At 37.5% G+C, this 222,573-nt stretch overlaps 7 protein-coding genes across 16 annotated transcripts; 6 read left to right on the forward strand and 1 right to left on the reverse strand.

The window, feature by feature from the left end:
- The first annotated feature begins 11,434 nt into the window (after positions 1 to 11,434).
- On the forward strand, positions 11,435 to 161,958 carry unc5db (unc-5 netrin receptor Db). Of its 6 annotated transcripts, none has more exons than XM_056746555.1 (17): positions 11,435 to 11,548; positions 101,681 to 101,893; positions 118,705 to 118,848; positions 120,811 to 120,914; positions 129,874 to 130,054; positions 131,120 to 131,287; positions 135,119 to 135,283; positions 137,114 to 137,146; positions 140,417 to 140,602; positions 144,770 to 145,096; positions 145,855 to 145,939; positions 150,581 to 150,752; positions 153,758 to 153,985; positions 154,529 to 154,678; positions 155,965 to 156,129; positions 157,257 to 157,435; positions 159,349 to 161,958. In XM_056746555.1, the coding sequence occupies exons 2-17, from the start codon at positions 101,878 to 101,880 to the stop codon at positions 159,530 to 159,532; spliced, it is 2,487 nt and encodes an 828-aa protein (XP_056602533.1). In that variant the 5' UTR covers positions 11,435 to 11,548; positions 101,681 to 101,877; the 3' UTR covers positions 159,533 to 161,958. The 6 variants fall into 6 exon arrangements, with proteins under 6 accessions (XP_056602533.1, XP_056602528.1, XP_056602530.1 ...); XM_056746550.1 differs by lacking the exon at positions 11,435 to 11,548 and adding an exon at positions 45,664 to 45,908; XM_056746552.1 differs by lacking the exon at positions 11,435 to 11,548 and adding an exon at positions 45,664 to 45,908 and having other exon boundaries at positions 144,926 to 145,096.
- A 2,286-nt stretch (positions 161,959 to 164,244) lies between these two features.
- Positions 164,245 to 168,267, forward strand: hdr (hematopoietic death receptor). Of its 3 annotated transcripts, none has more exons than XM_056746145.1 (10): positions 164,245 to 164,385; positions 164,847 to 165,003; positions 165,129 to 165,257; positions 165,344 to 165,455; positions 165,579 to 165,670; positions 165,803 to 165,898; positions 165,987 to 166,027; positions 166,508 to 166,789; positions 167,506 to 167,542; positions 167,654 to 168,267. In XM_056746145.1, exons 1-10 carry the CDS (start codon positions 164,365 to 164,367, stop codon positions 167,944 to 167,946), a joined length of 1,260 nt encoding a protein of 419 aa, XP_056602123.1. In that variant the 5' UTR covers positions 164,245 to 164,364; the 3' UTR covers positions 167,947 to 168,267. The 3 variants fall into 3 exon arrangements, with proteins under 3 accessions (XP_056602123.1, XP_056602124.1, XP_056602125.1); XM_056746146.1 differs by having other exon boundaries at positions 166,508 to 166,606; XM_056746147.1 differs by having other exon boundaries at positions 164,251 to 164,385; positions 164,924 to 165,003.
- Positions 168,268 to 168,660: 393 nt separating this feature from the next.
- Positions 168,661 to 171,910, forward strand: LOC130419583 (lysosomal membrane ascorbate-dependent ferrireductase CYB561A3). 3 transcript variants are annotated; one of them, XM_056746423.1, is made up of 7 exons: positions 168,661 to 168,679; positions 169,478 to 169,598; positions 169,875 to 170,071; positions 170,211 to 170,419; positions 170,934 to 171,088; positions 171,347 to 171,515; positions 171,657 to 171,910. In XM_056746423.1, exons 3-7 carry the CDS (start codon positions 169,885 to 169,887, stop codon positions 171,678 to 171,680), a joined length of 744 nt encoding a protein of 247 aa, XP_056602401.1. In that variant the 5' UTR covers positions 168,661 to 168,679; positions 169,478 to 169,598; positions 169,875 to 169,884; the 3' UTR covers positions 171,681 to 171,910. The 3 variants fall into 3 exon arrangements, with proteins under 3 accessions (XP_056602401.1, XP_056602400.1, XP_056602402.1); XM_056746422.1 differs by lacking the exon at positions 168,661 to 168,679 and adding an exon at positions 168,707 to 169,083; XM_056746424.1 differs by lacking the exons at positions 168,661 to 168,679; positions 169,478 to 169,598 and adding an exon at positions 169,605 to 169,762.
- Positions 171,911 to 172,053: 143 nt separating this feature from the next.
- zgc:153409 (uncharacterized protein LOC767650 homolog) lies at positions 172,054 to 174,366 on the forward strand. Its single transcript, XM_056746427.1, has one exon. It carries the CDS (start codon positions 172,616 to 172,618, stop codon positions 172,925 to 172,927), a length of 312 nt encoding a protein of 103 aa, XP_056602405.1. The 5' UTR covers positions 172,054 to 172,615; the 3' UTR covers positions 172,928 to 174,366.
- Positions 174,367 to 175,342: 976 nt separating this feature from the next.
- Positions 175,343 to 176,745, forward strand: LOC130419584 (histone H1). Its single transcript, XM_056746425.1, has one exon. The coding sequence runs from the start codon at positions 175,407 to 175,409 to the stop codon at positions 176,022 to 176,024; it is 618 nt and encodes a 205-aa protein (XP_056602403.1). The 5' UTR covers positions 175,343 to 175,406; the 3' UTR covers positions 176,025 to 176,745.
- Positions 176,746 to 177,591: 846 nt separating this feature from the next.
- drd7 (dopamine receptor D7) lies at positions 177,592 to 179,038 on the reverse strand. Its single transcript, XM_056746814.1, has one exon. It carries the CDS (start codon positions 179,036 to 179,038, stop codon positions 177,701 to 177,703), a length of 1,338 nt encoding a protein of 445 aa, XP_056602792.1. The 3' UTR covers positions 177,592 to 177,700.
- A 1,341-nt stretch (positions 179,039 to 180,379) lies between these two features.
- On the forward strand, positions 180,380 to 202,612 carry loxl2b (lysyl oxidase-like 2b). Its single transcript, XM_056746813.1, has 14 exons — positions 180,380 to 180,510; positions 183,227 to 183,595; positions 183,813 to 183,988; positions 189,815 to 190,026; positions 191,987 to 192,203; positions 196,628 to 196,811; positions 196,970 to 197,127; positions 197,223 to 197,390; positions 199,509 to 199,674; positions 200,007 to 200,247; positions 200,847 to 200,962; positions 201,115 to 201,251; positions 201,601 to 201,712; positions 202,087 to 202,612. Exons 2-14 carry the CDS (start codon positions 183,256 to 183,258, stop codon positions 202,155 to 202,157), a joined length of 2,298 nt encoding a protein of 765 aa, XP_056602791.1. The 5' UTR covers positions 180,380 to 180,510; positions 183,227 to 183,255; the 3' UTR covers positions 202,158 to 202,612.
- The last annotated feature ends 19,961 nt before the right edge of the window (positions 202,613 to 222,573 follow it).

Here is a 222,573-nt window from a genome sequence, read left to right on the forward strand (position 1 = left end):
GAACAGGCAATTTGGTTAAATCATTTGTAAATATAATCACATATATGAAATTAAATCCATATTTATATTTATTTTTTGTTTAATATTAAACTGTACCTGTCAAAATAATTTGCAGCACATTCTAGCCCTTTTTGTTTCCTCTGCAGTGCCAGCATCATTATAATTTATTAAGATTATCTTGAAAGAGACTCCCATTTCTTGATTCTTGAAGGAATCATTGAACTGTTTCTGTGCTGACATTCATAATCATTAAATGAAAGTTGAATATGGATTGAAAGCCTCTGATCCTGCTATGGTACACAAGATAAATGAGGAGAGAAAAATGTTTCAGCATATAATAAAAAAATAGTTTGCATCCTTTAATTGAAAAATTAGCTGTCTTTATAGTATCAAATTTGTTGTAATGTGATGTACACATTAAGATAAATTTAAAGGACCTTTTCTTTAAAACATGACACATAATGGTTTTAAGGATATTAATATATGGAGAATACATACATTTACCTTTCATCTTTTTCATCTAACAATTTTTAACTTTCTTCTGTAGTCCATATAGATCACAAATATTTCCATTCTCAATTCTAGCTTTATATCTTTGCTCTGTGCAGTTTATGGTGTCATTTTATTCAAGGGTCAAAAATTTTGGAAATGACCTGATAAACATTACAGACTCTGTTGTTTAAATATCAGGATGGCGAGGTTAATACGGGGTTCAGCCGAATGCCTGGATTGCTAAATACATGGATGAAATTTTTGTCAATTTAGTTGCTCAATATGGAGGGACTTGTGGGGAATGAATCTTGTGGTAGGACTCTATGTACAAAGATGCACCAGAGATGTGTAGCCAGTGTTGTTTGCAATAAAGGGTGAACTAGATAGTGCAGAGTTTGGGGAATAGTGGCTTGCTCTTATGTGATTTTTGTGCTTGGAGATGAAGCTGGGAGGCTTGTGGTGACATGCTTGGCATGAAGGTAGGCTATAGGACAGGGAGATTGATCAACTAAGCGTAGATTAAATTCAAAGGTCCTAAGGCCTTCTGACCGCAACTTATTGTTAGATATTAGCTGCAGGCTGTGGGTGTTTTTCAAAACAGGCTACGACATATTAAAGGATAGTTCAGTCCAAAGGCGTAGCCAGAATTTTATCTTTGAGGGGGCCGGTCTGTAAATGAGGGATCCATTATGTATATATATATGTATATATATATATATAGCCAGCCCATTTCATTAGGTTTCTATCTACTAAAATGAAACACCTGTATTGTATACATAACATTTCACCGTTTCAGCAAAATAGCCTAGCGGTTCTTAATCCTGGTCCTCGTGACCCCCCTCTCTGCATATTTTGCGTCTCTCTCGTTTAACACACCTAATTAAAATCATCAGTTAGAAGAGCGCTCCATGAAACTGTGTTCGATTGACATGGTCCCACTTCCCACACAAGCTGTGTCTGAATTTTGCACACTTGTTCACTATTCATTATATAGCGATTAGCGAATGCTAAATAGTCAACTGTATGGGGAAGAAGTGAATGAAAATGAGTGAACAATTTCAGAAACTGACGTAATGCATCCAGCGTCCGAAAAATACTCTCGCAGAAATTCATCACAACGCTTATATTACACCTGTGTGGCTTTATGGATTGTTTTGTTAAATGGTAAAGTTCATTTTTACATCATTTATCACGTTTATTGTATTTAGTTTTTAATAAAGAGAACAAAATAAATGTTTGTCACCCATTTTTAAGATCTTTGGATCTTATATAATCTATGTTGGTAATTTGTTCCGGTACAGCTGCTTTGATACAATACAAATAAAGCAATATAAAAATTCACCTGATTTGACAATATAATTAGATATTACATATAATTTTCTAATTAAATGTAGTGTTACATATTTTATTGGTGAAAACACCTGAGTTGTATATTTAGTAAAACAGATTTTTATCTCATAATTAGAAACACCACATTAATTAACGTTACATGTTTGCACCTACTAAGTGGGTCCCATGGGGTTAGAAATACTACATGCTCACTTAGGATCTTCACTTCCACTAGAACACTAGTGCCATAAACAGGAAATATATCATGAATGTAGTCAAATGGTCAAGTGCAAAGACCGCAAGTGGGGGTATTTGGACGCAGCCTCAGAATTCAGACAGCACTACAACATGGTGGACACCCAATATAGTGCACTATGTTAGGAGATAGGGGGCGAATTCAGAAACATCTACAGTGTTCATTGCTCTCTACTCCCTGGCTGCACAGTGCACACATGAAATCGGCTGAAGTTTGCTTCAGAACATGAATTTGCGCTACACGACTGCCTGCTGCGTCTTCACACACGGACAAAACTTACTACTGAAGTTTGAAGGGTTATTTAACCGCAATCATGAGAATTGTGTAGGAGTCACACTTCGTGCACTTCAATGCCCTTTATGTCCACTTTATGGGCTTTTATAGACGATTTGAACAAAAGTTGTAAACTTTGAAAACAGCGGGGTGCACTGATTGGTTTAAGCAATCAAAAATCTAAGGGGGCCTTACATGTAAACCTAGGTCCCCTCATGGCTACGCTACTGGTTTAGCCAAAAATAAAAATTCTGTCATCATTTACTCACCTTCAAGTTGTTACAAATCTGTATACATTTCTTTGTTCTGATGAACACTGACAAAGATATTTGGAAGTATTCTTAGAACTGAACAGTTCTTCCACCCCATTGACTACCATAGTAGGAAAAATTACTGTGGACCAAGAACTGTTTTGGCTTTCAGCCAAAGATACAAATTGGGTTTCATTTATTCATAATTTAGTCATGGTCATGTCATTCTGAACATGTATATTATACTATATTATGTGGAATACCAACGAAGATTGTTTGAGAAATGTTTCAGTGGCTTTGCGATTAGCCCAGAGACATTCGTACATGTGTCAATATATACACATACTTGTCGAACCTGTGTGAAAAACCCAAGCCATGCCACGCTTTCCAATGACCATCAACTCCTAAATGACACATGAACCTTTTTTGGCCCATGTTTTAAGATTGAACATGTCTCTGTTCTCCATTCAGTTTGTGAATCATGCTCTCTCCTGCATTCCGTCTTCCTCACTGTTAGTAGCAGGCAGTTCTTATCTACAACATTCTTCCCTCACATCCCCAAATCAGACCCCAGTGATTAAATGTTTGATGCCTATCTGTGTAGTGTGCAGCCTGGAGATGGAAGCAGGCTTCTCCGGCGCTCTCCTGCATCCACAATGAAAAGATACAGAGAAGATGAAGCTGTGCTTTCAAGGCAACTCTTGGCTTTAGGGAACCGAAATTACTCTGACATTAACGCGGCACAATGCACTTCAAACGGAATTCCAAGATTGAACTGCCAGTTAAGATAAGATGGTGAGAAGATCAAACCCGAGTGATTTGCTATATCTGTGTCACCGCCTAATTATTTATGTGTTTCAGGCCTGGTGACTGTGATTGCCATGATTGCGACGCCGTTTTGATCGAAGTGATGTGGTTATTTTGAAGTCCCAGTAAAATAAAAAATGACAATGCCTATTTTTCATGAAATATTACAGCGTTTATTGTAAATAGTTTATCAACGAGGGTCATTGTTTTTTAAAATTTGTATGCCCTCATAATCTTAAATTAAAATCTGAAAATGGATTTCCGTCCTATAATGACTAAACGGGCCCTATCGTACACCCACATCGCAAGTGTTTTTGCTAGTTTCAACCCGACACACTTCTCATTTTCCCGTCCTGCATTGCGTTTTTTAAAAAGCAAATGAATTTATGCTCATTTGTGCGTCCATGGTCGTGTTGGTCTAAAAAAGAGGTGTTTTCAGGCGCATTGTTGGCGTGTTGCTAATTTGAGGAACTGAAACTAGAATGCGCCATAGACCAACTCAAACCTGGTCTAATGTCAACATAGCAATATTTGTTTTGCAATTTAAAGAGCGCTTTAGTAGAAAATGCACCTCTGAGCGGGTCCACAATGCGCTTTTACTTTACTAATTAGACAGAGGGATATGCAGCAGCACACAAACATGCCAAATATAAAAAAAATGGATTACAATGTAAAAGATTACTATTTTGTACATTAAGGTAAAATCCGGCGTGTTCTGTAGATGGTCTCCTCGTGCGCGAGGGTAGAGCGTTTTTCTCTCTGGAGAAGCGTCCAGTCTGTGCTCTAGTAAATAGCGAATTTCTCCGTGTCGTGAGCAAACCGGCTCTTAAAGGAATGAGAGGTGAGACTCCGATTTTTCTACTGCACGTTGCGGCCAAAAAATGTCTCGGGTTACGTCTGTAACCCTTGTTCCCTGAGAAGGGAATGAGACACTGCGTCGCCATGGCAAAGCTTTGGGGAACGCCTCAGCGTGACCAGCTCTGAGCACGTGTGTCAACATCGTCCAATAGTGAAACGATACATCATGGATGACGTATGGACCAGGAGGTATAAAACGACATCCGAAACAGTCAACTTCAGCTCAAAAACTTTGAAGCAAGAGGCTTACAGGGACCTAGGGAGTATGGCAAGGTGACGCAGTGTCTCGTTCCCTTCCACAGATGTAACCCTTGTCATTCCCTTTCGAGGCCATGGCAACGCTTTGGGGAACGAAATACCCAAACCGCCATACGCCCAAATGCCTGTCTGTGTGTACAAAATGTCACGTAGAAGACACAAGCACCTGGGCTCCCGGGGTGAGGTTTATGTGAAAGCTATAGAATCTCACGAATGTGAGCGGAGAGGACCAGCCTGCCGCATCACACACGTCCCGCATAGACGCCCCCGACCTTAAGGCTACGGAGGCCGCCATACCCCTAGTAGAATGGGCTCTGACATCCAAGGGCGATGGTCTGCCAGAGGCCTCATAGGCCAGAGAGATAGTCTCAACTATCCATCTGTTTATGGAGTGCTTGGTTGTCGAAAGACCTTTCTTCTGTGAACCAAAACATGCGAAGAGCTGCTGCGCTTTCCTCCAAGCCGCAGTTCTGTGTACATACGAGTACACATGCTCACAAATTTAACCTTTCCTGGCCCTGGCCCTGGCTCGTGGAAGGTGGAGGACAGAATAGCCATCAGGAAGACTGTCTTAAGAGTGAGAAACTTAAGAGGGACTGAATCAATCGGTTCAAAGGGAGGAGACAACAGCCCCTCAAGAACTGTAGCCAAATCCCAGGTCGGTACCCTAGTTTGGCTCACAGGCCTCAATCTGTGAGTACCACGAAGAAACTGTAGGACTAAGGGGTCTCTACCTACAGGTATGCCCCCTAGCAGAATGTGAAAGGCAGAAATGGCTGCAATATACACCTTTAAAGTGGATGGGGATAAGTCCGCAGCAAAGCGATCTTGTAGGAACTCGAGCACTGTTGAAACTGGGCAGTTGACAGGGTCCCTGCGGTGCGCTGAACACCAAGTAGTGAAGACTCCCCACTTCAAGGCATAAAGCTTCATGGTAGAAGGAGCTCTGGAATTAATTATGGTCTCCACAGCCTCAGCTGAGAGACCAGTGTTTAAAACGCTAGCCCTCTCAGAGGCCAAACCCATAGTTTCCATAACTCCGGGGGTGGGTGATGTATCTGACCTTCCGCTTGAGAAAGAGGTCCCTTCTCAAAGGAATCTCCCATGGAGGGTTCTCCAACAGGTCTAGGATGTCCGAGAACCACACTCGGGCCGGCCAGAATGGGGCTACCAACAGTAGGCGAACTCCATCCTTGAGCACCCTTTCCAGAACTCCTGGGAGTAGAGCGATCACAGGAAAAACGTACAGGTGAAGCCTTGGCCACTCCTGTGCCATGGCTTCCAACCCTAGAGGTGCTGGATGTGTCAGGGAAAACCAGAGCCAACAGTTTTCCTGAGTTGCAAAGAGGTGTAACTCTGCCTGGCCGAACCTCATCCAGATCTGCTCCACCTCCTCTGGGTGGAGTCTCCATTCCCCCGACCTCATATGCCCTCAAGGAGAGCAGCTCCCCCTGAGACCACAGGAGGATCTGACGTGCCAACTTGTATTGTTGTCGTGACCGTAGACCCCCTGGCGATTTACATATGAGACCACAGCTGTGTTGTCTGCCCTGACAAGCACATGCTGGCCTTTGAGCTGTGGGAGAAAGTGTTCCAACGCCTGGAACACTGCCATCATCTCTAGGCATTTTATGTGCCAAGATCGAAAGTGGCTCCCCCATCGGATGCGAGCCGCGCCTGCATCGTGATGGAATCCCATATTATTCCTAAAAAAGCGGTTCTCTGTACTGGAGAAAGCACACTTTTCCTGGTATTCAGCCTCAGCCCTAGCTCCTCCATATGTGCGAGTACAACATCTCGATGTTGAACTGACATATGTTCCGATTTTGCTGGAACTTCTTGTTCCATCACCAGAGTCTGCTCGGGGCACACCTCGGTGTACAAAATCTGGTTACCCCGCTCTACAGTGCGCAGCACCCATTGTGACACCTTTGGTAGACTTTTCCAGGCTGCTAAATGGTCTACTAAGGGGACTAGCCTCTCGGGACCAGCCTCTGGTGACATCATGCCGGGAACCGCTACGGCTCGGCAAACCTCGATTGGCAGAGCCGGCTGAACCCTTCTGGGATAATGGGGCGTCCAGAAGAAATGACTTGTCAGATGGTTTCATGTCTGACAGGTTCAACCATAAATGCCTCTCAGTGGCTACCATAGCGCCCATTGAGCAGCCTCAAAGAATGGGCCACCTCACGAGTAGCACGAAGAGAAACATCTATAGCATGACGGACGGGTTGTAAAACATCCACTGCCACCAGCCCCGTGTCGACCAATTCACGAAGCGCATCAGCCTGATACGCCTGAAGTAGTGACACAGAGTGTAAACATGCCCCGGGCTGCCCCGCTGCCGCATATGCCTTGCCCTTCTATGTAACCCAGCATGGCTTTGATGGCAAGGTAGGGGCTTTTAGGGACGAAGCCGCGGATGGAGACAGATAGATCGCAAGCATCTGTTCTATTCTCGGCATCGCCCGGTAACCTTGTTCTTTATAGCCCTGAAATTTAGAGTAAATGCAGGTCTGTGGCGTGAAAGCTCGCGCTGTTTAAGGACGCTACCACGACCTACACACCTCTTGACGTAGGTCAGTAAAGAAGGGGAGCTTGCATTGTGAGGGCTGTGTGCTATGCTTAAGACATCGCTTGTCCATCTTACTCTCAGGACGAGCATTTGGTTTATCTTGCGGCCAGTCTATTGTCAGTTGGGCTGCCGCCGCTGACATGACTTCCACCAGATCGGCGTGTACCGAAGCAGCAAGAGGGGGGACATAATCTAACTCTCCTGCTTCGATACTAGTTATATATACAGCCTCAGATGCAGAACATTGCGGAACATTGCCGAGATGCAGAACATTGCTCAGAGCTGGTCACGCTGAGGTGTTCCCCAAAGCGTTGCCATGGCGACGCAGTGCGAGTCCCCTCGAAAGGGAACACACAATACTCATTAAGAGAATCAGGACAACCTGTTTAGACCATGCGCCCGGGCGTGCAGACCGTTTTCCTGTCGTTAAACTAGAAAAGTGGATTCAGACACAACAGAGTGCACCTGCGCCGTGCGGATTACAGAATTTAGCAACTTGCGGTTCACGTGGACTTTAAGAAAACCGTTTTTAGTTTTGTATGATTCTGATTTAAGTGACAGCAAAACAAAACTAAGATTTTAACACCATTCTACGTCTAACTGCATCAGTAACTTCGAATTTGTTTAAAATATTCATGTCTTGTGTCGGCTTTTTGTTAACGTGGCATAAATTTATGTCAGGGAAAATTCATCACTCTCACCATCCAAACAAATCCAATTATTATGTTTTCAAAAAGCATTTGGCAGTTGAACACGATTAAAGACAGCCATTGTGACGGAGTCGATTCTCATTTTGCCTGTGACAGTAGAAGGTGATAGTTCTATCGTTGTTTTGTTTCTCAGAGAGACAAGGCCTCTGCCCCTGCTGCGTCCTCCGCCGCTGTAATTATTTAGCTGCTTGAATGAAACGCTGCTTGACATTTTGTATTCCCTTCGCAGGCTGAGGAAATTGGAACAAAACCATGCATTCATTGCTCACTCCTCTGTGAGCTTATGGCCCTGAATAGACGTTCTCAAAGCACTTTGCGGCACCAAGAACGGCGCTTATCTGACCATTATTTTACTGTGTAAAGGTTTAATATGACACATGCAGTTGCGAGTTGAGTTGAACTCCTGTATGTGGTTTGTTTTGAAGGTTTGAACGGCAGTTCTTTACTGAGTCTTCATATCCTTTCTTTTCACAGGGCTTAGGATATTTTATTGGTTGTAAAGCCTCTGTTGAAGAATTTTTTGGAACACTTTCTGTGAACGTTTTTCATTGCCTTGCATCACTGTCCCATTTCATTCTAATTCATGAACAGAAAATATTCTGTATTATATTATATTTTTATATTACATATATTTATATAAATGAAGAGTTTTTTTTTCTAAAATAAGATAACAAAATTTAACAAAAGTTGTGTATTGGAATTTTTATGTTGTTCTATTTTTCTTTCATAAATGTTTAATATTAAACTATGTTAATACAATTGTTACACTCAGGTCCATTTGGACAAACATGTCCTCATTGAAACCTATTAAAACTACACATTTTTTTCTGTTTGCCATGCAAGTACAAATCAAACATTCCACATAAAATCCTTTGATTATGTTGGCAAAGGGCTCAAAATTATGAAAAATTAATACATCTCCAGAAATTCATTCCAGAAAATTCATCCAGAAACACCTTTTAAATGTGTGCTACTTTTTGCTGATGCTTTCTTCTCCATTTCAGTCTATGGAGCATTTCAGTTTTCCTGTTTCTGCTCTATAATACAACAAGGTGGGCAAACCGAACATGTGTTAGTATAGATGTCGAAGTGTGGTTTGTAGGTGTGTACTGAACAGTTTTTGTGTGTGTATACTGTTTTGAAAGAAAGACCTCATATTTTACTGCAAATCACTAATCTAACTCTTTATATTCAAATCACTCTAGCTTACTGAGATTAGAAAATATTTTTCAATCAAACATGTTTTTTTATCCCTTTTTTAACTGAAATAAAAAATTAGCTTGATTTTTATGTAGAAATTCAGAAGCCCCTTAGTACAGTTTTCACCACAAAGGCATAATGGATTTGGCATTATGTACACAAACACGGTTAAAAAAAAAATATTTTTTTGTAGATAAACAAGATAAGATCTGGTAAAGTAGTAAAAGTGGAATAAATTGAATTTATAATAATTTTATGAGGGTTTTAGCACATTTTAATCCATTTTGAACCTAAGTGTGATTTTTTTAGAATTTTTTTTGTTAATTATTAACAAATCCAAGACCGTAATAGAAAAATCTGATTTACATTTAGTATATGGAAAATGTTTAGAATTATTCCTTATTCTTTACGAAAAACAACAGGGTCACCTTAAAAATATCTATGTATAATATTTTTAAGACCGTGTTTTGAGTCTTAAAAGTCTGTTTTTTTTTTAAATGATGCACAAGGGTTCAATCATAACAATCAAACTGCAGTTTGGTTTTCATAATAATTGGAATGCACAATAAACAAAATGTTTTAGAACAATTTTAAAGATGGAGTTATCTCTTTTTGGAGATTATCTCTTGAAATGATCTTATCTGTTTTACGAGGGTATGAACAATCTTAGCCTATTCCTCAGCAGCATTTGTCTGGTTTGTCTAAATCTCTTGGTGCTTCAAATTGTATGATAGTTTTATCACAACCAGACACAGACAAATCCTAAATGTGTTTATTGTGTCTTTGGGGGCGTCGACTGTTGCTCTTTTCGCAGGATAGCGGGTCAGATCGTGTGCAGTGAATCATGAATTTTTCCCGAGGTACAGCACAGCCACCGTCACTGTTTGCCTTGCAAAATTTTGTGTAGGCCTATAACAAAAACAATGTGACAGTAAGGTTAATCATGGTGCTGGAAGACGGTAAATAAAAACGAAAAAGAACCTGAGAGCTGTGAGCTGAAAGAAAATAGATAACAAATAACAAAAAATAATGCACATTTTATTTCAAGATGTACTATAGATGTTGTGGACAGTTTATGCTTTATAAAGCTTTAGATTGAGATTTGACATTGGGCAGTATAGAATATGGAAGTGACATCAGAGTTGTTATCTAACATGAACATATGCTTCAATGTCACCTCTGGTTTGACAAAATGACACTCACTCTCTCCTTGACACAAAAGTAGTATGAGGGCTTCAGACAGAAACAACGTGTTAACCGCTGTCCAGTTTTGTAGTTATTCATATTTTAGCTTTTCATAGTGTTTTTCTTTTCTTTTCTTTCTCTAAATTTATTGACTTAAAACAAAGGTCAAATATTGCATAAACCCATCTCAAATTATACTGCTATACTTAATCTAATATATTAGGGCTGTAGGAGATTCATAAAACATTTCAAGCCGCAATTATTGTTGTCGTAACATTTTATGAGGGTCAGGACAGAAAATTAAATTAAAAGTTATTAAAAAAACAAGTTATAAAAAACAAAATATTTAAAATCTGATTATTGTATTAGGCAATACTTGTTCTTCTTTCAGAGTTAAGCTATTAAATAGAATTGAATCTTAACTTGGTTGACCAGGGGAAGTTCCAGGTATGTCTGCAGTTATGTTACAAAGTCACTTCCCCGGATTTTTATTCTAAAACGTATAATTCTTGACATAATCTAGGGCAACACCACACTTAACATTTTATGCAACAGATGTTACTGCGTATCTCTTCTGAGTGTCTCATCATTTGTCATCGGTTCTCAGGTCTTCCACAGGATACAGCACCTGTTTCCCCAAGACAACAATTCTCTAAATTGGATGGGGTATTTTTTGCACATCCCTCGAGATATTACCCGCTTTCTCATATTATTGTTTTAAGCCGTAGCAGTCGTATATTGCTGTGAAATGTACAGAGCTTAGAGAGGACTTATTGCAAGAAGATACAATATCTGGTGTCTAGACCTTTGGTATTTGAAGTGACAACATTCGGGCCAAGAAGGGACTACTCATCTGTGACAGGTACACCCATGATACTCCACAGTGGGTGGTAATGCACTGAATGAGGAACGTATTTGATCATTTTCAGAGATTTTAGTAGAACAGCAGTAGAGAGATGAGAATGTCGAAACAAACAGGAAAGCTTTTGCTAATAGGATACATCTGGGAAATGTTCAGTATAAAAACTCAATCGTTTCATCTCCACATCAGTACGAGCACGTCTCTGTTAAATAAAACTGAAAATCCTCATGTGTATCTCTATTTTCTCTTTTTATAAATAGATCTTTGGCTCTGACAAACAGGCATATGGTGCCATGTGGTGTTTACGAACAAGCGGCCGCCTAGTGCGGTGCGTTCGCATCATATTTTTCCCAATAAAGTCATAGGCATCCATTTGGATTTGCAGGATGTGTCACACGGGCCGCATGGGCTTGTAATTCAGGAGTCTGTTCTCGTTCTTCATCTCCTCTGAAGACTTCTGGAGCAGATGTTCTTCTCCATGTCAGTTGGAAGGTAATGCGCCCTTAAACTTTATTGGGAGTGAAACAGCTTGCTCCATTCCTCTCTCTGTTTGTTGTGTAGGTGATGTGGTGAAGCTACGAGCTTCGAAAGGGAGATGCTGTAGGTATTAAAAAGAAAAGAATGGCTGTATAAGGCCTGGCGTGTTACTTCTATCTTTGATTACGATCAACAAAAGTACTAAAAGTAGAATGAAGCGGTAATGGAAAGCGTTGCCTCTTGTGAGTTGAGCATCTGTGGAACAGCAATGGTGGATGTTTACAGATTTCTTTTTATCAAATTGTAAAACTGTTGCCCTGCATTCGGCACCAAATGTTTCATTGATGAAGAACCTGTATACTCGGTATAATAATGTATTTTGCTTTTGTTTTGTTTTATTATTGATTTTATCATAGGTTGTTAAGGGAAGCTAATTTCACTCGTGGAGCAAACTGCCATAATTCGCCAGATGTCCTGCTATTAAAAGCAGGATGAAGAACTATAGCTGTTTGCGAAATGGAGGGAGAACATAAGTGTTCGTCTCTTAAGGAAGTGAAAACTCATCAGTGTCTTGAGGCACGTCTATGCGTGTTAACCATATGAGAGATCCTTTTCGGCTGTGATGCTAAAAATGCAACTGAAGTGGATCCAAGACATAATTTACTGTTAGAAGAAAAAGAAACTTGATGTGAGCAGACTTCCAGAACGCAATATTTCTGGACTTTGAGTTCTTTCCGAGTTAATTGCATGTGACTTTCTCCCTTAAAGGTCCAATGTGTCATTTTTGAAAGATCTATTCACATAAATGCAATATAATATACAAAACTATGTGTTCAGACTTATATTAAGACCTTAAGTCATGAAGTGTTCTGTTTTTATTACCTCAGAATGAGCTATTTCTATCTACATACACCGCAGGTCCCCCTGGATGGAATTCACCATGTAGTTTCTACAGTAGCCCTAAACGGACAAGCTGCTCTACAGTGAGTTTCGTAAAATCATGATCTCATTTGGCAAAGAAGCAGAAACGTGATGCCATCTTTGTCCTGAGTCAGCAACTGTAGTGCTTCGACAGGGAGGGGTGGAGTGAGTCGTTCTTTGCGATTCGCCACCTCACTTGTAGATGCCATTCAATTTCATACACCGGACCTTTAAAGGGATACTGTAGGTCATTCAAAAATAGAAATTATTTCACCATGTCCTAACCATCATGTCGTTCCAAACATGTATGTCTTTCTTTTTTTGTGAAATAAAAACATAACACAAACGAACCAAACAACATTGTCCCAATTGACTACAATTGTATGAACACAAAACCACAGATAGATTGGGGATTTTTTTTTTTTTTTAAATAACAGGATTCCAAGTCCGCGTGGACTAAGTGATTAAGTGAGTCCGCGTGGACTAAGTGAGCCATTGATTCTTGTCACACACAAACAAGCACAATCACGACAAACAGCAGCTCTGTCTAATGCACATATTTCATTATTCTACATATATGTTGCACTATTATCTTTTCAAGTTACTTGTCCGGTCTGGCAAGTAAAATTCTCTCTGACTTGCCCATACAAAACCTGTAATGTTAATTCAGCAGCATAATACACAGATACACTAAACATCTGTTGCAAACTTGAAGTTTAGTTTGTCTTTAATCTGTTTCTCTGTGTGTTCTCTCTTTTACTTCAAACGGTCCAATCTCTGGTGCTGCATTGCACCCAGTGTGGACCCTCCATGCTCATTCTTTCTTTGACACAATGCTTCTGATTAAAGGGCAGAAGTGATGGTCACTACCCTTGCTCTCATTCTCTGCCCTCCATCCCATCACAGAAACTCTTTGCTCTTCCATTTCTCTCTGGCCTGTTTGTACCAATTCACACTCTTGTTCCTGCCTTTGCTGAATTACACGTTATCACTCACAAACAAGTGTAGGGGGTTCAATGAGGACAGTATTATTTAGACACTATTCTTCACCCAATTTGTCAAAATTATCATGAGCTTTGATCACAATTATAAGTTATAAAATTTAAAATATTTCCCACCACCCTTTGTTAGGGAAACAAATTTAAATCCTAATTGGGATTCATTAAATTGATTATTATCAATCATATTATCTGGATCAAATTCATGATTTGGGGGAAATCTCTTAGCATTACGAGCAGGTAGAAAGAATCTGCATGTTTAGGGACTCTGGATTATAAACAACGTCAACTACAAACAACGTCACATGTGACATAAAACGAGACTTTATTTAGACTAGACTCATACTTATCTAACATACACACATACAGTTGGTGACAGAAGGTTGGAGTTGAAGCAGAGAGAAGAATAGAGCATGGATTTTTAGCAGTATTTGATATTCAGAAGATCAATAGCCTGAACGAAACATCAGTTTCTTACTTGTAAAGCACCTTTGTTTAAAGGATTTATGATCCTCTATGCATTAATTCATAAGACTAAGTATGATACTTGCGTGTCTTGCCCATCAAAAGTCTAAAGTGTCCTGATTCAGTTTGTTGAGGCTCTAGTTGATCTTGGCTGGATATGATCCGAGAGAACCACTTTGATGCAGAGGATCGGTATATGGAAAGACAAGGCCGCAGCCTGGCACAAACTTAAGGGTCCAGTTGAAGAGAAAAGAGAGAAAAACACAGCACAAAGAGATGGTGGTCTCTTTTAAGCTATAAGGATGTCACATCCAACAGGTGCCATCAGGAGATGGCACCTTTCGAGGAAAGTTTATTGTCTTTGTCTTCCAAAATGGAAATATCTAAGGGTTTAATAAAAACTAATACGAAAAGAGTTACCTAAACACAACAAACATTAACATTAAGGAATCACAAATCCGGCTCATAGACACCAAACATGATCTACAGATCTTCTGGTTAAAAGAGTTACTACAAATAAAATTTCTAGTAGTTATACACACATTCATTACAACTACTTTGGATTAATGCTTAAAGGTACATTTTGTAACAATTTTGCAGTAAAATATTCAAAAACTTCTAGGCTAGTGCTATATATTTTGTTCACCTGAGTACTACAATATCTCAGATGTTTCCACCTACTGTAAATTGTGAGAAAATCTGCATTCTAAACAGTTACACGAGGCTGTGCAGTCACCTGTCAATGGCATCCCATCCGCGTTACCCTCTGTTAACACCTTTCATGACATAGAAACCGCATGACAACAGTGTCGTGGACAAATGTGGAAGTAGTGTCTAGCGTCAAGTAAGCCACTAGCTTTTTTCGAGCTTTACAAAACTTTACCTCATCCGCTAACATGATTTCTCATTCCCGTACGATTGATGGCCATCAGCGGTGGAGTTGAAGACAACAGATCCCATCATTCCGCGCTCCTTCACAGCGTCATCAAGCTACAGCATTGTTGTTGTTTTGGACTGACCGTTTTTACACACTGCACCTTTAAGACAGAGATAACAATAGGAACATCAATACATGGAAAGGTTATAAATTAATATATGTACATTTCTATATAGATGTATTTAGGATTGTATGTCATTGAGTAAAGAGAGTTCATCTCCAGTCGGTCATAAAATACTCTCTTGATGGTTTGGTGTGGGTTGCTATGGCCCCCCCTTAGATCTGGTCCTGTGCCTCGGTGTTAGTTGCAGATTGGGGGTAGACCCCCTGGCGACTAGCTTGCTGGTTGGGTGAGGGTTGTTGTTTATTTATTTAAGACATATAACTAGTTATTGCCTGTCTGATCGGTCTCAGGCACTACACAACTTTCTAGACCAACTTGAATGGGAAAGAATCCATGACAGCAATTCAAAGTACATAATCCACATCTTTTAACATTCGTCTATTACTTAAAATCTATTTTAATTTGTCTGCAGATTGGTTGAATCAGGAGAAATCGATTGTGGCTGCTCTTTCCATGGTGGAAATGTTATTTTCATTGCTTGTCTGTTAAAGACAGAAACTCCACAAAGGTGCGCCTACTTTATCTGTATTAAGGACAAATCCCCAACAGAGCGTAGGACGTTTCATCTGACTTCGAGTCTTGAATCTATAATGTGCATGTCAAGTGAATGCAAAATGAGAATGCACAGACACTTCAGGCAAGAAAAATGGCAGTCACATTCACGAGTTCCATGGGTGTTAGTTCAGAGATAAACTATTTCACTTTATGTAGCATCTATACCATAAATCTAAGGGGACTTTACATGCACAGTGCTTGACATTGACATTTTTGTGGGTTATTTTTTTGCCTTTATTTTGTTGAATATATAGTGGTGCGTTTATGTTGAAAATACTAACAAGCTGAAATGCAACATTTGTTTGTGAGAATTTGCAGTGAAACTCCACCTTCACAGCACTGGATACTAAGCATGTCTCAACCAAGTTCACCCAAAATTTTTAATTCTGTTATCATTTACTCACCGTCGTGTAATTTCATACCTACACAATCATTTTAATAAAAACAACCTGCAGAACACATAGGGGCAGTGAGTCTGTTCATGTAAACAGGCTTAAAATGAGCTTCACCTGTCAGATGACAGTCCATGTGAGTTCATCAGTTACTGACAGATCGTTCCGCTGATCATTCACATGAAGAGTTTGTAGCGTTTAAAGTTCAGTTTAAAACACACATGAGTCATTGCACGTGATCGGCGACAATAAAGAAAAATAAAGGCGTTCATTTTCTGTCCGCTTTTTTTGAGCTGTTTTTGTATATATATATATATATATATTTTAGCCTTTGTTATGGCGCGCTTACATGATCGTGCTTTGATAACATCTAGAGTGAGCCCTAAAGGGAGAGACACAGGAGCCGGATTTTTTGGCTTTAATTTCTGCCTATTTTTTATTTCTTCCGAAAGTAAAGTTCTTGCATTGCTCCCCACCTCGAGTTCTGAGTTACTCGCAAAGTGAAAGGGCCCTTTCGAGGTCACACGGCGAATAAGCAATCTCAATTATGAGGTAGTGCGATCAGATAGGAGCGGAGCACATCAAGTGTATCAACTCGATCTCCTAAAAAAATGGATTGAGGTGAATTCGGTGATGCTGGCGACGGTGTTGAGTAGAGAGGAGGATTTTGGGCCGGAAGCGAGCAACCCAGTCCAATCTCTCGCTCTGACCCCGGGGGATCACCTCTCACCCTCCCCGCTATCCGATGTGGCCATGTTGCAAGCGGCTTTTGTGGATGTGTTCTCGCCCCTACCGGGTCGCACTAACCTCATCGAGCACCATTTTGAGACCAAGCCGGACGTGGTAGTTCGCAGTCGGCCCTATAGGTTACCTGAGCACAAGAAAAAGGTGGTTCAGGAAGAATTAAAGGCGATGCTAGAGATGTGGGTAATAGAAGAGTCCAGTAGTGATTGGGTGAGCTCGATAGTTTTGGTTCCTTAAACCTACGGCTCGGTTCGATTATGCGTGGACTACAGAAGGGTGAATGCTGTGTTGAAGTTCGACGCATATCCGATTCCACGGATTGACGAGTTGCTGGATCGGCTTGGCGCGGCTCGTTTTTATTCGACACTGGATCTAACGAAAGGATATTGGCAGATCACGTATTCTCCCCTATCCACAGAAAAAAACACCTTCACCACGCCGTTTGGATTACACCAATTTGTGACACCTCCGTTTGGCTTATGCAGAGCTCCGGCCACCTTTCAACGGCTCATGGACTACCTGCTGCAACCGCATGCTGCGTATCCAGTGGCATACCTAGACGACATCATCATTTACAGCATTACTGGGAGCGGCATATGCACCATCTGAGGGCGGTCCTGAGTTCACTGAGAGGGGCCGGGCTGATGGCTAACCCGAAGAAATGTGCAATTGGGTGTGTGGAGGTAAGGTATCAGGGCTTCCACTTGGGTCACAGTCAGGTGCATCCCCAAATTGATAAGACGGCAGCAGTTGCGACCGCACCGAGACCCAAGACCAAAAAGGAGGTGAGGCAGTTCCTGGGGCTGGCGGGATACTACAGAAGGTTTGTACCTAATTATTCTGACCTCACCAGCCCGCTGACTGACCTCACTAGAAAGGAGGCTCCGGATACCGTCCAGTGGACGGAGCCATGCCAGCAGGCTTTTACCCAGGTGAATTTCTCTCTTCCCTTTTCGTTGCAGACGGACGCGTCGGATCGGGGCAGGGGGGTGGTTTTGTCCCAGGGGACGGAGGGAGAAGAACGGCCGGTGCTGTACCTCAGTCGGAAGCTCTCTAGGAGAGAGACTAAGTACAGCACCATTGAAAAAGAGTGCCTGGTGATCATGTGGGCCATCCTCGCCCTCCGTTATTATCTCCTGGGGCGCGAGTTCACGCTCCATTCGGATCATGGTCCCCTCCAGTGGCTCCACCGCATGAAAGATACCAACGCGCGGATCACCCGGTGGTATCTGGCGTTACAACCCTTTAAGTTTCAGGTGATCCACATACCGGAGTCTCAGATGGTCGTGGCCGACTTCCTCTCCAGGAGGAGGGGGGAGGCTGCAGGCCGGATGGGGCCTCTGCCTGAGTCGGGCGGTGGGGGTATGTGGCAAGGGGGCGTGGTTTAGTGACGTCTGCACCGGGGAGGAGAGCCACGGGAAAGACGGTGAGTAAGTAGGTCAACTGCAGATTAAGATCACCTGCGTCTCATTACAGTGATTGGTGAGGAGATGGCCAGGCCAGGAACAAAAGAGAGGCAGAGAGAGACCGACTGGGAGACTGGCAGCAGCGTTCTGAGCACGAGTGGAATCCTACAGACCGAGTTCTGGAAACGAGTGGAATCTTACAGACCGAATTCTGATCACGAGTGGAATCTTACAGACCGAATTCTGATCACCAGTGGAATCTTACAGACCGAGTTCTGGAAACGAGTGGAATCTTGCCAACGGAGATCTATAAAAGTCAAGATACATCTAAGTTGATTGCTGAAAGTTATTTAGTTCTCTGACGCAACGTCTTGTGTTAATAAATTATACTCCTGTCTCCCAGTCACACCGACCCCGCCTCCTTTCTTCCTCCCACTTACGAACATTTCTGCAGACGTATTACAGACGTTCAGACGTTTCCGAGACGTATTGCAGATGAGTAAACTATGGATTGTAGATGTCTTTCGGATGTAAATGCAGACGTCAAATAGACGTAAGCCAGATGAAGTGTGCTATCTGGGTATTGATTGTTAATGATTTGATGCCCAGCACCTCTTCCTCTCTTGATTTGGTTCCCCTTTTTATGTCCTTGTGTTTTCTGTCCTGTTCTAGTTCGTTTTGTTCGGTGTCTGTTCAAGACTGGCTGTCCTGTGCCTGCGTTTTGTCCAGCAAGGATTGTCTAGTTTAGTCAGTGTAGTTTAGTCAAGTGTTTTATTAGTTTAATTTAGTAAGTCATCGTTCCTGTTTTGTCTCTGTTAATATATTCCCTTGTTTTGTTATTTTACCCCCTTGTGGGTCTTTGTTTTTTGTTTTATTTAAATAAATCAATGTTTTCATATAAATCTGCCTTTGCTTGGGTTCTCTCCGTGTCCAATCCATTCTTTTCATTGTGCCTTGCCAAAGGTAAACACAATTTACTGTCTTTCCGTAATGTTTGAGAAATGTTTAGACCAGTGAGTAGTCGACACTCAAAGTTATTAAATGTGTTTTCTCCTTCATTTTGACGGAGTGGGCTACTGTATTCCAATATGTGCTGCCAGGCTTGTGCATACAGTATCTAAATCTAAAGTATTTAAATCATAATTTCTAATCCCTTGTGAACTTGCTCTTCTCAACAGAGTAGACTCTACAAACAAACACAAAAAATATATACTCACTGACAGACGTACTTTTTAGCCGTTTCATCAGACGCCTGGGTGTCTGACCCCCAGTTAACTTTTGGTTTGTGTTCGGCTATAGTGTCTAATGACAACTATTTATATTAAATTTATTTTATGTTAATATTAATTTGTATAATTATTGCATGTGGTACATTGACATCTAGCCATTCAGCTTGGTATCGGGGGCTAGATTCAAAATATTGGAGAGACAAATTTAGCCAAAGTAATGGTTCTTCTCGGTTTCTTTAGATCGTTATCATAAATAATCTACAGGACTCTATTGTTGGTGAATGTGTACCGGAAGTTCAGTTGGGGTCACAAAAGTGCACATGGGCAGTAATGTTTGTTTGTGTTGTTAAGATGAAACCGTCTATATACAAGTAAAACCAAATATGACACTCAAACATGTTAGCTGAGCTATAATACAAACCATCACTTGGTCTTTTTTAATTGTAGTCTTTTCTATATTTTTGTTAAGTGCCTTGTTTATATTTACTTGTGCATATTTTGACACATTGAAAAGCTGTACAGCTATTTATAATCAGAAGAAGAAGAGAGAAGCTGGAAGAATACTGTCTAATAAAGTGACGTGGTGATGGATTTGGTGTCCATGGAGACAAGCAAATGCAGATATTTGTTCAGTGAGCTGAAGTGAATGGTGAATATTATTATATGTTGAATTCTTGATTAACACTTTAAGTGAGTTCACAATGTCAGAACATAGTTTCATTATAATATTTCAGAAACATGGTGCAGTGGTAGCATAAGTGCTTTGTTTCTGGAACTTTCCGTACCCACACGGGTGATGCAACTTTCAATCAAAATGTCCTCCTGATCCCTTAACCTGTCTAATACTTTCTTGTTTCTGCGTCACTGTATCTCAATAATAAATAAAACTTTCAATTAAGATTTTGTGAAGCTTGAGAATCAGAGGGTTCACTGGAGCAAGAACTCTTTATTAAATTACAAAAGGTGAAATTTTTTATGCATCCAAACTATATTAGATTTTTTGAAAACGGATGAAGCATGCATGAACGATAAGTGAATTATGAGGACCTTTCATCTAAAGTTATGGGCAGAATTTCAAAAGTTCATCGATACTGTCCTTTAGGTTCACACTTATATCCCATCTCTCTTTCACCCTCAGGGCAGTTACTTTATGAGGTGCGTTTAGTCTAGTCTTGATCTTGACTGATATCTTCTCACCGTATAATACGAATGGAGATGGAAGGCCATTTTATGTGAATGAGAGCTTTTGAATGCTCTCTTGGCATTTCTTCAGGTTTCTCTGTCTCACCTGCTCAGCACACTCCATCCCACTAACATGTTGTCATGTGCACTTCAACAATTTTTGCATGATTGCTCTGGTAAACAGTTTCTCCGGATTGCATGGCTTGATTGATAAATGCTGTATGATAGAGGAAAGATCACAGCTGTTGATGGAAAAGAAAGTGAAATGGTGAATGATAAAAGTTTTGTTTTGTTTCAAAACTAGGACATTTCAAGGATCTATTTGAAAGTCTATACATATTTAGGTAGGATTGTTTTAACCTTGGTTAGTACACACAATAACACATTAAAGCAACTATTGGATTCAAATGTTAAGAAGAGAACCCTTTGTTTTAAATTTGATGCATTATATTTGATACTTCAAGTAAGTTTAAATATTTGAAATGGACTTTAGAATAACTGTATTTGGAATCGCCTTAAAATATATATATATATATATTTAAAAAAATACTAAAAAAGTGTTTTTAGTACAAGAGTGCTATTTGTGATAAATGCTGGATTCGTGATCATTTATTTACATTTATTAATAACCATTGTATTGTATAAGTGAGCATTGTATTTAAAAAAAAACTGTCATCATTTAAGTAGCAGCAGATGATAATTGTAATAAACATGCAGCTTGGCAATTTAACCGCACATGGTAACCTAGCAGTGACCTGACCATAAACAAAACTTTATATTATTCCATCAGTGCATCAAACACATGTCTCTTGAACATTCTTTTCTTCATGTCGATCAAGTGGAAAAAATCTCTGAATCTCTGAGCAGGTGTAGACTGGAAGAGATGAACCCCAGAGTTAAATCATATGGAGAAGGATGGGAAAAATTATTCCTTACTCCCCTAAAACAAGCAATAAATACACTTTAGGAGATGGGCGCATGTAAACATACCAATTTTATATGTAATATAGGCCATGAAATGGCTAAATATATGTTACCAGTTAATGGATATAAATGGGCCACGTACAATTCCACCTACAATTGTTCCAATTGCTTCCATTGTTTACCTCATTTGTAAATCGCTTTGAATTAAAGTGTCTGCAAAATGACTAAATGTAAATGTCACTCTCTGCAATAACTAACACATAGTCTGTTATTTTTTTTCACTATTTTAAACGATTTATTTTAGTTTTTTTCAGATTACTTGAGGAAATTAGAAGAATTGTGATAAATGATGCATGTGCTTCAAACCTGCCCCCCAAGCTTTGCTGTTGCTAATGTGTATATTTGATTAAAAGTCTGCTTTATTGTCTATATGTATGTATATATATAACTTTACAACAGGGATATGTAAAAAAAGAAAGAAGATAGATAATGGCAGAGTGGAAACCAGTGAAATATACAACAGTGCAGATGTGAGGTAGTGCACTGCAAAGAGCTTATCAGTCTGATTAAAGTGACAAAGAGAGCAGGTTTAAACACAGGCTCTGTGTTTATTAGAATAGAGAAATGTATACAGATTTGAAACAACTTGAAGGTGAGAAATATATTTTTATTAGCTCTTTTAATTTTATATTTGCTTGTTGTTCATGGAATATGTTTTTTGCCTTTGCAGTGTACATCACAGTGTACACCAGCTGCTGAAGGAACTTGTACCTGCTTGAATCCAAAATAAAAATCTATTACAAAATGTTAATCTATAATGGCGTGAAAAACCGAGAACATTTAGTAGTTTAATGCCAGGTCTATGAAGACAAACTGTTCTTTATCCAAAGTTTTATTGGAGACAATCGTGTAAAGACACCCACTAAAATCTGTTCCGATGCAACAGCATATGAGCGAAATGACCTGGAGGTTTTCTTCATGTTTAGTCCAATCGCCTCTCACCAGCTCCAAATGTTTTTATCAAGTCAGAAACACTATAATTGTATCTTTTAAAGATATGGGTCCATTTTATTTTCTCACCAGGACAATTGTAGGCTACCATAAAAGTGGAAAACCAGGGAAAACACTTCTCGTATCCATGGTGACGTTTTATTTGAACTGCAGTCACTGCTTTGATGTTTGCGTAGTTTTCAAGGCAACAATTCAGATGTAGATTACAGAATCTACAAATACATGTTCTGGGTGCTTCAATCAAATCTAATCATACTGTTTGCTTCTCTAATCTGGAGCTCTAAGAAAACATGTAGGTACAGCAGGGATGGAGGGATCTCTTGTCTGTTTAGAGTGGTCTTTTCATGGTCAGCACATGAAGAATGACATTTGAGATATTTACCTCATTTAATGGTGCATTATTATTTCTTAAGTAGAAAAATCTTTGCGTGAGAAATGTAACTGCAGGCATAGGAACTGTAATGATGGGAAAGTCATGTCAGAATTGACTTGTCTCCTATGGGGAAATTTCAGAGCGATCAGTGAGTGACTGAATACAAATGTGGATACGAAGATGAGGTGATACTGCTTTCACAGTGTTTAGAAAAGCTTATAATGACTTATATACAGAAAGCACATATGGTTATCTATGAAGTAATCTAATGTGTGTAATGCAGAACTAGAGGGCTGCTAAATGCAAAACAATACATTAGAGAAAAGTGATTTGAAACTCCATATTGTTCCCACCTGTGTACATTTCTTTGTTTTGTTGAACATAAAGATATTAACTGAGATTTCTGGGGAACCATTGACCAAAATGGTAGTCAAAAGTGCCCCAGAACTGTTTGTTTTCCGAAATTCTTCAAAATATTTTATTTTGTGTTCAACTCAACAAAATGATGTATAGTTCTTTTTTGCAGTTAATAGTGCCCCGGAAACCTAATTTGCTAACATTTCTCCAAGTATCTTTCTTTGTGTTCAACCAAACAAAGAACAGATACAGGTTTGGAACAACCTGAGGTTGAGTTTTAAACTCTGGTCTCTATAATACTTTTTTTCTGATTAGTAAGTAACAGTAGTTGGCGATCTGAATAAAAAGTGTTGTCTGTGGTTGTCTTTCTGAACAATAACTGCTCTTATTCTTTTCACTCTGGGGCCTTTACAAACAAGCAAATAAAATCATTTCAACTCTGTATTTTGTGGATTTGGTAGTTGTAGTAAAGCAGGATTTTCACAAAAACATACTGTTGGGGTCTGTTTTGTGATAATGCCTGGTTCTGTGTACATTATTCCAGAAAATACACTATCAAAAAGGATCTTTTATTAATAAGACGACACACTATGTTTTTTTAAAATACATGATGAGTCATTTTGTGTAGATTTTATGTTAAATAAATAAAAGGAACAACTCAATATTGTGTTTCTTTTGGCACATCTGTTTCTGCAGTATACTATGCTGGTTTCAACTGCGGCAGCTTATAGTGCAGCAGCTAAAAAGAAAAAACCCCTCATAAAACATTTGTTCATTTTGATTTGAATAGAAACAGAACCGTCATACATTGTGTAACTGGCTCAGCTGGGAAGATCTTTTATTTTCTTGGCTTATTTCATTTCTGCAAAGCAGTGGCAGTGTTCGAAATGTATTCACAGTCTTCCATTAATCATCAGCAGGAATAACCTGCAAATCATAATGAATAGACAGAAATTTTATTAACAGACTCCCAACTGCTACATTCACTTGATTTGATTGTTTTAAAAGAGTAAAATATGTAAATTGGCCATTTCATATACCCAAAGCATTCCAGTATAATGCACACTTTTTCTCCTTAGCTGGCTGTGTCTGGCTGCATTAAAAGTTAATGTGATTTGTTTAAAAGAATTACACTTACATAATTGTGAATCAATAGAAGGTCCATAAAACAGAGCAAGCAGAGCTAATGGCACCTTTTCTTTATCTTCACAGGGAACACAATCTTAGACTTAATTAAAACAAGCTTGATTTACCACCTTTATCTTTTGTAATCATGTTAAGCAATTGGTGTCTAAAAGCTCATTAAGAGTATGGATTTTAATTAGCAGCTTTCTATATGCTCTATATATCACTGACTCCTCATCTGAGCACAGGGTGAGATTCGTTCTTATCACACAGCTTGACTTTTGAGTGCAGTTCATTTTTTTCTCTTTATATATTAATGAAGTATTTTTGTCACTGTTCAATTAAGAACATAATCATAGTGATATGTTTAATTTGCTTGAAATCTGGCTGTATTAATGATGTATTTGTCAGAACGAAGGATTAGTGTTCTTTGTGTTGTAGTTTAACAAGAAAGGTCATTCAATTTTAAAACAGTTTTTTTCTTGTAAGTATACAGCTACATTATACATTAATGTCAGACTAACTTTTACATTATTTTTTTATTTGTTATTTTCATCTCATGCTTCATGTCATCAATACAAAATGATCCAGTGTGTTGTTTTGATTATGAACGTCCTCTTAACACAATGTTAAACAGAAGCATTTACTTACTCACTGTATGGCTGCAATAAAAACATTGGTAACTCGTAAATAGCTTGATCGTTGTTCAAGCAGATGTGTGATATATATTATATATATTGATTCATTAAGGCAAGTCATTTGTTACATTGAGTTTTAATAAGCAAACACCTGTTTCCTGTTTGATTTTATTCCAAAAAAATAAATTTCCTTCGTAATGTGAATCATTAATTAGTGATGACAGCTACTTTTGATTTCAAGAGAAATGTCATTTTGCCTGACATTAAAGTTGTGAAGATGAAATATTGCATTAATGTAAGAAAGGTTACAGGTGTCATGAGTACAAAGCCTGCCAACAGAGATGTTTTTGAATAATAGTTTTTATAGATGCTTCAGAGAATGATCGGTAATTGAGCCTTGCGTGAAGTTAAGCTTGATACTTTTCAAGTCGGTTGAATCTAAGACCAGCACCACAGATTTTAAGACATGAATCAAACCAACTCCTGTCTTGGATTCGTAAAGGCTTGTCCACACCGGGACGATAAAATTTCGGGCGATTATTATCGACGTTTAACGCCTCGTGACTACACAATCGGCACCGATGTGAGTGTGCACACCTACGTGCAAAGCGGCAGGCGTAAAAGCGTTAAACCAATGAGATTGGCGCTTTTTTTCACGTGCCTGGAGCTGCTGAAGTTACTGTAAAACATGACTTTGTGGCACCCAAGCACTAAACGGACGAGGCACACATTGAAAAAGAGGAAGCAAGATGAACTCTTCTTCTGTGTGGCAAGCGAGTGTCAGAAGCATAAATGTGTCGCAGCGCCACCTTGTGTACCAGGGTAAATCTGTTTTTCATTAAGCGCCATCTAGGTCAGGTTCACTTATCACCAATGAAAATTGCTTGGGTATGAACGTTGAAAAACGTCTTAAAAAACGCTGGCGAAAAGTGTGTGCACTTATCGGTCCGGTGTGTATAAGTCTTTAGGCTATATGTTCACATTAATTCAGATGAATTTCGAACATAAAGTGCTGGTGCTTTTAAACGTTTTCTAAAAGTTACTCATACAAACCCAAACATCGCAAAGTGTTATTCACATGAGAGAGATTTAGATAAAATCCGTTTTTATTAGTGCAAGGCAGAAATGAAGTAAAAATTTGCATTTTCAATGTTTTTTTCAGATTAAGATAGTTTATTTAGACTGTATTCATATCTGGTTTGTGTGTGTTCACATTATCCAAATCCTCAATGAAAATGGATGGAGTCCTTTTACGAACATGCCCTTGCACTTGACTCTATGCATGAACATATGACTGACCGTGGCATTTTATTGATATTACTGTGCCATGGACCTTGGAGTGCACAATTTAATATATATTTAACGTCTCTGCTTTGATTTACTGTGCTAGCCTCCCCCCGTTTATGAGCCCTAGCAGGCAGCCGCTCAACTTTATGAGGAGCTGAAAATTAAAACATAATGACTTCATCCATTGTAAAGGTTCAACCAACCTGGTACAGGGACCGAATTCAACTCCAGAATAGAAAATGACAAGAAACACTTTTGTTTCTGCACATTTTACAGTAGTGTAAACCACATTTTTTAAATCCCAAGCTTGCTTTAAAAAAAATGCTTAAAGTGAGTATGACACTGAAGTTGCCATGTTTTTTTTTCTTGTGTGTGACGTATCTGAGTGAAGGGCTTCCGTAATGTAAAAACAATAAAGCGGGATTTGGTTTCATTCCTGGGGGAATGGATTGGATGGAAATTTAAAGACTGGATTATGAGTCTTTAATAAAAGATTATGATGGAGCATACATTTAAAAAAAGTTCTCATGATGACTTTAAAGCCCTTTCTTCATTTTCACTTTTATGAGAAAAATGATGATGAATGAGTTTCACAGTGCGTTTTGTTTATGCTGGTATAGGACATCTGTCACAAGCTAGTAGTGTGTGACCTACCAACCTGATCTCATGGGGAAAATAATTGCAATTTTATATGAATTTATATGATATGAATTATACCCATATGTGACGGGTGAAGCAACGACACGTAGCCTACTCGTGGAGAGGTTATAACTCCCCGAAGGGATTTCTTTAATTCAACAAATGACAAAAGTATTCAGTCCACAGACGTGGGGGAGAAGAACGTCCTTCCTGTCTTCCTCTCACAGGGTGGATAGCCGTCTTGCTACACACTGTTGCTTCCCTTACTTCCGGGTTATGGGTGCGCGGTCCTGCCGGTCGTTACTCGTCCGAGCCTGAGGAGAGGTAAGAGAACGGCCTTTAAGATAAGCATGTCCGAAGGAGATCTTGCTCACCTTGCGATCTGAGGCAGACTCTCTTATAGCCGCCGTGCTGGTCTTGATTCTTAACGACCGGTGTTGTGCCGAAAAATGCACCCCTGCCAGATTAAGCACCCCCTTCAAACACACGCTGTCTGATTGGCTAATTCTAACCACTCCCCTCCCCACACCTCATCCTAACCCCTCCCCTAACACCTAATCCTCACCCTAACCATTGTGGGGATGAGGGGGTGCATAATCTGGCAGGGGTGCATTTTTCAGCATAACACCGGCAGGTGTGCCTCGCTGATCCGCTTAGTCTCCATGGCGACACTGATTGCGCCAGGGGTGACTCGTCACACCATAACATAAGAAAATGTTGTGCTAAAACGCTTTTGAATTGATAAAAATAACCTAATATTTACAATTTAGTTTGTTTAGGGGTTACTATAAATCCATAACATCACACAAGTCGGCCACTTGGAAATAAGGTATTGCATTCTGAGCAGTTTTGAGTTATTTAGCTTCAATGTTTTTGCTTGACTTTGTCTCGTCTGAATCTTTTTGTTTTCTTAAAAGAGTCCCAAAATAACGCAGCGGAAAGAGAGAACATCACATAGCATAAATAAATTCTCTCAGAATAAGAATATCAGTATAACTCAATTATGACAAACATTTCAGCCAAAACCTCATAATGCGAAGGCAACCAGATATGTTACTGAGACATAACAGTAGCATCTCATGAAACAGAAGGAATGTGAGTGTACCGAAGCGGCACTTCTGTTTCCCCGCATGTTCAGAGTCGCAGTTACTGTTTTTGTGAAAACATGTCAAACTTAATATTTAATGAAGTTGTTAACACTTTGGACTGAATTAAATGCAGAGTCTTGATGCTGTTGACCAGCATTTCATTCATTGTTTTTTCATTTTTCAGCTGTTGAAATGTGATGACGTCGTTCCGTTTTTTTTAGATCATTAGGTACCTGAAACTGACATTTTTCCCACTTAATGGTGTTATTTGTCAAGTAATTGTCAAAGTAAATGTGCGATTGCCACTTACTGCAAATATACAAATACATGTAACAGCAATTAGGTCACACAAATGTCCATCAGTATTGCGTCTATTCGCAACGCAGCAACAATGAAAACTAATTAGTTTCTCATGTTTCAAACACTTCAGGTACAGCACTTCATGTCTGTTGATGGAACTGTTATAAATCTGCTGTGAAAACTGTCAACTGTAAATGTCCAGGTTTGCATAAATAAATGAATAACAGAAAATGGTCAAACCAGAATATCGACATAATGACCCGATGCTAGTCTATCGATAAGAACCCACATCCTAATTTGCTGATCATTGACAATGCAGGACATGTGTCAAAAATCATAGAGATAAATAAATACATTTCTTAATTTAATGTCATTGACATAATGTTAAATGCTCTGTCATTTTTAAGTCGCTTTGGATGAAAGCATCTTCTTAATGAAAAAAAATGTAAATAATTGAAGTTCATTACAAAGTGTGAAAAAAGTGTTAGGATGATATTTATAAGCAGTATTTACATTGTCTTTGCAAAATGACAGTATGAAGGCTCAACCAAAGACATTTTTAATTACAGTATATCATCTCACTTGAATGCTGAAAGCTGTCATTTGTATGCATAATGACCTGATTTATTCAACAAAACACTGTATAATTAGCTGTGGGATATTTTTCAGTTATATAACTATACTGCTCTCTTTATGCAATTAATGGTATGCTTTACATAAACAGCTTGTTTTATAGGAGGTGTGATGCTCGAGTCAACTTAGAGAAATCTAAAAACAGCCATAAACCTTTTTCTTTATCTTTTTGTCCAGAATAATGTCTCTCTCTTCCCAAAGCAACTAACACTGTAATATCATTAATGGTCTATGGTCTGTTCTGATGTTCTTGGGAACAGAGGGGAAGATCTGTGTTTGGTGACCGAGACTATATGTTGGACAAATCTGGAGATAATTCGTTTTGGAAGCATGCAAGCATGCGATCACACCAGAAAATACATTATGAGTTATTTAACAAAAGGGTAATGAAACTGCACATTTGTTACATATTCACATAAAGATATATCAGATGCAAATTTAAGTGGCAGATTAAAGGGACAGTTTATTTTATTCAGCTTTATGTTCTTGAAAACCTGTATATGACAAAAGATGTTTTGAGAAGTAGTTGTTATGTGTTCATACAATGGAAGTCAATAGGGTCCAATGTTGTTTGGTTCCCAACGTTTTTCAAAATATCTTATTTTGTGTTCAATGAATTACTGTTCAATAATTGACATGTATATGCTGTTCAGGTGAGAAGTGTAAAACCCCAATAATGATATGCAACAAAAATACAGCTTCATTTCATGCCATGAGGAGGATCAGATTTTTCTATATGTGCAGGAGGCTATAAACACACTTGAAAAACACAACTTCTGTTACTGTCAGATACTGGATGCCATACTATGTTTTAATCCGAGGCAGTTTATTCTTTTGTTCAAAGAACAGTCAGTTAAAGACATCATTTATGAACAGCAACATTTCAAATTATGTTTGGTCCTATTCTTTGGCCGCATTTAATGCTATACGCCTATACTGAAAATGAATTGTGTAAATGTCATTGTTCTATACTAAAATTAACCACAGCATTCATTTATCAAACTCAAACGGCTGTTCAAACTGTATGGTCTTTGTTTTCACAGGACTGCTTGAAAGTCCTCTGTTTCATCACTACAGCTACTGTTTGTTTGGCACATTATGTTAGTGTTGAATCTCTGTCAGGGTCTGTCAGATCATATCCTCATCTTGTTGTTTTACTACTTTGTGTAAGACAGACTGAACATTGTCCCAGAGGAGCTGTTTGGTGCTCCTTTAGTCAGCAGACGTGCCACCAATGATACAAACTAATCCTCATTATCAGAGCCTTTTTCTCCATACCACGCTGGGAAGGAAGACACTTCTGTTCTAATAACGTATGACACACATGAAACACAAACAAAACAAATAAAAACAAAAACAATAAAACCTTTTACCTAAACATGGTTTCATTTTAAATACGTTGCACATACTGTAGGCTACATGTGTGTGTGTTATATGATTGCTGTGGAGGTGTAGTCTGTGGAAATAGGGCTGATCTTGTGCAACCGTATCAAATCTGTTTTTGGGTTACCCTCCAAAAAACCCTGGTGCTATGACTTATAGGCAAAGCCAGGTTTATTGAAGATTTGCATTTAACACAGTGACAGGTGATAAATAATGCACACACAGGGAAAATATCAGGGCTCCAGACTCACTTCAAAGCCTTATTTTATTAATACTCTCCCCACCGAAACGGTAGTTGATAATGGAAGCTCATTTAATCCTGAAGAAATAGCGGGACAAAGTCGAAACATAAATATGTAAATAATAGCCCTGTGTAGATTAGTCCTATTAGTCAACGTCAGGGCGACTGTCGCGTGCATCTCCTTGCAAATACACGTTTGTATCCCTCCGTAAACATTCTAAAGCTGTCGCATCACCTCCAATTAGCATCATTTGTCAGTGAAAATGCACCTTTGGCTGACACTTGTCATGTTAAAGGATTATCAGATAGTTGTGGGTTGTGTTCGGGGAACACACATGCTGAAAAAATCAAATCCCCTGGAAATCACTTTGGATTTAAATATAAATATAATCTGATTATGACACTATACACGAAAAGCACATTAAGCGGGTTGTTGCAGTTCAGAGGATTTCAATATTGTTTGATAGGATGAAAATATAAATGCTAAGCACAACGGACAATAATAAAGCCCTGCAGTACCTTTGGTATCGAAATCCCTGTGCCATGATATGACTCTTGAAGAAGTTGATGAGAATCTTTGATTCTTTGCCGGTTTTGTTTGCTGAGGTTGCCTCGGTAATGATCCTACAGTTCATAAATTCAAGACCTTGGGTGGGTGTCTTATTGTTTTATGATGCTCCATTCTTGGAGCTGTAGGCTATCCCATGACAGTGCTAAAACTGGGAATGAGATGATCAAAAAACATCTTTTACAGCTGTCTGAATGTAAAACACAGAAGATCAATTTCAGCTTGATTTTATGTGTACAAATAATGGGATCCTTTCTTTAAGATTCAATATTAATATGACGTTTTTTTATTGTAAATGATTAAATATACACTAAAAGTGAAACTACAATGGTTCACAAAGTCTGACACCTAAAGTCAAACTTAAAAATGGTTGAATGTCTTTGTATTAGATAATAAAATACAACTCTATTGGTTGCTCTAAAAGAGCACCCAGTCAAAATTTGTGTCAAACTTTAGTAAACTAACATATTTGTGTTTTATTGAAGTGTATTAGTAAAGATGTCTTAAAAACTTGTATTTATGTTGCATATTTGTATTTGGAGTGTAAACTGAAGCTCAGCTGTGGGTAGAATTTAAAGCTCCAGTATATGAAATTTAACGGCATCTAGCGGTGAGGTTGTGAATTGCTCTATCCGTCACTTTCGAAAAGCTGCTGTGGCTGACACGTCATCACGTTTTCGCTTCTTTATCAATGGAGATATTGTATTTACGAAACACACTCTGTTGAGCAGTTTGTCCGTTTAGGGCTACTGTAGAAACAACATGGCGAATTTCATGCAAGAGGACCCACTGTGTTGAGGACAGAAATAGCTCATTCTAAGGTAATAAAAAACATAACGCTTCATTATGTATGCTCTTTATACACCCCTGAAAACATAGTTATGTATATTATATTGCATTTCTGTCAATAGATCATCCAAAATATAGCACATTGGACTTTTACAATCCATTAGTAAAGCTTACAGTCCCAAAACATTAAACATTCACAAAACATTACTACACAAGAGGATCAACAAATATTAGTAATAGATAAAATTGCAGTAACTATATTTACAGGCTTCCTGTTTGCATTTTTTGTATATTTGAATAAAACCCTTAGTTCCCAGATATTCTGTAGTTTGCCTCTTTGACAAATAATTTGTGCAATAAATACCTTCAAAGTTTAGTGTCTTCTCCATTTTGTGGCAAATATTTTGATGGTTTAATTTCTCCTAGAAATTCAAACTTTTGCTAACTTAACATAACAAATAACTGACTTGATACATTAATAGGTTAAATATAGTTGCAGAAATGGCTAAGACAAGATCTTGCAGATGCCGCTTAATATTTTTTTTTTTAATGCAGTGACATTTTCAAATATGTCGAAATACGTCCTGGTAGGATTCACTTTGTGGGAATAAATTGTCCTCTTGAGTCATACTGTAAGAGCCTCCCGCCTCCCCTGATGTTATTTGCAAACAGCAGTATTGAGAGATTTGATGGATGTGGGTGTCCTGCTCTTGTTCACGACAGCACAGTGAATGAGATACAGTGGGTCTGGCTTCTCTCTGCTTTCTGTCATCACTGCCAAAATACTTTACATGATTGACTACGCTTGCAGGGCCCCACCTATAAAACTTTGCTTACATCTTATGGCTCTGTTGTTTTCACTAGAACAAACATGAAAAATTATTCACTTTATTTCATTCCGCGGTGAATTTATCACAAAAAAATTGGAACTGACGTCTCCCATGAAATATTTTTTAACACAAGTCAGGGGTTACTGTCAGTGCTCCTGCACGGAATATGAAAGGAATGGAAATGTAGCTGCTCTATTGACTTGACTGCGTAAACAAGATAGACAATAAATAAACATGTATTCGCTGTGTACACTAGTATAACAAATATAAAAGTGCACACTACTGTGTAAAGATCTGTGGATTTCACTACAAGTTATTGCAAGCCAATTGATAAAAACGTTATTGATTTAGTGTATATGTTAAATTTACATTCCCATTCATGCATTTGGCAGATAATTCTATCCAAAGCAACTTTAACCTATACGTTTTATCAGTATCTGTTTTTGTAAAATGAGTTATTAACTATCATAATAAATTGTGTAAAGTTCAAAGCATCTATTTAGTAGATGCCTGTGTGCAATGGGGTGTCATAGTTCACTAGATTTCACTTGACTTGTTATTTATTTCTGTTTGGTGTGCATGCAAGAAATGGGAAATGTGAGCATGAGTGAAGACGATTCGATCTCAGTGTGATTATAACTTAAATCTTCAGCCTTAGCACCTGGCAGACATCGCATGTTGGAAAGAGACTATCTGGTATCTGGTGGGTTATCCAAATTTTCATCCTGTTTCAGTAAACATTCTCTTTGCATTCACATATACATTTTTTTTATTTATATTATAAAATCTAAATGAGATACAAAGTATGACACTAAGTTAACATAGTCCTGCAAATAAACAAACACAGGCTATGCGGATGCTTTATTGAATGCTAAGAGAGAATGGCCTTGAGTATTTGCTTGTGTAAGTGCGTCACAACCACTCATTCAGTAATCTCACCTGCCAAATATGCATTGTTTCCATTTGTAGGTCAGAACATTAGGGAGTAAAACACTATTCTATCGTCTCAAGATAAAGTTGTGGCATCTGATAAAGCGAGATGAGTCCCTCTCATTCTTCCTTTGGGCTGATGAGTAACAGATGTGTTGTTTCCGTTTGACATTGACAAGCTCTTCCATTTACGTTGCGTTGTGATTGGCAATCTGTCATCTGAATCTGTCATCTGTTTACAGAGTACCGAGGAGAAAAGAGTACAATGACTTCTGCTACCAGGGTATCACATTATAAAAGATAGTAGAAGAGAGACACATCTGTTCTAATGAGCAAGTACCAGAGATGAAGCCAGAAACCTCATCATTGGATGGAATAACAATTTGTCATGATAAAGGTGATGTCTCTCATTTTTTCATGTCAGAATATACTTTCTGATTAATCTGTTGTGGCAACAAGTAAGGAGTTAGTAGTTTGACTTCCTGAAAATTGTAAACACTGACCTGTATGTTTGAGGGAGAGATCTGGCACATCAACTTCTTTCGTCATTATATTTCTATTGCTGATATGTCAAGTTATATTGTAGCTAAGCCAATACCATAGGTTTGAGTAAGGACTTCCTGTTTGCCCAAACTATGTCAAAAGAGGGCGGGGCAAAATTCCACAGAAGACTCTATTGACTTCCTTTCCTATGCAAGCAATTGCAGCAGATCGTGAGCACAAGCTCATAAGAAAAAATGCATTTCGCTCTGTTCCAAGGGTGAATTCATATCATGTGATCAATAGATGATCAATAAATCACAGTATGACCCTTTCAGGTAAAGGAAATGTTAGGACAATCCCATTGTACAGTACAGCAATAAAAACAACAACAATCGTGCAAATTTGATGGAATCTAAGATGTGTAAATAAAACCCTTTTAAGAACCTTTTTTAAGTTTCTGATTTGAATATGACTATCAGTCACTGTGGGTTTAGTTTGTTGTCTGGCATAAACCTTCCATACTGTGTAATATTATCCATGGGTAAAAATACAAAAAAGTACACCAAGATTAGTATTCTACACCACCATTTGATACACCATTCTCATGTGCTCCCAAAAAGGAGTAAACCTTAGCATGAACATTCCTTTTTCCCCATCCAGGTCAACAAAATGAGCAAAGATGCTGTAAAGTCCTGACCCAGCACCACCGGGCTGCAGCCCAGCTGAGATTACCTGCATGAGACAGTGACCTCGGGCCAAACCTGCCTGATGAATTCTCTTATGAAAGAGAAAAAAAGGGAAATAAAAAAAGGGAGGGAAAAAGGATAGTGATGGATGGCCAGGTCCCAAAGCCATTGCTCACGTGCCTCTCCGGCAGCTGTGCTACCAGTTGTAATGGCCTCCGTAGGACGGGGCGGTGATGCTATTTTTCTTTTTAAGTACACAAAAAGTTGTGGTCTTGTTGCCAAAGTCAAGATTCAAACCCTCCCTTGAGCTTGCGGTAATAATTTTTTTATCATAATTGCCAATCAAAGTGCTGTGAGGGGGTGACTCCTTCTAGTAAGACACTATTGGCTGTAACACTTATTGTGCCTTATTTAGAAATTAATTTTCACAAATACATGGCGTGTGAGAGAGAGAGAGAGAGAGAGAGAGAGAGAGAGAGAAAAATAATTAAGTGAAGGTGTGTTGCAAAATCACGGTGAACTATCCTCAGAATGTCAGGCTCGTTGTTCTTGATAAGAATACTGTACAGAGGAGGCAGCGAATGTCCTTCAAGGGCTTGACGTCGTTCCTTTAACCTTGAGGTAAAGTCACATCACTGCTCTTGCATCTTCATCTATACAACACACTGCCATCATTTATTCACTCTCATGTCATTTGAAATCTGCATATGACTCTTTCTTCTGTGGAACTCTAAAGGAGATATTTTGAGAAATGTCTCGGCGGTTAAGTGTCTGTAAAGCCGAAGTCAATGGGGCCCCAAAGTTGTTTGGTTTTCAAAATATCTTCTTTTGTGTTCTGCAGAAGAAAGCCATAGAGGTTTGGAATGACATGAGGGCGAATGGGTGAAACATCCCTTTAGTATTTCAGTCTCATATTTTGCTTCGGTCATTTCGGTTTCAGTCCAGTTGAACGCATCATAAACCCCACAATCCACAATCTAAAATGAATATAATTTTTTTTTTTTGAAAATTTCCACTGATAACATTATTTTTTTTCACACCACAAAATTCAAGTTATAGTTTGTTTCCACCCTCCCGCTCGAATTAATATTTTAGGCTACCGTACCTTTAAGAGGTAAAAGACACTGAATAGATGTTCAGTTATAAATGTGATACGTAAATACATCCATACTAATACATCACAAAGCACAGAGGACTTTTTGAGTATGTTGACTTACATCAAACCATAGATATTAGTTTTATTCATTTTTCAAATTAACTTTTATTTTTAGATTGCTAATTTTACTGTTAGTTTTAGTTGAAGTTTTAGCAATTTTGGTGTACGATTTTGTCATTTTAGAATGTATTTGTTTATTTTTAATGTTGCTTTATAAGATTAATCCATTTTCATTTTGTTCTATTTTTTGTTCATTATTTTAGTTCCTTCAACTTGTTTCAGTTAATTTTGAGGCAACATTAAAAATGTTCCTTTGCTAGTTTTTCCCAATAATTTTTATGTCAATATTTGATTTGATTTCAATGAACAGAAATGTTTTCAAATAACCTTGCATCAAACTGTTTAAATTAAGAAGATCTAGAGCAATCCAATATTTAATGACATTTTCCCTTTAAGAAAAGCTGACCTTTACGCCATTCAGTGCTTTACTAGCCCAAAAAAGCTATTCTATTCTTTGATCATTTACTTTCTACAGCATTCAAGGGAGGAAAACCTGTGAAGGCCACAGAAGGGTTTCATATTTTAATTGCTTCTTCCAGGAATGAATGAACTTCGTAGTTAGGAGGAAATAAAAGGTAACAGCCGTATAGGGTTTGGAAGCAGCGGTGCCGCCTTCACATGCTCATCAGGAGATGCTTAATGCATGAACTGCTGTTCGACAACACTGCAGGATTCCAGCTCACTCGCATGCTCATCAAAGACAGCCTGAGGGTAGCGAACACCCCTGTGAGCTTTATGACACACCTAAAAAACACACTTAATTTGTAGAACTGTTCCATCCATTCATACCACATTCCTTTTTTGTCCTCTGAAGGTTTCAGTGAGGGTAAACGTATAGGCTGTGTCTAATTCAGATCGCCTTGCATCTGTGCTACTATGCCATTGGTGAGTGAGAAAGATTGAGGAGCTATGTATTATGGAACGGTGGAATAGAATGAATGTGAAAACTATGAAACGGTTTAAACATGCATTTAAAAATGTACCCCTCATATCATTCCAAACCTGTATGACTAGCTTTCTCTTGCAGAACACAAAATATATTTTGAAGAACGTTTGAAACAGAACAACACTGGCCCCCATTGAATTCCACTGTATGGGCACATTTAACAAATTAATACATAAATACTAATGACTAATTTTGAAACTAAATATTAAATAATTCAGTCCATCCAGAAAAAGAGGAAAAAAGGCTCCTAGACAAGTTGTTTGTATTGATTACATTCTTCTTATTAGAATCTACAGAATTAACTTTACTGATCGCAAAGTCGGGGGGCACGGTGGCTTAGTGGTTAGCACGTTCGCCTCACACCTCCAGGGTTGGGGGTTCGGTCCCGCTTCCGACTTGTGTGTGTGGAGTTTGCATGTTCTCCCGGTGCCTCGGGGGTTTCCTCCGGGTACTACGGTTTCCTCCCCTGGTCCAAAGACATGCATGGTAGGTTGATTGGCATCTCTGGAAAAAATTGTCCGTAGGGTGTGAGTGTGTGAGTGAATGAGTGAATGAGTGAGTGTGTGTGCCCTGCGATGGGTTGGCACTCCATCCAGGGTGTATCTTGCCTTGATGCCCGATGACTCCTGAGATAGGCACAGGCTCCCGTGACCCGAGGTAGTTCGGATAAGCGGTAGAAAATGGAATGGAATGGAATGGATCGCAAAGTTTCATTTGACATTCTATCCCAGAATACTTTATACCCTATGTTCTCTCAGCTTTAACGTCCGTGCCAGGGACAAGACAGTGTGAGAAATATGGCTAAGGCCCACCTCATCCATCACAAGCAAAACCTGCCCAGTGAAATACAGGCTGAGATCCCCTAACAATGAGTCCTATCTTGTATGGTACACCCCTTGCTTGTGTATTTATCACCTAAGCAGAGGCACAATGGCTGATTCACAGAGCAGTCATGCTGATAAAACACACTGACATGATCTCCAGGCCGATTACAGAGTCTCTTCTTCTGCTCTCATGCTGTTCCTGGATGCGTTCCCTGTCTTTAATAACCTCAGCAAATATCGAGTTTGTCTTTGGGGGCTTTTTCTTTCTGTTTTCGTAGACCACCTTCAATGTGCTCGCACGTCCCCATTCATCGTGCTTAAGTACTGATCTAGCACTTTTCTTTGGGGAAAAATTTAATCTGAGACACTGTTTCGATGTTCTTAGACTTCCATATACCGTAGGTTAGGTCTTCAGCACAAGCCTTTTGTGATTTTCCAGAGAGTTTATCTCAATAAAAAGCGTTGTGATGCTTTTTGCTACAAAAGATACAGATCCATGGTAGACCACAAGGGAGTGTTCACACAGAATGTGGCTTGGCATCCAAAAACACAAGACGCTGCACTCAGGAATGGTTATTATAAAAAGTTCAGCAAAGAATGCGTTGGTCTCGAGACGCGCTTTTGATAACAAAAGGCACAGCTTGCTAGGTCTAAACTAATCTCAGATTGCTAAATCTGCATCCAAAAGTAGATATTATTGAACATTTTAATGTGGGCTCAATATCTTTTTTATTAAACAAAAAACAAAATTTTCACCAATAGCTTTGAATGTATTTGAAAAATGGTCATAGCAGTTTGTCTGTTTAGGGCTACTGTAGTAACAACATGGAGAATTGGTCTGTAGTTAGAAATGGCTCACTCTTAGGTAATAAAAACATAAAGCAATATTTTGTTAGGTCTTTATACGTCTGAAGACGTCGATATGTATATTATATTGCATTACTGTCAAATGATCCTCCAAAAAAGGACACACAGCACATTTAAATGGAAAACAATGGACAATTAAAGCAACGACATTTTCCTCTTGGAGCACAACTACTTTTTATTGCATGGCTTCGGATGACTTAAAATAAATAAATGGATGTCACGAGAGACTACTTTCATTGGCATTTTATAAGCTTGGTCAACATTTACTTTCATCGTAAAAGAGCAGTTTCAATTGAATCTTAAAAAAGCTGTAGGCACATTTTATGGATTTTTGCAATTCGTGCACTAAATTCCTTGCATATAAATGAATGCGTCCTTTTTGCCCAAATTGTTCATTTTTATCTTGTGTTAAATGCTGTGTTGGTGTGCACCCACGTGATTCATCAATATCATGTTCTAGATATAGTGCAGCATATGGTGAGCTGTCTGACTGTTGTATGGCTTTTTATTTTTTGCTGTAGTGACTTTGGCAGCCCATTGATTCATTGATTGATTTATTAGTGTGGAAAGGGAGCCAGACTGATGACGGGTATGAGTGAAGGTCTACGGCTCCTTTGGATAGCCTTGTCCTTGATTTAGACAAATTAATATCTAGCAGGCAATAACTCTCAAAGGTTCATCTGGCCCAGTGTCTCCTCCACCGGCTGAGAGGTGGAACACACAGCACAACAAAGAGCTAAGATTGTGATTGATAATTATATGCAAAGTTGAACAAGATTCCAAGTGAGGCCTCCGGCAGAATGACTAGGACCTGAGTCCATAACTTTGCTTAATTTACATACTAACAGTCTGTTTTTACAATTTTATGCAAATTTAGGTCTATATAGAGAGTTATGTACATGAGCTTTTGGTACCATAAGTAACTGTTATTCCAAACCTGTGTTATTCACCTGCAGAAAACAAAAGAAGATATTTCGAAGATGTTGGTAACCAAACAACATTAGACTCCATTGACTTAAATGATGATACTTTTTGTATCAAGTGAAATAAATACCTAGGATGAATTAAATCTTGTGTACTGTATTCTAACTTTAAAAGTTAGTTATACTATGATAAGTAAGTTATACTAAAACTGTGGATTTCAGCTATGAATGCCATTTTTGTGTGCAAAATGCACCAACCCATCAGTGGAAGGACTGTGGGTTGTTCGTGGGCGACCTGTTTGAGTCCGAGACCACACATTCTGCCTGTAAATTCTATATGTGTAATAATGAGAAGTTATGTGTGTTAAAGCCAAACAGACTTTATCACTTGGCACTGATTTCATTCATTCATCTGTTTCCTCACCCTCTGATTTTTCTGTTGGTTTTAATTTCTTAGATACACTTCACTGGCTCCCCCGCTGAGAGTCAACAGTCTCCCAGTTTATGCTAAACTCTTGGTGAACATGCTGTGTTGCTGAATAATTGACTGGAGGTCTGATCAAGTCCCAGTGGCAGCTGGTCCAACAGACGCTATGTCCCTATCACACTTCATCATTTCATTTCAAACCATTGATATATCATTCAGTGGTCATCATTTGTGACGTCCCTGTATTTTTGTAATGAAAGCTAACATTAGTCATTAGCCTGTAACAAAAAAATCATTATCGCCCACTTTCCACTGAGAAGGGAATTCATTTAACATAGCCAACAAAGCTTTGCCTGTATACTGGTCTCCCACGAAGTTCACAATTATTGGTTGGGTATTTCTTAAAAAAACATTGACCAAATATCCTGTACAGCATCTACAGAATATGTCAAGACCCAAAATGTATTATGAGTTATTATGCATGCTAATAGTTTTTGCACTTAAAAAATCTAGCATTAATCTAGTGTCTTGACCTTGAACACCATATTCCCCATACTGCAGACACATTTTACATCTTAAATGGATTATTAATATCAGCAGTATTTAACACAGAAAGAAACCGTTCCTGCATTATGTGACCTTTTCAGAATGGTGTAAAGGTGATGTATAGTATGCACAGATAAGGTGAAGAAAGATTGCAGGCCGGCACAGAAGCTAAGAGCAAAATTATACCACTATGTGAAATTGCATGCCATAGGTCATCAAAAAAAGTTTAAATCTGCAGATGAAATATGTGCAGGCTGTGATCAGATAAAAAGACCTCCAAGCACAACTCAATTTTAATCAGTCATGTCTGAACTGGATGTCAGTATATATGTGAAATCACAGTTTCAAGCGTTTCAACAATCTGTGAAATTGTTTGTGATGATACAGGGATGAGCTCTCAAAATGGAAGAGAGAAGTGCGAGAACACTCGGATTCAATTCTCGTAAAATATTTGAATGCTGAAAAGCTTAAGAATTGATTACTTTGGATCCTTTAAAGGTGTAAGGGTGTGTCATTTTCGAAGAACCTATTGACAGAAATGCAAAATAATATACTTGTCTTCAGAGGTGTCGTAAATAATGAAGTGTCATGTTTTTATCACATTAGATTGAGCTATTTCTATCTACATATACCGCTGGTCCTCTTACACTTGGAATTCGCCATGATGTTTCTAAAGTAGCCCTAAATGGACAAACACTGGACCATTAAACGGTTGTATTTTTTATCTATAACCATACTTAGATGGGTTTGTTCATTTTCATTACGTTAAAAAAAATCATGACTTTGTGTAAGTAATTGAACAGATTTTCACATCAAAATATGCTGATGAAAGTCTCTGGTCTGTGAATGACTGTGGAATTAATATGGACCTTACATGCTCTACTAAAAACTTGGACGTGGTCACTAGGACAGAAAATAGTAAAAAAATGAGATTGAAAGGGACTTTTCTGGGAAAGGATTGACTATTCTGTAATGAAATCGTCTCTTGTCTTGTGTATTTTTTTTATATGATTAGCAATTAGGTACGGTATCTTCATTATTGTATAGCTTGTGAATCTCATTTTTCTGTTGACTATATCGATTCTCCGTTTCAAACCATATGCCGCGTGTAAAACTCATTTCTTCTGTCAGTCTGCTCCAATATGTTGGACACAAAATACAGTATATATCCAGGGGCGTTTATCAGAACAAATATCCTCATAATAATAATCTCGGACATCATTTCCTGCTCTTTTGCTAGCAAACAACCAAGCAAGCCACTATAAACTATTCCATGCACATACAGGTTATCAAATGAACTGAACTTACTGAACATATCGCTTTATTATACCAATTATTTTTAAAGGGATAGTTCATCCAAAAATAGAGATTATGTCATGAGTAACTTACTCTCTAGTTGTTCTAAACCTGCTATGGTTGAGCCTAACCACAATAGGAAAAATGACAATGTTAGTCAAAATTGCCCCAGAATTGTATGCTCTCCTACATTCTTCTAAATATATTTTGTGTTCAACAGAACAAAAAATATATAAAGTTAATTTTCCTAATATTTCAGTGGGGTCCAAGAACTGTTTGGTTATAAGCATTTTTTCCAACAAAAAAAATGAATGGAGGAACTCGAAGTTTAGTAAATTATGACAGATTTTTTTGGGGGGGGTGAACTATCCCTTTAAAAAGAGAATAGAAAGAAAATCACAGGGTGGAATTCCTTGTCAACATTTATATGTAGTAAAATGTGAAATGTATGCTAAAATCTATTTCACATCATAAACAAGTCTTAAGTCGTTACAAAAACTACACAGTGAAATCAAAATGAAGGCAGATATTGATGCCTTCTTGGATTACCTCTAAGTGCTGACAATTGCTTTGCCTCCTGAGCTCAGAGCAAAGGCTCAGATGCCAGATTCTCATTCCATTGTTCTGCTCTGCCAGCTGCAAGTCGATTACTCCATTTACTTACCCTGAGGAGGTTAACCACAGAGCAAGTTCAGACCCATTTAAGAGACTCAGGCCCGATTTCACAGACACAGCTTGGCTTAAACCAGGACTATGCCCTGGTTGAATTTAGATATTTATGTTGCTTTTCTAAAAAAGCCTTAGAAGAAAATATGGTATGCATCTCGAAACAAAACAATGGCACAAATATATTTTAAGACATTTCTGGGCAAGTTATATTCAGTTAAATCAGGCCACACATTGAATTTAGTCTGGACTAGATTTAAACCTGGTCTGTGAAACCGGGCCTCAAAGACTAAACTTCTCTGATAGCAAGTGTTTACGTCTCTGTACGTCTCTAATCTCTGTGGCAAAGTCTAGACCTGTGAGATGTCTCTATTCATCGTGCAATCCTGGTGTCAGTATAACTTTATATTCAGCTTCCTAGCAGTTAACCTGATGGTGTGTTAACACATGTGTGCCTTCAGAGACATTTTCAATATCAGGTTAAGATTTTGGATGATACTGTACGAAGACATTATGACAAGCATGCAGATTAAGAATTCTTGATAACAAAGAAATATTTCCTTTGGCTGAATGGCCAGAAAGAAAAATGAGTTGCACTTTATTTTACAGTATGTGTAACTTTAGTGTACTTACAGATTACTTACCTAAGAAAGAACTGGTAGTTTGAGGTAAGTTTAGGGCCAGGCTCTGGGTTAGTACCTATTTCCCAGTTATTATATTTACTGTAATAAGTGCACCGTATGTACATGGGAAACAGGACTGTAAAATAAATTAATACTCAAAAATTTTTGTTATTGATGGTATCATTTGAAATAAAAATAAAAATAGGATTTTTTAAAGATAATTTTAAGATAAAAGTTAACATTTTTATGTACCGGTAAATATAAAAACGAGTAAGGCTTCTGTGCCTGTATTTGATGCAAGAAAAGACTCATCGCTAATAACATTTTTCGAATACATTTACCATGGCTCATTTGATTCATTAATTTACATTTAGTAATTTAGCAGACGCTTTTATCCTTACAGACCTACAGATGAGGGAAACAATGGAAGCAATTGAAACAACATAAGGACAACAAAAAACATAAGTGCAAAAAAAAAACTGGTCTCACATAGCCTACCACAGTATACAGAGCTAAGGGGGGGTTAGTAGAAAAGAGATAGAAGTTATTTTATTTTTTGAATTTCTTATTGTATTTTCAGTTAGAGCTCTTGCAAGTCGTAGCAAAGTAGACAACGTAGAACTTCTGTATAAGGAGAAAATCTATCTTTCTAAAAGTACTTAGTGATTCAATTTGCTGTTGAGAGAGCTGCTCTGAAAGCTACTTTAGGTCCCGCAGGCTGATTCGTATATTTACATCTTCAGTGGTATCAAGATAATGATGGAAAATGACCCCTGCAACCCCTCCAAGCACATATTACAGCTTAGCTTGTTATACCATAGTTCTTCAGCACAATTCTTCTCCATTACGAGTTCTTGGAAGCAATGCATTCTGGCACACAACTCATATTTTAAATTTGATACAATTGGTGAATAGAACTAAATTCATGCTGTAATTCAACCGTTTTTTCAATTACCAAAAATTTTTGTGGCAATATTTTTTTAACCCGTTTTTTGCCAAATGTAGCACAAAAAGCATATGAATCCTAGCTAGGCTATTAAAACAACTTTTGAAATCTTGACTTAGCTTGATTTTCTCATGATTTGTTCAGGGAATTGACCCGGAGCTTGCTTCTGCATCATTTACATTTAATCTGCAGATGCTTTTAATCAAAGCGTTTTGCCAAGATATTGTTCCACATCAAGCCATGATAATAACTTTTGTTTTTAATTTATTTAAAACAAGAAATGATATTAATCTGAAAAAAAAATGTGCCTGCAGTATTTTAATAGAAACGTTTCTTTTAACTCAAACCTCCTTCATCTGAAAATAAACTTATGCTGAAGCATGGCAATAAATAACCTTCCACAGATCATAAAATCATAAAATAGTTTTTTCTTCGTCAAACTTTGTAATGTTGTTTTCCTCTGGTTGAAAGCAAAGAATGTGTATTTCTTTTTTGCATAACTCAGTTTTGAGGAAAATGCTGTGTTCCTAAATGCCGCCCACTGTGAAAGGTTATTCACAATATACATTTGAATTGCTTTCTCAAATGTATTATTGTCCCCTCAGGTGCATAATTTATGTCTGCTGAATATGGAAATGATTCCTTACTGAGTGCCTCTCTCTAAACTAAAGGGAAGAATATTACCTTCTAGCTGATCTATAGCATGAATGCATGTGTACATGCTGCTCCATTATAGTGGGTATTCTACTGTAATACTTAGGTGTATCTATAATTTAATATCTACACAGGTTTAGGCAGTTTCATAAAAAACAGTTTGTATGTGTTCATAGCATGGCAAAGCTCAAAAGGAATTAGATACAGGACAGAATAAACAAACAAATTCACATTCGGACAAAATGTACAATTATTCCATTAAAGTGATAACCAAAAATGGAAATTCTGTCATAATTTATTCACCCTCATCTTATTCCAAATCTGTATAAATTTCAGAACAAAGCTATTTGGAGGAATGTCAGATACCAAATAGATCTCATCCCCCCTTTACTGCCATAGTAGGGAAAATATATTCAAAAGGAGTCAATGGGGAATCGATAAGATCTGTTTGGTTACTGAAACCCCTCTAAATATCTTTATCTGTGTTCATCAGAACAAAATAATTTATACAGGTTTGGAACAAGCTGAGGGTAAATGAAGACAGAACTTTTGGGTGAACTATACCTTTAACATGCAAAGACCTGAATTTACATTAAATGTCAATTATGACGGAGACCTGTCCAGTTGAATATGACCAGGTCCTCTTTTAAAGCACAAGAAATATTTACTGTTAAACAGGTTTGCAGTCTCAATTTGTCAGAATCAAAAAGACAACTTAATACACCCAATAAGAACTAAGTACATTTAAAACATATCTTTTTATATTTTTTATATGTTCGGTGAACTCATACTGTGCATATCGTGTCAGTGTAGCAGCTCTGACTCTCCTACACAGTTGATGTGTTGCTGAAGCTGTATGGAGAACTCGACCCCGCCCACACCGGCGCACTATTGGTTGATGCGGCTTGTAAACGTGTGGCACCTGAAAGTCTGAGTACAACGAAGTGCACAAGAACAGCGCAACTCCTCGCTCGCGCGCGGAACAGAAGTACGGCGCAACGGAATGCCAACTGCTGATCTTTCAGTATGAAGTCAGACCCCTGAAGTGTCACAGAACACAAACAACGAACCTGCCGCCACAGTCTGGAGGAATTAACCTCCCCAAAGCGCGTGAGAGAAGCAGGATGGGAAATACAGGTCGCCAGCGTTCTTTGGAGATCATCCTGGTTCTCATTCTCTGCGCAACGCAGACTGCCGGTCGAGGTAAGAAAAGCTTGGAAAATTTTTTTCAGTGAATGACATCTTCAGCGTCGTCACGGGTTCAACTTTGTATCAACAATCTAACGAGACCTGTTTGATTTCCCGCGTTGTTTACGCGAAAGTGCGTAAAGCAAGTTTAAATCACCTCAGAATGATACGCGGTATAAACGTCCATTTAAGAGACAAAGTAAATCAGTGCTCAATACAAATCCTAAGGAATCGAAACACAGTATTGTTTTTAACAGTTCATGCCGTTTTGACAGATGTTTGTAGATATGAAATCTTCTGACTAATATGGTACAGACGGGAAAGTTAATAACGTTAAATTCCTTAAGCAGTGGTTTTATTAGTAGTTTTTGGACGTACTATGCCAGGTTTCTTTTGGAAACGAAGGAGTACTGAGGAGATGGACCCGTATTCAGGAACGTTAAGTGGACAGAAAGGCTGCACTCAACAGATATTACTGATATTTCTACTGTGATTAACCTATTCGTTTACTCCCTCTTTAATGTGTAAAATGAACTCCTTTTAACTTTTAAAAATAAACTTGTATACAGCAAATTGCATTATTGTTAAAGGGATTTAAATTATCTTCGAGCAAGGTAACAGTTACAGTACATGCAGCGGCAATGACCTGTGAGGAGTATGAAGCTAAGAAAAAGTGTAATATTACAATTATTAATATTATCGTTTTATTGTTATCATCAATGTCTTGGAAACCATGGGCAGTTAGTGCGTTTATCCTGCTTTACAGTTATATGCACAAAAACATATTTGTGAAATATGGCTTATAAGACAGGAAGTTACTGGCTGTTACTGTTACTAAGCCAGCAACCTTGCTTTTCAATTTCAATTGACATTGATTGTTAATCTGTTTAAAAGGTGAGGTGTAACTTAAGTCATGGCAGACTGCTTTTTTCTGGGATATCTTTTAAGATTGTTAAAGTGTGGATCATGAGCATCTTGTCTTCACTATGAGCACAGCACACGCAAAGGGTCATGATCGAATATTTTCTCAATGCTAACAAGCAAGCCCAGTGTGTCCTATGTGAAGCTCTGAAAGGGCTGTCAATACACCCATTCAAGAATGAGTGCTCTGTGAAAACCACAAAATTTAGCCATAAGTGGAGACTTAAGGACTTTTAAAACCTGTGGCGTGTCTGTAAAATATAAAATGTAATGTAATATATAAATATGATGTCTTCTTCTCAGTGTGTTTTACAAATACTGAATTGGTTTCAGCTAGATCTTGCTCGCTGCAACACTTGACACTTTTGCTCGCTCTCTTATTACCTTTATTTTATTCATGGAATACAGTTTGTTATATGTTGCCTTTACTCAACCATCATGAACTTACTTTAGCAGAGAATTCAATCTATACAATAACCACTTACCACTAGGCACTATTTTTCAGTGTTCTCTAAGATCTTTAAGGGTCTAATGGTTCATTTTCTTTTAAGTAAATCAATTTGAAGTCAGGGGGGCACGGTGGCTTAGTGGTTAGCACGTTCGCCTCACACCTCCAGGGTTGGGGGTTCGATTCCCGCTTCCGACTTGTGTGTGTGGAGTTTGCATGTTCTCCCCGTGCCTCGGGGGTTTCCTCCGGGTACTCCGGTTTCCTCCCCTGGTCCAAAGACATGCATGGTAGGTTGATTGGCATCTCTGGAAAAAATTGTCCGTAGGGTGTGAGTGCGTGAGTGAGTGAATGAGTGAGTGTGTGTGCCCTGTGATGGGTTGGCACTCCATCCAGGGTGTATCCTGCCTTGATGCCCGATGACTCCTGAGATAGGCACAGGCTCCCCGTGACCCGAGGTAGTTCGGATAAGCGGTAGAAAATGGAATGGAATGGAATTTGAAGTCATTCCATTAAAGTATAATAGAGTTTAAGATCAATCTTTGGAGTCAGGTAAAAAGAGTAGCTAATTTTAGTTCCCAAACATTGCCGGTAGATCAGTGTGCGTGAGAACTCAGTCAGTCTGGAAGCCACAGAGGTTCTGTGTATTTTATTCACAGTTACAGAATCCATCATCGGCTCCAGACTACTAACAGTGGGCCAATGTAGTGGTGCTCACTGCTCAAATTTATATTTAAATGAAACCAATTAAATGAACACTCACAGATGAGAGTCAGTATAGAAATCACCACCTCCTTGTTTTGTGGAAGTACGTTTCTCTACCTAAAACTGTTATTCCTCCCTTTCGTAATATATCATTGTAAATATGAAAATATGATGCTTGTTTTTGTAGAAGAAAACTATTTTCGTATTTGGCTTATCAGGGCTGTACGTTAACTTTTTTTGCACATAGCACCGGTGATAGAGAGTTTTAAAGTTTTGGAGCACAGGCGCAAACAGTTGTAGCACAAGTTATCAACTTTTGAAAAAAACAAGTGCAGGTCATCACATAAATAGACAGGTAACTGAAAAAGGAAATTAACGTTATACAAATGGTTAAAATAGGGCCATATACTTTTTAATATAATATACATATATACATATTACCTTTTTTCCTTTTTAACTGTACTGAGTTTTGTATTTTCAATGCTCTACTGTAGAGTAGTAAATACATTTGTCCATAAAAATACTGTAAACTAGGGTTGGGCATCGCCGATGGCCGACAGGACGATGATGGGCTGGCATCGGGATTCCCCCTCAAATTTCGTCATCAGGAGGTTCCGTGGTCGTCCGCACATCCAGCATGACAAATGTTGACAACCGAGTCCACTGTATGACAATCTGCACATGTGTCGAGCTCGTCCATTCGAGTTTTCCTGCGGTCGAGTATGATTTGGAAGCTGCGAAATTTGTGCGTACGAGACTTGACAGTAGAAGAAAGTGAATGCAAACAGTGAATCATAGTAACGAGCTCACGCTGTGTGTGTGTTAACTTGTCAATGGTCCTGAACCAGAATGTGCTCTCTATGCACCTCTTGTCCCAAAAGAGGGTTTGTTTGTATATTATGCTCTGTATTATAGCTTGTTTGTATAAAGCATACTATCACACTTATACATTTAGAATTTTAATGTATTGTTATTGCTGTAAATATGTATCTTTAGTGAGCACTTAAAGAGTTTGTCACACATTACGCTTTGACTTTTTTTCCCTTTCATTTAGTACAGTGGTTCACTGAGACAGAAACAAACATAATCTTTAGTCATTTTGGAAAATTGAGAATTCATACATATTAAATATTTAAATTTTTTCTAGTACTGTTTGTTGGATATAATATGACTTGCAACTGTTTCACACTCAATAGCCACGTTGTTGGTCACCACAGTGAAGCTGGTTGATTGTGGAAATTTGTCTGGTCAAGGTAGTTAGAAATCAGCACACCAGCAATTCTCGTCTTTTGAACGTTAGACCAGCAAGTGTCTCTGTTCTGTATCATGATTTTTCAGGATCTTGAGCAAAAATACAATGGGATTAAACTAGTTACTATATGTGGTTCAATCATGTGCTTCTAGAATAGGAAGGTAGGTCTATTTGGGTTGTGTAGGAGTGGATAGAAAAAGATCAAAAAAGCACTTTGGGGGAAAATATAAACTTTGATCATCTGTAGTGGGATTTATTGATCACTTTTTCCTTCCTTTTGCTCTATCAACTACTGCATGATACATACACGCTTTCTCCATTTTGACTTTCTTGGAGTAAATTCATTGCCTCAAGGTGTTTTTGCTCTTTTTTGTGTTTTTTCCAAGTTTCGATCAAGAGTGGCCTTTTCCGTTGTTTAGTGTTTCTGCCACTGACCTTCAGTGGGCTCCGTTCGCCTCTCACTGACACTGTTTTCTACTCATCCATCCCAGGAGGATTCTAAACAGCATCTTTGTTGATTTAACCTGCACCTACACCATGGGTCATGTTAATTCTTGAGCTTTTGATGTTGTATTTTGGAGTCAAAGAACTAGAAGAGACAAAAGAGTTCTTGGATGTTTTAAAATTGTTTCACAATACTTTTTAAAAGGAAGAGAAATATGTGGATAGTAGGCATAAAGATCTAATGAGATGAGATCTGAAATGATCAAAAACAATATGAGAGAATAAAAGTGTGGCCCTTGAGGGAATAAAAGTGCATAATTTAAGACTACAATTTTGTTTTTGTGTAGACATATAGCTTAAATAATCTTTTAAGGTTTCATTTGATATCAGATAACATCCTTTTCTAATTTGCAACATGTCATGGATCCGCCATCTTGTTTATTCTTGGTCTTCGGGCGGAGCCATGACATAGCCTAAGGCTCTTTGTGGAGAGAGAGGTTGTGCGTTATGGATCCTATCACTCTCTCTCAGAGTCTTGTCTGTGTTTCCCGCCCTTTTTTTCTCGTTAGCTTTCCCATCAGTGTTTCACCCCTACACCTGGTCCTTGTCAATTATCCTGTGTTTGTTCCCTTTTAAATGATCCTCGTGTCGTTGTTTGTATCTTGTCCTAGTCGTGCCTTGCCTTGCCTTGCCTTGCTGTGCCTTGCCGTGCCTGTCTGTAATCTGTAGATACCCTACCTTGCCTTTTTGTGACGTTGTGTCAGTGTGTTTTAGTTTGTTTTTTTGCCCCCTCGTGGGAAGTCTTTGTTTTTATTTATATATTACGTCCTGTCTATTTTTGTTTCCCCATCATTGGCTTTTGTTTTGCCTGTTTGTAATAAAGTCTCTTTGTTAATTAACCCCTTCACCGCTGTGCCTGCCTGCAATTGGGTTCTCCCCCGGAAAACCATAACACAACATGTTTCATCCAGTGTAACTTTTACTTTCTTTTGAAAGATCTTTAAGATATTTGACAAAATTTCTACTGCAGTTACTAACATACAAGCATTGGGTTTCATTCACTACTAATTACGTTGATTTGACCTATTTATGCTCACATTTGAACTTCTCACGTTCCGCTTAATTCACAACACAGGGTTAGGCACATCAATGTCTTCTAAACCTCATCCTAATTTTAGTGAATTGGGAGTATTTCAAACGAGCGGGCGCGTGCACAAGTTTAGTCATTTGCATATAACACACTCAGTCCATCTCCAAAGGTTAGGCTTTCCGCCTAACCTTTTCTTTGCCAACTGTCGTCACTTAAAGGCAGAATAGATGATTTGGTAAGATGCTTACTTTTTTGGTTTTGTACCCATAGAAAAATAGCTTTGTTCATATTTGCTAACAATGCGATCTGCAGCCCGCTGCACAGATCAGCTGGGGACACGTGACAAAAGTGAAACATTTAATTTGAGGGAATCACGATGCCGGCTCAACATCATCGTATGATGATACCCTAATTCAGAGAAAGCTTGATACCCTTATTCAGAGAAACCTTGCAGCACGATTTATAGTCTATTGCAGCTTTTCTTACTCTTTCACTGTATTTGATAAAATAATTTTAAAATAATTTATAAATCTATGAGTAACTCTATATATTTATATATAATTAAAGTATATATATATATATATATGTAAATATTATATATACTGTATATACATAGTGTAAATAAAATTCTCACCTTGAAATGCTCTATAACACATATTTAGTCAGGGGGAGAAATAAACCTTTAAAAAAGAGCAGTATCTGTTTACTTTTTTTTCTTTTATGACGGCACAAATGTTTTCATAACAATATAAAACAGTTTGTTGTCAAACATACAGCTGCTTTGTTGCTTCATTGGCTAGTTGGATTACAGACACGCCAATTCCTCCAGCAGTTTATGAAGTATTTAAACTTATGACATAAGCTTGATCATACTAACTCATAATGCAGCGTTATTATTGGGAATTTGTTGCGTTGTTAATGAAGTTGGTTCATTGTTTCATATGGTAAAATAACATGAAACCACTTTTCTTTTTTGAACTCCTGATCTCTATTTTCCGAGCAGCTGTTTGTAGATTCTGCTTTGCACATGCAAAAGTGTGATGAAGGGCTATAAGTGCCTGCAAGAGACTAACCATATTTTATGTCGAACCTTAACCATATACTGTAGCTAGAAAGACCTAGAATAGAGCTTGAACTGAATATAACAAAACATCACGCCGCCCCCGTTAATTTCAGATGCATTATCAGCAGGGTTTTTTTGTCACATCTGCAAGTGAAGTTTCACTTGAGCAGTAAAGCTTTAATGAAATGACATTTAGGGTGTATTCACATCACCAGAAGACATTGTATCTTAGGATGCTATTAAAGTTGCTGCACATTGCGTCAGTAGCTGATAAAATAAAACTGCAACACGAAAGATCTCCATGATTAGCCTATTTTTGCACTTCCTGCTTTTCCCTGACTGACAATTTCTGTCCAATGAATGGATGACCTTAGCACACATGTGGTTTTGTTTACAATTTTGCTTCACTTGCAAAATTGGCAGTGTGAAAACTAACCACACCAAAAAAAATTAACATTGCATTTGGTCCAAACCAAGTGAACTAGCGGACTTTCCTTGTGTGAATACACCCTTATTGGTAAAAGTAATGCTTGCGTTGCAACATCCTAAGTAGTAAATCATTATGTCACTTTACCATATGTGCACCTCTGTAGGTATGTCTTTTGAGCAGCTTGCATGACTGAGGTTTATAGCATGCATGTCCTTCATTGTGTGCTTCATGAGTATAGATACAGCAGGCACGTAATAATTGAATGTCTCACATGCTAGAAGGACATACCATGAGTGGACATCTATCTGATCCGGATGATCCAAAGGGTTGGATTTTTCATACAACATTTATGCCTGTCCTTGTTGTAAATAACCTGTCTGTTATCCAGAGGGCAACTATCAAACTGGAGCATGCTATTAGGATCACACCTGAGCCGTTTGGAGGTAAAGACTGGCAGGGAGATGCAATTTTTAAACTGTTCTTCTAGAGCTTAGGACTGTTTGCATGAATGCAGAGCCAGCATAAATGACAGCACTAATGGCAGTGGCATTTTATCACGGAAACATGAACCACTACATCAACGGAATGGGCGTACTTGTCTAAGAGCGTAATTTGTTTGAGTAAATATATCAATGAGTGGGCAGGCTGATATGAATTTTGAATAAACTATAATTAATGAAAACACATTGATTGTGCATCCAGGGTTCAAATAATTGATGAGGTGCTTTGAAATACTTATGCTATCTAAATGAAGTGATTCAGTGAAAGCAGTCAGGCAAAGATGTGAACTGCAGTCCGTCTACTAAATATTAAACATAACATTAATCTGTGAGCTCACTTTGCATAAAAGAGGGAAGCGGCACAATATCAGAGCCAAAACAAAATGATTATGATCGTAGCTAGAGAGGAACAGTGCTTTATCATTAGACTCGCTATGATGTTTCATAGGTCAAAGGCTGTTGTTTTCAAAGACTAAGAATGAATATTCATGACTTATCAGTACTGACATTACTCCCTGCATGATGTTAAAATTTGAATTGTGTAAGGTTTAATGCTACTTCTGTTTTGTTTTTATTTCATTTTAATCGGCAATTGCAGGACACAGTCTGTAAAATGATCAGAAATCGTTGTAGTTGTAGTTGAACTATCAAAGTTAAATGTGAAATGTAGGATCTGTAATAGTTTGGTTAAGACTGAAAGCCTTTAATTCAGTGCAGCTGCTAAAATTACATGCTGGTAATTTAAAAGATGTCACCTTAATACTGTCAGTCATTTTGTAAGGCAAGGCACAGTGTCTGTCAACTTAGTGGAGTGATTATCATGTCAAGTTCTATTTTGAGATGAAAAGAAATTGTGTGCAGACAATTTTACCTTTTTGATAATCATCTAGACTACTTTCAAACGTTGCCCAATATGAAGAAACGACCAGCAGGCAGGGTTTTTCCTGGCTCAAAAACACCCATGTGTAGGACTAACGTACCTTTAAGTGGCTTTACATATTTAAAATGACAATTATTTAGTTATATAAAACATTATTTTTTTTCAACCAAACAGAAATGTCTTAAATCAAATAAAGCATTTATCCTTTTCAACTAACGTTTCAGCCCACAATAGCCAACCAAATTAACAAGTCTTAAAAAATGAACAAAGCTCTTTCACGTCCTGCATTCTCTTGTGGTTCACTGAGCTTTGAATGATTTACTTATCTTTTATATCTGCTTGTGATTGAAAAGTTTCAACATTTTAAACAAATTGGTTCAAAGGAGTCATTTGTTTGCGAGTCGTTCTGATCTCAATGTGCGTTTATAATGGCAAACTCGCTGTGTACTGTATAACGCTGATTCAACGAGCCATCTGCACAGCTTAAAACGTTACAATGATGTACACCTCGTTAATTTAAGAAACCTTTTAAGAAATTGAATGTATGTGTATGCAAAACAAACAATATTCACCTGAACAGCCGTGAAAAACAGCTAATACAGCTCCTATTAGGTCTTTTACTGCAACTCTGCCACCTCACTGGGCTGATAGCGAAACATTCCATTCTGTGTGGCATAATGCGCAACTGCAGTAACAAATGACAGCCTGTTGACAGAAAACACGCAGTGTTTTTTGTGAAGTTACCCGACATTATTTGGGCGAGAGTCTGAAGCGGCAGCCTCCAATTTTTCTATCCAGGAAAAACCCTGAGCAGGTTTGTGTAGTGTTCAGAAATCTTGATTTTGAAGAAAAAGTATTTTGCTATCGCAGTTTCTGAAGCTGGTTGTGCTGCATCATTTAAACACTTTGTAAAATAGCACAGCTTTAAATAGCTTAACATTGTTTGCAGTAAAGTTTCGGTAGCTATTTTTGTTGTTTTCAAAATGGATGTTTTGTGAATATTTGTACAAATAACCCTGCATTCTTTAGGCTGCTGCTTTGAAAATGGTTTGCTGGTTTCAGCTTCACATAGCATTCCATCTGAGCTGAAAGTTTTTTTCTAGGTCACAGCCGGATACCATAAGAGCACAAGTCATTTGTGGAATTTTGAGCAATCCAAATAGGTTTGAATCCCAAAAGAGTGAAGTGGTTACGGTTGTGGCTTTGATTTCATTCAGATTGATTTCGTAGTGGGAAAGATACTGAGAGCAGGGTGGGAATTAGCTTGGGTTCATTTGGTCTGTGATTAATTTCCAGCAGTAGGGTTACTGACTCTAAGACAGTAGAGTGGAGAAATTTGTAACAAATACTGCAAAACACTCTCTTGGGGGGTGTGGACTGTGTTTGAGAAAACTCATTTTCTTAACGGATATTTGTGTAGATAATCCCTTATGCTTTGTTAAACCTAATTCATGAAAATAGCTGAATTAATTAGAAAAACTTAAAGAGTAAATATGACATTCATATTCATTACATTTCATGCAGTGAGTAATGTAGCTGGGTGTGAATATAAGCATTCGGCCAAATTGTAAAGCCGAATATGAAAGAATAACAAAGTTATTGGCTTGGGAAAAAAGGATCCGACTCTGAATCACGCGAACGAGTCTTCTGTCATTCTAATTTCAGTTCCGGGTTGGATTTGCGTCACTCCGTGCGAGCCCGCCTTCGTTCCATTTGCGACTTTCAAATAATTTAACATTAGATGTTAATGTCTGCATTTATGTTTTGCCAGGGAATTCTTTCCTTTTGTTTACTTAGTGAAATGCTGATCTCAGTATAAGGTGGTATTAACATTAGCCCGTTGTAGTACTAAAACAGATTTTTTTTTAAACGAATGGCGCTTGGAGTGCTGTTTCCCCATGCCTTTAAGAAAATATCTACGTTTACACTACACTACTGAAAACGCATGCCACATGACCATTCAGAAACACTGTTAATGCGTTTTTAAATTAAATGCAGTAGTATAAACGCTGCCTTAATTGAACTTTTAGACTGCTTTGGATCGGATCGGTAGGTGTGCTCTAATACGATAGTCTAGATCTAGCAGTCGAGCTTATGTCAGTTTAAACCAAATATATATTCCTGATTTAACAAAAGTACTGCAAATTCAAGCCCGAGTAACACTGCTCATTTAGCCTCATCTCCTTAATGGTTTAACAGTGCAGTTTCACATATCAAGAAATATCTCAATTGTATCCAAACAATAATTTTGAAGAAAAATCCACAATAATGTTATGGATTGTCTGGAGCTGTGGCGTTTCTTGATAAATTACATTTTCCATTTGCATTAGCAGTCCTGGTATTAGACTTTGATAAATGTTACTTTCCTTGAGTTGTCTTCAGTCAAAGGCCTTTCTTAAAGGCCACCTTTGTCATCATCACCGCTTTCTTTTGATGAGTTGAAACTTGTCACAGTTAAAGGGATTTAAAAAAATACAGCAACATAAAAGTCAAGGTACGAGTCACATGCACCGCTGAAATTAACTTCTTACACTGATCCAGCGCCGGCTTCTCTTCAAATCCTAAACTTCTCATTATACATACATATTTTCAGATCATTTTTAAAGGACAACTTAAAAGGACAACCATTGGTGTTATTGGCACTTCTTACAGTGTCTTTGGTGCCTCGCTGTGCCTTTGGTCTAAGGGCAACAAACCAGAGGCGTAATTACCTGATGCAGACGTCGAAGCCCACAGCAAATGTAGATGCAACAAATTAAGATTCTGATCTTAACCCAAGTGGCGGATTGAGAAGCAATAAGAAGGTGTGATATCAACCTGGATAACAAAATGCTGTGATTACATTTATCTCCATTGGCCTGCTACAGGGCCATTGATGGAAAACAATCTTCTAAAGTCTTCCAATCTTCTAATATTCTCATGCAATTAATAATAGCAGTTATTTGTTTTTGGATTAATTCATATTAGTTATAAATTCATATCAGCTATAGAATTGTTTGAACATGTTTTTTCCACAAAAAAATGAATCACAGCAGTGAATAGATTAACTTTGGTGTGTTCTAACCAAGGTTGATTTAGTTTACTAAAATTGAAATAGTTGGTGACTTCTGTGAATTTGGTTCAAGGCGTAACGTTAGGTTACACATTAGCACCATTCACAGTTTTCGCAGGGCATAAGTATTATCTGAAGACCTCTTGTGATTTATATATTACATCCCCACATCAGTATTTCATGTGACGCAAATCACGGGAGGATTTTTCTCAAATTTACTGACTAACTTCCCGGATGTGATGACAAGGCTTTGCGTGTATATATATATATATGTCGCGTGAATACGATTCCCTCGTGAATGAATACGATATATCGAACAGTACAAACACAGATTGCCGTAATCACTCGTCTTTGGCGGAAAGAGTTAAAATATTAATAAAACTAAAATCAAAACTATAATAACTCTTGTTCTAACTGTAAATTAAACACTCAACCTGTTTCTCATGTGTAGCTGACAGTGCACGACTCTCTTATCCTCACTGATGTTTCAAACACAGCATGCGTCTTCACCTTTACATGCTGTTACAAGGGTAGACTAATGTCAGGGTTGCTTGAGCTTAAAAAATGTAGCTGACAGTTTGTAATGTTAAAGAATAAATTAGATTTTTTGTAAGAACATTAATATGCAAACTCAGATTTCCTAAATTTCAGTTTTTGTCAGAGCAACATTTTCTCTGCGGTGTCCTTATAAAAGTATTAAAAGTATCTTATTATCTGTATATTATTTATATATTATTTTATATGATCATTACTGCTAACAACGCAGGCTGTGCAGACACGTGTTGTCTTTATACAACAAGGGCTGCGAAGACACGCATCTTCTTTATTATTTTAGTATACTTCAATTAAAACTTTGTTTATTGAAGTCAAATAAAATATGGATCTAAAAATTATGGGAAAAATTTAACTAAGGAAAATTTAATAAATTGAAATAAGTTAAAAGCACTAAAATTGTAATAAAAAACTAAAACTAAAATAGAAATTAATTAATATTATACAGCAAGATAAAAAATTTTACAAAAAAATTATAAAAATCATATACCATATATCTCAGTGCAGCGCATTTCAGAACCCTCCTCCTTCCCCAGCTCTACCTGTATAGATCTGCTACAAGGACCACATAAGCTGTGGTTAATTCATATGTTATATGTGCAGCATTCCTTATATGCCCTATATATATATTTGGAGTAGCAAGTCTCCTTACTTTCTCTGCCGCAGCAGCACCATCAGCAGCAGTGTATCAGATCTATTCCGCCAAGACCAAATACATTATATGTCATGCACACTACCATGCTAAACACTCCGAGAGTTGTCATGAACTCAAATTAACATAAAAAAATTGTTTTAGCTTTTATATGCTTTTGAGATGCAGAAGTTACAGACTCGAGCTTTAAACATTATGAACCATACTGTGGTCTAAAGGACACAATAATCCAACCTCGGTTCTAGTTTGAACTCTCTGTTGCCTAACATGTTTGATTTTATTTTCTAATATATCTTCTCCTAGGTTTTATTGTAATGAGCTTAGGGTGGTTTTAACTTGGTTTTCACCCTGATTCTGCAACTCTTCAGCACTTTTTTATGCAAATGTGGCTCTGGGAGGGCGACATGACAGGCAAACATGATGGATACTCCTCCATTATCAGAGGCAATTTTTCTGGCAGCACCACATCCCACGGGACAGCGCCGATGTGATGTTTATTAATCGTATGTGTATAATTTCTAATAAAAGGCCTTCCGCACAATGCTAGCTTTGCGGTTTTGAACATTGTCTGGTGGTGACGAGTCACATTAGCATGCCAGTACTCTTGAGTGATGAGAGGTGTTATTAATGCACCTTTTTGGCAAAAATCCTTTTGTGATTTGCAGATCGGTTTGCATGCTTTTTACCTCATTTAGAGGGAGTTAGATGACGGATGGGATATACATTCATGAAAAAATGGGGCAGTCATTCTGTTAAGTATGACATGCGTGGTTTTGTGGCCAGCTCTGGTTTGTCACAACTTGTATACATATGGTATTAAAGATGATTATTTAGCTTCATGGACTGGCAGCTGAAATCGGAAGAAAGGTTTCCTTTGAAATGTTTTCCTGTATGCTCTGAACTGTGAAGCATTCCAAGTTCATGTTAAATACTGTATGACATGGCTTTAAGAAATTTTCTAACTCTGATTTGGCAACACCAAAAGTCTTGATGTTTATGATGTTTACCTGTTAGATACAGCAGAGGTGACTCAGGAATCTGTTTAATCCATCTTAATCCTCAATCAGCGTATTCAGAAATCGACCCATTTTACATTGTATCAGTAAATTGCATTCTTATTCTTGTGAACTGTTTGTGAGTTTTCAAAAATGTTAATTCTGAGTATGTGTATGGCAATCAATATTTGATACTTCTGTAAACTCTTAAAACACAACAGACCACTGTACTCTACCTTTGACTACCTAGACTCCATTAGTTTGAATATTGCACAGCTGTGCAGATAACGTCTCTGCTGTTTATATTACCTGCAGCCTGGAGAATTTTATAGATCACTAACAAGGAATAGATATCGGATCCTGACATAGGGACAGTGTCTGCTTATATTGTCAGTTAGTGAAGGGACATGGACATTAGGATTTCCATGCTATATTAAATAACACAGGAAAATATGTCTATGAATGGAGAACATGATAAGACCACATGCATAGCTTTATTGATTGTAGTATGAATGAAACCAAAATGATTATCAGTGATGGGACAATGGCCATAAAAACTAGCTTAAGGAGGTGAAGCTGCACTGAAACATGTCAAACTTTAATTCTGATTTATGTCGAGATATCATACTTCCTCCAATTTTCCGCAAATTAAATACAAGTCACAGTCCCAATGAATACCTTTCTTTTTGGTCTTGGTATTGATATTTTCAGCAGTTAGAAGATTATTCCAACTTTTAATTGCTTGATAGGACAAGCAATGTTTCTCAATGTTCTCAGTGTCTCACATTGGATATTACCTCAAGCTGCAGGTCTTTTGATAAATCTAACATTTAAGCACTCAGAAAGATTAAAGGATAAAAGAGAAATTAATCGTTGATACTTTCCCCTCTATCTTATAACACAACATTAACCTTTTAAATGTCACCTGTTTCTTTAGTGGAACACTTAAGTTCACTTTACAAATTCACAATTCAATTCTGATCTATTTATGACAAACTGCTGGAAAGGTCTAAGCCTCTTGAATACACATTTGACCACCAAATAAACGTATGTAGAAAAACTTAAAAAAATACTATTTAAAGGGAAACTCTGCTAAAAACTTAAATTAGAATTAGAATGTCTGTTACATTGTGTGAGTAATTTATGGCAGAATGTTAGTTTATTTATGCAGAGTTACAAAGAGTCTTCTTTCATAAGAGACCAACTTTAGGTCTGTATTTGAAAGCATTCATGAATTACAACCATTTGAATTAAATGTACTGAGAATACACATGAAAATGCACAGTGACAGTTGAAAGTTTAAGTAAGAGTTTAACTTAATTGAATTTAATTTCTTTTTTGAATTTTAATTGAATTAGACATATTTGGCAATTATGGTATCTTAGACTTTAGCAGTCTTATAGCAATGTTACTGTAAATAACAAAAAAGTAAATCTGACTTTTTTCAGTTTTAGATAATGGATGCACCATAAATATCATTGATTGTGTGAATCTTATGATGTACCTCTTGAAAGTAACATGAAAATAATGTTGTCGCCAAAGCAAGTTGTACAGTCAGCTGTGTGGTAAATGATTTTTCAAGAATTGATTCAAGAATCATCGTGCTAATCAATGGTAACATCTGTCTCACCTCCCACTGGAATCATTTTCATTGACACATCATCATCTAATCTGTTCCGACCAAACCTTTACTCTTTTTAATGTGGTCTTTGAAGCACATGCGTAACACTGCTCTAGTGTAAAACATGCCCATATCTCCACAGTCAGTTTCACTGCATTCCCCTAATCATTATAGATTTGTTTTACTGCCTCAAAAACAGATGGTGGAAACCCAAAGCCAGTGTGTGCCTGTGAGACTACAGTATTTCTGAATTTTGAATTACTTCGCCCTATTAGGGGACTGTGTTTGAAGCAATGTAAATGAGATTTCCTTTTGCCTTTTCCCTGATGCAGTTAAGCATTGCCAGCACTCCTTTTATTGAATACTAATTCCCCCCATCTTATCTGAAAAAGGGCTCAATTGTCCTAAAGGGATTTAGCGTAGTGATTTTGTAGCAACATTATATTCATTTGTTTATATTTCACGTCATTCTTAAATCGCTTACAGCCTAAGTAAGCATTTTTTCTGCTAATTGCTGCTTGCATAAGACTGCAATTCTAGCTTGATTGATTACTTTGCTGACTTCCAGTTTTCGCTTGGTTTTAAAAGCCATCTGTTCTGTCAGGCTCACCTAAAGGACATTTACATTGTGCTGCCTATTCAAACACTGTATGGAATGTTTCGATGCTAGACATTATGCCTAGCTGGCCATGTTGCAAAAAGACGTTTCATAGCTGTGAATCCAATAGGGACTGCAAGTCTTTTAACAGCAGAACCATGCAACCTCCGCTATCATTTTTAAAATGTGTTTACACGTTTATTTTGACATGCATCCGATTTGATAGAGTTTTCTTCATTTATGCTGTATACTTAATTGCTGAAATGCTTAAATGCTTAAATAGATGATGTCTGCTGCTCTAATTTTGACTATGGTTGTGATGCTGTTAAGGTCAGTAAAGTGCTTAGTTGAGTGGCTTCAAAGCAGATGACACACTATTTGTCCCAGGATAAGAGAGGACGGCTGCTGTGCCATAACACAAGGTCAGACTGTTTGTTGAGTGACTAGAGGACACACATTTGCACCAAAGGTGGCTAGGCCCAATGGATGAGGTCAGTCACTGTTTTAAACTGACCCTGCAGCTGAAAATAGCCAATGGTTTGAGTTCATGACCTTTAAACTTTTTGCACCCTTTGATTGCATTGTCATTGCCAAACCCTTGGCCAAGAACTCCAGTCTGACACTGCAACTTATTTTTCCTCCTGTGTTTTATATCCAGATAATGTTAGAATCATTGAAAGTGATTTTGAGTGGATATTTTGAATGGGGGCTGTTAGATGCTTTAAAATGAAACCGTTTTATCATCGATGCTACGTTATTTACGCCATAGTGTGAATCATCTCTCATTTATTGGAAACAACACATTTTTGTAATTGTGGTTAAGCTGGGAAAGTTCTATCTATCGTGGTCTCACAATGTAATCATATGCAAATTTAAACATTATTTACAAGGTAGTTGCGATATTATGTTTAAGGTTGCTTTACTGTACAGCAGCTCGAAAAAACAAATACAACACATTACTGATCACCCACATACCTTTTTTAGCACCTGATATTATCTCAATGTGGTAGGTGCAGATTTAGGAGCTTACAAGCCCTATGGCAATGCGTCCAATTCAAGGCTTATCACTGAACTCCATATTTCACTTTTAGTGGGGGATGGGATTTATCCCCTGACTGAGTGTCTCGTCAATTTTACTTGATGTGCCCTGAGAGGTTGAGGTTTTGAGAAGCCCCATTAACTATTGTGTGTAACTTTTCAGCGGTGGCCTGAGGTACTGTCAGTGTTCTTATCAGCCAAAGGAGAGCTGAAACCCATTACAGCCGTCAGTCAGGCAGAGGCAAAATCCATTACGTGATCGGAGAGATCAATTGCGAAATGTTACTTTTTTGATGTCTGCATTTAAAGTACCTGAGGGGTGATGGATGTATTTTCCCTCTCTGGTTTCCATAAAGCCACCTGAAATTCTCTCCCCAGTTTAACCAGCATCTATATGAACTCTGTAACTGTAATGCAACAAAAACTAGGACGCCTTTGGAGTAGGAGGACGTTCTCAGTGGGAACTAACTGAAGCAAAGAGTCAGAAAGCATTGAGGGGATTTTAATCAGCCCGCTCACCTCAACCTGTCTCTATGAAGGATTGCTTATTACGTTCTATCAGTATGGTGTTCAAACAGTGGGCTATCGTAACACCCAGAGAATGCCTTTAGTAAATAGGCTATTTTTTATTTACATAGACAAATGAGCACTGTTTGAGTTGGAGAAAGAACTGCTATAAACACACATTTCAGGGTTGTTTGCTTGGAGATCTTATTTTTTCTGAGTGACAAAGCAAGACGTGAACCAAGGCTGGCTTGGTTTGACTTAAGAAATCTAACCGAAGTGATTGACAGTTAAAACAAGTGCGTCGGTCATGAGAAAAGCGGTTCATTAATCCACGGTAAATCCCCTGCAGTTACTGAGGTGGCGATTCAATTTTCACATTTCTAATTCATTTTCCCTAAAGGATTAGAGACTAGTTCTCTCCAGTAATCTTACATAGGAAGCAGTGGACTATGTAATTGTGTAATTTAATATTACTAATTATACTTTCTTAACTTTCCCTACATTTCATACATTTTTGAAAACATACTGAATGAACGTCCTTTTAGATAAAAATAGTCTTAAAAGGCGTTATTAATCTAGTAGGCTTCATTAGCTTTTATTGAACATTTTCGGCCAGTCTTGTTTTCTAGCGATTTATTTTTCCATTCATTTTTAAAGCAAATGGAATAAATATTCCAATGAAAGAATTATACTTGGATCGTTACAGTCTATGATATGAACACGAGCAAATATCATTTTTGATTGCCCAAATATCACTAATAATGTAAAATATATGCCAAGTCTTCATTAAGTACAATAAATACAATTCACAATATCACCTAAAGGATTATTAGGAACACCCTGTTCAATTTCTCATTAATGCAATTATGGTGGTGGTGTAATGGTGTGGGGGATGTTTTCTTGGCACACTTTAGGCCCCTTATTAGTGCCAATTGGGCATTGTTTAAAATAATGCCATGGCCTACCTGAGCATTGTTTCTGACCATGTACTGTACATCCCTTTATGACCACCATGTACCCATCCTCTGATGGCTACTCCAGCAGGATAATGCACCATGTCACAAAGCTCGAATCATTTCAAATTGGTTTCTTGAACATACAATGAGTTCACTGTACTAAAATGGCCCCCACAGTCACCAGATCTCAACCCAATAGAGAATCTTTGGGATGTGGTGGAACGCGAGCTTCGGCATCCCACAAATCTCCATCAACTGCAAGATACTATCCCATCAATATGGGCCAACATTTCTTAAGAATGCTTTCAGCACCTTGTTGAATCAATGCCATGTAGAAGGCGAAAGGGGGTCAAACACAGTATTAGTATGGTGTTCCTAATAATCCTTTAGGTGAGTGTATATCAAACCATAACCAACCTCAAATAAAATGTTAAATAGCACAAGATCAGTCTCAGATGATACCACTACAGGTATTTTCTGCAGCTTTTAAGTGATAAAGTTTCAAAATTATAGAACAAGAAATGAGCATTTTTAGCATTTGAATTTTAACTGTGGCATGCCATATGATGTGCCCCGTGGTTCTCAAAACTGAAACTGTTTACCCACTACCGAAGCATTGTAGAAGCTTTCCTGCCATATGCTGTCGAATGTAAGGGCATTAGAGTTAATTGTACCACAGACTACAAAAAACTGTTCCTAATGGCCCCAAACAAATGGACCTGCTGGATGATACCTCTGTCCTACCTCTGAACTGATTACCCATAGCTAATTATCACTCATTTAATGAACGAGTAAATTAGGAGCAGAGAATGTGGACTCCCGCTTATGCTCATCCAACGCCTTTTATGAGAACAGCGCGCATCAGGCAGACAAATGGAAAAGGACAAATTGGTTGTGAACGAGAGAGAGAGAAAATGAGGAACAGAGGACAGGGAGAGATCTGTGCTCAATGGGCTGTTCTGTGGCTGTGAATTGGCCTGTGTTGTTTGGCACATTTGTCTGTAATCCACGGTACAGCTTGAATTTGAGTCTCCGCTTTAGCCCGAGACAACCTCTCAGTCACAGGAGCACTCTCATCTCTGCATATCGTATGGACCTGCCGCGGGCCTCTGGTTTCTGCTCTGCAGCATTTGATTTGTACAACAGAACGATCAGTTCCTCCTGAGAGAAACGCTACCATTTGTGCTGTGGTCCCCGTGCCGCTCCGGCTCTTTAAGGTTATTCTGGAGGTCACCAATTGTTATGCTTTAAATTATGTCCTCTCCGAGGGCTCATTTTGGAGTTGCGCAGTGCTCTCAGCTCATGATTCATGCAGCTCAGCGCTGGCTGGGTAGAGTATATGAATGAAGGGAAATAACATCTCTTGAATTATGTGTTTTAGGGATGTTGAAATAAAACAGTTTTGACAAATAGCTCAAGCTGTTTAAAGTTCCCTCTTTAACAGGCTTTTATCATTACATACAGCATAGTATAGATCTTTCTTTACCTTCTGGGTTGTTTTCATTGGCCAGGGGGAGGGAGACCGGAGCTCCTGTGCAATCGACATTGATTGTTGTTTCAAGATGTTTGTGCACGAACAATATGTTCTAGTTTCTGCTTTTTTTGCTTGGGTCAAGGGATTGGAGCTGTTACTGTTGGATAAAAAAAGTGAAAGGACTCGCTCTTCGTGAGTCAGCGGTTCTCATGATACTCTTCTGAAATGACTCCCCTTATCACACAATTCAGTATGGGACCATGGGTGGGTGTTAGACGCTCTATACGCAACTAAGATAAATTGCCTGCACCAGACACCTGAACATGATTCTTTATAATAAATCTGAACCCAGTAAATCAAAGCTTCACTCGTTTTGGCTTCGGCAGCGTATGAAGATGAATGAGGTGTGTCAAAACAGTCGCATTAAATCAGCATTAGACTGCCTGTGCCAATCAACATATGTCTTGCAGTCCTAATTACAGCCATTATTCAATCCGTAAAAAACTCACATATTCAGAGAGAGAGATGCAGATAAATATACAAACAGATTAGAGCTGAAGAGTGCTTTTGCGCTTTCATTTGTCTATCAGTGCGTTAAAATTTGCTACAGCTCGCTGAGCTATTTGATAGATTCATTAAAACAGATGAATGCTGTGGTTTTACTAACAGGCTGTAAGTTACACCGCTGTCAAAGCTGAGTGACTTTTAAGTGCTTTTGATTCTATAAGATAAGGTTCGGCAATTTGAGTTTAATAGTCAGTGCTTTATTGTTCACGCGCATCATTTGTTCGGTCATTGTTTCCACTGATCGGATCTAATCTGATTCCATAGAATTCCGTGGTCCGTGGTCTGAAAGTGATAGTTCACCCCATAATGAAAATTCTGTCATTATCTACTCACCCTTTTGTCATTTTAAATCCATATGACTTATTTTGATCAGCAGAACACAAATGAAGATATTTTGAAGAATGTTTGTAACCAAACAACAGTGACACACAACATTGTCCTTGACTGAAAGCTGGGACACATTTTGTGTTACTTTCAAAGGATAGTTCATCATTTACCCACCTTTGAGTTGTTCCAAATCTGTATACCATTGCAGGAAAATTTACTTTATAATTTTCTTGGTCTGTTGAACACAAAAGAAGATATTTTGAAGAATGTAGGACAGCAAACAGTTCTGTGGCACTTTTGACTACCATTGTCAATTTTCCTACTGCGGTAGTCAGTGGGGTCCAAGAACTGTTAGGTAACAAGCATTCATCCAAATATCTTTCTCTGTGTTCAACCAAACAAAGAAATGTATAGAGGTTTGGAACAACTGGAGAGTGAGTAATTCGTGACAATCTTCATTTTGTGGTGAACTATCCCTTTAACACAACTTGTTTTGTCCCTTTCATTTCTTTCACACAAAATCAACACAAAAAAAAACACATGTGCCCATACAGAACATTCACTTGTCCTGTAGAAGCGGGAAAGCGTTAATGTCGAGCCCTGTATTCCCAGCATGTCTTGCCCTGACTTTCTGTCTTTTAGCACCGCCTTTCTGTTTTTCTTATTTTTAGTGCCGTCTCCTCCAGATACTCCCTGACAGCTTGGGGCTGTTTGAATATTTCTCGAAATGTAGATACAAACCATGAGTATTAAAAGCACTGACCGTGTTTATGTCAAATGATAAAAAAACAGCAGCTCTGGGGTGCTGAAACAGAATCCTCCTGTCAGATTGTGTGTCTCATGAGAATATTCCCACACTTTAACTGTTTTACGGCTGCCTCATGTAGATGCATTTAAATGATCTCCCCCATAACCCACAGGAGGTGTGTGGAGAATGAAATAAAACCAACCTACAGCTTGACCAGCAAACAGGATTTTGTTTTGTAGCTGAGGAGAGAGTTAGGATGAATTATTGATGCCGGCTTTGTTGTGACATGAAAGACAAGGACGAAGTTCATTTGAACAAGTTTCTGACATCTCTTCAGTGGAGCTACAAACTTGAGTGTCTGTTCTCTTTGAGTTTGGATGTAAGTTGTGTTCGAGAGTTTTGTTTAGATTAGGGTTTTTATTGACAACCTGCTTCATGTTGCAAAGAAACTAATTACATATTTTATCTCAGTATATTATGTAAAAACTCAGTGCTATGTGTAGTTACGTTACATTTACTTTTATTCATTTGGCAGATGCTTTATCCAAGGCGACTTACAACTAGGAGAGCATATAAACATTTTGAAAACAGTTAAGAATCTTTTTTTAATTTTTTTGGGCCTGTGAAGAAAAGCATAACAACTACTTTCATACTTGGGATTAGGGATTTGAAGAAACTACTAACCATAAATGTACCTTCAATATTTTGAATGAAATTCACAACATACCTGTGCTACAGAGGATGCCTCCATGGTGCAGTATTATGGTTTAAATTATTATGGTATAAATTTTACATTTATATGATTTTATACAAGGCAATTTAAATTCCTTTTTAGGCATTAATTGTGTCTGTACCTTTTTTCTGCTAACACAATGCTCAACCAGTAAAGTAATTTCTTATCAGATGCATTTTCCAAAAGTGTACCAACAAAGTGATGGAATCCATCAAATCACTGAATGATTGATTTAAACCACAGTGATTAGTCTGTAGTATAATCTGTCTAGCTGACTATGCTTGGTTAATTTTGCCTTTACACAGATTTAATGGAGAAATCTTATTGCACCTGGTTTCCAGGCAGTAGGCTCTGACAAAAGCCAGGAGGGAGATTGCTGACAAATCTGTAATGATTTTGGCTCATTTGTGCTTATTCATTACACCCCTAAAAAGATGGCAGTCTAGAGCCCCAAAGCCAAAACATCACCTTGGAGAAAATATATGTCTTTTTGCGACATCCCTGACTCATAATCACTTTTTTCATCAGATAGAAGTCTTGACAACTACAGTTCTTAGATACACCTACATTAATGTTTTTTAATAAGGCTCACAAGCTCATCCCAAGTTTTCAGTATCTCTCTTAACTTCAAGTACTTTGTCATGGAGCGTGTCAGCCCATTCATCTGCTGTCCTCCTCGTTGTTTAGATTGATCTCTGCTATTGGAGAATCATTCCTGAGGTGGTGTTCTGCCTACCACACTCATCTTTCAGCATTTTAACATATTTTTCTCTTCATTGCATATAGAGAGAGTGAGAGTAAAAGAGAAAGGAAGAGAGAGAGATGTGGGGTCTTAAGCCTTGAGACGGAATGGAGTATAACACCATAATTAAAGTTTAATCCGTTGCGTCGTGCACACAACTTTGAGAAGGGCTGTAGGGAGAGCGTACAAGTTTGATGAATCTAATGGATTTTCTTGCTCTGGTTAAATCTTATACCTTTTGAGTTTTTCACACCTTTGTGACACTTGAGTTGCATAAAATCAGATATTCATACATCAAGGTAATATTGTCAGACTGAAGAGAAGGGTGCTTTAATGCCCTGGTGATGCTTTGATGTCCCCTTCATTTTTATAAGTGTTTATTAAGACAGACTTTTTGGCCTTTTCTGTGCTTATTGCATCAGAAGAAATACACATAATTCGGTTTGCCTATATATGTTAAATTAAGCCAAAAGTCTTATTGGTAGCTGAACGTATTATCAAATGTAATGTATTTATTATGGCTGCAGAATATTACAAAATTATTCAAATAGCGCAAATATGCAAATTGCAATGGTTTGCAATAACATTATGTAAAACATGGTTGTTCACATTCAGTTGTAATGATGTTGTCTTTTCCAAGGAATAGTATGAAATATATTTTATCATTTAAAGTGATTTTACAAACGTAAAGCATTATCATATCACATTATATATTGCATTATTGAGCAAGTTAACACATTTCACGTTTTCTTCAAAACCATCCAGTCCTTAATATTTACCATTGAACTGCTTTGATACAGTGCCTATGCAGTATTGTGAAAAGCACTATAGAGATATATTTCAATTGATTTCAATTTAATGTGTTTACTTGTTTTTCATGGTACAGTACTTATATCAAGGGCAGATTTAATATTTAAGGATGACTATATAAATTGTCTTGGATGAATCCTTAAAGTGATAGTTCACAAAAATAAAAAAAATCATCATTTACTCACCTCCGAGTTGATTCAAATCTGTATACATTTCTTTGTTCTGATAAACACAGAGAAAGATATTTGAAAGAATGTTTATAACCGAATAGTTCATGGACCCCATTGACTACCATAGGAAAAAATACTTTAGTTTTTTTTGTTCTGTTGAACACAAAAGAAGATATTTTGAAGATTGTAGGACAACAAACAGTTTCTTGGGCACTTTTGACTACCATTTGTCATTTTCATACTATGGTAGTCAATGGGGTCCAAGAACTGTTTGGTTATATAAGCATTCGTCTTAATATCTTTCTCTGTGTTTAACCAAACAGAGAAATGTATGCAGGTTTGGAACAACTAGAGAGTAAGTAATTCATAACAGAACTTTCATTTTTGGGTGAGCTATTCCTTTAAATACTTTGGCTCTTTGGTGCTATCAAGACACATCCTCCTGATGATGTGCATTTTCATGGGCGAAATGTTTATCTCAGATAATGACCTCTCAACCTTTCTTTTCCCTCGTCATCTGGCTTCTCTTTTCCTCTTCATCTGTTTTTTCCTTTTCTTCTGTCACAATATTCAAATACTATTACAATATTATTCCTCTGCTTAATGGATTTATAATCTATACCAACCAGACACTGTATTGTTTATGAGGTGTTGCTTGTAGTATAGAGTAAGATTAGATTTTCTTCAAGTCTCATTTTGGTTCTGTGCTTCTTCTAAGAGACTTTAGTGATCCGTGACATTTTCTTCATGATTGACCAGCTGCTTGGACATCAGAAGCAATGAATAGCTAATGAAGTAAGGAATCTGATCTTCCCTGCCACGGAAAAGCAAAAAATGAGTTTATGCTGGATGAAGGATAATGTTTGGGAAACTTGAATGCCAGTGCATTAGAGACTTTTTCGAATCATAGTGGACAGTAGAATGACTCCATTAGGGTCATAACAGATTTTAGATAAGGATATTTGGATTAAACATTCAAACAAGTAAGATTTATTTTTGCAGCTTTCTGGATTCCGTACACGGAAAAAGTTATAATTGACCAGACAGAGATATTGACCCACAATTTTGCAGTCTGGTTCTCAATCTCAACAATAGACATAGAAGTTTTATTTATATAGTCAGTTCCTTTTTTAAAGTGATTCACTGATTGTGGATATGAGAGAATATATACAAGTTGATTTACAGTCAATTTGGTGAAATGTGTTTCTGAGTGCCCCACTTTTTGTCAAATTATGTTTGAAACTTTATAAATGCAGTCTGCAGGCTAAACTTTGTTGCGTGTCCAGACATCAAGCCAAGTTTGCTAAACACTGGCTTTTCATGAAAGAAGCTGTTTTGTTAGCCTCTAGTCCTTAGGTTGAGAGAAAGCAGAGGAGAAATGCATTCAGTGTCTTGACTAGTTTAGCTGGATGAAGATTACAGGATCTGAGGAGGGCTAAGGGAATTGAACAGGGGAAATCGTACGAAACACGGCAAGGAATAAAACAATCAGAGCGATGTTTCAACACTCACTCCAAATAAATTGGCTTGTGTATCACAGCTGTTAAACATGGTGTGGTTTAGCATTGGAGAGTCAGGAATGACTTCTCACGTCTGTGCAACGCGCACTGTAGCTCAAACGTGAAAAATATAAATAGCAGTAATATAAATGCAAGTAGTGGTTTCTGACCCGATGCTTGGAACGATGCTTGGATCTGAATTGTTGCTAGGGCATTTTTATGCAATTGCCAAGGTGTTCTGCATAGTTTTTGCATTGCCTGCACATTGTTTTATGATCACTGTACAGTAATAGGAAAACTATATTTTCGTATAAATCAAAATTCAGTGCTTGACAGCCACTATCTGTCTTATGTGGGCTAGCAAAAGCCTTGTGTTTGGTTGCTGAGATACAAGCTTATAAATGTTGCATTAGCACATGTACATTCGCAAGTGCCTATGAAGAGTAAATCAGACGATTTCCAGCTGAGCTTTGGTTTTCCCTCTTTCTTTCTCTCTCTTTTTCTCTGATGGCTGTCCAGATGAGAAGCTTGCAGGCTCCCCAGAGATTTGGGACAGGCCAAGTTAGAGGGCCAATTAAATGGCCATGCATGGTTTCTTTTTCAGCTAAATTTATGCCATAGCTGTCTTCTAGCATTTTTTCCTGTCTCTGTATCGTTCTCATGTTTTCTCATTCTCTCCTGCTGTCTCTCTGCCTGTACGCTTGACAATGGTGTAGATCAGGGGTCTCCAACCTTGTCTAAGCTAGGGCTACCTGAAGAGATAAAATCATCTAGAGGCCTAATTGTTGATAAAATGTGATGCATTATTTATAGGTACACAGAACCAAATTGATTTTTCTTTCAGATATGTTTGTACTTGAATATATTAAAGCTTAAAACACGTGTTATTATAAAATTTTCATAATAATATCACACATTATTCAACATTATTGAGCATTATTGTAGAGCCCTGTGTAATGATGCATGCTAATATAATTAATGGAAGATTTATTTATAACCCCTGGTTTTGGTGTGAAATTAGTTATAAAAGTTATAAAAGCTCTGGTTGTGTCACAATAGCTGCAACATGTTACCTAATGAAATGTGGGTTTCATTTTAGCGCCTCATTTTCTGCCTGTTGTAATGTTATCTATGAGACATGTTGAGTATAAATTCAATGGAAAACTGCTCACATTAATGGTAAGTTCCAGATTGTGGTTATTTTATTTTCTCCCAGTGTATGGACTGAGGTGAGTTTGTAGTGGAAGCTAGTAGGCAGATCCAGAGTGCAGGAGGGGTAATTACTTCAGGCAGCAGTTTGCTAGCACTGGCTGGCCGTCAGTGATAGTTCCTGTGTAGTTGTTCAGCTTCATTACACACAACGTGCTGATGCTGCATTGCCCACATCGACACCTCCAGCAGCAAATCACAATGGAAAAGTCTCATTGAAGCACTTTCACCGAAGCTAACAGCTGATATGGAGAAGACTGAGCAAACATGTTGATGGCTGTAGAATGGGCATAGAGGGATTAGTTGGATGTCTCACAGTGCTGCTGCTATTGTTATTTCACTCTGGGGTTGTTGAGATAAAAGGAAATAACTGGGTTGCATTTTTTTTTCTTCTCAAGGACCTGCTTACTCAGACTGTCCTAGAACTGGAGTTGCATCTAAATGTTACGGTATTTTTCCCTTTTTTTGTGCAACGCAAAAGAAGTTGAGCAAATTGTGGTGGATGGTTACAGTCAAAAAGGACAAATAAGAAAAGCAGCGCACACACAACACATAAGGAATAGCTACGTTTGGGTTATAAGACAAAGACTATTTGTTATGTAAAGTGCAGACTGGGCATTCTGGTAGATGACAATTGCAATAAATTAAATGGGGTCATTTATCTCTTTAACGACTGTAAAATAGAGACCTGGGATGCCATTATTGAGCAGTTTACCTCGTGAGACTTTTAGTTTAATTAGTAATGTCAGGAACCTTGAAATGCCAGTCAAGGTCAGTTTAGAGTTCAATGGTTTTGGTCATTGGAGCCCTTGTCTCGACTGAATTGCGAGGGCTATTTTTGTATTTATACTGACAGATCAAGAGGCTCTGATCTGCACACCAGCTCCTTAAAGCAAGGAGAAAGAGGGAGTTGAATGGGTACTCATACATCATTATGTCATCAAATATGGGTTGTCCAGCCAGCCCATGGGATTGATCTCGCCTTGCCGTCATGTCCGGTGTTGTGCCAGAAATCCTTTTGGTTCCTGTTGACCCTCCGACCGACCCTCCGAGCTGTATTTTCACCAGGGGCGATTGTGGGATTTTATTCTTATGTGGGCTCAAACCCCTTAAATAGAGTTTGCAAAACCTGTGATTTCACATTTTGTTGTGTGTTCTATATAGTTACCATGCTAATTTCAGAATTTCTTTCCTACATGTTATGTGCTCTCTTTATTGAGTGTGCTTTTTACTTCTCCTTGTTCCGTCTGAATGGATACAGGTACAATTTTCTTCCTTACACCCCTGAGGGTTGATCTACTTTTTGAAGAGCTCCCCTGGGGATCTCGTGTGACTGCTTAACAGATGTTAAATACTTTAAAATATTTCTGTCATATGAGACTGTGCAAAGTGCTGTCAGTTGGAGACGGGGAGCGTTTGAAAATGGTGATGATTGTAGAGACCCACAGCTCGGTGGGGTTCACGTGGGCCTCCCACAAGTTATTTGCAGCAAGTGAGCTGACTGTAGCAGGGCAGCAGACTGACAGATGGGTCGCTAAACCTCTGGAGAGCAGGTGGGACTGTTTAATTGGGACTCTGGCTCACAGACTGCAAAAACAGCCAACTCTCAAAGACACTGACCTCATGAGATGCTTGTGAGGTCTGGTTCCAAAGCAGAGCAAAGAACTGTCATTTCGGTCCCTCGAGGCATAAGTACTGTATATAGGTGTGATTTATAAAAAGCACTCACTCCTCATTTTCCATCCTATTTTATTTTTGTTAACTGCTAGCTGTGTTTTATCTGTATATATGTTCAGTGATGTAATCGTGCAACAATACTTACCCCCAAAAAAACCTTTTGTCCTGAAATTCCTGAATTCACACCTGAACATTATGCTGCACTCCACAAAAACACAGATTTAAAGGTGCTGAATAGACACATGCAGTTTTTCTACTGGTTATTATATCTTTACTCTAGCAGGCTTTATAGTGCGTTTTACAGAATGGTCTGCGATCGCCGCATTTGTTATTTTTATATATTAACATTCTTAAAACAAGAACAATTTACTTGAACAGAACAACATAAGATATTAAGACTAGTTTCAATATTTGACAAGTTTATTTTTCATACCCCACGACAAGTTGTTTTTCTAGTTTTGTAAACCTCAATTGTGTGATTATGCTTACAGAAACAATATGATAACAGGGAACATGAAATTGAATCATCTGTTTTAATATCCTGGGCAATTTTACGTCTCAAGTAAGGTGTTTGGGTTGTTTTACTGGAATGCCAAATAAAAATATAGGGATTAGGAATAGTTTCAACATTGTTCTCTACTTCCAAAGCAGCTTCTGCAGCTCTTCTTTCTGTGTTCTTTTTACTCAATGCACTTTCACATTTTCAGGTTTAATATATCTAAAAGTGAATACAGCCTTTCTTGTACAGTAGTTAGCTGGTTTCTGTTATACAGTATATTTGTGTTTTTAATGTCATATAAGGAGTGAAGCATGGTTGAACGTTTTACATATTCTTCTGATAGCACCTTCATACCCGAGGCAGTTGTCGGCTAGAATAAATACACCTTGCAGACTGTTCACAAAAGTCTGACTTGTGACACTAATTGGCCAAATGGAAAAAGTTATTGACTGATGCAGGTCATTTAAAAATGCCAAATGTCATCAGATTTACTGACTTTGTCAATATATCGGTTGACCACTAATTAGAATGGCTGGAGTTTCTACTACGGAGGTGAATTATTAAGATGTGCTGAAGTTGAAGTATTCTTCATGGAAATGTTTAAAATAATTCGGATTTCTTCAGAATAGCTGCACTTGTTATTATTTTAGCAGAGCTGAGCCTTAAGTTTGTTAACAAATTATTTATAAGATAAAGGGCTTATTTGGAGTCTCTCTGTCCATAACCTCTATTTTGTTCTGATAGATTAATCACTTGAAGGATAAAACGAGAGCTAAATTAAACATCACACATTACAATACAGACTGTTGGAATATCAAAGCATATGAGAAGGACTAACTGAATGATGGAGTAGGTATTCCTGTCAGTTTTTGAAGATCAAATGAATGCAATATGCATAATAAAAGTCTACGATCTTACACCCAACCATATTTTGTGCAAGTCTTGAAGTTTGCTGTGTAGGTTTGCTATCCTTATTGGTATCACCCAGAAGACAGCAACATATTGATACAAAGATATTACATTCATATGTAAATAAACATGTATTTATTTATTTATGTACCCGTTATGTGCTTTAATGTGCAGTGTCATTTAAAAACATGAAAAAAATACACCAGGAACATAATCACCTCATACTAAAACTGTGCTTTCTGCTTTCCCACATTTATATTCCCCCTTTCCTCTCTCATCAATAATAGCTAAAGGCGAGAATGAAAACTCTCTTCCCGCTTCTTCCTCTGACCCAGGGATATGTCCCAGAGCAGCTGTGTTATGAGGCCTGCTCCTCGGGTTTCTCTTCAGGTTAATGGTACAGAGCTCCTGTATCTGTGTGTGTGAAAGAGAAGGAACTTGTCTTGTCAGTATAAATGGTGCCTGATGTGTCGGGTGATGGAGATGCACTGACATTCATTACACTTAATGCGCTCTCTCCCACAGCTATGGATGCTTCACTCTTACCTTAATACCTGCAGGAGAGAAGGAAGCTGTGCTGACTTCAAAGAATGACACATTACTTATTTTTCCCTGCCTTTACTCACCCCTTGTGTTCGTCAAATGCATGTTTAGAAGAACAAAAGTCTAACAGAAAATCTTTAGTACAATTTTAAGGCTACTTTTCTTGCTAACAAGGATTTCAAGCTTTCAAGCTGCAAAAAAGTACATACTTTTCCTCATTAATAATTTGGGGGATTCACAAACAAATCCACTGATAATGCCGTTTACCATGGTCGATCATGCTCTCTTTGCCTTTTTGCAGCCAATTCACCAAAGGAAATATGCAAATCAGGTAACAGCACAAACATGCCCCGAAAAATAAATGCTAAACGCGTTTTTTAGCTACCTAAGCATACAGTAAACGACAGCATTCTGATTTAAAGACAGTTTTTACTGCACATTAAATGCCTGCTTAAGCTAGATTGCAGATGGTTTGTAAATAGATAACGCAGTATTTTGTGCCAGACTTTGAACTAGTAAAAGTGTGAATTAAATTTCTCATTTTTGCTGAACTATCCTTTTAATGTGAGCATAGATATGTTTTCTGCTTTGTGTGAATCTGTAATTTGGTGAATGTTTAAAGGGATAGTACAAGAAGGGGAGGAGACCATTTTGAATTTTATTTAAATTTAATTACACTCAAACAGTCATATTATTGTCATACTGGGATGTGAAGGCTACTGTGAATGAGTTGTAAGGAATTGATGTCTGTCGACAGTGTGGCAGTGAATGTTATGTTTCTACACTTGGCAGTGTCCTCTAATCAGGTTTTTTTCAGCTACAGGGTTTTATGTGAATGTTTGTGTGAAGGAGGAATTAGAGATGAACAAATACATAGAGAGCAGTGTTGTGGTCTGTAATAATAGGTTTTGCAGATATGTTTTGCAGTTATGATGACTTGATAAGACTGCTTGATAAATAATTTATTAGAATAATTCGCTACAAATGGTCATACTTCTGTGTATTGGAGCATTGGCCCCCAAAGGCAAATTTCTTGTGTGCATGAGAACACTTGGCAATAGACGGTTTCAGTTCAACAATATAACAAATGTTAATTTGAATGCTCACTTGTAGATTATTTCTGATAACAATCAAAAGAAACTGAGAAGAACAGTTACTTGGCTTAACTTGCCTCTCCAATATTTTAAATTTAGTCTTCCATACCAAGCTCAACCGCTAGATGTCAATGTTTATATGCGACCGAACAAAAGGACCCATTTCACAAATTGTTTATTTATTAAAAAGAACATACAACAAAATTCAACATTTTTTATTTAAAACAATTATTATACAGTGAAATAAATAAGTGTAACAAAATATAAATAGTTATATTATTAGACCCTAGCCAAACACAAACCGGAAGTTAACTGGGGGTCAGGCAGGCGGGCACGTGTCCAATGAAACTTGTCAGTAAAGCTCTTTTAATTTTTGATTCTATTCATTTAAAGATAAATAGTTAATTGCATTGGCCAGTATAGTCTATTGAGCTGGCTGGATTATGTATGCAAACAGCAGTATAAATCCATTGTTGTTTAAGTTTTTAGGGCTGGACCGCATGACCAAAATGATTTATCATGGTATGAGTAAATGCTTGGACAACAGGTAATAGATCTTTCATAGCATGTTCATGCCACCATCAATGATGATGGCTATTTCTCTTTCCATAATCCTCGATTCATATTCAAGATGGCATGGGAAACCCCAAAATGTTTACTATATTTAAAATGGAGTGACCCTCGGGCAACTACTATCTGTCCCCTTTCAAACTCTCTTAAATCACATGCGCTACCCATTATTGGATGGAGCTCTGCAATAAACTGAGGCTGTGACATTTATGGCGTAAATCAGGAAAGCAGTGGGGTGGGATATAAATCCATTATGGGCCAGCTATATCTTTATCATTTTGGGGTGTAAGCATACTTTTAAGTGTCCGTGCTGAAGAGCACATCCAGAGCAGTCAACATGTTCTGTGAGTGGAACAGCTTAGACAAGAGGGAGATGAGGAGTGGTGTGTCCACAGTGTTGCCATCTCAGTTGCCACCCCAACGCTGACCATACAGTCACGACTTGGGTATTTATGTAATCCACAAACATATTGGGATTAGGTTGACAGAAAGCGTTATTTTTGCTCAAAATTGCTTATATTCTGATAGAGTTGTGTCTCTGTTGGCGTTTGAGCAGCCTGATCACAGTATCTGAACCGGACTATAATAGGGATCAATAATTAGGAATCAATAATATTCCTAATCCGGACAATGCAACTGCGAAAATGAAGATTTATATTTTTAGGTTGCCACCCCTCATTGTGTTCTTTTACCCCTCTACCAACCCATATATAAAATCCTTGACACGCCGCTGGAGATGAGAGCAGGAGATAATGGTATGTTGTTTAATTCATTTGTGTGAATGCTGACCACCATTTGTTTATTTGCTCCTGTTTACAATGATGGCTACTAACCCAAAAAGAGTTTAGGCAGTAATTAATTCCCCTGGACGGGATCTGCCGGATCCAAGGGGAGGAGAGGGAAGGAGAGGACTTTAAATGACGAAAATATTCTCGGAATATTACTAGAGATTCCATCAGGCTTCATCCTGGTTCATAAATGCTCTTCATTAACAAGGTCTTAACTCATTAAATACTTGCATTACATATCATGAGTAAAGATACATTGCGATTATAAATGTTTATTTATTTTATCAACCGTTTTAAAGCATAGACCTCCAAAAATTATGGTCGAGCTATTGGCTTCCTTCAATATCTGTTAAAGCGGAGTAGTTCCTAAATGTAGAAAACAATGTTATGCAGGAACTGCATTGTACAGCACAAAAAAGTTTTGAGACTAGTCTCGACTGCATGCGGAAAGGGATAGGTCATCATTTTACATACAGCCCTTTTTGATATGTGAACTTGTAATATCCATCTTGTTATGATGAGAAACTAGGCCGGGAAGCGGATCCATGTGCAGTATATGATTTAATTAAACATAAAACAAAATACAAAATAATAAAAGAACAAGGAACAAAAGCAATCCATGAAATACATCAAATAACAGGGGCATTGAAACAACGACTGACAAATGAAACACAAGGGTTATATAGACAGGATAACAAGCAGACAAGAAACACCTGGGGCACGTTCAAGCTCAAACCGGTCTGCTACGTTTTGAACGACACGTTTCCTGAAAACGGTGTGCAACAGGGTTTGACATACGTTTTCTCTTGTTTTGTGGGTGTGTCACGAATGTCAGCTCAATCAGAAGCAACATCTAAATAACCCATTTAAAGAGACAGCTCGCACAATGGGTCCAAGTAAAGTCGTTTACAAATGTGTCCACTGCAGCTAGGGATACGCAACAATTGAAGATACTAGAAGACATGTACTGTATTTTGCAGTATTCAACACGTATTTATATAGATTTCATCAGGCTCTGAAAATGATTAAAAAGAACACAAAGAATGGCCTTCTTAGCTGCCATAGTTCAACTCTTGCTTCATCACATGTGTAGACAATCACAAAGAACCGAATAGAAAACAGAACTACAAAGGACTACAAATATGACATGACAGGACATAACATAAAACGTCCACAATACATGGGGCAAACACAGACTGGAGCATGACACCTCTGTCCGTCTGTTTTTTTAAGGTGGGGGGTGACGGTTCTCCGAAACCCCAACCTTTGATCACGAATGCACGGAGGAACGTGATTGCAAATTGACGGAGGGCAATGTTCCGTCTGAGGCTGCTCGCATGAGCAGCCACGCAGACTCATTTTAGATCCTGCACAGTGGAATTTTAGGCTGCGCACAAAAGCTTAATATCTACGAAGTAGGCAAACGTCCACTCAGGATGCAGCAGCAATTACCTCTACATCATCTTAAGAAAAAGGTAGATCATATAAGGATGTATATTTTATATATTTAACATATTTTATACATTTTCTCATCTATCCTCAATGTACAGTATGGGGGGGTATGTGTCGCCAGTTTTATAAATGGGTTTACAGGGGGGGGGGGCGACCATGAAAAGGTCGAGAACTACTGCCAGCTTTATGACCTGCCAGCTACTGCAATTTTTTTCTCGGTTACTGTTACATTATTGCTTATCTACAATAGCATATGTAACTGAAATCTTTTCTCTTTACTGTGATTTTGCTTTCATGCCCACATATCATTAAAGTTCAAACTGTCATTTTCATGTCAAACTCACAGTCTTGTTATAAAATCCCTACTCCGAGTTAAAACATCTGGTTTTACCCTTCAAGCTGACAGCTTATACTCTGTCTTTAGTTATAATGAGAGTGTTTCAGACTGAGTCAGCAGCCGGGTGGTCAATGTTCAATCTGGCCATTGTTAAATGTCATTCATTGTGCCATAACAATGTGAGGAACTGAGACAGGTATGATATGTTGCATCTTCACCACGGCTCGTTTCCCCAACATACCGTTAGGGAAGTCCTCGTCACCTGTCATTTATTTTTGTGAAGACTGGACAGCATCGAAATGACTTTGTTGTGTTGAAGCAATGTCAGGATGCATTTTATGAAGCAGGGTGTGGTGAAGTACTTAAAATATACGACGTAGCATTTTATTTGTATCCTATTCTGTATGGAGGAATTGTCATGAAATATGTGACCCTGGATCACAAAACCATTCTTAAGTAGCATGGGAAAATTTTAGTAAAAGACAAAAATACATTTTATGGGTCAAAATTATAGATTTTTTCTTTCATGCAAAAAATAAATAGGATATTAAGTAAAGATCATGTCCCATGAAGATGTTTTGTAAATTTCCTACCTTAAATATATAAAAACTTTATTTTTGTGAGTGGATGGGCTGCCACAGTGACCCTGATTAACAACTTCACAGGCAATTTTCTCAATATTTAGATTTTTTTGCACTCTCAGATTCCTGCATTTTAAACGGTTGTATCTCAGCCAGATATTGTCCTTTTCTAAAACTCATACACCAATATAAATAGTATTTATTCACCTTTCGCATTATGTAAAAATCTAAATTTAAAAAAATTTACCCATACAGTAAGACTGGTTTTGTTGTCCCGGGTCACATGAACTCTACTGTCTAGTTGTAATAATCATTATCCATTTTTACTGATGTAAGGTGTCAGTAGCTTGCTTCATTCAACTCTTCATAGGATTAGAAGCAGGAAAAAACAGCATTGGTTATACAAATGGAATACTGTGCCTGCAGCGGAATCTTCAGGGTATAGATATGTCAATCTCTGACTCCATTTGTTCTGCTATATCACATGGCGTTGAGGTGTCATGAATCTTTAAAGAAGTCTTGCTACAGTATGTATGTACTTTGTGTTGTACAATTACCTCTGAGCTATTAAACCCCGTCCAAAATCAGCAATGCAGCTAGTAATTGATTTTCCGAATCAATAACATCTAGCCCGGCACTACAACCCTAAAAAAAATGACCCCGTTGGAGACAGAATTGATATACAATGTCTTATTTAAACTGAATGCATTAACAAGCTGATATACTATCATACTTCATTGTAAATCCTGACCAGAGATCATTACCAGACAGTGTTGCTTATTAAGCACTTGTTATTTTGAGGATTGCATTGCGAAGACATTGTTGGCATCTGAAATGGATCGTGGACCGCTCACCATCTCCTGCTTTCTCTCTCTCTCTCTCTCTCTCTCTCTCTCTCTCTCTCTCTCTCTCTCTCTCTCTATAGTTCAACTGAAACAACACATTGTTCATCCATCAGCGAGACCAGCAGCATCAGTGTGAAACTTTACAGAATCTTGTCCCATTTCTGTTTTTATCTTCACAACTGTTGTGGCCTTTTGCTTTGTATTTTATCTTTGTTTTTGGTTGAAGGTTGTATTCTAGAGACAGCTTATGTTGCTCAGAGGTTGCTCATTAATTGCTCCGACAGACAATTGAGTACTCGTCCAGGTATTAACGTTTGAAAATAGTATTCATCTAAATAAAGTAACAATTTTGATAATGGTTGGCATGCAGAATGCGGATGCATGCACCTCGCCCAAACTTAACTTCCGGTCTGTGTTTGGTTATATTTAACATAACAATAATAATAATAATATAACAATTTGTATTATATTTAATTTATACTAATTTTTTATTGTATAAAATGAATTTAAAACTACTCAACAGCTAATGATTCTTTGCGGAGGTCTACAGGAAGCTTGGGCCACATAATGTTGTTGCCGCTTAAACCGTCTATAAAATGATATTTTTCATCTAGTTTATAATGAGACTTTTAATTGTTAAAAAACGTGTAGGCGCAATATGAAGAAAAAAATTGAAACAATGGAGATCTATGAAAAAGTATTTTTGAATTTTCTTTCTTAATTAATACTTTTACGCTTACTGCAAATAAAACATATAATTAGCTGTGTGCAAGTGGTTGAGGTTGCACTGTGCATCTGTTAAGGGTTCTACAACTAACAAATGTTACATTATCTCTCTCTCTCTCTCTCTCTCTCTCTCTCTCTCTCTCTCACTCTCTCCCACCAGTCTTAATTAGCATTAATCACTTCTCTCACTTCTTGCCTTGTAAAAGCTGCCAGCTGCCAATTATCAATGATTATTCTCTTTCAGCTGGGGGAAGGGGATCTGGTGTCAAAACCTCCAGCAGATTCAGTCAAATTTTTGGTCGTAGAGATTTTTCTGGAATGCAACGCATGCTTTTTACCGTTTTGAGAAAGCACAGCCCTCATTCAGATACAATCAACAAGATAAACAGATTATGTTTAGCAATACAAAATGATCTAAGCATCTGTATTCTTGCTTTTTTTATTGTACGTTTGCATTTTCTTTCATGGTGTAACCTTATTGACAGAAAGACAATATGGAAAATTTAAGAGACTTAAACCCTAGTTTAAGTTTATAGTTTTTTTTTCTAAGTAATCCATCTAGTATGTCAGTCAATCTTCCCTTTTAGTTTTAATTAAATCCATGGCTGAGTTCCATCAAGGTATCTAATGGTAAGTCTGGATCAATAGAGAAGGACCGACGAAGATTGAGCTGGTTCGATAAATGTATAACACCGCACTATGTCCTCAGGTTTTGAATTTCACTGTATGCTCATTTTGTTTTATTATTCATTCTCTTTACTAAATGAATGTACAGTAGGTACAGTACTAGATGTTCAGTCACAATTCACAATTCTTTGTATACCAAAACGTTTTTGTTATTTTCCCCTGTGTAACGTTTGCTCATGTAAAATAATAGCTAATGCACTACCAAATTCGAATTATTATCACAAGACTATACGATGCAGTAGGCAGCAACTAAAAGCTTATGAATATACAGTGCTATGATATATTTTTTAAGTATACATAATAAATACGTTTAATTTTGTCGTTTTAAAATTCTGGCCCATTTTTATACTTTTCCTTGTGACTTTGGCTAGGCTTTATATTCTACAGGGTTAGAGAAAAATATGCTTCCGTGTTGCTGTAAAATTTGGGTTGAAAAGGCTTTTGTGGGGGGTGGTTTGGCATATAGTTGTATTTGTTTTAGGTGTCAAACATTACGATTTAGCTATTTTACCCTTTTTAAATCATTGTAAAGTAGATATGCCACTTCATATCTACTTTATGAACTAAACTGCTTTATCTCTACTTTATCTACTTTATGCTCCCACTTCAGCAACCCACATGTCTGGTAATCAGCTGGATCTTATCAACACACGCAACTGCTCCACTCATCACGCCCGGGTTACCCCGCTGCACACATCGGATCATTTCCTCATCACTTTGGATCTCGACCTAAACTCACCAGACACGACACACGCTTCCCCAATGGTCGCATTCTGACGCAACCTATGCACACATTCTCCCTCCCGCTTAACTTCAGAGGTCCTCCATGCTCCCTCTCCACTGAATATGAACAGCGCCACAGACACTCTTTGCTCCAGTCTAACACCCTGCTTGACCAGCTTATGCCCTCTTACATCTAGACCAGCCCGTGCTAGCCCATCGTCCCCCTGGTTATCCAATGTTCTCAGAAAGCATTGTGCCAAGCTCAGATCTGCTGAGAGGAAGTGGTGCAAATCAAATGAACCTGCTGACCTCTGTCTCTATTAGTCTCTCCTCTCTTCTTTCTCGCTGATGTCACTTCTGTAGGGTTGGGTATCGTTTTAATTTTAGCGATTCCGATTCTGCTTATCGAATCCGTTTCTTAACGATTCTCTGTTCCGATTCCATTATTTTTTGGGGGGAGAGAAAAAAAAGCTAATACTTAAAGAAAACAGTTTTTCACATTTAGGCTTACCAGTAGGCTGTAACTGTTAACTGTTACAATTCGTCAAATAATGAAAAAAAAAACACTTGCATTAAGGAATTACAAACCAAAATTATTTAAGTGTAACACAAAAATACAACATAACATATATAACATGCAGTTTCAGATCATCCATTATCTTAAGAACTATTTGTGAATAAAATACTGAAAAATCTTTTTTTAAAAGTGATTGAATTAATAATTCAAATTAATATAATTTAAAATAAACTAGAACATGTTGTCCTGTAGCTTCCCAGATGTATTTAATTGTGATCACTATTTAAAAAAATAAAGTAACTTCAACAAAACTTAGTGTCTTTTCATCTCTATCTGAATTTTGTACCCGAGTGTGAGACGCTACTAATAGCTGTAAATTATGTGGTGATTTGTAGCAGGAGGACTCAAGGCTGAGAGACTTCAACAAGGTCCTTCAGATTAATAACTCGTTTTATCATATAAGAGGTACTTCCTCCCTTTCACAAAATATACTTACCACACGTATTGTATGTGGCAATGCTATCATCTTTTTTCTCAAAGTTTAATCAAACTTTTGAAAGTTTGCTGCATTCATAGTGCCGATGGTAAAAAACTACGCATATGCGTAATGAGATAAGGTCCTTGTCGCAGGTACTGGCAGACAGATCTGACGTTAAAATGCTCACTGCCATCAGCGAGTGTTTGAAAAAGTAAGGAATCGATAAACAGAATCGAATTGTGCGTGTCCTATCGAATCCCCAGTTTTTTTTAATTCACGATACCCAACCCTTCACCTCTTCTAAAACTCAGCACTACCACTCAAAAACCATCAGCTCTCCCGACCCTTGTACCCTCTTTAAAACCTTCTCTACTCTTCTTTGCCTGCCTGATCCCCCTCCTTGATCGGACTTAACAGCAAATATTTTGGATCTTTCTTTGTAGAGAAAACTACAACCATCAGCAGTCAGTGCACGTCTGCCTCCTGGACATGCACAAACTCCCGAAGCCTGTTCAGTCCCATCTTTCTCTCTCCTGTCTTTCGACCCTCAAGACTATAGTGTCTCTGGAACGGTGCTACGGTGGTTCGACTCTTACCTCTCGGATCAGTCAATCAGAGTAACCTGGAGAGGTGAGGTCTCTGAGTCCCAGCATCTCAGTACAGGGGTACCCCACGGCTCAGTTCTTGGACCGCAGATCTTCTCCATACACACAACATCCCCAGGTTTTGTCATTCCGATTTATGGCTTATCCTATCACTGTAATGCGGATGACACACAGCTCCACCTGTTGTTTCAGCCTAATGATCCAACGGTTCCTTAGCGCATTTCAGTATGCCTGAAAGACATTTCATTCTAGATGAAGGACCATCACCTGCAGATAAACCATGCAAAAACTGAACTGCTCATGATCTCAGACGACCTAAAGACTCAGCACAACATTTCCATCCAACTAGGTTCATCAACCATTACTCCGTCCAGAACGGCCTGAAACCTGGGAGTGGTAATTGATGATCAGCTGAACTTCACAGATCACTTTGCTACAATATGAGGAGAATTTCACCTTCCTGTCTGAGCATGCTACTCTTGTCCTGTCCATACTGGACTATTACAATCCATTACAGGCTGGTCTTCCAGCTTGTATAAGAAGACCTCTTTAGATGATCCAGAATGCAGCGGCAAGAGTGGTCTTCAACGAACCAAAGAGAGCGCACGTCACTCCTCTCTTTGTTGGGTTGCACTTTCTCCCTATAGTCACTTGCATATAATCCAAATCTTCGCCTACTGGTTCGGCACTCCAATATCTTCACTCGCTAATACAGACTTAAGTACCCGCCTGATCCCTGCGCTTTGCAATCGAACGTCTTTCTCCGCATGTGTACCATGACTCTGGAACGATCTGCAGATTATGTAGTTGTCTTTAAGAATTGGCTAAAAGCACATCTCTTCCGTCAACATCTGACCCATATGTGCAAGTCTTTTACATCTTTTCAACTTTCCTACCCCCCAAAGAAATATGTATATATTCTTAGCTTCGTATACTGTGGTAGGCTAACTGAGACCAGTTTTACTGCACCTATGCATTGTTGTTCTTTTGTTGCACAAATTGCTTCTATTGTTTTCCCCTTCTTTGTAAGTCACTTTGGATAAAAGCTAATTGACTAAATGTAAATGCCAAAGTTTCCTTTCTCTTAAAGGCCCATTATAATACGTTGTCCGAAACAGACGTGATGTGATAAAGGTTTCTTTTCCATGTTAATCATGGCTGGGTTACCCGAAACCTTCTTAACACTACATCATTCTTAATTTATACCTAAGAGTGGAAGTAACATATTCCTAAGAACGACGTAGTGATACAAAGGTTTCGGGAAACCCAGCCCAGACCTTTTGTCGGCTCTGACGGTGATACACACAGAATGAGTGACAGTGTACTCTGTTCAAGAAAAGGGTTATACAGTTGCATTTTGGACACAATTACAATTACAAAATACCAGTAAAATGATGAAAGATAATTTATTTAAAATGAGTGGAAACATTATCATCCTCTGTGAGGTCATATTTATTTAACTAAATGGCAAGATTAAGTCGATTACCATACTAAGAGATGTGATTTCATTCATTGTTCTACTCTGTATACGCACTCACTGGTTTTGAGAGTATGATCCCTACACGTAGATGTGTTGTATTAGTAGCTTTAATAAGAACTAGGTTGGCCTGCCCTCTCTATTTTTCTGTAGTAAGTAATAAGGCTTACATTTTAAAATATAGTCACTGCTTTTTAAGGGCAGGTGAACCATGCTATGCTTCTGCATGTTTTTATAAATCATCATATTAATAAGTCACTCTTATGGATTTGAGTAAAACAATATTAATATGAGTGCATGTGTTAAAATTCATTTTTAAGGATCCGTTCATTCGACTTGACGGAAACAGCGAAATTGAAAAGTCCAAATGTCCTCCACTCTCGTGAATGCCGAGGATGTAGTTTCCAATTAAATAAAACATTGTAAGTTTAACTGAAGACATAAACAAATATTTAAGGACAGCAAGCACTTGAGCTAAATGTGTACGTAAAAATACAAGTACACATGACAAAACATATTCATTCTATTTCAGTTGAGAGTGTTGTGTGTTTTAATAATGGCAGAATAATTTCATTTTCAGTGTCGCAAATTTGACATTTGATTAAAACAGATATCAGAAATCTTAAAATAAATATCAGTCCATTTCCATCCATTTTCTACCGCTTATCCGAACTACCTCGGGTCACGGGGAGCCTGCGCCTATCTCAGGAGTCATCGGGCATCAAGGCAGGATACACCCTGGATGGAGTGCCAACCCATCGCAGGGCACACACACTCACTCATTCACTCACGCACTCACACCTTACGGACAATTTTTCCAGAGATACCAATCAACCTACCATGCATGTCTTTGGACCAGAGGAGGAAACCGGAGTACCCGGAGGAAGCCCCCGAGGCACGGGGAGAACATGCAAACTCGACACACACAAGTCGGAGGCGGGAATCGAACCCCCAACCCTGGAGGTGTGAGGCGAACGTGCTAACCACTAAGCCACCGTGCCCCCCTTAAATATCAGTCTTTCTTGTTAATTGTACATGTTTTATATAGTTTTTTAATACTTTGAAATTATTTTTGGGTTGAAATTATTTTTTGAATGGCAGATTTTTTATGTGGTCTCAAATCTTGGTCCCTGATTGTATTTTGTTCAGCCCTCTGAAGTACCTATAAAGTATTTTTTATTTCCACTGAAAAGATTTTGACTGCTTTAAACTCAGTAACATGATTTGTTTACACTTTATTTTAGAGCGGTGTAATTGGTGAAAAAGAATGAAGATGGTAATTGGCTTTATCACACTACACTAGCAGATTAATGAAGTGACATATTCCCTTTTGTCACTTAAAGATCATTGGATTATTTGTTTCAGCTGTTGCTTTAGAGCATAGCATATTACAGTGGGTTCGGTGCTTTATATGAATATTTTTTTGGATACATGATAGCTTTAATGGCAAATATGCGAAACTCAAATAGCTGCAATGGAGCAAATGGATCGGCAATTACCTTTATTTCTCATAATGTATAATATCACTTTAACTATGACTGTAACTGCCTTTTCATGGGTGGCTTTGTTATAGAACACTTTAGTTTTTTAATCATGACTTGATGTTGTTTTGTTCACAAGCGACACGAGCAGGAAAAATGGAATTAACACACAGTAACTTTACATTCCGTGGCACGAGATTTGTTCGGTTGGTTATTTGCATAACTTAAACGAGTTTGTGTGCTCCATTTTAAAGCCGAGTATTAAAGAAGATTGATAACATTGAGCCTCAGTTTGAGTTTATAGGTCATTTCCCCTGGATCATTCTCCTCTCTGCCCCGAGAGCCCTCCTTTCGTCACCTGGTAAATAAATCAGCCGGTGTGACCCAACATCCCTCTGAAGAGATTTAATTTACCTCACAACCGCTGAGCCAGAGAGGCCTTTGTTACCAGGTGATTAGGAGGAGGCTGTGGCTGAAAAAGAATGAACTGGGATAGAAAAGGGAGAGGAAAAATATACTATCTTTAGAGGCACACTAAGTAATGGATGAAATGGAAGGATTCAGGATGGAATTTAGCACAGCCCTTTAGATTTAGAAATCCAGTTTACGCTCTATGCTTTTATGTTTATCAAAATTAAAAGCTCAATAAAAAATGCCTATTTGTACTATATAAATGAAGCAGCCAGAGATGTAATTGAATTTAACATGCTGGATATCTACGATTCAATTTTGGTATAATTTTCAGGTTGCTTTAAGTATGAAATTTGAATCGAAGCATTGAATGCCTTTGAGAATGAGAAACATTAATTCAAAGATTATGCATGTTCAAGGGATAATAGCCAGTGCTGTATTTCATTTTGTTGGATTGGATCTTGTTTCATTTTACTGGATTTTATTTAATGTCTTGGGTTGTATCTTATTTATTTTAATTGTATTATCGGAACCCAACATTGCGATCATTTTCCCAGAAAAGGGCAAGAAGGGATCTTTAAAATGTTTCATCCCAAGTCAAACTGCCGTCAATTACGGTCTTGTTCTGAGATGCAGGCAGAATAAGACCGACAGTATATTTCAGCGCACACATATTATTTTCTTTTTTTAACGGCAATGGAAGTCAGTAGCTGCTTTAATAATATTTTCTCTGCTAATATGAGTCATGCTTAATGTTATGCATGAGACAGAAAATGTCTATTGATGAGTATAATTGTTCTCATAGAGATTTTCTTTCAGAACAAATTAGAGTCTTCTTCAGCACATAATAAGTTTTATAACTTTCAATTTATAATTCACTTTTTTTCAAAATGACAGCATTTTCATTTTGATGAATTTTATTATCTGATCTTATTTTTAGACTCGCTAATACAATATGTCAATGAATGTCTGTATGATGGGATTGCATTTTAATTTACACTGCTCATTGGGAAGCGTGTGTGACTTTAAAGCTTAAGTGTTCACACGCTTTTATATGTATCCACTTCTTCTGCATTATAGAGTAAAACGTTACGTATTGAGAGATTATATCTATGGAATGCACAAGCTACAACAACCAAAAATCGAAACTTATTTGACATTCATATGTCATATATAATATATGCTATCAAGAATTGTGATAAATCTTTACTGTTAGTACAGTGTTACCAGACTACGTGTGGCAAATTAAATCGTCAAACATTTCTCATTTGGAAATGTAATTAATACCACTGAGTTTTGAGAAGCAACTTCTTCCTTGCAATCACCTGTGTACTGTTGGAATGACACCAAAACGCTCTCCAGTAAATTACATCCTTGATCATTATTTGTTAGGAAAGTGGAGCCTGAAGTGCTCTTCCTTCAACAAGCTCACAAGACAGTACGTAGCTTTTAAGGATGGTTAACTGACATTTACAGAATCAGCGGTCTGATATCCACAACGGACCCCATTTATGGCCCATGGCTGACAAAATACAAAAAACGCAAGCAATAGCCAAAGTTTCTCTTTTTTGTGACCACTAAACTCCAGTTGTGATGACTGTTCATGCGGCAGTGCTTCTGTCTCTGATGTCTTCTGCCAATCCCGGTGCCCACACCGCAGATGGGCATCAGTGCAGTCTAAGGTAAATGTGAGAGGGAGTGAGGGAGCCAGCCACTGCAGACAAATCTGAGAACTTTAGTTGCTGATAAGGTAACATGACACCTGTAATGAAACGGCAAACATTGAGGAAATGTGCCGGGAATGCTGAATGTGTGGATTTGAGAGTCAGATCTGTGAAGAAAGGAGTAGAAAAACAAGTCGTAGAGTGATAGAGAAAGATGTATACTAAGCTTTTGAGTACTGACTGCTTTTTACACTTGACCTGGATGTCAGCTAGTGGCGTGACATTCATAACATGCAACATGAAACTAGATGAAGTAGAACTAAAACAAAAAAACAACTCGACAAAGGCCTTCAAGGGAAGGGAGGGGGTTAGACAATGCTGTCTGGACTTTAATGCAAAAAGGTTTTTGGACTCCCGTCAGTTCAAGGAAGTTTGTTGTATTCCTTTGTCATAAATGTTAAAGTTTATGGTTATCAAATATGAAATCAGGTCAGAGTATTGTAAGCTATACAACCACCCTTTAGAAAAATGGTTGGAAGTGTAGCATGCGTATATGCAACTGCTTCCTTTTGGCTTTTAAATCTGTATTGCAATCACATTCTATGTAACATCCTATTTGTTCCTGTTGATATAAGTAAAGCGCACAAGACTCTGGATGGTTGACCAATTGTGACACCTTGCGTGTCTTTCTAACTCGGACATGAAATGCTATTAGTAGTCAGAGTGACAGACTGTTCCTTTCGTACAGGCGTGGCCAAAAGTATTGGCAGTGACATAAATGTTGTGTTTTGCAAAGTTTGCTGCGTCAGTATTTGCTACATGTTTCTATGCTATACTGGATTTCTTAAGTTAGCATATCTTTCGCATAGCAAGTTTTAAAGGCGTTTATTGGCAAAAACTTAATATATGCAGAGTCAATATTTACAGAGTTGGGCCTTGTTTTTGAAAACCTCTGTAATTCGCTCTGGCATGCTGAATATTAGCTTCTGGGCTAAATCCGGACTGATGGCGAACGTTTCTTGCCTAGTTAGTATAAAACTTTACGGGATCCTGGTTGTCCAGTAACTTTTTGAGGACTGACCACAGGTTCTTTATATGTGATTGACATATGGGGAGTTTGCAATTATTTGAAATGCATCGAATCACTCATAATAACCTTTAAATAATGTGAATGAACACCACAACAGCTTGAGTTGGTACTATGCAAAACATTATTTAGGTCACTGCCAATACTTTTGGCCACGACTGTAGTCCCTCTTACTGTTAGGCTCTAGTGACCACAGCAATAAAGATCCTTTTGGTTCTTTTTTCAAAGAAGCAATAATTGCACGTTGTCAGTCCAGAATCTAGCAAAACACGGTACTTATCAAAATGGAAATGGAGTGTCTTTCATTAATAGGAGGCAGTCTCAACATGAGCATGATTGCCACGAAAACATACTTCTTCAATCGTAATAGGCCAGAAAGTTTGTCTTGTCTTGAGTGGCATACAGGCACTCGAAAGATTTTCATCAAATAACCACATTAAAGAGTCCACCAGGACCCGCAATTTATTAGTGTCAACAGAATCTGTAAATTCAAAGGCAGAAGAGTATTGGTGACTGGATCTTAAGTACATAATGGTTTGCTCCCATAAATTCTCACTGCTTTGATCTTCATCACTAGTATGGCCACTAATGATCTTTGCTTTTTGACATGTAATTAGGAGCCAAGCACCACAGTTGAGTAGGTGTATCTTTCTTGAATTTTCCTTTGGATTAGAATATATGTCAATCATGTTAAAATGTGATATTTGGCACACATAGTACAGTCTTAACATCTGTGTTTTAGCATCTATAAATTTCTCTTGTCAAAATTCAACCTTTGGGTTGTTTGTAATGCAACTAGTGTTGCAGTTTGAAGTTTCTGGTATTTCACTGGATGTGAAAATGTGTTGTATTATTTATTGTGAGTTTTAAAACTTTCATAATGATCAAGATCATAATAAGTCAATTTTCATAATTTGTGTGATTTAATTATTTTTGTTTGTTATGAATTGAAATATTTTTCAGAGCAATTCATTCAAAAGTCAACTAAATTAAATCAACAAAAAACAAGTTCACGTTTTCATCCTTAAAAAAGAAAGCAGGACAGAACAGATGTAGCCTATTCACATTTACATTAATGAATTTGGCAGACGCTTTTATCCAAAGGAACTTACATTGCATTATGCTATACATTTGTTTTTGAGTATGTGCAATCCCTGGGATCGATATAGCGCCCAACTCTAACCACTGAGCTACAGGAAAGATATTTAAGACATCAGTTATTGCTAAAAGTCTCTATGGATCTCACTCTCCCCCATCTCACTTTTTTCACTCACACTCATCCTTTCACCTTAGCTGGGATTGTCTTGACACTTTCTGACACTTTTGCGTTAAAATTCTTAGTTTTCTGAGTGCTCAGCATGAGCTGTATCCCCACATGATCGCCTTCACACACACTTTCCCCTCTTTCCTGAAACCCTCTTCAGATCCATGAGAGGCATGGCTGTGAGATACAACGCATGGTTTTAATTGTCTAGGGTGTTCGGTGCAGGTGTTGGAACAGTGATGTCCAACTACATGAAGTGGATCTCTGGTGATGAACGCTCATGTGTCAAATGGATTTGTGTGTAACACACTCCCAGGAAAGTTACTTCTCCACGCCTGTTGATATCTGCCGAAGAGGCCCCGAACTGACTTGGGGAGTTGATGTTAGTGTTTTTAGAAATATGCTTTATTGGTGTTGAATGTATAAAGGATTGGGGTTAAAGGGATAGTTCAGCAAAAGTGAGGATTCTGTTAATATTAACTCATTCTTGTCATTTCAAACCTGTATGACTTTCTTTCTGCCGAACACAAAAGAAGATATTTTGAAGAAAAACAGCGGTACCCATTCACTTCTATTGTACAGACATTTTCTTCAAAATGTCTTCTTCAGTTTTCTGCAGAAGAAAGAAAGTCATACAGGTTTGAAATGACAAGAGGTTGAGTTAAAAATGACAGAATTCGCATTTTTGGGTGACTTATCCCTTTAAATTGACCCAAAATGACTAAAGTCAGTTCTGTAATATAGATACCAAAAGGTATACTGTGGCATGGTTGCAAGATTATTTTTCCCGAAAGATTTTACTATTTACTTCTGTTACTTTTTTTGCAGAATTTTTGAACAAAATTAGTACAAATGTATTATAATAAACAACAATCATGCATTTTACTTCAAAGAATATTTTGTTTACTGAAAATGATAAAAGACCTAAACATCAAATAAAACAGAGCACACAATGCATACAAATGCTTTGAATTTTAAGCTACTGCAAAGTTCAATAGTTAAGCTATTCGAAGATCAGCCTTCAGTGATTCACATTAATGTTTGATGGAAACATGATGTCATTCATCTGAAGCAGCTAAAGTATATATCAATATTCATAATTTTGATAATATCTTTTTTATATGGATTATTTGAATCATTTTTCTGAAGATCTAGAACAAGGACTATGAAAGCTCTTTTCTAACCATTTAAAATAAACATGTGGTTTTAACCTATTATTGTGTCAGTTTGATTTTGTACCTCGTTGTACAATAACTCCAACCCTTTCCCCCTGCCAGAGACTCAAGCACAAAAGTAGAATTGTCTCATTATAATCAACACAGCGGGCAGGGGATGTGACACGAGTTGTTGGACCCCCCAGTCTTTTGCCACGCTTCGTTGTTGAGGTGACTTGCAGATGTAATACATTATCACTATCTTAACAGATTGTCAGACCTCCTGCCTGTTGAGGGTCTTTGAATCGAGTGCTCAGAGTTAATCAACTAACTGTGACTGTCCTGTTTTTTTAGACCCTAAAAGAACCCTCATTAGAACTAGATCCACGGCAATGCTTTAAGGCCAGCTCCGCTGATGTCATAAAGAATAAGGCAGTATTATAACAAAAATCCAGGCGATCGAATATTAAACATTATCTTAACTCACTGGGAGGAGAACAGCCTGCAGATTAAACACTTAATGCTTTGGGAATGGAGAGCGACACCTCATCATTTGCTGTTTTTGCAAGGGTGTGATAAACACTCTTCAGTTGGATGTTATGTGGTAATAAACGCAGGTTACGAGATGCACTTTTTAAATGAAGATTACATCTTAATGAATCACCTGGATATATTATTCACTTCTTCCAAGTACACCTATCGATCAAAAATGTAAGTGAAATAAATGATGTGTTGGCTTTTTCGAGTCATTGGGACATTTCTGCACATCTATAATAGGAGGAGCAGCCATAAGTGGATTGTGCTTTATTTCAAACCCGGTTCTAATTATCCATTATGTTTTATTGCTGTAAGTGTGCAGTCATTGCTAAAAGGACAAGGCCACAATTAGCAATCTGGGATTCAGCATGAACTCACAAACCCGCTCAGAGACACGCACAGGCCCATTAACCTGCACCCCCCCCTTCTTTTATACTTCATTACAGTTTATCATTGAATTTGCACATGGGAAGGAAAGTGTTTATAATTAGGTGTGTTTTATGATCTACTGCATCGCTGTTATTGCTTCTTAACTTGGTGCAGATTAAATGGGAGCACTTGGAATTTAAATAACTATTCCTCCGTTGCACATTTGAACTTGGCTTATCCAAAGTGACTTACAGCGCAATTAACCTATACATGTAATGAGGATGTGCATTCCCTCGGAATCGAACCCACGACCTTGGCGTCGCATGCGTCACTCTCAACCGGTTGCGCCTAGTGGTAAGCCGCTGTTTCCGTTATTGCTTGCATATATGCTGACACATGTGCAAAGCGATCCTATAAATTCACCCATTGACCTAAAATGTAAAAGGCCGATTTAAGCTGCTGTGTTGTGTGAATAAATTGATGTTATCAGTTTTGTACAGATCAATACATGTTTGCATTTAGATAAAAGAGCATGGGGTCAAGAACATAAACATACTGATAAGACTTGGCTTTAGCATTCACCTTCCCATGTCCCATGCTGACTTTTTATATTGTGGCTATTTCATTATTGCAATAATCCATAGATAGACTGCATCTTTTCATATTTGTTTGGAGCTTCTAAATAAATCATTCCAAAAGGGAATTAACTTCGATATTTTGTTATTATTTTATCATATTTTTTTGCTGAAGTTTGGTAGTTGACGCAGCCTTCATGTTTAATTCTTGGCAGGACAGTTTAGGCGAAATAAAGCTTAGGCTTTTTTCACAGCAACAGATGGCAGATGGATCTGGAGTCATTTCAGGTTATGTCTTCTATTCATCACCGGAATATGAGCAACAGATGCGAGACAGAGAGCTGGATAAGTTTTGTTTTGCTTGTGTAGAAGGAAGGCTCAGACTATTCTCAAAGGGAGCTCAACGGGAAATATAACAATGCGGGAAAAAATTGCATATTGTTTCATTTCAGAAATGACACCAAATTCTCAGATTTCATGGTTTTACACTGTAGTTGTCACCTGATAGCATGCGATTGAAGCTACAGCCTCATTCTTCTGAAATCCTTTTGTTTTTCAGACCAAACTTTTACGAGGCCCGCCAAGGTCTCCTCATCTATAAGATTTGGTTAAATGTGACATTTAATATGTGTACATGTGCCTGAATAATGCAATTATTTCCAATATTCAGAGTAAGGACTTTATCGCAATAACATGTTTACATGACATGAGAACACCTCTTTGCTCCCGTTTACATTAACGTTTTATTTAGTCTGAATATTTGCTATAAAACACAGTACAAGTAATGATCTCAGGTACAGTAGGTGTGTGTTACTGGCTATCGTTTTAATAAATTTGCGTCAAATGCAAAACAACTCTTAAGGTGCGTGACAGAAGCATAAATGTGATTAAGGTGTTTACATGCTTTCTCATTACGATTTAGACAGCCGTTTGCCACATGTTACTTTGAATATGCTTACTCCAATTATGAGGTTAATCGCAATACTTAGATCGAATGATTGTGTTTATATAAAGTGTGACCACAGTTTTAGCTAAATCCTGTTGAAATCGCATTATGAGGGTGCAAGTAAACGTTGTTTTTGGGAAAGGTGCAGGCGAAATGTGAGACAGAAACTAAATGCAGATTAAAAAGTGATGCATTGTGTTTTTTATGTATTTTCAAGCGAATCAGTTTATCTATGCTTTGTGCAACCGAGACAGATTCCTGCTCACTTTGACATTGCCACCAAGTATCTGCAGTGGAGGAGTAACATTTCATTTTGAATTATTTTGAAAGGGATAGTTCAGCCAAAAACTCCAATTTGCCGTTTCTTTACTCACCCGCATCCGAGATGTAGGTGACATTTTTTCTTGAGTAGAACCATAAAGAAGATTGTTTGGTAAACCCGCAGCCCTCTCTGCTTCATATAATGGGAGTATATGGGGTCCGCCTTTCTAAGAGTTCCTAGAGCACATAATTCCAAAATGCAGCTCCTGGCAACATGTTGACATTTCGTGAAGCTAAAACTATCCCTCTAACATGATGATTCTTCGGAAGAATATCCAAAAACGCTGGTTTCTTCATCCAGGAACAGATGTCAGTTAAGTTTGGCACACTTCCCTGACATCTTAGTTTAAGTGTTAATTAAAAATCAACTAGACTGAATGGCTCCCTAACGGAACAAAATATATGGGAATAAACCGCAATATATATTGCGATATATAACATAATACATTTCCATATATTGGAAGCTAGTGCTAATATTTTTCAATACACAGCAATATACGCATTGACGATATATGGCTATATATTGAACATATAAATATATTTAGATACGAAGATAAGAATGTATCTAATATTCATCACATTTGATCTTTGATCTTTTATTAAGTATATATTGCACATAGATGTTCACATAAAAATGTGATTGTATATTATAATTTTTATAGGGACACATTCACAGAATGAGTTAAAGCAGATTTCTAGTTCCCAGTATGCTTTGCTTCTGACTGGTAATGGAGATTAAAATGGTTAAATCTAGGTGTTATTTCATGTCTTTTTGCTGAATATTATATAGATATGTTAGTGGTAAATTTTATGGTAAAAAGGGTTTCTAGTATGTGTAAATTTGTGGGGTTACCGTGGTGTTGAAGAGTAGAGCCTGTGGTTAGGATAAGGATAGGCCAAACATCATTAAGATTACATATTACTTTATTTAAAATGTAATGGCTGTGCGCTTTACAGTGCAGTGATTGTCAGTTCACAAATTGCTTTAGTATAAGCAGTTCTGGTTATGGTATTGTAAACTAGCTATGTTTTAAAGTATAAATATGTATAACGTAAATGTAAATGGTTGTTAAACAAGGAATACAGAATATATGTCTATATATGTGTGTTTATATATTGCATGAGTAAATATATTATGGTCAATATATTTTTACACATCTAGTACCATATCTTATCACATGTACATCAATATATTATAAAGGATATTACTGATTATAAAATTACATATATTGTGACATATAAGTATATATATATATTGTCATATATTTTTCAATATTTGAAAAGCGGCAATTCCTTATATGTGACCCTGGACGACAAAACCAGTCTTATGGGTAAATTTTTCAAAATTGAGATTTATACACCACATGAAAGCTGACTAAATACACTTTCTATTGATATATAGTTTGTTATGATAGGACACTATTTGGCCGAGATATAACCATTTAAAATTCTGGAATCTGAGAGTGGAAAAAATCAAAATATTGAGAAAATCGCCTTTAAAGTTTTCCAGGGGCCCGTTTCAGAAAGCAGGGTAAGTGCAAACTCAGAGTAAGTCAACCCCAGAAAACGGAATACTCAGGATTTTTGGTTTCAGAACGCGAGGAATGTCAAACCCACGACCGCGGAGTAAGTCAAGCCCATTTCAGAAATCGAGGTATCTTATACTCCGAGTGAGTAACCAGAGTAACACACTCCGTGAACCTAACCTGGTCGGGAGCAGGTTTTATTCCGCAAACGCAGGGTTTGTTACATTCTCCGCCCCCTTTTCGAAGCGCGAGCGGTGTTGAAATGACATACGTCATCTGTTTATTGATTCGTGTTCCTAATCGCGCGTTTAGTCACACATAACTTAAAATAGCATGTTCGTTTATTCAGGAACCCATAGAAGAGGAAGCTGCATTAATTCGCAGAGAATTACATTTATGTCGGGAAGGAATTGTGAGGCCCCGTTTGGACGTTTTATCTTAACTTTTAAGGCCAGTTTAAGAAGTATATTTAACATTTCCCAATCAGTCATCCTACTAGCAAGACTATTTTATTTTTTTAAACTTTCCTGAATGAATGATGTTATTGTATTTCTACCACGGCGTTTTAGTGCCACGTTAAAAATAACAAATTCAAGATTACGAGAATAAAGTCGAAATTTTACGAGATTAAATTCAAAATGTTACGAGAATAAACTCGTCGTAATACCTATTTTATTTTCATGAAAGTTATAGTTTAAGAGTTTAGATTATGTTTAAGTACAGCATCTGAATCAGTGAGTTAATTCGTAGTTCATGTCAGATTTTGACATTTCGACTTTATTCTCGTAACATTTCGACTTTATTCTCGAAATCTTTTTTTTTTACGACGTCGTCGTATATTTCATATTCAGCTGCTGCCAAGATCTTTTTATTGCAGAAGGATTTCACCTACATGAGAGCGAGAGAGTTAAATATAATTAGCATTTTCACAGTTTCAACAAAATAAATATAAAAGTGATTGACATATAAACTTGCGCATTAACACGTGAAGCACTTTTCTCCCACGCCAACTCTCTTTCTTTTGCTGCTGCGGCTGTGTTGCACTTTTTTCTAAATATCTGCTCATATTCACTGTACGCTTGTAACAGTTCCTTCAATTTGATTGGCGAGAAATAAACAGAGCGCTTTTTGTCACGTGCCGTTGCCATGGTGAATCGTGCTATCTTCACTCAATTGATGATGGCTTTTCATCGCCATGCTACACGCGCGTAACCTAGAGTGAATTTACTCAGGGTTGATTGAACTAACTCAAATCAGCTGGTCTGAAACTGAAAACTCAGAGTAGCGATTCTCTGAGTAAATCAACTCATAGTTCAGATTTTAACTCGGTGTTGGTTGAACTTCCTTATTGAAACGGGCCCCAGAAGTAGTCCTTAGCAACGCATATTACTAATGATGGGAAATAAATGAAACTTACACCATTGATTTACCACAGCTTAAACTGTATACACACAAAATTTCATAAAAATAATTCTCCAGGAACATATAAAATTTTACACTTGAGCTGGCAACGAATCATCATTAACAGAGGCAGATCTACATGCTAAGATGATGTTTTGTTTACATTTTGTCAGAGCAAAATTGGCATAACTTTGACATAAACAACTCATGAAAACCACTACTTTGTAAAGAAGGCATTTAAGAACGTTTGTGACTAACTGACCTGAACTTTGAAGAATTTTCCCACTCAAGCGGGTTGAATTCTGAGTCCGCAGTGAACACTTTGTATTCCTTCATGGCACGGAGTCGACGCAATCTAAACATTGATTGAATTCGTCGTCTTCCGGGGCATCCTCTTATGTCAAGCCGGTGTTGTGCCGAAAAATGCACCCCTGCCAGATTAAGCACCCCCTTCAAACACACGCTGTCTGATTGGCTAATTCTAACCACTCCCCTCCCCATACCTAATCCTAACCCCTCCCCTAACACCTTATCCTCACCCTAACCATTGTGGGGATGAGGGGGTGCATAATCTGGCAGGGGTGCATTTTTCAGCATAACACCGTTGCTAAGAGGAAACAGGTTTGTTTTAACACTCTCTATTGGCTTACCCTTGTAATGACATAGAAGAGAGTAGATTAACTTGAAAGCGGAATCTCTTAACTTTAAATAGATAGCAAACTTGAATGGGTAGTTTTCATAGAGCGGACAGCAGCGAGTTAAGTTTGTAGGCATGTTTCTGACCATTTTTTGTTCGCGATATTAAGGGATCGACTCACAAAAATAAAGTTTTGACATATTTAGGGTAGGAAATTTACAAAATATCTTCATGGAACATGATCTTTACTTAATATACTAACGATTTTTGACATAAAATAAAAATTGATCATTTTGACCCTAACAATGTATTTTCGTCTTTTGTCAGAAATATACCCGTGCGACTTACGACTGGTTTTGTTGTCCAGGGTCACATATATTATCCAATTGTAATTTATTTACACAATATATTATTCTGTACATTTTTCACAGGAGAAAACGCTTGGAGTTCTGAAACTTTCAAGAGTTGTACCCTCAAAACAGAGTGTGTCAATAGATCAAGCAGGGTATGATGACCCTTATTAAAGGAAAACCACAGAAGGAAAGTGCGAAGATTGTAGCAGCAAACACTCTTAAACAGATGTGTTTCTTTGCAGTAATGCCATAGAAGAACTATTTTTACTCCCCCAAACATTTCAAATAAAATATACTAAAAGTCTAACCTTTTTACACTTCGTGACTGTTTTTAATGTACAAAAGGACCTTAAGGTTCTTTGTTGAACCCTAAGGCTAATGCACTCTGCTTTGTCAAATGCCTACAAACACATTGTTCGTTCTAAAGTAGAATGATGGCTTTTCCTGGATCAGTGTGAATTAGCCTCTACAACACAATTAGCCTCTTGTAACTCCGTTTACAACAAGCTGTGGTTGACAAGATTACCTATATTCAGCTTATGCTCAGAACATTTAAGGAAAAATGCACCATTAGTAAATTTCTTCACAGATACTAATAGTTATTTATTCAGAGTGACATCAGAGTGATCGATGCTGATCCTAAGGTATAAATGAATATTTCTTAACATTCTGAATGTTATTAATTCATATAATAATAATTAATATTGAACATCATGTAGTTGAAGTTGCCATATAAAGTGTGCCATGTTTAGTTCTGTTAAGACTTTTTTGCATGTATTATTTCTCTATTTATTTAACATGTGGGAGTTGTCTAGAATTCAAATAAAATTTCAGTCGGCACAGTTGAATTTGCTGGTGTAAAGACTTTCAAGGGACAAATCTGACCGACATTGTAGCATTCAACACTTTACAGCCAGTCTTATTTTGCATTAAAAAGGCACAGAAATAAAATATACCTCTAAAAAAAAATTACACTTCCTTTAGACTAAAGTGCTACTGTTGAATCCCCATCTCCTCAACACTCGCTTTCACCCTGGTTGTCTAATTATTCCTCACTTTAAAAAAAATGGTAGCAGCACAAAGAAATATAAACAAATTAACACTTGGCCTGAAAGGAAGAGCTTTTTTATTTCCATCTGCAACCAGATGCATTTTAACTCATCCACCAAACACAAAGCAATCAGTTGTTCCCTTTTCCTTCGCTAATTCTTCTATTCTTTTCATCAAAAAAGCACTCAGAGAAACCTGATGTGTTCTTAAAGTAGAAAATGGTTTAAATTGCTTTAGTGAAATCGTCTCTTTTGCACTCTGTTTAAAATCAATATGAAGCTCGGAACATTCCACAGAGGAAAACCGCCATATTTAAATACTTAAAGCAGAATGAAATGCAGACAATATTTAGATAAAAGTGAGACATTTTCTCATTATTTTAAATGAAAGCATTGTAGAGTACAGGGCTTCGTGTCTTGAAATGTACTCTACATTGTTTTGAAAAACGCGAATTATTATGTGAAATAAAAGTGTTTTCACATGAGAGACAATGTTTTACATGAATGATTCATTGATTTCACAGGTGCCACTGATGCTCTTGCTGACTCCCTGTCATCAGTTGGTGGGACATTACCTCACTTCCTACAAGAACCAGAGGATGCTTACATAGTCAAAAATAACCCCATCAAATTGCGTTGCCGTGCGAATCCTGCCTTGCAGATCTTCTTCAAATGCAACGGAGAATGGGTCCATCAGAACCAGCATACCTCGCAAGAGTACATGGACCAAAACACTGGTGAGCACACATATTGTATCATCTTGCTGCCTTTACTGTCCACCCTATTTGCCTTAACTTTGTATTTAAAACAGACCTGTTCCTTGAGGTCTTTGTGCTGTTTTTTATATCACCAAAGTATCTCTTACAAAAGAGATTTAGTAAATGAAACGTTTATTTTGATATTGTCAACAGTTAAAGATCATCACGTTGGTTATGTTGCTTTTTTCCTCCGTTTCTAAATCATCTTGCCAAGTCATAGCAACTGGCTTTCTACTATAATATACAGTGCAATTTAGATCTAATTAAAGGGACTGTCAGAGGTACTCACCACTGCAATGATTAGAAGATTTCAGCTTTTGTGTTAGTAAAAGAATAAAAAAACGAATCTAGCAGCTCCTCTGAAGCACACCGTGATTAGTCCGTATAGAGGAGAGAGTTAGGTTTGCCTCATGGAAAGGCTACATGCCAGGAAGAGCTTCTTAATTGCTTCTGGAAGTTCATTATTGTGTGATTGCTGTGCTGTGAAATTGTTGAGGGGCTGATAATGGGAAAATGAAAAATCACAACAAATTATTTTCTAGTCAGCATATTGGGAAACTCAGGTAAGTTCACACAAGCTTGCGTGCCACCCTGTTGGAGTCATATGAATGCAGTGCCAAGAATTAAAATCTATTTTTACATTACATTCAATTATTTATTTTGTGCCATATCTGCCCTTAAACTGTAGCTTTGTCTGAAAAGTGAGTCAGTTTCTTGTGAGTCCTGTGAGTCTCACCAGTAAATATCTGTGATCTGAAGTTATGTATTGTTGAGGTTAAGATTTTAAAGGGATAGTTCACCCAAAAATGAAAATTCTGTCATTGTTTACTCACCCTCCGGTTTTTCCAAACCTGTATACATTTCTTGATTCTGCTGAACACAAAGGTAGATATTTGGAAGAATGTCAGTAACCAAACAGATCTCATCCCCCATTTACTGCCATATTCAGGGAAAATAAATACTATGGGAGTAAATGGGGGATGATATATGGAGATGGTGGTCTAGTGGGTTAAACCACTGAACTGGTAAATCAAAGGTTGCTGGTGCGATCCCAACAGCCACCACCAGTGTGTCCTTGAGCAAGACACTTTACTCCTTGTTGCTCCAGGGGGATTGTCCCTGTAATAAGTGCACTGTAAGTCGCTTTGGATAAAAGCGTCTGCCAAATGACTAAATGTAAATGTAAATATCTGTTTGGTTACTGACATTCTTCCAAATATCTTCCTTTGTGTTTAGTAAACAAATAAATTCATACAGGATGGAAGAACTATGGGGAATGATGACAGAATTTTCATTTTTGGGTGGACTATCTGTTTAAGACACTGCTTATCTAACCTTGGAATCTGACAGATGACGGAGACGGAGAATGACATTAACACATGTATAAAATGTTCCTGAATTTTTTTTAATAAAAATGAAAAACAGGCGTCTAAATAATATTTTGAGCAAATTCTGTCTTATCTAGCCAGCAATTTTATAATAGGAAAAAAACATATTTTTTGTTTGCACTGTTTTCATTTTGTTCACAGGTTACATTCCCCCCAAGTACCATTCAACTGGTTTTCTTTTCCCTCTGTCCAGCTGCAAAATGGAATGCAGTAATTTCCTCTCTAGAGAATATACCTTCCCTATTACCAGGTTCACTGCTTTCTGTGTCGCCAAGGTGATGAAATGTATCAGTCTAGACCCAAGGGGATTTGCAATTAGAAGAGCCAGAGGAAGTGTCTGTTCGACGAGTCCCATTGCCAGCTTTACATCAGTGCTAAACTCATAACCAGTGATAACGACATCCTTTATAGTGCCAGGCCATGCCATCGTAATGGATGACAAAAGTGGGGATTGGATTAGGGAGACGCTAATCAGAGACACAGATCTACAGAGAATTGGATTTTATTGATTAGAGCACAGGCCTTCAATGTCATCGCAGGCAGATAAGATCTTTTATTTACCATCGAAGAGATAAGCAGCTACACAATGACCTTGAGTTTAGTCCAAGCAAAGCGGGTATAAAGGTACCAATCCAAAAGTGCAAGACAGGAGCAGTTTACCCATGGCACAAAGTTTGTAAGGAAAAGTTCTGTTTTAAAGCAACAACCAGTTGTTTTTCGACCTTAAAATGCTCTCTCTAAAATAATTTAAGTGGTAGGACAACTCTTAACTGGACAACTTTTACTGCCGCTGCTACCTAAGCAGCCCTCTATCGGCTGAAATCACACTTGTAACTTTGGTGTGCGGGTAAGTTCACCATCCCCGTTCTTCACCTGCTTTACGTCATACGTCACGTTTTACTCATATCCTGGGTGACTTTTTCCAACATCTTACAATAAGACGAAACAATCTGTTTCAACGCAAGTCTCCAAACAATTACCATGGCAGAGCCAGCAAATAAAACAGTGAGGAAAAGAGAGAGAGTGATCGAACACAAATCAATATCTGACGGACTTACACCTGACGCGAGCTGCAAGAGGCAATGGGTTGCAAAACGGATGGAGACCTAACGTTAGCCTTCCTGCTACTGGATTTGAAAGTATTAGTAATATGGCTGTGTTCGGGTTGTTAATTGGTGCACTAACGTTACTGGTTCACAATTTATAACTTAGTGTGGTGCTTGTAAACGATGACTTCCAAACCACAATAAATGTTTTATGGTCAAAAGTTCCTGATTCCTTAGTTCATGCACGTAGACTAATGTTATCAGTATCTATAGTTACTATGCTAGGGACTATTCCCGTAGCGTGTTGTGTTAATTATTGATTGCACCTATTACACAGTGCACAGTACCTGGTCGCGAGTGTGTTTCCAAAAATATAACTACAGAAAATGATTTGCGTTAGTTACTTGTGTTTTGGGTGACTGCAAATGTGTTATGTGGCTATCAATAGCAATTTATGTAGCTAGCACGCTATGCGCTAACGTCTAACAACCAGCTGCTACCTTAGAATCTAGTTTGAGCTATTATAACCCAGTAGTATACACCGTGGGATCCAAAAGAGTGCCTTGATACATGCACAGTTTATGAAGTTACATGATCTAACAGCGTTTTCTGCTTAGTCAACAAATTCACGTATATTGCCCTGCCCACGTGGAAGCTTATACAGCGACAGTATTTATGACATTGATGACAGACAATTGCGCTTATCAACCACATGGGGGACCATATACCAAAACTGCTCGTTGTTGCTTTAAAGTTTGGTTATTGTAGCAACACATTGAAGTACACTGGCTGGACGAGATATTAAATATGAGATGTTATCACAATAATTGTGCTGAAGATATAAAAAGACAGAATATAAGAATATCGCATATCGTTGCACAATATGATTCATGTGCCAAAAACGTCACCAACTTTCACACACGTACAGGCATTGGGTCACTATAGGTCTTCATTTTTATTGTGGTTTTGCACTTAAGATTTTGATTGATTGATTGTCTAAATCAGGTTATTTTTATCCTGAGACAGAAGAAATGTTTTATTTATTCTAGACAAAAACTAGTATGTAAACTAGTATATAATATAATGTAAATTAAGGTCTATAAGCAGAACCGAAAACATTTTCATTGTACTACATCTACATGTTTACGAGAGTAATAATGATCATAATTTACAAATGGGAGATAGTTCCAATAACTTTGAATGTGTTTCGTAGGAAGACAATTTCTTATTGTGAATCAGCCCCTGCGATTTCTCTCATGTCACTTATTATATGATCAATGTGTCTCATACCAGGTGTTACTAATAAAACTGTTCAATCTCAGAACTAGTGTTCATCTACCTGTTTTTTGCAGTTGCATCTATTTTCTCATCTTGGCCTGCTTCAAAGGTCTGTCATTCGAGAAAATCAGATTAATACAGTCGATCTTGTCCATCTAGAATTCTGAAGGGGGTTTACTTTAATACAATGACCGACCAACTGTGCATTATCTCTCATTTAAAATGTGAATGTGTTTTATAAAATAGTCAAGTTAATGTGTACATTTTCATTGTTACTATTGTTGTAAGATTTGTGACAGGAAAGATTCAGAATGCCAATGAATGCATGACTAAATCCTACTGTACATATAGTGTGATACAAATTTAAAACAGATTTTTCTACAGCAGTGTATTAAGAACCTTTTAATACATCAGTTTTCACATTAATTGCAAATTAGTATAATAAACCACAAAATGTAAATGAGGCATTTTGATAGTTGCAGATAAACTAGCACTGCAGGAGTCAAAAGTTTATGTTCAACTCACAGCGGTAAAACAGCAAGAAGCCTTCTTTCCTTTTAACGTGAACATTTGAGACGGCTTTATTGAAGCAATATAAATGATATACTATTTTTGTTTCCTTTTGAGATCCGTGCCATGCTTTATTTCTCAGTATTGACTCACTAGAACTTTCAGAGACTCTTGTTAAAGCGCAACCTGGTGAACAACCTGAAATTGTACTTGTTCCTGGCTCTGCGGTATCAGCCCAGGAGAACAGTTATAGAGCATAACCATCATATGAAGAATCATCCTACACAAAGTCATTTATCATGACTGCTGCAATGCTCACTGTGCCAGTATTATTGTCCTTTACTGATAAATGACAAGCTGAAACTTCTATGCAGCGGCACACAAATAAGCCCCAAAGGCTCAGAGACTCCATTTAGGATTATAACCTGTGGATCGTGGAAATATCTGATGTTGATTGTAGTGGAGTCGCTGGAGAAGAATCCTGGTCAAAATGAGAAGAGATCAGATAGAGCTTTCTATAGATTAGAGGCAAATAAGAAGTGGCAGGTCCAGACGGGTTGGAGACACCAGCATGATCTATGAGTATTTAGATTTGAAGCGGTGGGAGTTGTTAGGAAGAAACTAATTGCTTTGGTTTGTTTGCAACTTCAAAAAATCAATTAAATGCTTTAGAATTTATTGTTTTTCTTCTCAGAAGAAAAAAAGGTGATATGCAGAATGAGAGTTGATGTTACATCGGTTTCATAACTCATTGGTCTTCATTTCTATATTTGGGTGTAGTATGTGAATATGAATTGATGCCTATGTCGCTTGTTAAACTTCCAGAAGCATAAATTCATGATCCAAGCTCTCACAAATAGGAATTAATAATATTCAATATAACAACATCTGCCTTTGAGCCATAATTTCATTTTTTCATTAGTTGTTAAACATCATGGGACATTCACGGGCCAGGTAATAGATTTTTCGTTTTTCCAATGAAATGTGGGGTAATGTATGTGTGCATAAAAGTATATGTAGGTAATTCTGTCATTTTATTTGATATATATACATTTTCTTGTCAATTTTTCTTGTTAACAGTCAATGACGTTAACAAATATCATGTATATAATGCTCAGCTGACCATTAATTTACAAGATATGTTCAAGTATTGATATAATACAAATTTAGGAAATAGGTACACCATACTTTTTTATCAAATTATTTATTTATATTATTAAATTATTAAATACTGTATAAGTTGACAAGCACTTTTCAATTCTTTTAATGAGTTAGATGTTCCCAAAACCCGTGACAAATATAAAGGGAATAACCATAATAATGATTAATGATAAAAATCATGAAATGTGGAGATGTTCAGAAGGAAATTTTAAATGACATACTTTTTAAAGTAAAGGAAAATGTCATAGATTAGTATACCGAAATTTTTAATTCTAGTTTTTTAAACAATCTATAAAGTGGCTGACCAGGTCTACTGAGTGTTATATCAGATCACCTGGTAGTGAACTTCACAATTTCAGCACAAATTTATTTCCTATTTTCCTACTTTAAAATTTTTTTTCAATGTCTTTAAATGCATATGTGGAACTTTCTGGAACTATTCATCAAACTGTTAACTTTAATGCTTAAAGTCCCCTGAGAGTCCACCTGATCGCTCCTGTTACATTTATGTCCGTTTCCTTTCTCCTCTTTCTCAGATTGATGAAATCACTTTACAGTGGCTGCACAGCAAAGCTTCGGGGCATTTTAACTCTTGTGGCTCAATCCGGCTCTCTGTGTCACAGAGGATGGATCCAGCTGACCACTGCGAGCCTGGTTATGACATGTGTCAGGGCTGACGTTTGATGCGGTGTTGACATCTGTTAGCTACAGCCTACCAGGAAAAAACCCTCTTTGCAGAATGTGCCTTTGTGGTGCAATAGATGTTAGCTGACTGCAGATGAAAGTGGGAGAGATAGAGAGAGAGAGAGAGGATTTTTGCAGGACGACAAATGTAAGCTGACTGCAAAGCAAGGGCAGAGAAAGTGGACGAGCACTGGGCATCACCCTTCATTTCATTTAACGCAAATGCAATTTTGTGTTGATGTTCCTCTGCTCCGGATGTATAATATTATTATCACAGGAAATTGCACACTCAGCAGCACCCACATGGATAAAAATACTCTAGCACAGATGACAGTGACTGGTTTGAGACTGCAGATTTAGAAATTGTTGTAAATAATTGCTTAAGCAATCTGAGCAAAACTTTACAAGTCCCTCTTTTTTTATTTTTTTATCCCACTTATGTTGACGATGGAAAATTGTAATGTAAATTGAAAATTCTTTGGCTCTGAAAAAGTACACATCGGTCATACTCCCATATACCAGGAAAGAGTGTCTAAAACAAAATCGCAAAAAACTAACCGCTGATGCAATTGATGCACTTTATGGAAACAACCAAGAACTGTATATACGTAGACATTGTGCTTAAACATCAGTTGATTTTTGTGAATTATTTCATAAAGTCCTTCCTTAATAGCACTTTGAGATTATTATAATTATTTATTTGAAGTAATGCTGGAGGGAGCTGCCAAGCAAAGCGGGTGGGGGAGTACATGAGCGTGTGATGGAGAATGACATTAATGTGCTATTAAAGCTTCAACCCCCTGAGCGAAGTATCACATTTTCTACTATGAGTTCACAAACACACTCATGCACAGTGAGACGAGTCATTTTGAGGAGGTCACACCAGTGTTGTATAGGACAGTTGACAAATGACCCATTACCTGTAGTGCCAGAGCCACACACTGTATAGTACACGTAAGTAATGCAAGTAGTCATTTAGCAGAGGCTTTTATCCAAAATAATGTCAGTAACTGCATAACTCTACCTGCCCTGCTCAAGGGCACAATGACTTGTAGATCGAATCAAACCACGCAGCACACTTTTTTGTTTACACAGTGCCACAAGACTGCCACTTTGTGTTTTGCTGTACATAGCAATTTGATTCTCTCTAGATTAAAAGTACACTGTATGTCTACCAGTGCATACACAAGTTGTTTCCAATGCTTTGTAGAAAGGCACGCTGCAAAGAAATGTTTAATAATAACAATAGTTAAGTAAAATTCTACAACTTCAAAACAGATAAAAATGTGTGTTTAAATTACTGAAATGACAGATTTTGAGAAACAGATTTTGAGAAACAGATTTTGAGAGACAGTATGTATAAAACCTGTATAAATTTCTTTGTTTGGTTAAACACAGAGAAAGATATTTGGGCAAATGCTTGTAGCCATTTGTGGATCCCATGACTAAAGTAGTAGTAAAAATGACATTGGTAGTCAAGGGTGCCCCAGAACTGTCCTACATTCTTCAAAATATCTTCTTCTGTATTCAACAGAACAAAGAACAAAAAGTAAATTTCCTACTATGGTAGTCAATGGGGTCTAAGAACTGTGAACTTTTTGGCTATAAGCATTTTTCCAATTATCTTTCTCTGTGTTCATCAGAACAAATACATTTATACAGATTTTAAAGTAAATGCATTTTTGGGTGAACTATCCCTTCAATATGCAAATTAATGACTTTTAATACTTGTATAGAATGATTTTATTAAAACAGTAAATCACAAAAGAGGAAGAGAGCTGGGTTATAAAAGGCCAGGAAACATATCTTTAAAGATTTTGCTTTTAAGTGTAAATCCTAATAGTAGAGGATAGAACATCTGACGTTTAACCCAACATCACAATGCTTTAAGGATGTATTAAACTACCCTTTACAAGTATTCTTTGGAGTACTAGTCAGCGTGGGTATTGTGAGTGCACGACGAGCACTCTTAAACATACTTGAGTATCACAAAATGACAAATGTGACACCTTAAGATTTTGCGGATATGATGGACACATTGAAAGTCCATAAGAACACAAAACACATATACAGTACAACAACACAGGGTCTTTGAACACAAGAAAAAGTACAACTCCACTTGTTAGACCTCCAAAGTCTGTCGCTCTCCATGGTGCTGAAATAATCGTTCACGGTTAAAGGGCAGCAAACAAAAGCTGTAAGTAAATGTGTTCCACCGTAGGACAGAAATGCCAATAATGCCACTTCCTGTGGCTTCTGCCAAAGAACATAAGCAGTTTCCCTTGACTTGTTAGCACAGACGTTGAACTACTAAAGTATAAGAAAGGAAAATTCTTCACAACACATTAAAAGAAATAAGACCGATTGATGTGGTATTATTATGAACTTTTTGTCCTGTGCTGGAGACGTTTCGTGCTTTTCATTTTCTGCGCTATGCTAGCGATCTAAACAACTTATTAGGATCTCGGTTTCATTTATCTTTTCATCAAACGCTTGATCTCTTTTTGGTGTCACGCACCTCTTATATCACCGTCAGTCATCCAGCGATTACAATGGATATTACAATACTTTGTCTGTTTCAAACAGAACATCAGGGGCATGTGCTCAATAGATGTAACTCTGCTTGTGCTAAAGATTCAAACGATTGATGTCTCCAGCCTTTAAAATTTGTTTGGGGCAATGTTGTCAGACTGGATTAATAAGCTCTAAATAAAGTTTAGAGGAGACGAAAAGTCTGTCACATTTTCGTTTTTTACATTAGTGACATAGTTCAGCACTGCCCTGACACCTCCGACTTTGTGATTGCTGTGTTTGTATGATGTTTCTTGTCGTAGCTATAAGGCAAGCGAGATTCTTATGCTTAAATTACTCCACATAAATGGAAATTTTTACTGTCAACAGTCTTTGCTCTGTTCAAAGATTATGCCGGCAGATGATACTTCAATGTGTCCCTCTGGAACACCACCTGTCATCCGGTGGAAATTCCTGCAGGAAAATCTTGATGTTCTATCAAAAGAAAAGCGCCCATCTCCTATTAACATATTACACATATTTTCATCTCTCAGTCTGGATTATGGACAGTCATTAGTCATGATTTTCCTGCCCGCCTCTGAATTTCGTGCCCCACGCTACGCTGTCGAAAGAACGTCTTAGCTAGGGAATGATGAATAATGCCTTCGTCTTTCAAGAGTGTCCATGAAACAGGCGCCGGTCTTGCTTTGTTTACCCCTGACTAACAGGACGATGTAGAGTCAGCTCTGAAGTGAAGGCAATCTGCTTTTATGATCAATAAAGCTGTAGGACAGGGAGCATACTCCATGCTGTTCTGGGCTTTTTTCCTCCGCACTGTCATTCATTTTTGGGAGAAAACCAATTCAAGAAGGCACTTGATTAAATGAGATGTTAGTGTTTCGCCTCCCCGCTCTCCCATGACTCCTTTCCTTGACGGTTGAGAGCTGCTCATTTATTACAGGAAATATCACATTCGATTTCGCTAAAATGGACAGTAGTGCTGTGTGTGGTGGGAACGGCATTTGATTTGTGCCATTGTCTCTGTGCCAATCACCCTTTTGTGATTTGTGATCATTAGCAAAACTTTATATCTAGATACAGTTGAAAGAAAAAGTATGTGAACCCTTTGGGCTTACTTGGATTTCTTCATAAATTGTTCATAAAATGTGTTGTGATCTTCATCTAAGTCACAACAATAGAGAAACACAGTCTGCTTAAACTAATACCGCACAAACATTATACGTTTTCATGTTTTTATTGAACACAACATGTAAACATTCATAGTGCAGGGTGGAAAAAGTATGTGAACCTTTGGGTTTAATAACTGGTTGACCCTCCTTTGGCAGCAATAACCTCAACCAAACGTTTCCTATAGTTGCAGATCAGACCTGCACAACGGTCAGGAGAAATTTTGGACCATTCCTCTTTATAAAAGTGTTTCAGTTCAGCAATATTCTTGGGATGTCTGGTGTGAATCGCTCTCTTGAGGTCATGCCACAGCATCTCAATCGGGTTGAGGTCAGGACTCTGACTGGGCCACTCCAGAAGGCGTATTTTCTTCTGTTGAAGCCATTCTGTTGTTGATTTACTTCTATGCTTTGGGTCGTTGTCCTGTTGCATCGTCCATCCTCTGTTAAGCTTCAGTTGGCGGACAGATGGCCTTAAGTTTTCCTGCAAAATGTCTTGATAAACTTTGGAATTCATTTTTCCATCGATGACAGTAATCCGTCCAGGGCCTGAGGCAGCAAAGCAGCCCCAAACCATGATGCCCCCTCCACCATATTTCACAGTTGGGATGAGTTTTTCATGTTGGTGTGCTGTGCCTTTTGTTCTCCACACATAGCGTTGTGTGTTCTTTCCAAACAACTCAATTTTGGTTTCATCTGTCCACAGAATGTTTAGCCAGTAGTGCTGTGAAACATCCAGGTGCTCTTTTGCAAACTTCAAACATGCTGCAATGTTTTTTTTGGACAGCAGTGGCTTCCTCCGTGGTGTCCTCCCATGAAGTCCATTCTTGTTTAATGTTTTCCTTATTGTAGATTTGTCATCAAAAATGTTAGCATGTGCCAGAGATTTCTGTAAGTGTTTAGGTGACACTCTAGGATTCTTCTTCACCTCATTGAGCATTCTGTGCTGTGCTCTTGCAGTCATCTTTACAGGACGAGCACGCCTAGGGAGAGTAGCAACAGTGCTGAACTTTCTCCATTTGTAGACAATCTGTCTTACCGTGGACACATGGACATCAAGTCTTTTAGATATACTTTTGTAGCCCTTTCCAGCTTTATGTAAGTCAACAATTCTTGATCGTAGGTCTTCTGAGAGCTCTTTTGTGCGAGGCATGGTTCACATCAGACAACGCTTCTTCAGAACAGCAAACTCAAAACTGGTGTGTGTTTTTTATTGGACAGGCCAGCTTCAATCAACACATCCAATCTCATCACATTGATTGGACCCCAGGTTGGCTGACTCCTGGCTCCAATTAGCTCTTGGAGAAGTCATTAGCCTAGGGTTTCACATACTTTTTCCACCCTGCACTATGAATGTTTACATATTGTGTTCAATAAAAACATGAAAACGTATAATGTTTGTGCGGTATTAGTTTAAGCAGACTGTGTTTCTCTATTGTTGTTACTTTTATTGTTTAACACATTTTATGACCAATTCATGAAGAAATCCAAGTAAGCCCAAAGGGTTCACATACTTTTTCTTTCAACTGTATATTCTCGAAGATGAATTTGTTAAATGGGGTTACATAAGTTTCGAATGAGGGGTAACTAATACAGCTGACTAATCTACATTTACATTTATTTATTTTATCAGACGCATTTGCACACTCTTGCTCTGTTTTGTGTATTAAAGTGATAGTTCACCCAAAACATGAAAATTCTGTCATCATTAACTAACCCCTCAGATTGTTTCAAACCTGTACACATTTCTTTGTACTGTAAAACTTTGTACTGAAGAACGTCAGTCACCCGATTTACTGCCATAGTAGGGAACATAAATACTATTTGAGTCAAAGGGGAACCAGATCTGCTCGGTTACTGACATCCAAATATCTTACTTTGTGTTGTATAGAAATGTATACAGGTTTGGAACAATCTGAGGTAATTGATGACAGAATTTTCATTTTCACTAGGACATCTTTAATGCAGGTTGTGTTACATCTATTGTTGATGTTTAAGGCAAAGTGCTTGTGATGTCTGTAAGTCGCATTTGATAAATGCGTCTGATAAATGAAAATAAAGCTGTGGAAAAATTAAGAGACCATTTTAAAATTATTTTCATTTTCTTAATTTAAATTAGGTAAAATGAAAAATTTTGTTTAATTCTGTGAATTACTAACAATATTTGTACAGAATTTCAAATATTTTTTTTCCTCTATTTGCAGAAAATGAAAACTGGAGAAACAGGTTAAATGAACATTTGGAATGATCTCTTAATTTCTTTTCACACCAATATGTAAATATGATGTAAAGGATGCCCTGTATCATTAGACTTGTCCACATTCCACATTAACAAAGAACACATTCTTATGTTCAAAAAATATACAGTGGGTACGGAAAGTATTCAGACCCCCTTAAATGTTTCACTCTTTGTTATATTGCAGCCATTTGCTAAAATCATTTAAGTTCATTTTTTCCCTCATTAATGTACACACAGCACCTCATATTGACAGAAAAACACAGAATTGTTGACATTTTTGCAGATTTATTAAAAAAGAAAAACTGAAATATCACATGGTCCTAAGTATTCAGACCCTTTGCTGTGACACTCATATATTTAACTCAGGTGCTGTCCATTTATTCTGATCATCCTTGAGATAGGGCTGCGCGACATACCGGTATGTACGTAACTACCGGTATTATTTTGTACCATGATATGAATTTCGCTATATCATGCATACCGTTGTATATTCATGAACTCTAATTTTGCATTTATAACTTTTTGTTCAATTTGTCATCTGTTAACACTGCTAATGAAGATATGTCGAGGGTGAACGTTTAATCTTTTCTCCTCTATGTCCAACTCCTCGCTACACATGCATTAGGAATCAAACAGAGAGCGCCGTAACAGTCCAAGTCATAGCACAACCAGCCAAACGTTACTCAAACACGCCACAGCAACAATCAAGCGTGCACAAGAAACTGCAGCTTGCGTTTGCGAATTCATGAGATTGAAGGTGAGATTTGAGTGAAAAAGATGAGCGAACGCACAGAAAGTAAGTTTGTTGAATAGTACGCGGAGGAATTAGTTAAAAAAGCGGGGGCTCCTCTGTCATACGGAACTGATTTGGGTTCAAAATCTCCGACATCGACCAACGAACTAGGGATGGGCATTTAAAACAAAAATAAAATTCGAAGATCGATGACAACTATTCGAAACTTATTCGAAATTAGCACCCCTCCACCTCATGGATGCATTTACAGTATTACACACACATCAGCAGAGAGAGGGAGAGACCATTTATGATTTCAATCAGTGACGACACACTGCTTTATTTATTATGGAATAGGCAATCTTACATCAAGCTATACATTAATATAACACGCGGAAACATTGATATATTAACAACCGAATGATGGCACTTATAAACAGTACGTCGACCAGCATAAACCGCTCATAATGCTAGAACATTTCCTTGTAAAATATGAGCATGCGCATTTATACCAACTAAAAAACAGCAGTGTGATTGATCAAGGAAAATATAATAAAGCCATAAAGATTTTAGACCAGACTTAAAATGTGTTAAAACATATGTACCGAATGACGGCATTTATTAACAGTCCGGAACGATTTCATGAATTAACAGCTAAAAAGGCTTCCATTTCTATTGTCATGAAAAAGTTGCCAGTGGTTGTTTTTCTAGACTAACAGTAAACTCGGGCTGTACAAATTACATAAGATTTTTAAAGCCCTCTCCTCCGACAAAGCCGATCGGAAGCATATCCTGAAGCATATGGCTCCCATGCAGCAATCAATAAGTCTTCATTCGCTGCCGATACTCCGTATAACAAGGCGAGTAAAAGATGCAAAGACATAAACAGTGAAATAACACATCACATAGCGAAGGACATGGCACCCATTCAAACTGTGGAGAAAGAAGGTTTCAGAAAGTTGATTCAAACTCTGGAGCCAAGATACGAGATCCCCAGACGTAAATATTTTAGTCAAACACGCCTGCCACATCTCTTCACCGAATGTCAGGAAAGAGTTTACAACAAAATGAATAACATTTAATTTTTCTCCACCACAATATTTTATTTTATTTTAAATAATATTTCTTCCTCATGTTGAAAGTTTGCACTGTTTGGAAAAAAAACAATCGACTGGACAGTGAAAAATACAATGATATGAATTTGAGCTCATATCGCCCACCCCTACCTTGAGATGGGTCTACACCTTCATTTGAGTCCAGCTGTGTTTGATTATACTGATTGGACTTGATTAGGAAAGCCACACACCTGTCTATACAAGACCTTACAGCTCACAGTCCTTGTCAGAGCAAATGAGAATCATGAGGTCAAAGGAACTGCCTGAAGAGCTCAGAGACAGAATTGTGGCAAGGCACAGATCTGGCCAAGGTTACAAAAAAATTCTGCAGCACTTAAAGTTCCTAAAAGCACAGTGGCCTCCATAATCCTTAAATGGAAGACTTTTGGGACGACCAGAACCCTTCATAGAGCTGGCCGTCCGGCCAAACGGAGCTATCGGGGGAGAAGAGCCTTGGTGAGAGAGGTAAAGAAGAACCCAAAGATCACTGTGGCTGAGCTCCAGAGATGCATTCGGGAGAAAGTTGAAGAAAGTCAACCATCACTGCAGCCCTCCACCAGTCGGGGCTTTATGGCAGAGTGGCCCGACGGAAGCCTCTCCTCAGTGCGGGACAGGACGACTGGTTGCAATTGAGGGAAAGATGAATGCGGACAAGTACATGGATATGGGCCGAAGGTTTACCTTTCAACAAGACAATGACCCTAAGCACACAGCTGAAATAACGAAGGGGTGGCTTCACAACAACTCTGTGACTCTTCTTGAATGGCCCAGCCAAAACCCAATTGAGCATCTCTGGAGAGACCTAAAAATGGCTGTCCACCAACGTTTACCATCCAACCTGACAGAACTGGAGAGGATCCGCAAAGAGGAATGGCAGAGGATCCCCAAATCCAGGTGTGAAAAACTTGTTGCATCTTTCCCAAAAAGACTCATAGCTGTATTAAATCAAAAGGGTGCTTCTACTAAATACTGAGCAAAGGGTCTGAATACTTAGGACCATGTGATATTTCAGTTTTTCTTTTTTAATAAAGCTGCAAAAATGTCAACAGTTCTGTGTTTTTCTGTCAATATGGGTTGCTGTGTGTACATTAATGAGGGAAGAAATGAACTTAAATGATTTTAGCAAATGGCTGCAATATAACAAGAGTGAAAAATTTAAGGGGGTCTGAATACTTTCTGTACCCACTGTATAAATATATTTTAAGTTGTTTTCAAATGCTGTACCTTTTTAACTTGTCTTGTGTTGCAAGTTGCTGAAAAACAGCAGGACATGATGGAACACTCAAAGACTTTCTCTAATGTATTGTTGAAGGCAGCAGAGTTGTTAAAAAAAACTGTGCTTTGAAGGCTGTGTCAGTGAGGGAATTCAGAGACACTGTTTCTTGGAGAGCTTCAGCTTGTTGACAGGCCAACAGTTGCTGTTAGCACGCTAAGGTGCAACATACTGTCAGTGTCAACATGCTAAAACCCTTGAATTCATCGTCTTTGTTAAAAATATGAAAGCAAAAATGATTAGAGAAAAACCATGTAGACAAATTGATCTTCAATACAACCAACCAAAAATGCTACTTACATAATCATCATTAAATCATTATAATCATCAGCATTATCATTTCCCCAATGTCCAAAGAGCCTGAGATGTGCTGAACCCACAGTGATACAAATCCAGAGATCAAATCCTGTTCTAATGTGAAAATCCTTTTTTTTTATTAATGTATATAATTTAAAATTGTATTTTATTTCCACATGCAATTGGACCATTATTGAGCATTAGGTGCTTAAGAGAAACTTCTGGTCTTGTTTTGGCTTTGAAAGATGACACACTACTAATGTCATAAGGACATTTAAGTATTCTTTGACGCTATCCTCTGAAAGTAAATGCTGCATTATTCCTTCTGTTTAACCCAGCATACTGAAATGAACTGAGCCTTCTAGACCTGATATTTTACACAAAATCCAAACCATCATTTTTTTTTTTCAAGCAGCAAACATAATCCCTATATATTTGCCTGGCTCTTTCAGTTGTATTTGACATTTATCTGTTAAAAAATGTGGTCCCTGTCAGTGTTGTTAAGAGACTTACGGTACAGACGCATAACAGATTACAGTATTTACTGTATTTGAACGTGAATTTGAAAGAGGGAGAAACTGCTACACTGGTTTATTTTGCTCCTCAGCATATTGCTCTTTCCTTCTAATCCAGTACTACTGTGGTGTTTGCAGGGCAGAGATACTGAAGAAATGGCTGGAAATGATTGACTTTAAGCTGATGAAACTGAGATTTAAGAAATGGAAGCTGCTACGATGCATTATTCTGTGACAAATCGGCAAAGTGCTTCACATAAAGTTCACTCCAGAGATGTGACAGATGTAGAAAGGCGACGAACGTTAGAGGGCATTAAATGATTGTAGATTTTGCATATCTGTAAGGCTTGGGGTTTGAATTTGTGACCGTATCATTTGGAGATATTTGTCTTGAATGAATCCTCCAGGGTTCCTCCAGTTCTTGGTACTCGCGCTTTTAGGCTAATGCAACTTCAGCTCGCTTTTTTCATCTTACTTACGATCAGCGGCACAAACAAGGACTTCCCGGGAGAGAGCGGAAGAAAGTGTTTTATCAGTAATGCACTTCAAGCAGAAAGTCAAGAAACTAAAGATATGTAGGCCAGCTTTGTGAAGGGAATAGCAATCCAAAGCTTTTCATTTTTGTACTAGTTTTACTATTATACGTGGGATTGTTGTAAGTCCAAGCTCAAAATTGACTGAGATGTTGTACGTTTTCTTCCAGCAGACACTTGGTTTTATTTAGAATCTGTATATTATACAGTCAATGGCCATTAGGATCCTGACTGTGACCGAACACTGAAAATCAATACTTAATGGGCTTTGACTTGAAGTGAATTCAGATGTTCATGACTTCTGCTTTCTCGCTGCTCAGGGCTGAAAATACGCGAAGTGACGATCAATGTTACCAGGCAGCAGGTGGAGGACTTTCACGGTCCGGAGGACTACTGGTGCTTGTGTGTTGCCTGGAGTCACCTGGGAACCTCGAAGAGTCGTAAGGCAACAGTGAGGATAGCTTGTGAGTTTACTGTATTCCCAATCTTTTCACCATTCGAACATGTCCAATTATCTTTTAAGAAATGTTGATTGCTTTAACTGGAATGTTTGTGCTATTTGCTGGTTTATCTTTATTTAATCAATACTTCACAAATGAATAAGCCACAGGTGAACTCCTTTAAAAGAGAATGTGAATGCAATTAAACAAGTGCAAATGAAACTGTTTTCGAAAACTTATTGACCGTAGCATTAAAATCATGATTCATTTTTGACCATCTGGTTTATTTTTTATTTTTCTTAAAACAATAGATAGCACTTTACAATAAGATGCTGTTTGTAAACAATTAGTAAATGCATCAACTAACAATGTACAATACTACTACAGCATTACTAACCTTGGTTCATGTTAGCATTTACTAAAACAGTTCATAAATCAAACATTGTGTCTGTTAACATTAGTTGATGCACCATGAACTAACCTGTAGAACAGATTTAAAAATGCTACATTAAAAACTAAATTGTTTATTGTAAGCTATATGTTAGATAATACATTTACTACTGTTATGAAATAGATGAAAATCAATTTCTGAAAAATAATAAACCATCCCTTTAAAGTGTGCATATGCACCCATTCAGTACACACTATTTGATTATAGGGAGCTCTTTTAAGGTAATTCAGTGTACCATTCATAATGCTTTTCATATTAAATACCGTTCCAAAGCAGCCTTACAAAGAATAGTGCTTTATAAAAGCCTCCAGTGTGCAATTAAAATACAACAGTGAAGGCAACTCCCCATAATGCTTAATTATAAACCATATACATTACATTTGGCTGCTGCTTTTATTCGTAGCCACTAACTGAGCTTTTACTCTCAAAATTTATAATCAGTAGAACCGGCGACTTGGGTTGCTCTACCAATTGTATTATTTATTTATTACATCAGTTTACCTACAGTATAATACATCATGCAATTAAATATAATCACTATAATGACTTTTAATGAATAGGACCCCATGCAATGCAAATAAGAGCGATTCAGGCGATGTAACAGATGCTAGTTGTCTGGTGCTGCATGTGTGCATGGGGTCAGATTTATATCACCAGGACTTGAATTTGAAAAAGCTACTGAATTTATTACCTCAAATTTTATTGTCCATAATTTTAATAATTTAAAATATTTTTGAATGAATTCACCATCCTAAAAATTCTGTCCATCTGTTCTACTTACAAATTTTCAACATTTACTGCAGATACGCTAAATGGCGGCCAAGCTACCGAAGCGTCACCTATTGGCTGTTACCAAAAAAGCATCAGAGTTCGCCTCTTGGGTTCTGTTTTCTTTGTTTGACGGGTTTTCCCTTGCATTCTCGGATGTTACACTTGGTTTAGCCAAATTACATGATGTCCTGAATATTGAGACCTGAATTTTACGACCTGAAAGTGTGAAATTGAATAATGAAAACCTGAATTTCACAACCCAAATTTTTAGGACCGCAAATTTATTCAAAAACTTTTTCAAAAGATTCGAATTGAGGACAATAAAATTTGAGGTAGTAAATTCGGTAGCTTTTTCAAATTCAAGTACGGGTGATATATAAATCTGACAGCATAGATGTGGACCCCTATACTGGTTTGCTATCTGTGGTGGTCCAACCTTCATCTGAACTTGCTTACCAACTTGCGTACCAATTTCTATTAACCACATGTCAAGAATTTGCAGGGTATGGAAAAAACACTGCATTATGCCACAAGCAGAGTACAGCGATGAATCAGAACTGTCAACTGGTGACACCTGGAACTCAAGCAGATGGCCAGGGCACCGTTGACACACTCTCTTGCCCTAGCTTGCCAGTGTTGCCAGAGGGAGTTCACAGGAGCATAGAGAGCAGGATGCTGGGTGGTGAAAGCGATCGGCACAAATAGGCCAGATATTGGCTCCGGGTCTGCCTGGTATGACAGCTGCCTCTTATCTTTTCAAACAGACCTCCGCAAGAACTTCGAGCAAGATCCTCAGGGGAAGGAAGTGCCAATCAAGGGCATGATTGTTCTGCATTGCCGTCCCCCAGAGGGAGTGCCCATGGCCGAGGTAAGACCCGTCCTCTAAGCTTCTGACATCATTCCCACAGGGAGGATTTCAAGGGCAGTGTAAGCTTTCTGCTTTCGTGCTTTATATAAAGTGAAAGCACTGCCTTATTCGGTGCTTAATTCACTGTGATGTCCAGTTGTTCTGTTTATCAGCGCAAACTTTTGTTATCATTTTTCATGCCACAATGATGTTTCATTGATGATGTTTCACAATTCAGATTCAATGGGCAGTAGTGTATAGTCATAAAGACGACAGCACATATCATGGATAATAAGTAAGCAGATATCCAGTGCTCATGTGTAATTGTAGTCGAGTTTGGACCTTGGCACTAATGCTTATGAATGATTCAGTGATGTGAAATGGAAGAGCTGTGTCAGCTTTTGTCTCTTTGAGAGCATAGTGGACAAAATAAAGAAATCTGGGAAGGACTGAGAGACAAGAATCTTCCCCCAAGTTCTTTTGTCAACATAAATGAAGTCAGCTTGAAGAGAAGCTAGTGAATAATGTAGTGTGCAGAACCAGCGATCGGCAATCTAGCCCATTCATGCACACCTCCGCTATAAAAAATTTAAATCCAGACAGCGAGGGGGAGGGCTGTGTAGATTTATAAGGCATCATTTTACCAGCGTGCGGCCTGCTAACACACTAGCTTTCTCTCTCTTGCTCTCCGTCTTCCAGTGGAAATGTGTTTGTGGTTTTAAACTGTCATAAACACCCCCTTGAGAAATGCTCGGTAGGATTTCTGTGGCCACAGAGCTAACAAGACTTATGTCTCTCCGGATCCAGTCAGCTTTTCATTACAGTTCACTCTCATGATAAATAGCGTAACAGGTGTTTATTATAAAAATAAATTACTGTCATATATGCTGTTATTGGTCAGCGTCATTTCACATAGATGTGTCTGACATCCATGCAACACACATGGATGATGATATTAAGATGGTCGATCAGATCAAAAAAGGGACGACTTTAAACACAGGTGTAAACGGGGTCTACGTTTTGAGATTGTCCACCTTCAACCACTTCCTGTAGTGTTGATTGAAAGATCTAAAAAGCCTATACATTTACCCACCTATGAACCCTCGTCTTCAAGAAATAAGGTTAGAAGTGGTCAAATGTGGACCAAGGAGACCAAGTGTAAATGGTTATGTGTCTCCTTAGTCCACTTGCGATTCAACGCATCTTACTACCATGCATGATGCACCCAAAATGTTGGGTTACTCAGCATACACATAAAGGTGCTTAAAAGGTTCTGCACAGTGCTGTCATAGAGGAACCATTTTTGGTTCCTCAAAGAACCATTCAGACAAAAGTTGATGAGATTTGAGAACTCTGGTAAAGATGAAGGTTATCATAGAGGTCAACAACATACATTTCAGTATGTTCCTGAGACGGATAAAGACTTGGAAGCCCATTCTCATTTAAAAATGTGACAAACATTTGTATGTATATTTTTTTTCATCCCTTTGGAGCTTGTCAGACAAGTAAATTGTGAACATGACCTTTTCAAAAATACCAGTAAAACACTGCTAGTCATTTTCCTGTAAATTACCAGTATAATAGTATATTTGAACAAAGAATAGAATTAATAGTATTAGTATGTTTGAGATCAAAACGCACTGTTATGATTGGCCCAAAGTCTGTGTTGGTACAATCATAACATTCTAATGAAGAAAATGTTCATTCAGGCCTACAGAAGACAAAGAAACTTTTCAGTAGTTCATCTAAAAGGATCTTGTTGGTTCATCAGCAATATGAATGTAGCATGAATGTAATCGTTTGGCAAAAAAATTAAAGCAAAAAATACGGACCACATACAGTATGTTTGGATACTGTATAGTCATAAGTTATAAACTTCTATGTTTTCAAACACCACACCGGTGGAAGCGCAGCTGCAAATATAGTACTTTAAAAAAAATCCTCCTTTACCCACACAGTGATATACGACCGGAAACTACTCTGTCGACTCTGCCGTCCCAAAAGCTCACCTGCGCCATCTTGTGCTGGTCAGGAAATATTTGAAAAGTGTTTTTTAAAGAAATTAAAGATGTGTTATTGGCTATATAGGATTTTTAAATGCATTTCAGTGTTAAACACAAAAGAACACCAAAGTCTTGAAAAGCATGAGCATCAGTTAGGTGAGGAAAAGTAACGCACAAGTAACGCAAAAGTATTCCAGTTACTTTCCACAAAATGTAACCAAGTAACGTATTTAGTTATGTTTTTATAGAGTAACTCAATATTGTAACTAGTTACTTTTAAAAAGTAACTTTCCCCAACACTGTCTATAACTGGAATTTGAAAATGAAGCAGATTTATGTTTTTATAACCAGAAAAGTAATTATTCTCACTAAATGATACTTTACAATGGTTCTGATATGAAAGGCTAAAATACAGGGTTGATACAACATACGTTAAGTGTAAGCAGATAATCACAAAATAGGTGAAATGTAGCTTTGTCACGGTTCTGTCTGCCCCTGTCTGTCTTTCGTGTCCTTCATTGCCTATTTTTCCACATGGACTAAGTTTCCCTTTTTCATCCAAACTCCCTCACTGGTCCCTTGACTGTAATCACAGCCCCTGGCAGCTATTTCCTCATCACCCGTACTTTGTATATAGTATATTCACTGTGTTCTTGTATTGTTTGTCTCGTCTGGAATGTAAATGTAACAATTGCATGTACTACCACCTTGTTCATTTGTGTCATTATCATAAAAGCGTTTTCATTTTGGAGTTACCTTCATCTGTGGTCGTGGCCATCACGTTCGATTACAAACTTTTATACGGGTCTTTTTTCTTTTAAATGGTAGCAGTGTTTATGTGTCGTGTAAATCTCAGCTGTGAATAAAGCTGTGACATGGAAGGAAGCTGTTTCTACGCAGGGGGTCTTCTGGCACTTCTGAAAATTGCAGCTCTAATACAAAAATACTGAAATGACCTTTTACAAAGAGAGAAAAAATCCTCTTTCACACCTAAACTGCTACAAGTTTCCCCAGAGAGCCATTCAAGCACTACTGCATATAGTTTGTCTAGACTGTGTTATCATTAAATTCTCTTTATTGAGATTATACACACTAAGGTTGGACTGCTGAGGAGAAGGAAGCGATTTGGCAAGAGATAATTTCCTTGAAAACTTTGTGATGATTTTGTGTCGCATTTGCCAACTTTGATGTTGAATCATTAAGTCGGTTTACAGAAACAGGCTACATATTATCAAAATACCTCCTTTCAATTTAAATTGGATTTCAAAAGAAGCGCTTTTACTCTGTTCTTTTCCTGTCTACTGACATTGAGTGCTTTGAGAAAAAGAGAGAAACAAATATTTTTGCTTTAGATCTCAAATGACTTAAAGTCTTCTTACTATAGATGTGCAGAGACTTAACCTGTGCCAAAACATAAAATCCAAAGTCAGAGATTTAAGCAAATAATTGTCTTCAGATTCATTCTTTGCAATCTATAATAATATTATACTGTTGCTCTGTACTCTTATATGTCAACCGTTCGACAGAAATATGTTTTATAAATAAAATGTTAGATAACCAATTAATTGATTGCAATAAAACGTTTACTTTTATATGGAAATTACTTTGTATATGCCTCCAGACCATATTCGTTCAAAAAGTCACTGTATTTTTAAACAAAGTCTCTGTCCTTCTGTTTAGTTTCTGTCTTGTTCCAGACGCCACTGGAGAGAATGATGATTTTCATGATCTAACAAGCCAATTACAGGCCTGTCTGAGCCGGGTGGTGTTTCCTATCTATGTGTTTAGCTGTGATAAGGCTGATCTGGGAGGAATGCTAATGTGGCTGTGTGTTCAGGAGAGAAGACTATGAGACGGCCAACCCTGTCTTTTTTGTTTGAAGTTGCCTATCCCTCTGTATTAAACTCTTTGTTGGCCGAGCTCATAATATGAGTGTTAACACAGCCCTCCTCAATCTGAATGCGTTTGCCAGAATCCTTTCCTTGTGTTTGTTTTAAATTCGGGATCATTTCTTCAATTTCCAATTCGGATCGTATTAAGGGATATCAAATCTCTGGAATTGAAAATAAATTGGAATTTTGACTTTGGAAATTGAGTTGAATGAGAAAACCAGGGAAACACGAGTCTGTGCGAATGGAATTAATTTACGGAATGAGACCTCAAGGATTAATATATCTGAGATGACTTGGATGGCAGGGTTCGCTTCAGTTCGACTGATGGACAGATAAATCCTGACCTACAATGTTTTCCCCTTTCTTATCAGAGAAAAAGGTTAAAGGGGCTTTTGTGACCAGTATATGATTCCGCTAAATTGCTTGCTATTGCGAGGCATATGCATGCCGTTGGCATACAGAACATGGGTTTATGAGGTAGGATTTCATACATTAATATGAAGATTACACTACCTGAACCTTCTCTGGCCTTTCATTGACCCTGGTACATAAAATTCCAAAGATGATACTGTAGTCAGATTTCAGGCTTTAAGAAGCTTGTGGACTTTTAGGCTTTAAGAAAGAAACTGGTAGTAGCTAACTGAAGACAGGAGGAAAGGGCTAACTAGAAATGAACTGTATAGCTGTTTTTCATAATGTTGATATTTATGAACTGAATACCGTATATTCAATTTAAGATATCGTCTCTGGCCTTCTGAAACCTTGTATGCCCAAATTAGCTGATTTTTAAGGAAATGGAAAAACACTGTGCTTGACTTTAAATCACTTTACAATACATTTTATTGATTAAATATTTGCAAAATCCAGTGACAAACATAGAGAGCGACTAATTATAATGATTGATGACAAAAAATAAAAATGGTGAATTATGGAGAAACAAGGTTTCAGAAGAACAATGCTTTATACCTCCAACAAGCAAGTAAAGGTGGCTTTTAATATTCATATTAGAAATAAAATACAATTGTATGATGCAAATCCCCATCTGTGGATTATTGCTGGATTTCCATACGGTTCAAAAATAATAGAAACAGGGTTTGTTTATCATTTCCAACACTGTTGGTAACATGTAACTTGATTGGTCGGTTTGATTGATTGGTCGGCTAAAGCTTATAACCACACATTTCATGATATATGTCAGTTTTGTTGCCTCATTTGTAAACATTTACACAATGTATTTAAAAATGCACTGGTTTTGTTCTTAAAATGTCTAAAATGCAAATTGCTTCGGATGAATGCAAATGGTTAAAAGCAGGTCCTGTGATCCGTAACAGGATTACCACAAAATTCGTTATTAAAAGATTGTCCTAAAATATTTAAAACTTTCCCGCTGAGTGGCTGCCAAAATCTGCAATTAGAGAAGTATGAATAAGCTTAATGCAAGCTGCTGTCTTATTAAAACATGACAATATTAATAAGGATTCTTATTGCCTGTGCTAAGATGTTGAGATGGGTTCAGGGTCAGAGTCAGACTCATGTTTCCACTGCCATGGGATATCTGCAGTTGAGTATTTGAGTGTAATAGCAATCACTGTTACATTATAGCGGTTTGCTAACCCTGAGCACTTGGCACTTCTTCAATTACTTTAAAAATTGGATTATTTTCAACAAAAGCAGGCACTCCATTTTGCCCACACCGCCCAAGCTCATTTTCTGTTATTGTCAAGTTAAGAGTAAGTCCTCCTTGCCAAGTTCTTGCAGGGGTCCCCGAGCAAGATGCTGCTGCCATAAATAAACCACAATAATTCAGCTACTTTAGGGGCATTGGGAGTATTTAAATGAAAAAGTCAACCCGATATGGATCCTATTCAATTTTATAAACGGTTCTATAGTGACAATAGAAAAATCATTCAGACTTCATGTTGCAAAGTAACATGGGCCCATTAATTACTGAATAGGGAGTTCTCTAGAAAAGTGCATTTGATTGCTGTACAGCTGAAGAAGAAAGTCTTAGAAAACTTTAAACTTATTAAACAACCAATTTAAATTTTTATTTGATGTGTGTTTTGAAAGTGGCCTTGATGGAAGCATTACATTATATTTCAGCTCCCTGAGGACCATCTATCATAACTGTTTAGCCTTGGTAAACACCCTGTTCAAATCTCATGTACTTTCCTCAGCCTCACAAGCAAACTTCACACTTGTACACCCGCAAAAAATAAAACCTTTTTTTAAACGTCATTTCTGATCTCCTGTGGTGTTTCCTGGTGATAGAGGATTCCTTGTTCTTGTGATAAAAGCTAGGTTTGATCTTTACCTGTCAACAGGGCCTTAAATGAGCAGGACGAAAGCGTTAATGAAATGGCTGGATTCTCCTGAGGCTGTGGAAACCCCTCCGTTAGCCCTGGCACTGTTAGCTGCGCAATAAATGAAACAAATGTGCCAATTAGGCCGTTCATTTCTCACATCTTCTGCCACACATACATTTGCTTTCTTTTTTATTTGTCCCCAGAATTGTTTCTTTTCTCCCATAGCTCCTCTTTTTTACTCTCTCTCTCTCATTCTTTCTCTTTATTTTCTATGTTCCTTCATGTCTTTTTTGCACTTTTTCAAAGGTTTGGTGAAGAAGTGATGTTCAGGAATGTCTACATGTCTCAGAGAGGCCGGCTGCCTCCACTGTGAGCTAATTGCCTATTTTAAGTCTTGAGTTTTAGAGACCTTAAGTAAATACAAGAGTGCTCTTCAACGGCAAAACATGTGAAGTTTTTGGAAAATTTGCTTTGGTAGCTATAATCTCTGGCAGTATTGAGAATATAGCACATGCCTGTATGCAGTGTGTGGGCACCTGAATTAAGTGGAAAGGTTGGGGAAAGAGAACGAGAGATGGGTGGAAAATAGGACTTGAGAACACACGAGTGAGAAAGAAATTCTTGAAAGAGAAAAGTGTGGGGAGGGCTTAATTCAATTCAACTTAAAGCCTTGCCAATGTCATCATTTAGAGAAGAGATGTTCTTTGGGGGTTAAAGGGACAAATTCACCAAAAAAAAATTGTCTTCATTTACTCACCCTCAAGTTGTTCTAAATCTGTGTACATTTCTTTGTTCTGATGAACACAGAGAAAGATATTTTGAAGAATGCTTGTAACCAAATAGTTCTTAGCCACCCTTGACTACTAGGACAAATAACAATGGTAGTTAAGAACTGTTTGATACCCTACATTCTTCAAAATATATTCTTCTGTGTTCAACAGAACAAAGAAATTGATAAAGCAATTTCCTACTATGATAGTCAATAGTGGCCAAGAACTGTTTGGTTACAAGCATTATTTGTAGTAGTTTATATTATAGTGACTTTCAAAAGACATTTCAAAAAATTATTAAGATTGTATAGGCTATATAATGTTTTTCAGCATTGTCCAGCTAAATTATTTCCTTTTAACAAGCTTATCCTTTCTTACACCCGAATATATTTAATTTAGTTAATTTAAAGATCTCGTATCACAGGCAGTGTCTGCCAATCTCATATTAATCTTGAGTGCCTTTACAGTATTATTGCATACGTCGTATCTTCAAGGAGTATTAAGTTTGATCATATTTATGAAAGACAGATACAGCTGTACGATTATTTCCGCTAAAATACGAACTGCTAGAGGTGGGACTAGTTGGGAGAATGGGATTGAAATACAGCATAGCGCTGTGCAGCCCATCTTTATGCAGCGTGAGACATTCCTGTTTGTCCCTAGACTCGTTTCCCCCGTTTTTGCCCAACGACTTTACTTTTCCCACGCTCCCTCATTATTGACTGTTTTCACCAGTTCCTCATTATTTCATCCCCATCACCTGTTTTCACCTTGTTATCTGTTCTATTTAAATTCTCCTGTGGGTTCAGTTATTTGTCTGGTATTAATGTAACTGTGTTGGATTTGTGCCCTTGGTCCATGGATGGATGGATGGATGGATGGATGGACGGGGACTCACCCTTTTTGGATTCACGTTTTTGTTCCTGTTACCACCCTTTGTATATTAAACTTTTCGCACCTTTCATTTGTTTCCTTGAGTCATTGTTCCCGGCGACAGCCGGTTACACAGCTTAGATAACCTTGAAGGTAGTCGGGTCTCGCTCGTCGGTTGGCTCATGGGAGGGTCTTTTGCCTTGCCGTCCTTTTGGCCAATAAAAGGAATAGGATCGCTTTGACGACACAGGGATCCAGAATTAGAAAAACGTTCTAAACTATCTGGAGTGGTAGGGGACTGTATCAAGTACAGAAATACTATGTCATACGTCCAACTCGTATTTTTACAAGTTGACCTTGTTAAGCATGAGAAGACGCCACGTTTAACAGTGTAAAGAAGTCATAATGCATGACATAGCATGATAGCTCCACTTCGAGCTGAATGTTGGTAAGTGCACCACCAACCATTACACACCATATTTATTGTCTTTTGTACAGCTTAATACAACAACATCATAAGGACATCAATTTACTATTCTCATGGTGCATCTAAACTGGTCTTCAGCTCAAGATAATTGAAGCATATTATGAACTACAAAAACCACAGTAATGTAATTCTCAGAAATGATGAAAATACACCAGAGCTTGAAGTGCTGTGATGAGTGCTGGAGGGAGAGGACAGCATTGCAGCTACTACAGATCAAAGAATAACCCGCATTCTCTCTAAAACGCTGATCACATGCTTAACTGTTCATTTTTTTTTACAGAGTGTGTCATGTTGAGTCATAATTATAAAAAACCTTGACCAGATAATTTTTTTCCTTTTCAAACTCAGTTGTTCCAAACCTAATGCTGTCTGGTATATGCAATTTTATAGAGTGTAGTTTTATCTATTGCAGCTTTGGCTTACACTTAACTCCATTAAAAATATCTATAGCTTAGGGCACAATATACTGTATTAATATGATAATTTTAATTTTATTATTCATTTTTACAGTTGTTTTACCTGTATTTTACATTTTGCACTGCATTAAATTGTATTTTATTATTAACGGGAATGTCCATAAAATGAAGGAAAATGTATTGGTAATTACTGGAAAATTATTTTTTTACAGTTTTGTTTCTCTTTCTCTCAGGTGGAGTGGTTGAAAAACGAGGAGCTGGTCAGCTCTCTTAGAGACGATAACATTGACACACGTGCAGACCACAATCTGATTATCAATGAAGCCCGGCTCTCTGACTCCGCCAACTACACCTGCCTGGCCAGCAACATAGTCGCGAAAAGACGCAGCGCTACAGCTACTGTAGTTGTGTTCGGTATGGTGAAAACGTTTTTTATTTTAAATTTACTTTTTTTTTGTAAATGCTCTTTTGCTGAATATTACAAAAAGGCTCTCTGCTTGTAACAGAGCTGAAAAGTAATTTAATATTGTATTCTGCATCTACTAAATCATTAAGTTGTATACCCCCTTGAGGCAGTAATATAATTGTGACTCTCATATTACATATACACTACATATATCCCTTCCATGAAACCTTCAGGGCTGTGCCCATGAGATGAATTTTATAAAAAGAATAGTACCAATGATGCCTAGGTTTGGAAAGGTTGATAGGAGAATGATGATTCAGTTGAAATGTAAGGCAGGTAATGCCAATTATTAGGCAAAACCGAAACGTTTGATTTAAAGGTGTCCACATGCTTGCTATGTAAAAGAAAGCAGCTTCGGACGGAAAGACAGGCATGTAGGTTTCTAGTGTTTTACAAGGTTAGCTGTTGTTTTTTTGGTCAGTTTCCTGCTGGAAAGATGCCAGTGGTGATGTATGTTCTTACTAAAATCATAAACACATCTGAGACGTGGCTTGTAGAAGATGAAAGGAGAAGGGGGTCAGATTGTAGTAGGGCAATTGGAGTGAAGTTTTGAGGAGAGGAGAGAAATAGTTGTGTTGTGTGCTTGTGTCTGTTTATAAGTGTCAAAAGCTGAGAACTTGTTGCTGGTTGTTTCCTTGTTAGTTGAGAAAGTGTCATGAGCAGTCAGACAGGTGGAGGCAGGAGGTGGGCAGGACAGAGGATGCAGGAGAATAAGGAAAAGAAGTTTGCTGGTGTCAGTACTGTTAATCTTGTCCTGGCAGTGCATGGCAGATATACTGGAGGAGAAAGAGCAGAGAAGCACCATCACTTCTTTTATTAAAATAGATGTTGGCAATGCTATCGATTCTACAGCTAAGACTCAAACTCAGACATACTAAAAGTCCAGCTGGCTCAGATGCAAGAGAAGACATACTTAGCTTCGTAGTTCTTCTGGCAGGGTCAGAGAAAGGTTGTCTTGTCCTTTTAAAGTGTTGTCTTATTCAGCAGATCTCTCTCTCTCTTCCTCACTGCAGTAAATGGTGGTTGGTCTTTGTGGACTGAATGGTCTCCGTGCAGCGTGAACTGTGGAAGAGGAGTTCAAAAACGTTCTCGCACCTGTACTAACCCGGCCCCTCTGAACGGAGGAGCGTTCTGTGAGGGCATGTCTGTGCAAAAGATCAGTTGCAATGCCCTCTGCCCAGGTCAGACTCTTTGTGAACTTCAGTATATTCCTGCTTTGTGGCCGTTTTGCAGCATCTAATCTCACAATATTGTCTTTAGTTTTCAATAGCCGTGTTTGACATTCCTTATAGATTGGGGAGTGGAGTTTACAATTTTTTCTTTAAAACTTACAATAAGTGAATTATTCCTCATGTTTGTACATGATCTTAATCTTCTAGAACTATGAAGGAATACATTTTCTGTCATAATTATATTAGTTTATTAATGTTGAGCTATTATATTAGTGAACTCTCCTTAAAGTAGTGTTTGAAACACAACTCCATTCTCTCCATTTCATCATAATAATAATGATAATAAAGTACATGGTAATCTCGAAAATGTGGTTTTAATGGGAAACCATAACTGAAGCACAAATGTGAAATTAGTGTAATTGTCACTACTGTGTACACAGTTTAGTATATAGTGTCATGTGTGAGGACAATTAAGACAACAAATTAAACAATTAGGGATTAAATCATTTTTTTGAATGTGCAACCTCTATATTTGATGGCAATTACAAAAGCTCTGAAAAATATATTTGTAGTAAGAAATGAACAGATAATGCATTTACCTGTTGTCCTCTTTACTTTTAGAGAGCTCTGTTAATTATTTAGAATTAATAAACAACTTGATTTAAATATTTTAATTTAATAATACATTGCTCAAATGTTTACAGTTAAAGGGATACTTCACACAAAATTGAAAATTCTGTCATCGTTTACTAACCTTGAGTTGTTCCAAATTTGTATACATTTCTTTGTTCTGATATACTCGGAAATCTATTTGTAAGAATACTTATAACCAGGCAGATTTTGCCCCCCATTGACTACCGTAGTAGGAAAATACACAATGATAGTCAAAAGTGCCCCTGAACTGTTTGCTGTCCTACATTCTTCAAAACGTCTTATTTTGTGTTCAAAAGGTAAAAAAACACACTAATTTAAACAGAGGCTTTGTGAAAATCCACAAAATATTGATTTGTTGTTATTTATTTATAAAATCCAAAAAAGGTTTATTTGTACAATGTTTGTATAAACATTTTGGGGGAACTATATCGTCTCGGTTACAACTGTAGCCTTTGTTCCCTGATGGAGGGAACAAGACGTTGTGTTGAGATACAGACTGGGGTTTGATCTTAAGAACCTATCATCTCGGAGAGGAATTTAAAATGACAATGAACTTTGCGAATGGCATCCGCATGCCAGTCTCTGCCCCGTGCACACGGGTATAAAAGAAAATGGCAGGGTCCATTCATTCATCTTTTTGGGCTGAGGAACCGGAGACATCTCCTGGTCACTGTAGCGGGCTGGCGAAGCGTTGTTGCAGGAACACACAACGTCTCGTTCCCTCCATCAGGAAACAAAGGTTAGTGTCGTAACCGAGGCATCCCCTTTCAGTCGGTCTCTCGACATTGTTTCGAGAGACAGAGTGGGCTCCTATACGATACGCCACAGAGCTGAGCCGCATCACTAGCGAGTCACAAGTGTCGGGCGGTAGCGTTGTTTCTCTGTTTTGTGAAAAGGTTGCCCGGTACCGTAAGGGAACACAGGGAAGCACTGCTCTCTCTACTGAGAAAGTGTGCTACTGAGGCCACATCCTACCACAAGGGGAGGTTACATGTGGAGACACCAGCATGGACTCACCAATGGGGAGAACTAGATGGGATATAATGCACAAGCAGGAGTAGGTGGGTTGAGCCACCGGGGGCGGGGTCACAGGTTTGCCGACAGAGAAACCAAGAGTGAGGAAGTCAACATACTGGACGACCCTGCAGGGGACTCGCTACGTATTTGGTGCAACAAATCCAAGTATAGGGGTCCACCTGAATAAGGGTGACTCTACCACTACCAGCCTGGTCTGCTACCCATATTGCCAATGCTTGGAATGGAATGGAATACCTATACTTCACCCTGCGGCGGAAAATCTTGTGAAGGTAATGGCCGTGGCCCAACCCGCAGCACTACAAATATCTGCCAGAGAGGTGCCCTGTGCCGATTCCATACTCCGAGTAATGGCATTCATGATCCGTGCTCCAGGCTCAGTTTTGAGACAGCCCTACCCTTGTGATGTCCCCCAAAACATACAAAGAGTTGCTCAGAGCTCCTGAAGCTCTGTTTGCGGTCCAAGTAGAGGCGCAGGGCGCAAAATAGACACAACACTGTAGAGGCTGGGTCTTCCTCCCCAGGGGGAGCGCCTGCAGGCTCATCACTTGGTCCCGAAAGGTAGTGGTGGGAACCTTGAGCACATAGCCTTGCCTGGGTCTCAGGATCTCGTAAGAATCAGCCGGCCCCAACTCTAGGCACTTGTGGGACAGGGAGAATGCCTGGAGGTCCCCTACCCTCTTGATGGAGGCGAGCGCCACCAGGAGTGCTGTCTTCATCACAAGGTTAGAAGGATTGGCATCTCTCAGGGGCTTGAAAGGGGCCATTCCAAGGCCCTGTAGGACCACATTATGGTCCCATGAGGGTACCGAGCGTGGTTGAGGTGGATTCATCCTCCTAACCTATAAGGAACCTGATGACCAGGTCGTGTTGCCGCAGAGACTTACGCCGTGACCTTTGTCGCTCGGAGTGCAAGGTCAGTGGCGGTGTGCAGCTCATGCATGCGAGCGGGGTTGGACTTCCCATCATCCAGGTCTTTCAAAGCCTTGGCCTGAAAGACCTGAAGATCTGTCATAGCATGGAGAACGGAAGCTGCTTGACCCGCAGCATTGTAAGCTTACGACATGAGTGTTGAAGATCGCTTATAAGCCTTGGAATGGAGCCCTGGTCGACCCCTCCAGGTGGCAGCTGTCTACGGGCACAGGTGTAATGCGACTGCACATTCCACCTGGGTATGTTTAGTGTTTATAGTTGTCAATCGAAAACCGCAGAATTTGTTATGAATGGAGATGAACATCGTTAAACAAACTACAAGACATGAACATGGCAATATAGTGCAAAAATACGTCTACATTAGGATAATGTAGCAGGTGGGATTAGTCACTGGCTTTTCCAATTCTACATTATTTAATGACGATAGGACCTTTTTAGTGGATTTCGACAAAACTGTGTGCTTTTATTAAATAAAGAAATGTTAAGTTATTGACCTGCGGATGCTTCCTCAGGTTCGGCATTGAAGCCTTCAAACAAGAACGAAAGCATCAAAATAGCATCGTAATTAATGAAATACAGTTACTTTTATTTTGTAATTAAATTACGTAACGCCTTTACATGTAACTATTTACTCCTCAACACTGCGAACCTGATATGGTTTGATATGGTATCAAGTTCATATAATTGATTACCAAGGAGACAAAAGTAAGTCTTGGTGTTATTTTTGTGCACCATTTCCAGTCAAGCCGATGTTATGTCTATATAAAGTGGGAAAATGTGAATTAATTGTGTGCATTTAGAACAATGCAGTCAAACACTGTAAAGGGTGTCTGATGGAAATGCTGGAAACATTCTTAACACTTTAGAAGGATAACATGTTTCAATAATTTATGTACATGTACTACAGAAAAAATCGTAGATTGCATATACATATACACTACATATACCCTTGTGAAGAAGTTAATTAAACTAGTCAAAGTGTGAAAAATGTTTTGGGAACATTTATTCACAGGGCAAAAAGTGTCCTGAGAAACTTTTCTGAAGAATGACTTATGTAATCTTCCAGCGAGTTATAAAAACGGCACCATTTCATACAATTAATCCCTTTAAAAGACTTTTAATGAAGTCTCCAGAAATCTCAAGTTCTCTTGTGAATTGTGGATAATGCTCAGAACAGCTGGTCTTTTTTTAATGGCAACCCTGTGGTGTTCTCTGCAGTGGATGGAGTCTGGGAGGAGTGGGTCGAGTGGACGCTGTGTAACGCCCAATGTGAGAGGCAGCGATGGAGGGAGTGTAATGTGCCGCCACCCCGACACAGAGGCAAGATGTGTGAAGGAGACACTCAGAGCACAGCGAACTGCACAGGAGGACTGTGTTCACAAAGTGAGTATGTGCTAATGCAGAATGATACCTTAATTCAGGGATTGACATTAACGCTTGTCCGTTTGTCCGGGACAGGTTAATGTTATGCATGGCCAAGTGAGAGAGAATTTTACTTTCCCGACCGGACAAGTATCTTTGAAAAAAAATAACAGTGCTACGAAAAAATCGGTCTGTGCTAAGAATAAAAAGAATAGGTGCATTAGATTAGACAAAGCTGCATTTGCCGTCGTTGTGCTTGTTTGTGTGTGACAATAATCAATGGCGCACCGCATTGAGTCCATAACTAGATGCTGACGCGGAATCCTGTTATTTAAATATGTCATCTGAATGTTCTGCGTGATTGAGTGAATGAGGTGCACAGATTAACAGACTACACGAGTGATTGGCGAGGATTTGTCTGCGTCTGCACTGTATGAGGATATTAAATACAAAATTAATCTCCAGAGTTTCTCTGAGAGTTTATTTTACGAGCATTTTATAGTTTGAGTGAAGCTTTAGTCAAACACATAGACATGAGAAAAAACTAGACTGTGCATTCGCTGCTTTGGTCAGCTGCTGCGATATGTCAACGGCGCCGCCATGTTGGTCGTGACAAGAGTAGCATGTAATTGAGGGAGCTGCTAATTTTTTGGCATTTAATCTCAATATTTAAGATTTAGAGAATACAACTTTTTATTTGAATCATCAAACAAAACATCCAAGGTAGTATAAATAATTTCATGTTACTTTGGGGAAAAAAGTCAAGATCATTATTGGTGAAATAGCTTTTTCTATCAGCATTTTAGCTTTTCTTGAGCATCAGTTAAGAACACAGCTGGAGCTCGTTTACACTGCATTACACAGATCCTTTTAAAGATAACAGATGTTCCTTATGGATTCAGTAAAATGGTTACAACGTTAAAATATTTGTGATATTTGTAAAACACATAATACAATCGTACATTATGAATAGTATGAAATTGCATAGAGCAAGTCTCTAAGAAAGTCGATATATATTCATTTTTTTTAATGATGAGAATAGACGTTTTATACTTGTGCTACAACTGTTTGGCCTCTGTAGCACCGGTACTATGTGCCAAAAAGTAATCGTACAGCCCTGTTCTATACCAATTGTGTAGAGTATTAACAAATTTAGGTGACTGCAGTGGACACTAGGTAAAACACTAAGAAGCAAACTTGACCAATCAGGATCAGAAACAATTATATTGACACTTCAAATGAAATATACAAAAAGTAACATTTGTAACAAGTGAATTGCAATGCTTAATGTCAAACCCTGCTTAATTGATCAATCAATCAATGACATCAGCATTGTCATTGTCATGTCATTGCCGGCTTGATTCTCAACATAAAAAATGACATGATGGAAGTGATATAATTGTCTGCTAAAAGGGATAGTTCACCCATAAATGAAAAATTCCGTCATCATTTACTCAAGATATTTTATAGAGTAATGGTTTCGAGTCTGTACGTGGGCTGTCGCTGTTGCTGTACGGTTTCCATTCTTCAAAATATCTTCTTTTGTTTTCTGCATAATTGTCATTTTTGGGTGAACTATCCTTCTCAGTATTTCCCTCGTAGCTGTTGTTATGACAAACCTCTCTGATTTTCCTTTTTAATGAAAAAAGAACCTTCTTGCAGCTTAAGTGATCCAAAACTATCTGCTAGTAGCTTCCGATGGCAACAATGCTGAGCAACAATATCCACAGCTGATTTTGGCATAGCCTCCAGTTGGACATCTACCCATGATGTGAATCAGATTTGTAAGACGTTATATGGGATTGGACTGTAAATATTCATCTCTCTCGTTCTGTTTTTTCCTTCCTGCAGATGGGAAGCTGATGCATGATGTAAAGCCCCAGAGTGAGTTCTCCCTCGCATTTCATGCGAGTTCTTAATTTCCATACAGATGAGGGAATTAAAACTAAGTAAGCTGTTGTCTCTGAAAATGAACTCCAGTTTAAACCACTTTATCACTTTGAAATAACTGAAATATCCCATGTCCAAATTATTATCCTGATGATAGCACACCCAAATTCATGGGAGTAAATCCCGGGGGGGACGGAGGGGACATGTCCCCCTCTATCCGAGGGTTGTCCCCCCTCGATCAATTAAATTCGCTATTGTCATAAATATATTTATTTTTATCTAATCTAATTGTGTAATTAGTAGAAAATACAAAAGCAAAAATTGCGTTTTAAATTTAGAAACTGTTGAGTTCCCCCTGCCTCTCACAATGGTTTGGCCCAATGCCTACTATCCACGTTAATCTCACCTGCGCATTGCGCAACACATTCAAGTCAGGTATGCGGCTCAGTTCATCAGTGGTTGTTGAACTCCAGTAAGAAGGATTTTTTATTCACTTTAAATGAAGTGATTCTCTTTAATGTAGTTCATGCTGATTTATTAATAAATTAGTTGTTTAAAAAAATGCTGATTACCCATGTATTTTTCCATGAATCTCCTATGTTAGCGATTAAAACATTACATAGGACTTCACACACTGCAACTAACACGCCAAAGCCGTTTCGCATTCATTGTTATATTTTAAGCGACCTGTCATGCTGTGAACATTAACCACAACACTAAGCCACCGATCCTGCCATTCAGGTCCCGTGTCACACACAGCCGCGAACATACCGGTTACAGTTTTGTGATGTTGGCACTATATCAAGCGTCCACAGAAGATGCACAGCTTTCATTCAGTGGGAGAGGATCGTTTTCTCAGCATCTATTTGTGCAGTATGTGCGCGGCGGATAAGATAAACATTCAGTTTACTGAATCTCGGGCGATTCATCAACGAGTACAACACAGAATTTAAGTTTGTTTGGGTACACGTTCCTGTCTTCACAACAAAGACAAAAAATATATATATATCGAAAAACCTTTATTGTTCACAGTTCAGTTATAATATGACTGCAAGTCTGCATGATGAACCTATAAACCTAATGCATATTGTCGCTTAGTGTCGTAGTAAGTACAATTTTGACTGTATTATTTGTGTCCCCTCCAAAAATTGCTCTTGAGAAATTTTATATGTATTGTCCCCCCCCTACTGTTAAATGAGATTTACGCCCATGCCCAAATTATATAGTTCAAAACTTCATAACAACGCTGCAGTCTGTAACATCTGTAACAAATTTCTGAAGAAATTTCGCTGCGTAGCAAAGTTCAAGTTTCATAAACTCTGACCTTGTGTCACGTGAATGCAAGAGACCAACAGAAGACAAAAATATCACAGAGTTACCTCTCGGTACAGAAATGTTAAAGATTGAGGATATCCTTCTACCTCCTACTTTCGCAGCACCATCCGAACAAATTTGACTCCCTGCAAGTCTAGTATGACCCCGGAACTAGTATAGCCAACATGTGTAAATGCAGATAATTTTGTATGTGAAACTTATCAAAAACGTTTTTCATCTGGTAAACCTGGTCTTAGATTTTCGTGGGTTGAAGTCAAGTGACGTCAAACTGACATTTACTGCATAAATGTACTTGACAGCTCAATTTATAAATCATTATCATAATCTTAGCATTTTGTATCTGAGTAAGGGTATGAGTGCTTCGAACACTGATTGTTTATGTATTTGCACTATAACCTTTTTGTATATTTTTAACAAAAGAAAGTTACAGATTGCAGCTTTAAGATGAGCTATACTTCAAAATGTATACACCAAAATCTATACATAAAAAATGCGATCATGCAATATCTACAGCATTATTGTTTTTTAAACCAGTGTAATTTGTAAAGAGAATGAAATGAGAATCAAAGATTATTTTAATGATGCCAAGATCAATTAGCAAGAATTCAATGTGTCCTATGGACCTTACAAAATTAGGCACCCACTGCAAATAAAGTCAGAGCAAAGGAGTTTTAAAATTAAAATAAGTTAAATTAGGTTTATGGTTAAAAGATTTCCTTAAGGTCATTTAGCTTTTTCTGGTGAATTTCTTTAGAAAAATAAATTGATTGGAATTCATTGTCCTTTGATTTTCTAGTTGATAAGGACATCTGTAGAATATATCAATTTCAGACTACTTGTCTCTTGACTTTTTGTCCCTTTCAGAGATGTCCAAAGTGGTCCTTGTAATCTATTATGTCTTTTCAGATTAGACGGAGAGGGATTGAATTTGGCATTTTAACATGTGCTATATTTAGAGAAAGCAATGATGTGTAATCACTGAATATCAACTCACTTCATCAAGTATATTACTGTATGTCTCATTTCTCCCTTGTGTATTATTTTAACCATATAAAGACGCTTTTGAATCATCATTTTAAAATACCTTGTTTGGCCATCACCTGATCTAAATTACATTTGCTCCTTGGGTTATAATGCTTTTTAATTGAAACTGATCTGTAGCATGATGGACATGCAGTTGTTTCACCTTTGCCCCCTGGTCAGAAACACGTTTCCAGCTTGAACCATGTAATCCTGTAAAACCGCATGTACCGTGTAAGGCTTTTTGAAATGCAGCGCTGTGGATTTATAAACATACTCTTCCTCTCACAGCTTGATTAATGTCCTCTGTGTCCTTTGTGATCTTGCGAATTTGGCGTGCCCAACCCTCCCACAGCAGAGATCACTTGGGTTAGTGCTGTAGATGCCAGCTGAACAGATGTATGATTGTGTGGGGTGCTGGCACACCACCCTGCCAGTTATTAAAGTAGTAAGAGCCCTGGATTTCACACTTCCCAAACTGCCCTCACGCGCCAAACGTGTCTTTATATGCTGCTAAACGTGTGCATATTGCACCTGTTCCGTTTTCACAGATGTCAGAATGATTTGCAAGTCTAACCACAGTGATCAGGTGTGACGGCTGTTTCCCTGTGTCCAAAATGTTTAGAGCTGTGAAAACTATTAAATCCATCAAATCCATTCAAACTTTTAAATTTCATGATAAGTAAACGTTTATGATATTTTCAATATTGTAGTATTACAATAACACCGCACACAGATGTTGCAGAGACACCTATATGATTTGTGCAATTTAAGTTTAATGAAAACTTGGAAATATATTATGAATCACTATATGAATCTGTCCCTTACTGTGTTTAGCAAATGCATTATTTCCTTGCTCATAATGTGACTTTTATAAATGAGTTGTGTGTGTTTATGGCTGTGTCCCAGGTATGGAGAGCTCGATCGATGTTGCGCTGTACTCTGGTCTGGCTGCGGGGGTGATAGCTATGGTCGTTCTCATCGTGTCCATCACCCTTTACAGGAAGAGTCAGAGTGAGTATGGAGTTGATGTCATTGACTCATCTGCTCTCGCTGGGGGCTTCCAGTCCTTTAACTTCAAGACTACCAGACAAGGTAAGAATTCATTGATTGCATCGTATTAAAAACTACATTAAAAACTATACCTTATATAACAATAAATAAAAACTTTCAGAAAAACATTGTTGATGTAGTGTGTAGATATTTATGTGTAAATTATAGGAACAAAGCACATTGTTTGAAGCCGACTGCTGTCTGATTGCATTCTGTCTTGGAACCTGTCAGACTTGGTTATTGAGAACTTTCCTTTCCTTTCTCGGATGCTCTGGGAGGAAATCTTTAGTTTGTTTATTAAATAAACATTATCCCAGAAAAGTTTAAAAGTTAAAGAATCTTGAATTAGTGTAAAGAAGGCTTGGTACATGATTTTCAGGGGAAAAAGAATTTTCAGTATCAGAAATTGTCATATTAATATTTAGGCTCTGTGTTTCTGCCAATATAATGGTTGATGGCTTCCAATGTTCAAGAAAGATCTGTTATCGTTATCAGCAAAGATGCACATATCGGTGCATCCCTAATAAAAAAATATTTTATAAAAAATGTATTACAATACAACTACTCTCAATGAAATCTGCTATAAATTTTACCAAATACCATGGTGAAATCGTAGATGGCATGGAATAAATCAGATTAGAGTTTGTGTCAGATGATCAACACCTCATCTGCATTTGCCCAAGTTTGTTCAATTTGTGGCATAAAAAACAAATGTACTTCAATGTATTTCAACAAATATTTTGATTAATTTTGTTTTAACTCACTTAAATTTACAGACCGCTGTATTTTTAAGCGTGGTTATACCTTTGAATTTAGCAATTTCTAGTATTGCATTAGTATTGCATTCTTCTCATGGACATTTAATCATTTTTGAAAATAGTGTGTAATTTAACTCTCTTTTTGACTCACTTAAGCTGTAAAAGAAACCCTGCTTAATTAAAATGCACACCTTAATATAAAGCATTTATCACTACCAGCCTTTCTTAACCATTATTTATCCCTTATAAATTACTATATACAGTTATTAAGATTGATATGTTCTGGATTTGGTAAAATGTGCTCAGAAAAAATATGATTATAATATCATACGTGCATTATAATGATGCACGTTTAGTTTCTATTTTTGTTGTTGTTAACTAAAAATCTACACATGCATAGATTTTTTTATAAGATACGCTTTAACTCCACAATTTGACACTGTTATTTGATTTTGACGCTGACACATACTCAGCCTTTCACTCACCCCCAAATCCTCTGACAGTTAAATGTGTAAAGCATGCTAGGTTGCGCATCAATTTAGCTTTTTTGTCACCCATGCGATATCTTCTCTTGATAAGACCGTCCGTGGTTTCGTGACACGCATTTGGTTCCGCTTCACGCATTCATATTACTGACACTGACACTTCTGGGTCAGAGAAAGTGATAGCCATCGCCACACGGGGTAATCAATCCTGGCTGCTAGTGACAGGACATTGAAAGGCTGCGGCGGAGCTGCGACTAGCAGCTTGTGTTTACTGTGCTCAAGGCCTGGCATGATGACACCCCCTCTTCTGCACGCAACAGGAAAGAGGGGGATCAAGGCTCAGCTGAGCCGCATCTGTCAGGTCATCAATCCTATTTAAAAAGGCCAACTTTCTCCCTGCCTCACGCTCTCCAGCAACAGCCATCCCAATTCCCATCAGCCCGCAAACTCTGTGCAATGGGAAAGGAAGCATGCCGGATGTTGATTTAATGGCACGGGGTGTAGAATGAGAATTGCCAAACTAAACGTTGCACAAGTTGATGCCAAAATGCAGAAATACATTTAGTTACGTCTTTTGTGAAAGAATTTTGAATGCATTTAATATTATTTGATAGGCTTAGATTTTTTTTAATTTATTTTGTGTAATTCATAATGTATATCACATCACATGCTTTTATCCTGTCCCTACTCCCTACATGACATCTGTTGCTATTTTCTCAAGTAATCCAGCTGCCTTTTTCTCTGACGAGCAACAGTGCGAGACTTTTGTCTAAGGACGTGCACTTAAAATCTTAACTACAGAGTCATTTTAATCATGACTCTAATTCCAGATCTTTCCCGCAAGGTATCCAGCTACATCCCTGTTTCATTATCTGCTATCATCCTGCTGTCTCCTTTCATTTGATTTTGCCGTTTTAAAGATTTCCTGTCCCACGGTGATCAGATCCCTCTATTTAAGAGATGTGAGGAAAAACAAATTTGTTGTGGGCGACATTTCAAAAGTTTAAGCATTTAATATAGTTTAATTTAAGTGTATGTCTGGTGAAACTGAAATCAGGTCCAGTTTCCTGCTACCTAGTTTGTTAAGAGTTGTAATGAGTTCTTGTTTGATCATTTTCAATGTTTGCTTTAGCAAAGTTATAAGAACAGTGTTTCCAAAATGTCATCATTTTTCTCAAACTTGACTTTGATCTGTCCTGAGAACATATTTGAATTTTGCACATCTGTTCAGAATCACGTTGTAAAAAAAGCTTAATCTAAAAATCTTACTACTTCCAATGAAATGAGTTTGCCAATGGTGCTAGATTAAAGCTACAATTTGTTATGTTTTGGGGGTTAAATTCTTAAATTCATTATGCTGGTCAAAATTTGGTAAACATCTGGTCTACTTAACTAAGTTTGCAATGGTAATGATAATATGAGCTGCCTGATACAATTTCTCAAGATTTAGCTCACTTGACATTAACACACGCAATAAAAACATTGGTAACACTTTAGTATAGGGATGAAATTGTCACTATTAACTAGTTGCTGATTAGATGCCTATGTTTAACATATTCGCTGTTTATTAGTACTTATAAAGCACATATTCAACATGACCATATTCTACTTCCCTAATCCTACCTAAACCCAACAACTACCTTACTAACTATTAATAAGCAACAAATTAGTAGTTTACGGAGGCAAAAGTCATATTTAATGGTTTATTAATACTGAGAATTGGACCTTAAAATAAACTGTGACCAAAACTTTAAATAAGCCTGCAATTTCATATTTCAAACAGAGATATCGATAGAGAGGCAAAAGTTAAAAAGTGGTATGAAAAGCGGTTAAAAATACACACATACATTTTTAGAATCCCAAAGACAGCCCCATCCTAACCCTGTTACAAAACCTTGACCTGCACAAAAATGGTGACTAGAAATATCTCAAACGCCTGACAAGATCAGCCCTGCCTGAGGTAATTAACGATTTTCCTAAAAATAAAGGCCCATTAGCCTCCTGCTCCCACCCCTCACTGTGCAGCAGCTGGCCAGCAAGGACTAAGTGACTCAAACGTTGGAGCTTTGGCATCAGAATAAATCGTGAGGGCCATGTGACGGTGTATGTCTGCATCATACTAGAAAAGGTGAGAGAGTAGCAGCGTGGGACAAAGACCTCCTTCCAGGAGCTGTTTGAGACGACAGATTCGAAAACTTCAAAAACAAAAAGGTCAATTAGGTGTAGGCTACTTCAGATGTGTGTTTCCTCTCGAGTAGATATATTAATGAATTGTACAGTGCAGAACCTCAATAATCTTACTCGAGAACGTTCTACAGATTTTCATCTGTGACCAGTGCATTTAGAAGTCCTATAAATATGCAACAGTATCTTTGGTGATCCCTGTTTACCGGCATATAAATAATTACCACATATACTGTTTAGGTTAGTTTTTTTTTATCTAAGATGCTTTGGTAGTTTCATGCTTTGAAGTGTTATAAAGCATTCACACAGTGAAGACATGAGGATTGAACAGATCCTTTTTTCTTGACCTTGTTACTGTTAGTTGTAAGGACTTGGATTCAAACTGTATTAATTGAATTAATACTATTTCGATACTATTGCACCTATTTAGAAACACCATGCTGTTAGTCTCAAGTGGTTACATTGTAAACAGCCAATTTAATTCTAACACCATAATCCTGTTACTTTGTCCTAATGCATTTACTTTTTCACTCTTTTCCTTTCTTAGAGGACTTTTTTTACTTTCAAACTCTATCAGAATGAATATTTTAGCTTAAACCGCAAACTAAATATTTAATCCTCTTCTATTTGCACGCTTTGAAATTCAGGGCATGGTCTGACTTGTGGTATTACGGAGTCGGCACCTCAGGACCTCATCTAACCGTATTCTTTTCCCTTCTCCTGTTTCAACAAATCCTACAAAAACAGCCTCATTATCACCGACTATCTTTTCATCTCCCCAGGCAATCCGCTTCTGCTCAATCCCTCCATGCAGCCCGATATAACAGTGGGCCAGACCTACAACAGTCCCATCTGTTTCCACGACTCCATAGACAAAGAACTCTTTGACCCTCTTCCCGAAAAGGTCAAAGTTCAGAGCTCCTTTATGGTTTCACTAGGTGTGGCAGACCGGGCGGAGTACCACGTCAAAGCCCACTCGGAGAGACAACCTGCTACCCTTCACCCAAACATGGTCACCGCTAATGGACCTCACACTCTTGGAATAGCTCATTTAAAGACAAGCGCTGTGTTTGGGCACCTGGGTGGACGTCTGGTTATTCCAAATGCAGGTTAGAGAAAGAATAAATTCAATAAATTCAACTAAAATATTGTAAAATATTGAATACACGCTGTCTTTTAAAATAAATTTATATGTATAAAAGATAAAGAAAAATATTTTATCCATTTGTTATGCAGTCACAATTTCTCTTATCTGAATTACAGTTTAAAGCAAACACTGGCTCTCAAATCGTCTTTCTCCATTAAATAATTGATCTAAAGCGAGACGTTCTCCTTTAGCTGATGCTTGTAAGGGTCAACGACAATCCAATGAACATGCTCTCTATGAAGTCCTTGTGTTAACAATCACACTTTCTCTCCCATCAAACTCAGAGAGTCTGAAACTATACAGAGTGAAGGAAAGAGACGTCATACCACTAGTACAGATTCTAAGTGGCTTTTAACTGTAATTGAGAGAGAGGATGATGACACATTCTGTAAAAAAACTGTAATTGATTTTCAAATATACGTCTCCTGTTATCATCTGTAACTTCATCAGGATGACTGGAATATTAAAGATGTGAAAGTGGATAATATAGTATTAGTCTTCTGAGCACATTTAATTTATTACTATGCAATGGCTAAGAGTGTTATTTACATAATCACCTCTCACAGCACTTTCAATATATACAGTATGAGGAGATGGAACTGCACTTCCATTTGTTTTCTGCATTAATAAACGCACAAGTATATGAATAAATACATTTTGAATGTCATCAGCTTAGAAATGGTATTTTCAGTGATGATGTCCTCAATGTTGTTCTTGTAGGAGTAAGTTTGCTGGTGTCTCACGGGGCGATCGCAGAGGACACTTCCTCTGAGATGTACATGCTCATAAATCAAGAAGAGTCCAGGTAAGACAGTAGACTGACAGGTCTGGATGACATTTATGTTTTTGTGCAAGCAATACGGTGTCCCTTGAACCCCTATATACAGTATCTCACAGAAATGAGTACACCCATCATATGTTTGTTAATATTTTATTATATCTTTTCATGTGACTACACTGAAGAATTGACACTTTGCTGCAATGTGAACTAGTGAGTGTACAGCTTGTATAACAGAGTAAATTTGCTCTCCCTTCTCGACACACAGCCATTAATGTCTAAACTAATGGCAAGTGAAAATGTCCAAATTGGGCCCAAAGTGTGAATATTTTGTGTGGCCACCATTATTTTCCAGCACTGCCTTAACCCTCTTGGGCATGGAGTTCACCAGAGCTTCACAGGTTGCCTCTGGAGTCCTCTTCCACTGACATCACGGTGCTGGTGGATGTTAGAGACCTTACGCTCATCCGCCTTCCGTTTGACGATGCCCCACAAATGTTCAATAGGGTTTAGATCTGGAGACATGCTTGGCACATTCCTTCTGGGACGACAGCCATTCAGACCAATTTGATGCAGTTTGCGGCATACGGTCTGAGCACTGACAGGCTGACCCCCCACCCCATCAACCTCTGCAGCAATGCTGGCAGCACTCATACATCTATTTCCTTAAGACAACCTCTGGATATGATGCTGAGAAAGTGCACTCAACTTCTTTGATCGACCATGGCGAGGCCTGTTGAGTGAAACCTGTCCTGTTAAACCCATCTATGTTCTTGGCCACCTTGCAGCAGATCAGTTTCAGGGTCTTGGCAATCTTCTTATTGCCTAGGCCAGGGATTTTGAAACTTTATCATGACAAGGAGCCCCAAATAAGATTAACCTATTGTTAGGGACCCCTTTCTAAAATACATTGTAACGAAGTTTGTAAATGTGATATTGTAAAGACATCCTATTGTTTCTAAACTTTTTGGCTAAAATAATTGGGTACATTTGTGCACTTCAAATGTGTATGTAATTTTACCTTTGAGTGCAGAAAAAGGGTACTATAGAGAGAAATCAAAAAGATAAAAATACAAACAAAACTGAAAACTATGCATGTGGCAAAAATGAGATAAGAACTTACCAGGCCTTATAATATTTTTTTATGGGGACCCCTTGAAATCTTGTGGAGGCCCCCTGGCCTTGGCCATCTTTATGTAGAGCAACAATTCCTTTTTTCAGATCCTCAGGGAGTTCCTTGCCGTGATGTGCCATATTGAACTTCTAGTGACCAGTGTGAGAGCGAAAACACCAAATTGAACACACCTGCTCCCCATTCCCACCTGCGACTTGTAACACTAAAGAATCCCATGACACCGGGGAGGGAAAATGGCTAAATGAGCCCAATTATTTTCATTTAGGGGTGTACTCACTTTTGTTGCCGGCGGTTTAAACATTAATGGTTGTGTGTGGAGTGATTATGAGGGGACATCTAATTTAAACTGTTATACAAGCTTTACATTGTAGAAAAAATTCTTTTTTTTCCAGTGTTGTCACATGAAAAGATTTAATACAATATTTACAAAAATGTGAGGGGTGTACTCATTTCTGTGAGATACTGTGTATGTCCACATTCATTTTTGCAAAGTAAAAAAATCATGCTTCCAAACAGAAGTATTCTTATTATGTATATTGTATACAACACTTGTTAGTTTACATTAAAACATATACTTGCACTAACAGAGATAAAAAAACGGACTGTTCTTAGTGAGTCTGTGAATACTGTTCTTTCGATATTGTAAGCATATTTTTCATTCATTAGCTTCTTAGAAAAGATTTTTCTTGCATATATTTGCTATGTTGTTTCAAGGGCAAAACCTTATAAATAAAATCATTAAAATGTAAATTATATTCCATATGGGGCATATAGATTTTACTTGGTGCAAATAAATATGGAACAAGAATTTTCGAGTTGATTTCAACCAGTAATTCAGTGAAAAGTCTGATTAAATCTTTGTATTATAGGCAAATGAAAGCTGTAGCTTGCATCATGTTGCACATGTACACAAGTGAATCTTTGATCTCGATTGTTGAGTTATGATATCTTTGCGAGTTGTTTTGGCATATATAGGCCATGCTTTACACCCACAAAGCTTTCTCTCCTCAAAAACCTACTTTAGAGTTTGTGAAGGTCTTAGATTTTGACACTTTGTGTGTTATGTATTCTCAGCATGTAAAGGTAATGACCTGCACAAGTTTTGATGTATCTCTGGGGACAATGTGACTGTTTCACTCTGGCAGAGCTGAAGGATATCCAACACAACTGGCTGTCATTGCCCAGACTGAATTTATCTTCATAACCACACTGGAGAATGAAGAAAACATTTTCCTTGTCTACAAAATAAGGATGCTAAGTCTTATTTTCATTTAAAAAGTCAATCTTTAGTAAAAAATCACTTTTGGGTGAACTATCCCTTTAAAAGAGACATTAATCAAATGAAATCAAATTAGTGTACTTGAAAAGCATTTCAATTTTCTATGTGTAAATAGGGCACCATGTTGAAAAGCATAGATTAAAGTGAAGACAAATATTATTTTTGAAGCTTGAATGTCACAGTATTAAATTATAAAGCAATTTTATAAAGCTTGCTTTAGAAACTGCGGACATTAAGAACAGATATGCTGTCTCTTATGTCAAGGTGCCAATTAATTTGGCAAGGAATGGTAAAATAACAGTCAGATGCCAAAAAGAATGCAAAATAGATGCATTAAGCCTGTCTGTCGCCTACTACAGTGTCCCTGAATGCTACAGCACTCCACTGCCTGGTCCTTTAGAGATGACTCATTGGTCCTTTTGAATAATGCCTCTCAATACAGACTAGGAAACTGGCAGAATAAGACCCTTGATGATGATGATTATGATGAGGAGGAGTATGAGGAGAGTAGTGAAAATATGACAAGACACTTGAGGTACTCGAGTGGAGATGTGCACTCAGAACCAGAGTTCCTTATGCAACCCAGGTAATCTGCCCCAGCAATGCATGACAAATCTTAAGAAGTATAAAAGAAAGAACAATAAATTTACATCAAACATTCGTAAAAGTGTTTCCACAGTGAGTCCATAGAGTTCACCCCAAAATTAAATTACAGTTTTTCATACAAACTGAGGCTGTCAGTTCCTAATGCTTTGTCTATGTGTGCATAAAAGAATGAACACTAAACGACATTTTTGTGTCAGCTGTCCTTTAAATGAAATGTACCACACGTAACTTTCAGGTCATTTTCTGACATTCCTTTCAGAGTTTGTTTTCAAAGACAAAACTTGGCAATAAATCAGTGGAATTTCTTGATTGTTTTCTAAACGCATTCCCACACATTGGGAATTACATTTATTTGAAGCAGTCCAGACTCTTTGTGTCCTCAAGCATAGCAGAATAGATATACAGAGAAGCGGTGGACACATCCTTCATTTAAAATGAAAAATTGTCATTTCTAGAATTCTTCATGTAGTCTATTGTCCTTCATACTGATTCTTTTAGTGAAACCTAAATGAGACGCAAATTAAATTTCCTTCATATCTGACATGCCTGAATAGTAATTTGGTGTGAATAGAAGAACACTGAGAAAGAGTGCTGGCCTGTGATCGGCTACAAAGAATGGTTTAGTCTTTACCCTCTCTTCAGCAAGGCTGAATATTAATTCAAGCTCCTGGCGTCCTTTCGGGGGGTACTGTAAAGCACTGTTTCTGCTCCTTTGGTGTTCTAGACCAGGGGTTCTCTAACTTTTTGGGGCCGGGGACCCCTTGAAAGGACAAAAATCATTATTGTACCACCCTCAGGTTGTTTCAAACCTGTATAAATAGACAATTTTAGGAAGGTGCACTTCAGAAAACGGAAAAATAAAGATAATTTTTTATGAGCATTGGGATTGCTGGACAATGGCTCAACGCACTTATCTTTATGACAACCTCTAATTCGACCAATCCTAAATTTATCAATGCATGTACCTCAAAACTAGACCATGTGGATTTTGGCTCATTATGCTATAGAAGGGGTCCAAATTATTTCACGGACCCCCTAACTATAAACTGCGGACCCTCAGGGTTCCCCGGAGCCACTTTGAGAACCTCTGCTCTAGACTTTCAGGGTTTGACGTCAACTTAAAAGTAGTCAGACAAAAACAAAAACATTTTATTTTATCCTTTTTCTTGAAATTGCATGAAAAAGCCTCCCCATTAATGGGTTTTATGTTATGGTTTACCACCACAAGGAAGAGATTGAAGATAACGATAATGGCCGGAAGGTAATAAGCAGTGACGGATGAATATGCAAGAGCTGCTAAACGATTCTGGTGCCCTCAGAGAATCAGTAGCTTTCTACTAAATCAAGGTTCTCAGAGTCGTGAATTTAATGATTCTGTAAACCAAAGACGTGACAGTTTCATCATCATTTGTGCGGGATTAAAAGCTTTCTGTTTATGATAGTTTTTTTCAATGTATGTTTGATTGTGTTTTGTTTTCTGGCGTCTCATCATTTTGTTATTTGATTGAGCCAAATGTGTGACTGTTTTATTTATCAGCCGAAGGGTTGCATGTAATAAAAAAGATCTGTGTTTTGATTTGATGAAAAGAAGAGAAAGCAAGTGTTTTATAATTGACAGTGATATGTTTGTCTTGTTGTTCTGCACTAGTGCCCAATCAGAGGAGAGGTGTGAGGTTCTATTAGGGCCAGAGATCACTTATGGTCCTCCCGGGCTGAACCTGTCCTATCCTGTTGCCATGACGATAGCTCATTGTGCTGAGGTCAGCACTGAAAACTGGAACATTAAACTCAAGAGACACACCAAGGACAACACGTGGGAGGTAGGTACAAAGACAGTAACATCTGTGTTTTCCCATTGAATTCATTTGAAATTCCTTTAAGGCAGAATCTTAAGTATGTCAGATAGGAAATATTTTCGTAGTTTATTATTAATGGGGTACAGTGATTTTTTTTTAATAATTCAGCATAGTTTTCATGTAATTTGGACAGTTTTTCTGAATACATTTGTCGCTAACATTTAAATGATTTTGCCTCCTTAGACGGGGTCATTTTATCATTGTAAATGAATCTTCATTGCTTAAGGCTAATTTACACTGATCTGACAAATGGCAAAAACTTGTATATTGTAATTCCAACAGACAACTTTGAATGTTTGGTGTTTGTTTGTGTCTGTTGGATTGGTGTGAATTAACCTTTTGTGAATTCACAAGTCACAATAACATGAAAACCCACTGTGATTTTTTTTGTGCTCATTTTTCCTTTTTTTTGTTGGTTAATGTAAGATATATTCCAGTATATGTTGCAACTTGCAGTAGAATTCAGAAAAATCCCTCAATAATCTAAATTTTCAGATATACAGCCATGGAAAAATGTAGGACCCATATTCCAAATCTTAATGTAATCAACATTTCTACATGTATTGATGTAATGTTTCAAATGTCTGTTGAATTAAAAAAAATCAAACCTCAGTAGTGACAAAGTCATCTAACAGCAATATGAAAGACTGACAGCATGACAAGACACATGAAAGCTGTGATAAAAATTAAGGTTATCACCTATATATTTGTTTACTATTCCGAAAAACATTCAGAAACAATACTTTTGTATTGCTTAAAAGTGAATATGAACTTTTTATATTTGTAGTATTTGAGGTCTGAAAAAATGCAGAGCATATTTTCTCTTATTAGTAGTATATCTTTACCTTTACCTCAGATAAAATAAATAAATGCAAATAGAAACAGTATTTTTATTTGAAATTAGGTCAAAATACTGCAGAATGAAACAAATATGAAATGGTAAATTCTGAAAAACTGAAAATAATTATAAGAAAAGCCCTTATCAATTGTTCTGCTGCTGTACATTACACAGAGTGGAAGTGTTTTATAACACAAAGTTTCCGTTTGCCAAAAATGCTCAAGGTTAACATGGTAAAGTGTGCCATTAACCAATTACAACAGGCTTCGAAAATGTTTTAGAGGTGATCGGACCTTCTTGTGTGGTTTGAAGAGGTCTGGGGATAGGAGCTCCGGCAGTGAAGCGCTAAAGGAAAAAACAATTACAGGCCGTAATAGCCAGGAAGACACACAGTTCATGGCAGTCAAACAGCAGTAACATCAGGGCAAAGCGCCCCATCAGACCTAGGAAATATCGATCTGGTTGTTCAGAGGGAACTGAAATGTGAGCTGACACAAAGCAATCAGGATACGAGGCATAGATGAGAGCTCTCTTCTGACCCTGCTACAATCATTCATATCTCCTCCAATGGGATCTTATGTTTCACAGTGATGTCAGCCCCTGAAAACCAAAACTGTCATCATCATCTGAAAGTTGATGTGTTAATACGTTTTTTCAGATCGCATAGTGCAAACAATGTCAAGGTCACGAGTGTGTTTCGCATACTTACAGATGAAACGTGTAGCCTGGTGTGCCATGTGCCGCTTCGGATAAAAGTGATTGGCAAATGTAATAAGTTATTCTTCGGTACTAAGCTGTTTCCTTGAGGTTGTTAGTTTGTTCGTTTATTGCGAGCCGTTGCTGTTATTTAAAAGGATTAGATAATAACCTTCCTTTGGTATGTGACCGCCAGCGTGAGCCATTATTTAGATGAATTTGAAATTGTTCCAAGACACGGTACTTACCCTTGAGATTGCTACCAGCAGCCTTCGCAGAAACACATTTGTTGTCACAGTTTTCATGGCTCTAATAGTTTTATTTCAGCCAATGACAGCTCCAGCGTTGGTGACGGCTAAAGTAATTACATAAAAAGTGGCCAACAAATCACTCACCTTTAAGGGAAAGATTGTTTCAGCGTTCGTTCCTCGCAATTCTATCATATCCACATGCTTCATGCCGAAGTCTCCCGGGAGTCGTGTAAAGAAATGGTCATCAGTCAGAAAGAGAAAAGAGTATTATGTGAATGTCTATGCTTGACTTGAAGTTTGTCTAACCTTGTCAAAGCACTTAAAGACGTGGTCTCCCACGGAAAGGTAAAACAAATCTGCCAACAACTTTAAGTCAATCATTTGAGGATGATCATATGAGGGGAACCATCTTGGATAGTCAAGGAGCCTATCTAGGTGCCTATCAATTAACCCTTCATAGTGGGGGTCCCTAAAGTCCCCATAAACCAGAAGTTGCGATTGTTTTTACTTCTGTATTTTAACAATATTTACGAGTGAAGTGGAATAGGCATAGCTTGAGTTCTTGGCTGCAATTTGATTGGATGTATAAAAACAGGCATTGCATTTTGAAAAGAAACCTGCAGCAGACTGACAGTTCAAGGGGAGGAGTTAACGGATGTTCCAGCCAAGCCGTATAGCATACCTAATTTAAGATGTATAGTCACTACAGAGAGGAAGTGCCTTTTGCAGATTTTAACTGAAGATTATGAGGGCACATGAATTTCAAAAAGAGAATGACCCACATTTATAAGCACATTTACAACAAACGCTGCAATATTTCATGAAAAATCGGCAACAAATTACAACAAATTAGTTTTATGTATATTACAGGTTTTTTTTTACTTAAATGCCATTGATAAATAAAACAATTGTACAATTTACAATTGTAAATTATTTTAAACCTCAAAGATTCAGATATTTTTAGATGTTTAGCGTGTTGACAAAATGTTTATATGCTCTCCTAGTTGTAAGTCGCTTTGCATAAAAAAGTGTCTGCCAAATGAATAAATGTCATTGTAAATGTACTGTCACTTAAGCATTAAACAAATGCATGATACTGTCCTAAATGTCAGTTTGGAGTCATGTTTTTTCACATCATGTAACCATGTGTTGATGGTCTCTTTCCATTTAATTTGTATTCACAGGAAATGATGTCAGTAGATGATGAATCGACCTCCTGCTATTGCCTGATGGATTCACACAGCTGTCACTTGTTGCTGGATGAGCCCGGCTGCTATGCACTGGTGGGTGAACCCGTCACTGATTCAGCAGTAAAGAGACTGAGGATCGCGGTTTTCGGCAGTATGGAGGCCTCCTCCATGGACTACAGTCTGCGGGTGCACTGTGTAGATGACACACCACATGCATTTCAGGTGAGAGTTGAACAGTGAGCGTGGGGTCATGGTCACATCACTCCCATGTTTTAAAATCTGTGAGCAGTTTCTTATCTTACTGCACTAGTGAAAAAGTTCATTTTTGTATGAAATCTCCTTTTATCCTTTTATATTTTTCTGGTTATTAACCACAAATCTTTTGTATTGAAAGCTTTGTATCTTTTTTACCGTACTTTTTTAGGTTCATATAATATCATCGCTGTCATGCCGAAACCTTGTATTGCCAAATTCTACATTTTTCAGGAAATGGAAAAAACAAAGCACTTTTTAAACGATTAAATACTTAAGTTGACAAGCACTTTTTGTACTTTATATTGGTTCGATTTTAGCAGAACCCATTGACGAACATAAAGGGTGATGGAACATCGTGATTTTATGGAGATACTCGGTTTCAGAAGGACAGCAATGATATTTATTATAGGTCATACAGGCTGACTTTTGTGCATTTTTTTTCCCCCAATCCACCATTGTTTGGCTCTTATATCTTGACTCGTGCTGTCTATATTCATGTTTTCTCCAAAGGGAGTGGTCACTGCTGAAACCAGCAGAGGAGGTCAACTTCTAGAAGAGCCCAAGACGCTATTCTTCAAAGGAAACTGCCTCAGCTTGCAGGTGTCCATCCAGGATATCCCTCAGTTTCTGTGGAGCATCAAACCCTTTACCACCTGTCAGGTAGCATTCTAGAATCAGCGCTTTATTGTTGTGATGTGCACCTTCATAAACAACTACATTGTAGACATCCCAAGTAATAACTAGCTTTACCTATAGCGTATATTTACCATCTGTTTTTGTTTATTTGCTCTGTTTAGTTGTTAATATGGCGTGAATATGTGTTTTTCTGTGTGTTTGGTGTGTTATAAGTTGCTCATGCATGTATTAGACACGTAAAATTACAAAAATTAAAGTGTTGGAACAAATGATGCATTCTATCTAAAAGCGAATGCTCACCCAGACCTGCCTGAAACGCCTCGTGTAACCACACCCCCACAAATCTACGTCAGTTCGTGGTATAATTTGACATAGACCGCCCAAATGTAATAAGGTGGGCGTTCCGGTCAGTACATTTACTTCGGAACCTGATGTTCCAAATATGGTAAGAGGTGTTACATTTCCATCATATGCTTGCAATATTCGATCAATCACTACACACTGGTTAACTGGCCAATCACAGCACACCTCACATTTCAGAGCGGTGAGCTTTGTAAAAAAGTCTGGGCATTTCATAGAGGCGGGGCAAAGAGGAGATTAAAAACGATAATATTCGTTTTAACAATTGTCATATGACCCCTTTAATCATTAATACTTTGTTTTTTGTAAGTTTTGTTGAATAAAAGCATCTGTTAAATGAATACATGTAAATGTAGTATCGATCCTTACTCTCCACTAAGCTTAGTCTCTGCGATATTCATCGATATTATGTGTTGTTTGCAAATGTTACCTATCATAAAGCTTTCTACTCTGACCGAAAACCCTAAATCTGCCAAATTCGGTATTCAGTGTGTGCTTCTGGGCTTTGGGCTTTTGAACGCGACGGGGTGCTTGTCTCTCCTGAAACCTGCTTCAAAATTCCCTCCTGCCTACTCAGCATTTCAGCATCTGTTGTACTATCAAGCATTTCATCTGTTCAGGGTTCATATCATAGTTGACATCAAGTATCTCGCTGGTCCTTTCCGCATGCAAGACTGCTCAAGAAAGGTCAAGAATGCTCCCTGCAGGCCTGCTGGTTCACCTAAATTAATTATACATCAAAGCCAATTGCTTTCTCTTCCCCTGCCCTGCGCCTCTATAGTGTGTGTCATACTTAACCCAGCAGTGACCCCTATCATCTGAATTAACAGGAATTAAATTCAGTGTCTTTTTGGGACTGATGATCTCTTAACAAATATCCATGTTTTTCATGGCTCAGACACTTTGCGTATTCGGCTTTCTGATCTCTCTCTCTTTTTTTTTCTCTCAAGGAATTCTCTTTCAGCCAGGTGTGGTATAGCAACCAGCAGCCTGTGCACTGTGCCTTCACACTGCAGAGACATAACGACGCAACCACCCAGCTCTCCTGCAAGATCAGCGTGAGGCAGGTCAAAGGTCACGAGCAGATCCTGCAGGTGTACACTTCACTGGCAGAGGTCAGATCCGCACTGTTGTAACTAGGTTTAATATCGTCTCTGTGTCCTGTTTGAGTTCAGTGATCTGAAAACACACTTTCATATTGTTTGGTTTTATATGTTAACCTTTTTTACGCATGCATTCAACATGCATTCTGTCCGCTGTGAAAATCTGTGGAAAATCTGTAAAAAACGTTTATATTCTGTTTTAGATTTACGAAGAGCAATTAACACAGATGTTGACATAAATGCATGCATTCAGGATCATTAACAGTCACAAAGATTTAAAGCTCTACTATGCATTTAAAGGGACATTTCATTCAAAAAAGAAAATTGTCATCATTTACTCACCCTTGAGTGGTTCCAAATCTGTATAAATGTCTTTGTTCTGATGAACATAGAGAAAGGTATTTGGACGAATGCTTGTAACCAAACAGTTCTTAGATCCCATTGACTACCTAAGTAGGAAAAATGACAATGGTTGTCAAAAGTGCCCCAGAACTGTTTGCTTTCCTACATTCTTCAAAATATCTTCTGTGTTCAACAGACCAAAAACATTTAAAGAGCTGCGGTAGGCACAGGTATCTGCATGTCCAACCACTAGCACAGGGTTAGTGTTCGGGAGACTTGTCTTTATTTCATCAAGTGACACCTTAACCTTTGTGGACAGAAGTGCTGGTATATGCTTGTTTTATTGTGTGTACCTTATAGATAATGACACCCACCCACTGTCCTCATATCCCCCTCATAAAACATGTCTGCTGATGTGTGAAACACTAGTTCACCTTTAGAGACTTCATTGGAAGTCTTCTGCTACTTGGGAAAACATGCTGTATGAGGGGGTGCTGAAGCGACAGCTCGTGGGTGACTTTATCAGTCAGGAACTCAATGTATAATTCTGCTCTGTCTTCACTGTTCTGGCTTACTCTTGGAGCTTTGCAGTGTGATACTTCCTTTATTGTAACTCTTGTGTTGCAAATTGCTCGTGATGATCCTCGTTTCGGTTAAAAGCATCTGTTCAATTGCTAAATGGAAGGTAGTATTACATAGCGTAGCTTGACAGGGGTTTCGCAGGCCCCTCGGGATACATAAGCAAAATGCATGCAAAACGCATCTGTTTTTCAGTTGTGCTGTGTTTTTTCTTTCAGAATGAGAAAGAGACGGTCCCGTTTTTTATGCAGGCAGATTGCACAGTCACCTCACAGACAGGGGCCAAAGCCTTCAAAATCCCCCTGTCCATTCGTCAGCGGATATGCACCACCTTCGATACTGCCAACGCCAAGGGCAAGGACTGGCAGCTCTTAGCTCAGAAACTCCACATTCAAAGGTGAGCGCCTGAGAGACGTAGCCAAGGCAACCGGACTGATTGAAACTTATTGCAGCAGCGCTCACTTTGTTAACAATGCCCTTGAATAATAAGCTGATAACGCGCTTCACTTTGCTTGACCATTTTACTCCGAGCTCATATTCCTAAGGCTTTCAGCTTCATAGAATTCAATTTCTGCAGGGGGTAAAAGTTAAAGAACCACTAGAGATCTAAAAAACAATATGAGAGCCACCAATGTGGCCTTTATTTTTATCTGTTGAATCCACAGTGTGCCATATTGACTATTTGTGCAGGTATTTCTGTGTAGATGATTCGTTGATGTTTAAATTGTACTTAACCTGAATCTTTACCTTTGTCAATTCAGCTCAACTGATAAAGGGTGGTGCTAGAAAGGTGGTAGATTCAAGTCTTAGCAAATATTGACTTCTACTATATATGTGGAGTTGAATAAAACATTTCTGTTAAATTCTTATATAAATGTGATTGTGGTACCTCAAGCTTAGAGATTTTTTTTTATAATTTCTTGTGAAATGGTGATGGTTTTGAAATGACTCTGTAAGGGGAACTATGGAAGTAAAGCAAGATCTGACAGCAAAAATCTGTGTTTATGTACATGCAGGGACCTCATGCATCTAAATTTTGCTACAATATACATATTTGCAACTGAATTTACCGTTATGAGAAGAAGCAGCTTTGACATTTTGTTCAATTGAGAAAATCCTGAGTTTTGAGCAACACAATTGTGGTGGATGGAGGATTTTCAGTTCATTGCAAAATGTCTCCCAAATGGCAAATTAAACTCAAATCATTGATAAAATCAGGACAGGTAAATGGGTCATTTTTGCTACTGCATTTTAGAAAAACATTTTTTTAATATTATAGTTGTTCAATAGTTTACAGTATTTTGCCATTAAAGTTCACTCAATATTTAAAGGGAAATCTTAAGCCATTATGGTCGAGATTGGAATTACAGCTAAATCAAGGCATTTTAAATTATTATTTTTATTTTTTTAAAGTAAAAATAGTTTCCTTCTCTGATATTGAGTCAGATTTCAATTTGGAATTGCAACACTGCCATCTACTGGCAGATTGTGCCTGTGGCACATATTTGTGACTGTATTATTTACATTTATGCATTTGGCAGACGCTTTATCCGAAGCGATTTACATTCTTTGTCCTATACATTTATACATGGATATGTGCAATTCCCTGGGATGGAACCCACAACCTTGCGTTGTTAATGCAATGCTTTTCCCACTGAGCTTCAGGAAAGCTTATATTGTTTATTTGCGAAGGGTTAATTTAAACAAAATCATAGGTAGATTTTAAGATCAATATCTAAGTTCAATTTTTAAAGCATTCACATAATCTTTGTTAGTACATGCTATACATCCACTTGTTTTATTTTTAGTGCATGATTTTTCATAGTCAGGTAAGTGCCATTTTCAGGATTGTCATATCCATAACGCTACATATTCCTCATAAATGGACACATGAAAATGAATATACACTAACTATTTTATGTTCTATAAAGAGGCATCCCTTTTCTATTCATTGGGTATTTTTGCTTCAGGATTGTGCATTTTATTTTACAGAAATGCTACAAAGTTTATCGTCTCCCAAAAAACATGTCCTTTTTTTGTCACATCCATAATACATGTTTTTTTCCCTTTTTTAATACATTTTTTTTCATAGACTGGCATTTTTCAGGGGTTCCGTAAAATATAAACAGATGGTTCAATATAATCTTAACAAATTCATTCCCTGAGAATTTTTGTGTCAAGTATAACGCAAAATGTCCCGTCCATAATGCTGGAATTGCACAGAACTGAATTTCAACAAGGTTGAAAGTTGATTTGAGATTTTTTTCCAAGAACATTCCTTTGTTAAACATTCATTATTGTTCTTTACAGGAACCTGTCCTACTTCTCCAAGCAGCAGAGTCCTTCTGCTGTCATTCTCAGTCTTTGGGAGGCCAGACATCAGGACAATGGAGATCTTGACTCACTCGCCAGTGCTTTGGAAGAGATTGGAAAGATCCACAATAAAAACCTGCCTCGTAGTCCGGCTGACAAAGAACCAGTCTTTAGCTTTTGAGTGTGGCCAAATTAGTCTTCTAATTTCTAGTCCCACCTGAAGTGTCAGAGACGTCTTGGACAACATGTGACCAATCTGTTTAACAAATATCTATGTGCAAACTATTACAAGTTGGCAGGGACGTGGCACAGCCATCACATCCTACGTGAAATTCCGCCTTAGCTTTTTTTGGTGTTTATCATATTGAATTATTGTAAGATGCAATTAGTGGCCAAGTTGGCATTTCCCTTGAGTCAGCCACATATACTGCTGGTCAAAAGTTCACGAGGTCACTTACTAATCGTTATTTATACTTGTTTCATATTTAATAGCAGTAAATAATAGAAAACTGATCAAATGAAATGATGACATAAAACAACTGTGGGAATTATTTTCTAACTAGACAAATCCTAGGAATACAATTTCGTATTCTTTTGATCCCATAATGTCCTTGTAGCTCAATTTGGTTCGATGCCAGAGAACACACATGATGATCAAATATACAGTACATGTAGACTAAATACGCTATAAGTCTCTTGTGAATTTCTTATAATATTTAAGTTCATCATTTTTAGCATCGAATGAAATCTATGTAAGTACAGTTTTGCCCTCATACGGTATCAAAGCGTTTCAGACATTTTTTTGAGATTTGAGATGAAAAGTGACCCCTTACTTTTGAACCAAGGTTTTCGTTTTTACCTATTTTTAATCAGTCTTGTGTTACAGAATTCCAGCAGTATTTATATCCCTTCTGCATGTTACTACTGAATTGTGCTTTGTTTGCACCATATGATGTTTAGAGATGGGAGAAGAGGGAAATCCACTCTGGCAAACTGCCTTTTTATAGTCATCACACATCGTAATCTTGATTCACTGTGTACTTCCATTATTATTTGCATTGTACATTTGCCCTTTTTAATGGGATTGATGAGGCGTAATAAGAACCATTTGAAATCATGACACAGTAAATTTTGACTCGTTCTCATTTATGCAACAATGTGAAATTCAACTGCACAATTGCACAGGTTCAAAAAGAGGTATAAATCTCTACCATTTATCCCTTAAAAATATATGAAACCCACTCACTACAGTAAAACACATTACTCTGTTCACGTGAATACATGTTAAGGACATCAGAAAGTCACTAGGGCCAAAGATCAGAAAAGTGTCATGCCTTTATATAGGGAGTTTAGACTAAAATATTGACCACAACAACCATTTACTTATCCCATAGCAGATGTCACTACATCCCTTTTGCTAACGCATTCATTTTTTTTCAACTGAAATGGAAATCCCCTTTGAGACTTACAGAATGAAGCCTCTCTTATCTCCTTGGACCAAATTTCACTGTTCAGTATGAAACACAATGGGTAACCATGGGCTGGTGAGCACCAAGAGTTATAATGACGGCCTGATAAAAGGAAAAGAGTTCAATGCTGTCATAAGTGTAAGAAAGAGTTAAATCCTTTGCCAAGTCATCGACTTTATGAACCTCCTATCTTGAGACAGGAAAATGTTTTTAAGAGGATTGATTTTAGTTGGTTTTGAGTGATCTAACACTACAACGGACATTAAGGTCTTTATGGTTTTCTTACACTTGATATTATTTTCTGTGTTTTGCTTTTGAGTTACAGTTTTATAAAACATTTAAATAAGACGGATTTGCACTGAGTTTTGTGACAAAAGAGCATTAAGAGCTTTTGTTTGTTTGCATCTTTGGTCATTGCTGTTGTTGTTAGACACGGGCTATTGCACCACCAGATGATATATCACTTTGTATAAGCCCAAAGAAATGTCTCTTTTTCATTCCTTATACAATTTTACACTTAAAGATTTAAAACATCATTTCGTTTTGCTTATAAAATTGCTGGAAGAACAGCTTTGCTTCTTATTGAGCCATTTCGATGTTCATATTGTGACACAGTAGAGGAACATAAAGTTTAGCATAAGAAGGACTTGCATAAACAACAGAGCAACAGTACCATAATAGCTTTCATATCAAGACAAACTTTTCTCCCCAGTATTGTGACAGTATTTATACTGAGACATTTAATTTCGGATAAATCAATGCAAAGCCTTTAAACCCTAAAGTCAACTAAAACTCAGACCCACGTTTGTGTTACATTTAGCATTTTGCTATTATTTATGATTCTTGTGCCTTGTATAACTTCTGTAAATGGTGAATGTTGTACAGGTTAAGATGGTTCCAAATCATGCAAATGTACTGTAAGATATCAGTATAAAGAAGAAAAAACATTACACTGATATGCAGGGGTCAAGAGCTTTTCTAGTGCTAAATATACTTGTTTGGTATCGCCAGGCCAGCTTTGTGGTATATTGTATCTATGATTATGAACATTTTTGGATGTTTTCTGTACAGTAGAGTTTGCTGATGTATATGCAGTCTTTTGGAAATAAATGTACAGCTGAAGAGAGCTGCAACTAGCCATTGTAATCCATGTATTTATTTACTCTTTTTTTTTTTAAATAAATATTATAAAATATGTATATATACATTTTTTACAAACATATATTTACAATTTTTTTTAGTTGTCACATGTCCATCTCTGTCTATATAGTACATGTAGTACCAGCAGAGGGAACCACTTGACTTGTTGTTCCCCATGCAGTCGAGTTTCCCAATTACACAGCTCAGTAAATATTATTATTTATTGCACAAAATTGTATGATAATCAATATGATGTTTATATTGTAAAGGGCAGGACAGAGCAATGAGTATTAACCTACAGTTTAAGAGACATTAACAAAATATAAAGATAAAAAGTTACTTTCACTTCAGCTTTAAGTCTTGCTTCAGAACTGTCTTGTGGAAAGTCCACAAGTCAGTTGTCAGTCTTATCTCAAACAGCCCCTCCTCTTCCATGGCTTCTTATCAAAAGACACATACAGGACTTCAGGCCAGAAAAAAAGATAAAGCCATCATAACCATGGTAACCATCTTCTTAAGATGTTTGTTTGCTATTATTATTCATGCAGAATCCATTCTTTGAACAACATTTAGAAATCTGACTTTCTAAAGTCAATAATGCAGAATCATAAAACTTAGACATATAATACACTTTTATGGCAAAATTAATTTAAGTGCTTAATAATGAATAAATGAGGATATTGTTGGTTGTTTGGGAAAGAAGATGGGGCAGGAAGCCACATAAAAAATGTTCTGATTGAATTTGAATTAGGAAAGTTTGTCATGGGAAGAAAAAAGGGGAAAAAGCACTGTATCATTGTACACACTATTGCAGTTTTTATTTCAGTTAAATTGTTTAATGTAATAAAGCTATAATGAATAGATCACATGATTGACTATGTTTGCTGGAAGTTAAGGGAGTGACCTTTGGGAGCATTCTGAAGCAGCAGTATGAAATTCCCCTTAGACTTGGTAATGAATAAACAAACAGGAATCTTCTACCTTCCTCCACATACAGTATCAGGCAGCTGCTTGACAAATCCTCTGTGACTTTTTCCTGTGTTTCACATAGTGTCACTCAACAGTTCATACTATCGCTCTGGCACAGGCAACTGTCTGTTAGATAGTACCAAACTGACACAAATTAGCTTGAGTTGCGGAAATTAATAATAATACTGATGAGTATGTGGGCGCAGTTGAAAAGAGACTAAGAGAGATGTCAGAACAATAGGTTAAGACTTACAGATTTAATACATATTGCTTAAGAAGTTTATTAGATTTTTGCTAGCTGCCATTAACCAACAATATTAGTGATTGTGAAAATAAGGATTATTGGTTTCTGTGTATGCTCTTATTTCACAGTGGTATTTCTAATGCTAAAATAAAATGAATTATGATATTTATTATATTTATATTATATATTGTTATTTATTCTCCATTTAAAAGGCAAAAAATAATAATAAAGTGCTTTATTATTTTTCAAGTTCCCACTTACAGTTATTTACTTGCAGTCCTTAATAGAAAAAGAAAAAAGTTTTTATAGTCAAATGTTACACTTGATAAATTTCTGACTTCTGAGAGAAGTTGAACGTGCTGGCTCAAATTTGGCTATATTAATGTAAATAAACACTATTAACCCTGCCGAAGAAAACAATAGAAACCCAATAGAAACCATTACAGAAATTTTTGTAGTGTTTTGGGAATTATTCATAGAATTTAACATCCTACCAACCGAATCCATCACATCCCAGTAGTTTCCATTAAAACTAATAGGCTTACCATTGCCATTATAACCATTAACACCATTAGATTTTTTATTGTGTTTTGGGAACTGTTCTATTGTTTTTTCTCAGCAGTGTAGTTGTTTCAGTTTGTAATTTGCCTAATAAATAACAAAAAAAGTTTTAGTATGTTAGTCATTATTTGTTTTTCTCTCAAGTTATTGGTTAACATTTTAACAGGTGGTTTAATAAATTTGTTATATGTAAACATGGATAGAATATTTTCTTTCTTTCAGTTTTTGGTTGAAATGTTAAAATATGTCACTGATTGCTGTGATAAGGATTTTATTTTGAATCTTTAGAAGTGGGTACTCATCCTTCAAACAAAGTGATTGTTGTGGTGAAGTTATTGTGTATTAATTCATCCACATATATTTATGTTCTACAACGCGAATTGTTGTGTAGGCTTCTATGACAGAGACTAAGCTCATGAATATAAATGAATCACGTGACCTGACGCTCTAGAATTTATAAGAACGTCACCAAACTGGGATTAATATTCATGAAGCAAACCTGGACCATAGTGGAGAAGTTATTTAGCATTCAGCGTGTTCAGGTTTCCAGACGCGTTTATTTCTAGTCTACGAAAGTTTTCAACCGCGGCGCATGTCCATTTTTTCATTTTATATGGAGGAAACGACACTATGAGATACATAATTTTCTTGGTAAGTATCTAATTTGTTTGTTTGTTTGTTTTATTATTTTCTTACAATTAGGTTATTGCTTGTTAACCAATTTTTTTAAGTTTCACTTAAGCATGCGTTTAACTTACTTAAAACGCCGGATAGAGTCAGACACAGTCCCACTTTGTCTGGTCAGTTACAGAAATTATAATTTGTTAAATCCTATAGGCCATATGTTTACTATAAACAGCAGACTTTAGGTGGACAATCCTTATCGATGATAGGCTTCAACTCATTTGTGTTACGTTGTGTTGTGAAATATTTCCGTTCCAACTTGATTCATACAGAACAGGCCTCGAGATGCTGTTGTATTGTTTAAAATGGCCTTACCAAAACCCCAATTCTGAATTATGAAATTTTAGTTCATCTTTAAAGCCTTTTAGCCTGGACTTGAACAACAAATCAACCTGCATCTTATATTTTTGTGCCACTTTTGTGTGTAGGTTTTACTGTTACTGAATGTCATAGTTGTTGCTAAAAGTCACTTGGATTTTGACTGGACTCCATCCATCAAAAACAGATCAAGACGGGACATTTCCTGTAGAGAGGACCTGGAATATGCACATGACAACCTCCGCTGCTGTCTGAACTGTCCAGCCGGTGAGCAAAAACTATTACTCAAAATCCACAATGCAAAAGAGTACCTTTACCGTGGATGAAAACTCTAAATTAACTATATATTATATACTGTTTTATGAGAAAATGTTGTTTGTATTTCTTTACAGGAACCTATATGAAAAGCCCCTGCTTTCGAGATTCAGAAAAAGGAGAGTGTGAACAGTGTGAGTTTGACTCGTTCACCGAACATGGCAATGGACTTAAGAAGTGTTTATCATGTATAAAGTGCCGTTCAGGTGAGTTTGCTTTTTCAACATATTTTAAACAAGGTTTTGACGTTTAATTTCCAATCATCTAATGTGCACATTCATTTGTTCTGTAGATCAGGACACTATAGAGAAATGCACAAGTACCCAGAACACACGGTGCGTGTGCAAACAAGGCTCATTTTGTTTACCAGACCAAGCGTGTGAGGTGTGCAAGAAATGCAGCAAGTATGTTTTCTTTTCTTGATTTTACCTCATGTTCATTCAATTGAATTGTTGGTTGCTAGACAAGTGTAACAACGTTTCTTTGAAGTCAATAAGTGTTAAGAACCTTTCCCTTGTTAAACACAGATGTAAGGAAGATGAGGAGATTGTGGAAAGATGCACAGTTGGTTCGAACACAGTTTGTAGAAAGAGAGAGTCTTTGGGCAGCTCTCTATCAGGTACACTAGATTCTCACTCTACAACCCAATACATTCATATTTTTGTTGTTGACATGTAGTATTCATGTCTCTACGTGCCACACAAAAGAGAACATAAGACCACATATTGATTCCTTCCTGTATGTCTTACAGTGACTAAACTTGTTGTTTTGCCACTAATTGCAATGCTGGTGGTGTGCACTGCAAGTTTTTGCTACTGGAAGAATACAAAACGAAGTAAAAGTGCAGGTATGGCAAACACATTCAAATCCAACAATCTACTTTTATCAGTTCTTTCAATGTTTCTTCAGTTGTTTCGTTGTTCTTTTAATTACAGTAACTTCACGAAGTCCAAAGGATGTGGTGAAAATCTGTATGGTAAGTCTGTAATGAGATCACATGAGATTTCTAAAAGAATGTTTGGAGGAACCTGTCTGTCTAATCTATCTAAGTGATAGTTCAGCCAAAATTAAAATTTACTCACCCTCCTGTCATTTCAAACCTTTATGACTTTCTCACTTTCTCAGAACACAAAAGAAGATATTTTGAAGAAAGCTGCTAACTGAACAGCACTAGTCCGCAATTAACAACATTCTTCAAAATATTTTCTTATGTGTTCTGCGGAAGAAAGAAAGTCATAGGATTGAAATGACAAGAGGGTGGGTAAATAATAACGGCATTTTACTTTTTTACATCAAAGTATGAAAACCACTATTCATTTTACTATTAGTTGCTCAGTCATCCAGGCCGAACCTCTTTATTTTTAACGGAATGCGTTATATTTGAATAACTATATTTACTATAAATGTTAAACCGTATCAGTGATCGACCAAACTATAATATCTTCCTGTTTTGCAGGGTGACCGTGATGATTTGAGAGAAGAGAGACAGAATGCCCAAAACGCCAAGATAGATGATTCATCTCCGTTCCAGCCGTTTCTAGAGCTAAATCATTCGGTGGGTATCGGGTCTCCTGGTTTATCAGAGGTGGAGAAAGACAGAGGACCAGGAGACAGCCTGACCAACACTTCCAACTCTTCACAAATTAGCCTTTCTTTGTCTGCTGTGTCTAGTAACCCCCAACCCAGCAATGCTAACCATCCTTCAAACTCTGCACTTTCTCAGCACTTTTGCACTTTGGTGAGAGTTGCAGCTTTGAGATTTATACTCAATGTTTATTTAGAGTCTTACTGGCATTAACACTCTGCATACCCGTCTGACTACTCTTATACCCATCTGATTCATCATCGGGGCAGTCTTGGCCTAATTTTTAGATTGTCGGAATTATGACCAGAAGGTTGCTGGTTCGATCCTCAGGGCTGGCGGTTAACGACTGAGGTGCCCTTGAGCAAGGCCCCCACTTGTTCCCTGGGCGCTGCAGTGATAGCTGCCCACTGCTCCGGGTGTTTGTGTGTTCACCACTTGCTGTGCGTGTGTTTGCTACTCACTGGATGGGTTAAATGCAGAGGTCACATTTCGGGTATGGGTCACCATATCTGACAAATAGGTCACTTTCACATAATCGGATGCTTATTTTTCTGCTGTTTAACAACTCTCAAGCTTAAAGGCAAAATGTCGCAAGCTTAAATGTTTTTATTTGGTAAGCAGACGCCCTGCAGGAGAATGTTGTGTATTGTTTTTTGGGGGGGGGGTGTGTCTGGTCCTGGTTATGGGACGCTGGTGTCCCCATCGGAATTTTTAACCAGATTTAACCAGAAATGCAGTCTTTGAAATTGTTTACCGGCTATGTTTAGTGTTTAGTATGATGAAAAGCATGACTATGCTGCTCCACCAGTTAAGATGAAAGTAAAATAATACTTCTGCAAAATTTCTGAAAAAAATCTTTATATTTTTAGGAATGTGAGCTATCGAGAAGACTTCTTCCATTGAATGGTAAAAACACATATATATTTTTGATATTTTTGATTACATTTAAGTTTTTAGTGTTATCGTTTTAATATAGTAATATATTGAAGTGATATCTCATTGTGTTTTGTTTTTTAGGAGAGGAATCATTGAAGAAAAGCTTTGATTTCTTTGAGGAAATGGATGTCCACTATCACAACAGATTCTTCAGGTTTATTGGACTGAGTAACAATGCAATCAAAGTATCAGAGTCTCTATTTCCGGACGACCGAGTTTATGAACTGTTGAAAATCTGGATGGAAAAGGAGGGAATGAAGGCAGATTTCAACACCCTTATTGAAGCGTTAATTTATTTGGACCAAAGACTGTCAGCAGAAAACATTATTGCAAAAGCAATTAGTAATGGTTTATTTAAATATGAAGATGAGTGACTGGAAACGTAACGATTGTCACTCTCAGTGATCTCAAGTGAAAAAATATATCTGTTTAAGTGTCATTTCTGAAACATTCCTTAACAGAAGCCAATACTGCAGATACAAATTGGCCAATACTGTGCAGATATTTAAAGGAAAATGTTGTGTCATCGTTTACAAACATTGGTTACATTTGAATTAGTGTTGAATTTACTCTTTGTGATATGAAATCAGTGTTAATTTTTTTGTAGCATTCTTTATGACGCAAGACATTGGAAATAATGTTGTCGTATTTTCACATTATTTTGTTTACAAATAAAGTCAATGCAATATTCGTTACATGTTATCACGTGACCTCTGACGCTAGAATGTGCAAATGAATCATCCTGGTAGTTGATTGACTTTTATGACTGCAGAATTACAAATGAAAGAATATAGAGTAAATCTTTCATTAAAGCTTATTCAAAGTAAAGAAATGTATCCGTAGCCACAATTTATCAATTGTCGCCGAAATTAATCGCAAGCAAACTAATGGTTTTGTTTCCAAGCATAATTTTGAAATTGGCTCTGACATTGGAATCAATTCCTACATCTTGCCACTAGATGTCGCCAGCTGTCTGATTCCGGTCCTGAAATGATTTAACGCGCTGTCGTGTTGAGGAAATATATCGTTGCGTCTGTTTTTTGTGAATACCGCTTGTACTGTAAAATGTATAGTCATTTTTTTAAAGCAGGATTTCCACGTGCCGAAGTAAGTTTCATAATGGTCATTGTATCTTTATCTAAACGACCGTGGGCTGTGGTTGGTTTTCAAGGAAGCATAATGTAACCTACACTGAATCTGTTCTATTGCCTTACGGTCCTCCTAAACATTGCGTATATTTTTTGACCAACAAAAGCTCCCGCATAGTCTCAGTTGGGTGAATCCGTTGTTTCCACTTGTAATTAAATATTTCACATTTGAGAGTTATAAGTGGAACGCTCTAAATGCTCTCTAATACGTTAAGTTTAATGTAAAAAATAATTTAATTTATTACGCAAAATTACTTGAACGTTAATGTTTTTGGCACTACACTTCCCATGTGTCCTTGCGGTTTTTACAGGAAAATGGTACGTAATCACCTAGACTTGTAAACAAGAGAGGTGCATGTGCAAGTAAGTCCTGCCGTTTAACCATTACACTAAAATAGTCGTTGAAGTTTGTATTTAGTTTTCTCGCATTATATCTTCTAAATGTTCACCTTTAGCGGGCTGTATAACCTCTGTGTTTGTGCTTTGCGTTACGTCACAGAAAAACATGGTCAAACCTTTAAAGTAGTAATAAACACTCCCAACTAAGCAACTGCTTTTGAAACATTTTTGGTTCACATGTTACATATCAAACAGTTTCGTTGTTTTATAACAATGGAAACCTCAATAAATTAATGTTAATATATGTGGTAATACATTCGACATGTTTACACATTTTATTCAGTTCCTTCCACAATTGGCGTCTGTCTTGTTGTGCAATACCTCATTTTTGAAATTTTTTTGCTTGTTTTTTGTAAAGTGGGCCGAAAGTAAGACAAAGGTGAGAAATGATGGGGAAAAATGGAAAGAGGAACTGAGACCGTCAAAAGCGTTGTGTCACGAGGTTCTTTTTGATATTTGGGCACACACACCAGCTGAAGGTACTGTATATTTAGATTTGCTGCTAGTAAAATCATCTAGATATTTTGCAGTAGTTACAAGTTTGACTGTTACAACTGAACATACAGACACTTTCAACAACTAAATAAACCACAAGGAATCTTTATGTTGTATTTTGATTTTACAATCGCAGTAGATTTTTAAGGTAAGTTGTAACATTTTATTATACAGAATTTGATGTTGTTAATCTTTTCTATTTATTGCTGTGTTTAGTTTTTTAATTAGAACTTATGTCTGTCTGTAACCTTGACTTGCAGAATTCACACGATGAGGGACATTGTTACATTTTATGTAACCTATCTCATGTGCCTGTTGCTGGGGATTACTTGTGTTGTGTTGGTATCTCACTGGAATTATAGCTATCGAGGGGGATTTGCATGGGATGGCTCAAACAAGCACTTCAACTGGCATCCAGTCCTTATGGTCACTGGCATGGTGGTTCTGTATGGGAATGGTAAGTTTGGTTTTATTTTGTGTTTGTTTTTAACTCAGAGACCATGCTCAACCGGTATTTTCAGTTTTATACTAATTCATTTAACGTTTATATTTGGTTTGCTACATTGTATCTAATTCATTTTTTATCTGTTGACCAGCGGCTGTAGTGTACCGTGTTCCACTGACCTGGGGTCAGAATAAGCTTCCATGGAAGCTATTACATGCTGGGCTTCTGCTCCTTTCTCTCATCATGTCTGTTACCGGTCTTTGTGCAGTGTTCGATTATCACAACACAAATCACATCAACAACCTCTATTCCCTTCACAGCTGGATAGGGATTTGTACCGCAGCACTCTTCACTGCACAGGTATGTATCATGTTCACAAATGATACACCTGTTTTTTACTAACGGGGAAATATAAATAAGTGATTGATTTCAGCTTCTGTCAAATTTCTATGTTGTAGTTTTGCATTACTCATATGATAGGTAACACTTGACTATAGGCAGAGCAAATAATCATGTACTCCTACTTGAACTAATACTCGCTTTCACGTGAACTAATGGTAGATAAAGGATTAATATTTATATATAATAGAATTTACAATACAATAAAGGAACTAATAAATTGCTAAGCTTATCTGTGGCTTACGGTCATTTTACTATGACTATTTAGTTAAGGTTCATTTATGATAGGTTCAAATCTTGTGTAAACATTAGTTTATGAGTACTGTTTTAGGTACTAAAACATGATTATTGTTGGTTTAGCTGATAGTAAAGTGTTATTAAAAGTAAGAGACAGTTAATTAATTTAGGGCATTTTGAGAATTAATCCACATTTTGCCTCAGTTTGAGTAAAAACAATCTTGTTCCTTTTTTCCAGTGGGTTATGGGTTTTACTGCATTTCTTCTACCCTGCACCCCGATGGGTGTACGTTCACTAGTAAAGCCAGGTCACGTTTGGATGGGAGCAATTATTTTGGTTCTCAGCATTGTGTCCTGCATCTCAGGGATCAATGAGAAACTCTTTTTTGCACTGTAAGTTATCTAATAGACACATAAATTCACCTTAATGGATCTTTATATTAGCCAGTTTGTGATTTGATCAATCCGTTATGCTGATTTCCCATCATTATGCTGTAGTTGAATGTTGTAAAATTTGCAATAACTTGTTGATATGTGCAAAAAAGAAGTGAGTCAAATTACATATATTTATAAATATCACACAACTGTAAAATTTGAAATGGATGATATGACGTCATGACAAATTCATTGTCCTATTGGTTCTTTCTTCAGAAAAGCAAACACCAATGGGACGCTGCCTTATTCCATGTTGCCACAAGAGGCCGTCCTTGCTAATTCTTTGGGAGTCATCATAGTAGCATTTGGATTGGTTGTTTTGAAAATTTTATCCAATCAGATATGGCAACGTCCTGAGCCAGCCGATGATGAGGAAGTTTACAGGGTGAGAAACGAGATAATTTTATGCGTCCTTTGTTCTTTGGTGTAGTAATAGTCTAACCAAACCAATTATTAAAATTTTATTCAAAGGAGTGGTGATTTCCCTCCAAAGTGATTTGATTTTGTTCTTTGGTCTCATTTTCAGCCACTGGCATATGATGGAAGCTGATGTCCGCATTGCAATGTGAATGTCCACAATTAATAAGTATTTGTATTTTGCCTGATATGTCCTCTTCAGTGGAGCCAAAGTCCCTGAATACAACAGTTGGTCTTTTCATTTTAGATAAACAGCAATACCTGATCAGAACTTACATATATTTTTCTTTTATTTTGTTACGCCTTGCTGTACTTCATTTATTGTTTAAAATACTATGAAGAATAAGACATCAGATACAATCACTTCTGCGTTTATGCTAATTTATTTGAGACCACGCATTATAAAAATTAAATTGTTATATAGAAAACAACATCTATGTTAAAGAACAAAGAGAAAGCATTACGTCTTTGTTCATTAAACCGGTTCTAACCGGTTGTAAAAGGAAATCCCACTCGGGCCAAGCCACACACAACCATCTCTTTAGAATGACCAATGGGAACCGAGACAGTTCTGCTCCAATCAAAAGTATGGAAATTGTACTTAGAATTTGCATATTATATTTATTATAAAATGATTACGTGCTACGAACTCCCCCAGTTACTTATTGGAATAATACAAAATAAGAAACATATAAGCCATCAGGTAAAGTAGCCGAAAGAGTTGTCAAAAACATGACACGTTACGTTAAAGGCTTTTAATGCTTTACACTGAATAACAATGCGGAAATGCAATAAGGATACGAGCACTTGATACAGTGCGTTATCTATATTTATTTATTAAAACGTTTGCCTTTATCGTTCTTTCGACTCGAAGGAGAATAATAAGCTATAAAAGAAAAGCTGAAGACCATCCTTACCCCCTCGTCATATTACGTCAGTGCACCTACCCTACAGTGTAGCTGGGGAAACGTGGTTTCAACAAGGTCCGCTCTCAGGCTATCTTTAGTGCAGTCTTCTCTGCTTGACAACACATTTCTGTCCGTGTTTCCTGAAGCCTTGAACGTTATCATGTCCGGTCGAGGAAAAGGCGGCAAGGGGCTTGGGAAAGGTGGCGCAAAACGTCACCGTAAAGTTCTCAGAGATAATATTCAGGGAATTACTAAACCAGCTATACGCCGTTTAGCGCGCCGTGGTGGTGTTAAGCGTATATCGGGTCTTATATACGAGGAAACTCGAGGCGTACTGAAAGTTTTCCTAGAGAATGTCATTCGTGACGCTGTGACCTACACAGAACACGCCAAGCGCAAGACGGTGACCGCTATGGACGTAGTGTACGCTCTAAAGCGTCAAGGACGTACGCTGTACGGTTTTGGTGGTTAAATATCATCCGGACGGTTCATTTGGTAAACAAAGGCTCTTTTCAGAGCCGCCCAAATATTCGTTTGAAAAGAGCAAATTTGAAAATAAATCCTTTCTATAGTTTATTTTAGGCTATAGTTTGTGAATTGTCGAAGGCAAACCTTTTATGGTTTTTATGTGGTTTCTTTATTATATTTAACACAATATAATATTCATACAATGCCTTCATTTTAAACATATAATATGCCTAATATTTCCACACACCGATGTATACAGTTTCAATATAGAATATACGTTTAAAAAAGTAGCTACAATGTTTCTTCACAGAGATGCCATATAAGAACCATTATGGTAACCCCCTTTACAGATCCACTCAGCCAAAAATGGTTCTTCTATGCCGGGGCCCCTCATTGTTTTCATCAATATTCAAAGCTCCCCTCTCACTATCCTGTAAAATAAGAGCTTAGCATTAACATTCATCAGCCAATTAATAATTATGATTTGTGTTTAGCTTAGGTAAATGTATTTCAATGCTTATTATGTCTTATTTAAAAAATAGTCATCTTTAGGCTCCTTTAAAAGTCAACTGGGGCACCCTGTTGAAAACCACTTTTTATGTGTTGCTGAGAAGCACTCTTAAGATTGTAGCAGATTCTAACAATAAAAAGGATCAATGATCAGCAGTATAAATTATAAAGATTGATTCACTGTGTTATGATTTACAATCTTACTTATCACCTGTAATAAATGTAACAATCTAGCACTGATTATGTTCACATTGCATAGACAGAGGGGAACTGCAGCACACACATCCAAGTGAAAAGTTTTTCTACAGACATTATGGCCCAGTTTCACAGACGCTTAAGGCTAGTCCCAGACTAAAATGAATGTGTGACCTGTCTTAAGTGAATATAACTTGCCCAGAAATATCTTTAAAAATATCAGTGGCATTGTTTTGTTTCAAGATGCACAGCAGTAATGTATTCTTCTAAGGCATTTTTATAAAAGCGACACAAATATCTTAATTCAACTAAGGCGTCCTGTATCCATAGCTAAGCCGTGTCTGTGAAACCAGGCCTATGTTTGTTCACTGAGGAACTAACAAATTTGGTAAGCCTTTTTTAAACCTAATAAACATATAAAATATAACTGCTCTATTAAGACTGCGATAGGTAATACTGTGAGAAGCACTAACGTTATATAAATGAAGTATGCACATTCAAGTCTTGCTGTATAAATATCATGGACTTATGGTTGCTCAGATCTCTACAGTTTTTTGTATTTAAAAAAGCGTTAAATGAAACGCAACAAAATGAATGAAAAGCAACAGTTAAACTAGTAGACCTACTCTTATTTTAGATTTTGTGACTTGATAACTGTTTACTCATAAACTAACCTCTCAGATTTTGCCTCATTGTTATAAGTCATATAAAGCTCTTCACACAATGTTCAAACCTGGTTTAAAATAAAGAGCGAAGGTTAAGTATCTTGTTCAGTGACGCACATCTGTATCAATTATTTGCATGTATATTTTCTGAGGTCATCACATCTAGCCTACACAAACTACGAAGTGCAGTTCCACGCTGGACAATGGCGGAACGTATGACAATCTTCACGCTGGTTAAAAGGCGTTTAAAAAAGTGAGGTTGACAATGAAATAACTAACAATTTAACAGAACAATAGTACATAGTTTTGTTAGTATTAACATGTAGCAAAATAGTAATAAATGCACCAATACAACGTTATATTCAAGTCAACTTCCTTCTGTTAGTCAGCGCCTCGACAAAAGAGAATTCCCCCTTTAGAAAATAGATTCTTTTATCACCAAAACCTTTAAATGTTTTTTATTTTAGGAATCTTGTTTACAAATACAACTCTCTCGAATTGAGTACTGGGTGTAAATATACGATTATTAATAGATTGTTTTAAAATAATTCTCCGTCAGATTAAGGAAGGTTGTAATGGCGACAGTGGCGAGCTGTGTTACCTTCACTGCAGAAATACACTTCAAATTATCGTTCTTTAAATAATCCTTATCTCTAACAACCACGGATATGTACATTAGGGTCTTCTGTATACAAAGTGTTGATAGTTTCGGTCATGATTTTCGGAATTCAATATATAATCTACAAAAGAACAGAGGAAGTGCGATATATCCCGCTGACTCTCCCAGTAAATTTGGACGCGTTTTTATTATTATACAATAAATCGAGTGATGTTTTGCCTAAACCATAAACTACGCGAAAAGAGAAAGGACTCAGCTATACATACGTGGGTTAAACACGAATATACAGCACTCTTTATCATGAGAAACTCTGTGTTTTTTAGGACCAGAAAACACATCTACAAGCGACTCTGTCCAGTTGAGAGCGGCAGTTCAGGCAGTTGAGTCTATATGGTTCTCATCTCCCTTTTAAATCCCGCCCTCAGCTGTTGGATGTAAACATTGTTTGTTTGACAGCTCTACTTCGTGACATCGGATCCAAGTTATCTCCAGCTATGGCAGAAACAGCCCCTGCTCCCGCGACTGCTCCGGCCAAAGCCCCGAAGAAGAAGACGGTAAAAGCGAAAAAGTCTGGACCGAGCGTGTCAGACCTTATCGTGGAGACTATTGCGGCTTCTAACGAGCGCAAAGGAGTTTCTCTGGCTGCTCTGAAGAAGGCTCTGGCAGGTAATGGATATGATGTTGAGAAGAACAACTCTCGTGTCAAGCTTGCTTTGAAATCGCTTGTGAAAAAGGGCTCACTCGTTCAAACTAAAGGCACCGGCGCGTCCGGATCCTTCAAGGTGAGCAAGAAACCAGCAGCAGCCAAACAACCAGTGAAGAAAGTTGCGGCGAAACCGAAGAAACCAGCCGTGAAAAAGGCGCCGGTCAAGGCGGCGAAGCCGAAAAAGGCAGCAGTAAAGAAATCAGCTGTGAAGAAGTCTCCCAGGAAGGTGAAGAAACCGGCTACCCCAAAGAAAGCCGCCAAAAGCCCGAAAAAGGTGAAGAAACCGGCTGTTAAGAAAGTTGCGAAGAGTCCTAAGAAGACCAAAGCAGCGAAGCCTAAAGCAGCGAAGCCTAAAGCTGCAAAGCCCAAAGCTGCCAAGGCGAAGAAAGCCGCCAAGAAGAAGTAAACTGACAGACTTCATTCCATAAACCCAACGGCTCTTATAAGAGCCACCCCATCTTCAAAAAAGTGCAAATATTCCCATTGCATGTTTGAAGGTCGATGCGATTATTGTTAGACTGCGAAGATGCTTTCCAGCTGGGTTGTGAGAACATGCTTTGGACAGATATATAAGACTTTTAACTCCTATTGCTTATATCACCAGCAGAAGTGAACAGTGCTGTGGAAAGCTTTTCTCAAGATAGGCTTGTAAAATATGTGACACTCTCTACCTCTCTAACGGACGCGCAAAGCCGATTACTTTGTGTAGATTTTTCAATCCTCCAGAGATTAGACGGATCCACCGGTTGGAAAGTGTCCAAAATGTGCATACTTTAAACGAATACATGTTCATAATGAATCATGTGCGCGCAAATGTGCACGTACATGGGCACGTTTATGTGAGTCAATATGATGAGTGTTTTTATAAATGCTATATTTATGGTAGCCTATCTTATTTTGTATTCCCTTATATGAGAACTTCATTGTGTAAATACAGCAATAACAGAACAAACAGTTAAATTATTCATCGTTAAATGAGAGCGTGTTGATGTTGGATAATGTTTAATCATGGAAATTGTTTGTTTGGTCTTTGTATGTTTTTCCTGTTTGTAACATTGTAACTATACACAAACTTACATTTGATCAAAACATGTATTAAACAAAATAAAATCATTGACTAAATTAAATGAGTAGCCTATTAATTTGTTTGCAACCAAGTTATGTTCATGTACATAGAAATAGGCTAACAAGTACATTTCATCATTCAGAATGTGACGTTTAACTGTGGGGGTAATTGACACAATGTGTCTTTTCCTTTTCCTTTTTTTTGTTAAATATTTGCTTAATGCATGAAGTCCATTTTAATTCAGAGCTAATTGAGCACCGATAAGCAGGGGACTTTCAAACAAAGTGTAATTTACACAAGGGAAGCAATTGGAAACCATGTTTATTTTTTTCATTCAGCGAAAACAGTTCTTACACGTCTGTGTAAACTAATACTATGCTTAGTGGCAGTAACTGAAACGTAATACCGATACAGTACAAAAAAAGTAGACTAACTAATGACACTTTTGAGGGGAAATTTTGCACGTTTCTTTTCAGGGGTCAAAAGGTTCCATCAAAAAATTGAACCACACTTTGAACTCAACATTCACTTCAAAGATACTTTCTTCGTTCGCAATTTGACATTTCTGTCATACTGTTGGAGCCAAGCAAAGTTAACATTTTACAATTTAAGCATGGGTCTAATATGCTCTGCATATCTAAAGAAAACATAATGCTCTATAGCAATGAACACATACACATATAAAAAAACCCTGAGAAACAGGTTAGCTTTGACTAATAGAAATGATTGGCTCTGTTACTCAGAAGTAACACTTTTCACACTTTTCACAAGTAAACTACAATTGGACCAGTCCGTATTCATACATAAAAAACAACAGTAATATTATTCTATATTATGAGATATGAGATCTAAAAAATGTACCTCCTATAGGAGGTGATGACATATATACCTGAAGATGATCACACTGACAATGACATTCAAGTCTCTCAATTTAAGTGGCCGCATGTTATCCACCCTTTAGTTAATACACCATGACAGTATTATCTTTCTCTAATGCACGACAACACTTTTACGAATTACAGTATTCCCGTGACACAAGTTAATACACCTGCAGCATGATTCTCATGTCCAATGTCCTCCCGTGCAAATCTTATGACTTTATCCAAAGGTAGTTCTGCCTCTCCATGATCCAGCATTGGAGGCCCTTCCCCATATATAAAGTTACATTCCATCTCAAAAGGGACTTCAGCTATCTGTGAAACAGTATCAAAGCACATGTCTCTCTCACTGTCCTCCCTGATAGTGTGTGGAAGCAGGCAGGGGTGACCAAGGAGGTGAGCATCTCGAAGGTTCGTGGAGTCCCGATGATACGACACCAGCTCGTTGCTGAAGGCAATCGTCCGGACACTATTCTGAGAGCAAATCTTCCCACATCCCAGGAGGCTGGAGAACGCTTTGCGGAATTCTGCGTTAAAAGCATAAACCACAGGGTTCAAAGTAGAGTTAGCCCATCCACACCATACAAACACATTAAATGTGGTCTTATCGACACATGGGATCTGTCCAGCATCGTGAAAGCCGGAGTCGCAAAAAGGCACCATGCAGTTCAGGATAAAGAAAGGGAGCCAACAGCAGACGAACACACCCATGATAATAGATAAAGTTTTCAAGACTTTGGTTTCCCTCCTAAATGAGCTTTTCAACTTATCTTCAGGTGCTTTGTTGCAGCCTTGGCAAGACTGAACATGCTTGATGGTGCACTCCTGCAGAGATATCCTTCGGATCTGCCTCTGTGTTATGATGAAGATGCGAGAGTAAGTTACAATCATTACTGTAACGGGAATGTAAAAGCTGATAAAAGATGAGGTGATGGCATACGTGCGGTTTAAACTGGCATCACATTTGTAAGCTGTTTCCACAAGGTCTCCTTCATGGCCCAGAGTTTTATGCCAACTTAGCTGCACAGGAATGAATGAGATCAGAACCGAAAGAGTCCATGCCACTCCAGCCATGACAAATGCCACTCTCCTTGTCATTCTCTGCTCGTAGCTAAAAGGACTGGAAATAGCCCAGTAGCGATCCACACTTATGATGCACAGGTTGAGTATGGAAGCTGTGGAGCACATAATGTCAAAGGCTATCCATACTTCACAAAAATCGCCAAACGGCCAGAAACCCGCAATCTCGGTTACTGCCTTCCATGGCATAACAAGAGAGGCAACTAAGAGATCAGAGACAGCCAAAGACACTACAAACACGTATGCCACTTTGCAGCGAAGATGACGAAACCGCACCACGGCGGTGCACACCAGAGCATTCCCTAGGAAGGTGGTGAGCACAAAAATAAAAAGCAGGCAAGCTTTTACGGAGCGAGTTATTAGCTCTGAAACATAGCCTTCAGTCTGGTATACCATCCTCCACGCTGTCCCAGTTACCTTAACCTGAAAAATCAAGCATCCATTCTTCAGGCACCATGTGCATGTTGTTTAGAATCCACTGGTTTCAGAAATGCATCCGTGAATAGGGAGTTGCTCTTATTAATTGAGTAATTTTTCAACAACCTACCTTCCTTCCTTCAGCCAGTGAAATGCCTGGTAATACAGTGCAGAGGGTGAAACTAATGATCTTGGAAGTAGGACTAGCAGGAGGAGCCAACGATGAAAGAAAAAAGGTGGGTGGAAAAATCTGATGCCATTTGTATCTTATGTATTATTTAGGCTTTTTATATTTACCACTATCAGATTTGAATGAAATAAGTACAGCAATGATTAACTAAAGGGACAGTTCACCCAAAAATGAAAATGCTGTCATTATTTACTCACCCTCATGTTGTTTCAAACCAGTATGATGAACACAGAGGAAGATATTTGGAAGAATGTTTAGCAATTTTCAGTTCTGGAACATCGGTGAGCACCACAGTAGGAGAAATAAAAATGGTATTCAAATGCCCCAGAACTATTGGTTTTGCTAAATTCTTCAAAAGATCTCATTTTGTGTTCAACAGAACTATGGTTGTGGAGGATGTTCCAGAACTGAAAATTGCTGACATTCTTCCAAATATCTTCCCCTGTGTTCATCAGAACAAAGTAATTCATAAAGATTTGAAACAACATGAGGGTGAGTAGGCGAAATGATGACAGAATTCTCATTTTTAGTTGAACTATCCCTTTAAACAGAAAAAACACCGACAACAACAGAAAGAGGGTTTATGATATTTGCTGCCTCTCAGGATACAGTTTTTGCTGCGACTGGTGGATTTTATTTTAGGATTAAAGGATATGGTCCCCTGAGTCCACCGTGTTCCACAAGGTGGCAGTACACGCCATATGTTATCCATTTACACTAATGCCCAACAGGCATTTTAACAAAAATAAACAAATAATCGTTTAAATTACAGAGTGAACTATACTCTTCTTTTTATTAATTATTATAATTTTTCAAGTATTACACTTATAATTACTCGCAATAAAAAAAGATTACAACCGACCAAAATAATCTGCAATCGCACATCTTTGTCATTATAGCATGTTTATACAAATATTTGTCTCTTTCCCATGACCTTTACCAAATGTGTTTTTGTCGCGATAGGAAATTAATTAGTCATGAATTAATTTCGTTGACGTGTTTTACGCACGCACAACGTGTCTGCACCTCAAATATTCCAGTTATGCGCTCTTAAAACTGGAGGTCCATGAGGTCACCAGCATTCATTTGTGGGCGTGATGGGGCAGTTCAATAAGGCGTAACCTTGTTTCGAGTCGACTCTGCTAAAATTGCAGAAGATAGCCAGTAAAAGTTTAGACGATGTGCAACCGATGAGAGACGGAAAGGTTCACGTTGAACTTCGAAGGAGTATTCTACTGTGAAATTTGCACTCGCAGCAATAGTAAGTTATTACTTTTGTACTTTCTATTTTGTTTCTATGCGTTCTGCTGGCTATTTCGGTGAGATAACGTCGACTTACATTATAATGGATAGAGAAGTATTTCTATTTTACAGGACAACTCGTTCTCATGTAAGAGACAAAACACATCCAAATTTTTGTGTATGACGTCATTATCGAGTCAGTGGGACAAGGATGAAAAGACAAGCGGTTGTAAGAGAGATGAACGAAATGACTCTCAAATGGAAAGAGTTTAAAAAAATGTTTCATGATTTATATATTGTTAACATTGTAACATTAACACGTTTAATGAAAATCACATATTTTGCAAGCGTTTTCTGTGCTTTTGTTTCTTATTCAAGCAGAACAGTTATTGTGTTTATTTGAGCTGTAAACTCATATCTTATTCACGTTGCTCAGGGGACTTGCTGTGTTGTATTGCAGACAACAAACATGATCTAAGTCTTTAGGAAGAGAATGTAAGAGTCCAGAATCCTACAGGGGAAGGAAAAGGTCTTGTACAGAAGAACAAAGAAATGCCACAAACCTCTCCATCTGGACTAGATGATAAACTTCACATAGCTTCATTTTACAACAAGCACGTTTTTGGAATCTTGTGTAAGAACTGCCACGTTTGGCTGCTGTAGTGCATGGGATGGAAATGTTAGCTTATTCATTGAGTTTCCTGGGGTTCATGTCTGTTCGCCACATGCATTTATTTAAGTCGATTTACCGTTTTAATGCACCTGGAAGATTTATTTCTCATTTACTTTATTTTGAAACACTTAATAATACTGGTTGATAGGCTTTTGGACTATAATGTGGAATGTTTAATATGAAAGGTAAGTGAAAAGGAGTGAGAGAGGATGGAAAACGTCATAAAATTTCTTTTTTATTTTGAAGTATTAATCTTGAGGAAACTCTTTGAAGCAGGTTACATTTTTTTCCTGCCTCTGACAGCAGCTGATTGCCGGTGGGGATTGGAGAAATAAAAAAATAATTTTGGAAGGTTTTTGTTGGACTTATTGTTTCTTGCCTTAAAGTGTTGATTCACCCAAAAATAAAGATTCTGTCATCATTTACTCACCCTCTTGTCCTTTCAAACCTGTATGATTTTCCTTCTTCAGCAGAACACTAAAGAAGATATTTTAAAGAATGTTGTTTACTGGCGCCCATACACTTGCATTGGTTTTGTGTTCATACAATAGATGTGAATGTGTGCCAGTGCTGTTCGTACCAACTTTCTTCAAAATATATTATTTTGTGTTCTGCGGAAGAAAGAAAGTCATACAGGTTTAAATTAACAAGGGAGTTTGTAAATGATGACATATTTTGCATTTTTGGGGGAACTATCACTTTAATATTTTTGCACAGCGATGTCCAGAAATCTGACATCATACAATTGTAATTTTAAGTATTTTCTTCCCATCGCGAGGTCTATAGTTAGAATAATGAAAGATGAGTTTGAATTTATAAGGGGAAATAAAGAGGTTGATCAAATCTTTGGTATGGTTTTTGGGGTCCCCCAGCATGCACACTGGTATGGACCAAGTTTGTCCAAAGGCTGATGATCCATGTTATACCAGCACTGTTTGAGAATTTTCGAACAAACATCTAGTGCACTTCATAAGAAGCAAGGAAACTTGAACTCATATTTAGAATTGTATAGCTTTCTGTTTGTTCACTCTAAAAAAGAAAGAGTGCTATATAGCGTAATCATAGGAAAACCACTTTTAGTGCTGTATAGAACCATATTCGGTGCTTCAAAGGTTCTTCAGTGGTTCTTTGGGATGACTGGAGTGTTATAAAGAACCGCCGAAGAACCATACTGTGCTTTATAGCACCTTGGTCACCCCAAAGAACCTCTGAAGAGCCACTGAAGTACCAAGATATGGTGCTGCTATATAGCACTAAAACCGGTTCCCCTATGATTATGAGCAAGAACACTTTTAGGTTTTATATAGCACCAAGTGCCCACATTTAAATTACATTATGGATCCCAGATTTCCAATGTGGTCTTGAATTTTTTTAGATCCCTTTATGTTCTTTCAGTCAAGAAAGGGGATCCTTCATCTAGTCACAACTCCAATTTGATTATTTTTAATAAATCAATGATAAATAGATTTGTTATTGTCATGTGTCTATTTCTTCGATTTTTTCCTTTTTTCTTTATCTGTAGGTAGGCAGAAGAAGAGTTTACTTTGTCAACATAATGGCACTGAACTGCTGAATCATGGTTAATGATGTCCTTATCAAATGAATATATTGTGACAATTCTATTTAAGAACCATTCTTGGCATGAAAGAGATTATTTATTACAGTGATCAAAGTGTTTCAACTTCTCTGAGATTTGTGTGCTTAGTTATACTATGGTACTGCTAAGATCATAAAAACTGTCAAACAGAATTCCATATTTTTCTAATTCTAATATTGTGGACCATGTAAATAAATAAACCGGCACAGTGGGGTATAAATATGCCTCTGAGTCCTCATTATTGCCTCTTTGATGCCGCTGACGGATAAAATTCACATCCTTTTTTCTTCTGCTTTGATGCAAGTTCATATAATAATTTGAATAAAAAAGTGAAGATAAAAGTACATAGATCTACAGTATAACACATAGGCCATGAGACTATGGAGTCTGTTAGCATCAAACATGTACTTGTGTTCTTTAGATACAGTATACACAACATTCCTTCATTTTCTCTTTTATTTACAGGCCATAATAACCTTCAAGCCTCTATCAAAATGCTGGTCTTCGGGTTTGTGTCAGTTGTACTGTTGTGCTCATGGGAACTGAGCCATGCACAGTATGAGCACTTGGGTTACCCTCTGGGCTACCAGGACCCTGCACAAGAACTGTACACAGCCCCACAGCTTCCTGCAGACATTCCCAGGATACAGTTACGTCTGGCAGGGGAGAAACGCAAACACAACGAAGGGCGCGTGGAGGTGTTCTATGAAGGGGAGTGGGGAACTGTGTGCGATGATGATTTCAACATTCACGCCGCCCAAGTGGTGTGCAGAGAACTGGGTTATTTTGAAGCAGTGTCCTGGTCTCCATCGTCTAAATTTGGGAAAGGGGAAGGTACGTTAACTATAATATTATGTAATATCACTTAATACATTAAATATCGTTTTCCCCTATGCATGTACTTTAAAAAAAAAGTTTTTGTGTTTATTGAAATAAATGAAGAATGCAGGGTCAGATTTACATGAGTGTTAGTAATTGACCAGCTTTTAAATTTTGGGGTAAATTATTTTGCCATCTTGTTTGCCGTTGGCTGACTTCTTTTGTTTGTTAGGTCGTATCTGGTTTGACAATGTCCACTGCAAGGGAAATGAGAATACCTTGGCCCAGTGTGAGTCCAACGGCATCGGTGTGTCTGACTGCAAACATACGGAGGATGTCGGGGTGGTTTGCAGTGACAAGAGGATCCCAGGATTTAAGTTTGTCAACACCCTTGCCAACAACATCAATGTAAGCTGCATCCGATAAAGATATTCCTCTGCTATAATTTAAAACTAGTGTCGCTAGTATGATTGCAGGTAAGAAAAGGCCTAGTTGCTAAGCAGTGTTTAACAATGAAATGTTCAAACCACTTATCATGTCACAGAAACAAATTAGGATGAAGATATTGCATATCTGTACATTTAGAGTAAGAACAGGATTTGTCACCATCTTCTGTCTTTTTCTTTACAAGCTGCTGCTGTGAGTTATATGGCTTGGCAGTGTCACGTAGAAAGAATGCATTAAGCGCGCAAAGAAGAATTTCATGCAGGAGCTCCTGTAAACAGCGAGAAGCGTTATTCCAGCCTTATGAAAGAGTCTAGAAGATTCTCAGTGGAAAGCCAAGTGGAAAACTAAATGAAATTCTATCGAACCAACAAAACAGACAATTCGGCATCAGAAACGCTTGCAACAAAAATATTTGAATATACTGACATGAACATAAGTGTTTAAAAAGACCAAATTAGTCTTTGTTTTGTAGCGCAGTTTTTGCTATTCTAAGAGCAGGTAGTGATTATACAAGTCAAACAGAGCCTTTGGGGGAAGGTCTAGACATAGGTCTGCTTCTATTTGGAAGTGTCCAACTGGGAGACCTGGAGAGAACACCAGAGTCAGCGTTTCCATCTATTGATAGCAGGCTTTAAAGCGGTAAAATCACTGTGAGGTTCACCAAGTGGGCCACATTTAAATCATGGAATGCTACTGTAGTTTAAATGGGAAGAGTGATGTCATAATGTGGTTTAGTGCATAGAAGACATACTGTATGTGGAAGGGAATCCAAAGATGAGACATTTGCATGGAAAATGTGAACACTAGATTTTCCGGCTAGTGAAGTCTTGAAATTTTACCTTTCCTTGGAAAATCAGGAAAAATGGTCACAATGAAACTCCTAGAGGATGTTTTTATCTAAAAAAAGAAAAGTTTTAGGTCTAAAGTCTAGTCAATGGAAATTGTGTACTGTAAATCATTCCATCCCAAAAAGTTCACTTAGCATTAAAAAAACAAGCCAAATATTTGACCCTGTGAACTTCCTTTAATTCATGGTTTTAAACAACTTGTTTACAGCAAGAGTTTGGTCAGATGTGTGATCATAATTATTCTGAGAATTTCAGAATAGTGCAGGGATTAAAACAGAGTATGTTGCACTACGGTTAACCATAACCAACTTTTGTATGGTTTGTACATGAACTATGACCAGATTAATAAGGTTATATAATATTTTCTCACAATCACAGTGAGTTTATGTCTGTATGAGGTCACGCAGAGTTAAGTGAAAGTAACAAATTATCAGTTGAGATCTTTATAGCCGTGGATGTGTCTTGAACATTCCTTGTGTGTTGCAATATAATATATGAGAACCCTACAATGATTTAGTCTAAATAGCTTATGTTGTAAGTGATTTTATAGACATTCTCATTTTAAATCATTTTGTTATGCTTTTAATAATAAGCTTATTATTTGACCAACAGCTGAGAATTTATAATAGTCTCTGCAGAACTCAGCTTAAACAGATGCTGTTGATCAGCTCCGAAACACTCAGCCAATATTGTTCTAGTGACTAATATGTTCTGTGGCCTCATCTCTGGAACCCGTCCCTGCATATTCATTATTCTTATTCTACAGGTTCCTTGAAGCCCTTTTAGAAAATTTTCAAATTTATATTTCACAGATGTCTATAATATAAGAATTTATTTAGTAACTCCTATAGTGCTGATAGTTTTAAGGCAGCATTTTCTTTCAACTCCTCCAGCCAGTTCCCTTTAGCTTTCTTAAGCACCAGTTGAAAATGGCCTTTATTCCTTCTCTTACCTTTTCCATAAATGGAAACAAAAGACATTAGATATAAGCTTCTATCGTTAGCTTGCATCTCCATCTGGTTTCTTATTTTCATAGGATAACTCCTACATTTCCTGTAGCTCAGTGGTAAGAGCAGTGTGTTAACAACGCAAGTTTGTGGGTTTGATCCCAGGGCATTGTATATACCTATGTATAAATGTATAGGATAATGCAATGTCATTTAGCGTCTGCCAAAATGTAAAATGTACATTAAACATGGTGTTTACTTTAATTAAGTAGCATGCAGCTTCATATAATTGCAAGACAATCACAAACACCATGTGACTTAAGATGTAATATACTATGAGAAGAGTTGTACGTTCCTCTGTCTTAACCTGGCATGTGATGTTTCGTCAGCTTTCATTTAATAGCCCATGGCACGCAGGCATTGAAGTGAATTGCTTGTGGTTTTCACAGTACATTTTACTCAATTTAAAAAAACAAATTTTCCTCATTCCTGCAGATTTAATGATTTCTGCAGTTGTGAAAATTCCCCCGAAAACACAAACCAATGTTTCATGTATTTTTAGGAAATTGATCTGAATTGGCTGTTCAAAGAGTTGCAGTTTGAAGAAGTAAAAGAAGTATAAACATGGGCAACGGATCAGCGGACTTTAGTTTTAGTAGAGAGATAATCATCGGTTTCTGACTCAAGTCTGTCGACTGGCCTGGGCCGTTGTCCAGCGGCGGTCAAAGTGTTTTGTCTGCAATCTAGACAATTTAAAACAGCTATAGACATGTAGTTATAAACTACATAAGCGGTCTGTGACATTCCTGTTCTATTGTGAATTGGGGGAGGGCATTCCTTAGGGAATAGGTATTACCTCTGCCTTCTTTTAAGAAGTCATAGTGTAGTTTTAATTTGATGTTGGACAGTAGAAGTTTGTTTCTTTCAGATGTTTTTAGAATAATGTTGTCGACATGTTAAGGGACAGTTTACTTAAAAAAAAACATTCTGTCTTCCTTTTCTCACCCTCGAGTTGTTCCAAATCTAAATAAATATCTTTGTTCCGATTAAGACTGAGAAAGATATTTGGAAGAATGCTTGTAACCAAACAGTTCTTGGCTATCATTGACAACATACTAGGAAAAATTACAATGGTCAATAGTGCCCCATTACTGTTTGCTGTCCTACATTCTTCAAAATATATTCTTTTGTGTTCAACAGATGCAGTTTTTCCTAAGATAACATGCTCTCTTTCGCTCCTCTTTATGTTTTAAGTAAAAAGCCACATGAGCTTTTTTCCTTATAAACACTCTCTCTTATAGGCAGTAGAAGAATGACGGTTCTCCACTTAGTTCACCACTGGAGCCTCTGACTCCTTCTTCTGTACGAGCGGTATGAAGGCTCTTTATTTCTTCCTGAAAGAGGGACTGGCCTCTAGAGATGCTTTCTTACATCTACAGAAAGATAAGCCCTTACAAATCGATATCCCAGCTGCTTTATTTTTCTTAGCAGCAGAATCCCCTCCTGTTCAAGTTACCATGGAATTCATCCACATGTTAAGGAAATCTTTTCCTGTTTTTCACTACTCTTTTTTTTCACTTCAGACTGTTTTGAAATACAGCTCAGATGTATACACCGATTGAGTCACTAATGTAAAGGTGATGTCATTCATCCCAGAAAATCTATTTACAAAGTCTAGATAGTTACCACATTTTTACACATGGAAAACAACTTTTTCAAAGGTTCAAACTGTGTTAAAAATGTATGCTGTTTGTTAAGATGACGGTATGTGTGTTTGGAAGGTTTTATTGCTCCTGCAGTTGTTTAGTTTTTGTTTATATCAAACATTGATGGAAAATGCTGTGTTGTTGTCTAACTTTTATGTTACCAAAAACACTGCTGTACTTTAGTTTCTGCCAACCACAGAGACCAATTTAGATTAAGGAAACACAAAGTTTTCAGCAAGCTATAACTACAGATATACAGGCCAGAAACAGGCCTGGGACATAAAATGTATTTGTTAGATCAGGGTCACTGACTTGACCGAAATGTTCTTCATTCTTCATTCGTACTTCCTCTTTAAAACCTTTTTATATAAGGGTATGTCTAAATGCCCAAAATTAGTTTTGTGGACAAAATATATATATTGTAGCATCATATTAATTCAATGCTTTTGGAAGACAATAAAAGCCCAGAATAGATGGAAACTATTTTAAGGCTGTTTGAAAAGCATTTATGTGGGTGAGACCTCAAGAAACTGACTGTAAGCAAAGGATGACTACAATTAGGATGCTAAAATGTCATAGTTTTAACATTGTTTAGACCAAATACAGTATTAATAACATGTTCCATCACAATTACGTATTCTCCCTCTTTTTGGAATTGTGGAGACAGCCAGGCTGATGCTCCTGCTTAATAGGCTCCGAAGATTTTTCCCATAGGAAAGTCATACTTTTAATCTTTTTCTGGTAATAAAATGTACTGAAAACAACTTGCTCTGGTACAACTTGTACAAAATTATATTATATTATATTCATAATTATATCATTATTTTAATATGAAGCCCTATAACATTTGGTGTTCATATTACCATGACTACCAGTCAAAAGTTTAGAACACTGTTTCTTATCTTAAAAAGAATTTGATCTAAAGCCGTTAGCTCAAATATCCTTCATAGGAAAAAAATAAAAATTTGAAAATATAAACTTTTTACTACAAACTGAAATTTTGATGACTTTGAGCACAGAATAGATGTATTCAACCAAACAAAGACATTTAAACAGGTTCAGACCAACTTTATGATGAGTAAATGATGAGATAATTTATTTATTGGGGGTGAATTATCCCTTTAATGTATTTTAAATGGCATCTTAGGGTCCCACCTGAGACCAAAGAAGCTGCTTATTGTCTTCCGAAAGTGTATCGGATAGACTTGAACTATTTTCTATGTTGAAATAAAGCCACACAATAACACTGCATTAGTTTCCAGTGTGGTACAGTAAGGATACACTTTGAGAATGCCGCATGTTCATCCACAACCACATTTTCATTCCCAGTTCAAAATCTCCCACTTTAGCTTACATTACCAGCTTGAGTTTCTCATAACAGTCACCCGCTTCCCTTCTGGTTTACACGGTCATGGAAATCAAGGAAAGACTCTCCTTATTTTGTGTGTCTACATCATACTCTCCTACACTTCATGAAGGTCGACGTGAAGAATTGCAGACAGTTTGTAGGTGGAAACAGAGATGGTAATGGAATGTTTAGACCACTGGATTTGCTGAGCACAGCACTTTATATGGTCTTTTTTCGACCTATATGTTCTAATAGCACAGGAATGTAGATTTGCTGCTAAAACTCGTTGAGGAGTCTATAGAAATTATTTAAGCTTCATACGTCTGATATGTGAGATGTAGATCTAGATAAACCTTTGGAGAAATTCGTGTCAGGACTAGTATAAAAGAACAGATAAATGGGATGGCTTCCATGCATTTACAGCATGTAAATCCGATGTCATGCATTGGATGTCTTTGTGATATTACATTTATAGGACATACATAGAGCGCTCTCAATGTGTTTCCGTTTTCCAGACCTTTTCATAAACTAATGGAAAGTATTTCACGCACACACCTTTGTGTAATTGTGAGGTGTCTCTGATTATTTGATGTGAGCCTAACAGCGTTAACCTGTTCTTTGCCTTTTAAAGTCCATCTACTACATCCGTCAGAAGCCATTAAATGTCTTTTTACAGCTCCTGCATACATACAGTCTAGCTGACTTGAGGGTACACTCTGCTGGAAGCTTCTCATAAGTGGAGTGGGTCAACAAGTCCAGCTGATAGCTGAAGTCCTGCTTCTTATAATGAAGTGAAGAATTGTAAAACTGTTTTATAGTGGCTGTGTTTAATGTATCCAGGAGAGAGTTATGCAACATGGATACATTAAAAATGCTGACATGTTCTTAGACATGTTTTTAGAGAAACGAGATAACTCTTGTATCCTTTTGGCCCGCAGAGCATGAACATTCAGGTGGAGGATGTCCGTATACGTCCAATCCTATCATCGTATCGTAAGCGTGTTCCAGTGACAGAAGGTTACGTGGAGGTGAAGGATGGAGGCAAGTGGAAGCAGCTCTGTGACGATGCCTGGAATCAAATGAACAGCAGGGTCATCTGCGGCATGTTCGGCTTTCCCGGAGACAAGAAATACAACACTCGCGTGTACAAGTGAGTACTTGGCTTATCTCCAGTTGAAGTTCATCTTGTTGTTCTTGAATCTTAAACCAAAGTAATCATGAGTAAATTGTAAAAAGTAAAAAGGCTGAAACTTTCATTAGTCATACTGGCCGATTTTTGGGTGACAGATATAAATCTCAATCCATCAGCTGTTGGAAGAGAGCCTGAACAAAAAAAGAGACACATAATGCTTTACCATCGACATTGGCCAGAGAAACCATTGCAAACCTTACAAATAACATAAATACTATAAATCAACGTTACATGGGTAGTTGACAAAAATACCATACATGTGTCCTATGGTGTGACAGCAAAAATTAAAAAAAGAAACTGTTATGAATATATTATTTTGTATTATTAATATTAATATTTAAAATATAAAATAGCACAAGAGAGATTCATTGTGAGTATTTTTTCCAGTTTTTGATGTCACACCAGATGACAAATTCTTTTTCAGCAATTATTTGTCAGCTACCCCTATAGATACAATTCTCGACTGAATATAATTAAACAAAATATTTTCCGATCTTCTGTCCTGCTAACTCAGTACATTCCATACTGTGTTAGTAATTTACTACTCTTAAAATGTAATACATCTCGGGCACTTTCATAAGTGGTGGAAACAGCATTAAAATATCTACTTAGTAATGAATTTGTTTTGTGAGGATTCACTCAGCCACAATAGAAATTAAAACTTTACACAATTTCGCTGGTGTGATGTAAGATTTGCAAGATTTTATAACTTTCCACCCTCCTCCTCTGTGCTACGTGCTTCCCAGCACATGATGGGTCTTATGAAATATACAGGCGCTGTCTGTTTTTTAACATTAGCGCATGCTGTTGGGGGAAGGGGGGCCACGCAGCCAAGGGCCCCTTTTTTTAACGTGCAGCCAAACAGGCTTCTGTTCAACAGTGTCTGTCTGCCCTGTGGCTTTAAATTGTGCTTTCATAAGAAAACTTGGACCGTCCTCTCAGAGGACCTTGCTTGAATGGTGTCTGTAAATAATACGGGTCTATCCCGAGCTGGAACTAGCGGTCAATGTGCTCTGATGATGAAACATTGGAAGGATGGAAGTAACAGCTGTCCAGGTGTCCAGTTATAACCAACAAAGACCATTATTATTAATGTATTTATTTAACTTAACTTAAATTGATTTACTTAATCTTATGTATATGCTTATAGCTTTCCGGTAGGGTTCGATCCCAGGGATGCATATGCTCAGAAACAAAATGTGAAGTACAATGCAATGTCAGTCACTTTGGATGTAAGCGGCTTCCAAATGCATTCATGTAAATGTAATGTAATGTTGGTGAAGCTTTTTTCCTGGCTTTTGCTAACATCAATAGATACTTATATTAGAATTTCCTTTGTTTCTTTTAGTCTTTCACAATGTTTGTGTGTATTTGTGTCTAATACACCAGAAAGAGTTGTTTTTAGCATTTGCTTTGTTTTTTTTCTCTTTTAAAGTCTGTGTGTTGTTTATGTAACTGCAGCTGTGTCTATTTGTCCCAGTAAGAGTTACAGTAGGTTAGTGTTTAAGTGTGAGACATTTTCTCCATCAGAGTCTAAATAAGAAACAAATGTGGTTTGCATTCGTTCTGAATGATGCCGATTTTACCTTTGACTGGGAACTATAGACATATTTTTTATAGTACAAACAATATTTTCTATACAGCCTTATAAGTTCTCTTTAAGTGGATGATTTGTCTAAATTTGTATGATAAAGGTACAAGTTACAGTACCTAGTAAAAGTATAAATATTTTAAGTATTACATTATAAGGGTATATCTTATCTCAAATGCAGATGACTGAAGTCATGAAACATCTGCATGTTATGTGTCTTCCACTTGCACTTGTGCAGACATAGAACTTTGTTTTACAAACAGCAATTAATAATGTTATAACTTAATTTAAAGTAACCTCTCCTTCCTACCCTGCGCTGTTTCTTAGAATGTTCGCCCGGAAGAGAAACCTGACGTACTGGGATTATTCTATAAATTGCACCGGAAATGAAGCTCATTTGTCTAGCTGTAAGCTGGGTCACACTCTCTCTGTCAAAGCCAATAACACGTGTGAGCAGGGCAGTCCGGTGGTAGTCAGCTGTGTCCCTGGAAGGGCTTTTGCTCCTACTCCCATGGCAGGCTACAGGAAGGCCTTCAGACAGGAGGTAAGAACATGAGCCAGATGTTGCTTTTGTTCCAGACATACAAGAAGCCACATGTGCATGAGCCATCGCTATGCGCTGAACTTTAGAGTCTCACCTTTGAGAAAGACCATCAGTCATGAAAGAAAACATGTTTATGTTGTGCACAACACCTTTTATCATCATGGCAGCATGATTTTTTATCAAGACTAAATGAATACTGAAGTATCTTTTATTTATTCACAATGTACAAGAGTGCGGCTGTGTCAATCATCACCACTTTTGCATGCAGTAATTTAGGTTTCCTGCACACTTTGTGATTATATGAATACTAATGGTAGAGAAGAGGATATTTAAGGTTCCTAAAGCACTATGCATTTGCCCAAAAATGACATCACTTTTTCCAAATTATACATTAGAGCGGTCCATTTATGAGCTTGCCTGAGATCTGTTACATGTTAACCGCCAGAGAACACTGGGTTCCTCAGAATTAAGCAAATCTGCACTGTTGAGGTTCATAAAATGACCATTTAAAAAAAAAAAAAAAATCCAAAATGATTTTTAGTTTTTCAGAATTTACTATTTCTAGGTATGTATTTAGGTAAAAAGGTTATTTTTTATTCATTCTGTAAACTACTTACAATATTTCTCCCAAATTTTAAATAAAAATGTTCTATTTGCAATTATATGCAGAAAATTAAAACTGGAGAAACTAGTCAAAATAACAGAAAAGATATTTTTTTCTTCCAGACCTCAAATACATTCAAGCAATACTACAGTTATGTTTTAACATGCATTTAGGAAGAGTTCCGATTTTTTTATGTTATAGCCTTGGTTTTTAATCACAGTTTTCAAGTGTCTTGTCATGCTCTCTTCTTTCGCATTGCTGTTGGATGACTTTATGAATCTCCTGAGGTTTGATTTTGTTGAAATCCAAGAGAAACTGGACTGAAATGGAATCTCTTTGTATTTTTTGTCTGCGGTTGTACACAGTATTGTTTTTGATGAATGAAGATTGATTTGTTCAATCTAACAGAAAAAAATGGATTTAACTCTTAGCTTGTATATCCTCTAGTAAGGATTAAGGATTTATGGCTTGAGGTTTGTCTTGCTGCCCATGAATTTCTGAATTTCTCTGATAGAAACATACATCTCTTGATGCACTTTGGCACATCCTAAGTGAAATACTTGGGGTGGTAGTTGGTTTCAGGTCTTTCAACTTTAGACACCCACGCCCAGGCAACCCAACCGGGAGTGATCAGTTCCCGGGCTGTGCCCATTCAGCATTAGACCACGGTCTGTCCCTTGTGATCCCCAGCCATCTTGAGGCCCTTTCTGCTGTTTCTGAGGCTCTTATGATGGCTTTTCTTTTGTGTGCTACTGTAATTCCCAGGAAGCTGTACGCCTTTGCACAATGATCTTCCTGCAAAGCCCCTGCTCCCTACTTCTATGGGTATGCAGTGTGCACACCAACCCTGCCTGCCAGATGCCCCCAGCTTTTTTGTGATGAAGCCTTGCCTCCGCTTGGTCCACAGCCTTCTGTGCCCTCCACTTCCTCCCAGTCCTCACTTCAATGCTGGCTTTCAAAGACATTCGGGTCACTAGACTCTCTGTAAAGGAGCACCTCCCTCATGCGGCTGACCTTGAACTTTTTGCAGATGCCACTAATTGGAAGCGTCAGTTTATTGGTGTTACCATAGAGGGTGATGCTGCTCAGGCTTTTTGTTTAGACCAAACCACCTTGTGAGGTAGCTGCTGACCCTCTTCTCTAGCCTTTCCGCAGTGGAGAGTGAAAAAATCGTACTCAAGAAGTGGCCAGAATATCCTGGGGTGGATGCCTTGCTGGTATATCCAGGCTTCGAATTTGCCTGGAAGGCCTGATCTATCCGTAGCTGCCAGCCATCTTTCTAATTCCTGGTTTGCTGTTCTTATGGAAGTTGTGGGTACAGTCAAAAATCTTCCCAAGGTTTTTTACGGGTTTCTCGGTCACTGAGGGGATTTGTTTTCCTCCCAGAGAGAAGCAAAACTGATCCTTTACCTTGTCTCTTCTCTGAACAAGGTACCTTGATTTTTGTCACTTAAACTGCACCCAAGCCCATATGATTAGCCTATCCAAGCCTAAGAGGATCCATTGGCTTCCTGGGACTGACAAAATTTTAACTGTCAAGTCATCCATGTACACACTTATGGGTGGTTGCCGGACTCCGGACTTGGTTTTGGGGCCTCTGCACTGTGTTTCAACTGACAATTCTAACATATTCATGGCAAGAGAGTCACCGAAATTGTACATCCTGTGACAATCCCTTTCTTAAGCCGATGCTGGTCAGAAGTCACACCTCTTGTACACAATGTAAGGCACACCATTCGGTCCTGGTGCTGTGCTTGTTCTTCCAGCCTTGATCACCGTTTGGACTTCCTTACAACTAGGTTCCTTGATGTTAAAGTTGGAGGTGGGTGCATGGGAGTGGATCAGGCCTCTGCAATTTCAAAGATCTCCCTTACTGCATCGCTGCAGGCTAGGTGAAGATGGTTGGCTATCTCTTCTTTGGAGCAGGCCAGAGGGCCACTGCGCTTCTGCCCTAGCAGTTGTTTTGTAAATCCAAAGGAGTTTGCTAGAAAGGCAGCATGCTTCTTGTCTCTTTCCTTTCAACGTCTCCTGTTTCACTCTGCTTACCGTAGAGTATGGAGTTTCTTCTTCAGAATGCTGCCTAGTTTTGCTAGTCCTGCTTACCTGTAGCTCAGTGGTAAGAGCATTGCGTGTAAAATGCAAGGTCATGGGTTCGATCCCAGGGGATTGCACATACCATGTATAATTGTATAGTATAATGCAATGTGAGTCGCTTTGGATAAAAGCGTCTGCCAAATGTGTAAATGTAGTCCAGGGTTCTCGTTCTCACTCGCCCACTGTTTTCTCAAGAGTCACAGTTCTTGTCTCAGTTGAGTGATCTTGCTTGCACTGCAATTCTGGGTTTTGATGTGCACATTCTCTCTCCTCCCAAACCTTGGGCTGAACATAGGGTTTGGCCGATAGACGATGACATCATCCATCGCCGATGACTGACACCCATCACAATGTTTGCTTGCATCGTGGTTCCCCTGCATGACGTAATTTTCGTCATCAGGAGGTTCCGCGGTTGTCCGAATATCCCAAACGCGTACAGCACAACTAACCTGACATGCTGTGCATGTGTTGAGCTCGTCCATTCACGCTTTTCTGAGGTCGAGTATGATTTGGAAGCTGCGAAATGCGTGTGCGTGCAAGACTTGACAGTCGTAGAAAGTGAAAACAAACAGTGAATACTTGTCAATGACGACCTAAACTGTGCGCGTCACCGATGGCAGCGGGAAACATCAGTGACACTTGACCCGAGCAGATGACCAATCACACACACAGCCTGCACCGGTGGCCTCAAGATCTACTCGTCTGTCCCTGTGAAATAACAACTGGAAGAAATTCTCAATGTGGAGGACGTACATGCGCAAATACTTGTTGAAAAGTACGCTGTCTTGAAAACTGGTCAAATAATGCGATTTGATAGCAACCCTGATATAATTGTTTTTAATGTTTTGGCAGATGGCCATCCAGCAAACTGATATAACCCCGCCCCCAGATGTCATCGATCATCTCAATGTTTCACTGTTATCATCCGATGTCTACCAATTTGGTAGACATTGCCCAACCCTAGCTGACCACCATAGGTGCCATGGTATGGAGCTTTCTATCTGGCCACCTTTAATGGGGGTTTCCAAATTGCTATCCACATCCTCATCAAATTAGCCCCATTCATTCCCTCTATTGGCTGGAGGCCACTTAACCCACACTTGAAGTTTAAAAATTCTCGGTGCTTGTACTTCCTGATCTTGGAGGTTCTGGGCTCTGTGGGGTGCCTCCCGGCCCAGCTCCTCCTGCGTCTCACCAAGGTTGTCCCTTTTGCGTTGCTCTTGTTAGACCTTCACGAGGAATTTCATCTTGGCCTGGTGGATCTTTAAGCCACGTAGGTTTTTGCAGATTTTCCATGAAAAAAAGCATTTCCTAAATTGAAATATATCCAATCTCTCTACCTACTACATACCGCTCTGGAGATTGCTTGATTCTTATTGGCCAGTTATTCCCTGATACAACTAATAATACACAGTCATCCAGGTACTGCGAGTAAGTTTGGCATGTGACACATACATTAAATATTAATATGTCAAATTAATATTAAATAATATTTACAAATGATGAAACTTGCGTGTTTATCTCGTTTAAACTTTCTGACTTGCTTTAAAACCGAACAGGATTTTCTCTAGGAAAGGTTGTTTCAGATCAGCTAAAAAGTTTTCAAATCAATATTAAATGTTTAATAACTAATTAGGTAAGTAGCATTAATAAGCAGAATAATTTAAAACTGACTGCCTGTACATTATCAATTACTACACCTCACTCTCTCCTTTGTCTTTCACAGCAGCCCCTAGTGCGTCTCAGAGGCGGTGCTGTTGTTGGCGAGGGACGTGTGGAGGTGCTGAAGAACGGTGAATGGGGAACGATCTGTGACGATAACTGGAACCTCATATCAGCTACTGTAGTATGTCGGGAACTTGGTTTTGGAAGTGCCAAGGAGGCGCTTTCAGGAGGTCGGCTCGGGCAAGGTGTGTATAATTTAACTGACCACTCTGTCAGGTAGTTCCAGACTAAACTATTTATCTTTAAACCAGTATACTTAAAAGATCCATTCCATTTATTTAAAAAACTAAACAGGCAAAAAATAAGTAGTTTTTTTTAAATATTATATCATTATCTAATCCAGGAATGGGACCTGTACATATGAATGAAGTTCAGTGTTCTGGCTTTGAGAAGTCTGTCACAGAGTGCCCCTTCAATATGGACAAAGACTCTGAAGGCTGCAGTCATGAAGAGGATGCGAGTGTTAGATGCAACGTTCCAGCCATGGGCTTCCAGCAGAGGGTAGGAAGTGTTCTCATGTATATGAACTGACTACACAATAAAATGTTGATGAGGACCAATTTTACTGTTGCAATAACTGTCTTTTTTTTTTGCAGCTGCGGTTGAGCGGAGGTCGTACCCCTTTCGAAGGCCGCGTTGAGGTTCTGAAAGAGCGGAACGGCTCTCTGGTATGGGGAACCGTGTGCGGTGAGGGCTGGGGCACTATGGAGGCAATGGTCATATGCAGACAGCTGGGCCTAGGATTCGCAAGCAATGCTTTCCAGGTTTGTTTATGGCGCATGTCACCCTCTAAATATCACATCTGAAATGGATGTCTGAGCCTGACTTTGATGCTCTGATTTATAATGCTGAGGCAGAGAGCTGTTTTTGCTGTCTGTCTATCACTTTCACTGGATGTTTCTTTGATGCTAATCAATTGGATATTTGGCCCTTTGAAGAAAGTGATTGTGTGAACTCATGCTTCGTCCGTCCATTCAGCTCTGCTTGGATATATTGGATATATATGGTTAGTTTTGTGCGGGCCGAACGTTTTCATTGTTACCCTACTGGGAAACAGCAAATGCTTGGGAAAATTCTTCTTGTGCATTAAGTTTATCAAAAAAAGATGATTATTTCTGGAACATTTTAGGCCATTGATCTTTGCAGATCATTCTGTGACAGCACAGTTCCTGCGGTGTGAAGTAGCTGAAATCACTGCATTCCATCCCTCCTTGTATAGTCTTATGGGACATTTCACAAGAGGAATTTTGTAATCAAAGTAGATGAGTTTACTATCTAAAGAATCTTTTTAAACATCCGTAGAATGTCTCCCAGTCCAAGACTGAATTCTTTTTTTGTTTCGGGACAAAATGCAGGGAAGCTTATGTATGGTTTGAGTCAAATAAAACATTTTTAAATTAATTTTTTATCTTGCCATTATACAAAATATCAAAATATTTTAGTACAAACATATCTAAGCGGCATTTATTTTTAAGAAACACATTCACACTTTTTTAAATAAAACACATGATAAGGTGTATTGTTTTTTTTTAAATAATAAAACAATAGATTATTGTTACTATTGAACAATAGATATTATTTTAAAATCAAGACGGACAACTGTTAATGACTTTCTGGTTGTTAAGCACACCTGGAACATGTCCATAGTTCATGTAATGACATTGTTGCGAACTTAACAGAACGTTTTAATGTATCCAAAATTGTCTGAGTAGGCCTATTTGTGATATTTAGAAATCCAGGATAGTTTCATAATCTAAAAAAGGAAAAAAAATAGGTAACATGTTTATCGCTAAACATGATAGATATACAGTAGGATCGTTTTTGAGAGACATTACTCAGTTTGTCATTTATAATGCTGAAATTAATAAGCAAAAAGTGGCAGAAGTTGGCTTGATTTCAATCTTTATTAAAGATTATAAACCTTTTATTAAAGGTTAGATTTTCACAGAATGTTCTTTACATTATGTAAGGAATTTATGTAGAAAACAGTAAATCACAAAAACATCATAACTTCAGCTATTTTTTACAGACAATGTCTGGTTTATTAGCCAAATGTACTGTTAAGAAGAAACATGAGAAATTATTTTAAAATCCTTTTGCTTTGATTTAAGACTGTTTTTGCAGAGCACGGCACACCCCCGTTGGACTGCAGTGGAACTGTATCGTGTACGAGAATGATGTTTCTTTAGGATTCCCTTCTGGTTTAACAGCATTAAAGATAAGCGGTTGCACCTGGGTAGCATTTAAGAGATGCTTTGTTCCTATAGAAAATGATGTAACCTCTTCAAATAGATCGTAAATATCTGATAAGAGTGGAAAAGACTGCCTGAAGGGTTGGAAAAAGGTGGAGACCTTACTTTTTCTATGCGATTTATGTTTGGAAATGGTTTAAAATTATGGGTTCTATGTTTGTTGTTATGGGAAAATACATGAAAGCTATAGCCGAGTCATTGCAACATAAAGACCTACTATACTTGTATTGTACTGAATGCAATTAGGTTTCACTTGTTTTCTGTAACATGGCTATTATGTGCTGTTTTGACCGAGTCATCGATTTGCTGCATAGCATGTGCTTTTATAACCTTCATAAGAACAAAGAAGTCTCTGAGGTTTTGATAGTGTTGTTGTCAATAGCGCCACCTTCTGGTTATTTTGTTTTTTAAACTTATTGATTTCAATTGATCATTGAAAATCAGTTTCTGCCATCTATACACTCTTCATGAGATTATAAAATAACTGTTATAAATAACACTGTTGAAATATATATTTGTTTTATTTGTTTAATCGTGTGGTGTTTAAATGTCTGATGTCTCAGCACTTCTTTAATTTCTAACATGAGATATATACATCTGACCTGAATAGAAGTCTTTGGGTTTGTGCAGGAGACGTGGTACTGGCCCGGTGCAGTGAATGCAGATGATGTGGTTATGAGTGGGGTGAGGTGTGCTGGAACAGAGATGTCTCTTTCTCACTGTTTGCATCATGGAGAATATCTAAGCTGCCCTAAAGGTGGAGGACGCTTTGCAGCTGGAGTTTCCTGCTCTGAGAGTAAGAGCATTCAAGTCTAGATAATCTAACTTTCATGCATTTAGTACGTTCATATTTTCCTCATGTCAATTTGACTTTAAATATGCTAAAATCAAATGATTGATTTAAGGTTAATGCCATGTACATAATACAACTTGACATGATTGGATTTTAAAGAAACATTGACCTTTACTTACTGTGTTTGAAAACATTACATAATAAATAGTATGTGATTAAAATAATAAATAAACATATGCATAAACAGATGTTTAAAGGATAGCACTCAAAATTTGTCTTAAAACTTTGTTTGCTATTGGTTGGTTAAGGTTAATGTTTTTTTATGTTTCCTCAAGCTGCTCCAGATCTGGTGTTGAACCCGCAGGTGGTGGAAGAGACCACATACCTAGAGGACCGTCCTATGTTAATGTTACAGTGTGCCTATGAGGAGAACTGCCTCGGTTCCACCTCCAGTTCCACTCCTGCAAACTCTTATCGCCGGCTCCTCCGGTTCTCCTCTCAGATCCACAACAACGGACAGTCTGACTTCAGACCCAAAGCCTCCAGAGAGACCTGGGTTTGGCATGACTGCCACAGGTGAGGCGTCTAAACACCAGTGGAGTCATTTTTTATTTATTTTCTTAACATCTTCACTTTTATAAAAAATTGGGATGATTATAGTACTTTTTTATTTTTGCTAATTCTTACAAAAAATGTCTTGATTTTTCTTCAAACATCTTTGACATATTGCGTTTTGCAATATTGTTTAAATTGCTGTCAAAATGAATTAAACTAGATTTAAATTTACCTAAATTAAAATGGATTGGAATTATTAGCATTTTAATCTGCTTCAGTGTCTTGATCTTGCTGTATGATATGGTTGATGTTATTATCTTAATTCTACACTGACGTTTGTCCAGGGCAATTTGTGCTCAAGGCATTCATTTCATTGAGTTTCAGTGATAAAATAATTTAAATCACAATTTTTCAAACATGAAACGCTTTATGTTTTTTTGCTGCATCACATTATCTTATCTTGTCTTAAAGTGCACACATAAACTTGAAAGCTTATATGTGCACTTTGGGTGTTTTTTAAGTCTTATTCCAATTTAAATGATGGCGAAATGGTATTTTATCTGTGATATTTTACTGTAAAAGCAAAAGAGAAAAATCTCCTGCTGATTTTACTGTTCCAGACATTATCATAGTATGGAGGTGTTCACCCACTATGACCTACTTAGTTCAAACGGAACCAAGGTTGCAGAAGGACACAAAGCAAGCTTCTGTCTGGAAGACTCTGAATGTGATGAAGGTAGAGATGAATGTACAATCCTGTTGTTCCAGTAGTATAGATAAAATCAGCACCCAATCTGTGTCTTTTTATTATTATTGAATTCAAATTTCCTCTTAAATTTTTTTGACAATACCTTATAGGCATTTTAATTGTATGTATTTGTCAATCAGGAATTGAGAAAAGATATGAGTGTGCAAACTTTGGTGAGCAAGGCATCACAGTGGGCTGCTGGGATACATACAGACATGATATTGACTGCCAGTGGGTGGACATTACAGATGTTAAACCAGGAGACTACATATTCCAGGTGAAAATAACTTTTTTAATAAATATGAATTACTTTTTAACTAAGATGTTTTTTTTTTTAATAATGGACTAGTGTGTTAAATCTGCAATATATACTGTGTCTCTTCTGTATCTGTAACTCTTTATCGCCACCTCTGTTTGAGATGTAAAATTGCAGGTCACTTAATGTATCTTCATGAATTGAAACCAAAAGATGTTAAACTTCGCAAAATCACTTAATAACTGATGTGTTCATTTTATACCAGAACAATTAACTGATTTCCGCTTTAGACTGATTGTGAGATACAGACTTATGTAATTGATGACAGCAGACTTATTTAATTGATGACTGAATTCACTTTTTGTGACAGATTGTAATTAACCCTGGTTATGAGGTTGCTGAGTCAGATTACAGCAATAACATTGTGAAATGCAGATGTCGATATGATGGTCACCGTATATGGATGTATAATTGTCATATAGGTAAGCACCTTAAAACCCTGTCACAAACTCAATCCACACCCATGAAATCAAATCAAATCACTTTTATTGTCACATCACTACAGCACAAGTGCCTTGGTGAGTGAAATTCTTGAGAGCGTGCTCCAGAAAGTGCAGAAACAATTTACATAGTACTATTTACATACTTACAGATGACAGTGTGCAATATACACATACATATACTCAGTACACGCAGTGTACTATTAGACATACTTACATTTACCAATACACATTAATCACATGACTTTACATAACCAGTTTTTGTTTGATTTCACCTGTTACTCATGCATGTCATTTACATGCAATGACAACCTTGTGCAGTAGGAGTCACTTTATGATTTTATTTCTTCTTTTAGGTGGATCCATTAGTGCAGAGATAGAAGACACATTCCCTGGCTTGGTCAACAACCAGGTTACCCACAGGTAAAACAGAGGTGCTGATAAACATCCAGATACCCCAGTCAACCAGTGAACTCATCTAGAGGCCTGAACCACTATACCTCTCTGGAGGACCTTTCATCTCACGGCAGTTATTTCATGGTACTTCTTCAACTATGCTCAGAGCCAGCACTGTCCTCTGCTGTACTATCCAACTGAACATCTGGCTTTCAAACAAGAACTCATTTCCAAACTCAGTTCTTTGAGATAATCTGACTAAAATGGTGCTTTTCTGGTCACCATTGAGCCAGTGACAATTCTGAATCCTCTTTCTATCGGTTTGCTACTGGTGTTGAAGATGAAACTCTTGCATAACTCACTTAAGACATGAAAGGAACTCCAGTAAAATTAAACTTGACGGGACTTGTGGTTAAGGTCTTTTTTTATGTTTAAAAAATTGAGAATACTACATGAAACTACAGAAAAATAAAGGCTTGAAGCGATGATTTTCTTTTGCTACTTAGTGTCTCATGTATTTCAGCTCTATACTTTACATTCTGAAAGCCATTTTTATGTTTTTCCTTATAGATATCAATTTTTATTATTTAAGTGTCTTACTTGGCAAGAAAATGTTTTTATGTTAATAGTGCTTGCCTGTAACAATCTTTAGTCAGCGCCAAATTCTTAGAGGGTTAGTTCACCAATAAAAACTATTCTGGCATTTGTTCACTCTCATGTCACTTAATGCCGGCATTTGAGTCTTACTTCTGTAGCACACAAAAGAAGATATTTTGAGAAATTTCATAGTGGTTTTGTGACCGTACAATTGAAGTCAACGAGGGCCCAAATTGTTTGGTCACTTATATCCTTCAAAATATCTTCTTTTGGGTTTTGCAGAAGAAATAAAGTCATGAAGATTTTAAATGACATGGTGAAAAACTGATTAATGAATTTTCATGTTTGGGAGAACTATCCCTGTAAATCCACTCCAGTAGGTGCAAAAACTTTGTTTGTAAACAACCCTCCATTTTGTATCTTTTATTGAGCATGATGGAAACAACCATTTAGGTCATCGTGCTCTTTGTATTAAGACACGTAAGTATGAAATAACTTATTTTATGACAGGGATTTCAGTTTTTTAGGCAGTTTTGTTTTTCAGTGTGCAATGTCTTTCATTTGTTGTTCTGTCAATGGTGCTGACATATGTTTTCCTCAGTTTTTGGAGGGAACATATCAGTTATTTCTATAGTATGCTTACTTGAATTGATGTAAAAATCATGTATGTAACAGAATAAACATTTGCATTATTTGGCAAGAAACAAAAGATATTTCAAATATACTTTTGCAGTCATCGGAGTAATTTTCCTAATTGTGTTCCAGAAACTTGTTAGATGTTATGCTATATTCAAGACAACCACCAGATGGCCCTCTTGGATCAAAGTAAAGAGATGCTGGTCTTTCAAATCGTGAATAACAAAAATCATGAGGACGATCAAAGGGTATGTTCAGAATGGCATTTGAAAAAATTGTACAGTTTGTGCACAATAATACATCTTTTCCGTATGCAAGGAATACCTAGAATACAATCTCTTGTCCAAACATTTTTTGCACAGTCCTATGCGGTATGCTTTACTTGATTACATTTACATTTTACATTTTATGCATTTGGCAGACGCTTTTATCCAAAGCGACTTACATTGCTTTATCCTATAAATGTTACATAGGTATTTGCAGTCCCCTGGGATCGAACCCACAACCTTGTTAACGCAATGCTCTTACCACTGAGCTACAGGAAACTTGATATTCTATTATTAATGTGTTGAATTAATATGAGGTGGATGTGAATTAGACTATTGTCTGTTTGCACTTCAAAAAACTAATTAGTTCACCAAACATGGCTATACTTTTTAATAATTTCATTTAATTCATTCCTTTTATCAATAGTGCTCTGCTACTTCCATGGTAGTATGTTTCTGCTAATGACATCTCTGAGCATAATGCCACAGTTATGTCTTATGAAAGAATGTTTGTTCTCTGATTTCTCTGTTTGCAAACAGAGCTTTGAGTGCTAAAGAGCTCAATCTTAGCCTCATTTGACCACAAAAATCCCTTCTGAAAGTTTCTAGCGAAAACTTCATTCATGACCTAATGTTTCTCAAAATGACCAAATCTGACATGCTGAAGAGATCGTGTCTGTACAGTTTCTTCCACTTCAGCCAAAACAAACTTGACAATTATCAGAGTTTCATAACAGGCCCCTTGGCCACTTTTCTGCCAATAATCTTTGTCAAGTTGCTCTGTTTGGTTGGAGTCTTCATAGTGTATGTGCTCATAGTGTTTTTTATTTATTTAACTTCCAGGAGTTTGCCAAGCCTTGCCATTATTTAATTCTTGAGTGCTTTCCTGCATATACTATTCATGACAGCAAGACTGGTTTTCTTCTATTGTTGTGAGATCTCACAAAGCTCAATATGTTTGTGAGGTCAAGCAATTTAACATTCAACGTGATAGTAACAAGTTGCTCAATGTGGGTGAATAAATACGTTTATTAAGTTTCACATCATTTTGAAGAATTACATTTACGGGAGTAATTACACATTTAGTAGATGCTTTTATCCAAAGCAACTAACAGATTTATGAGCTTGCCATTGTTAGTGCCACACTCATTATACTGAGCTGCAGGAGCACATTTAAGTGTGTTTTCAACACACTTTGCAACACACTAATAAAAGGAATACTTAACAGGTGGCATGTGTAGTCAAGTTTTATGACCAATAGATAAGCTATATCACATCACATATAGCTATATAGCTTTCCTGAAGCTCATTTGTAAGAGCCTTGTGTTAACAATGCAAGGTTGTGGGTTCGATCTCAGGGGATTGCACATACTTAGAAACAAATGTATAGGAGAATGCAATGTAAGTCGCTTTGGATAAAAGCATCTGCCAAATGCATAAATGTAAATGTAATGTAAATACAACTGATGCAAGAAGTACATCAAGTCTTATAAAGAGCTGACATAATCATCTCCCACAAAGAGAGAATAGAATCTCCAAAGTAAAACCAGTCAGAAAGAGCAGGTATGCCAAAATTGTGCTGGAGAGACAAGTCAGATCAAGATTTATTATGATAAAGTGTCAACTCATGGGTTTGGTCTTTGGGGAAAAAATGAGAAGCGCAAGTGTTTCCAGAAACCCTTTCTTTGCACTATAAGCAGCCAATGTATGTTCTCAGCCTCTAGACAAACTGCTTCTCTATTCTCCATAGGGATTTCAGAAGATTTAACAGACTTTCAGTGTTTTCATCATTTACCACAAGGTACATTTGTCTGGACACTCACAGAACTTCATTTTCAGTCATGAAGCTAAATGCTCAAATTTGACAATCCCCAAAGTATATGGACTGAAACCAGTTATAGTCACCATTTGTGAATGATTGAAATAAAAAGAGGTTTCCAGAGTTATGCTTAGTGAGTTTGATCAGAGACTCTTGCATTTATATCACAATGGTGATGAAATATTATGCATTTGTTGAACAGAGAAATTTCAGTTTTTATCTTACCGAAGACTAATTTATTGTAATTTAAAATGAAATGGGTTTGGACTAAGTATACATTTTTTAACGTAAGATGAAACAAGGTCTTGTTGTCACTCAGGGAGAACAACATTTTCCTAAAAATGTAAGGGATATATAAAATGTACAATTTAATATTAACTAACAATACATGGTTTGAGCTTGAACTCCATCCTTTAAACGAAATATTAATTTCTAACAGGGGTCAACTATAAAGAAGGCATGGGGTAGCATGGCATAACACGACAGACAAACATGATTAAATAAAGTAAATGTGCTTTTGTATCATCGCAGTCTTGTCAATTACTTTTTAAAACTTGAATGATTTCTTTAAAAAAACAGTTAAAAACATTTTTTAACCGATACAGAAATCAGTCAACCCAATTCCAGGCCAGACAGGTTTTACCAGCCAATATTCACAAAACTCTCAGTGGAGAGTTTAGAAGACGATGACAGACAGAGTGGTAGAAAAAACATCTGGCCTTCCTAAATCAACCTGAAAAAACACTTCAGAATATAACCAAGCAGGTTGCACGATAGGAGGATTTCTTTAATGGAAGAATAATCATGACAGTTTGTTATCCATCATACACTACTTCATGTTGGATGTCTTTTCATACATTTGAATTGCACAAATAAAATGGTTATTCAAATAGCTTCAAAGGGTACCTGTAAGTAAAATAAGCTTGTTTGAACAGATAAATTGATACATTTATTGATGCGATGAAAGTGCGGAAAAATGTTGAAACAAGTGCAAGCTTAAAAAAACTGGGACCTTCAAGAATGTGTGCACAGGGCCATGATCGAGCACAGTCAGTACCTCTTTCTCACCTAGATACATATTTGTACCCGACGTTCATCAGATACACAGTCCAACAGAGATTCTAACTTTATTTTTCAATTTCAAAATTATGCTTTGACATGAGGTACAAATACTTCATCTGCAATTTGAGCACCTGCCATGAATCAGTGATTTTAAAGTTAAAAGACCACCCTCAGACTGTAAAGGGGAGCAGACTCTGAACAAAGGGGTTAAAAGCCAGACAGCTATTTTATTGACAACAACAGCAGGTGAGTATTTGTATGAATATATATAGTTCTTGGGGTGGCAAACAGGATATGGATTCTTGTTACCAGGAGTTGTCAACAAACGTGGTGCAGATGACCAGCCATTGAACACGATGGGGTAAAACAGAGTTCTATAATCCTGGAGAGATCTAATGGACACTGGACACTGGACACTGGACACTGGACACTGGACACTGGACACTGGACACTGGACACTGGACACTGGACACTGGACACTGGACACTGGACACTGGACACTGGACACTGGACACTGGACACTGGACACTGGACACTGGACACTGGACACTGGACACTGGACACTGGACACTGGACACTGGGGTAGGTCCATGGTAAAACGGTAACTCTTAATCCACAGTTATGAGTCCTTTTCTGTAAGGGAGACCAGACAACGAGACTTTGACAGTGGCTGGCTTTTGTAGTGCTGGGTGAGGTAATTGATGATGAGCTGCAGGTGTGCTGGCTAGAACTCGGGGTGACAGTGAGGCGAGCGTGGAAGTGGGGTGGAGCATGGCGTGTCCGTGACACAGACCGGTTGTTTAATCTCTTTTCTTCCCCGGATTCTTAAGGGTCGGTATCTTTTTTCAGCATGCACCCATAAAAAGAACACTCGGAATAAATTTTAAGAGCTGTTCAGGAGAGCATCCTAACATATATCAGGGCTGTGGGCCACACTGCTAAATCCGTGATGTTTGCAGCTTCCAAGAAGAATTATTAATTTGGACTGAGCACCAATAAAGCAGCCATTGAGCAGCTTGACATCGAAACGGCGACCTCAAATGATGCTTGTTAGAGTTCTGATGATGTCTGGATGCTTAGTTGAAGTAGGCTGACAATGCTTATTGGACAAAAGCAGTGAGGGAATGAAAGTTTTTTTTTGCTGAGTTTCCATTTCCATTTCCATTAAAAAAAATTCAATGCTCTTACCACTGAGCTACAGGAAAGCTATAGGACATAAAAGCAAAAAGTTTACTGACTGCTGGTTAATGGTGAGTTTGGTTAGGTATTTTTCTCATTATTCTAATTAAACAACAATTTTTTTTGTTTTGAATCATTTCCTTTTCTGTGATTCTACTGTGGAAAGACAAGCTTGTTGGTCAAAAGTTGACATCGGATATAGCTTAAGCTTCAAATAGCCAACAAATACCAGAGTCCAGGCTGAGTGGACAACTTACTTTACCTGTGAGCAATACATGAAGTGTTAAGGGAATAAAAGTGTATTTTCATTTAATTTCAATAGAAAGTTCTGGTTGTCAGCGGGCCAGTGATGTGCCAATAGAAAATGGAAGGAGACAAGTCAAGGCATTCAGCACTTCACCAACTTCTTCCTCCATAGTCTGAAGCAACAATGGTTGTACTGTTGCTCTGATATAGTATAAATTCAGTTCCAATGTGCCAAATTGTAAAATTGCACGCGTTTTTACACATAAGTATATAGAATGATTACCAGCCATGTAATTCTAATGTATATTGCATTTCAATAGAATTGTATTTTATTGGAACAACTGCTTCCTGAGAGAGCCAAGTAGTACAGTGGAGTGTGTATGTTCAAGTTTGGTTACTCTTTATATAATGGCAGTTTTCCTCAAAATACAATGGATTGCTTTGTATTATAGACAGATCATGTTTTACTTTAAAATGAACTACATCCAGGTATATCTTACGGTGAGATTATATTTCAGGTATGTACAAAATAGTTAAAGTGGTTCATTTATGCCTGAATGCATAGTTTAACAGTCAGTCTATCATTAATTTAAATAATCTTTGTTTTATTTACAGGTTAGTTGATAACTAGAAGTGGAATGGACTACAGAGGATGAATTACAGGGAAATATTGCAGTAATGAGGTAAACAGCGGTACAGATGCTTACTCAAACCTTAATTTAACTGAAATGCAAAGTGAATGCATTTGAGAACGTTGAATAACAATGTTGAGAAAATATTGCCTTCCATATTTAAAACAGAATTCAAGTTTTCAAAGATAAAATATTATAGAACAAAAACCAAAACGCTTAATTTAATTTAAAGAAATAATTTGATCTAAATGCTAAATAAAGCAACATTCGTTTGATTTTCATACAGCAATATGAAATCTACATATTCAGTACAGATGCAATACATTATATATCCTACAGAGGGCACAATGCAATTGTGCTTTAGGCTATGCAAACGTTCATTGAATAGACTAAAATTCCAGCATCAGATAGAAGGACCAAGTAGGCTGACAGGCCATTCTTAAAGATGAAAAAAAAAACATATTAATTTCATATGGTTAACTAAATTAATGAATAATATTGGGGCGTTCCTGTAGCTCGACGGATAGCTTAACACCACATTAGAAGTACATAATGTAGACTGTGTGAGCACTTTAAAAATGGTTGCTTCATGGACAAAATAATAAATAAATAAATAACAATAGGCAACCAGATGTGGGGAATTCGGGGCACAGAGTAAGAACATAGCTCCAGTCCAACAGCAGATTGTGCCATATCAAACGTCAGGATGCACAGAAAAGAAAAAAATGTGGTTTGAGATAAAAACGAATTCTTTGCAACCTCTTTTTCAACAGGTAATCTTAAAATAGGAAATGACAGATATATCGTATTTCTTCATTTTGTGTTACCGTAAGCTAGATAGCTTTACAAAAAACAGAACACAGAGCAGTGTTTTACAACAAATGTTACTGAAGTTTACATCACACATTTTCTTCTTTTAGGTATCTTCTAAAAATTGCCAAACTAATAATTTTATAGGAAAGAAATCATGTTAACCTTGAATGCGCCCTTCCTTCGGACCAACGCACAGCACTTTGAGACCAACACCAAATATAAACCAAAGTCTAGTTTGATACATTGCGAAACAAGTTTGGTCGATCAATCTCATCCAGTGGTATATGTGTAGGATTGCCATATTTCTTCTTGTCCAGTATTTTTCACACTTGAATAACCCATACAGAGTCTAGCATTAAACTAGCATTAAACAAGCCTGTCTTTGTAGATAAAATCATTCTGAAAAAGTCTTTCATGACAAGGGTTACCCTGGTATTTGGCTGTTGGCTCATGGCCTTGCAGATATGCCAGCTGGTTCTTTTTAAAGTGAGATCTACAACTGTGAGACTAATAAATATAGACATGCAACTGGAACACATTTTCCTTTTGTATTTACCAGAGCATAAACCAAAAGTCTGTTTAATGTTCTGAAAGATCTCAGCTTCTTTGCTTCCAATTTTGTGCTTTGATAAATTGTATTAAGCTGCATGCTCTGACACATAAAATTAGATTATGTGTTAGTGTAGCAAACATCTCCAACAGTAACAGAATCAATATTCAATAAATCATATATTTTTTTAACTTTACACAATCACACAGTATTTGGCAAAACATGTGCTTAACATATCCGTGTTCAGCTTGTTTCAAACTCTGACTACTAATGTGGTCTTGTTTGTGAATGAGTTTGCCCCATATGGGAGGATACTAGAAAATGTATCACAAAACATTAATTGTACATTTGCCACTATGCAAACATGTTGTCTTGGGAAGCTGGTAAGCATTAAAGAGAAGTAAAGTGTGTTTATTAGCTGTTTAATATCCTGCTTAGAGTCTCTTTCCCATTTCTTTCCATTTGATTCCTTTTAGTCATTGCATAGCAGTTTAACCCCCACCTCCTCATGCTCTGTTCTCATCACATCTAATGTTAAGTCTATGTTTTTGTAACTTAAGCTGTGTCAATGAACTTGTAGAACCAAACGTGAATTACACAATACCCTGCTCTTTAACCATTCTCTAATATTTAAAAAAAAAAGAATTGCTTTATCACATTATTAATTATTAAGTATTACTTAAAAAATATACAACAAACAATACTTGCAGTAGTTATAGCTGCTGGTGGCACTCATTGGGGTCTGTGAGGTCATGTCTAGTCATAGCAAACACATGAATTTGCGTGTTTGAACCAGAAGTGGATTACATCATGTTGCAAAAATCTCTATAAAAGCTGTTAATCAAGCAGTTACTGTAAATCTTGACAGTTTCATTATTCTCTCACCCGCTTTCAGTCTGTGTGTGTGTGCCATTTGACTGCTTTCTTGAATGTTTATAAACTGTTTTAAGCTGAGACCAATCCTGAAATGTTTAAACCATCACTGCTTCAAAATGTTTTAAAAACAAGAGAGCCTATTGACTGTTTGCATGTAGCTATGTCAAACCTTTGATGGATGATTCCTGTGACATTATTTACAAATTGGAATGTACTTGACTAAATTAGCATTGTTATTTAAGGAAGTTTGCCAGGGTCTTGTACTTTAGACAATGGAACACCAGCCGTTCCATAAAGAGTAAATGAAATCAAACCCATTATCACCCTTCGCTAATTTGTTCTTCTCAAAAGTGTGTGGTTCAGTAGAACCAAGGTGTTGAAAATAAATGGCCTGTTCAGAAAGGCAGATTTTGTCCTCCAAAACCAATAAATATTAAACAGCCCAAATTCAAAACATATTTTCAGCCCTCTGGATTTCATTACTCGGGGCATTAGGGTTTTGTTCAGTATAGTCATTTTCGTTTTAGTTTGAATATGCTGTTTAAATCATTTAGATCTTTAGCGAAGAGACATTGTGTCTCAGAGTGTGTTTATCGCTGTATCTCACTTGTAATAGTATCTGTACAAGATATTTTTCTGGAATGCCTTTATATTTTTAAAAGCCAGTTCTTTTCCAAACAAGGACACAAGATTTGCTTTGTCTGCTCATCGTCTGGATCAGGGTCATTGCATTTAAAAAAAAAGATATTTATATGAACAAAGAAAGAAAGAAAGACTTTTACAGACTCTACCACATCTTTTCCGATTTTTTTTAAACACACATTGAAGTGCAGTAAACACATTGATTAATCATGACTCTCTAAGTGACAATTATATTTGTCTTGTGATGCAAAAACAGAACAGTTTGCATTTTTACAATTCTCTCATTTAGCGTCAAGTGAGATTAATGCAGTCATAGCTCTGTGTGAGGATTTATGGTTACTAGTTTTCCGCATTTTGCAGTACCAGTAACTGTTTAAACAGAGGCGACAAGCTCCCCTCATGGCTTTGGTTGAGTTTTTAAATGTCCAGTGGCTTAACGTTTAAATGACACAAACAGAACTATTTAAGAAAAGCTAGATAGGAAAGAAAAGAACTAAGGAAAGCAAGAATTGACCTCACACAGTAAATACAAGTTACAGGAATATTTAGCAGAGAACATGAGAAAAGAATGAAAAGGTTGTCAAATCTATGATTTAAGGAAAAATAAAAGTCTTGTTGATGAGTTTGTGAGAATAAAACTTTTGAAATGACCCAGGGCTAAAGCCTGTTTAGCTTTCTTAAAGAACCCTAGGCATAAAGTCAGAAGCATTGAATATGGAGAGCCGGTGAGCAGTGGAGGGGGTAGATGTGAAACCAACTTAGACAAAGAGGCCATTTTTCCAGGGTCCAGACGACCCCCACTTTTGCCATTCAAGATAAATAAATAAATAGGAATGGAGAAAGAAACCATATACGCCCCCTGAAAAGCTCTAGGCTGGAGTGAGTGACAGACAATTGAAAAGACAAATTGTTACATTGTCTTTCGCCATGGTTGGCAGGAGGGATGTTGCAAAGAAGGCAATTATGAGGAGATGTGAACTGCGAGGTCGAAGGTCAAACACTGTGTCTGACCCCGCACCAACGCAGCATGTAACTGACCCCTTGCCTAAATCTCCCAACCTCGCAGTGTTCATCCACCAAAAGCCCTACTCTGCATCTCTTTGTTTCGGTTTTCCTTCAACGATTTTTCAATGCTTTTCACTTCTATGTTGCGAAGTGCTGGCGAGGCATTTGTCCTGTAGTCGTTCACCCATGTTTGCCTTAATTGCTTTTCCAGTTCTTCGCAATGCTCTTCAAGGCATACGCTCTTAGGGGCAAGAGAAATGCATGATATCGCTTGATAAACATTTGTATCACTAGGTACGCAAGTAGGTTAATGTAAGTTTGGGTTGATGGGTATAGATCTAGAGATTTTGCAATGGTCTTGACCATACACTTCTGATTTAAATTTCACTTAACTTGCCCAGAGACTACCAGACTCCAAATTATTTGAGCAGTCAGTTTAGATGACAGGACGACCTGCTGTGCACTGGTACAGACAGCTCTCCCATGAACATTTTGTCCTGGCAAACCCTCCCTTTTCCTGTCACCTCCACTGTGTCTGAACCCTATTTCTTTTCTTAAGGAAGTTTGCAACCAGGCAGGTGGCCTCCCTCTTTCGGGCCTCCATTCTTCAGTCCTGCCAGAACCTGAATCCACAATTAATCATATTTCCACTCTGCTGAATCTTACATGAGATATGTCATAAAATCAAATAAAGATACAAATCACTCGAGTGTGAAATTGTGTTATTTGTCTCTTTACTGTGATCCTCTTCTGTAAGTTTTCCTTTGTTAGCTTTATTTTTTAAACATTCCAGCTACCATAGATATAAAGTAGGGGATTCACTAAGGGTGAACAGACAGGATGTCTGTGCCGATTTTGCACCTGATTCCAAAGACCATCAATTTTTCTGCACCAAATGCCTTTTGCATGACATGTTTAATGGATTACTGGAAAATTTACCATATTTCAATAAAATTATGTTTACTATCTTTTGTTTTCAGGCAGTTTTGGTGAAGCATTTATTGTCCCAAAACATTTAGCTTTAAATAAGGAACTGTCAATAATAATGCATACATAAAGAAGATGCAGATGTTTGCAAAATAACAGGCGCAAAAGTGCCCAAACTTACCGAATTCGCCGCAATGTTTTGGACAGAATCTGTTGCACATATGCCAGAAAACAGAGCCATGTTTCAGTAAACGGGAAAGACTGGTGGGTAAAATTTGGAGGTTCTGGAAGAACAGATTGGTGGTTGGAATAACTAAGTGCAACACACCATGCCTTACTCATTAAAGTCCAATGGGTTCCTGATGAGACCACAATAAGGCTTCTTTTTAAAAAAAAAAAGGTAAAATGGTGAGGTGGTGCTCCCTGTTTCAAAATAACACAGTTTGCGTTCCATTCAATTGGACTCCTAGCATTTCTTTGTGAATGCATTAGATAAAAGAGCACAAATTTCACAGCAGACATCTCAGATAGTTTACATTTTTTTTTGTTAATTCATCCTCATTTTGTTCAGAAATTGTATATGGTTTTCTATTCATACAATGGAAGTCAATGTGGTCCGTGTTGATTGGTTCCCAACATTCTTCAAAACATCTAATTTCGTGTTCTGCAGACCAAAGTCACACAGGTTTGGAATGATGAAAGAATTTTCATTTTGGGTTGAACTATCCCTTTAATTGCATGGAGAAAAGATTAAATGAAAGTGAATAGTGACTGAAGCTGTCAGGACCTTATACTCTGGCTAAAGTCTCCATGTCATATTTAGGAACATTACTGAGGTGAGAAAATGAGGGCAGACTTTACCTTTTAGGTGAACAATCCCTTTAACAGGCTTGTAAAAATCTCATGCTTCAGATGGTAAGTCTGTGCCGATTCACAATTGAATACACAAAGATGACAATCCATTTGTCTGACACTTGTTTGAGCTATAGCACGGCTGTGAAACGTTGTTTATGTGAGGGTTTATATGTGCCGATGTTAAACAGTGTGTCCCAAGAGTCCTGTTCAGCATCACGTTAAGTAGCGTGCAAAAGAGGGATGAGAGCCCCGAGGCAACAGAACTGGACAAATCTCTCTGCCCATGCTTGAAGTCACAGAGCCACCGCAACACATGTTTCTGTGTCTGGTGAATATCATGCCTCAGCTGACCTAATTCCTTCTGCTTTAGTGTTCTTTGTGCTGCTCCCAGAGCCACGGGTGAAAAGCCATTGTGGTTTTGATTTAAAAGCCTTATAATTATAGCGTTTAATTTATAGACCATAATGATTATTTACATATCTTTACAGCCGGCAGCACTGTACGTATATGTAATAGATCAAAACCATTCGGTAAAGGGCTATTTATTTTATGACCACACATGGTGAAGAAACAACTTTGTAAAATGTATGCCATTAAAACAAATACAAACTTCTTTGAGGAAAATTAAAGCACTCAAGAAGGAAATAAAACAGCAGAATATGATTTACATATGAAAATGTTTTAATGGTAAAATTTGGTGGTGCTTCGGGTGCATAAAGTTCCTGTTATTATAAACAGATGGATGTCAAAATTATTGTGTGTAACATCATCCCCATCCCAGTCACCAACAACACAGTAATCCCCCACATTTATAATCCTTTTCAATATGACGGTCTCTTGTGATTGAGAGAAGTAGCCCAATAAGTAAAAGATGATCTCATATCTAAAATCCTTATAAACTGATGGTATGACTTGCATTCAAAATAGATCAGCTCCATTTGGCTCATGTTTGTAAAGTGTCATAAGCGGGTTTAGGCAAGCTGTCATCATATGATAATTAAGAACACACTTGAAGAGAGCTAAAACCATGCAACATCCAAGCTGTGTATCAGCTAATACCTTCACTTTAATCTGGAACAAGGAGCACAAGCATTTAAATGGATCTTCAGAGGCAAAGTGATTTTCACTGATGTCCTCGGCTTTGAGCTGTGAAAAAAAGTAAAAGCTTGCTTGTTTTTGCCGTTCCTCACTTTTTCCTTCTTTCTTCTCGCTGCAAATCAATCTGTCATCCCGAGTTGCGTCTAGAGAGAACATTTTGAAGGTCTGCATGTTGCTTTTTGGCAAACTTTCTGAAGACATGCTGTGAAGCATGCTGGATATATTGTCTCTTTATAGCGAAAGCTCTAGAAATGTAACCGTGTTCCAAAAAATGCTTTGCCTAGTTTAATATGGATATGTGAAATATTGTCTCTTGCTAAGATCAAGTTAACGCACATAACCCAAGTCATCCTGAAGTGCATGAACTCACTTTATGACATTCAAATATTTGGCTTGACATTCACAGTTAAGATTTTATGAGATTTTCTTTTTTTGGACTAAACAGTTACCTTTTCCTCTGCCTGTATAAAGTACTTGTTTGTTTATAAACAGAATGGTTGCTATGACCCACCTTGACAGAGACAGGGTTAGCCATAATTCATTTGTAATTTGGATCAAGTTTCAACTATAAAATTAAAGATTTACAGAGCCGCCAACCCCCAAAAGGGACATGGATGGCGCTCTGCTATTACTAATTTATAGTGCTTTGACAAGCCTTAACAAAGACACAAATTAGGCAGATGATGTTGAGAGGGAAGCAGTAAACCAAATGCATTAGAATTCACCAAATTGTTTTTTATCTGCTCTTTTCTTGAGTGATTATTTAATGTTTGCTATAACTTTACATGTGATTTGCAAAAAGTATCTTAAATAATTATCTCTGTTTCCTATCTGTTTTGGCACCTCAACATGAAAGTTCTGTTATCTGTAAATGTAAGTAATTGGTTTTGCAACACACGCAGACAAGCACTCACAGGTTGGTGTTAAATGAAGTCTACAGTCTTGTGAAATCCCCAGGAGGTGTCAGGACAACATAACTTTTAATTAGGTCTTAGTCTTCAATTATTTGAAGTTGAATAAGGTATGAATTAATGAAGTCCTCATATTTTTCTCCACACCTTTTGGAATTTGTTGAATCACTACTGATGCGATCTGTTGAGTAACTCAATTAAGAAATCATATTTTTCACACGGGTGTGGAACTTTAAGACCAAAGACAAAGACCTCCCATTATGCATGATCACATTCCTGCATTTAACCGTCTATTCTCGTTAAAATCAGGAAAAGTCGCTGTGTTTAGGTGCTGAGGTAAGTATAAGATTAGACCTTTCGTATACCTGCATGCGCATTTTACTGATAATGATCTTCATTGTGGCCGAGGAAACCACTTTGCATAAGGTCCAATGGGCAGTCCATACAACTACCGCAGTTTTGCTTTGTTAGTTTAAATGTTATGTTAAGAGGCCTACTGTTGGGTCACTTTTCCCCTCACAGCCATTCAATTAGCATTCATGCAGGCACCTCACAGTGTGATATTAGCTTGATCAAATCCTTTTCCCTCAATTCCAGAGGCTATACAAACAGAAAAGGCATTCATTTATTCAGCTTAAGAGACCCCGTAAACTCCCCGGTCAGCCAGGCAGCCAAGAAATTCTCTGGAAAGGTGCTGGCAGAAAAATGCTTTAGTCGAAGGCTGTTGAGGGGTTCATGTTGCTACTACAGATAAGCAGTCCTTGCTTATCAGCCTCTTTTTCTTCATATCTGTTCACCCTCATGTAGGCCATATCATGTTGTTTAACTTTGTATAAATGAAGAGCAGCCTCAGCTGACAGATATTTGGGCGGATTCTCATTACAAATTCAGAAACATAGTTTTTCATGCTAAGTACATAAGAATGGGTTTGAGTGTAAACTATGCTATGTAAAAGAATTTATCTATTCAGGTCTGTAGAGATCCTCAGGGTGTAAGGAACTAGGAATAAAATAGTTTCCTCGTTGTTTGAATATATGGAGTACACAAATAGACTATAAGTACCTGCAAAATATAAACACGTATTAATCATAACAATTATTTTTGTCAGTTGATTTGATTAATTAGCAGAGGATTCATAAAAGAAAGAAAGAAAGAATGACCGAATGAACATACGAATGAACGTACGAATGAACGTACGAATGAACGTACGAATGAACGTACGAATGAACGAAAGAAAGAAAGAAAGAAAGAAAGAAAGAAAGAAGGAAAGTGAGTCAACACAAAGGAACAGTTCACCCAAATTTATCATTCTTGCTTGTTGTAGCAAAATAGTTGGCCAACACTGACCACCATAATAAGAAAATTGCTTTATGAATTCCTTTGTTCAGTTGAACACAAAATAAGATATTTTGAAGAATATAGGAAAGCAAACAGTTCTGGAGCATTGTAGCCCAATTTTTTGGTTTGGTTACAAGCATTCTTACAAATGGGTCATTCTATAATTAGGGGTACATTTCAAGTCCATTGGTTGTATTTATAATTTTTACTGAATATTCACTTCAAGCAATGATCACTTTTATATTTGGGAACATTCCTCTTTATTTCATGCATAAAAGTCAACCAGTTCCAAGAGTTAATTAGGAGAAAATGCATATGCTGTACTGGAAATAACAGTTTTTGTGCTGTCCAATTTGCTTAAAGTCAAGTTTTGCCTTTCAAATTGACACTACAATACATGTTTTTGTATATTATTTTCATCATTATTTGTTAAAAATAATCATTAAAACAAGGCAAATGTATTTTAAAAACTAATTCACTTGTTTATATCTATTAAATTATTAACTTTGTGTGTGTCCGAGAAATCTTTGTCAACTGTGTTACCCATTGACAAAACCCCTATAAATCAGCAATGGTTTGTTCCAAAGTCACATGTCCAACATCATGTGATGTCACGACCTTCAGTGGCAGGAATTTTAAATAGTGTGGTAAATTTCTACTCCTCCTCTTCAATTTTTTATCATTATTATTGTCTACACATAGATGAATTGCTCATCAACTGTGTTATCAACATGGTCTTGTGTACTTACTTTAGATATTATATTTACAAAAATGTAGATAAAATGTATAAAAACACTAGTTGATTAAGGTAATGTGGGGACATGTTCAAGGTCTGCAGTTAGCACAAGGCCCTAAAATGGAAGAAATGTCAACTGTGTTACTTGTCAACTGTGTTACCCATCAAGTGTAACACAGTTGACAGGGATTAACACGGTTGACAATGTTGGCTGGGTTTCTTGTCATAGTTTATGCCTATATTGAGTATTGTTGATAAAAACATACATTAACTATTGTTATAACACAGGAATGACATGGTAAAATATGAAAAAGGTTTTATTTTAAAGAATGGTTTCTCTTTTTCTCCTAATGCATCCTGTCAACCGTGTTACTTCTGTCAACTGTGATACTTTATCTGTCAATTGTGTTACGTGTGATTTTTGTGTCAATAATCTTTAATTGAAGGCTAAAATTTATAAAAAAGATAAAAAGGACATCTCTAGAGTGAACAGTAGTACATAAAGACGTTGAATAACTCTAAATTCAGTGTAATGGAGAATTATGTTGAAAAAATATCCATTGATGATAGTATACCAAAGAATATTCGTTATTCAGTTTAAAATTCATATTTTTTAAACCAGTTAGACATACAACCTCAAACCCCCTGGTGAATAGACTCAATAACTTTCAAACAAATGTTTTATCATATGTGTAGTACTTCATTTATTTCTTCTATGACACCACTTTTGTCTGTAACACAGTTGACAAAACAATTAATCAAATATTTATTTTCATTTAAATATTTAAAAAGTAATTTGAGCTTAAGCTTGGCAACTAATGAATTTAGAACAATATGGGGGTATATTATGGAAACAACTAGATTATTTTGTAGAAAAGCACACTGATTTCTTCACTTTTTTGTTGACCTGAAATGTACCCCTAATTATAGAATGACCCAAATATCTATTCTGTATAGAATAAAGACATTTATACAGATTTGGAACAATTCGAGGGGGAGGAAATAAAGACAGAATTGTAATTTCTGGGTGAACTGCCCTTTTAAGCATATTTATTGCAGCGAATACCTTGAGCTCAGTGTGGAAATACTCGTCAGATAAACGCAACTGTATAGACTAATGGCGGCGTGTTGTTTTAGATTGAGTTGGTGGTAATGAGCTATGAGCTGTCCACTTCATTATCTTATCAATGTGATTAGCAAAACAACTGCGCAGAGGAGAGCTACCTATGTTGGACCCTTTCACACCTTAACTTTATTGGGTCGTTGAAACACAAATGAGACCTCGAATACAGAGCAAATAACGCATCTAGTGAAATACACTACACTGTAAAAAATGAATCATGGGTCTTGTAAATTCCATTAAAAAAATTAATGTGATGATTAAAAATAGTGTGTATATTTCAATAATGAAACTGTGGTTTAGTGTTTTATAAATAATATTGAGGAGATTTCACTAATAAAACCAAGATATTATTTTCTCTTTTTAATTTAAGGAAATGTCCTCAATTTTGTAACTTGTTTTGAGGAACAAAATAAAGCTGAAATAAGATACATATTTATTTTAAGAGAACTTGTTCAATTACTTATTTATTTGGACACCTTTTGAAATTGAACGGCATAGCAGGTTGAGGAGCCCAGTGTCAAGTGTTTTGAAGTAGGCTACCATCCTAACATCAAAACTACTGATACAATATCAATAGTTTGTTCTTTTCAGTTATTGTGTTTAGTCCTGAAAAGGTTTATAATTGTATTTCTGTGTTGTCCCACACTTAATTCAAAGTCTTGTTTTTTAATCTGGATACACCATGGAAGTTCAAGATGTTCAGTTGGATGTTTATTTATATATTTATTAAGAAATGTGACCCAGGTTTGTTTATTTAGTCAGAAGACACACGCGGATCCCTAGTGCGAAACAAACAAGTGTGTGAAAGCAGAATGGCGCATCATGAACCGTTCTCTCCCGTTTCATACCGCACGCGTAGGCAGCGCGTGTTCGCGGAGCAGAACAGCAGTGCAGCGATCATTTTGGCGCAGAGTTTTGCTGCGCTGCTAACGCTCAATTAAAGCGACATTGTGTTTTTAACAGTCGCCATGAGTTTCAAAAACACTATTGCCAGGAGTTATTTTGGCCAAAACCACAATGGCACATTTAAAGGGATTACAATACAAGTAGGCCTATGTTTAAAGCTTTCCTGTAGCTCAGTGGTAAGAGCATTGCGTGGAGAGCGCAAGGTTGTGTGTTCGATCCCGATGGTTTCCAAATACCCAGAATGTATCATCTTAGATTTTATGCTTATATTGCAAATGAAGGAGGTGGAAACGATCGTATTAAGCTGTCATTGTATTTTCTGAAACCCACTGTCATAATTATATTCTGAAAAAAAAACAGATACAATTACATAGACATCGTGTAATATGTTTATATTGTGTATGTGTCAGAGAAAAGCGATCGCATGACAAGTCAGTCACTCTATGGTGAGTTAACTCTTAAGTGACTTCGTATCCTTCAAATCACGATGGGTTTTAATTTATAACTTGTCCTACACAGATCTAAAAGAGCATCGAACAGGCATATATAACAAATCACCTCTGGTATCGAACCCACAGCCTTGCCTTGCTAACGCAATGCTCATACCACTGAGCCACAGAAAACTAAATCTTAACTAAATCTTTGGTGTTTCAATTCTCACGAAAACTTTACCCTAACCCCAACCTTACTCTTACCATCTAAACTACCTATGATTGTTAAATTGACGAAAAACACGTTTGGGTGATGACATCATACTCGAAACACAAAGGATTTAGCGAGAGCCCACCGGGCTAATAAACAGCGGATCCATCACCCATGGAAGTAAGCTATACAGTAGGTGGCGGTACTAAGGACTGAACGGTACTGAGGACATTAAACAAGACAAGATGAAGAAGATGTAAATTGCATGTGAGCAGTGGCGTTTTGTCAGAGCGGTGGATAATCACATAAAGAGGTAAGCCATATTTAGGTTTATATGCTTATAATTGTACAAAAACGTTAAAATTGTGACATCTTTATATTTAAGAGGTGTGTCCACCTCTTCAAGCTAGGTTGTACAATTTCTAATATGTAACTTTTTTTGTTTACAGATCTTTGTGAGGCTCCTTGTTGCAGCATCTCTGTTAGCATTTATGCAGGCTTCTTATATTGTCAGTTTAAATAACCTGCATTTAGGACTTTGACAATGTAGCATGAAATCATGGTGTGGAAGTGCAAAGTTTGCCAGTTGACATCATCTTCAAAGGGAGCTCTTTTGGGGCACTACAGACTAAAACATTGACCATTTACACATAGCCATACTATACCTTGCATGCCCACATTACAACTGTCCATGCTTTTTCAAAACAGACGGTGCTCTTCACACACATTTGACTATATCATTTAATTGAGGACACTTTGGAACCAGAGGCAGTGTTTTCCTTTAACTGTAACATTTGTAATACACAATATTCTTCTGAAAATGACTATTTTCAACATTTGTGTAAACAACTCAGAGGTCACGAAACTGTAGAATGTGTATTTTATGGGTGTGATTTTAAGACAAACTTTTATGGGACTTTTTGTGATGCACAAAAGCAGAAAACACAATCCTCATTCTCCTAATGATTTCAAGGCTGATGTGATGAGCAAGACCAGGCAGCATTCAGTTGCTGTTGATCCACACTGTGAGGATTCAGAAAGCGCTGGAGAAAGTGATGATCAGGTTCCAGATGACGAGATTCCTAACCTGTTGCAAACAGTTCTGAATAAATTAGCCTGAATAAATTGATGACTTGATAGTACATTTTATTTTCAAGTCATTTTCATCAATACAAATGAGGAAATTTTACTTGTGAGACAAATAAATAAAGCACATTGCTTAAATGATAGAAAGTCATTATGTGCCGTTGATTGAAAAGTTAGGGGAATTTAAGTACATTTTTTTCTGAGACAACTCAAATAAATAAAGCAGATTCCTTAAATGAAATAAAGTCATCATGTGTCGTTTATTGAAAAGTTAAGGGTATTTTACTAATTTTTTTTGTGAGACAACTTAAATAAATAAAGCACATTGCTTAAATGATATAAAGTCATCATGTGCCGTTTATTGAAAAGTTAAGGGAATTTTACTACATTTTTTGTGACACAACTTAAATAAATGAAGCACATTGCTTAAATTATAGAAAGTCATCATGTGCCGTTTATTGAAAAGTTAAGGGAATTTTAGTAAAAAAATTTGTGAGACAAC

Source organism: Triplophysa dalaica, chromosome 4 (assembly GCF_015846415.1).
Source record: "Triplophysa dalaica isolate WHDGS20190420 chromosome 4, ASM1584641v1, whole genome shotgun sequence".
Lineage (NCBI taxonomy): Eukaryota > Metazoa > Chordata > Actinopteri > Cypriniformes > Nemacheilidae > Triplophysa > Triplophysa dalaica.

What these genes read in the sequence shown, in the direction of transcription:
- unc5db (XM_056746550.1), top strand. Translation starts at nt 45,830, where the DNA reads ATGGGAAATACAGGTCGCCAGCGTTCTTTGGAGATCATCCTGGTTCTC. An exon ending in AGGGAGTGCCCATGGCCGAG is followed by an intron (nt 120,915 to 129,873) that starts GTAAGACCCGTC and finishes TCTTTCTCTCAG; the next exon opens with GTGGAGTGGTTGAAAAACGA. An exon ending in TGTACACTTCACTGGCAGAG is followed by an intron (nt 156,130 to 157,256) that starts GTCAGATCCGCA and finishes TTTTTCTTTCAG; the next exon opens with AATGAGAAAGAGACGGTCCC.
- hdr (XM_056746145.1), top strand. Translation starts at nt 164,365, where the DNA reads ATGAGATACATAATTTTCTTG. An exon ending in TGAGATACATAATTTTCTTG is followed by an intron (nt 164,386 to 164,846) that starts GTAAGTATCTAA and finishes TTTTGTGTGTAG; the next exon opens with GTTTTACTGTTACTGAATGT. An exon ending in ATGTATAAAGTGCCGTTCAG is followed by an intron (nt 165,258 to 165,343) that starts GTGAGTTTGCTT and finishes TTTGTTCTGTAG; the next exon opens with ATCAGGACACTATAGAGAAA.
- LOC130419583 (XM_056746423.1), top strand. Translation starts at nt 169,885, where the DNA reads ATGAGGGACATTGTTACATTTTATGTAACCTATCTCATGTGCCTGTTG. An exon ending in CAGCACTCTTCACTGCACAG is followed by an intron (nt 170,420 to 170,933) that starts GTATGTATCATG and finishes CCTTTTTTCCAG; the next exon opens with TGGGTTATGGGTTTTACTGC. An exon ending in GAGAAACTCTTTTTTGCACT is followed by an intron (nt 171,089 to 171,346) that starts GTAAGTTATCTA and finishes TTCTTTCTTCAG; the next exon opens with AAAAGCAAACACCAATGGGA.
- zgc:153409 (XM_056746427.1), top strand. Translation starts at nt 172,616, where the DNA reads ATGTCCGGTCGAGGAAAAGGCGGCAAGGGGCTTGGGAAAGGTGGCGCA.
- LOC130419584 (XM_056746425.1), top strand. Translation starts at nt 175,407, where the DNA reads ATGGCAGAAACAGCCCCTGCTCCCGCGACTGCTCCGGCCAAAGCCCCG.
- drd7 (XM_056746814.1), bottom strand. Translation starts at nt 179,038, where the DNA reads ATGGTATACCAGACTGAAGGCTATGTTTCAGAGCTAATAACTCGCTCC.
- loxl2b (XM_056746813.1), top strand. Translation starts at nt 183,256, where the DNA reads ATGCTGGTCTTCGGGTTTGTGTCAGTTGTACTGTTGTGCTCATGGGAA. An exon ending in CCCTTGCCAACAACATCAAT is followed by an intron (nt 183,989 to 189,814) that starts GTAAGCTGCATC and finishes TTTGGCCCGCAG; the next exon opens with AGCATGAACATTCAGGTGGA. An exon ending in CCATGGGCTTCCAGCAGAGG is followed by an intron (nt 197,128 to 197,222) that starts GTAGGAAGTGTT and finishes TTTTTTTTGCAG; the next exon opens with CTGCGGTTGAGCGGAGGTCG.